The 288,358-nt window shown below is 34.1% G+C and overlaps 1 protein-coding gene across 1 annotated transcript; it reads right to left on the reverse strand.

Moving 5' to 3' along the window:
* Positions 1-4,862: 4,862 nt before the first annotated feature.
* On the reverse strand, positions 4,863-239,694 carry LOC143641284 (neuron navigator 3-like). The gene is given in 41 exon segments (XM_077108561.1): positions 4,863-5,078; positions 8,840-8,874; positions 8,877-8,957; positions 9,881-10,077; positions 10,700-10,771; positions 11,787-11,941; positions 19,146-19,381; positions 20,824-20,944; positions 20,946-20,993; positions 21,267-21,362; positions 23,838-23,935; positions 27,442-27,616; positions 28,870-29,023; positions 30,276-30,341; positions 30,604-30,776; positions 31,478-31,498; positions 32,343-32,464; positions 37,995-38,106; positions 52,200-52,283; positions 61,124-61,201; positions 63,746-63,769; positions 69,102-69,154; positions 72,338-72,526; positions 79,458-79,618; positions 81,023-81,064; positions 84,887-85,375; positions 87,334-88,042; positions 88,985-89,255; positions 90,020-90,152; positions 138,109-138,228; positions 146,322-146,705; positions 147,391-147,499; positions 164,097-164,212; positions 179,071-180,097; positions 191,750-191,889; positions 194,970-195,038; positions 220,132-220,315; positions 223,015-223,087; positions 238,373-238,425; positions 239,034-239,151; positions 239,671-239,694. Coding segments are annotated over 41 exon segments (6,828 nt in total).
* Between the last annotated feature and the right edge of the window lie 48,664 nt (positions 239,695-288,358).

Below are 288,358 nucleotides of genomic sequence, written 5' to 3' on the forward strand. Positions count from 1 at the left end.
GTACTATTATTACCATCTTTTCAGAGGTAAGACACTGAGGCACTGAGTTTGAGTAAATTATTCAAGGTCACAGAGAGAACAGTGCTGGGATTCACACTTATGTGCCCTTACATTGCATTTAGCAGAATGAAATTTAAATTTGTTTATTTTCTTTTCAGGTACTAGAGAATAAATGCAGGGCCTTGTTCCAGGCAAGTTCTACTACTGAGTTACATCCCCAGCCCTAAATTTGGGATTGTTTATTTGAATGAGGTGAATTGAAGAAACTTTCTGTATCTCACAAACTGGGTGAAGGAACAAATATACTGATTATAAATCATTATGGATAAATGATCCATTTTAACTAATGCCTTTTTTCTGCTCTAAAACTATTCTAATTCAAAAATTATCTTGCTTGTACCATACAAACATACATTCCAATTGCTGGGGTTAAAGGAAATTACTTTGAAAGATATTATAGTGTTTTTTTTAAATTCTTTTTCATTTTGAAATATACTCTTAAAAATAAGCAAAAATGCAAAGAATTAGTTTGCTTTAAAGTCATCTTTAAAGCTAAATGATCAGATGAAAATGGAATAAAAACAAAGAAACATTTAATAAGTTGATTTAACTTAGCAAATATCAACATTTTATATTAATTCTTATTTTATCATCAGGCATATAGGAAGTCTATTAAGAACGTTCTAAAAATACTCATTGAATAAATAACTTTCATTTTAACAAATATACCTATTGTGTTTATTTCTTTACTTAAAAGTTTTGGGCTTTACCTATGATGTATGTAGAATATAAATTCACACGCATCCCTTATGTTAACAGTGAACGTTAATTGTTCAAGCAACATTTTAAAGCTTCCTTGTGCATAATTACCCAATTTTTCTGCATACATAGACACCACACCTTGTTGTCAATAAATAATTCCACTTTAATGGCAAAGTAATAATTTAGACAGATACAGGGTGCACATTTGCAAAAAAATATATGCAAGCTGGTTTACAAGCTAGAGGAACAATAAACCAATAGAAAATACGTCATCCAGTTAAGTCCATTGACACCAAGTACTTATTGTTGGGGCTTTACAAAGACTACAAAACTTTTCAGATGATTTATTTCACTGTTTCTGCCTATTTACATGATATGTTACATCAAAATGTACAAAATATAAAATGTATACAGACAAATGTTTCACAAACTATTTTAAGTTGTAAACTAGGTGGACCTACTGGCATGTATTGCAGGAATTTCTGTTTATGCTCATGTTTGGACTGTGTTTCTCAAAATGGCAGGGAAAGATTAGCAATTTTCTTAGATCACATATTATATAAGGGCAACTAGTCACTCATCCAGCTACATAAATTGATGGTGCACAACAGATTTGATCCATGTTTGAGGCTTCAAAGTCAGGGTGACAATTCTATGTGCATAAATTCAGCTCCAATTCCCTCAGGGCAATAGCACCATGTAAGGACCTATGCACTTAGAAACACTCTGAAAGCGGCACTGATGTCTTGGGTTGATGTTATTGTTCTGTAGCAACTGACCCATGGGTGGTCACAGAGGATAGCACCAATTACACGTCCTAAAGACAGTGGAAATTACCAATGGTTAAGGATTTAAACCAACAGTTAACTAACCTGATGTAGAAATCTGTTTTAAGGCAGTGAGACAGCACCATAGGAAATGTTCCTTCTTTCACTGAAAAGGCTCAAACAAATAAAGCCCCAAGAAAGCCTTTTGTCAGTGTTGACTAATAATTGGTATAAAACTCTTGTTAAGGGAGTGGGAAGGTGGTTTAAAAAGACCACGGTGGTAAAAACAACCTTATAAAACCTGGGACTCATACACTAAAAAGTGGGTGGCGCACGTCATGAGCATGGCAGTTAGAATTGAGTTGGCACTTCTCCAGTTTGCCACAGTAGTGTTTTTCTGGTGGTTGCACAATTCCACTTGTGCTTATGGAGGACTGGCCTCTTGGATTCATTCTGGAATGGGGTAAGCGCACAACACAAACACTACTGGAGCCCTGTGACCAGCACCATGTGGCACAGAAGAGGTTGGACGGATCAGAAGAATGGACCCTGGCTGGGGAGAACAGCCCCTCAGAGGAAACAGAAAGAAGGGACAAAAAAAGGTCTGCATTGTAAACTTTTAAAGAGGAAGAAACTAAAGTCCAGTTTGGCTATCCCATGTGCAATCTCTTCAGTTGCCCTGTCATTAGGGTCCTTTCCAGTTGAGTAATGGAGCCTTCTCTTACTCCATGGATATAAAAAATGCCTAGAAATAAAATAAAGTTAAGCTCCCATTTCAATTTAGCATCTTGGCGGTTCCAACTTAGTTCTGCTGCCTCAGTTCCTAGGTGTTCCTAGCAGAACTATTAGTCTCCCAGCCTTTGTCCCTCTCCTTCAATCCATTCTCTGCTTTGTTAGCAAAGTGATTTTTAGAAATTGCACATCTAACTAGATAAGTCACTATTCAAAAACCTTTAGAGGCTCTCCGTTGACTGTGTGATAAAGTTTGACTCCATGCAAAGATGAACAGGCTTAACATGATCTAGCAATTATTTACTTCTGTAGTTTTAATTCCTCTGACCAACTCCAACATAACTCCCCAAATTCATAATTTTTATTATACTATAATTTTTCATGTGCTGTTTCTTCAATTTTGGATGTTCTTCATCCAACCATATGATAAACTCCTATTCATCCCTCAAGGACCAGATAAAGCATTTCTTCCATGAAACTTTCTCCTAATTATTTCTTCGATAGACTCATAACTTTTCCTACAAAGTCCATCATTATTTTACTGTAATTTATGTAGGCAAACATCTTGCTCCACTATTATATTGTAAACCTCGTAAAATCAGAAATGATAACTTACCTCATGATCACTAAATGTTGGCACTAGGTACATGTTTATTAAATTTCAGCTTGTTGATGATGAATTCCCACCATATTTTTAAAATAAGGTGAAATATGTCCCAAAACTTGCATTCTTGTTCAGATTTAAAGCCAGACTTCTGATATTAAATAGTAAATTTTCCCTAAGGTGTTTGTTTATTTATTTTTGGCAGTGATGGGAGTAGTGCCCAGGGCCTCACACATGCTAGGCACTGAGCTAAATCTCTACCCTTCCTAGGATTTCTGATATAGACTCATTTGCAAATATAGTTTTCCTTATGTCAGTAATTATAGAAATATACAAAAATGAAGGCAGGTAGAGAATATTTATTTTCCTATCAGGATGTCTGACCTTAAGATTTATTTTTAGATGATATCTTTGGCCATTTAGCATGCAAGATATCATAATCTCTTCTTTCTTTAGATTTTTGTTAAAGTAGCAGATAAGAAACCTGAATTTTTTTCCAATTATCCTGTCAGGATAGGAGACCCTGGCTCTCTTTCCTGCATTAGAAGACAAGGAAAAAGAATGCTTAATAAGGTTAGCCCTAGGACTAGGGGATTGGGAAGCTGAGGTCATTTCCAGAGCATTCCACAATCTACAGACTAACAGTGAAAACAAAGCTTATATATAAATATTGCTCCTTATCTAAAACAGACATACTATAACAAAATTACACAGATTAGATAGGAATTACTAAACATTCAGATTAAATAATCCATACTTGTATGTTAAAATTTACACTTTACTGAATTTTATCCATTCTATCAGCAATTATTTAGTATATGATAATCATTATGCTGGATTTAAACCAATTCCACTACCACTGTTGATTCTAGGTACCATGTTATAAAAATGTGAGTCTTGGCCTTCATGAATTAGGCTAGATCATTTATCTTATACATAGGAACTCTGGGTTCTAAACATGTCTTTGTGCATATTTCAGAGATTTTATAGAACTCTTGAAATAGTTTGCAAAATTTTCTGTGTGGGTATATCTTGAAAGTTTATTGGATGTTCTACATGTAACTCCCAAAATGTTAAGAAGGATCAGCTGAGATTATGATGATGTTCACATATTGGGTTACTGGTATAAGATTATTCCTCAAAATTTTAAGTCATTTTTTGTCCTTGGGTAGAGTCATAAATTCTGATTTTCAATTATTTTCTTTTAAGTAAAATATTAGCCTTATTTCAATATCTTTTCTTTCTGTATTGGTTGTACAAATCCAATGATCCCTTGAATCATAGAATGATAAGCTAATAAATACATAGAATGATAAGCTAATTACATTTATACTAACATACAGAAAGTAATTTATAAAAATAAAAATAGATGCAGAAAAATCAGCATCTATTCCTAAAAATACTGTCTATTTAATAATTTTCTGATTATTCATACTTTGGATTTCTATAGGCTTATTCAAATTATTCTAATATTTTAAAAACTAAAACCATATACATTGCAAATTGAGCAAAGCAAGAAGTATAAATTCCCTTTGATTTCCCTGCCAGTTTATCCTTCCCTATTATAGTCACAGAAGACCAATTCTGAATTTAATCAGGCTGGTTGATATATGTAAAATATACTTTAGTATACATTAGATCATAATCTGTGGTTTTCTCATTTAAGTATAAAATTCAGTTTTCTTCTAAAGGCCTAGTGAACTGAGTTATGTTACTTAAAATTTACTTATTTGTTAACACAATGAAAAATAAGAGAGATATTGTCGTCATGAAGTTCAAACTGGTTTCAGAATTTCTTGACTGTTTTTAGCATACGGTTTTAGATTTCTTTGTATGAATTTCATCCAACTAAAGCAGGCTAAAGGTAACAACTAAAACTGAGTACCAATATCAAGGCAGTCCCCAATATTACTGAAGATAACCCACGTCTGTGATGCAGATGACTAAATGCTAATAAGCACACAACAATGTCAGGATTATATAGCAAGAATCAACCATCAGTTTCTCACCAGGGGGTCCCCCTCAGTGTCTGTCTGTGGAATGTGCTTTGAGGTTGTGGCTTCCTTACCAGAGGTGCAGCCCTCATACCCAACATCTTCCGGTCGCAACTGAAGTAATGCTGGTCCTTCCTGAGGCAGAGAGGCTGAGCTCCATGGGTATGTGTCAAGCACCCACTTTAAGGGATCTTCCCAGGGTGCACGCTTCCCATACATCTGAAAGTTAACCACAGAGTTGGTGCATATAAAGTTAATTTCTACTAAGTAAAAATCCCGACTCCTTATCAAGTGTTTCTTTTGCACTTTGAGTTCTTATGGGACTTAGGGAATGAAGACATCTGTATATAGTTTTCTAGATTATTCTACATAGCTCACTTAAAAGTTGAAGGATGGACAAAATGAAACTGAACATCTGGCCACATAATCAGTATTTGAGGGATAATATGAGGAAGGCTTTTTATTAATACATGTAGACATTACTGCCCACATTTGTCTTTATTAGTTTTACAAACCATGATAAAACTCATTGAGAATAACTAAAAGTCCAGTTTGGGAGGATTTAAAAAAACGAATTTTTATAATTAAAAGAGTTTGCTACTGAAGTACACTTCAGATCAAAAGAAAAAAAATGACTTTTTCTCTGATTCATTCAAACTTTGAGATCAAGAATCCATTCTCTGATAACCACTTCTTCCAATTACCTTCCTCTAATAGTTCCAAGACTTCCTGTAAAAACTCTTTTTAAATGTTTATGTAAAAGATGACTAGGAAAAGAGGAGGAAAAATAGGAAACTAAAGTTTCAAGAATTCATATGGAGGCAATGAGCCCAGTAAGAAAAAGATGACCCAGCATAGCTAAAGTACTGCCTGTGTAGTAAAGAGAGAAAAATGAATCCAAGAGGTATTAAACATTTTTAATCTGGAAACAATTGAAAAAAAAAAAAACACTATGAAGACAGAGGATGATGAGAAAAAAAAAAGCACAAGGCCATAAGGGACCCAGAAAGAACAGTTAAAATTGAGAGAAAGAGGTGGTGATGTTGTTCCTCTCTTAGCCTACATCACTATGGACGACCCTGGTTACCAGGTATGTATCCAGTCTCACAGGACATATAGTGATGACTGGTCCTCTGCATAGTTTGTCGTGGTTCATTGAGGAAAAAAAGTGACATGTGGCTATGGCAATGAAAAGTCTATGCATTGCTTTTGAAACTTCCTGAAGAAGTTATGTAAGCATTTTCAGTCTAACCTAAAAAAAGAAAAAAAAAGAGACAAATAGAGAGAGAAAGGGAAGTCTAGTTCCTGACATCTGTGCACTTCCTTAGGAGATGATGGCAGAGGTAGCATTTTGAATCTTTTTAAAAATAGTTCTCTTGTTTTAGAACAGAAGGTTTCCTCTCTGCCGAAAACCTGCTTTATAAAGGAAGTAAAATATAGCTTGCTATACAAGTTGAAGTAATTGAAGGAAAATGTATAGTTCTTGGAAAGTTTATGTTAAAAGAAAGAAGAATTTGAGTCTAGAATCAACCTTAAAAAGAACATGAGAATCTAGAAGCAACCAATGCCAGTCTGTTAAGGAAGCATCCAGGATAGCCAAGTTGGAGGTGACAATAAAAAGCTAAACCGGCCCAACTCTGTATTCTGGAGTGAGATCAATATTATAGAAAAAGGATGAAAAGAAATCTAAACATTCAGAATAAGATGAACTGACTGCTAACATTTCAAGAAAGAGTCATCAGAATAAAAATCAAATCCATTGCTTCACTAGTATACTTTCCAAGTAGACCATGAGGCACAGAGCACTTCCCAGATGGTTCCTCACCAAAGCATTAGCCTTCATCTGAAAAGAGATAGTTTGATTTCTCTCAACTCAGAATGTCATCTTGGCTACCAGGCTTCATTGCTTTTTTTCACCTCTTCTTCCTGTTCAAGGTGCTGTGTTGCCATGGATCCAAGAGAACTGTCCATGGCATGTAAGACTCTTTGTTTACTGCACACACCCCCCCCCCGGGGAGGGGGGTTCATGGATGGGGATCCTAGGGAGGCCTTCTGCCAGGGGACTTTTCTGGCCAGCTAGCCTTCAAAAGCAACAAATGCCTACCCACTAATAGGCTTTCCTTTTGTTCCTATCCCACATTGTTCTTTTCTTCCTGTTCTCAAGTCTATCCCAATTCTTACTTCACCTCATGGTTGATTCAGCTTTCACACTAACTTACTCCTGAATACTACAACCATGGCAAGAGACTTGAGACAGATTCATTCCTCCTCAAAATAACTGTCAAATATTTATCTCAATTTAATTTGGAAAATTGCTATTACTTAAATGATTATAGTTTTGCTGAAATACAAGCTTTATATAACACTCAGGATAAAGTTTTCCAAACAATATTGATTAAAAAACAAACCAAAAAAAAAAAAAAAAAAACCAAACAAACAAAACAGCTTTGCAGCTTTCAAAAGGAAGCTAAGGATTTTTTAGGTATAATTGTTCTGGGTTTAAGAAAAGATTCCTTTCTTCCTATTAGCAAGCAAATATAAAATAGAATTTTATATATAAAGATTTAGATGAGATCTTAATATTGAAACTAAGTCTCAAGGACAAATAATTCATTTGGTTATTAATTTAAAAATATGATTTCTATATTGCAAATAGATTCTCATAAAATTATTTTTGCATAAATGATCAAAATTGAGCGACCTGAATTATATCTTAGACAGCATAATAGTTTTAGGAGAAATATGATCTGTTATATTTGAAAAATCAAAACCATTGGCATCATCTCTTATTTTGTTGGAACTACTTACTGGGACTAGATTCATTCAGACCCCTCAAAATAAGAAACTGGATTATTTAAATCTGGAGTTAAAAACAATCAATAGAATTGTTAGCATCCTAACTTCATCTAAGGATTCAGAACATCTTCATAATGTTTACCATGTTCACCAGAATTACATGGTAGTTCTAAGTACTGCTACATCAATCTACTAGAAGAGAGAAACATAGTGACAGGAAATGAAAGAATAAAAAATACAGGACCAATTTTTTAGATGGTATAGACTTAACAAGTATTACAGATGACAGGTTTTTGAAAATATGAACTACATCTTAATTCTAGTAGCAGTTGGTTGTGAAAACCAGAAATAAAAATGTCCAAGCAAAAAACTGACTAAATCCTGGCTGAGTTATTGAAAAGGAGATTGGATTCCTGCACAGTAAGTTGGATGATTATGTAATATAGATCTTAAAAGAGTTTTTAATTCTCCAATTTCATGAAATTTCAAATCCATTTTAAGGAAACAGCAAGACTGATGGAAAAGGGATAACTTTTTGATTTGTTTTGTTTTGAGGAAACAGGATTTTCTTATTATTGACCTATGTTTGCCTTTTAGATAAGCTTAAACAGAAGGAGAGGCTGTAGGGCCTCATGACACAGGGCAGGTAAGAGTAACAGCAGAGATGCTGCTAAAGCTACCTGTTGTGGATTAAAGAAAAGAAAAGAAAAAAGACCAACTAACTTTCTTGGAATTTATAGCACTCCCTCAATAATAGTAAAGGCTATTACAAATCATATTGAAGGACTTCAATTAATGAAGAATTCTAATGCACAAGCAAAAACTACTTGCTGCAAATTGTGATAAGCATATAAATGGTCAAGGCTCAGGTGAAAAAAATATGCCTGTGTCATAGAAAATAGAACTACAATAACGTGGCTTTCTAATAAGAACAATCTAAATATCCCCTGCAACTAATTTGGCCTTGAAAATGTAGTTGCTGAAAGAAATGTATTTACTCTCTCTTACATCTTTGTTGTCATAACAGACAAAGTACTGCATGCTCATTGCTCTTTTCCTCCTCTATCTATATTACATGCTTTTAGTTTTCTGCATAAATACAGAAATTAATACTTTTTGCTATTAAAAGAATAACTTTTTTCTGCTTTGCTTTTTAGATAGTAATGCAAAAATGAATACTATACCTGAAGACCCTCTCTCAGTGCCTCCAGAATATAGGTACCAAAGAATAGTTCCAAAGATCCATGAACCACACTCTAGAACCTTCTACATCCATGGGGCAAGGAAGGAAAAGTCGGGGACCTGAGAAGACACAAATAGCAAAATATGTTTGAGAAGTATTATAAATACATATTTAGACACCATTTTGGGAGACTTAATATTTCTTTCAACATTCTTAGAGAATTATAATCTCACCAGCTTAATCATTACTCAAACATGTTTACTGAAGATCCCATCTCCTGGCTATTCCTTTTAAAGTTTTATATTAAAATATTAATCTAACGCACAATATGAGAGAGGAGAAAGGGTAAAGGTCACAATTTAGTGAACCTGTCCTATTTTACAAACAATGTAAAATTCAGCTGTGCTGAAATGAATTGTTGAGGATAAAACATGTCACTGCTTGTAGAATTTGGTCTGAGTATAGATACTCTGCTCCAAGCACAGAATTCTTCTTAATCTGTGCTTGTATCTGTAGTCAGAATGTTTTTATGATCTGTAATAATGGGAAAGAGATTTATGTACATGCAACTTAAGAGTTAACACAAAAATAAACTAGTTATAACTGTGAAAGAGAAATAATTCAGCTTTTTCTTCATGAAAAATATAAAACACCTGAAGTATCTATAGAACATCTAAATTATTTCCAACTAAAATCTTCCCTCACAACTATATTTGACATGAGTTAATTTGTGTTTACATAGTGTATCCTAAACAGATACTATTTATTTTTAAAAGTTCTCTGATATTTACATATTAGTCTGTATCAAACTTCTTTGATTTCAATAATATTTTAGTAAGCCATAATTGTCAGACAAAACGAATCTAATTAGTGATACAAAACTTGGAAGAAAGCAAACTTTTAGAAAGCAAAATAAGAAGTTAAATCTTTGTAAGCTTGAAAAACATTGGCTTTGCTTGTTATTTTCTACCATCCAATCTGGCCATCTTTACCAAGTACTCCTGGTTCCTGGAAAATGGCATATTATAATTTTGGAATTCACCAATGGTAACATCAGAAGAACTGTGTGTTTCCAAAAAACTGTTCAGATGATGTCACGTCTTAGGAATCCAATCTATAATTTTGACTAAGTCATTATTGCGTATGTTCCTTTCAATTTCCATCTCTATCAGTTTCCTTCGAAGATATCTGCCTAAAAAGCCTTTCACTGGTTCTGTGTGGTTTGCACACAATACCCATCTGTGAAAAGAAAAATAAAGTGAGAAATTTTTATATAAATTAAATTTTAATCCCACAGTAACTTTAGTAATAATATTCCTATATCAACTGAGGGCCACATTTTAATGATCCAAGGGGTTAGAAAGCCTATTGGCATTAGAGGTTTAATGCTTAAATGCCACCAGCTAAAGAGAAGCTTGTGTGCGTCAGAAGTGAGTGGGTGTCTACATGCTGAGCCCTCTTTTGCAGGAGAATCACAAATCCTGAAATAGGAACTCTCTTCACATTCCTCACACTTAGAGGAAAAGTGCTCTGCTCAGGCAGGGGAACACAGTGAGCAGGAAAAACATTTCTATTCTTCTCTCTTTTTAAAGAAACACTTCTGATTATAGAATGAGGATCACGAAATGTCTTTTTGAAAAAGTGTCAGAAGAAGTGAGAATTATTTTCACATCACAGGTCACCACTGGCAGGATATGAAAAAGAACAAATGGAAGAAACAAACAAACAAACCACCAGAAACGAACAAAAAGAAACACCATGGGGCAGGAGTGGGGGGGTGGTGGGGACAACAACAGCAACAACAACCCAAAAAAAACACCCAGAAACCAAGAAACAAAAACATCCTTTGACTAATCTTTACCTGAAATTGTGGTGCAGCTCTAGATTGGGTGATGAAGAAACTCCCTGATTCATTGTTCCAATAATATATGGACTAGGTAAAAATAAAGAATAGGAAATTCAGATGTGTTAGAGGTAAAAATGACTAATACATTAACATGGCCTGTGAAAGCTATTAAGATAAATATGGATTATTCCATTTTAACAGTAGGCTTTAAAAGGGTCATTTTGTAATGTTAGATTGGAAAATGACAAAGATTATTGGAATAGAAGTCACCATGGGGGTTCTAAGTATGGCATTAGGATGCAGGAGAAAGACCTTCTTTGAGTCTGAGTTTACCCATCTACAAAGTAAAGAGGCTATAGTCTTGTCCCACTCTAACATCTTATAACTCTTATGCTTGTATTCAAATTTATTACTTATGCCTATTTTAGTGTTTTATAGTTATTTAAAGGTTCTAGATAATATAAGAGGGTTTGTATTCTTCCCTCAACCCTTCTTTATGCTGATATAATTCTAACATTTTATCACTATCAGAGATTAATTAATTAGAACATTTGGTACCATTAAAATAGATGTCACATATGCTGATTGTGTAATTAAGTGTCCTTTCTTAGAGATAAGGCTATAATAAATCTTAGTGGGTTTTCAGATCTTTTTATTCCTTACTCTAACCTTTCCTTTTGTTTTAAATAGTAAAAACATAATACAGGAGGGGTCACATATGAATGAATTAAATTTACTTCAGGAGTTGAATTTAAACTTTGATACAAACTGAAAAGGAAACTGGAGCTTTAAAATCTCCTTCTAGTTATGAATTTCCCTGATTTGAACTATTCCATCATTGACATTGGTCTCTCACACTTTCAGCATGTCTGTAGAACATAACATCATTAAGGAAGTAATAAAAATGCTAGGACACAGTTTTTGAATGAATTGATCTTCTAAGGAATACATGAATTCTTTGGTATACAGTAAAAATATATTAAATAGGGGTTCTCAAATTAATGGCATCCATTGTAGGTTTTAAAATTTTAAAAAAGGCACAAGAAAGCAAATAACATGACCATTTTTATATTTGATAATTCAAGATATTTTATAAACATACCATTTGCTATATTTACAGTTGAGGAAACCATTGAAGATATCACTCAAAGAGCCCACATGATGAAGATTATCAAGAATTATTACAACTGGGAGCTCTACACCATTATTATCAGCACTGCACTGTTCAGCCAGGTTAGCTAGATATTGTTGCAATTCCTTTAAAACACAAATAAGACAAATACATGCATGATAAATTTATACCAAGGACAAGCAATTCATATTCTAGGAATAACACAATCTATCTTCCATCCATATATATATTTTTTCATTAAAAGTCATAGAGCAGTCTATAGCTATAAAAACATTCTATAAAGCAAAAACAAAACAAGCATTTAACAATGAGAAGATAAGATTTTTAAAGGAAAGACAGAAGAGGATAAGCAAAAAGAGTATCTGTAGCAAATACAAAACTCTAAATGAAGGCATATTTCTCAGTGATTTGCGTTCCAAAAGAAAAGTCAAAGAAAGTTCTAGATATGAACTCTCCTTTCTTCCTTCCTTCTTTCTTTCCTTGGTGCTAGAGATTGAGCCTAGGACCTTATGCATGCTAGGTAAGCACTCAACCAACTGAGCTATATCCCCAGCCTCCTAGATATGAACTCTTATGGTAAACCATAAATATAAAGACTTCATTCTTGCTTTTGATGTTTCAATGACTAAAGTGGATTTAAACATAGTTATAACTTCATGGATACACAAAATCCAAAGTGGAACCTCCAAGCTTCTACCAGCATTTTTTTTAAAAGAGAGAGAGAGAGAGAGAGAGAGAGAGAGAGAGAGAGAGAGAGAGAGAATTTTTTAAAAAACATTTATTTATTTATTTATTTAGTTTTTCAGTGGACACAACATCTTTGTTTGTATGTGGTGCTGAGGATCGAACCCAGCCCGCACGCATGCCAGGCGAGCACGCTTGAGCCACATCCCCAGCCCCTCTACCAGCATTTTTAACATTTCAATTTTGATTAATTTAGATGGGCATGCATCTAAAAGCACAGCCATAGGACTCTGATTAAAGCATGGATAATAGATTATTTGTGTAGACTCTTTTAGGAAACCGCTGCAATTTTAAAACAAAGACAACACTCGTTGTATTTCATAGGATCGTTTAATATTAGCACTTAGAATTTCTTGAGCTTCCTGATTCTTTTACAGGTACTACTCCTAATAGCTTTTAATCTAAATATGATAACCAGTTCTGTGATTGACCGTTCTCACAGATGGGTAGGCCAGAAACATATTTAGTTTTCTTAGAATTATCCTAATCAGTAAGAGCATTTCCATAATATTTGCATATTTACAATGACATTTTCAATTTGAATAACTTGCTCAGGGTTAAAAAAACAGTTCCAGAATCCCAATTTCTGGCAGCCAGGTAAATATAAGAACTACTTACTCTAAATGCTACTTTGTTCTGTCTGTAGACAACTTTAAGAACTAGACGTGAAAGGGACTTGAGGCATTTGGTAATATTAATTTGTTAATAAAATATTGAGTTCAAATATAAAATTTAAATATAAAATATTAAAGACTTTTATATTTAATTTATTAAATATCTAAGATACTGTTTTGTTGTGTCACAGAACAAAGATACCATAAAATAGAATACAACCAGTCACATAAAATAAATGTTGCCAAAAATCAGAAATAAAGATAAAATTTGTTTAAAACTAGTAAAAAATCTGGAGGATTTCATTTAACTTAAAAAAGAAAATGAAATTTCTATCACTCATCTAGTTATCTTAAGTCATTAATTAGTTCATTTATAAAATGTTCTCTTTCTACTATGTTTATAATTTTAGATCCTACTGCCTTCCTCTATGAGCTCTAAAAGGTATCATATTAGGCACTGAAATTTAAATATAAGAAATTATTTCTTATAATATCAAGAGTGTCTTATGAAACTTGAGAAGTCAAGGGAAGAGATTTCACCTAGCTTGGAGCTTCAAGGACAGTTTTCTGAAGCACATAGTGGTAGAGCTTGGGGAGAAGGTAGGCACACATATGAACAATGAACTTACAAAAATATCATGCCTAACATTCTGTGAGAGGCTAATGGAGGCCTGTAGGAGACAGAGGGATTAATTCCAACTGGGGGTTCTTAAGGGACTTCATAGAGAAGATGGGATTTGAGAAGAATCTTGAATAATGAGTAAAATTCCAACTGAAAAGCTTGCAGTTATTTGTTTTTTCAACACATCTTTATCAAGCACTTAATAAGTCCCTGGTACTCTGGCACAGGGATTCAAAGGTAAAACTTAAAACCTGTGCTCCAGAAAGTTACAGCTGATAAGCAGAGAAGCAGGCCAACAAGTGAATCACAATACCATGCTAGTGAAATGCAGAGCCCTACAGGGAGATGTAAGAGAAATATGTGGCTAGCCTTCAGGTTCAATGACAGGAGACAGTGGAGGAAAACTTCAAGAACAATTCAAAGTTGGAAAGTATGAGGGCATGATGTATTTTGCAAAACAGTAATTATTCTGTTGTTACAGGAGAATATACTATATGGTAATAGTATGTACAATGGAAGAAAAAACAAAGACTCTGGATCCACGTAGAGAAAGTCGGATTTGACTACATGAACAACTGTGAGCCACCGATATGTTTGTTTGCTTGACTGTCGTCAGCAGGGGAGAGCAATTTATTAATCAAAGGAAACAGAAATGTGAAGGATATAATGACTAAATAGAAATGGAAAAAAATTCAAGAAGCTTATTACCTAGAATAGAAAGTTAGGCATGTACATATATAACTATAATTAACAGTCAAAAAACATACTACTTGCAAAGATCAAAGATTTTGTTTACAGCACATAAAGATTAATCATAGCTTCTAAAAAAGAATTTCTGGTGGCAGTATTATTTGCTACTAACCCTTTATTTTTAGGATTAGGTAATATTTTGATGCTCAAAAACAGGAGAAGAGCATTCCAAATGGAGAAGAATAATCAAAAGCAGAAGCAGGTAAATATGATAATCATGTAGGCAAGAATGAGTAGTACAAGGTTTGTGAAAGCAAATAAATTAGAAAGTAAATAAATTAGAAAGGAAAGTTTCCAATATTAAATAATAGTTAAGATCAGTGGAATTTTCCTGTTGGTGATGCAGAACCATTGAATACTCTGGGGACCTACATAAAATAGAATTGTAACTGAACAGTGTGGTAAGTATATTGTGAAGGAAGTAGACCAGGCCACATAATACTGAAGTCATTTGTAAGCCAAGAGACTGTATGGGTCTGAACAGGGAACAGCGTGGTACTTTTGATCTAGTTCGGAAAGCAATGGGAAAACACTGTATGAGTTTTAATTAATTATGAAAAGATATTCTGTTTTTTTATGATGTGAGTGGAGAAAGCCAACAAAAGAGTGAAAGGAAATTTTAGGGGAATAGTGAATGAAGCAGTTAGAAAACAAATGTAAAGTTCACACGATAGAGGGTGTTAGTTTTGGGAGGGAGGGTGGTTTTGGTTGAGATGAATGGAAAAGGATGCACTTCTAATGTTTCTTTCATAAGTGAAGTTATCCTTTATAAACATGTATATTCATTAGATGAATGGAAACATGTGTAAGCTCAAAGAGAATTTACAAACTTGGGAGAGTGTTCCATTCATGTCAACTGCATAGATCAACACAAGTTGAAGTCATGGGAACTGTCCAAAGGAGAACAAAATGAGAGAGAACAGAAATGTAGCAGAGTATTTGCATTTAGTGGTAGGTGAAGAAAGAGCAGTCAATGAGAGAATGAGAAGAAACTTACCAGGAAAGTAGCAAAGAAATAAGGAGAAAATAAAAACTCTGACATTAGAAGAATTTCTATAAAGGGGAGATCAACTACAGCAATATGCTATAATGAGAGAGAGAGAAAGAGAGAGAGAGAGAGAGAGGTAGGTGTGGGGAGAGGGAGAGTGTGTGCGCACAAATGGGGGACAGTTAGAATGAGAGAGAAAAGAGGCTGTATTTGGTAATTAGGAAGTTGCTGGGTAAATTTGGACAAGCACAGCTATCACATTGTTATGTAGTTCTTTTTCCTCTTGAGAGTGGTAATAGATCCCTTGGGATCTAATGACAGCTACAAACCAGGCAGATACATAAACATTCATAATTTTTTTGAAATTGTCCACGCTCCTCCCTCTGTCTTGATGGGGATGGAATCTTAGATCAAGGTACTGATGCATTAAGTTTCACATCCATATCTACTTAGGTAGAAGACAGCAGGTGTATCTACCAGGTGGATATGAACAATGAGATGAATCCTATATCTCTACCTTGAAAATACAGATAGAAAGTTATAGTTACATAAACACTGTTGATCATTGCTTTCTCTGAATTTCACTCCAGACACACTAAAATTGAATCTGCCAAGTCCAACTTTCTGATCTTTTCCAACCTAACATTCCAGGTGGCCTTGGCTGGCCACATATTCTTTACTAAATCCATCTCTAGCTTTCTGGGCTTGCTATATCAAATGTCACAAAGTGTAATTGTTTATGGGCACTGCTCTCAATCAAAATATTCCAGCTGGCAGCTTGAGGGAGGGCTTGAAGTGTGGGAAGAGGAACAGAATGTAAAATGAAGAGGTACCAAAAACATGAAAAGATTTTATTTGATGGTTTATTGTTTGATTTTTTTTTTTAATCTGTAAGTGCTTTAGGGATGTATGTCTTCAGTGTTCTCTATGGCATAGCATAAAAAAATATCAGAATTACACAGCTCCAATTTTTTTCCAGAGGATGGATTTATCATTTCATTCCTCATTAGCATCTTACTTTAGTCAATCCATACTCTTAGCAGCTATTCCTAGCACAATCTCAACTTGTCGTTCCCTCTTCTTTAATATCATCCTCACTTACACCAATCCCCGCCTCCCCAAAATAGTGTGGATTCTATGTCAACTTGGAAAGGATTAGCCAAAGTCTCTGGCAATGACTGCTTATCCAGCATTACTGACAGCTCGTTCATATCTAACAGCCATAAAGAAGCAATAAACATTTTTCAGTTGTATTTTGTGTTCTCCCAGTGATTAATGCCATCTGATTTTTCCCCATGGGTTTCTTCCTATTACTGTTTCCAAGCATCATTACTTCCATTCAAACACTCCTGGAAATGCTTTTTTTATTCCATTATTTTGCAACAGCAAATACTGAACTGACCTAACAATGGCACAAATGATCTTTATTTTTAAAAAAGCAGAAAATGAGTGTTAGAAATAATCAAAAAATTTAAAAGGATACCCACATAACATTATTAATAATATCTCTCAGCACAAAATATTTTTTAATAAACTAAAATAAAAGGATATATATAAGTGCATACACAAATATATGAATCTTGGGAAGAGGTATATTTTATAATTAATGAAAATTACTCATTTTATTTTAGTGCATCAAGCTATATAATAATGAAGCTCAAAATCAAGTTATTTAATTCACACCTTGATTTTAAGTTATCTCCACCTTTATCAAAGTGCATTGGTTTTTTCTTATAAATCCATTTAACTTGTATTCTCTAACCAGTGTTTTTGTTTTGCTTTGTTGTTTATTTATTTATTTATTTATTTATTTTTCATTGAGGAATTTGTGAAGAGTTTTGGCATATCAACACTGAGAAAAACCAAAGAGAACACTGAGGATACCTAAGAGACTTCAATCATTTCATCTTTTTTTTTGCCGGAAAGAAAAAAAATGTTTTGAAAGGCTTTTCTGTCAAGATACAAGGAGACAAAATAGCAGGAAGCATTAAACATGTTGGCTGAAGCAACCAACCAATTGTGCTCTTCCTACTTGGCTCAGAGAAGAGTCAAGTATCCCATTTCTAGAGTTATGCTTCTATTGAGTTGAAACAACAATGAGTGGTTCAGCCACAATTCGAATAGTGCTGAGGTCCAAGGTAATATTCAGAATCTACAGGCTGTGTTGATTTAACTTTTAAGACATCCCATTGTATTTTATGTACATCATTGCTACTCTTGAAGAATATACACAAAACAATTTTTAACAAGGGAGAGTGTATGTTTGTGTGCATGTACATGTGTGGTATATATTTGTGCAAGAAATCTGAATTGGAATCCAAAGGCTATGATGAAATAATTAATAGTTATATAATACTATTATATAATAGTATTATATAATTAATACTATGCTCGCCACTTGTGTGGTTCTGTATCTATCTCCATTGCGGGTGCATGCGCACACACACACACATATACACACACTCACTCACACACTCATTTAGTCCTTCCTACAACCCTACTATTTCCTCCATTTTGCAGATTTAAAAAAAACAAAGTGAAGGAACAAGGAAATTCAGTAATGGCCTTAAATCCTACAAGTGGCCTGTGTTCATGACTTAAACACTAAGCTATATATCTGGTTATTTCATGAATCCAACAGGTTTGTGAGTCATATTTATTTCTAAAATCTGCAGACCTGAGCTTTCTGAGAGACTAGGTCAGTTTAGATCATCAAAGCAGGTTATCTTTCAAAAAAGTAGTAAAACTCAAAGTCTTTGAGGTTCTCTCAAGGTATTGTTTATAACAGTTACGAATTCCCAAGAGAATCTTAGGGGGCATTGATTCAAACTCTAATAAATAAAACTAGTAAAGTTAACAAGTGTGAAGAACATGTTAGCCCTTCACTATTTATTTATTTATCTGTTTATCTTTCTTAATTTATTTTAGTATTCTTTGTTTTTACTTAGCATGTGTAAAAGTACTGGCTATACTGTAGAGCTCCTCACATCTACATAATGGTTTAGAGTGTTCAGGCTGATGAGTGTGGCATCTCAGACCACAGGTGATGGGGAGAATGGACCACTGCTTATTTTCCTAAGGTTCTCAAATACAGTTCCTTCAAGAATCTGACATAAGCAAACTGCTGCTCTCCCAGATTTTCTGCCTAACATATTCTACTTATCCCCAAATCCTCATTGCTGAAACACCCCATTTAATTCCAGTTTATCAACTGATACTCAGACCAAGTATTGCCTTTTTATAAAGCTCTGATTCTTCCAAGTAGAGTTATTTCTCCCTCTTGCTTCCATAACACTGTACACAAACCTCTTTTCTACTATAACATTTCCTAAATGGATGTCTAAAAAATTTCAGGCAACAAGGGCTCTGCCATTTCATTCTGCACAATCCCAAGGCCTTGTGCAGTTCCTGATAACCGAATGTTATTGAAAATAGCAGTTTTGTTCAAGTTTATAAAGCAAAGCTTGTTCATCAACAAGATTATAGCTTTACTCAAAGAAATGGATTTTTTTTTCATGTACAATATGGAAGTCTCACACAACTGTAAAACTTGATTGTTTAAGACATTTGCAGATAAAGAACAGCTGTTATCTTTGGATTCTGTGACTTACCTTACTTGACTTGTGATCCACATTAAAAGTGGCAATTGCATCCTCTGTTTTTTTCCTTTCAGATTTGGTTATTACATATTCAGCAAGTTTGTTTGCTAAATAGGTCTTTCCAGTACCACTGGGTCCTGAGAGTATAATTCTGTGATGCTCCATCAACAAGTTAAAGTACCTTTGGGTAATTGGTTTAGGAATCAGTGTATCAAAAACAAAACTGTCCAAACTGTTTTCTTCTACCCCTGACGGAAGAAACAAAGAGAGTAATAACAAGGTTTACTGTTTTATATTAAAAAAAAAAGGTGTAGATCATTGGTAGAGATTTGTAAGCCATAGGAATGCAGTCCTTGCAAAATAATTATCTAGATATTTCTATCCCACAAACATATGTGGTCAATTTGAGACGGAAAGTGTATCAATAAGAAGGCAGAGTGAATAGCCAAATGAAAACAAGCTGTTTCTTTTTGTTCAGGCTTCCCTCCACTGACTACTTCATGTTTTCCACTCATGTCTCCAGAGAGAAATGGAAGCATTAAAACTTTTCTCATAAAGTCTTCCTTCCCTTTGAAAGCAATTAGTCTCATTAAGAATAAATGGGAAGTACACACACACACACACACACACACGTGTGTGTGTGTGTGTGTGTTCTTTGTTTTTCTCACTCTTTCGCTCTTCTCTTTATTACCTTCTATGTCTCATCCCAGCTGTACAAACACTTGAACAATTGAAGAATACAAATTGTAATGTTAGGCAAAGAATTAGGAAGGGCAACAACAGTATCTCCTTTTACTAACCCAATTACCTTAATCATAAAATCAAATATTGATAAATTCCTCTATTAACCTACAGTTTATAGAGATGCATTCTGATTCTTGAACATATACAAACAAAGAATTGTGGAGACAAGTATACATAATTAGTCACATCATCCAAAGCAAAGAAAGCAGAATTTCTCATTACTGATTCTTAACTTGCATTCATTCCTTCTCTCTCTGTTTCTCTGTCTTTCTTCCTTCATATCAGGGACTGAAACCAGGGACACTTCACCACTAAACTACATTCTTAGCCCTTTTTATTTATTATTTTGAGACAGGGTCTCACTAAGTTACTTAGGGCCTCTCTAAATTGCTGAAGCTGGCTTTAAATTTGTGATCCTCCTGACTCAGCCTCTGGAGTCTCTGGGATTATAAGATTGTGCTACTCACCAGACTTTTACTTACATTCTATATCCCCAGTGTATAATTATTGAGTACACACGTTTATAAGTTTAAAATATGGAAATGAATATATTACTTTGGAACACACAATACTTTTTTTCCAGTTTTCCTCTGGTAAAAAATGATAATAGAGAAAATCTAGAATTTTGAATTCTTTAAATTACATTTCTTTTTTTGCAAGTTGGTGAATTTTCAGAATTGTATTCTTCTAAGTGTTACATCCCAGAACTCAAAAAAAAAAACCCACAAAAAACAAAAAAAACTAAAATCCTGTAGTCTTTAGTGATTTTAGTAAGGTTTTCATATTTAAAAAATCAACATGGACACTTTATACTAAAACTATTCAAGTGTTATTGTAATTTGCAAACATAAAAACTTGAAGGAAACCTGAAAAAAAAAAGAAGAGAAGGATATTGGTAAAAAAAAAAAAAAAAAGTTACAACTGTACTTTTCACTTTCATGATTACCTCTCAGGTTCACAGTGATGATGTTGTTATCACCAACAAGGTACCCACACGGCAGCAGTTCAGGCACTTCGAGGTTCTGGGATCTAATTAAGTCTCCTATACAGTAACTGGCAATGCAGTCAAGAGTTCAGACCAAGGCTGGAGGATGTATCGATTCGAAGTACATATTCCTAAAATGGTACACATGGAAAAGTCAGTCCAAACAGGTTTGACAAATCTGCAACAAATACAAAACAGGGATATAAAGCTAGTTGTCAGAAATTTTAGATATGGGTAATGTAAGAACTGTTAATATTAAGCAGCAGAAATGGAGAGGTTTTCTGTATTTCAAATGGAGGAGGAAAAAAAAGCAGATGTGTCTATGCTATCTATGAAAGTGAAGTAAAGCAGGTGAAAAGGAACACAGAAGAACATTTAACATCAGGCTTTCTCGTATAACTCACCTTAAAGAGACGCCTAATAACACCATCTAAGACATCCCATTTGGTTTTTCCACTAACACTAATGGATCCTATCAAATATGCCTGAGATTTCTGATCCTAAGAACAAAACAGAGTAAGATAAACTTCAACTATGCATCTTATTACTATATATTTCCTACTAAAACTTATTGATGTAGTTGGTGATTGACACACAAAAAAATTATTAAACCTGCAAGTTCTATAGTAACAGATATACATGGAGGGTTATACAAAAACAAAATATGAACCTAGCAAATTAACCAGCCAAACAAATAAAATAATAGCAGTAGCAACAATAACAGGAAAGAAGACATCAGATGAAGTGTTAAGTCAAAGAAAATGATTTGTGATGTGTTCAGTAGAAAGGAAAGGGGAGGTGAATCAGAGAGAATGGCCTTGCAATTTAACACAGTTGGTACAATCCTACAAGAAGAAGCTTTTGGGGAAGAAAAGGGTGAAAGAGACAGCAAAGTACTACATCATATGAATCTTTGAACTTTCTCTTACTATTCTGTGATCTTATCTTTGATAAGTTCAATGCTTAGTTTTTTTCATTCTTTAATTTTATTACCATTCAATTTAGATGTAAGAAATGTTGTTCATAAGAGTTTGATATTTGCATATTTATAAAACATGTCCAATTGTCAATTTATCATAAAATTCAGTATTTCGAAGAAACTGTCAGAGAAAACTTTTATAATGCACATAATGGTTCAAAATGTGCATGTGTGTGTGTATATGTATGTGTATGTACATATATATTTTGTAGAGTGAGGTGGTTTTGAGGAATTTCTAGAAATATTAGAAATGTAAACAACACAGGATTTGTGGTTTGACTGGAGTCTCTTTAATATTGACTGGGATATATTACAATCCTGTTTCTAGTCACCAATTAGGTGGCCATTCAAGGTTGGTAGAATAATCACTGAGTCAAGGGTTAGAAGACATGGATTCTATAATGCACAACATCTCCCACCTACTTAAGAAATATGGCTTTAGGTAAATCATTTAGCTGACTCAAGGCCTCAGTTTCTTTATCTATAATATTTAACCCTATATGTGCAAATCATGATGAGCATTATTGAGATATAACCTCAATTAAAAGCCAGTATATTCTTTAAGAAAATAGTGGAGAAACCCACAACTGACTGGTACTGTTACAGAATAAATGCTTGTGTTCACTCCCAATTCACATGGGGAAGTCTTAATCCCCCAATGTGATGGTACGTAGAGATGAAGTCTCTGGGAGGTAATGACTAGGTTTGGATTTTATCATGAGGGTGAGACCTTCATGATCAGATTAATGGCCTTGGAGGGCATCTCTCACCTTCCCTCCCATTGACACTGACATAAGGTCATATGAGAACAGATGGAGAAGCTGACCATCTGGAACCCAAGGAGAGAGCCCTCACCAGGAACCAAATGGGCCAGAATCCTGATCCTGCATATGCCATCCTCTAAAACTGTGAGAAAATACATTTCTGATTTTTAAACCTCCACTTCTATGGTATTTTGCCATGGCAATTGTACCACACTAAGATGACTACTTTCTTAGATGCTTAAAGAAATGTTTAAAAGACATGGTCCTTTAGAATTACTTCAAAAAGAAAAATTTATTTGCCAATGTTGCTAATGCTGTCAGAATGAGTGCTTATACAATGCTTTGTAACAGCTGCTTTTAAATTAGAGTTACTTTAGATTTCACTGAGACTATTAAACATAATGATCCACTTGGGAAGAGTAGGCACAAACCTGAAGTTCAAGCATGAAGTTTATGGCACTGGATCCTTGGAACATTTGCTCAACATGAAAATTCACAAGTGCTTTATCTCACTTTTCAGACTCAAGTCCTTATATTGTTTAAAATTCTAAAGTGTTGTTGTTTGATGGGGAAAAAGTAGGATATTTACAAATTTATATTATTGGCTACTCAACTAAAAGTTCAACTTGAAGTCTTTTTAGTTTTGAGAAAGAGCTAAAATTAAGGAATATTTTAATCTAAAAGTTAAAATACTTGCCTGATCAGTTAGGATCTTGTTTAGAAATGATGCAGACTAATAGCATCAATGGAATTTATCCTGCTAAATACTACTGAATATATAGTCTACTGATTCAGTAGAATGTCTTTTGGATGTCCCTAATATTCGTTCATCTTACAGTGTTCTCTTTGTAGAAAGGTCATATTGACAGCGCTCTAGTGACATGTTACTACACATCATAAACACTACCTATAATGTATAAGTGACAATCAAAGAGTATGGTAAACAAGTTGTTTATGTCAAGGAAATAAATTTTTTGTAAGTTTTAGTAGTGAAGGGTGTTGACAATCAATACTGTTTTCAAAAGAGTGAAAATGTGATACCTAGGAGACACATTTATACTTTTATGGTGATGTCTCTACCTTTTATGCTTATATAATCTATTAAGGTAATACCAAGGCAAACATCTTCAATAGGATATTTATTAGAACAAATATTCAAATGTAAAATAAATTTAACTTATAGGAATTCTCACCCTCTAGTTATAATAAAGAATTTAAAGTTAAAGAAATACCTTTGCTCGACCATAGCCCTTGCTTATGGAGACTATAATTTTCACACTGCGGCCATCTTTGTGTCCAGTTGCATCTCCAGCATCATCTAGCAAAATATCTACCAGATTTCAAGAGAAAAACACACATTAAAAAAGTAATATTAGCTCAGATTTATTTACTGCTTTGCTTTCTCCATTTTTATTCTGTTCGGTGCAACTGCTTCCCATTCTGGCCAAACTGCTCTGAAAAACCTCCATTTACAAGAAGATGAATTATGTGGTTGGGCTCATGTTTCAATCTAAGAACTTATTTCTGCTTCCAAAGCTCTTTATCCAAGTGTTGGATCATTTCCTTTGGATGAAGAAATAGCCCCCACCCTTTTTTCTATTACACACAGGTCTGAGTAATACCTAAGTAATAGTCACTATTATAACTGTAACAAAGTGAAAAGCAATCCAATCTTTCTATCCAAACTAAAATATTCAAGCTCAATATTCATATAATTTGCCAATGCAAAGGTGCTGAGATTGACTGTCAAGTGAAATTATTTTCAGGCATATATTCAGTTGTATTACTGCTTGTCTTTTATCTACCATTATTAGGTACTATTATTGAATTTTAACCATGACCTTATATTTCCCTACATACGTATATTAATTATTGATCTCCTGGATACTTGGATTATTAGTTTCAAAACCAATATGATGTTTCTAGTAATCATCTATAAGTTACAGAAACATGATAAAGCTGGTCAACCTTTAAAGCATCAGTTTTTAAATGTGATTAAAGATTAATTTTCAAGATCTTTTGTTCCAGTGACACAACCAGGTACAATATATTTGGAAAATTATTATGAAAAACTATCCCAAAGATATGCTTTCTTTCAATAATGATGCTATTATTGAGCCATGCTTAATTTGAAGATAGTGTCCTATGAGTACAGGAAACTCAGTTACCTGCTAAAGAACACATGTGCCTGGTAACAAGCTGACTCAATTGCTCTGCCTATAATTTTATAGAGATGATGGCTGTGATTACAACATCCTAGAAACAATTAAATAAGATGGATCCTGAAAATGGAATGGCTCCTATTATATTAGTAATTAAGCATAGTTAATTTTGCAGAGAAAGGAGTCAAAAAATGGTATGAGGACCTTCTGCTGAAAAACAACTTTGTAGAGCTGGAGGCATATGAAAATTTCCACTAGAAATTTTTGATTCATCAACAACAATCTCCTGTACTGCGATTTAACTATTTTCATAGATTAATATCCTTATAGTCTTTAATTTTTCATATATCTTACTCAGAAATAAAAGTCTCTGGAAGAATTATTTCTTGTTCCTTTCTAGAACAGGATAACCATAGACTAAAACAATCTATGATATATCTCAAAGTCATTAGAAGAGTATAAAATTCCTACACATTGAAATGATTAATGTTTGATGAGATGAAAATGCTTATTACCTGACTTGATTATTACACATTGTATACCTGTATTGAATTACCATAACGTATCCCATACATATGTATGAATATTGCACCCCCCAAAAAAATCTCTCCCTTAAATGTTAATTTTCTTGTTTCTAATTTCAGAAAATTAGAGTAGTTTTCCATTGGCTGTTCATACATAAACTTCTTGTAATTCATGTCCAAACTACTTTATTAGTACTATGCTCAACTACTTACAAATATTCAACAAATACCTATTAAGCCTACAAGATATCAGAGAGTATGCTGGGCATTGAGAATGAATACCAAAGTGAGAAGGAAAATGAATTCCTTGCTCTTTTGGAGTATACATTCTCAAGTAGGTAGTTTCAGAATGTTTTGTACTGTGCAGGAAATCAACAGGTCAGTGAAGCAGAAACTGAAGGGAGGACGCTCTATAGGCAATCCTGGAAGGGTTCCTTGAGCAGGTGATGTCTGAGGTAAGAACAGAAGGTGAGAAAGGCTGGGCAGGTGAAGGTGAAGAGGTTTGGTCAATGAGAATAAATGAAAAAACCTTTTGTAAGAGCAAATGTAGGAGGTGATGTTGAAGTAGGTTGTAATCCTTGGCAAGGGGTTTAACTGGATTGCTGATCCACATATCTGCTCAAGTTTGACTTGGAACAGGTCTTACTCCTCATAACAGTAGGGTAGATTTTCCATTAAATGAGTGACTGTGCTTGACTTCTGTATATGTGGCTACAGCTACCTGAAGCAAAATTAACACCATAGTTAAAAGTTCAGGCACTGGATTCATCCAGATTGAATTCATATATTAGTTCTTCCACTTCTTAGTTACATGATCTTGAAAAACAAAACAAAACAAAACAAAACAAAACTGCTGTGTCACTTTCCTAAGTATTGGTCATTTGATCCGTAAAATGGACTTAAATAACATCTAGTTTGCAGGGTTATTGAGCATATGAGATAACACTTTTAAAGCATTTTATCATGCTTAGTAAGTTTTGCTCTTTTGTGATTCAGTCCTCTGTGTTTATTCTAAATCCTATTGAGGTCTTCCCTGCTCTCAGTATATTGATAGGACAATCAGCTAAGAAAATGTTTCTGGTAAAACAGCAAAACAGCAAGCGTAGAGGGAGAGATCTAAATATTTTGCTTGGTTTTTTGGTGGGGGGAGTAAGTTATGATCCCAAATGTTTATAAACATTCCAACTTGCCTTTTAGATATAAATGACCTCAGTGTATAATGTGAGGACAGCCATAATAGAACTTTAAAAATTTTTACTTTTTGAAGAGATATAATTAAAAAAAGTAATCAAAATCAGCATGCTGTATCATTTTTCTAATCTTCATGTTTCTGCTTCTCCTCCTCCCCTTTACTTCTTCTCCTTCTAAATTTCAATGTGATTTAAGGCAAGGAGCACAGTGTCTCAGTTCTACACTGGCATATAAAATTATCCAGGAACATGAGCACTATTGGTTTTCAAGCGTCATCTGGTGGTTGTATTTTGTAATCACCCCAGATCCTCAAGTAAACATTTCTTAAACTAAATCTTATATCCTGAAATGATTCAATGTCATAGAAGCAGTTATACTTCATAATTGAACAGTTCAACAGATATTAGGATGAAATTATGTCATATGATTCCATTTGCAATCAAATCAAAACTGTACCCTTGTTCGATCATTAGGACTGTTGAATCCAGTATGTTCTTACAGTTTGTTGAAAATTTAATAGAACTGCAGACTGGATGATGTAGCAGCATTATGTTCTCTCTAGGCAACATCATTCAGGATCATCTAGTCTAATTTAGGAACTGACTCTGTACCCTGAAAATTCTATTAAGTTGCACTGAGTTATTATTATTATATTCATGAGTACTAGCGATCATCACTGAAAATACTTATTATTTCTTCATCTTATTCATCATAATCATGGAGGAAGCACTTCCCAAGCAAAAGTGATATTTTAAAAAATGGTATGAAATTTGTGTCTCTAAGATTTCCTGTTTCACATGTTATGTGCTTTTAAAACCACAAGTAGAATGAATTTGTAAGATAAAAATGGGATCATTTCCAATAATTAATGTTAACATTTTCAGGAGAGGGTACTGTTCTCAAAATTCCAGGCTTGTCCCCACCTGCACTGGGCTGGATGGGCATGTGTACTAGCTCACCTGAGGTAATGGACTCTGTGATGTTCAGGTTGTTGAGAGAAAGCCCGAGGGACTGCCTTGAAGAGGAAGAGGAGGTGCTGCTAGAGGACTCAGAAGGTGGCCGTGCAGGCTTTGCAGAGTTACCAGTCTCAGCCTTCAACCGGTCATTCTCAGCCTTCAGTATCTCAATTTCATTCTATTGTTAAGATGGAAAATGTGAAAAATTTGAGCTAGTTTGATGAGAATGTAGCACCAAGGCTTGTATTCCATTTCTCTGTTAAAGCATGTGGTGATGCTTTCGATAAGCAAACAAATTATGAAAAGAGGATTTCCTTTTAAACAAGGGGTTGACCTTTGTCTCTCACATATATACGCATTTCTATATTCTCAAGTGTAGACACCATTATTATAATAATTATTATGTGCTGGGAATTAAACTGAGGGCCTGAAGCATGCTAGGAAAGCAGTCTACTCTGAGGTACACCCCAACCCTAATTTTTAAAAAATATCCAAATTTGAGTAGTTTTTATTTTTTGGACTTGATCTAATTTCTCATTTGAATTAAGAATAACATAAATCTTAATTCAATAGACCCTAACCCTTTTCATATTAAAAGTGATATTAAAATCTCTTAGGCAAATAATGCCATTTTTAATTCTGTAAATTCATGGAGAGTAGGAAAACAGGACAAATCAAAAATAATATATAAATTGATATAAAATTACTTCATAATTCTAGTTAACAAATGAAAAAGGTTTTGTTTTCTCAAGATGGGGCACTAAGCTCATAAAGACCTTCTTATGGATATATACAGTGGTAGATGAGTGTGCAGAGCATGAGCTTTTCTTATTTCCGTCATCTGTGGTAAGAAGTGCTTACTGGTTTACAGTAATAAAATAGAAACTTAGTCTGAACACAGACTGATTTTGAATTTAGCTTTTAGATGCTACCAAAAATACGAAAGCTTTACTTTTACAGATGGCATTCTAAGTCACTTTAACTTCAATATTCAGAAATCTTGTGTGGAATTTGTGTAGTTTCCTCATTGTTTTTTGTTTTTCAATAGAAAAGAGGCGAAGGTATTTGAAAGCCAGATTTCAAAAGAACACTGTTAGAAAGCCAACATAAAGGTAACTCATGGAAAAATAAAGAACCAAAAACTACAGTAGTTTCTTTAACACTTAGCTCTTGGCCCTAATCCAATCACTGGTAAAAGCATTTTGAATGGCCCCTGAGTTCAACTGGCCAGTTTGTTCTCCCCCATCCAACCCTGGATTTGACAAAATTCTCTATTCAGTATTAAGAACTGAGTTGTGAGACTGAATAAACAGAGGACATGTCCACAGTGGGATTTAAAAAAATGGAATCTGTTGCATAATAACTGAGAGAAGAATAAAGGCAGCATTGTTCTCTCTCCATTTTGTTCCCTGAAGGTGCTTCAGCACAGACCTGCATCCTGTTCATGGCTTCCCGGATCTGATCAAGATGATGAGCAGAGCTGAGGGCCTCCAACCGAATATCTGTTAATTTTAATTCCTTTTCTCTGAGCTCGCTCTTCAGCTGCAGAATTATCTCTGCCTCAGCCTCTGTGCATTCACAGATCCTGAAGAAAGAAACAAACACAAAATCGGTGGTCTGGGAAGCAAGAGGATTAGGGAAAACAATGCCTCTTTTAAAGGCTGAACTGCCACAATACCCAGCAGGTACAGAAATTATTTGCTGAGAAAACCTAGAGAAAAAGAGAAATAGTTTTATTAACCATAACGATTTTATAGGTTCAAAACTGAAAGCAGTTCTCTTTTTCTTTTAATCTTGTTTTTTCCTTATTTTTTGAAATTTAAAATTTAAAAACAATCTACTAACATACAGAATATAAAGTGATCCTCAAAATTCCTGGTTGCTGACATCTCTATATTCTGTCCACAAAATCAGGGTAGAAGAGTCATAATATTACTATATTTTATTCTATATTTTTCAAGGGACTTAAATCTCCATTGGCAACTCTTAAAAAAAGAATTTTTTTTTAAGAGTCAAGCCTCAAAATGTAAACTTCTCCTTTTGTAGAATTGTACAAACAATAACCATATTTGCCTCAACACCATTTTCCAGTTGTAATGAAAATCCAATGTAAATATTATAGAAAATAATTTAGAAAAATTAGTTTTGGACTTTTAAATAATGGATGAGTGTTGTATAATCTTCCTGTTAGGCCCAGCTGATTCAGGAGATTATAGCTAATGAAAAAAATTTCAGACCTCAGCCTATGCAAGAGGCTAGCTTGGGGCTACTGGAAGGTCATATAATGCTATATTCTTCTTATTATTTTTTTTTTGAATAGCATCATTAAAATAAATCTGCCAAAAAAATTTGCTTTATATTAACTAATGCATTCTCCATTTAACACTTGAACACTAGATTGTTAATCACAAAATGGCAAGACGCTATCTTCCTTCCTATATAATAATGAAATTATGTAGCCAAAGCACAGTGGCCTTGTTCTACATGACAGTTCTATAATAGTCATTGTCATGAGCCTACAATAAAATCTGATTTAAACAGTATATGAAACAAAGAGAATCATTTCATCAAAAAGTATTTCTATCTTTTAAATGTTATGTTCTTTCTTGTGGTATCTAAAAGTGGGCTACTAAAGACATGTCTTGTTCGATTATTTGATAGAATCAAAGAACACTGGAATGTAAGTTGGTTTTAGAAAACCAAAATTTTAATACAAAAACAAGGAGAAGGTATTTGTGGTTGTAATGCATGCAAGTAATTTTAGAAAACACACAAAAGCAAATATTGCTAGGTTAGAAACTGGATCTTTGCAGTTTTCATGCATCACTCCATTTTACCGGGATCTATGCTTGTAGATCACAGGGCCATTTTGTCGTTTCTTTGGTGGCCAGATAAGAGGTGACCTGCATGTACGCACAGTTAGACAGATACATGGGTAAATGCAAGTGAAAACAAGTAAGGATGACTGAAAAAAGTAGAAAATGAGATCACAAAAACAAAGACAAATGCTGTCTACCTTTCTCAGTAAGATTTGAAAATGACGGGTACATATATGGTGCTGTAGTTGCAAAAGTACAACTGATTGCATTTAGAACATAAACATGGACTTGGCCTGAAGCTGTTTTTTAAAAAGTGGGTCAGCATCCTGCAAAGGCAGTGACTTACGCTGAGGTAGATTGAGAGGGCTTCATGGATGCTGAACCGCAGTCACCAGCACTATGGGGCAACTTGGGAGATGCCGGGAGAGATGAATGAGTAAGTTCTTCAATGTCTGAATGTGAAGATGGGGGCTTGGTGGACTTTTTCTTTCCAAAGGCTTGTTTGAAAGAACTTCTCAGCTGAAAGAAGGACAGAAATTACCTCTCCTGTCTGTTTGCACCTGGAGGGATTTTGCTTTGGGGCGTTAGTTTGCAGGTGCCACCTAGCCACTGCCTGGGGTCAGTATATATAAGCAGAGTATTAACAGTTGCAGCACAATATCTCTAAAAAATAAAAAAAATAAATAAAAAAAAAGATACTGCATGTTGTTTTTTTCCTTTTATTCTTGTATTAATAAAGCACAGCGCAAACATGGAAGGCTTTTAAATAGTGCAAGGTCAAGGGCATGGCTATCAGAGCACTCATTTAAAACTAAGTACCTTGAAGGGATCTCCATTCCCAATGCTTCTCTCTTCAAGGCAATTTGTTTTAAATGGCCACTTTAGCGCTACAATCAAGTCATATCCTGCTGACAGTACAAACTTAAAAAGCAAAATGAAATCAAATTCACCTAACACTTCATTAATTGTGATTTTCTATTCAAATTTTCAATTCCCAGACTATTCAAAACCAGAATTGGTATCCCCTACAGCTCTATTCAGAAAGTGGTTTTACTTCTCCTTAAAATTTGAGATTAAAATGAAAAGACACAAAGAAAAGACATACAAGGTAATCTGTTTTTAAAAGGTATAAAAGCCTACTGCCAAAATGAATAGCATTCATGCCAAGGTAGGGTTTTTTGTATAGATGCATGCCAAATTGTCCATGGTTTTATATTGACCTCACTTCCTCTAGAGTTCACCTTGCAGAAACATGAAAGAGTGTGGAATTACAAATCAAGGGAATGAAGGCTGATCAGTATTTTAAAATATTACCTGCATAAACATTTTTTTAAACAAATGAGACTTTTTTCATTATTTACAGAAAGCATTCCTGTAATATCTTTATATAGTTTTGTGTTGGATTTCATCTAGCACTGTATTTATTTAAAATGTACCTTTGTCTCGGTGGTTTAAAACAAAAATACCAAAACTTTTACTTAGTTGTTTTCAAACTTTTTGCAGTGACCACATCTTCCCCTCAGGTTTTTAGTGGTTGCTTAATATTATCATAAATTATAATATCTCTAGCAAATTTAAGGTCCAGTCCTGTTAAAGTTCATTTCTGCATTTTCCAGTATGTTCTACTGGTAACAACAACAAAAAACAACACAGACTAATGCAGTGGTTTCTTATGGGGAAAAATCTTATTCACCCTGTAGCCCCTGTTGATTCCAGGGGTGTGTGTGGTGTTAGCTTTCAATGTCTGTTCTTTCCTATTATCAACTCCAATTTTCCTTTTCCTCCACCATTACCATCATTCCCATCACCATCACCACCATCACCACCAACCACTACCACCATCATCTTTATCATCTTCTTCCTCTTCACCCTGACAATAAAACCCTGCTCTTAGTTCTAACTCCAGAATATATGCTCTTCAGCACCATGCCAGCCTAATCTCGGTGATTAGTGCAACATTTGAGGTGCCAGAGGTACTTGAATGGGAGTCTGTCAATTGCTGCAGACTTTTAAAGCTCCAGAGAAAAAAACCTAAGTCCTTATACCAGAATAAGCTATTTAATTAGATGGGTGATGAGGGCTTACCCAGTTTTTCTTTTTCTTTTTCTTGGAGTCAGCATCATTACCACTGCCAATGCTGGAATGGCTTGTGGCACTGTTGATACTGGAAACACTTTCAGAGGAATGCTGTCTTCTGATGCGGAGATCTAGCAACAGAGAATATCACATTTGCTCATAAAAGTTGCAGTCTGAACAAAGTAAGTCTTTGAGGCTTTCTGAGAGTATGTTCTCCAACAAAGATCAACAGGCTCTGTACAGATCATTTTATTGCAGTTTTGGTCTTACAAGTTTAATAAAGTACAACCTTATTTACTTTAATTAACTGAGTTATCTACATTAAGATTCATCAGGAATCTCATATGAGTCTGTAACACTGGTGCTTTAATGAGTTCTGAATTTTGTCCAAAATTGAAATGCCATGCTATTGATTTCTACCGAATACCTGGATCAAACAGCAGTTCCAAAATGATTTATTCCAAATGATTATTTCCATGGAGTAAATGAAAACTCATAATAGGATGAGATTAATTCTTTTTAATATTTGTGCTTTGAATAAAGTTACTAAAGCCAAATATACTGACTTTCCATTTCATTGAATCATGCCATGTTGGAGCCAAAACAATCCTAGGAAGTCAAATAAGCACATCATCTAGCAGATGAGGAAATTGAAGTGCAAAGGAGTTGACTCGACCAAGGTCAAAGAAGCAATGAAGAGAAGATCCTTCAGAGAGAGTCTAGATAGGCAGTTTGTAAATTAAACAGAGAACATATGTCATATGGTGCTATTCTTCCAACATATCCCCAGTCCCTGTCTGTGACAAAATAGTAAGATAATGATGCTTAGTATGTCCCTGCACACTTAATTTTACTCTTGAAGTAAACCAATGAAATGATTTTATCTATTATATATAATTCATACATGGTAATATAGCTTAATATAGCTTAAAAATAGATTTTATCTATTATATATAATTCATACATGGTAATATAGCTTAAAAATAGTGGCACGAATCTCAGAGCTAGGCTGAGTCTAATATCTATTGTGCTACCTGCCATGTAATATGGTTGGACTAAACTTCCCCAAAGCATGCAGCACTTCTCTGGTTCTACAAGATATTTTATAGAGAGTAGCATTTGATATTTTATAACTTTTAAAAATTTTCCACTTATTCTATATAGGACTTATTTTGTAAATATCAAAATTAAAAGAAACTAAAATTTTATTTACTTACAGTAAACTGATATTAAGTGCTAGTGAGTTACCAAGAGAATTTATAAGGTCAAATTTACTTTTAAGACATCCCTATTAACATACTTAACTGGCATCAATGCAGATTAGCCAAGTAAAAAAACTTAAGTGGAACATGTAATATGTGAAAAATTACCATTTATGTACACTATTTATTTATGTATACTGTTTTGATTCAATAATAAAGGAACCTAGTATCTGTTAATCAATATGAAAGTCATATGAATAAATCACAGAAACTTATGTGTAGGTATTTATTCATGTTTTAAATTTCTGCTGCAATTGGCTATTAGCTTTTCTGAATAAGGTACAGCATTTACTAACTTTTCTCGAATAACTTTCACAAAGAAAACAGACATGTTGGAGATTTCTAGAGTTTTTATCATACCTGGAATTAATAAACTATATTTGATTTCACTAATCTCAAAGTTTTAAAAATATGGGTAATGCATTTCATTTTTCTCTAAAAATTTCCTTTTAGTGCTTGTAAGAATTTAATTCGGTGTATAGGGCATCGTAGAACCTTAACCAATGAATATAGATAATCCAAACACATGGAGACACCTGCTTTAAAAGTATCATTTTCAGTTATACATTTGTTCCTTCATTAATTTTCACTTCTCACCCTCTGCCCCACCACTGCCACTGTTCAAGCTACCCATATCACTTACCTGCTCTACAGCAAGAATAGCTATCCAATTTTCTCACCTTCAAACCATTCTATACATAGGAGCTATAAAAATCTTCTTAGAAGAAAAATTTCATCACCACTGCCTTACCTAACACTATCTCCTGTTAAATTGTCCACTGTGGGAAGGTCCTTCCTGACTATGCAACCTCTAATAGGTTTCCTTTTAGCCTCTTTTTCTATGGTAATCTGTTCTTGTCCACCTTAGAATGGTTTTGTTATGAACCAGCTACACCAATGATCATACACGATCATTTATTTTCTGCTCTTCCACTAAACTGAAAGTTCAGTGTAGACAAAGACCATGTTTATTTTTGGTTTTACTGTCTATGTCCAGGGCCTTGTACAGCACTGTGTGAAGTAATCCATTAATATGTTGTTGTTAAATGAGTTTATTCTAATTGTTGATTTAATGCAAATCTGTTTTCTTACAATTATTTCTAAAATATATTTATCACTAATAGTAATTAATATATGTTTATATTTTGTCTAATTTTACATGGTACTTTCTTTTCTTCAGTTCTGGTAATCAAACCCAGGACTGCACTCATGTTAGGCAAGCACTCTACCACTGACTTATACTCCCAGCCCTATTTGGTACTTCTTAAAGAAAAAGTACTCCATGTTTACACAGAGGTAGTGACTTAAAGAACAGTATATTTGGAAAAATTAAAGTAAAATTTCCCATGCCTTCAACTGTCAGCCTTAAAATAATTATATTTGTTACAGTTGTTTTATATATGAAATATGTATATATATAACATATGTAACATGGATATATGTGGTAAAATATATATTTACCTTTCATTGAAAGGAATTGTGGGCCACTTGGGTACAGAGTCACTCTTTGTATTCAAGAACCAAAATTCCCAAATGCACAGCAGACATTTAAATGTTTGTAAATAAATAAATATTATTTTATTATAGACTTCTTATTTGTCAGACTGTTAATAAATGTGATGTATAAATAATGATGAAAAGGTAAATTAATAAATTTTATGCAATTTTGTATACTTTGATCATCTATAAAAGTGTTGCCTTACTCCAAATAGTTATGATAAGATTATATGCTAAAATTTTACATAAAATTTTTTAAAGGTCACAAAAACTGAATTTCAATATGATTTCACAGACATATAAACTATGCAATCCACTGAACCCATAGAAAGATACATAACTAATCCAACTGACTTTTATTCATATGATATTAATGGTCAATGTAATACACATAATGTTAGAGTCATTGAATTTAATATTGTTTTAATATTTCAGAAACACAGTCTACATGTCTTATATACTGTCAACTCTTCATAACTAGTTATTTCCTTAATTTTAAAAATGTGGGAAATTATTTTTTCATATTTTTGACCACTTAGATATATTATTTTGTTCCTCTTAATCACTATCCCTCCCACATTTCTGAGCAAAGGAATTCCGATTTTTTAATTCCAGTAGATATACTAAGCTACCTGTTGCCTAAGATAAAAGGAATCCTTCCAGAAAGTTTCACTTCAGTGACTTGTGCTGTATTAAAAAGGGATTAAGCCTTTTTAAATCCCTTCTGGACCTATTTATGACATGAAGACTTAGAACATAAGCTGCTTTATTATATAGCTCTAAGATAAGCTTTAAATACGCAGTAATTTTCCATGCAGCATATAAATCAACTCCCCCACATGGAAAATTGCTAAATTCTTAACAGAAGTAGCCCATAGAAATCCAGTTTGTCTTTCAACTTAAGTAGACCTCATTTTACATAACTGTTTTCCTAAAATTTAAATTCAACTATATATTCTTAATTATGTTATTATTTTCTATGAAATTCGAATAAGCCACTTTTATGTGCAAGGCAATGCTATAGGCACTGGGATGAAGAAACAAACCCTCCTTCATAAATCAGGACACACAGACCTCAAAGGCACCAGAGTATAATGCAAATTTTAATAAGGAAAATACAGCTATTTCCAGATAAAGAGGCATATTTAAGCTAATTCCTGCAGTTTTCCAAAAGTTTTTATTCTGAACAAACAGGGCAGAATATTCCAAGTGGAGTAAACAGACTGTTTAAAGAACTTATGAAGAATGGAAAGAAATTCAGGAAAACTGAAATACGGAATACATAGAGCAAGAAATAAAGTCAAGGACAGCATCTGGCATGTAATTAGCAATCACTAAATATTTGTTGAATATAAAGTTGGTGAAGGGAGATTATCTAATGTCAAGGAGCTTGTTTTTCATCCCAAAGGCAAGGGGGTGCCTGCAGATGCCTGCTTTTAGATGATTGCTCTGACTGTAGTTGAAGAATGGTATAAAGTGGGGTAAGGTTAAGAGAAGAAAGGCTATGTAGGACTTGGTGCCAGATCAGGGAAGAGTCAAAGGATGGTGACAGCAGGATCAGGGAAAAGTAAACAAATCTATCAATACTTAAAGGGTAGAATCAGAAGACCTTGCAGATTCGGGTGATACCATTTAATGAAGCAAAGAATACTGAAGGAGAAGGAGGGCAAGGAGGGAAGTTCAAGTTTGGAGATGTCAAGTTTAAGGTGCCAAAAAAATACTCAAAGATACCCAAGTGGAGTTCTATCTCCAGAGATGAGCCTGGACTAGAGATACAGAGACAGCGGCACATAAATGATAATGATAGCTAGAGCACTAGGTGAGTTTATATAAAATTTTGGAGAGATGTTCAGAATCATTTTGGAAGAGAGTTTAGAATATTAATAATTAACAAATGTATACAATGAAGTGAACACACAGAAAAAGAAGAAAAACTTTGAAAGAAATTTCAAAGGATAAGAAGGAAAACCAATAAAGTAGGATGTCTTAAATGAAGGTGTCCAGCAGAAGGAATTAGACGTCAGTACCAAATGTGGTTTCCATGATGAGTACAATAAGAATTTTAGCTATTTCCCTGGATTAAGTGCTATGTTAGTCATTGTTGACCCTGGAGAGAAAAGCTTTGGTGGAGTAGTGGGGATAGAATTTACGATCCTATGGGCTGAAAGGTGATTGGTGATTGAAGACTTTGAAAGGTTCCAAAATTAGTTTTACCAGAACTTATCTGGAAATAGGAAGAAAGATGATAAGAACTGAGGATTTAGGAAAGAATTTTTTAGCTGGAAGAGAGAATGAGACATATTTAATGCTATTGAAAAGAGAATATGAATAAATTGAACCTATATAAAGAAAAAATGATATGACAATAAGGAGCATTTCTTTAGTGGTGAACCAAAGGGTAGAGATGATGGCAAAAGGAATATTTTCATTGTTTAAAACTGTAGAAACATGGTCATAATAAAATGCAAGCTGATTTCTAGTCTGTTTTCTTATTATTTAAAAATTATCTACAGAACATTGTCCCAACCAGGAGAAGTTGCTCCAAACGCCTGAGACTTGGTATTAACATATTGATTGCTTCATTTTTATTTGCAGATCTGGATTATCATACTCATTTATAGGCTTGTTTTGCTTAAGTCAATATGCACATCACCTCTGCCTCCCGGATCAAATGGAGAGAATATATGTAGAACTATAGAAGTCAATTCATTAAGGTCAATTTAAAAATTATTCAACAGAGGAAGCTACTGTTCTCAAAGTCTGCAATTCTGGAATTCTGATCCCATTAATTTCTCCTTACTCATTAGAAAAGGCAGTGCCACTGAGTAAATACAACTCCATTCTATAAATAAAACAGATACCTGTTATATAAGATGAAAAATGATACCATTTCTGAATATACCTTTTGGAGGGTGGTCTGGGCCATTTAGGGCCCCCTGAATGGCCGCCTGGGCAGCAGAGTTCTGGGCCTTCAGCATTTCAATGGTCTCCCTTAGTTCTATAAGTTCAGACTCCTGTGAAATAAACAAGAGTTTAGAAGCTTTAATATTTAGATACAAAAATGAAAGCCCTTGTTCATAGTATGTCATCAAATGGGTTTGGTTTTATATAGTACCAGACTCCTGAGAGATTTGGATACTTGGCTAAATTTGTCAAATTGTATCTAACAACTTCTTTCTTAGTTAAAGTGAAGACGAATCAATTTTTTTTTCTTATTGTCCTATAGAAATGATTTAAATAGTCATTAGTTCTTTCAAAGGGTGGCACCTAGAGCTGACCAGTGCAAAGCAAATCAAGGTATCATATCACTCATTTTAGTTATCAAACAGTCATATTACCTATGATTATATTAGATATTTAGATAGCAGAATAATAGTACTGCATTATATTGCACTTACTGTCAAGTAGAAATATGCAGTGATATCAAATAAGTGACTATAGATTCTGCCTGAAGTATTTTGCACTTTGGCAATAATTTCTTTGAATCTAAGTGTAAAATCTGGAACTCATTCCTAACTCACTCCTGTTAAATATCACCTTATTAAATTTTGCTGATATATTTAGATCATCCTAGATTCTGACACTTTTCATCCAATAAAATTGCTAATATGGGGACTCAGCCTCATGAAGCCAGAGCAACATAGGAATTAAAACAGAGACTAGAGAGATATAAAATACATACCCCTTAACTAATAAATCACCAAAAAATCAGTGTAAAATCAAATTTTTATAGGAAATACATTTTAAATGTATTCTTACTGAATTTAGAATAATTTTGTTGTGTCTCAGTGCAAAGTATACTATAACTTTTGTCTTTCACAGTTATTTAAACGAATTATTTTAACAGAAATGACTTATAATGAGTGAGATAGGATAGCCAGAAGGTGTGTGTGTGCAGGGGTGGGGTGTGGGGGGGAGGTACATGATAAAAGAAAGAAACGAAGCTCTTTCAGCAGAGACATTTACACTAGATTCTTAATAGTAAGGGGTATCCTTCTTGCCAGAGGCACAATCCCCAAAACTATCCTTATATCCTTGTCAGCATCTTGGAGAATTTCTTGGTAATTCATTTGACATCCACCGTTTCCTCAAGCATCTTTAGAAAAAAGCTAAAGAATCAGGCTTGGGTTGTTAACTCCATGACAGTTCATGCATCCTCAACTGTCTCCCAGAATACAGAAAAAAAGATCAGGATTTTCATTGCAGAAAATTGCTTCATACATGAGAATACCCAGTAACTATGCTAACTTTAGATTCTTAAAAACAGTGTTAATTGAGATGATATACAAGTTTGGAACACATACTTGATAACTTATGTATCTATTTTATTTGGCTATTTGATCTTAATATAGAATAATTATATTTTAAATAACAAGCAGATACTCTTAACTTTAAAGGCTTATAAAACAAAGGACCTCATAAGAAATCAATAATAATATGCTGGATTTATAGGTGTGTCTTCAAATACTTGAGTGTAACCAATCCAAGTATATTTCTTTATCATAAAAGTAAAACTATCTGTGGAAAATTTCTAACCCAATTCATCTTAATATCCCAGTCTCTCCAACTTCTATAATTTAGGTCCTTGCCCAAGTAGCGATAGATAACTTTATCAAAACTTAGTATATTTTTTCAATTAAAATAAATCCCCCAAGAGATGAAAAAATTCCTGGAAATTGATTCTGCTTCCACTAGAAATTTATTCAAAAGAATTCCTATAGTACATAATTAATAAATCACATAATCTAAATCCAATTTTATAAAATAAACACTAGGATACATGTTACATTTTACTTGAATCCAGATTTTTATCCTTCAATTTAAAATCAATAATATTGGTACTGTGGAATAAAAATCTGTTAAAATATTTGGCTAATCTTTAAAAGAGAAAAGTGAACATGAGGTCTAAAAACTAAGCTTAACTTTCGGCTAGTTGATTTATTTCAGTGTTAAAACTTTAATCTTTTCAAGAGAAATCTCTTCTAGAGACTGCTTTTAAAATGATTAAAAGTGGAGAAAGTTGTTTAGGGATTTTTTTTAAGAATATTGTGTTCAGTATGCTATAGAAGGATGATCCCATTCTAAAATTAAGGTTCTTTTAAAAAACACAAATATTAACAGGTTAGCTATTACTTAATGTGGCTCAGTAAACCCAAAGGAAGAATAACTAGGTAAGAAATGCATTTACTATATATAACCTGGGAAAACCTATAAAAAATTAGTTCAGGTGAACTTAAAGTACCTGCAATGTGTCCCATTGTCTTTAATTTGAAAGAAAACTAAATTTTAGGCCAATTTGAGGTAACCTGTTCCAACTTGCACTAGTTATTGCCACATATCTACAAAAACCTTCCTTCTTCCTTATTTCCTAATGAGGTCTACTCTCATTTTTGTCATTCAAGCTATATCCATCTTTTTCTAGGCATTTTCATATGATTTTTCCCCTTTGCTTTAAATATCTTCCTGTCCCTTAGAGGCCATAGCAAAATGTCTCCCTAATTGCGAAACCTCTGTTTTCATATCAGAAAATAAATAAATAAATAAGGAAGGAAGGAAAGAAAGAAAGAAAGAAAGGAAGGAAGAAAGGAAGGAAGGAAGGAAGGAAGGAAGGAAGAAAGAAAGAAAGAAATTCTCTTCTGTGGGGTTTCAGGCCATTGAATGCACTAGGTTTATTTAGGTGTTGAAGAATGTATCTTTTCACCTGATTTATGATCTCAGTAAATGTTGGGATGGTTTTCTTGAAATGTTCTGGGACATGATTAACAGATACATTTTACCTTCTAGGAATAATTGAAAACTTTGACTTCACTGAATTTATCTTTATTTATTTTATTTATTTATTTATTTATTTATTTATTTATTTATTTATTTATTTATTTATTTATTTATATAAGAGGGTACTTGTCACCTAGGGAGCAGGGTGACATAAAAACATCAAAACTTTTCTTGCTTAGTATAAACAGAAAGTCTCAACATAGCTAATTGAGTGGAATCTTCTCCTATGGAGATCAATGAAGCTAGGTTTGCCTTTTTCTCTTTCCCAATAATAGTATTATAGAGATCAACAGAAAGCATTTTAAATAAAAACTTGACTCTGATGTAGAGACTGTTTTCAACTCTTCATTTTTCTGCTTCATAACTATAGTTGTTCACATTTATTTTTTAAGCTATGCTTTATAAGATTTCTATAGTGTATAGAAAGTGCAATGCTGTATCTAGACATAATTATCCTTTTTAAAAATTTTGTCCATGGTGGAGAGTCTGGATAAAGACTGATTAGAAATGAATTTCAAGATAACTGACTAAAAAATCATTAGATAATTTAAAATATTTTCCTATAATCTCTTTATTTTAAAATTGGCCAATTCAACATGCTTGTTTTGAGAATCATTTATTAAGCCTTCCCAAAAAATATCCTTAGAAATGTATATGCTATCGAGATATGAATTTATAGTTTGCTTCTCTAATTCAGTGTTTTCCAGTTTCCTACTCTCATCAATAGATAGTAAAAGGAAGACTGTAGCTAGGATAACTATGCAAAGGGTCTTGGGAATTAGGTGATGAAATCCTATTTTGTTGATACTTCCTCCTCCTTCTGATAAACCATTTGAGATAATGATGATCTAACACCCACTGCCTATATAAGATACCAGTTTTCTGTGAAAGTTTCTTGTATCTAAGAGTCCAGATGGAGTCAATATAGATGCAGTTTTGTACATGTCTCTGAGGATAAACAAGTTGAGATGATTGCAAAATGCTCCAAAATAAAATAATCAAATATCGCGATATAATACCAACCTTGCTTGGTGTTCTTTACAACCTAATCTCCTAACTGTATCTTATCTCTTTCCAAATTTCTCACTGTCAAAGCCCTTACTGAGATTTCAGAAGCTTGGCAACAAACCTCATCAAACAACTTAACCTTCTAGGCACTAAGTCTGTCTCACTTCCTCAAACTGACACTTGGGTAGGTAATCTCACACTAACCAGCTGTAGCTTCTTTGAACACATTTTTTTCCTCTTCCTCATCTTTGTATTTGCTTTGAAATCTTGCTAGTGTTGCAATTTAAATAATCTGGCTATGACTACTGTATATAGATTCAAATAAATGAGGTTCACCAAAACTCAACACCAGTTGCAATTTAAAAATTATAAATTAGCATTATATTATGTTCCAAAAGATTTTTAAGAACACTTTCAGAACGCAAATATCAATATAGAATGAGAAGAGTTAATGTAAACATTAAAATCAACTAAATTTTTAGCTTCCATGTTATCTTTTTCAAAGATCTGGCTTCTAATGTCCTCATTTTCAAGGTTTACATTCAGGTTCCCCTACTCCACCCCTCCACCCCCCTGAAAAAAAGACAGTTTCAAAGAGGTAAGAATAAGGAAACCCTGAGATTTATGGTTAGCATAAGGGCCAATATCTGAGTTCCATCACTCTTAGGGGAAGATATTCCTCTATTTTGCTCTGACCTTTGAGTGGGAATAACCTAGTTCACTTTAATCTATATTCTAATAGCCCCAGTATGATAGCTATAGGGCACTAATTAGAATGCCTTCCTAATTTTAAATATTATATATTTAGTAAATTTGAATGCAAAGATTTAGCAGAAGTTCTGTAGAAATTCCACTTGTCAAAAAAACATTTGCAGAATCCTTGCCAATTTAATGATATGTATCACAGCCTTTCCCAACTGGCATTCTGTGAGTAAAGTACGACCTGCACAATGCTCTGAGTGATGTCTCCTAGTAATTTTCCTCCTTGCTGCTAATGTCAGGCTGTTCATTTCTCTGAAATACATTCCTACATTTCCCCAGAGCTAATCTTCATCCTGCCAATGGCAAGGAGCTCCCAGTGCCATCTCCACTCTGCAGGCATCGTGCGGATGCACAAGTTCCCTTTGAGAATGTTCATGGCATTACACTCTTATATTTCTAATGGAATGATAATTTTCTGCCTTTTGAGTTATTCATACATGTCTTTTCTTTCTTACAAGGCTGTAAGTATATAAAAGCAGTATTTTGGCACACCAATTTGGCCAGAGAATCTGTGTTCTCTGGCATGTGGAAACAGAAAATAGTTAGAATGCTATTCAAATGAATGATTTTGAAATATAAATAAAACTAAAATTTTGATGTAGTTTCAGGCTATAATGCCACCTGATTGCTCACATCACTCTCTGAAGGCAAAAGATCAGGATTTGAGTTGCAGCTTATCTGTTTCCTATATGTAACCAAGAACATTTGACCACCTTGGTCTTTATGTCTTTATGTGTTAGCTGCTCATCCTGCTTCCCAATAGTCTCATTCTCAGGTTTATGTTATTCAATGTGATTATCATCACCTAAAATCTGATGCTTTAATTATATGTCTATCGTTTTCTGCACCTTTTAGAATATAACTTCTATGTAAGAATGTATATATATGGGCTATATGTATAGTGCATATATAGACTATAAAGTCCAGGTGGAACATTTTATACATGTACATATATATAATCATTTTCATATATAAGGAATATAAGCCTCTTGGGAAATATTGTGATCTATATAAATTTATAGTGTATATAATTTATGAGGAATGTATTATAATAGTCCTCATGGAGTTTATATTCTAGCAGGAATCTGTATCTATAGACAGAGATAGAGACAGGAAATAGATTCACACCTTGCAAACCTACCCATCTGTCTGTACTGTTTAGTTCTTACACAGTAGAAATTCAATATAGTTAATGATTAAACAGGCAAACACAACTAGGAATTCCAGGAATAGAGTTTAAAAACCTGTGCTCTATAGACTTCAGACATTTTCTTGGGATTGTTGGATCACCAGAGAGCAATATACCTTTCATCTCAGCTCCCTGAAAAAAATGCCTTTACTGAAATATGATTAAGTGTTATGCCCTCAGCTTTTAGAGGAATGTCTACCTGAACAGTGATTTTTGTCTTTTGTTATTCCATGACCCCAATTTAAGAAGCTTTGAAATACATTTGTCCTTGAATTCAGGGCCAAAAAGTTTGTCTTTTCAATCTAAATTATGCTCTTTTGGTCAGAAAATGAGAACAAAACACATCAAGCAATCTCCCTTTGTGTCTTAGCTTCCTTGACATTCAGTTTGGTTCAGTGCTTTGTGGTGGTAATTACCAGGCTCAGGTACCTTATATACATTCATCTACTGGTTTTCATTAGATTCTGTCACTGAATTGTGTCATATCATACTGCAACTAATATCATAGGCTTCTCAAAAGTATTTTGGAAAAAGTCAATTTATAAGCTCAGATTAATAAACTAGCAACCAACATTACTGTGTGTGGTGTGTACAATGTGCAACTAGACAAGGTATTGTTTTTAGTTAAAAATGGTAAACAGCCGGGCATGGTGGTATACGCTTGTAATCTCACCAACTCGGGAGGCTGAGGCAGGCAGACTGGACTGCGAGCTCAAAGCCAGTCTCAGCAAAAGCGAGGCACAAAGCAACTCAGTGAGATCCTGTCTCTAAATAAAATATACAATAGAGCTGGGATGTGGCTCAGTGGTTAAGTGCCCCTGAGTTCAGTCCCCAGTACTCTAACCAAAAAAATGGTAAAGAAAATTTCATACACTATGGTATCTTTGGAAAAAATTTCACAATTTTGGTAATGTTAGATGAAAGATGTTGCACACAAAATTATAAAATTTCTTATATTATGGAGACATTTTAAAATATTCCAGTATTATTCACTGCAAATTAACATAACTATTTATATTCATAGATTCTATGAGAAAATTTACTTACAAATATAAATGAGTTGAAAATACCGGTGGGCAATGTTTCTAGTGATTTCAACTTAAAGATAGTAAGACTTTAATACTAAACCTCATTTTCAGCAATATGCCCACCATACACCCAAAGATGATTTTCTTTATCTTATAACTTTTAAGGCAGAAAAAAAGAGAGAAAAGTAAAGAAAGGGAATATTTCTTGATTGCCCATGGCATGTGACATAATCAGCATCTAACTAACTCTTTATGGTGATGTTACAAGGTAGTTATTATCATTCCCACCTGAAAAATGATGAATTTGAGATTCAGAAAATGTTATATAACCTTGCTCAAGATTACACAGCTTCTAAGGGACACAATCAGGATTCACACTCAGAATTACTGGTCTCCAATGTCAATATTCTGTTGCACCTGACTGCCCTAAAAGGCCTTGTAATCCTGTTTCCTAGTTTCTTACGTTACACAGAGGAGTGGCAAACTGAGGTGTGTGTGTGTGTGTGTGTGTGTGTGTGTGTGTGTGTGTGAGAGAGAGAGAGAGAGAGAGAGAGAGAGAGAGAGAGAGATAGAGACAGACACATACAGTAAAGAAATTTATGGGATCCAAGGGAATTTTTTAGTTATTCTTCCAGGACAGTTGGACAGGGAGGGACAGTATTCTCTCATGGGCAAGAGAAATCTATGAAATATTAGAATAAATATCAAATAAAATATTAAAATAAATGTATGAAATATTAGAAAAATATATTAATATATTTTGCCAGTTATGCCAGGCAAGGCAATTATAGGAGGTTATTGGATTTTCTCTTTTAATTGACTGTTAAGATTTTTTTAAACTTTTGTAAACTTTAAACTTTGGTAATATATGCTAGTTTTTTTTTTTTTTTTGTACACATATCCTCCTTTATTTGTGCAAATATTCTGCAGGATAAATTTATAAGATTGGAATTTTTTAATTAGAACTTAGGTTTAAAACATTGGAGGACATTGCAAATGAGTGTCTGTTTCTTCTTTCCACTATTATTATTTATTTTTTTTTGTTTTTTTTTTGTTTTTTTTTTATATGTAGAATCTTTTTTTAAAATTAATTTTTATTGTAGGTTATTCAAAACATTACATAGTTCTTGATATATCATATTTCACACTTTGATTCAAGTGGGATATGCGCTCCCATTTTTACCCCACATACAGATTGCAGAATCACATCAGTTGCACAACCATTGATTTACATATTGCCATTCTGGTGTCTCTTGTATTCTGCTGCCTTTCCTATCCTCTACTATCCCCCCTCCCCCCTCCCCTCCCCTCTTCTCTCTCTACCCCCTCTACTGTAATTCATTTCTCCCCCTTATATTTTTCCTCCTTTCCCCTCACTTCCTCTTGTATGTAATTTTGTATACCCCTGAGGGTCTCCTTCCATTTACATGCAATTTCCCTTCTCTCTCCCTTTCCCTCCCACCTCTCATCCCTGTTTAATGTTAATCTTCTTCTCATGCTCTTTGTCCCTACTCTGTTCTTAGCTACTCTCCTTATATCAAAGGAGACATTTGGCATTTGTTTTTAAGGGATTGGCTAGCTTCACTTAGCATAATCTGCTGTAATACCATTCATTTCCCTCCAAATTCTATGATTTTGTCATTTCTTAATGCAGAGTAATACTCCATTGTGTATAAATGCCACATTTTTTTTATCCATTCGTCTATTGAAGAGCATCTAGGTTGGTTCCACAGTCTTGCTATTGTGAATTGTGCTGCTATGAACATGGATGTAGCAGTGTCCCTATAGTGTGCTCTTTTTAGGTCTTTAGGGAATAGACCGAGTAGGGGAATAGCTGGATCAAATGGTGGTTCCATTCCGAGCTTTCCAAGAAATCTCCATACTCCTTTCCAAATTGGCCGCACCAATTTGCATTCCCACCAGCAATGTACAAGAGTACCCTTTTCCCCACATCCTCTCCAGCACTTGTTGCTGTTTGACTTCCTAATGGCTGCCAATATTACTGGAGTGAGATGGTATCTTAGGGTGGTTTTGATTTGCATTTCTCTGACTGCTAGAGATGGTGAGCATTTTTTCATATACTTGTTGATTGATTGTATGTCCTCCTCTGAGAAATTTCTGTTCAGGTCCTTGGCCCATTTGTTGATTGGGTTATTCATTATCTCATTGTCTAATTTTTTTAGTTCTTTGTATATTCTGGATATTAGGGCTCTGTCTGAAGTGTGAGGAGTAAAGATTTGTTCCCAGGACGTAGGCTCCCTATTTACCTCTCTTATTGTTTCTTTTGCTGAGAAAAAACTTTTTAGTTTGAGTAAGTCCCATTTGTTGATTCTAGTTATTAACTGTTGTGCTATGGGTGTCCTATTGAGGAATTTGGAGCCCGACCCCACAGTATGTAGATCATAGCCAACTTTTTCTTCTATCAGACGCCATGTCTCTGATTTGATATCAAGTTCCTTGATCCACTTTGAGTTAACTTTTGTGCATGGCGAGAGAAAGGGATTCAGTTTCATTTTGTTGCAAATGGATTTCCAGTTTTCCCAACACCATTTGTTGAAGATGCTATCCTTCTTCCATTGCATGCTTTTAGCCCCTTTATCGAATATAAGATAGTTGTAGTTTTGTGGATTGGTTTCTGTGTCCTCTATTCTGTACCATTGGTCCACCCGCCTGTTTTGGTACCAGTACCATGCTGTTTTTGTTACTATTGCTCTGTAGTATAGTTTGAAGTCTGGTATAGCTATACCGCCTGATTCACACTTCCTGCTTAGCATTGTTTTTGCTCTTCTGGGTCTTTTATTTTTCCATATGAATTTCATGATTGCTTTCTCTATTTCTACAAGAAATGCCGTTGGGATTTTGATTGGCATTGCATTAAACCTATAGAGAACTTTTGGTAATATCGCCATTTTGATGATGTTACTTCTACCTATCCATGAACAGGGTATATTTTTCCATCTTCTAGATCTTCTTCTATTTCTCTCTTTAGGGTTCTGTAGTTTTCATTGTATAAGTCTTTCACCTCTTTTGTTAGGTTGATTCCCAAGTATTTTATTTTTTTTGAGGATATTGTGAATGGGGTGGTTGTCCTCATTTCCATTTCAGAGGATTTGTCGCTGATATACAGGAATGCCTTTGATTTATGCATGTTGATTTTATAGCCTGCCACTTTGCTGAATTCATTTATTAGCACTAATAGTTTCTTTGTAGACCCTTTTGGGTCTGCTAGGTATAGAATCATGTCATCTGCAAATAGTGATAATTTGAGTTCTTCTTTTCCTATTTTTATGCCTTTAATTTCTTTCGTCTGTCTAATTGCTCTAGCCAGTGATTCGAGAACTATGTTGAACAGAAGTGGTGAGAGAGGGCATCCCTGTCTTGTTCCAGATTTTAGAGGGAATGCCTTCAGTTTTTCTCCATTCAGAATGATGCTAGCCTGAGGCTTGGCATAGATTGCTTTTACAATATTGAGGTATGTTCCTGTTATCCCTAGTTTTTCTAGAGTTTTGAACATAAAGGGATGCTGTACTTTGTCGAATGCTTTTTCCGCATCTATCGAGATGATCATATGGTTCTTATTTTTATGCCTATTGATGTGGTGAATAACATTTATTGATTTCCGTATATTGAACCAGCCTTGCATCCCAGGGATAAATCCTACCTGATCATGGTGCACAATTTTTTTGATATGTTTTTGTATCCGGTTCGCCAGAAGTTTATTGAGGATTTTTGCATCTAGGTTCATTAGAGATATTGGTCTGTAGTTTTCTTTCTTTGAAGTGTCTTTGTCTGGTTTAGGAATCAGGGTGATGTTGGCCTCATAGAATGAATTTGGAAGTTCTCCCTCTTTTTCTATTTCCTGAAATAGCTTGAAAAGTATTGGTATTAGTTCCTCTTTAAAGGTTTTGTAAAACTCTGCTGTATACCCATCCGGTCCTGGGCTTTTCTTAGTTGGTAATCTTTTGATGGTATCTTCTATTTCCTCAATTGATATTGGTCTGTTTAGGTTGTCAATATCCTCCTGACTCAATCTGGGCAAATCATATGACTTAAGAAATTTATCGATGATTTCACTATCTTCTATTTTATTGGAGTATAAGGATTCAAAATAGTTTCTGATAATCTTCTGTATTTCTGAAGTGTCTGTTGTGATATTGCCTTTTTCATCCCGTATGCTGGTAATTTGAGTTCTCTCTCTTCTTCTCTTCGTTAGCATGGCTAAGGGTCTGTCGATTTTATTTATTTTTTCAAAGAACCAACTTTTAGTTTTGTCAATTTTTTCAATTGTTTCTTTCGTTTCGATTTCATTAATTTCAGCTCTGATTTTAATTATTTCTTGTCTTCTACTTCTTTTGCTGTTGTTTTGCTCTTCTTTTTCTAAGATTTTGAGTTGAAGTATTAGATCATTTATTTGTTGGTTTTTTCTTTTTCTAAGGAATGAACTCCAAGCAATAAATTTTCCTCTTAGAACTGCTTTCAATGTGTCCCATAGATTCCGATATGTTGTGTCTGTGTTTTCATTTATCTCTAAGAATTTTTTAATTTCCTCCTTGATGTCTTCTATAACCCATTGATCATTCAGTAACCTATTGTTCATTCTCCAAGTGATGCATGACTTTTCCTTACTTCTTTTATCGTTAATTTTCAATTGCATTCCATTATGGTCAGATAAGATACATGGTATTATCTCTACTCCTTTGTATTGTCTAAGAGTTGCCCTGTGACATAATATATTATCTATTTTTGAGATGATCCATGTGCTGCTGAGAAAAAAAGTGTAACTGCTTGATGTTGGGTGGTATATTCTATATATGTCAATTAAGTCTAGGTTATTAATTGTGTTATTGAGCTCTATAGTTTCCTTATTCAACTTTTGTTTGGAAGATCTGTCCAGTGGTGAGAGAGGTGTGTTGAAGTCTCCCATGATTATTGTATGGTGGTCTATTAGACTCTTGAACTTGAGAAGAGTTTGTTTGATGAACATAGCTGCACCATTGTTTGGGGCATATATATTTATAATTGTTATGTCTTGTTGGTGTATGGTTCCCTTGAGAAGTATGTAGTGTCCCTCTTCATCCCTTTTGATTAACTTTGGCTTGAAATCTATTTTATTTGATATGAGTATGGACACTCCTGCTTGTTTCCGAAGTCCATATGAGTGATATGATTTTTCCCAACCTTTCACCTTCAGTCTATGTATGTCTTTTCCTATCAAATGCGTCTCCTGAAGGCAGCATATTGTTGGGTCTTGTTTTGTGATCCATTCTACTAGCCTGTGTCTCTTAATTGGTGAGTTTAAGCCATTAACATTTAGGGTTATTATTGAGATATGGGTTGTTCTTCCAGCCATATTTGTTTATTTATGTTACTAAACATGGTTTGTTTTCCTCTTTGATTATTCCCCCCCCTTTACTGTACTACCTCCCGCTGTTGGTTTTCATTGATATTTTCCATTTCCTCTTCCTGTAATATTTTGCCGAGGATGTTTTGAAGAGATGGTTTTCTAGCTGCAAATTCTTTTAACTTTTGTTTATCATGGAAGGTTTTAATTTCATCTTCCATCCTGAAGCTTAATTTCGCGGGATACACGATTCTTGGTTGGAACCCATTTTCTTTCAGTGTTTGAAATATGTTATTCCAGGATCTTCTAGCTTTGAGAGTCTGTGTTGAAAGATCAGCTGTTATCCTGATTGGTTTACCCCTAAATGTAATCTGCTTCCTTTATCTTGTAGCTTTTAAAATTCTCTCCTTATTCTGTATGTTGGGCATCTTCATTATAATGTGTCTAGGTGTGGATCTCTTATGATTTTGCACATTCGGCGTCCTGTAGGCTTCTAGGATTTGGGATTCTGTCTCATTCTTCAAGTCTGGGAAGTTTTCTCGTATTATTTCGTTGAATAGATTGCTCATTCCTTTGGTTTGGACCTCAGTACCTTCCTGTATCCCAATGACTCTTAAGTTTGGTCTCTTTATGTTATCCCATATTTCTTGAATGTTCTGCTCATGGTTTCTTAACAGCTTTGCTGAGCTGTCTATGTTCTTCTCCAGTTGAAATACTTTGTCTTCATTGTCTGATGTTCTATCTTCTAAGTGTTCTACTCTGCTGGTAGTATTCTCAATTGAGTTTTTAAGTTGGTTTATTGTTTCCTGCATTTCCAGGATTTCTGTTTGTTTGTTTTTTATAACCTCTATCTCCCTGTATAATTGATCTTTTGCTTCTTGGATTTGTTTATGTAATTTATTGTCAAAGTGGTCGAAGTGGTCTTTCATTGTCTGATTTTGCTGTCTAATGTCTTCCTTGAGACTCCAGATCATCTGAATATATATGCTAGTTTTGTAAAGCTAATGTTAGACCTTACAAAAGCTAAAGACAAAATTGAACCATCCCTCTGGACAAATATAAGAACAGATTCTGAAAATATTCAGATTATTTTAGGTTGGGAATCTCTTTGAGAATTAGAAAGCACTGTGAGCACCTGCTCATATTAAATACATATGCATTTTTCATAAAAATTTCCATAAATTTCAGAGGCTGCACCTAACTCTCTCTGACAATAAATCCAAAGAGGTAAGGGCTCTTGACTAACAGCAGGGAAGAAAGTTAACTGGTCTCTTAGGAAAAGTGACTAGACCCTTGGCAGTATGGACTCTTTTAATAGATCTGCCTTTGTGAACTAAATTCTGTTCCTTTCCTTTCAGTATTTCTTCTTCGATACCATATGATCTTTTGCATTTATTTTAAAGCTTTAAAGATAATTGGAATAACATTACTCAAAGGCAGGATCATTAGATGTTAACTAGTTCTTAAGACTCCCAAACTGCACAGTATTGTTCCTGTATCATAGATGCTATAACTTTAAGTTCCTTATGTTATAGTCCATACACTTTTCCTATATATCTCTCCTGGGCATCTCAGCCTCTAGACAAGGATTATTAATGGGCTTATATACCATGCATCTGTACTCTCATTAGAGTTCAATTCTTGACAAACTCATGACAATTTGCTCCTAGAATATTCGAAATCTCCCTTATACAACTGTTTCTCTTTCTTAACCTTTGGTTTTCTTTTAATAGTTTTAGTGAGAAGCAAAAGAGACTTCAAAGAAAGAACTTTGTATTTGTGTGTGCGTGTTCCAATATGGATTCATTTGATCATGTTTTTAATTTTAATTAAAATCTGAAAAGTAAAGTTATTATCCTTTCTTTGTTCTAATTTAGTATAGAGTGGATGCACTGTGGCATTATTCTTAAGGAGGTTCATCTCAGGAATTATTTAAGCATCCTATAAACATTCTCTGAAGTGTGCTTCCTCTTTGCAAGCCTCCGTGGCAATTCCTGAACATACCTTTTGTTCCGCTGTCATGGTTAGACTTTTCAATCGGCCAGTCATATTCCCTAAACTCTTTTCAAAAGCTGCTACAAGGTGAGCCTGTGAACATAATGCAAGAAACACCGTTAAAATGTCAGGATCTCATGTGGATAGATGAAAACCCTTCATTTTACAAAACGCTTATTTTCAGATGTTCTCACTCTTTAAATAATAGGACTGTCATGGTTAGCTCACAATGGTGATTCTCCTTTTATATAAATCTTCATTTTATCTTTTTCATCTCTAAACTTTGGCTTCTTAAAAATCAGTGTACCAGTCTCTTGACATTTAATATGAGTTCAATTTCTGAAAATGGATGATATTTTGCAAATAATCACACCTTCTGGCTTGCACATCGTGCAGGGATTTGACACCCAAAATACTGAATAAAGTTCTGAGCTGCCAAGTTTTTAGAAAGAAAGCCCAAAAGGAGGTCACTGAAACAGGCAGTGGACAAATGTTCCTCATTTTTAGACTTCCATGATGACCTTTGAAGATATTGTTAGCTCCTCTATTGTAACGATGCTCTCCTTCAACTGTCAGACAGTGGCTGACAGCTATAACATTATCTTTCCTCTTTTTCTACTTACAAAGAATTGAATCGAAGAGTCCTCTTCACTTTCCAAACTCTTTAATAAAAGAGCTTTTCTTTCTCCTTTTTATTCCCTTCAACTAAGGAAGCACAGGTAGGCCATCCAGAAATAATAGTCACTGATATTTTATTTAGCATTAAGCTTTTGTGGATGGTGGTTTTATTTTAAATCTCAGAGAATTATACATATTGTAGTAGGTAATATAACTCCTATGATTAAGAAGAATTTGGCAGTCTTAAAGCGGCCCCAGATTGACATACCATTATGCAATAGTTCCAATACTTAGCATGAAGAGGTAGGTCAGTCTCTCATCAGGCTTCAGGCCCATTATCTCAAACTGATAGATTGATACTACACCCCCAGAAGGATCTAAAAGTTGAATATTTTATAACCCAAGTCTATAATAAACTACATATGGGCAAAACTTGGTAATCCTTGGCAAAAGATTGTTTTTCTAAAGGATGAAAATAAGAAGACTCCGATAGCATACATTCTTCTATAGCTGGAGCTGAGGAACCTACTCTAACATACATCATAAGAGTCCTAAGAATCAGGAATCTGGAAGTTTATTCCATTATTCATAATATAATATCCAAGTCCCTTCCATCAGCATCAAATGCAAAGATGTCTTCGTTCCTAGCTCTGAACTCATTTTGGGCTGGTTTTCTTTCCCTAACATTACAATAGGGGAGAAAAACAATCTGAAGGAATACTGCTAAATTTCAATCCATCAGAATCACTCTATTCTCTAGTTCCACTATCGTCCACCCTGCTTTCCACCTTCTCTCTTTCTTCCTCATTTCCCCTCCCTTCTTCTTTCCTTCTCACTCCCTGTCTCTGTTTCTCCCCTGACACATGGATCTAAACTTCACTCTCTCTCTCTCTCTCTCTCACACACACACACACGCCAGGAACAAAAATAAAAACAAAAACCAACCATGGAGAATTATACACCAAAGTTTGTTAATAGAATTAATTGGACAAATGAGACTCTAAAAAAGGAATCTTTCTTTGCAATTTAAAATATTTCCAATGACACGGAATGGTAGTTTTTGTGTGCTCTGAAATTAGCATAAGGTTATGTTATATTTTTGCTTACATTTTAACTTTTTTTAATTGTGAAAAATGCTTCCATAAAAATGAACCAAAAAGAAAAATGTACAGTTTGCTGATTTAATCAGATTCTCATCAACCAAATCAAGGAAAGGGCGTTCAAGACCCTAGACACATGTTTTGCTCCTTCCCCTTTGTGGGTCCCTCTGCTTTGTCAAAGGCAACGGCTATTTTAATGTCTATGTTGATTATTTTCTTGCTTTTCTTGGCAAAGTTTACACCTAAATTTTCCTTCTTAAGTGCTATGTTTTTGCCTTCTTAAACACTGAAGGATTGTAAACCCTTAAATGTATACAATTGAAGAAAATGACTTTTCCCTTTGTTCATATTTTATTGATTTAATAGGAACTGAAAATATGGCAAAGAAATCAGGATTGTAAAAAAAATGCCAGCTATATCAATGTTTATAGCAGCACAATTCACAATAGCTAAGCTATAAAGCCTACATAGGTGCAATTCAACAGATGACTGGATAAAGAAATTGCAGTATATGTTCAAAGGAATATTACTCTGCCATAAAGAAGAATGACTTTATGACACTCTTGGTAAATGGATGGATCTGGAGACTATCATCCTAAGTGAAATAAGCCAATCCCAAAAAACTAAAGGTCAAATATCTTCTCTGATATGTGGAAGCTAACCCACAATAAGGAGGGAGGATTAGAAGTTCAGTGGAGTACACAATGGGGAATGAAGGGAAGGGAGGATGGATGGAAAAAGAAAAGATGGTGGAGTGAATCTGACACAGCTCTCCTATATACATATATGAATATACCACATGATGAAGCTCACCATCATGTACATCCACAAGAAATTAATAAAAAAAACTATTAGTTAAGTGGCAGAAAGATCAATAAAGAGAGAAGAAGCAAGTTGTGGGGAAAGGATAAGGGAAAGAGTGGTACTGCCGTCTGAACTAGAACAAGACATATTCCATGTGTGTATAATTATGTCAAAATGGATTCTACTGTCATGTATAACTAAAAAGAAACAATAAAAATAAACAATATGCTATATAAGTCATATTGTTTAAATTTTGTAGATATAAGGGCAAAATATTTACCATTAGAATATCAGTTTCTAATTTTTGTAGAATTGCTTGTCACTAATTATTCATAAAAATACCCCTTATCACTGGTTATTAAAGAACAGGTTAACTTAAATCATGCTATTTTTATTGAAAGGAATGCTAAAATTATATTAGTGAAATATTGTTTTATATTTATGTCACCTTGGCTTAATTTGTCAGATTAACTTTGTTACTTTGGAAGTAGGACCGTTCCATTTCTCACCAGCTGTGGTAAATAGTAATAGAATAAAACAGGTAAATGAGAGGATTTTTCCTACCAATAATGATCTTTATCACCTTAATGAGAAGAAACTAGAAAGCAAAGCTGACTGAACTGTAGGATAATGTGGCTAAAACACTTTATGTTTGATTTTCAGGGATTTTCATCATAATTTACTTGGCTCTAAACTTTGCTTTTTAGCAGCTGCATCATTTTCAAGTCAGGGTAAATTTTATGAATATGGTGATGAACAGGGAATGTTCATGAGTTGGGTTAGATGAAGTCTGTCAAGGCAAGAAAATAGAGGAGACTATTCGCTAATACATACAGGATCACACAACAGAAGCTGAACAGACATTCAAAGGAAATTATTGTGATGATAAACAGTGAGATGAAATACATAATACCTACATTGCATTGTTCACACATAAAGAAGTGACATTTCATCAGCCAAATAAAAATTACTCCATCCATAAATTTCTATCAGGATGTATTTATATACACACATATATACAGATACATAAGAACTTGTATTTGAAAATTAATAACTCTACCAAGGCTGGACATGGTGGCACATGCCTGTAATCCCAGTGGCTCAGGAGGCTGAGACAGGAGGATCACAAGTTTGAGGCCTCAGCAATTTAGTGAGACCCTAAGCAACTTAGTGAGACCCTGTCTCAAAATAAAAAATAAAAAAGGGGTAGGGATATAGTCAGTGGTAAGGCACTCCTGGGTTAAAACTACTACTATTACTACTACTACTACTACTACTACTAGTAACAATAATAATAATAATAATAATAATAATAATAATAAAATAATTGAACCAAGAATGATCTGAAACATAAATAAGATTTAACATTTCTTTTTGTCTATACAGAACTATCCCTTATGTCTTCATTACTGTTAACATTTGCAAAATATTTTTCAGTTAGAAGAACTGCAGAAAAGCAAGAGGCACTGTCAGATTATATAAAAATATTAAATAGAGCAAATAAGTGGGACACACTCTCAAAGAAAATAATACCCAAGAGGATTTGGTTAAAAGACTTATTTGCTGAAAAGCAAAAAAAAAAGTACCCCTGGTTTTGTTACATATTCATTCAGTAATGTCTTTGAAAAATCTAAGTAATAACTAGTCTGAGTTCCCATTTCCAAATTATCTAATGGCTAAGATTTAGAAAGAAAATATACTGGAAAGCAAACAAAGATATCTACCTGACTCAGCTGCAAGCAGGTGTGGGCGAGAGGCCTGGAAAACCTGGGTGATGGTGTGATGAGACCATGTGCATGTGCAGCGTGAGGCTCCTGTTTTCCTCTATTTATTGGGGAGCAGGTATTGACCCAGAGATGGACAGGCAACAGCATTTGCCAATACATCCTCCCTCCCTCTTTTCCGAAGATCTACCAGTAGAATCAGCTTTATATACAGTCTCTGGTGGTTTTAAGCAGCTCTTTCCAGAGCAACTGGAAGAGGGAAACCTTACTGGTTCAGAGGCTCTGCTCTGCCAAAGAAGAAGTGAGCTGACTGGTTACCTTTTGACCTGCCACTAGTCCTTTCAGCAAAAAGAGAGGAAAGCATCTCAGCAGAGAAGTACATTTCAAATTTAAAAATTAGAACACATTCTTATGTGGACTTCATATAAACATAGTCATACTGGGTTCAAGCTTGGGACATACCAATTACAAAAATACGCCCAATTAAGGAAAATCATTAAGTCTTAACAAAGTATTCATGTACTGAATAAAAACGAATACCCAGATACTTAGAATGATTATTAAATTGAAAAAAAACATGGTTAATGATATCTTCCACACAACCCAACTCACTGAAATCTGTCCTTAGGAATTAGACTGACTGCATTTCTAAAAAACAAATCTTACCTCGTTTCTATTTAACCAAGATATAAAGTTTACTTCTAATCTGAACAAATTAGTAAATAAAGACTTGTTCAGGTAACTCAACTGGTAGAGTATCAGATTCTTAAAGACATATCTCTACCTCCAAATAGAAATTGTAAATTAATGAAATAAAATCCTAGAGCTAGGACTATAGTTCAATGGTAAAAGCACTTGTTTAGCATGTGTAAGAACCTGGATTCAAACTTCAACATCGCAAAAATAAAAACAAAAACAAAACAACAACAAAAAAATACCACTTGATTTATCATGAAGAAATCATACAAGATTATTTTATTCAGTCCCTATGATTAATTTACTTTTGGTATGTGTATGTTAAAATATGTGTATATACTACATACATCAACAGACATTAACTCAGATTAAATGAAAAAATATCTGAATGAAATTTAAACGGTATTCCTTTGAACTGAAGAAAAATCAAGTATTAACTAAATTCTTTGATGGTTCATGTGGTCTGGGAAATCTAAAGTGACATCATAAGTCAAATGTTAAAATGAGTAAATGAGTTCAGATGATTTGTAGTTTATATGTGCCTTGTGAGTCATTCAAATTCTGGAATATGTAAAAGAGAATCATTCCCCTAAAAACACATGTACATAAATGACTCCATCACTTGCAGTTCTAATGATACTAATAAAAATGTTCAAAACAGTAGAGTCATTAAAATTGTTTTACAATTATACACGTGTCAATTTACATGTCATCAATATTGAGTATAATTTTGAATAATGATAAACTATTTTGTTAACAATGTAGAAGATGGTGTGCATCTTCACTACCTGAACCCTTTGACTCCCATATTTTAATAATGTCAGCAAATAACTTTTTTGACCATACAAAGCTTTAACAACCCATATCACAACCAAAAAAAATGAGTAGTAATTGGTAGAATAAGATTTAAAGTCCTAGGAAACTAAAAACTAGGTAACTAGTTTTTAACTGTATAAACAAATTCCAAAACTGTTATAGATCTTTGGGTACTTAACTGTTTAAATTTGAAATACATGTGCATTCACAAGAAGTTGCCAAGATGATACAGTGATCTCTTCTCTACCCTTCATCCAGTTTCGCCAAATGATTACATCTCACATAATTTTAAAATCATGAAATCCATATTGGTATAAATGCTGATTCACACACTTGAATTCAAAAAATCGCAACCTCAATTAAAGCACAAAACTATTCCATCACCACAAAGATCTCCGTGCTATCTCCCTCTCTCAACTTTGGCAATCACTAATATCTTCTCCATTTCTATAATTGTCATTTTTGGAATTTTATATAAATGGAATCATTCAGTATGCAACCTTTTGAAATTGTTTTTTTTCCCACTCATTATGTCCTTGAGAGCCAACTGAATATTACCTGTATCAATGGTTCATTTCTGTGGATCGCTTAGTAGTATTCTATGGTAAGGTTGTATCAGTTTTTCCACTGATCAATTAAAGGATAATTTTATTTGTTCCCTATTTGTTTTGCTATTAAAAATAAAGTTGCTATGTACATGAATAGCTTTTTGTGTCTATCTGAAGTATTTTGAGAAGATTCCTAAGTATATTACAATGTTTAAAGAGGAGGCATAATAATTGGATATTAATTAGGCTCCTATCTCTGTGCACAAATTATTATAGATATAACTTGGGGGAAACTGGAAGTATTTGGGAATTTTTTTAAGGCTGGTACTTAAAATATATAGTATATATATAATATGCATATATATATATATATGTTTTAGTTATAGATGGACACAATACCTTTATTTCATTTATTTTTATGTGGTGCTGAGGATCAAACCCAGCGCCTCGCACATACTAGGCGAGAGCTCTACCACAGAGTCGCAACTCCAGCCCCAAGACTAGTACTTTTTAAGCTAGCTTGAAGACGAGCGTAAAATCACCCTTTGGTACTGCTTCCTCTAATTCTGTTCCTTATTTTTATTTTTTTCATTATTATTCCCCTAGAGAGATATTATAGATTTTTTTCCCTACTTGCTCACTCCTGTCATGATATTTTAACAGCACAGGTGTTCTAGGTATCCATTTATATACCATAAGTATATCTGAGTTTCACACATGAAGAGAGAGTTTTTCAATCCTAAGAACCACATTTCCCTTTTTGGTGGTCACCGCCCATTAGAGAATGCGTCCTCCAAGGTCATGAAAACTCATCAGTAAAAATGGTGTGATATGAACAAGTACAGAGGGGGTAGGTAGCCAGTGGCTGGCACCTTTCTAAAGGTTTTGTTCCCTTTCCAAACCATGACCAAGAAGAGTTGGCCATCACAACTGTGCCTCCATGTTAGAATGTGGTTCCCACCGTGTGCACATGCTTTGGTAAGTGCATGTTGTATGTGTGTACACAGGGGGAAAAAACTGAAAAATGACTAAAGGATACACGAGAAACCAATAATCACAGTGAGAATGGCATCTCGGAGGAAAACTGAACACATTTCTCACAAAGTGCTCTTTTAGTTTCATTTTTTTCCTTTCAATAACATATGTATATTACTTTTTAAATGGAAGACTCTCAGTTTATATTCCATTATGTTTTGCAGCTATATCATTCCAATATCTGAATTCTATGCTGAGGCCCACCAAGAAACATTTACGAAATACCATAAGGCCCCGAGTATTTGCTTGTGATGGCTGCAAGTGTTTTGACAATCTAATGGACAGGCCAGTCACTGTCCTTCCTCACTGCAGTGAACAAAAGCTTGTACAAATTCAGTAACCTACATAGGAATGTTTGATACCACTATCATGTAACTTACAATATAAAGCTTACAGTTGTCTTGGAACTATCTCTTTAAGAGTTACTCTTAAAAACAAAATATTGTTTAAATTATACTCTTATCTTCTAATAATGTCTAAACAGGTCTCTAAAAATCTGCTTTTATTTTTCAGAAATCCCCCAAAACCAACCAATAAAAAAATTGAGTCCCCAAATTCACATGATTCTCCAGAAATTGAACAAATAAATTCAATTCATATATCATGCTAAAATGAATACACTGTGATTGAAATGACATTTCCTTTAGAATTTATTTTACAAAAATAATTTCTATCCTCAAAATGTTTCTTATTAAAGCACCTGCTGGATTTTGATTTCATGCTTTGTTAAGGAAACAGAAAGTCCCCATGGATGGGGCAGAGGTGGGGGGATGAGGCAGAGAGCAGCTCAGAGCTCCAGAGCAGAAGTGAGCAAACTAATATAGAGGGAGGGTGGCAGGACATACGGCAAAATGGCAGGAGCTCCTGTACCCCTGGCTGTTATTCCCAAAACTACCATTCCCTAGGACTGGGCACAATGCCATATGTTCCCCTTTATTATTCTGCGGCTACTCTGAGCACTCTCTGGCACATGGAAATACATTCAATAAATGTTAATATAATTGACGGTCTTCACTGTCATCATTTTTGCCATTCTAAGCTGCTTGGCTGCCAGTAGAAATGTATCCTTTTATACCACCATGAGAAGGCTGCCAAGGTTTTTCAAGACAACTATATCTCATGTACAATGTAGCTCAGCTATCCATCTTCAGATCTAATTTATTTATTTTTTTAGAATTAATTGGATGCTTAACTAATTGTTCGATAAATGCAACTGAAGGGGGCAGGGAATAGGAATATTGCATCTTCCTAAGTCAAACACTAACAACCCTTAGTATATTAAGACTTGAGAGGAACCTATGAATGGGGAGTAACAAAAATATGAAACAAGAAGTGACCTTTACAACTGATACCACTGTTAGAAATCTTATGGGGAACAAAATTTTAATCACATTGGGAATCCCCCTCTACATGAATTTACATTTTATTTCTTTGTGGGCAGAAAAATTTAATTTTATATGAGTCCCACTATTCAGTACCTTGCATCTGTGTGATTTTTGGATGCTTAAAATTTGCAAGTGTGTTAGCAGACCTACTCCCTTTTGTTATAATCAATTCTGGGGTGATATGTTTAAAAATCAAAAGTGACTTACATTTGCTGAAAGTTGAGATGTCAGGGTAGCAACTTTTTCTTGAGATGCAACCAGCTCTCTCCGTAGTTTATGAATTTGCTAAATGGATAAAAAAATAATTCAATATGTTAGTGGATTGTTACTTAAAACTATGAATTCTATCCAAGAAGGCAGATACTATATTAACTCATTTAACCACAACTGTATTAGTACTAATTCCTAAAACTATGAATACCATCTACCCAGTAACTAAACTGTCACTTACAAAGACAGGAGCAAACTGGGACTCAAATATGCAATCAAAGGATGTTTACTTCTTCCACTTGCAACCCTGAAGGGCTCAAGATGCAGTTTACTTTCTCCATGGATTTTTTTCCCTTCTGAAAATTTTGGTAATAAAATTCAGAAAGAAATTTTTAAAATTAAGTATGTATCTTTTTTAGCAAAAGATAATGTTATTTTTCTGAAAATCTCAGGGATTTTTCTCTGTGTGTACATTTTTATTTTCTAAGGGTTGGCAAGTTCTCAAAAGCTATAGAATAGTAGTACCTGAAAGTTGGGTTTAATTCAACATTTAATGAGTCCATATTTAAAAACAATTTTATGGGATGGAGTTGTAATGATTAACAGAGAAGCCCTCTAAAATATTTACTATATTGCATTTTATTTAATGAGGTATTATTAACTCCTAGAAGAAATGCTTTATAGATATCTGCGGCTTCAAAATAAGAGGGAAATGACTGGTATCACACAACTAAATAGATGAACCAACAAACTAAATATTCTAAAATGTTTTCCTTTTTATTTAACAATTTAACAAAACTGATATAAAGGATGATGGAAAGCATATCATATCATATTTAAAATCTTTATAAGTATTTTTGTCAGTCTAATCAAAATATCTCATTTTGCCAGGAAATTTGAAGAGTGATTATTAAGGCAAAACATTTACTACCATATAAAATAGGTCCTGAAAGTCTATTTCTGGACTCAAGAGAATTCAGCTACTTAAGATGCCAAACATACTACTGTGATGTTTCTCATTTCTTAAAATATAAGTTCCCTCTTATTAGAACTGGGCTTTTGGAATGCTGTCTCAGTTTGAAAGAACATTCTGGACATTGTTCATTAAGTGTCCTTCTCCACCCCAACCCTGCCCTTCCCCAAACAAAAGATTTTGTGAAAAAGAAATAATGGTCAATATTTAAAGTCTTTAAACAAGGAAAAAAGAAAGAGAGAGAGAGAGAGAGAGAGAGAGAGAGAGAGAGAGAGAGAGAGAGAGAAGAAGAAGAAGAAGAAGAAGAAGAAGAAGAAGAAGGAGGAGGAGGAGGAGGAGGAGGAGGAGGAGGAGGAGGAGCAGCAGCAGCAGCAGTAAAGGAGGGAGGGAGATCTCTTCACTGGAAGCAGAGACTCCATTTTATTTGCATTTTTACAAAGGAGCTACACCCCAGATGTACATGATGATGACTATAAATAGTTTCAGAGAGCAGAACATCTCATATTTTCAGATCAATACAGACTGAAAGAGGCTTTCTCAAATTAATAGTCTATTATCATTATATGATTCTAATTCCTTTAAGATATAACTCAGGAAACTGTAATTTAAATGATATTTTCCCAAACATATGACCCACTATAGTGCCTAAGCAATAAATACAGAATGGCCTAACCAGCACCAAGGCAAATAGATGCAGCATTTCTATATCCCAGTAGCTATGTAATAATAACATTAGAAACACTGCCACATCCTCATGATGGAAAGAAAACAGTTTAGGTTTTTAAACATCAAATTCACTCTTTGGTCTAGAGGTTGTAAAAATGAATTGTATAATCAATAAATTTTCAGTATTTCGGATATAGCAAAATGCTTCTTTAAGAGTTCATGAAACAGGACTTCAAAGGAAAGACATTCCATTACAAAGCCTGATGCCCAGACATTTATTTTATTTTCTTTGTGGTGTGATTGCTTCAATGCAAACCTATCAAAAAATTATCACCTCACCTTAAATAAAGTCCTAATTAAACTCTTTCTGCTCTCCTTAGGCAACATTCATACATAAGTTAAGAAAAAGAATGTTTTTCCAGGTTGCACTTTGATTTGTACATGACTGCAACCAAGAATGCATTTGTGAAATTTGATTAGAATAATACACTACCCTAGATATAAAATAGTGAAAAGAGGGAGTATAGTCAATGCACAAAAAAGTTAGGATGGGATGTGAGTGTCTGTTTCAGGGAGGACTGCTGCCTCAGACTCAGTGTGTCCATTAATCCATGCAGATGGTCTCACAGACAGTTTGGGGTCAGGAGAGAGACTAATCAAATATTTTACAAATTCATTCATTCATCCATGATTTAATGAGCATCTACTAATAAAGTCAACTTATTGGTTAATGAGCTAAGATTAAATCTAGAACATGAGAGGGAAATCTGCTTCTAAACATTTCATTTTATTTCTTTTTAAGAGGTAATAGCTAAGACCATTCCCAGCTAGCTGGCTGGCTTTTCTCAGTTTCTCTGTAGTTATGTTATTGTATCACAGAGCCCTCTAGTGGCAATAACACTCATTTCATCATAAACAGAAATGGTCAAACACAAAAATGTTCAAGTTTTTTTTTTTTTTTTTTTTTTTTTTTTTTTTACCTCTGAATGAGCCTTTTCTTCAGCCTGCAAAAGATATAAGAAAAACAAATTTAACAATAAAGTTAGTGTCAATTCATTTCACATGAACAAATGAATAAAAAAATTACTGTGCATTTAAAATGTCTTTATGATCTAATGTAAGATCAAGTAAAATACATTCAATGATTCAATTAATGAGTAAGAACAGGATACTATAAGACTTAAAATGAATATTCCTTTATATGTAATATTAGTTATTTAAAAATATAGATAATTTAACCCTTGGATTTGTCATGTACCTTGAAAGAAAGGATAGAATTTTAAAAATGCTAAGATTTATACCAAAAACAACAGAAATGAAATAATTATAAAATTATACTCTAAAAAAGATAGGCACAGGGGATGGGGTTGTGGCTCAGCAGCAGAGCGCTCGCCTAGCATGTGCGAGGCTCTGGATTTGATCCTCAGCACCACACACACACACACACACACACACACACACACACACAAAATAAATAAATTAATAAAATAAAGGTATTATGTTCAACTACAACTAAAAAAATATTTTAAAAAGATGGGTACATATAAAAATGTAATATTGTTTTTTCATACATATTTTAAAAAATGGACTCCATTAAATTATACAGAGCCTTAGCAAAGATTTAGGAATAAGAATTTTGTTCTGTGACTTATAGATCATAAAGAATGTCAAATAATGTTGGGGGAAAATGCTGACCTCTACTGATAATCACAGCAAATAAAGGTTATTCATTTCTATTTTTTATTTCCCTAATAATCCTTAATTAAACTTATTGGGCTGCAAGTCATCAAGACACTAAAACATTCAGTAATAAGGTGGCAATAAAAGTGTCTTTGGTTGTGCTTCTGTAGGAACTTGCAGGGTGTTTTTGATCTCAGTACAGAAAATTCCTAGCTCTGCTTTTTCCCCCCTTCATGCTGGGCTGCAAAATACCAGAAAATGAGTTATGTGCATCATTACATTGGTAAAGCTTTCTCATTCAAGAAAAGGCTGGAGAATGCATAATATCCCTGAACAGTAAGTCTATCCATTACTGTAAGCAGAAACAAAGCTGAAAAATAATCTCTTAGCTACTATTTCTATTTTTGGGATATTTCCTGATTAATCAATACAAAAACATCTTAAGTTTTATTATTCTTTTCCTCCAGATAATAAAAATAAACAAAATAATAACTCTCAGGATACATTTCATGCATAAAGATCTCTTTTAACCTGAGTTTTTTCTTTCCTGCATTTTCTCCACCTTTAAAAATGTCAAGTGATAAAATAATAAAGTGATAAAGTGGCTAACATATACAATCATAATAGCCTTTATAAGAAAACACTGTTTGAAAAGCAACGGTGACATAAACCTTCGTTTTACATCCCATGTTCAGCATTTTAAGTGAAGATAGTTTTTAATTCTAATAATTTCAAGGCTTCATATACAGTTTGGTTTTGGAATTAAAATTAAGCAAGGATTCTTAATTTAAGTGTTTCATTTTCTTTAAGCACACAGCACAATTAAAAATGACTTAATTTTCCCTTGTATGTTATATGTTTCTTGTTAGTTTGTCTAAATTGTTTTTAGGTTTCTTAGAATTATATAAAAATGGTAAAGGTTTGTAACTATCTCATGTATTTGAAGAAATATATTTCATTTAAAATATAAGAAACAGATTACAGAATTACATCGGTTACACATCCACATTTTTGTATACGGGGTAAAAATGGGAGTTCATAACCCACTTGAATCAAATGTATGAAATATGATATGTCAAGAGGTATGTAAAAAAATTAAAAAATAAAATATAAAAAACATGCTCATCACATTTTTTATTAAAATACCCCAAAGTTGCATATGTTAAAAGTAAACATAACCATTATTAATTCTACATACATTGCAGGGCACGACTTTTCTCACTATTGATTTCTCAAAGCTATCATTTTTGTGAATCCTTGCCCTCTTTCACACTCTATGGTTATTAATAGTGGGTAGGTATGACCCTCAAGTTGAAGGAATGAGCTAGAATCTTAATATTATATTTCTTTCAGTGGTTTAGGAGTGGGATTAATGACACAATGATGGAATTTGAGTACTTACCACATTTTATTGATGGTTCTGATGCAAGACTAATGTCCTTAAGGATGGTAAACAACATAAAACACCTTGTCTAAATTAAAATATATCTGTTGACTCTTCATTCTGTAAGCCATCATATGGCCATTTATTTATCCATTCAAACTTATGGAAACATCACTTCAGTGTTATCCATGTGTTAGGTAATAGGCTAAGGAGCTATTCAAGGAATCAAACAGGATCCTTGTTCTCATGAAAAAAGTATAAATTTGAATCCAAGTGCAGAATGGCTCCAGTAAAAATTTAATATACAGTAAATAAAAACACTAACAGCTCCAATAAAGATCTAATATAATATCAATCAAAAAACATCTTCTCATGGATCATGAATTTAAATACCTAACAGGATGGATGAATAGCTGTTTGTATGTGTGTATGTATATATACTACACACATACATACATAATAGAGAATGAAAAGAGATTCTAAATATTTTTTAAGAAATCACACAACCTTCCTAGGTTATCTTTTATTTTCTACTTTCTAATAGAGATATAGAAAGTGAGGAGCATTTCTCTCCTATGAATAATGCAACAGCACAATGACAACTAGCAACCCAAACTTAGCTTGAGTGTCAAGAAGAGGAGGTGGTGGAGGTTGTGGCTTGCCTGAGAGCATGTGCCACCAACCACGGTGACTACTAGAAACATGGAGGATGTGTTGCTAGATATTCCAGTTATTTGGAAAAGGATTTTCAAGTGTAGATTTTAGGGGGAATGTTCCAGATTTTACAGTGCTGGCTTAGATTTAAAAACAAATATAAACTCTAAAGTTTCCAAACTCCTTGGCAGATCAGATTGGGTTTGTGATTTCTAAACAGTTTGCAGAAATCCCATGGGACAGATGGAGTAGATTTGGCTGATGTTTTCACATTTTATTTTATAGGTGTAATCCAAAGAAATTGGGCAACTTGCCTGATGTCACACAGTAATTACTGATCCAACCAGATAAGAAGGCAAATCAACTAAATCTTTATCCAAAAACATATGAAGGCGTAAATAATAATAATTAATTGCTGTTTCATTTCATGGTTTAAAAAACACTTTCACAGATATTTTAATGCCAGTTTAATCCTAGTACATGACTGTGGGGAATGGAAAGAGAGTGACCCCTCCTTATCTGCCCCCCAACCTGAATTGCCCTCAAATATGCATTTTTTGAATTATTTTACTATAATTAGTCAATTCAAATATGTAGGTTCCATCGTTTCTAATACATTTTAAATTTCCATCATTTCCAATACAGCTAATTTAATAATTGACTAATAATATCACTTTGTCTCATAGCTTGATCATCTAACCCATTCATTCTATGCTAAACACAGGGTCTACTTCAGTTCTAAATGTTCAAATCGATTTAACATTTAAGCTTAATGAAAATAAGTGAAAAAATCCCTATTGTCCTTAACACTTAAATGTTAGCCTATACTTATTTATAGGCTCTTTATTTTACTGTCTGTTCCTGTTCACATTATATTTTTAATACAGTACTTTTCACCAATACTTCCTAATTGTTTTCATGATTTAGACATCCTACTCCTATTTTCCTATATTTAAAAACATTTATTATTTTTCATTTTTAACATATATTTACACAGTAATTAGTTTCAGTGTGATATTTCCACACATAAATACGGTGTGCATTGGTCCAACCAACCTCCCTTTATTCACCCTTCTTTAATTTTTAAATTTATCCCCTTTGTTCCCTATAAACTTGAACTATTCAATCTCAGTCACCAGGTTTATGTACCTATTTAAATTTAGATTAACTACAATAAACAATACAGTTCCTCTGTCACACACACTAGACACATTTAAAATAACCAATAGCAACCCACTGCTAGTATTAGCCAGTGCAGACAGGGGACATTTTTATTAACACAGAAAATTTTAGTGGACTCTGGTCTAATTAGTGGAATGTGGACTAATGCATTATCTATTATTCCTTAAACACATGCTCTTTTTCTTCTTTCTCAGCTTCATAAAGGAATTTTTACCCACATATTGTTATCGCATTTATTTAAATTATGATTATAACTATGTGCCATCTTTTGCTTTTATATAGAGATTGAAGTTATAGTGATTTAAGTCATAATACATATCATAAATGAGTAACAATATTAGATCAATAGGAGAAATAAATCTTAACATATTAAATGTGTTTTTTAAATATACTTTCACATTTATTATTTCTTTATTCATTAGTCTACATATCTTTATTTAGAGAACTTAATGACAATTTTAATCATTAAAAGGAGAAATAAGAAAAATAATGTCTGCATTGATGGATGATTGTGAATGTCTTTTTTAAAGCAATAAATATGCAAGATTAATTTACAAACAAAAGGCTTTAACATTTAAGCCTAATGAAAATAAGTGAAAAAATCCATATTGTCCTTAATACTTAATTGCTCAGTGGGAGTCAAAGACTTTTGTAAACCTTTCAACACAGGATTAAGAATTACTCATAGCACTCAAGTCTCATAGAGATTTAGGAAACTGCTTTAATATCCTGCCTGTTACCTGGGCATAAAGGAAGCTTCTTATAAAATATAACTTCCTGTAGGCATTTTTAAAGATAAAATTTATATTTAATGGACAGAAAACTCATTTTGGCAAAAGTGAACTATAATTTCACACACTGGGAAAAGAATTTGAAACACTGGCTTTCCTCTTCTAAGAAACAGTTTTTTTTGTCTGGGGGCACAGTTCAAGGGGAAAGTGTGTATTTCCCATGCAGGAGGACCTGGGTTGGATCCTTAGCAGCAAAAATATTTTTTTAGAAAGTTATTTTAAATCACACTTAAAAAAATCTCTAGTTCTTTCAGAATAGTCTTTACAAAAAAAATGAACTTAAAACAAAAAAAGTTGAAAAAATACCATAGAACAATTAATTCATGAGTCAGAGAATCAAACAAAGGAAAACAAACATTATGAAAATATGACAAATCATAGTTCATGGTTTCAGGGACTCCCTGTCATACCCCAAGGGACTGTATAAAATTCAGTTTTACATCCACTCATTGATTATAATGAATCAAGTGAAAATACATACTAGTGGGTCACAGAGGGAGTGATGGAGTACTTGCCAGCTTAACGGGTATAGAGTGGCTTAGAGTATGCCTTTATGTGGCCACACCACTTCTGTGTAAATGTCAATCTACTTAATCATCTATGCATGGCACAGGCAGAAGCATTTTATTCTCATTTAATACTTACTGTAGAGTAAAGAGAAGAAGTGCTGGAAACCAATGATAACGAAGAGCCATGAACTAGAGAAAACAAGAACAACAGAATTAAAATACTCATGTCTACTCATAAATCCTAGGCATTAACTAAAAAAGTAAAGAACAGGTGGCTAGGGAAATAATATTATCAGCTAGCTGTAAGATTCTGAGAACAAGTTTGTATATGATTTGGATCTAAATATTCCCCTATGAGTTTGTATGTTAAGCAATATAATAATCCTCAGAGATGAAAAGATGAGATTATGAGAGCTATAATTTTCAGTAGATTAAGCCCCTTAGTGCATTACTAATCTGAATGGACCACTGGGTGGTAATTGTAGGCAAGTAGGGCTTGGTTGGAGGAAGTAGGTCACTGAGGACATGACCTTGGACTATATCTGTCTCTGGCTCCTTCCTGCCCCACACTCTGTTTCCTAGCTGCCATGATCTGAGAAGCTTTCCTCCATCATGCCCTTCTGCTATGATGTTCTGCCTTGCCTTAGATTCAGAGCAATGGGGTTGGCTGATTATGGACTAAATCTTTGAAACTGTGAGCCCATAAGTTATTGTCAGGCAGTTTGGTCACAGTGTGAAAAACGGACCAACATAGTCTGTAATAATTTTTTGGAGGTCAAGATGTTGAGACATGAAAAGATCCCATACTCTTCCCTAAAGTATCTCATTCACCAATTTATAGAAAGAAGTTGACAAGCATGAGCATTAAAAGCATGTTTTACAAAATATGAAAAGTATAAATTCTCATATAGTAAATAGAAAATCATAAAACTAAAAAAAAATTTCATAAGCTTTTAAAAATTTTAAAAATACTTTGTGTTTATTCATTTAATTTCATTTTATCCAACAAAGATCTATTTTCAGAAATTTTCTTCATATACTTTCAGGTATATAAGCATTTTTTTTTCCAAGTAGCTATTTCAATAATCAGTTATAATAAATTAATCTATGTTTTTTAAATTTAGATTTGTGGTTTCTTTAAAAATTTTAGTTATATATAAATACTTCTTATTTCAAGGTGATATCTCATAAAAATAAGAATGGAAATTATATGCTGTTTTTTATTTATCAAAATGCCATCTTAAACAATCAAAGTCTACTTTTGTCTTTTGTATTTCCAAAGTATTAAATCCAAAAGGCGGATAAAATTGAACTTAATATGATTTGCAAAAATCCCCTTTTTTATGATGGGATAATGTAGTTATTTCTTCTAACTTATTTCTTAAATAAACATTAGTCGAGCACACACAGTGTGACAGGCCCTGCTAGATCTTGGGACTACAAAATGAATATGAAACAATGATAGGTGCCCCAAGAGAATTAGAAAGAAAACATTAAAAATAATCACAACAGAGCAACATACGTGTTATTACTATCAATGCTTTGGTACTATAAGAATTCATAGGAAGTTAACTTAAAATATATAGAGTCAAAAGAAGAATAAAGAACACCACCAGAATTCTAACTTGGGTAATCTTATCATTCTATGAGATATACAAAATATTAGTCTTTAAATCAATTATTCTTTTTCAAAACACATTCTTTCAACTTCTGATTCATTTACATGACTCATTTACAAACTAAGAATACTGGCCTGGTGTATCAGAAGGAAGATGGACAATGAGTTAGGAAATAATGCACGTATTATTTATAGGTGTGTGACCTTATAGTTTATAGCTTAGTCTCTTCATCTGTTAGCATGCACACTGGGAAAGATGTCAATAAAATACTTCTCTTCTAGTTCAATAATTTATTAATTCTAGATCACAATCAAATAATAATAATAGTTCAGTGTCCAATGCATGAGTATCAAAAATCCATCTCATCTATTCAAGCTGGCTTTTAGCAATTCAATTAAGCTTCCTAATGCAAGGCTGGAATTTCCCAGCATAAAAACATCATTCTATTTGTAAGTGAGGCACTCTAGGACATGAACTGTATGCTAAGCAAATTGTATTTAAAGTATTATGAAAGGTCTATGTGTGAGAGGAATGACATATCCATTTCAGAGAAATAATGCCCTTGCAGGTCAGATTACTTATAGTTCGTCTACTACACAGTGGAATCAGCTGATTTCACCAGGGTATATATAATTCACTGTTTGCCACAGTGAACTCAGTAGTTTGGTTAATATCCTAAAAGGTAGATGTAAATATTGTTAATTGATTTAGTGCCAGCATATTAAATGTACAATGATGACCTGAAAAATATAAGACAGTTCTCTTGACTGCCTAAAACTTTAGTAGTCAGAAGATGTTTTAAATAAGAAATTCCCTGGGACAGAATTACAGAAGCAGAAATTAGGACTAATGAAGTTAAGAAACTAGCCCAATTCAAACAATAAATAAATTGATGGTTAGATGTTTAAACCTTGCTATGTTTTGAGACTGAAGTTTTCCTTTTATGCATAACTATTAAGACGAGGATGAGGATGGTTGCTTTCATTCTTATCAGTCTGAATTTCTATATTTGGTTTTATTTTAACCATAGCTAATATATTATAATATGTATCTCACATGTTTAATTTATAGATAATTTAAAAATCGTTCATTAAATAAAAGAAACACATCTTTCATTAAGTTTGGTTTTTGAGGTCATACAGTTTAGGAAAATATATACACTTAAATAGCTATTATGTTTACTGAGTTTTAAAAGATTTACAAGGAATATCACATAATACATACAGCTAAAAAGACATGTTTTAGGATAGTGTGAATTTTATTGCCAATTGGTAAAAGAAAAAAAAAACTGATATAAAGCAAATATAGTACAGTAGGAATTCTAAAATGAAATGGTAAAATACTAACACCAGAGGAAGTTTCTGAGAATAAAAGTCAACAACATGTGATAGTCTGTAAGATAATTATTCTGGCTTGTGTATCTTTATGGCTTGTAAACTGAGATGTCAAACAAAATATTTGCTCTAATATTTGACACATCTGGGTAACAGTCTCTAAAATTTTGCATATTTCTATAAGAGAACATTGGATTTATTGTAAATTGTTTTACAGCCAAGTATTAGTCTAAACAAATTCTGGCATATATATAAATTCATAATGTAGAGAAGATCCTGCAGAATAAAACTTTCAGCTCTAGGGTTTAAGTGAGGATTCCACTTACTCAGTTTACTTCTTCAGGAATCTTTGTGCTGTGGGCAATGGGACAGTTTTTCTCTAACAGTTAAGTAAAAGTCTTCCCTATCCCTAAGCTTACCTTCTTCCATGCTGTCTCTGAATGATCCTGAATGACTGATGGCCCGTGGCCTTTCCTCCAGAGAAGTGGCGCTCCCACAAAGCTGGGAGTCATCATAGAGATCAAAGGAAGAGTCCTGGGCTGGGATGCTATTGGAGCGCATCATGCTGGGCCCAGGAAGGTTAAACTGAGACAGATTGGTTGGACTCACTGAAAAAGAAAGCATATGCAGACTATTACTCCAGGGCTTGAATGATGAAAATAGAAAGTTGAAAAAAAAGTGAGAATTCATCCCAATTCTTAGAGAAACATGAATTTATAGGGTGTTCCTATTAAAGCAGGCCAAGAGTCTGTCTCTGAATTGCCAATCACTATCACCAGAGTCACTCTTTTCCTCTGGAAATTTTATGGCAGGCAGTATGTCAGTTTGTCAGGCAACAGTAAACAAAACCACCAACTCACCTCTACTGTCCACACTAGAAATACAGTAACATGTTATTTTCTGCACACGGTTATGAAAAAAAAAGATTGTTTTCTATAGTCTACAGGCTTCATTTTAGAGAAAAACCACCAATTTACTGGGAAAAGCAAAATGGAAAAGAAAGTAAAATATAAAAAAATATACATTTACCAAGAAGAAATTTTAGATACTTCTAGACAAAAGCTTTCTTTCAGTAATTCTGAGTTATGAATTTATGTAAGTTCATGGTAGGTACTTCCATTATTATGAAAATTGGGTTATAAAGAGGATGAATAAAATAAACTTTTCCTTTATATGAAATATAATGTAATGTACATGGTATCTGTAAACCTGTCATAATGTGAATCATAGAAAAACTTTTTTGTACTGAGTCTAAGAAGAGAATACCACAATGAGACTCTCAAAAATCACAAATAGATTTTGTTTCCAAGGAAGTATCTTAAGTCTGTAATGTAAGAAGTTTATTTCTTATAAATAAGAATTTATTTTTAATAGAAAATATTTATTTAAGAATTTATTTTCAATGGTCTGTTGCTATCTGGTGCTAGTGGTTTTCAACAATGTAGGCCAAATGAGAATCATTAATTTAAAGAAAGATGTGATTGATTTAATGTATGGGACATTTGAAATACAGTTTTGAAATATGGAATAAAATTATAGCAGACAAATTGAGAAACATTTTTTTTAAAGAAAAGCAAGTTTACTACTGATATATGAGGAAACTTCTGAACTTCTTAAGCTATGAAGGAAACAGCTGAGTCCTCTCAGAACCTTGGAAAATGCATGCCAAAGACTTGGAGTTGATCTGGTATTTCAGAACTTCCTATATTTTCTTCTTTCAAGCAGGCTTCACACTTCTTAATATAATTAATGGCTCTCACAATAAGGTAAAATTGGAAGAGTGTACCCAGAAGTAATTCAAGGGGTATACCTCCTGTTTTCCAGGTACTATGCTTGACATTTCATAGTCATTAACCAAATCATCACACAGACCAACCCTCTGATAGAGATAGTATGAATTAAAGTAAAAGAAAACACAGGACTATGAATGAAATCTATGTGCGCATGTGAAAAACATAATAAAGAAGAAACTATGGATTTCTAAAATTTATAATATATTGGAAGAAGAAATGGAAATGGAGAAGGAGGGAAGTTGAGGGAGAGAGAGGAAGAGAAAGAACAAGAGAACAGACCTATTTTCAGGTATATTCCTTTAGACATGAATTCTAGTTCAGTATGGTCACAGTTAACAGGCACTAGGATATTCAAAATTTGAATGTTAACCTTTTTTTTTTTTTGTGGTGTACCCGGGATTGAACTCAGGGGTACTTGACCACTGAGCCACATCCCCAGCCTATTTTTGTATTTTATTTAGAGACAGAGTCTCACTGAGTTGCATAGTGCCTCGCCATTGCTGAGGGTGGCTTTGAACTCAAGATCCTCCTGTCTCAGCTTCCAGAGTCACTGGGATGAATGTTAGTTAATGTTTAAGGTACCTGGATTTGTGTAAATCACTCTATGGTGGGACTACATACATTATGAATTAAGGCTTGTGAAATAAATGCTTTCAACTTATCTACAAATGCATTACTTTAATATATGTATCTAGAGGCTAGAAGGCCATTTTGTTCACAGTTTGGCTTTGCATAATTGTTACCAAAATGATTACAGAGGTATCCAAGAGAAGTGTCTTCCTTTTCTTTTTTTTTTACATGATGGTTTTTATTCTGAAGACATGCTATTTTTGAGAATTTTTCTATTACTGATTTTTCATTAATGCATATTAATTACACAGAATGGTGGGTTTCATTCACACATGCAAATAGCATTTTGAGCATTTTCATCCCCATTACCCATCTTAATGTCCCTCCTTCCCCATTCCATTCCTCTCCACTAATTCTCTTCCTCCTGTATTCATCTTGTTTTTTCCCCTCCAAATTCTACATGAGAGGAAACTTGTGATAGCTTGTCTTTCTGGTTTGGGCTTATTTCAGCTAACATGATCATCTCTAGTTCCATCCATTTTCCATCAAACGATTGACTCCATTGTATATATGGACCATATTTCTTTATCCATTCATTTGTTGGTGGACACAGGTTTCCATAACTTGGCAGCATGGATGTTCAGTTCCCTCTATGGTATGCTGACTTTATTTCTATATCAAGGTAGATATATAACTTGGATCATCACATATATCTGGATCATTTCAAAACCTAATGCATTACTCATTCAAAGTGACTCATTAATGGGGCTTATAGTGGGCTTTAAAGGGCATAATTGGATTTACAAAGACTTTTGATAATGTTTCTACTGGAAATATACTCATAGTATTTAAGAATATTCATTTAAGGTAATATCATGGGCAGCCCTTCTTTATTTTGTTTTCATGCTAAATTTGAATAGAAAGATAAAATATGATATGGTCCCTGATTACAAGAGTAGCCTCTAGGGAAGGTGATTGAAAGGTAAAAAGTTTATATGCAAAATATACCAAGAAGAGTTACATAACAGAAGGCAAAAGTAACAAAGACAAAGAGAATTTTTGTAAATGGGACAGAAAGTGGTAAAGGAATTGTAGTTGTTATACTTTCTATCCACTTCAAATATCCCCATCTCAACCTTTCAGTTTCTTCCTTAATAAATAAATAAAATAAAGGTAGAATAAGTGGCTTCTAAGATTCATTCAAAGCCAGAAGACACATAAAACTTTCCAAATAGGAGAAAAATAGATGTAGATGTATGTAAGGGAAAAGAAGTCTACTGGCCTGTCTTAAATTGAATGTGTAGTCATAGTTTTATTAAAATTATGTATTTATTTGTGGTGATTTGTGGAGAACACGGCAGAAAATACCTCCAAGTACCTTTGCTAGATATTTACCAATGAGTTTTTGATATTGTTTTAAATGAGAAAAGTGATGCCATATGGATTATAATCCTAACTTAGTTTGTGAAATCTGGATATACAACTAAGACCAGTAATTGAAGATTCAGGAAATTTTTATGTGATCTTTTAAAGTAAGTATATCAAAAATATTTCTAGATTCACACAGTTTCTGTCATTGGTGAGTTTAGAGCAGAAGGTAGAGATGTCATGAAAATGTACATATTAAATGAATGACTGAACCAGATGTGTGTCTCAATGGTGAGCTTCTGTACTTCCATAAATATAGAAGAAACAGTTCATTTGGAATGGGGTGAAGGGCATTCTCAGAGAGGGTAACAGAGGACTGTTATAAGGTGAAGTGACCCTTGAGAGCAGAAGCACAGAATCTGCTCCAATACAAGGTGCTTAACAATTACTCTGTGTGCAAAGAAATCATCTAATATATAGAACTGGGAAGTGACAGGCTGATATCAATGCTTCTGCAGGGTAACCCTTGCAGCAAGGTGAACAATGAATCTAAGCAATTCTCATCATTCATAGGCACGTCACCATTCACCAGGTTATGAGATACCTCATAATAACTGTGAACGATTCAAAATGCTGTTTCATCCCCAGACTTATTTTGTTTACATAAGTTATATCTGATATTACTTCTTAAGTGGAAGTAGATGCTGTTAAACCTAGCATGTAAGGAACTACACACAAACCATAGTTTACTTTAGCTGTAGCTCATAGTAATCTACTGACAATGACATAAATTCAGTGTTCTTAAATTTCTAATATTTGTTATACATGATTTTTATAGTAATATTTATAAAAACCTTTATATACTAACACGTTTTTCAAAATAAGAGTATTCCAACTCTTGAATGTTAGTTATAATCATGTATATTACAGATCATTCAGAAAAGATAATGATCTCACTGAAAACAGGTGATGTCCAAAGTAGCTGCAGGAAATACTATACCTATTCAAGTTCAATAGTTAAATTTTATGTAGTTTTAAGAATTTAATAATAAGGTAACTTTAATTTATGGTTATATTTTAATAATAACCCATATTTTTGCCAAATAAATAGAAGTCCAGGTGATCTGGAAATATCATCAAAACTCGTTATTTTCATGTTTTGATAATTAGCTTTATTTTTTTTCTTTGTAATTTGCCAGCATAGAGAACAGGGGATACCTAATCTGAAGCCACATATGCTTATAAAATGTGAATAGGCCCTGGGGAATGCACTGACATGGATAGGAAGGTCTTCCTCCATATATCTCAATGGGTGAAAATGTTGAGGGATAGGAGAGAAGAGGCAGTAAGATCATTTTGAAATCCACTGAAATTGTCCAGAGTTAAAGTTTCAGCAAGAGTAATGCCCCCAAAGAGAGAGAAATATAATACTTTCAAATTTTTTAAAATAAAAATTATAAGTTTTGGTCTACTGAAAAGTGTACAATATGAAGGGTGGATGGTGATTTTTTTTTTAATAAACCTGTCGTTTACACTGAGATTTTGCACTAAAGGAGATGAAGAAGTGTGAAAAAAGAGAGCTTACGGCAGATTGGATGTAGCTTCATAGCCTAGGACATGGATGCGGTTTAATTTTAAAGCTCAAAAAGATCTAGAAGTGAAAGAAATGTTGATTGAAAGGGTAAAAATTAAAGTTAAGGATGACGACATAGAAATTGTGCTTAGGATGAGAAAGATGTCTAAATAAAAACTCTGTAATTACATAAAGATGAGGAGTAAATGTGGATGAAGTACATTGGGCAGGGTTTATGCTTAAAGCCTGGAACAATGATTAACATAGTCGTTTTCACTTTCAAAAGTGACCTAGTTTTTACTAAAATGATAAAACCGCATTAAGATGAGCCCTTGCAGAAAAAGAATTGTAGCTGGAAAAGTATTAGGAGAATCAAGAAGGTAGGCTTGGTTTTTTATAGCAATAAAAAATAAGGGACATATTTGATAAGTAGGCATTAAAGTTCTATCAAAAGGGCCTGTTATCAGTAGAAGTATAATTTACATTTCATATTGTGCTTTAAATCTTTGAACACTATGTAATGAAAAGTATTCTCAAGTGGGACATACATCAATTTTTATCACATTTGTTTAAAAATATTGGCTTTAGCTGACATGTTAAGTTCAATTTGGAATAAACTTATCTCTGTGCAAATATTTGACATTTTTGGTAAGACATTGATTCAAATGTCGTAGTTGTACATGAGTCTCTCTAAAACCTAAACTGTGAATCTCCTTCACATTAAATTGTGCAGTTGCTATATTCTGAATTATACCTAATTAAATGTAGACAAAGTTCAGGTATATATTGTAAGGTTTTTTTCATTTCTTTAGAAAATAATAGAAGAAATTAATTTAAGAATAATAATAATAATAATAATAATAATAATAATAATAATAATAGTGGGGAAATGATGTACAGTCAACTAATCAAACTAATGTTAATCAATGAAAAAGTTGATGGGGATATAAGGTACTAAGTAAGTCTACAGCATTTGGGTTGATTTGGGATTGTTTTAGATATTCCATGAAATTAGATTTTGTTTCATATTTTGAGGTTCCAAAATATTGAAAAATATTTTTCAATTAATTTTTTAGAGTTAATATGTTAGGTTTTTGTATGTTTTTTTCACATTTGCTATGTTTTATAAATATTTTGTGAATTATACCTAATTAAATGTAGACAAAGTTCAAAATGATTCAAATGTTTTGATAGTATAAGGCAAAAAATAAAAATAAAAAAGTAAATAGTCTCATTGCTGTGTAGATTTAGCAACCCAAACTTGGTGTTGTTAAGAATTCATTAGCTCGAATGAAATCAATACCAAAATAATTTGTTTTAATTGTTAAAAATACCTATTTGGTATAGTGGGGAAAATTAAAAATGAAACAGGCTTTAGTTCTGACTGGACTGAAAAGTTGAAAAGTCAAAATTATTGAAGAATGTGGACTATGTACGTGGACATGATTAGAAATTTTTTTTTTCAATTGAAAAGAGAACAAACAGTGTGACTACTTCATATTCAACTTTGTAAAAGAAGTACATTTTTAAAGTCACTGGATCTATTAAATGATAACTGGCATTATTTCAACTTATTTGTTTTGTCACTCTTTCCTGTGTTTTCTATGATGTCTTTGCAAGCTGAACTTAAAAAATGTTCATAGAAGTTATCTTTCAGTCATGTGATTATATATTTTTTCTCTTTAATTATTTCTATTTTTCTATTTCTCCATAAAACTGTTATCTTTTTTATAAGGATTTTTAACATTTTAAACAAAAATAAGGATATGCTTTAATAATGGTTTTAAAGAGGATTCTAAGATATAATGAAAAGGTTCTTGGGTTTGAGGCCAGGTTCTGAAATATTTTGTGTGTGTGTGTGTGTGTGTGTGTGTGTGTGTGTGTGTGTTGCTTGGAATTGAACCCAGGGCCTTGTGCATGCAAAAAAAGCATTCTACCACCTGAGCTATCTCCCCACAGAGACCAGGTTCTGGGATTGATGTCCGCCTCTGCCCCTTACTAATAGTGGAATTGTTTTCAAGTCAAATTACCTCTCTGAGCCTCTGGAGCATAGGCTGCTAAATCACAACAGTATTATCCATGTAAAGCATTTGTCATGAACAATAAATGACATAGTCTGGGAACAGTAAATTACCATTACCATGCAAATAATTTTTTTTATGGAGAGATACCAGGGCTCCTGTGAGAGTGAATCATAAGAGGAACAAAACACAGTTATGTGGTAGAATATTTTACCCAAGTTAGAAAAGTGGTATTTTCCTGTAGCAGAAGATGACATGGCAGAAGGGGAGACCAGAGGTGACTGGTTGCCAGTATCCTGCAGCCCTCCGGTGGAATGAGAATGCAGCCATTCTTTGCCTTCTTCTTGGTTGGCCTGCCGAGATGATGGGGTATATCTGCAAAACAGCACAGCTAAGATACTTCAGCCCATCTACAAGGGCAAGGCAATACCAGGACAGAAAAACAATTGAGAGGAGCTTACTATTCAGACTGAACAACAATCTCAAACAGATTGGATCTAATTAGAATTGCTCAGTTCTTCCAGATGATTTGACACCATTCGTTTGAATCCCACAGGAAAAAAAAATAAAGGCATTTGAGAAGAAAATTATGCTTCTGTGAGATATGAAGTTGAAAATCAATGAGCAGACAGCCAAGTTAACTGAGGAGAACCCAAAAGTGCAGTGCTTAGAAGGATGTGAGAGGGTGAAGACACAGACTAAAAATGGTGGACAGTGGTAGGCAGAAGCAAGGGAAGGGAAGTGATGGTCACAGAAAGGCATGAAATGGGACACAAACTAATTCCCATCTTTTTAAAAAAGGAGTAGTAGTTATTTGGTTAAAATGCCACTAGATAATCATGTCTGGATTAAAAAGAAAGGAAAGGAATGTGCTCACTTTATTGGAAAATAAATTTCTAGAACATAATATTGAAATATGATATTGTCAGGCATTTGCTATTGCTAACAAATTTGAGAGAAAAAAACATAATGGGGAAGACCTAGTTTGGCCAGTACTCACTGTTTCACTAGAATAATTAAATTCTTAGTACCAAAGAGCAATTGATTTATCCTGCTCATAGTTCTACACCTCCACTACTAGTTTATTCTATGTCTCCTCCTCAGGAAACTGTATGCAGTAAAATATGGCAATAAATTAAAATTTCACTTTAGTTTTTATTATAAACTGAATAATTATTTTGAGATTCTTAAACTGTATTAAATTAATTCAGATTTAAATGTATCTGAACCTGGGAAAAATAGAAATTAAGACTTTTGAGGTTTTATTCCAAAATCGATACCTTCGTTGTAGTACTTGTCCTGTGATGATGAAAATACATTTTCTTTTGATTCAAATTACAGCATCCTTCAATCTTTCATCATTACTGGCCACATGTGCAGACTAGATGGGTTTTGAGGTTTTGCAAGCATATGCCTCCAAGATGTAGAAGTTAGGGAAGTCATTTTATAAATATTTGGAGGAGTAAGTTCTGTATTCTATAAAAGTTGCTGCCCACCAAAACCAAGGCTTGGGACAAGTGCTTTGAGAACTCTTATTACTTCAACATAGTGGTAATTACACTGAAATTACTTTGAGGCACCATCTCAATCTCTACTAGTATCTCTTCCTAAGGGCCATCTCACCAACTCTCTGGACCAGAGAAAAGATTGAGATTACAAGTGATTTCACCCTCAATGTCAGGTGCTACATTGCAAACAAAGAAATAGAGAGGAAGAGAGACAGCACACAAAGTTAACATAACAGAAAAAGGAAGCAATTGTGCTGAGATAAATATATACCTTAGTCCCTTTTTGGGTAGTGTATTTCTGTCAAGCTGCATGCTGTTAAAACAAAGAAAACCCCTAAGGACATAATGTAAACAAAACTTCCAAATTATACAACCAACAAAAAATGATTCTCCAAACTACACAAAATAACTGGTAACACATATATATCAAAGTTTAACTGACTGAAAAAGGCCAACAGAGGGTGACAAAATGTCTACTTCTCCCAATGTTCCTTTCCAACCCCATACCATCAATGGTAATATAGTGACAAGTGACAGTATTATTAGTAGATTAAATCATATGTTGGCATAATTGCCCTAACACTGTGGTATCTTTCCCTTTTCTTTGCAACTAACTAGACTTTTGCTATGACCTCTCCTGCAGGGGAACCGTAGAGGTGGCAATGAGATAGATGTGCCTAAAGTTAAAGTGACAAGTTCCAGTGGTCAGAAAGGATGAAAAGCACCACTTAAAATCATCTTTTGTCTTCACATTATTTTTAATAAAAGCAGAGGTATTAAGTATTTCCCATTTACATATAAGAGAAAAAGACTAATAATGAGCATTTCCTTAAAACAATGTTTCTGATATTATGTATTTAAATATTTTAATGAATTTAAGCATTACTATTTTTTAGAAATCATCAATTGAGTATTTAAAGAACTATAAAATTTATCATCTCTCTTTAAAAGTCATAAGAGGGGATGAAAAGATGTGCCTAGATTAAATGAGAAATGGCCTGTGAAAACAGAGGAAAAGAGGGTGTCAACAACAAAGTGGGACAAGTCTAAGGATTCTGCTATCATCTCTGGCATATGGACAGCAGAGAGAAAAATTAATTGAATTTGCAGAATTATAGCTCTTTCTTTTAAATCCTCAAATGATCAAAATTAAATACACAGGATATGCATAATGGGGATGACAAAACATGAATGAAAAGACATTTACTTAATCACTCAAAATCAAAGCTAAAATGTTTTCTTCAAAGTATACTCCATTAGTATTTTCACAGATAGCATCTGAAGGCTTCACACAACTTTAACATTATTTATTGGGAATGTCCACTATGGTAATTACTACACTATGCAGAGGACTGTTCCAGGATACATCTTGACTATAGACATTTTCTTAGTAGTATGAATAAACAAACAAAAAGAATCATATTGACCAAATATGAGAAATCTCCAAATATGAACTACATTATGCTAACGTATTTATGTGGTCACATAAGCTATTTTAAAGATCATTTGTTTCATGTGTGCAAATTAAAGTTTAATGCTGCAGGGAAGATTTAAAAATAGATATTCTTTGACAATGTGAAACAGTTGTATAAAAATTATGTGTATATATCACAAGGCAATTTAATAAAAAAAATTAGAAAAAAATTTAAATTTATCAAAGTAATTTAAAGCTTTAGGTAGAACTCTCCATTCAAATATGGATGTTACGGATTTTATTATGTAGACTTTCTGTAAACCCTCAGTGGTTGCCAACTCGTATGCCAGGGAGGGCCAGGTAAGGAGTTGCAATGAGTAAAGTAGGGGTTCCATCAAGGTAGTTTGCCGAAAGTCCATAGTTGTGCAGAAAGACTAGAGCATGGTTGTCAGATTTGACATTCAATAATGAGCCAGAAATTTGCATAGTTGGTTACTATTTTATTTAGAGTCTGATTAGGTCTGAAAAAATACAAAAAACAAATGGGACTATTATTGCACAAAGGCTACCAGTGATCTAGAATTGCTACAGAGGGAAAGTTATAAAAAAAGTGTTTTATTATTGATTTATTTATTATTTATTTATTTCACCAATTTTAAGGAAAAAGAATTTAAACTAAAATTAAAATCTGTATGAAAACCCACTGACTTAATATAAATATAGAATATGAAAATCAAACTATTGTCATAAACTTACAGATTTCTCTATGGTATATCTCTAATTAATTTCCTTTAAATATTTACACTTTAACACACTTTCTGTCAGATATGGCTCTATTATTTCCTTAGCATTCTCTACATGCTGCTGTCCAATTAAGTCAGAACCATGAACTGCATCCAATTTCTTCTCCACAGATCAAAAACTTCCTTACATGCATTTTAAAGGGTTAAACTGCTATTGCTTGCAGTTTCATTCCTAAGAAAATGCAGAATGTTTTATATCAAAAAATTATTTCCATCCATTAATTTGCTGGGACTAATTAATATCTCTTATATACTATACCTATGAAGGTATTAACATTTATTTTATGTGGCTTAATGTCCGTGAATGCATTTTTAAGACTCAAAGGAAGCATTCATTTATTAAAAATTGGTTCACAGTATATTTTGGAAAAAAATCTTTATTTGGTTTGCTTAATATTATGGAATTCCCATTTGTAAAACTGGCCTATTTCCAAGATTAATCAACCATTAAAAAAAGATTTGCTTAAAATGAATAAGTAACTACATATTTGTATATTTCTATAGTGAAACTTCATATTGTACTCAGCTAAAATATAGATCAGACTAAAATGTCAAAACTGTATCTCACTTATAGCTATAAAACTCATCAATCTTAACATGTGATTTTGATTTGAGGGTTACTGGGTTACAATTAATTACTTGACTATATTTTTTTTGTGTGTTTAACACCCGAATGCTGAGGAAGGAGGTTGATGGCCAACTTGCTGCAGTTACCTTCATAATTTAAAAATAATCTGTTTTTTGGAGGGTAGTTCTAGCTAATAAATAATAACCTATTTGTAGTATGCTTGATCTGGCTGTCAACTTGCTATTTGGATTCCCCACATCTGACTTATAACCTATGATACATTCATTAAAATTGGCTATGAAAATTTATAATTTGACTTAATTTTTAGAAGTTTTATAAATGACCTGTTATGATGCCCATATACCTTAGAAGTTCTGAAACTAGAATCTGCAATGTTTTCGGAAGCCTAACTTCTTTGATGAAAAAATCAAACTCTGGTTGTATATGCTGTTTACAGTAGCAAAACCAAAGGAAAATGTATCAGAAATTTTCAATGACCAGAGTGTTACCCAAATAGTACATTAACACATGTGGCCAAGACTATTTGTGAAAGCTTTATGTGTGCCAAGAAACAAGTAGGGGAAAAGTGGCAGTTTTAAGAATTTTTTAAAGAAATTTTCCCAGGAGTAAGAATCGTTATCAATTATTTTAGGATTTTGGGGGGTTGTCAGTAGGATTCTAGAATCATTTTGTTCAACATTGACACCTTCTGGTAAGTGTATTAGTCAAAGATGCTGCATTATATTCTCTATTTTAAGTTAGAAATTATTGAACCAATGGAAATACTTGGACGATGATCAATTTTTAAGAGTCTTATTTACAAATAGCACTATATATAATTTTCTTTAAGAATTCAGGGCTGACAACTGACTTTTTTCCCCTCCAATTCCTAGGATTCCCCAGTGATCAGTTTGCTGTTTTTTTCATGTAGAAGCACAAATAAAACCAATTTAACATATTGCTCAGAGCATGATTACAGAATTCATTTAAATTTGGTCTTTAAAAATGTTTAAATTATCATAAGGAGCTTATGTTATCATGGAGCTCAAGCCAAATCATTAAAATGTCTTGAGAAGACATCGCTCAATATATAAATACATGCTTTAAATGTTCACATTGCCTGCTGGCTATAAATGTGTGCATTCATATTGAGAAACTTAATTATCTAGCCACCCTACCCTTAATGGTGTTATTTCTCTGCAAATTTCGTATAAAAGAAAAGGCTAAGTCTCATCAATACTATGTCTTTCAATCTTGTATTGCTTTGCACAAACGTCACTCACATGGGGAGTTAGGCACGGTGCAGGGAGAAAGGGGTGAGACTTCAGCAATGCTTTCAGGAAAGCTCACCTTTCTGAGAGAGTAGATCTCACACTACCCATTCTCATGAGCAGGCTCTGAACCTCGTGAGTGCCTGTGGTCAGTCCAGACAGAGAGCCATGATGGCTGAGGGGCAGGTCAATGGACTCAGAGCTCGTATGGAGGCTAGTCATGGACTGGTAACTCGGAGTGTCCTTGCTGCCGGCAGAGGAACTGCTCATATTGGCAGCCCACACAAGACCACCTGATGTGAAAGAGTGAACCGATGCTGGACTGGAGGCCAAGGAGTGACTTAAGCTTATAACATCTGTAGTTAAGTCTGAGGGTTTATTGAAGAGTGGGCTGCTGCTGCCACTTAGCCCTCCAGCACTGCCCATGCTGCCCGTACCAGACGACGGTGATTCCAGACTGCCTTGTCGCGCTAACGTGGTACTAGGGCTGGGCATTACTGAGGAGGATTTCACACCCTCCGTATTAGGTGCAGAGGCAGATTTGCCACCTGCCTTGGCACCAAACAACCTAAAAGAAAAACAAATAACAACTTCAGTTGTTCCAAGAAACTAATATCCACATTTAATATTTAGGGTTACTGTGCACAAGAGCCACGTGTGCTGTGGTGTACTGAGCTACCAAGCACATCTTGTCTCTATGTTAAAGAACTTTATAGGCTTGGTTGTTTTATTAATTGAGTACTCAAAATCTCTCATATCCTCATGGTGAGGGTTAAGTCAGCTCTGGGTTGCTACCCGGGGCAAGGAGGAAGCAGGCAAAACAAAGACCAAGCATGAAAGTTCGGGGCTTTCACAATTTAAGCGATCATAAGAATCTTTCATGCAAATATTCTGATCATTCTTGAGGTTACCTATTTACAGAACCATTATAATGAAACAACTTCTACGCATTCGATATAGAACACTTAAATGAATTTTTTTCTTTTTTCTTTTTGACAGTTTATTCAGTATCTAAAAGGAATGCTTAAGGCAAGATCTAGGAAGTTGCACTGAATATCTGGTGGCCTGGGTGCCTGTCAGGGAATAGTTGGTCAGAAACGATTTTGGACATTGTTGGCAACATGTGAGTTTGTCCATATTTTCCCCTGGAAAGGCCAAAGGGTTTCGTGTCAGTTGCCAGGGCTCTTCAAATGCATATTTATAATAGACATGAAACACAGTTGGTGCTAAATTAAATATTGGAGTTTAGTTTAGAAAACATTTTAGTTTTGTAAATGAAGCAGATGATATAATCAAATTTATGTAAATATGGAAATAAAGTGATATGAAGTAATGGCATAATGATTACAGATTAAGTTTGCAATGAAATCCATATTTTCTACAGTGAAATATTTTATGATGAATATGAGAAATTGTTTCATAGGTAATGGGTCACAGGAGGGCACTATTTGCTTTTCCTTAAGCAATGCAAATATTTACTCTTGCTATAAGCTGTAATTTATTCTTTCCAATGAGGATCAACCTTTCAAAATGCCAGTTCTTCAGGATTAATATTTATATTGAGAATTGAACTTTCTAGAATTTAAAAAAATATCAAAGATTGCTAAATGTTTTAAGACCAATTATTTCCAAAATATAAAAGGCTTTGGTTTAGTTAGCAGAATAAAAGCAACATTAAAAGTATTGAGGTAATGAACTGTAAGTTATGCTCTATAATTTCACAGATGAGAAAACAGACCCAGATAGGTATAGCTTATTTGTTTCAAATTTTTAACTATATTTATATTCCTGCCACTTAGGTTATTTAGAAACAGTTATATTTCTGAGAACTTCACCTATTTGATACCAAAGATCATACTGTTGCAGAAACCAATCATGTGCTTACCAGAGTCCTGACAAAGAAAGCTGATGAAGAGCTAGAAAATAGCCTGTCATCCTATATTAAAATTCCAAATGTTTTCAAACCTTGCCAATCATATCATACCTTAATTTTCTTTAGTATGTCAAGATATGGTACTGTATGAATTTTCCCTATGTAATCTGTAATAAGAACACAGCATCATCTATATTATGACCATCGACTCATTAAGAACCAGCCATATTACAAAACATTGGAAGTCAATGCTGATAGTCATAAAGACTGACTGCTTTGATTGATGAAACTCTACTGAAATTTTACAAGCTATTACTTTGTTTTAATCACTATCCTTGAGTATTGCCATCTGATTTCAATTCTCTTACATATGCTGTTTGTATTACTAATACCCACAATGATAATGCAATTGCAATGTTTGACCATTTCTCAAAAGGAGCACCACTTTTTTGCTACCTATGTATACGATCAGATTCTTAGAACTCTTTGCATTTTACAAGATTCTAAGATATATGCATCTTAGAAAATGTGTATTTGGGATATATATATATATATATATATACACACACACACATATATAAATGTTTGTATATAGTATATGTATGTGACATGTACATCCTATACTTTTTATGCATCATTTTATATATCCTTACCTTCGAAATGTAGGTGAAACAATATCTGGATACTTGGATCCTGGCTGCCTGAGCCCTTGAGTGCCACAGGCACTGGCAGAGGTGGGGCTGGATTTAGGGGAACCTGACAAAGAAACACTCTCTGAATCTGAGACTGCTACTTTTTCTTTCTCCTTGTCTGTTTGGTTGACAGTGACAGGGCTTGAGCGCCCCGACCCAATCTTAGTTGGTTCTCTTAGTTTTGAGGTGGTGGCACCAGCTGACTTGCTGCTGACATTGGAGTCAATACTGCTGGTACTGGACCTGTGGCCACCTCGTCCAGGAATACCACTGGTGCTGGACTTTGAAGGGCGAGGCAAGCTGCGGTACTGTAGGGTGGTCTTGGAGCTCACATGCAGCACAACGTCATCTTGATTCTGTGAACCATCCAAACTGGTTTTCCTCCCTGCATTTGACTTCCCACCAATGGCGGCAGATTTGGGGATTTTGCCCAGTGTTGCTGAGCCGCTTGTTATCGTCGCTCCACTGCTAGTGATCATAATAGAAGACCCTACTCCACTTGGTTTCTTAAATCCAAATGAGCTGGTGGCAGTGGATCTTCCAATGCCTGAGGGGGGCTTTTTCCCCTCATCTCCACTGCTTTTCCCTGCATCTGAAGGAGACCTTTGTAGGGAGGATCCTTTCAGGGGAGTTTTCCCTTTCTCAGAAGCTTTGGCATCATCGGTTTTCCCTAATTAATGAGAAATACACAAATATGGGTCTGCATATTTTGGTGTCATGCCTCTTCCTAAAGTAATGTATAAAATGTGAATGTTTCTTTATATTACTTCAGCTCCTAAATGTGAACTACTTTAGATCTTGGAGTACAATCTAATGTATTGGGAGGACTGAGTGTGTAAGCACAAAAAAATTTTTAGCTGTCAGAGGAAATTTGATCAGAGATGGAGGAGATAAAATGAAAACAAGTACTAATGCTCTCTGTTAATATCTCATGTCTTGCAATTCTCATGCTTTAAAATGATAACACTTTACCCGATCAAGCAAAATATTAGAGAAATAAAATATAATACATCGAAATGATTATATCTGGATGACCTGTAACATCCATACTTCAGGTGGCTCTGTTTAATAAAAATTAAATAACTGCTTAAAAAAAGTTAAGGGGGACAGAGAGTTTAAAAAAAAGAAGGAAAAGGTGTGTTCTTTCAGAATTCTTTTACTCTTTTCTTTTAAAAAGTCTAAACAGGATCTTAAATATCCAGCATCCTAACCCATTAAATTAGTGTGACTGCTTATGTCCCTCAGAGTTTGTGATGAAGCTCAGTGGCATAACTAACATAAATATTATAAATTTTCCTAATGAAGTTAGAACAGATGGAGGTGCACTGTTGATTCAGTAGCCTTATTTTATTTCTCCATGGCCATAAGTGATCACAACACACTAAGACACTCCAGATCTCCAAACTGTGAGGGAGGTCTCTAAAGCATGCCTAGATGGTCATATTCATGTGGCCTTAGATGAAAAAAGTGTGTGAAATTTAGTTAAAATGTTTTTTAAGTATATGGAGAAGAATCTGATTTTAAAAGAGAGCTATTTTTAAAGAAAATAAGACTGAATTGAAACAATAAATTAAAGCACTTTTATGAAACAGCTGCCAAGTGCCGAGCCTACCAGGAGTCTTGAGTGCACTTGTCCCAGCTTTCTGTCTGGCTGGAGTCCCTCCCTGGGTGGATGTGCCTCTCCTCCAGGAACCCGTTTGAGAAACAGACAGGGAAGCTTTCTGGCCGGTCTTCTCAGGGTCCTCAGGAAGTCCTAAGGAGCTACTCTTCCACTTGCTACCTCCATCGCCATGACTGTCAAAATCCTCTTCTGTTTTTTTCAGCTCTTCGGGACTGTCCCAGGTCTCATCTGCTGCGGAACGTTTCTCCGAATCCGTCTTCAGCTATGAAAAAAAACATTTCAGAAAAACTCTGTGCAAAAAAATCTATAAAGTGAATTAGGCACTGGAGATGCTCTCCCAGATAACTGGTTTAAAAAAAGCTGCACTGATTTATACGTCTTCAAAAGGATTCCTGAGACGATTCTATTTTTATCTATGTCTTCATTTAGGTTTCATTAATTTTAGCCACATAATTCTCACTTGCACAGATTAGAGAATGTCAGGATAAATATGTGCAGAAAAACCTAATTAAACACTCCAGAAAAGAAGGAATTTTCTGTGTCAAATGTAACAAGGAAAGGTAAGACAAGATAAAACTTAATTATTTAATGTCCATTCTTGACTTGCCATTAGTACATGAGAACTAGTAATTCATTTCAGGGATCAAAATAAAATTAATCAAGCATTATCCAAAGGTTGGCTGTTTGGAACAAATATATCAATATTAATAGGAAACACATGACAACATAGGTCTTTCTAGGTTAAATGATAAAAATAGGAAATACATATATGTAAGCTGCTTTCTATGATCAAAATTAGGCTGAGGTGCACATTGTTGCAAATCCTCAGGCTGTAGCTCTAGCAAAGACTAAGATAAAGACACTCTGGGGACCAGGGAAGCAAAATGAATCCTTCTCAGCTCTGGCTTAATCAGTTAATGCAATTATTTCAGGGTAGGAGGCTGTGCTACAGCTTAATCTAATACAAAATAATTTTGGGGAAGAAAGTAGCAGAAACAGTGGTAAAAGAAAGAGGGTGACTCCTACCTGAGTGTTCTTTCTGGAAGGGACAGTGATGTTGGAATAAGAGCTGACTGAAGACGTGGTGTTCAGGTCATCAGTGCTGATGTTATCCAAGGTGTCACTCAGGCCACTGCTCACAGAACTGCTATCATCCCAGCTAAAAGCAAGACATACAGTAGTAATGAGTTCAACCCAGGACACACAGGGCAAGCCATTACATTTTCATAATACGTTGCTCAGGTATTAGGAAGGCAATCTTTTTTTTTAATCTTACCATGAAATATTACTTATTTCCCACTTTGGGAAAATCATGGAAATTGAGTGCCTACCTGTGAAAAATCTTATCTGAAATTTAGAAAGAACCAGTGTCTACAGTAGATCCAAGTTCCAGGGGAACTTGTGGAATTAATGAAAACACTGATACAAGTATTGCACAATATCAGGAAAGAATAATATTCAACTGGCTTTTCTTTTTCTCCCTAAAAAAACAACCAGAAATTATAAAGCATGATTCATTCAACCTTTGTTGTAAAAATTTTTTTAAAAACCCTGTATTTTAGTCATAAACCAGAAGGTCATTTTTCATTCTTTTTTCCTACCCTAGTATCTCCTTCTAATCATTCACCAACCCTTAAATATTGAGATTCATTCAATCATGTCGTCGTCAGTCAGAATTCTGAATAATATACAATATCCTCCTTTCTAACTTTCCTGCTTTTGGTCTTTTCTAGTACAACCTCAACTGATAAATCTGGGACAGTGATTAAAAATTCACATCTGGCCATGACACTACCCTGCTACTCTCTCAAAATCTCTCCTTCCCAAGCCCTAGATTCTAAAATAAAATATATTTGCATCACAGGGTGCATGACAAAATCCACTTTTGGTATAAGAGAAATATCTGGAATTCTGAGCCTATTTTTTTTCATCTAACCAAGAATTATCCAGACTATATTAATACTTCTGTGTAGGCTAACAGACTCCTTCACTTAATCAATGTGTTAGATGGTACAGAAATAATGTAGGATGAGCAGAGTCACCTGAAGGAGAGTGGGAACTCTGCTCTGCCAGGGGGTGAAACACAGTCCCTTTGTTTACTGACTGGCTCTCAATCAATTATGAAATATTATCACTTATCTGTGCTATGTTAAATGAATCTTTGCATATTAGACTCAGAAATAATATATAGGGAAAAGATAGTCTCATGAAACGGACAGGTTGCTGTAGATATCCTGTAAATAATCCAACACTGAAGAGTGTACTCATAAAAAAAGCATGAGCAAAACCCCAAAGGAGTGATGAATGTATTTTTGAGCTACACAATAAGTTAAAAATAATAGTGATGTATTCAGATCACATGATACTGACCAAAAAACTAATTATCAAGAAAAATTGAATTTATAGCACTATCACTAATGATGACCCTTCCTCGCGTATGTATTTTGCTTGAGATTTTATAACACCTCATGATTGCTAAAATATTCATAAATAAATGAGATTATTATCAATAACAATTATTTTTCAATGTCAGCAAAAATGTATTTTCTATCACTACAGCAAATATCTGTCATCTGTGGAATACCTTCTGTATATTTTATTTTGATAGTTTCTCACATCTGGAGCCATAAGATCCCAAAGTAGAATATAAAGGAATTCACACTTCCAGACTCCCGACAGACAGCAGCATAGGTTCTATCTACCATTTATGCCCACAGAATCACAAAGGAGAAAAACCATCTCTAGTGAACAAGGTAGCAGAATTGTTTGAGTCTTTTCCATCAGCTGGAAGAGTCATTCAGTTCTTCCCCATTAGCACTGGCAGATATCTGGCCTCTTATTCTAAGCGTCAGAGGTACCCACTGGTAGCAGAGTCAAGGTGATTGGTTTTCTAAGAGTCCAGTTCTCCAATCAGCCCCCAAATCCAAAGAGCCTTCTAACATGATGTAATTCCAAAGCAAATTCTGTATTTTGCAATTAAGAACCTCAATCAATACATTCATAATTCATAAAACATCATTCATTTCTTTATTATATTTAATTTTTTATGTATTAAGTAATTCACATAATACCTTCTCACAGGAATATGTGCATATCAATTATAAAAACATAAATATGCACTTGGATAACCACTAGTGTAAAATAAAACTCAGGCTCATTAACAAGAAAGATATCAAGTTAATGAGAAGATAAGCCACAGACTGGAAGAAATATTTACAAAATACATATTTAATAAAGTACTGCTACTCCAAAGACATAAAGAGTCTCAAAAACTCAACAATACAAACAAGTCAATTAAAATGGGTCAAAACTTAACAGACACCTCAGTTAAAATGATACACAGATGTGTATGAGCATATGAGCATATGAAGAGATACTAAAGACTGTGTTATTAGGAATTGCAAATTAAAACAATAGTTACCTATACACCTAGGATGGCTAAAATACAGAAAATGATGGCCAAATGCTGATGAGGATGTGAAATACTAAAACCCTTATTCATTGTTGGCAGGAAGAAAAAAGACATTTTGATAGTTTCTTATAAAAATAAACGTATCTACACTGTATGATCCAGCAACTGCACTCTTTGGTATTTCAAATGAGATAAAAATTCACATCCACACAAAACCTTTACAAAGACATTTATAGTAGCTTTATTCACAATTGCCAAAACTTGTAAGCAACCAAGAAGTCCTTCATTAGATAACCGGGTGAAGGAATATTATTCAACATTCAAAAGAAATCATGTATCCAAATACAAAAAGACACAGAGGAAACTTAAATGCATGTTACTAAGTGAAGTAAGCCAATCTGAAAAGGCTACATACTATACTTCCAAACATAATATTCTGGAAAAGGCAGACTATATATATATATATATATATATATATATATCTCATACCATAGTTTTTATATATAATATATATTTATATTATATATATGAAGCAGGGGCTTTCAGGGGTTGAGAGAGAAGGATAAAGAGGTGAAACATGAAAGATTTGTAAGGTAACAAGACTATTCCTGTGTTATACCAAAATGGCTGATACATATCCATACATGTTTTCCCAACTCATAAGACATACAGTATCCAGAGCAAATACTAGTGTAAACTTTCGAATTGGGGAAATAAGGATGTGTTCATGAAGGTTCATTAATTATAACAAACCTATCACGCTGGTGGAAGATGTTGTTCTTGGGAAAGGCCCTGATGCATGAGGGTAAGGAGTACATAGAAAATCTCTTAACTGACTGCTCAAACTTAATAAAAGATTAAGACGAAGGAAGGAAGGAAGGAAGGAAGGAAGGAAGGAAGGAAGGAAGGAAGGAAGGAAGGAAGGAAGGGAGGGAGGGAGGGAGGAAGGGAGGGAGGGAGGGAGGGAGGGACGGACAAGTCTTGTCCAAACAAGGCTTCCATGTGGTCTCAGTCTGCTTCTTTAGCTTAGATTTTACATCCTCTGTCTTGTGTTCTGCACTAGGACTTGGGACTGTGTGTGCTTTCAATCACTTCTGCTTTGAAGATCTGTCCCCGTTGGCTCTCTGACCAAGCCACACTTAGCTGCATGCCTCAGTTCAGGGGCTTGTCTTCTAGGAAGATGCTTACTCTCTCAGAAAGACTTAGGTAGCTCTTCTATACTGTCATGACACACATATGTACCTCTTGGACTGGATTTAGCATATTGTTTTATAAAAAGAGTGAACCATTAACCAATATATATGTTTCCTGAGCTCAGAATTATGAGTTTTTTTTTTTCTTTGAATCACTACTGGTGAGGGAAATGCATAACATTTCAGTGTTGAATAAAAGTCCTGAATTTTGTTGAGATTAAGCGAAAGGCAGTTACTGAGGTAAGCTCTCATACTTAACACGAATTTGTAAGAAATATCTACCATCCTATGTTCTATATTCAGAGTGGAATTAAACAGAAATGTAAAATTTCTAATGAGCATTTTTAGTGACTATTTCTCTGGTAGAAAGCTAGACATCAAAATTTCTACTAATAGCTTTTTACTGATATAAATCCTGCATCAATTAATATGAAGTTAAATGCTATAACTACTACTGTAATCATAGCATGTACTTTGTATTTGCTTACAAACCATTTAATGTCTCAAATGAACACAATGTACCTTTGTGGTTAAAATTACATACATGAATGATTCCAAAATGAGTCAAAAATTTTCACTCAATAGAAAACTGAAACATAATTATCTTAATAAACAAAATAAAATAACAAATTTCAAATTTAGTTTGTTGTAATTGAATAAAACCAATAAATTCATGGGGTTAAGGTCTTATATTTGACCTTTTTAGAGTTACACAGCTAATCTGCTTACTGCATTACACAGTTCTGACTTTCCCATCTCAGTGTTTTGTGGAATGAAAATGAATCATTTCCATGAACCACTTTATACTATCTTACATTCTTCTAGCTCCTCAAACTGCTTTCCCTCTAAGATCTCAAACTCCAAAATCTCACTTTTTGGCAATACTCTTCTATGTTTTCAGCACTCTAAAACTAGAGTGTTCTACTTTTTGTGTCCAGTTTTATTTTTTCTTTTAGCTCCACTCATTGCTTACTAAATGATATGGGATTCAAAGATGTTGAAACCAAAAGATAGCCTGAGTGAAGGCTTAATCAGTACTCTATTAATAGTTCTCCTTCCTCCTTAATAGTCTTTTATATCAATCTCAATCCTGTGTTAATTCAAATGTATGTTTTACTCATTCATATTGTCTTAGTCCTTTTCTTTTTCTTTAACAAAATTCTTTTACAAAGAAAAAGGGTTGTGGCTTGGGAGGCTGAGGCAGGAGGATCACAAGTTCAAAGCCAGCCTCAGCAATGGTGAGATGCTAATCAATTCAGCGGGACCCTGTCTCTAAATAAAATACAAAATAGGGCTGGAGATGGGGCTCAGTGGTTGAGTGCCTATGAGTTCAATCCCAGGAAGGGAGGAAGGGAGGAAGGGAGGAAGGGAGGAAGGAAGGAAGGAAGGAAGGAAGGAAGGAAGGAAGGAAGGAAGGAGGGAGGGAGGGAGGGAGGGAGGGAGGGAGGAAGGAAGGAAGGAAGGAAGGAAGGAAGGAAGGAAGGAAGGAAGGGGGTTTATTTAGCTCATAGTTCTGGGGATTCAAGAACAAGGTACTGACATCGGTCTAGCACTGGTGAGGGATTCTGGCCACACCACAACATGGCAGATGATATTTCTGGGCGGGTGAGTGCACAGGAAGAGATCACATGGCAATCAAGAAAGCCAGAGAGATTCAGGGGCCAGGCTTACTCTTTGTATAACAATTTGTTACCATGGGTTTAGGTGGAGTCCCATGAGAACTACATTAATCTCTCCCCCCCGATAGCCCACTCCAGTGACCTAATCATTTTCCACTAGGTCCCACTACCTCTATACCATCACAGTGAAGACTGAAATCAACCCAGAGACTCTGGGAGCTTCAGTCAAATGATACCCAAACCCCAGCATACATTTAAGAAGATAGCAAGAAAGTCAATTAATTATAACAAACAAATGCTTAGAGATTTAAATTATTTAACTCCAAATAATTTCTCTGGACTGCTCAGAAATTCTAACTTATATGAAAGTAATTCTCTTCCAAAGGCACAGTTTTAATTTCTCTCCTTCTTCCTCTTGATTCTAAGATTTTCTCACTAAAACTGTCATCAAATTACTTTAAAATATTTCAATAACATCCATGAATTGAATAATTGCTCTCCTTTAAATATATTATATAATCTCCCCCAAACTCTATAACGCAGGCATTATTATTATTACCTTCATTTTAAATCTCAGGATGAAGAGGCTCAGGTCAGTTAAGTCACATGTCAAGATCTAATGATGGCAGAGATGGGATCTGAACCCAGGAATTCTGACACTAAAGCTTGGTTAGCAATATGCTGCCCTGCCTTCTTGAAATATGTCAATGATAAGCATTTTTATTTAGGCTCTTAGCTTCACCTGAGTCTTCCTAGTCCTTTACTTATTTCCTTTTCTTTGGGATTTCTTTACATCTGTCAGTATTCTGAACTTATCTTAGTTTTAGTCAGCTTTTTTGCTGTTGTGACTAAAGGATCTGACCAGAACAATTATAGAGGAGGAGAAATTTATTTGAGGGCTCATGGTTTCAGAGGTCTCAATCCACAGACAACTGACTTTATTCCTCAGGTCTCCAGGTGAGGCAGAACACCATGTAGCAAGAGTGTGGTGAAGGGAAACAACTCACATAGTGATCAGGAAGTGCAGAGAGAGACTCTACTTAACAGATACAAATATATATCCAAAGCCATGCCCTAATTCCCACTTCCTCTAGCTACACCCTACCACTTCAGTTATCACTCAGTTAATCCCTACTGGGGATTAATTTACTGATTGGGTTAAGACTCTCACAACCCAATCATTTCACTTCAGAACCATCTTGTATTGTGTCACACGTGAACTTTTGGGAGATGCCTCACATACAAATCATAACAATCTTCTTAAAACATTTTAGAATTTCTTCCTTGTGAATTGCCCACCTTCCACAATTTTACCATCACCTTCATGATTATGATACCCAAATTCACATCTCTAATCCAGAATGCTCTCCTGAATACAAAATCAGCATTCTCTGCCTTATTTGGACAGGTTTTCAAGGATGTGCTGTCAACATCTCAAATGTACTCTATTTAATTAATATCATTTCTCTTCAAAAATTCTTCTCCCTTTTCATTAATTGGCATTACCTGCCAATCCTTCTGCCTTAGTACATTACTCTTCTGTTTCTTCTCAGCACCATTATCAGGATTTTTAGTCTTCAATATTATTCAGCTTGGTGGGGAATACGCCTCCATTTTATTCCACATTCTCATTTCTACACTTGGCCCTCATTCCATAAAACCTATTAGTCAGCAAAAAACATAAGCTCCTCTCCTTGAACAGCTCAATGTTTACTGGGGAGGAAAACAGTTTCAAGAATGATTATAACAGGAATTGGTGTTATAATGGAAGTGAGAGTAAATATTGGCAAGACAGAGTCAATTTTATTTCTTTGAAGAGTTGACAAATTTCTTCCTAATAGAAATGTTACAGCAGTGACCAGAAGACCAACTACTATGCTAATTAGTAGCATTGCCACCTGTTATAATCATTCATTTTCTTGTGCACTTTCTATCTTCTTGGTTATAGTACAAATTACTCAAAATAAGGAACTTGCTTTATCTCTATAGTCCTAGCATATAACATAGTGTCTGTTATTGAACAGATGACTAAGATATGTTTGTTAAATAAATAAAGCAGTTTTGCTTTTGAAAACACTGCTTCTATTAAGTGATCTTAAATTGGATTAAGTCCAATAATAAACACAGTATTGAAGAAAAAATTGTTTGAGTTTGGCTTTTTTTTTTTTTTGCTAAGCAAACTTGAAGGAACAAATTTTGATTGATGACAGCATTATTTTCCCAATCTTCAAGTTTTATGACCTTGACTTTGGTTTCTTCTTTGGTTTTATAAACATCGGATTTCTCCCTAGTTGGGATGCAATTAATCCTGCTTGTTATGGCATAGTTAATTAAGTTGAAAAAATCTTCAGAGAGAATATTTTTTACTGAAAAATTATTAACATAATTAGCTTTAAGTTCTCAAATCTCATCAAAATATTTTTTCATCCTTTCATTTTTAATTGCATTAAGATAGGATAAGAATTCTGGACTACATTCTTTATAAAAAAGGCAGCTCTTCATCCCTGCAAACTCTTCATCTCTGCCAAGTCCGAAATGAGTATTTGACTAAATTTTCCCTTAACAATTCATGACCCCTCCATAAATTCAATTCTGTGGATCTTATCCACATACCTTACATTAAGGCATTGTATTGTTTCCTGTTTTGAAATACTCTGAATCAAGCTATTAAGAATATTCACACACCAGTCTTTGCATGGACATGTTTCTTGGGTAAATACCTAAAAGTGCAGGTGGTGGGTGAATGAAAGAAAATGTAAACTCTTTTCCAAAGTGTTCATATAACTTCACATTCTTTTTAAAAATATTTTTCTTAGTTGTAGTTGGACACAATACCTTTATTTTATTCATTTATTTCTATGTGGTGCTGAGGATTGAACCTAGTGCCCCACATGTTCTAGGCAAGGGCTCCATTGCTGAGCCACCACCCCAGCCCCTAACTTCACATTCTTAACCTAAGACAATTTTAGTTGTTTCATAGCCTTGTCAATTCTTGGTACTGTCAGTTTTTGTAATATTAGCCAATCTACTTGTATGTCATTATGATGTTAATTTGCATTTCCCTGATAATTAAGGATGCTGAACAATGGTTTATGTGTTTATAACTTTCTGGTGACATGTATGTTCAAAATTTTTACTGGGTTATCTTATTTTTGAGTCATAATATTTTTCTGCATATTTTGTATACAGGTTCTTTTCAGATACATCTAATGCAGATATTTTCTCTCAGCCTGGCTGAAAAATGAAGTGTATAATTTTGATAAAGTGGAAGAATTGTTAATAGTTCACAATGTAGTTTTTCCTACAAAGAAATCACTGTCTTGCCTAAGGTTGCAAAGATTTTTCTCCAATGGTTTCTAGAAGAATTATATTTTAGTTGTAGCTTTTACATTTAGGTATATGATAAAATTTGAAATGGCAGTACACAAGTTTTCTAATGTATAGATACATATTTTATTCAAAATCTTTTGATGAAAGGATTATTCTTTTCTTTATCTTGGCACATATACCATTAAAAACTATTTGATCATATAGGTGTGGGTCTATTTCAAGATTCTCTGTTCTGTTCCAATGATCTACATGTGCATCTTTTTTGATAAATATCACACTCTCTTGATCCTGTATCTTTAGATTATGTCTTGAAATTTGGTAATATACATCAACTAGATTTGTACTTAACTTCTTTTGAAAAATTGCTTTAGCTATTTAGGCCTTTATATTTCCATTTCAATTTTAGAATCAGCTTCTCAGCTTCTATGGAAAGCCTGGTGGTGTTTGACTAGTATTAAAATGAATCTAGAGATTCAAGTAAAAAATATTAATATCTTAATAATTTTGAGTTGCTCAATCTGAAAACAAGAAGTATCTCTCCATGTATTTTGAACTTTATTTTCTTTCAGTAATAATTCCTGAATATATCATGTTTTTTTGGTCATCTGTCATAAATGACAAATTTAAAATTTTCATGTTTCAACTTTTTATTGCTAGTATGTAAGATACCAGTGAATTTTGAATCTTGGCTTTCTATGATACATTCTTGTTGAATTCACTAATTGATATTATTTTTTTTTCTTCTCTTTTTTTGGTGCTAGTGCTAGGGATTGAAGCTCTCATTTTAAAATCAGTTCCTTTGTCATTTCTTCATGCAATTTTTTCATGTCAACTGTAAAAAAAAGACAGTTTTACATTTTCTTGGTAATGCGTGTGTTCATTCTGATATACTTAAATATTAAAGCATCATCAAGATGCTGGGGCAGTGGTGCATGCTGCCTGGAATTCCAGCAGCTCGGGAAGCTGAGGCAGGAGGATCATGAGTTCAAAGCCAGACTCAGCATAAGTGAGATGCTAAGCAACTCAGTGAGACCCTGTCTCTAAATTAAAAACAAAATAGGGCTGAGGATGTGAGTCCAATCTAGAATAAATGTCTCTTACTCATAACTAACAAAAAGATGTTTTTCCCATGTAATGATTAACACTGTCTTAATATTTAAGTCCAGAAAGAAAATTCAAGAAATAATGGATACTATAATATCAAGGAAACAGAAGAACAAATAAAAAACTTGATTTAGATTTTCAGTGAAAGTTCTTGAGAAAATTCATAGTATGGGAAAATATAAAATGAAAATTTATATCACAATTTAAATTAAATTCCAAATGACTTCAGAATGAAAAGTAGAAGACTATCTTGGGAAATATATATATTTCTTTTCTCTAGACAAGGAAGAATTTTCAAATAATAAAAGCAATGAAGAGCATCATAAAGAAACCAACTAGACTTTAAAAAACATGTTTTACTTTCTGTTGGAAATGTGATCTGAAAGTGAAAGATAAAATGCATAAAAGGTTTCTATTGCACCTAAAATGCAACAGAAAATATTTAAAATTCTTACTGTCTGGAGCTCCAAGTAGTAAGAATAATACTAATTGTCTACAGAAAAAAAGGTAAAGAATATTAATATAGTATGCACAAAGAAAACTTTCAAAAATTCCAAAATCATATGAATAAATTTAGTTTCATTAATAGGTAAAGGTGCTAGCTAATAAACAATTAACACATGCAGATTCTTACTAGTGACTAGATATTATTTATGAGCATTTTCTAGTAACTGAATTAATTTTTACAACAACCTAACAAGTTTAGCACTGCTGTTATCTTCAGATGATAGAGGAGGAGACTGAGACTCCTAGAAGTCAAATAACGCACCCAATTTCTCACTCATAGTAAATAATGAGTTTTTAACCATATTTCTACAGATACAGAGTACAGTTAGTTAACCACAACAATAAAAATGCTAATGGTGATATAGCAATTTTAACCCATTGGATTAGTAAAGATTATCCCAAGGGTTTATAGTATTACTTGATATTGCCAAGGCTCATATGATAGAGATACTGGTAGAAACATATCTTGTATAATGTTTTGAGGTTATTTCACAATATCTTATCAAATGTCTTAAAACTACTTGAAAATTTGACCTTGGAGTCTATTCTAAATAAATATTTAGACTTGAGAACTAAGATTTATTTACAAAGATCTTCATCCCATCCCAGCATTATTATTATTTTTTTTTTTTAGCAACTAAAAGGAATGAATCACTGATGCATGCAACAACCTGGCTAAATTTCAAATTTGTTAAGTGAATGAAGGCAGACTGAATATGCTATATACTGTACAATTCTATTTATGTGATTTATTTAAAAAACTAGAGAATTAAGGACACCTAGTGAAGGTCAGTGATTAGGAGTGAAGGAGTGAAGGTTTGTGGTGGTGGTCACATGGCTTGCTGCATAGATTACAACACAGAAGAGTACAAATTTTATAGAATGTCAAAGAAAAAAAGTAAACATTTAGGCAGATTACTATTTGAATATACACTAGATCAGTAGCTATTCTAAAAAGAAAATGATTGTTGTAGCATGCTTTTTTAGATTGTTGGTGTTCAGTATCTCAGTGGGGCTAATTTCAGTTATCTGGTGATGCATTTCTAGCTCTGTAGCCCACATTTACCTCTGGATTCACCCTTAGAGACAAACATGCTTGAAAAGAAGTGTGTTATAGATTCAACTTATTTATTTTTTTCTGTTTTTTAATGATTAGGAATTGTGAAATATTAATTAAATAAAGGTATAAAAATTTTGCAGGCTTAAAAGTGATTTCAGAGGAAAATGCCACTCTAGAGAAAAATTCTATTGTAGGTAATCTTTCAGCACACTCCTATTTTTTGGTGTAGGAGCACTTTATATGGCAGGTATTCGAGTCGGCCTTTTTGATATTTCATATCACTGAGTCAACTGTCCTACTTAATCATGAACAAAAGAGAAATTCTGTTAAAAATAACATTCCTATACTTCAGACACTCAACACTAACTTCAGTCTCAATCTGCTACTCTATTCAATTTTTTCATTAATGAAATCAAGGAACAGGCTTACTACTGATTCCCTCCTGGTGTACTCTGCTCCAACACTAATCCAATTACAACCATGACAATGTTTCTACTCACATGACATTTTTGATTTCTACAGAAGTACCTACTAGATCCTAACCTTTGAATGGGTATTTTTTTTGTTTTACTAAAAATTAAAATAAGACATAGTTATATAAACATGTTTCTGTACTTTGTTGATGCTGTGATATACTGTATTGTTATTTAGAAAAGAAAACATGGCTATGGATGTTATAATATTTGTCAACACCTGAGTATTCTTAGGTAAATGTTATTGAAACAGATATGAAACAAGAGCCTGAGGTAAAGTAAACAGCATTTTGCTCTTCCTTCAGGTACCAGCATGTGTCTCCTCCCCATTCATTAGGATCCCTGTGGATACACAACTTTCTCAAGATGGTCTTTCATGGACATCCTATTTGAAAATTAAGATTCCCTGTCTATACACCACATACTCCCTATCTTCTCACTATAGCATTTCCCTTAGAAATTGCTATCATACAACATACTACATACTTAATTACTTTATCCCTTTTATTGTCAACCAATATGACAATCCATGAAAGTTGGAAATGTTTACATACTGGGTGCAAAACCCTTGATCACAATAGATATTCACTAAGCACTTACTTTAATAAATCAATAAGAAATGACCACCTGCCCACATGATTTTTAATGCTGACAGTAGTTACCTAATTGGATTTTAAATCACCAAGCATGAGTAGAATATTATGCACTGCTCTATATTTCTGAATGCTGCGCCTGCCTACATCTCAGTCCTCTGGACACCATTGATTCATTGGCAGGTCTTAAACCAGGTCCTAATTCCTTACCTACTCCATTCCTACTCTGAGTACTAAAATTAAAATCAAATGTTCTTATTTTCATTTTTGAGCACCTCAAAAAGATAAATTTATTAAGCAAATTCATCATTTTTCTAATCATATTTGCTAAATATTTATTAAAATAAAAAATAACCACTTCATCAAACAAAATATAAGGTAACATTAGCTATTTATGAAATAATTTTGTAAAAACTCATGGATGTGCTTCTTGTTTTTAAGAGAAAAGTGTATAACATTTGTACAACAAAATAAAGGCATCAGTTTGAAGAATCCTATCATATACTCCAGGATAGGTTTTCCCCCATTGTTTATCAGTATTACTTAACTAACACCCATAAAGAGACACACATATCTTCTAAAATATTTTTTAGACATAATGACCTTTGCAATAATAGTAAAAATACTGAGAATTAATTGTCTAGACTTTGAGTTTTTGTATCAAAATATTAAATAAATGATTTTCTCTTTAAAACTAAATGAGCACAAAAACCACTTTATCCTACACTACTTTTTAAAATTTTTTTTATCAGCAAACACAATACACCACCTGTCAAGTTTGAGCATTGCAACCACTGAAGTGTAAACTCTATATTACTTCAGGGTCATTGATAGAAAGCAATGTAGTGTTATTTCAGGAAAGATTTATTCAGCATTTCCCTGGAAAAAAAATACTTTATTACCATGAAAAAAAGACTAGGTCATTAGAAGGAATTTTTGAACTGAATAATCCTAAGTACAAATAATTAGTCATAAACAAAAGGATCTTATGTTAAATAAATACATTTCAACCTTTAAAATTTGTATGATTTCTATTGTGGTTCAAATAAAATTTCTTCCACCTTTGAAGGTGTTTCCTCCTGCCACTGCTCAGTATTTATTCAACTGGATGGAGATAACAACTGGTGCAGACTCCAGTTGAAACATCACTTCCTCTGTGAATCCTTCCATGATTTCCAAGAAAATTTTAATTCTTCCACATCTGTGTTCATTGCAACTGTGCTTCCATTATGCTGTAATTTATCTGCTTACAGAGCTGTTTCATTCTTAAGATTGTGACTGAGGGCAAGGACAGTGGCTTCTCCCTCACAGTCTCCCTGCTCACCTTGATTGTGGTTTAATGCATCTCTTTAATGATCTGGTTTTGCACAGTCACAAACTACAGCCATCAGCTGTGATTCATTTACTCATTCTAATAACAAATGTTTAAGTAATTATGGATTATGGTAAAAATAAAGGGGAGAGAAGTGACAGGAAAAGCAATGAGACAGAGGGAGCGAGGGAGCGAGGACTCTGGATGAATAAAAACCTGTTTCATTGAGGTGGTCATTTAAAAATAGCATTAAGTAGATGAACAAAGGGTGAAGACAAGCCCTCTGTGAAAGAGGGAGAGGAAAGAACAATACAAGAAGAGGAAACATCAAGTGTAAAACCCAGATCAAAAATCAAGTGAGCAGTAGTGGGACTAGTGCAGTAGACAACAGAAAAGGTGTACATTTCAAGATGGAAAATGTAAGTAGGGCCAGTCCTTGAAGAATTTTATGGACAACAGTAAAGAACTGGAGTTTCATGCAAGTACAATTAGGCAGTAAAATGAACTAAGCACACTTAAAAGTTTTTATTATTATTGTTATTTATTATTAAACTTATTATTATTTTACAGTACTAATGACTGAACCCATGGGTACTTTATTGCTGAGCTACATCCCTGGCCCTTTTTCAAAATTTGAGACAGGGTCTCACTAAATTACTAAAGCTGCCCTGGAACCTGTTATCCTCTTGCCTCAGTCTCCCAAGTTGCTGGGAGAACAGGCATGTGTTAGCCTGGTGTGGGTGTTAGTATCATGCACATATTAGAGATAAGTAAGAATGGAAGTGGGGATTGTAAGGAACAGACTAGTGTGACATTTTCAGTTTCTGATAAAGAATTACAAGTAAATTAAGGAAGGCAGTTTCAAGATACATTCTGAAGTAAACACAGTAGTGTTTGCTCTTGATGGGAATGTGGGAAAGAGTAAAAAGGATTCTAATTAACCTCTTCCATTGGAAAAGCAAGAAATAATCCATCAAGAGGACTCAAACCATAATCCTAATCTGGAGTTAACTTTGAACTTGGTACTATTACTTGGTACTATTACTAGAAGCCTAAGTGAGATTACTGTACCATAGTTTAAGAGTGTCCTTGGTAAACCCAAAATTCAAATACACAGAAAGTTAAAGTCTTCCCATTTCATTCTTTTTAGTACATAATGCTCTCAGTTTATCTATGAAATATTAATATAGACTAACATTAATTCTATGTGGATTCTGTGTAAGGAGAACAATCAATAAACTGTGCACTGACCTTTTCATTTCCTTTTATTTTCAGTAAAAAACAAATGATGAAGATTTACAGTTATTCTATTGTAGCATCAGATAGGGACAGATAAACAAAATGAAAAGTCCTCATTCTTTATAAAAAGAAGCCCTAGGTAGACTTGATAAAATGTAATAAATAATGTTAGTTTAAAATTGATTTATGCAGTCAGGCATATTTTTATATTTTAATGATATCTGAGGCAGAGAAAAATCATCTTTTTTATTATATGAACTGAAATAATAAGCCTGATAAAATAATGTTATTAATTCATTTAAACATATTACTGGAACAGTATCATAGTAGTGTATTAAGGTTATTTCAATGCTCATTTTTATGATGATATTATATGGTTGAAATATGCAAAAGTTTATTTAAAAGTCTTTGTGATAAACTAAGAATATATGACACAGATGAAAGTTAATTCAAGGATCTACAAGGACTACTATCTCATATCTTTTTATAACTTATACAGCTTCAAAAGTCAATATATGCTCATTCTTGAAAATTGAGTAGTCTAGTAATACATAAAAATGGCAAAGCAAATAATCTATAATTCTAGCCAGTAATAAAAGACTTAAGGACTTATGCACAGTCATTTTTTGGACGTTTTACACATATTCATGTAAATTTACCTGGTTGAGATCTATCTGATTATACTACGTGTATATAGAGTATTCATTCACTTTATATTATAATGATTTTAACAACTGTAAGTTGCTGTAAATAATTTATAAATGAATACACAATCACTTCATATGCACTAGTATATTTTTATAAAAGTATAAATCTACAACCATTTGTATTTTAAGACATACAAAATATTTTATAATTTTCTATTATAAATAATACAATGAATATCTTTGCATATAATATTAAATTATGTTCATGATTATTTTCCTAGAGTAAATTCTTAGAAGAATCAATGATTCATTTGAAACATAAATATCAGAAACTCTGAAACATAGCAGATACAATTTAACATCTGAAGAACACAGGTCATTTTATATCCTGCCAGCCTAGCTGCACGAGAGTACCAATCTAAAAATCCCCGGATGCTCTCAGGTAGTATGATTTTCTTTAGTTTACAAACACTTAACATGCGAAAATAATTGCTAATTGTAGTTTTAAGTTACATTTTCCAAATTGGGAGGATGAGTTTTCCATTGTTTTATTAGCTATTTTCATTCCATAAATTGTCTATGTCCTTAACATGTTTTGCAATGGACTTCAAATAATCTGTATTTTATTTTTATATGTTAAAATGTTTTAATATTTCCTGGAACTATTCTGCTTCTACACTTATTTTTATGACATCTTTATGTAAAATTTTAAAAATGCTTTAAACAACTCTATTAATTTTTAAAATTTTATCTTATAGTATCTTCTACCAGGGAATTTTGCACATATTAATTGATTTATCCTCTTTTTATTTTTTTATATTGCATTCTGTGTTAAGGTGAGAAACACTATTTTCTTTGATTTTATAGATGGTGAATTCCTCAGAGTCCACTTATTGATGCTTCCTTTCTTATTTATTGTTATGATTTATTTATAAAGTCTTAATATATGATATGTAGGCTTTTTTAGTGATCAGCAACTGTAGTATCTGATGTATCTGTTAATTTTCTTACAGTAATATCATGCTACTCTAAAAATTATACTGATGCTGAGAGTTTTTTTTTAAAGACCAACTATAACTTATAATGCAAACATACATACATATATGTATATATGTATGATGTACACATATATACATGTGTATATATGCTTAATTAAGAACTTAAGCCATTGAAAATCTTTCTCAAAAACTGTAAAAATTATCTATTATTCTAAACCATGATCACCAAGCATGTTTTTTTCATTTATTAATTTATAAAACATTACTGAATGGCATCATATGGAAAGCAAAGAATATAGAAGTCATCAGGATAGTATAGAGATACAATTTTGATCTTAATTTAGAAAACATACAATGTTCAGTTTTGAGAATTCACAGACTATTGTTTGGATATCTGAACATTTAGTTACAGGCATCCTACTTAATAGCAATCATTGCTATTAAGCCTCAGCTAAATTATCTTCCCTCTCGAAAACCCTCCTTCTTGTTTGAAATACATTTGGCATTAGCTATCTCTTTCAGAAGAACAGAAGTGCCCAAATTACTATAATTTTAAGGTTGAATGAAAAGGGAAACATTATATAGAAATAAAAGAGCTTAGATAAAGCTCAACAACTTAGCTACAACTCAGGATGTTCGACTGTGAACAAGGTCGAAGACAGAAATCTGTTTTGCTTTATCTTCTTGAAACAGCATACATTCAAGCAGTAAGAATGCAATAAAACATGTTTATTTTTAAGAGTTAAATACTAACACTGAAGAAATATTTTTTGCTCTAAGATACAAAATATTTTGTATTATAAAACATTCCAGATGCTTCCATTTTAAAACATTTAGAACATTGCCTTAGTAAAGAATACTCCTCTGAAAAACCACTCCCTTGAATGAATATGTCTAGGAGAAGGTGAAAGATAGTTCAGAATTAGAGAGACATTCGCCAAGAAATTCATATCCCCCTACTGAAGAACAACAGATGGCAGCAGTAACAATGAAAACTTGCAGCAGATCCTGTCTGGCACAATTTCGAAACGGCCATTTATATTTTCTAGCACAAACAGCCTACTGCTGTCTCCTTATATTGTATGCATGGATATGGAAGAAAAGAAAAATGCAAGAAAGCACATAAATCGTCTTAACAGAGGAACAAGATTAAGTCTGAAAAGTGGGTTGAGCTGACACAACCCAGGCGCCTTCGTTTTCTGACATTTCACCATCAGTGTCTGATTGCTGATGCTTGGCTAAGCTATCTTCAGGTCTAACACACGGCCAGCTGCTCCCTAGCCACTGCTTTACATCTCACATGCTGGTCTCCATTCTGAACCCTGTTTAGTAACTTCCATGTAGTTTGTGCTCCTTGTCAGAAAAGGATTTCAGTCCCTAGATTGTTATTGCTACCCAGGAACTTCTTACACCTTGGGCAGACAGACAAGAGTTAGGGCATGAACAGGGCAGAAGAAAAGCAAGCGAGAGAGGTCACTGAGTCCTAGTACAAGCAGCAGTTAGGGGATTTATAGGAGATGAAAAAGTTCAGAACTTAAACAGAAGAGATTGGATACCCAATAACAAAAAGAACTTTGACAAATGGGGCAGCCATTCCTTCCTCTCAAATAAAGAGCTTTTATTTCACGAGAGCAGAAATCAATTTCCCAGGATTTGGTGAGGGCAAACAGAAGAGCCTGCCAGAAAGAAAGATGTAAAGACTTAGGGAAAAGCAGCTCCCCTTCTGGTACTTTCTAACATCTATGAAATTATTCCATGCTCCTCTTAGAGAGAGAATGAGGTTTCATTTTATAAGCATAGGGGACGTCAGGTAATTGGTTTGGACCTACCTATGAGGTACCAACTCATAAGACTGTCCTGGAGAACTGAAATTTTATCTCTTTACCAAATACTGAATCTACTACCATGTGATTTAGCTTCAGGCATACAAGATATTGAATACTCTTCTCAGGCTGATATGAGTCAAGATGTTTAATCAGAAGATGGGTTTTATTAGTTGGGTTCATTCTAAGCCTGTGGCATCTTCTATATTCATTCTTATACTCTGGCTTATTTTTAGGGCTACCACTAACCTCTGTAGCCAATAAATTTGTATATATTTAGCCCTTCATATTCCTGAGTTCTGAATCCATAGATTCAACCAAATGTACATTGAAAATATTTTTTGGGAAAAAAAACCTGCACCTGTATTAATCATGTATAGACTTCTTCTCTTGTCATTATCATCTAACTATTATAGCATATCAATTATTTACAAAGCATTTACTTGTATTAAATATTATAAATTATCTAGAGATGATATAAAGTACTATTATGTACTTTATTATTATGGAGTACTATTATGGAAGCATCTGCCCAAGAAAAAAAAATTATATTTCTCTAAATATTGCCTTATTTCAACCTATATCCAACTGCTCACCAAGTTCAATCAGATCTGCATTATCTCCATCTGCATCTCTTCATCTCCACTGCTACTAGTTTCACCATTTCCCAGTAGGCTCTTGCTCTAATATCCTAATTGGAATCTCTGCTTCTGCTTTGGGTTGCCAACGCAGACTTCAAAGAGCCACAATAATTTCTGAAAAATCTCATCATGGTAGACTCATCAAACTCTGTTTTATTGCCTGGCTTGACCTAGTTCCCCATTGCCTCCCTATAGAGTCACATTGAGCCACTTAGCACTTCTTCAGATGTTCTCCTAATTTTATGAATCCATACATTCTTAACTGCATTTCTCTAAATATACATTTTTTCAGACTAACTCTTACATGTCTTTAGAAATCATCTTTCCTCAAAAATCTTCAAACACCCAGTGTCTAATATGACCTCCCTCTGTATTTTATGACTATCCAATTCAAACATTCATAATCCTCATTACAAGACTTCTCTCACCAAATTGTTTTTGCTTATTTTACTTACCTGTTTTTCATTAGAACATGATCTACCTGCTGGTAGTTATGAACAGATTTTTTTAGTGTTGTCTACAAAAATTTTATAAATATGTTCAAATACATGTTGAAATTAGCAAGTAGATTTACATAAGACTGAAATATTTCATTTTTGGAGCACTAAAAAATCTTAAACCTCCTGATCATTTCTTGCCCTTATGAAAATAATTGAAAAAAGTTGTAGCAATCTGGTAACGTTTTTTCACTTCAAATATCAATACACAAAAGACTGGTTGGGTTCCAGTAAAAATTCAAATGAGGCAAAGATGGAAATCTAGCATTTATAAGTTAAAGTCTTTCCACAAATCTTCCTTTCTTTATCAATACTTTATTCCCTAGATAATTTCATTCAGACCCATTAGAACATACTGCAATTTAAAAAAAAAATCAGTTCTATATGAAGTCTATATCTTACACTGAGGAGGCAGGATGTAAGAAAGAAACATATCTTAAACTCTAGAATCATTCATTGCTTATCTCACTCTACAGAAGCCAAATTTAACTCTGCCATCTGCACTCACTCTGGGGCATGGGTTCCTTGAGTAGAAGGTAGAATGAAAAATCAGCACTACTTCAATTGTGCTTATGTTCATATTTATTCATATTCTCTGTCCTTTTTTCTCTCTTTTGCTCTTGCTCATTGAGTCTGAATTGACTGAAACAGTTGATAGATCACTTTAAGCAATTTTTCAAATATCTTCATAAGGTACTTATATAACTTGCCAGATATTCTGATAGTGAGGTCTCATAGGCTTTGCTTAGAGGATTATACTGACAAAGTAATGTATTACATGAAATATCAACTAAGCTACCAAAAAATATTTTTAAAATATTTTTGATGTGTATGGCACAATGCTTGTTGTTGTTTGCTTCAGATATATAACTTGGTAATTGAAATCACCTTTATTCTTTCTTCAATGCTCATCATTTTCCTGTTTTTCTTTTAGGATAAGTACAATGGTACACATGTATCACTGCATGTTTACAAAGTATTATAATTATGACCTCAAAAGGTTAAATGGCTTAGGATATTAATATATGTTAATATAATATCATCCTCCATATTTAAATATGCAATTTGCTATCTTCTAAGTAATTGCTTGTAATTTACCAAGTATAATTTTTTGGTCTGATAATTATTTTCTTCTCATTAAAACATCAAACTATTACAATTGTTGACTCATTTCAATTAAAAATACATATTCTATTACTTGACAACCTGGACATAATAGTAAATCTCAGGCATTTGACATAAGTATTTCCTAGATTGCTTTGGTATAAAGGAAAAGCAGACTTCATAGCTATGTGCTAAAAGGAAGTTCTCAACTGGCAAAAGACTTAACAACTTTTCCTTCAGTGATTTTATATAAACTCCTAAATGAAGAGACACGTGGCATAAATGTCTAATTCTTCAATTATAGTCTAAGTTGATGCTTCAGAAACTATCCTTAAAAATGGAGGCAATAATAAAAATAAAACCATTTTTAAGACTTGTTTGTCTCTGCTAAAACAGTCCTTTGGAATCAACATATCTCTTAAATGTAATATTAATGATGACTTTGGGTAAGAAATAACACTTACTAGGAAAAAGAAATTTATATGTTTCATGTCTGTCTTTCTCAAGAGTTTGATTCTCTGCTTAATATTCTTCAGGTTTTTGTTTTGATCCCTAGAGTCCCTTTGTTTTGCCAAACTAAAGCAGAGAATTTATCCCTCTCGTTCCTATAGCTTTTCCACTGCACTGACAAAATTTTTATACAATAGTGATGATAAATGCTTTATTTCCAAAAATTATACTGGAATTTGCTGTATTACTTTGATCACAACCTCACATTCTGTGAGATTTCAGTGTACTTTGAAGTTCCTAACCCAAACTTAAAATGCTCTCTCTGTTATTTTGAGCAAGTCCTAAATTTCAAGTCCACTTCACTAACAGATGATTATGTAAGGATATGTGAAATTAGCTTTTCTCCTCAATAAGCATAAAGAATGCATAAAACAGATACCTTTAATTTTAGCTCATTTTCAGTTGAATAACAAGAGAGTAAAAATGCCTTATATAAAAGCTATACCAGAATCTTTTTGTTTCCACAGAATGCAGTCACAAATTTAGCCACAGAATTTTGAAAATGTCACCCAGTGATTCATATTTATTGCTTATCATTAAATCATTCATCTTTCATTTATTCATTCATTCTTCAGGGATTTATTATGTGTTTACTCAGTCTATATGAAGATCAACAGAAACAAACCTGGTCATCTAGTGTTTGACCAAATAAAAATTATTTCAGAAAGTAGATATTTCTTGGCAAATTTCTCCAGGGGGTTTAACCAAACATCCAGCTAATACTTGATATATGAAAGTCAAGTAAATACCTTGCTGTGTCTTATAACAGGGAGAAACAAAAGGTCCTGAAACTCCTTAGAATTTTAAGATCAGTTAAAAACAGATCAAACAATTTTGAAAATAGTACTTTCAAAGGGTGAAATGAGTTTCTTTTTAGTGTTAAAAATATTACTATACCAAGTGAATGCACACATTTAAAGATCTATTATTTTATATACTCTGATCCCCTATGAATACTTATCAATAATTATATATAAAGGGCTGATCTCTCCTTGCCTCGTTTTCCTCCTACTTTGCAGGGGTACCTATTTACAATTAAAATTAAAATAACCCTTAACTTACATATACATATATACATTTCTCAAGAATTCAATAAATTCTGCAACAATCTAAGCCATATGAAATCTATGTCCGGATTGTCTTATGGACTATTGTGTGCTCAGTGCTTTTATACAATAGGTCTGGGATTTTGCTGAATGGATTATGAATGAATTCCATGGGTTGAAAAAATTAGGAAAATTAAATTATCATTTTCTTTCTTTCAATTGCCACAACTCTAATTTGTAATAACATGATATTTTTAAAAATGAACTGAATATAATGATGATTCTACAAATTTCTTCTAGATTTTAAAATGGAAATAAAAGAGGAAGAAATGAAGAAACTGTACAAGACATGCAGCACATTAACAGAATTATTATATGCTAGATCTGAGCAATATATTATTTGCAGTTAACATTTGTTTTGCATTTTTGGCCAACCAAACACTAAACAATGAAGGTTTATTATAGAGTTAGCTCCTGAACTTCCACTTTTCTATAGTTTAAAATTGTTGATATTAATCAGATTTGCATTTTAGCAAGACATGGTCAATAGTGCCATTATAATCTTATTCTAAAGTCAAATTTAAGTTTACAAAATAAGATTGTTCCTATTACTATAGTCAATTGAGTTTTTAATCTAGAAGTATCAATAAAAATCAGTAGGTATTTTTTTATATTCTTAAACACATATCTTAAATAAGTACTATCTTCATTAAGTTGTCAAATTAGCAAGTAGATATATTTCAAAAAGGAATTTTAAAATGTAAATTTCACACTTTTGAGTTACATTACCTAATTTACCAACATATTAGTTGAGTAAAAAGCTAAAGTTTTTTGTTTGGACATATTCACATATGCATGGAGCATAGACATAGCTCTGATGCTTTACAAAATACTATCCATCTTTCACTTCAACATATTGTGAGTTTGGAAGTGAAAGGATAGATCCCATGAAAAGACTGTTATGGAATTTTCACATCTTTTTGACTTTTATCTCTGCAGCCAGAGAATTTTAGAAATATGAGAGCAACTATTATAGTAGCATTTTTATCACTTTAAAGATAGGTCATAAAGACAGTTGTGTGATGTGTCAACTCTAGCAGTTTTTGTTCTGGAGAAACTAAAAATATATGGGTAGCAACTTAGAGCAGAACCTATAAAAGCAGTGTTCAGGGTTACTTTGCAACAGGGTTCACAATATATCAACAACAAAGCTTTATTTAATGTCTACAGTACCATGATCACTGGGGAAATAGTCCAAAGATACTTTATTTTAACTTAGCAAATTGGAATCATTTAAGGCAAATTCCTAGGGTGAGTTATCACAGACATATTCAGGCAATGTAGTTAGTGTTAGCAGCAGAGATTTTAAATTCAGACAATCTTAAATTAGACACTTGGATACATTTCTTGACATCTTTGAATTTTCCATTGCTTAGTGTTACACTATACACATTAACTTGAAGCAGTGAGATGGAAGAAGTATGGTTATAAGAATATTATAAACTTAAGTTGACATTCAAAATATTTTAGGGGGAAGGAAGCTGTATATAAAGTACAGTAGCAATCAGTTGATGCATAGGATAGTGCATACACAAGATAGATAAATCTGCATAAAGACTCTAACTTTGCAAAATGGTGATAGAGGTGAATTGATAAAATAAGCAAACAAGATAATATAAATGCCAGATAGCACAGAGAAGAATGAGAGCTCAAACCTGAGTTTGAGAAAGGTAATTTTGAATACATGGAGAAAGGAGAGTAAGGCAAATAGAGGGGTTAAAGAGAGATATCAGTGCATGCATGATTTTTCAGATGGGCTGTGTGAAGAATGGAAGGTGAGATTGGATGGATAACCTGGAAGACTAGGATGCACATTGATTCTTTAAGGGTTAAGTGTATGGCTAAAGAAGTACTATCAAGAAGGACAGATGTCACTGACAATCATGGGTATCAGTCTACATATACTGAGGAAGAAGAAGGGAACCAACTGTCTGTCAAATGCTTAGTATTTCCATACAATGGCATGGTCCTAATTTCTACTTTTGACCTTAAGTTACTCATGCATCCAAACTTGATTTAAAAAAAATAAAAAATCTTTCATAATGGCAAGCCTAAATTTCATCATCTAAGCTAACAAAAATAACTGAAATATGTTTGGGCAGTTGATAAATCATTGCTTTGAACTATGTGAAAGCCTAGATAGTGATGCACTGCTTTTGGGAACCCTGTGGTACAAGGGTACCAGGACAACACCCATTTGCAAGATGACTCCTGTTGATGGGGGAGATTCTGTGCTTATCATGAAATTCACCAGTTCAAAAAGTCTTGATTTCAAATCCCTGATGCCCAGAGGTAGAAGAGATGAACATAATCTGTTAATTCCCAACCATGTTTTTCTCAAATTTTCTCCTGTTTACCTCAAGAAGTTTTTCACACTGAAACACTTTGATGTATTTGCCTATAAAATAAAAGACATGGGCTTTTCTTCTTTGTTAAATCGAGCCTCTATCACAGATGGTCACCCACTAAATCCCACTATTCAACCATTTTCAAGTCTTTTGTCTTTATTTCTTAATATTTCTTTAGACTTTTATTTTCTCAGCTGGCTCACAGCCTGCTATCGGTCAGTTGTTCATTTGCTGTGCAGACACAGCAAGATAAGTTAACTTTATTACCTCTTAAAAATAAGAAAAGAAAATCTCTGGAAAGTCAAATACCATGTAACTTTGGGAAGTATACCGTATTTGAAGTATTGTGGGAAGTACACTGTATCCCTTAAGTACTTAAGGGATCTAGGGGCAAATCAGATATACTAGTTTGCTTCTTTAACCAAAGCAAAGTGCCTTGTTTCTTTCTTTCTTTCTTTTTTTAGCTATTTCTTTTTCTTTTTTTTAATAAATGTATTACAATTCTTATTACACATATATATCACAATTTTTCATATCTCTAAAGTGCCTTCTTTTCATGTTAAAATGGAATGTTTTTAAAAATATGTTATCATGGTCATGTGAATTCTTCCTTAATAATCATACCCTCACCATATAAGTAAGCATTTATTTCTTCCTGATTTGTCTCCCCTATATTAACTTATTTTCACTACCTGAATTAAAATTACAGAGGGAAGAAATCTGAATTTATAAATGTATTAAATTCTGTTGTTTTTATTGGGGCTTGGGTGATGGTAATAATGGGGAAGGACAGTAAATTAGTTGACTAAATACCCAAAATAAACTATTTGACTAGTCATATTTGCAAGAAGAATGCATAATACACACATGCCTATGATCCTGGTCTCACAACATGTAGAGGACAGAATCTAACCATAATCCCCAGTGCCAAGATATCAATGAGCAGCTATGACGATGAACTGCAGAGTTCTTTCTGAAAGGTCAAAGGCTAAGACTACTAATCTAAATACTGATAAGCAGAGATATTTCTGGGTTTTAGCATGCATAAATATTTGGTATCTTTCCAGATCCCACCTCTGCTAGTATAATATGTCTCTTTTTGATCCCACCGTGCAGGGATGGGGGATACACAGCTTTTCCCCAGTTTATGCTCTAAGATTTTGAGTGGGCAGCATATCCTCAAATTCTCTGGGGACCCCTGTAAACATGTGGAGTTGTGGCCTAAGAAAAGCAAGACCTATATTACTGTAATAGTCACAAGAGTAGCAGCACCTGGGATTGGAAGTTTCCTATTGTAATTGCTTCCTGGGCTTCCCTATTGAGAAGAGGACAAAACAGAAGGAAGAAGTCAGATAAAAATCTTTACATTTTCTCTTCTAATGAGGACATTATTAGCATTACCTCTGAGTTTATATGATTGATAGTATGTCTCAAAAAACTGCTGAAAAATGAAAGTGAAAGAAGTTGAAAACTAATGTATGCATTGGGTCTTCCTTCTTTGTCCACCTAACTGATTGTTTGAAATAATAATTCTTTACACATTCTATGACAATAGTGTTTTATTCTTTGTAGGAAAGATACTTGGAAAGAAAAGATAATTATAGAATCGTTTTATATTTAAACCTGCTATATTTTGTTTATGATCTGCCTATTTGAAACTGATTGCTTTATGTGCATTTCAGATCTGTCAACTGATTTTAATGTAATTTATGTATTGTATGAATTATATAATTAAAACAATAAAGTTGTTGCTAACTACAATCATAAAAACCTTTCCATGTTAAGAAATATAAAAATGAATACAATTTGTATTTTTTATACTAGTCAAAACAAATATGTATATGAAGAAAGAAAAAAGGAAAAAAATGTTAAAATCATTTCTGTTTGGAAGTGAGGTGGGGCCTTTTTATTTAACAAAAGCTTTCTGTGGGGGGGCTGGGGTTGTGGCTCAGCAGTAGAGCACTCGCCTAGCACATGTGAAGCCCTGAGTTCCATCCTCAGCACCACATAAAAACAAATAAATAAAATAAACATATTGTGTACAACTAAAAAAATATATATTCAAAAAAAAAAGCTTTGTGTGATGTTATATTGCTTTCAGGAAAAAAAAACACAACAGTTTATAATAATCATTTTGATGCATAACTGAATATTAATCTATTAGAGGTTGTTATGGTTTGTATCTGTAGTGTCTCCCAAAGCTCAGGTGAGCCACAATGCAAAAACATTCAGAGGCCAAATGATTAGATTATGAGGAGTTGTAGTCTAATCAGAGGATTAATCCACTGATATGAACTAACTGGGTGGGAACTATAGGCGGGTAGGGTGTGGCTAGAGGAAGAGGTGTATCACTGGGGGGTGTGCCTTCGGGATTTATATTTTGTTCCTGGTCCAGAGCTCTCTGCTTCCTGGTGTCCATGTTCTGGGCTGCTTTCCTCTGCCACGCCCTTCTGCCATGATGTTCTGCCTCACGTCAGACCCAGAACTATGGAGTGGGCCATCTATGGACTGAAATCTCTGAAACCATGAGCCAAAATAAACTTTTTCTCCTCCAATTGTTCTTGTCAGGTCTTTGGGTCACAGCAATGAAAAAAACTTACTAAAATAGGAATTTATGTATAAAACCAGAATAAACATATCTTTAATTACATGTAAAAATCATTAGCAGGACATGTTAATTCTAAAGCATTCATGGCATATGTATATAAAAAATTTTTTTAAAAAAAGAATTCACTTTACTACTAGAATTTTATGAATTATTATTTCTAGAAAAAGATAAGAAGAGACCTTGCATTTTACAATGCTAGTTACCTTGACCATTACTATGTTAAACACCCACTAACATGGCAGTGATCAGATTTTTAAAAAGTCAAACAACATAAAATTGAGCATGAAATTCTCTTCAAATTGCCACTCACCTCTCACCCATTTTTCCTTTGCATTGCAACTCTCAGGAAGTTATTTTAATAACATCCATGTACTTTTGGGTTCCTTCCTAACATGTCAAGTGTCCTCCAAACTTCTCTGTGCCATACAGAACTGAACACACATATGGACACCAACATAATTGTTAATCCTCTCTGAGGCTGTTGGTTTTCTTCTAGAAGTCTGATTTCTAGAATTAGCTCATACATGTCAAGGTCTGTTACAAAATCAGTTCTCCTAGAAGATTTATGTGTCTTGGCAGCTTAGCAAAGAAATCCTCGATTTTAGTGAGATGAACAGAACTATTTTTAGAAAATCACTGCCAGACCTGAAGCTAATTTTTATAATTCAACAACATCTGTAAGCCTCATATGGAAGTCTGGGTTTTTATTAGCCCTGAAGCCTAATAAATGGATGGTGATGCTTAAAGAAAACAAACAACAAATACCACTTGACGGGAAAACCACAAGGTAACATAAAAGAGCAATATGGGCTATAGGCTTTAGAATTCAAATTTTTTCACTGTCAGCTTTTAAGATGTTATAGACAGTTAATTCAAAAGTAGGAAAAAGTGTTGAAGTCACAAGGAAAATCTTCATTGAAGTTTTTTTAATATTTATTTTATTTTATTTTTTAGCTTTTTAGGTGGACACAATATCTTTATTTTATTTTTATGTGATGCTGAGGATCGAACCCAGTGCCTCACGCATGCCAGGTGAGTATGCTACTACTTGGGCCATATCCCTAGCCCCTAAGTTTTTTTTTTGTTGTTGTTATTTTTTAACTAGTATGAAGAATGGCCAATAAAACCACTGGAATCCCAACACGCAGACAATGACATTTCTCAATAGAAAGAAATGGAAATAGAGGAAAGGACCAAATGCATAGTGAATCTGGGCCACAAATGGGCTGCAGAACTGCTGGCAGTTGAATAGATATTTCTTTCCAGGTTCCAAATTCTAGGCAACTTCCACAGTGTACCTTCATTTATTTCTTCATACCAAATGGAATGGTTCCTCTGCAATAATTAATCCTTTTAAAAACAATGTTCATTACCATGTGATTCCTTATTGAGCATAAAATTTTAAGAGGTGGAAGGTAAATAGAATTAATATGGTCCATATAGCCTTTCATAATTTAACTAGTCTAATATTACCAGTAGCAATACATAGGCATGTTGCCAGCCATATTCTTACAAGAATCAAGAACTGAGCATTTGGACATAATGAATCTAGAAATGAATATGTTATTAATAAAGTATTGCATACATTCTAAAATTGAATTTAATCTTATTTGCATTTTCCTATAATTGGCTAATAATGTACATCCCAGACATTCTTTGTTGTCTGTAGAATTTTTTAACACCATTAAATAAAGACCATGTGCTTCAAAAAAAGCTTAGACTTAAAGCAAAAGTAAACAAATCAGAAGTAATGTTTTCTTTTATATAATTGTTAGCAAATACTACTTTTACCAATTGGATTTAAAATGAACCAGGAACTCTCTGAGCATTTTTTAGGCATTATCTCATTTTAATAATAGCATTTATCCTTACTGAATTGTTGAAAGGATAAATGCTATTGTTTACTAACTTTGCAGAGAAGGAAATAGACTTGAAGATAAAAATGAAATAATTTGCTTCATCTTACCTAAAAGGTACAAAATGGCTAGGCAAGAAAGTAAGCCCACTTCTTGGAGCCCTGAGATTATGCCTATTATCTCTTTGATGAATCCATACAACTTGGAACCCATTGCTGAATAAGTCTAGATAACTTAACAGTAGATCACACTGCATGTTTTTATCACATTATATTTTACTCAACATTTGTACTCATGAACTAACTACTATTTCCTATATTTACATCTTATTAACCACCTTTGCAAAAACATAAGCATTGCTAAATGATCTGTTCTTGGATCTATTCAAAATCCTCAGCTAACCTTTACCCTAAGTCCCTGTTTCTATTTCAAATGTCTTCCTGACATCTCCTGGACGTTCATCCCATACACAACATGTTTCTTATGGAACCTGTTGTCCTTCTTCACAATCTCATCCTTTCTTCTAGAGCTCTTGTTCTGCCCATCACACTAACAATCACTCTAGGAGACAGAAACCACGGAGAACTGCCACTCTAAGGAACTGTACTGCTATTCACAAGTATTCCACCCATCTTCCTCTTACATGATTATACAGGTCTATCCCACTGATTTTGACCTTGGCCAGGTGATGTACTTTTCGGCCAATGGAATGCGAGCGCTGTCTGACAACCTTTAAGGGTCAGTGCAAGTTTCTACTGACTCTTCTGCTTTCCCCCTCTGTCTCAAGAAGAGATATCCCAGACAGAGATGTCCCCTTTAGTCTGGGCCTAGTAATGAAGGGAGGAGTGAAGTCAAGTCACAGCAACAAAAGCACAGTTGTGCCATGTATTGTGAACCAATAAGTGCTTGATATTGTAAGCTAATGATATTAGATAGTCATTTCTTATTACTAAAAATAAGAACTTTCATTACTCTCACCTTGATATCAAATCAATTATAAGTATTTCTAAATTATAAAAATACAAATGGTCTATACCTTCCTTCCTTTCCCTTTACATGGCCACTATTCTGCTCATGTTGATTAGAACCCATCGCTTTGGCAATTAAAATTCCTTTTGCAGGTTTGTTCTCTAGTTCTTGGTCTATGCTCAAGTGAACTTTGATCATTTAACTTTCTTATTCAAATATCATAAGTGATTTTCCAAGGGGCCAAAATAAAATAAATTCAAAATTGAAAATTAAAAAAAAGAGTCTCAGAAAACTAAAGTCATTGATCACATTAAATAATGCTTATAAATATATTTGATGAGCAATGAGAATTAATCACTGGATTTAGCAATGGATGCCATTGCTAATTATCTAACGAACAGGTTTGGAAGAGTGACTAATAATAGACTGAATGGAGTAGACTCAAGAGCAAAAGAAGAGAGGAATTGGTATCAACAAGAGAATTAAAAAAAAAGTTTCAAGAGCTTCAGTGTGAAGGAGAGCAGAGAAAGAGAGTAGTGGCTTGAGGACAATATAAAATGAAAAGGTGGGAAGCTTTAGTGTTTATTTTATTTTGTTTAAAGTGAAAGGGAAACTTCAATGTATTGATGGAAGTGACCTAGAGGACCCCAAAATATTTTTGGGGGGATGCAGGACATCTTACATATAAATTGTGCTTTGACTAAGCACAGAAATGGGATGGGATCCAGCACTTAACTGGAGTGATAAGCCTCATATAGAATCTGAGACAGTGTGTCCACAGTAACTCCTACCAAGTATAAGGTGTAAATAGGGAGGTAGTTGGGTGATGAGACATATTTGGATTGTTTCTATTTTATCAGGGAAATGGTAAGTATGCTAACTGAGAATGGGAAGGAGGAGTGAGAAGTTTGAAGAGAAAGAGTTCCAAATTACCTGTTAAGAGAAAGGAAGAGTGGTAGCCAGGGAAATTTGGGGATTTGGGGACACACTAGTTATTCACTTGAGATTACTTGTCATCAACTTAGTATGAAATCAGATCGAGTGCTGTTGTAAATTTTACCCAGAAACATTCATCCAAGAAGGAACAGAGAAGAGGAAGATGTTGAGATTCATGAAGTTGAGGTTTGGGTAGTAAAATAAGCAAAGGGAGAAAGGAGTGGATGAGTAAGAGTATCCATGAAGGCAATTTTGAATTCTTGTGATGGATCATACAATCTAACTTGTACAAGAAGAAATGAGGCAACAGCTAGGGTACTGGTCAGACGATATTTTTTGGATTGGGGATGATAACAGGAGCAAACTAGAAAAAGAGACGAAGTTAGAAAGCCGGAGAGTCAAAACCGAGTGAAGAGGATGGAGATTTTAGTATGACAATTTCTCAGGTGTGGCAGTGGGAGAATGTGGCTGAGGTAGAAAGGGGGGCAAGAACATGGGTGTCCTGAGAAGCTAGGCTATGTGAAGGTGTATGGGAATGAAGATGCCATAATGAATTATGACAAGGTGAACTTTGAGAGCGACCACAGGAATTAAACCATGCATAGGCTAGGGAGAAAGTACTGAGGTTCCTGGAGTGACCCTAATGAAAAGGGGTGGCATGGTCTAAAGTGACAGTAGGGGCTTCAGCACAGGCAGATTTTAGGGAAGAGCCAGGGAGTGAAAATAGACATTTAACCCCTCCAGGCCCAGGATTGGAAAGGTATAGGGAAGGACTGCACAGTCCCAGTAGAGAGACAGGTTTCCAGAGGCTGAGTCAGAAGAATTGCAAGTTTGAGGCCAGCCTCAACAATTTAGGGCTCAGCAACTTAGTGAGATTGTATCTCAAAATAAAAAATAAAAGAGTACTTGGGATGTAGCTCAGTGATAAAGTGCCCCTATGTTTAATCCCTAGTAACAACAACTAAGAAGAAAGAGGAGGAGGAAAAGGAGGAGGGACTAACAGAGGCAATTATTTAGCTAACAGTGAATTTTGAATCCTAAGACGTCTAGTGTAAGGATTTCAGGTTTGTGGGAGGTATGAAAAGTGAGCTTTAAAAAGACTGATAGAACTATGTATTGGTGGGCATACGAATAACAGGAATAACTTTTTGTCTTAAAAATCTGATCCATATGACAACTCAATTAGTCAGTTACATATTTTTTAGAAAAATGCTAACTGTAGGAGAATTATATTGTCTGTTATTTTTGTTTAACAAGAGACTAATCACACACAGCTTGTCTAAAACAAAACATTAAAATATGCAACATATAACTTGCAACCCTCAAGCTAACATTTACTATGGAAAACTGCTTAACTGCTCTGAAGAAGCTTTTTTTGGAAATATGTCCACAAATATTTTCAAAACAGGTCATTATTTTGGTAAAATAATTAAGTTAAAATAATTAATTAGCCCATATATATTTATTTTTGAGAACACACATACCACAGGGAATGCAATATATTAAAAAGCACCTGGGGTATGATCTAAGTAACAATGGTGTCTTTAGAAAGTATGGAATTTTAGAAAAAAAAAAGATTATCTTTGTGATGTGGGCAGAGGCAGAAATACAAAGCTTGGCTTCCAAAAGGAAAGGGAGAGGTGACTATGGAGGACTTGGGAGTGAGGACTCTAGACTTCCAGGGGACAACCGGCAACCCTATGCCCTTTTTCCTTCTCTCAGAAAAAGGAGAAACCTCATTTCATTTCCATGTAGAAAGAATATTGAGGAGATAAATATTGAGGAGAATAAAGACACAAATTGTCCATTAACTCTTACTAGTAGAAATGCCTTCAGGAAATGATCCTATCAGTCTGAAAAAACAACCTCACTCTCTCCTAATTTCCTGTAAATACCATAGAATTCATAAGATATTAGACATATTATTATAACAATATAAGTAACTGAGTATTGTTCAGGACCCAAACAGCCTGATACGTTTTTCTCCTAAAAGATAATGTGCCAGCTTCACTCTTTCCTGTCTTACTGCCCTTTTTCTTCCTAACTGCTAGCTTGTGACATGGATAAAAATCTCTAAAACACACCAGAGTCCACATTACAATTCCTAAATTGCTTGCAGTTGATAGAATTTTGAATTAGCCTATTTGTTATCAGATGGATGGGCTCAGCTAAATAGTCATAAGACAAACAAGTTGAGATAATTAGATGGTGCTGATTTTACCTGCAGCGTGCACTTGACTTTCATGATTAATTCTGTATTGATGACTACACGAACACTTGTATTCTGAAAAACACAGCATCAGAGTGGGAGCAAATGTATAGAGTCCCCTGTGACTATGAGTATCAATTTGAACACCATTACCTCACCATTAGTAGTTGGTCAGATATCTTGGAGAAATGCAGCAACCAATCAAGAGTTATAATTTATTTTAGATAGAAACTCAACTACAATGTGAAAAAGAAAAATCTGAAAATCATAATCAATACCGGACACCCACTGGGTTAATGAGTTCCTGTCATTACAATAACAATGGAAAAAAATGGTAAGAAAAGAATCTCTTCAAAGTGATTAAGCCATTAATCCAGGGAACATTTATGTAGGTGAAATTTATTTTAAAGCAGGTTTTAAGATACAAAACACTGAAAAGTTAATTTAAGGCTCACTCTCTATATCACACAGACAACTTAATCTTTACAAAAGGTTTCTATTGATCTTTAGAAAATGAGAAAAGGATGCTTGTCCTGCTCCTGTGGTTCCCTTGTTAAGGGATGTGATCCTCTATTTTCTGCTTTCTACTGGCCCTTTGTACTTTTTATACTTTATATATTGACCCACATCACATAAATACCTGCTATGAGAGAGAAACTTTTAAGATTTAAAAATATATTGACTACACCCTTTTCTCAAACTATTCTGATCTGAAATGTCAGGTTCAAGAATATCCATGTGGCTACAACTTGAGATTCTATTGTCAACAGAATGGGTGGAAGGAGGAGAGCTGGTTTATAAGATATTAAAATATGAACAAAACACATTTAGTATGAGGAGCATATTTATTCTCCATGCTTCAGTTGCCTCGTTTGCAAAAGGCAGAACAGAGTATCCTCTGCTTTGAACATAAAGCATTTGTCACAGAATTTATCTTGTAGTTATTTCAGCAAATAAAATCACCTTTTGGCGCCGGGCACAGTGGCCCATGCCTGTAATCCCAGCAGTTGAGGAGGTAGAGGCCAGAGGATCATGAGTTCAAAGCCAGCCTCAGCAATTCAGCGAGGTGCTAAGCAACTAACTCATTGAGATCCTGTCTCTAAATAAAATACAAAAAGTCACCTTTCTTTCTGGGTTGCCCTATGTAGGGAAGGGAGTAGCTATCTCTTACCATGCAAGGAATGTCTGGAACTTCCTCTTATGGGCAGGATGACCTAACCACTTCTACCACAGTCTCTTTACAGACAGTTCCATTATAGATGTAAGATGAGTGCTGGTTTCTAGGCAGTCTCTAATTAAAGAAACCTCATACTCCTCTCCCCTTTATTTTGTAAAGTTTTTTTTGTGGGTCGGGGGGTTACCAGGGATTGAACTCAGGGGCACTCGACCACTGAGCCACATCCTCAGCCCTATTTTGTATTTTATTGAGAGATAGGATCTCACTGAGTTGCTTAACACCTCGCTTTTGCTGAGGATGGCTTTGAACTCATGATCCTCCTGCCTCATCCACCCAAGCCATTGGGATTACAGGCATGGGCTATAAAGGAGTGTTTTAGTTAGTTAGCTTTTTCATTGCTGGGAGCAAAAGACCTGACAAAAACAATTAGAGGAGAAAAAGTTTATTTCATTCATGGCTTCAGAGGTCTCAGTCCATAGATGGCTGACTCCATTGCTCTGGGCTTGAGATGAAGCAGAACCTAATGGTGGAGGAAAGCAGCTCAGGACATGGCAGTCAGGAAGCAGAGAGAGAACTCTGGTCACCAGGGACAAAAATCTATGCTCCAAAGTCATGCCCCCAGTGTCCTACCTCCTCTAGTCATACCCTATAGTTACCTCCCAGTAATCCATGTCAGTTGGTTAAACCATTAATTTAGGTTATTCCTCTCATAATATGATCATTTCATTTCTGAAGTTCTTGTTCTTGTATTGTCTCACACACCAGCTTTGGAGGAACACCTTATATTTAAACCATAATAAGAAGTAAGAGTTTTCAAAGATTAACTACTTTCTACCACTTTCTTTTATGAAAACAACAGAATTGTGCCTGACACTGTATAACATGTTTTTTGTATGTCATTATATATATATATATATATATATATATATATATATATATATATATATATATATATATATTCTTTATAAAAGTCCTATTAAAGTAGGTTTGGGATTATGAAGTGGATATCAATATGGAATGAAAAATGCCAAAATGTGAAGCTTCTACTTACTGATAAGAATGTTATCAGTCATGAAAATAAAGGATGGATCAAGGGTAGACTAATAAAATTGAGAGGTAATATTAGGCTTTGTTTTAAAGCACTCTTCTTTCAACAATGTTAGCTGTGAGCTAAATCTTCCAACGGCAGTTTCAGGTAACTAAGCTATACATCTAAGTCTATATACCTAAGAATTGTGCACTGTCTTTTCATTTAAAAATAATAAAAAGACATCTTCAGAATTCTTGTGTCCTGGATGTGAGACTCTGTGGCACATCAATTCTGCAAGCTGTGACAGTTCTAGTTACAGAAGGCTTGACAATTCCTAACATCAAAACATGTTCACAGCTGGGGATTTCAGGTGACGGCTTCATCCTACAGTCAGTGTTGAGTGCTGCTTGGACACAGGTGGGTGTTATTTGTGTAGGAATCTTCTTGATCTATTTAGGGAATCAGAGTTAAGATGTTTTAAAAAAGACAAAATGTTTGTCAGGCATATGTTCAAAATTAGTATTTTTCCTTATCATTTGATTTTTCTAAACATCACTGCCTTATTGCTAGGTAGATGACTGGCAACTACTGCATGTTACTGTCTGAGTGTTTTGTAAGGTGGAGGCAACAGGTCTCAGAGGGTAATCTTTCCACTGCCTCAGTATCGTTCGATATGCTATTATTGTGGTGCAGGATTGGTGAGAGAAGCTATGGCTTTAAATTAGAATAATGGAAAAAGTGAGGTGCAACTCTCATAATTATTACTTGAACTTCTGACAGTGGGAGTGAGAAGGTTATGGGTTGAATGATACACTGCCCCAAGTTTGTACACTGAAATCCTAATTCCCAGCACTTCGGCATGTGACCTGACTTGGAGGTGAGGTCTTTACACATCTCATCAAGCTGAAGTGAGCCCATTAGGGTAGATTCTAATCCAACATGACTGGTATTACAAAAAAGGAGAAATATGGACATAGAAACCATAACCTAAATAAGAATCAAACTGGGTTCAGTTCCAATTTCATAATCAAATTATTGGAAGTTAACTTTCAGCCTCCATATTTTTAGTGGTACAAAAGAACTTTTTAGTAACTTTTCTGGTTTCACACAATTAATATGAAACAGTAAGATATTAAGAAAAAACATAAAATATTAATGAGGAATATCCTACATCCATAATTGTAGCAGAGTTTCTTCTGAAGTAGTAATATAAATTATACATACACCAAATTTTAGAAATCTATGGTTTTATGCTACAAATCTTCTAAACTCAGGGAAAAAACTTGCTGCTTTAGATGGAATCCTATGATACTGAAACAAGAAGTTTGAAAAAAAATTGCCATCTGGTATTCTATCATATTTTGCTATTTAAGTTTGTGTTTGAAACTTTTGATCAAGATTAAAAAAAAAAAAAAAACAATGATGCTGGATACCTTAGAAATAACTGGGGCTATAACTTTGAGCATAGAGATTCTTAAGTAAACAAAAGCAAGTACCACTATTCTGGGTGATTCAATTTTGTATGAGTTTCACACTTAAGTTCTTCCCTATATTGCTTTCAAATGTTAACACCCCACATGCTTTTTTATATATCTACGTTCTCTACCAAAGAAAGCATTTCAACCATTCATGCATTTAAACAAATATTTAATTGGTACTGACAGTGTCTCAGGCTATAAGCTAGATGCTAATACTATAAAGTCAGATAAGACATGGAATAAGTACTTTGAGAATAATGTGGATAGCAATTATAACACAAGAATGCACATGATGAAATGGGGTTTCAAAACAACAGGTGTATATTTTGTGACAACAGCTATTCACTCTTGAAATATAGCTGTGAATACTATATAGTTCTTATCCTTGGCTATGTCATAGGTTTCTGGAAGTAACAGACACACAAGTTCTTAAAATAATGTTTTAAATTATAAAACTAACATACATCTAATGCACAGAGAAAGGATACTGAGCCTCATAAGAGATTTTGAGGACAGTTCACCTGAAGTGAGTCTTTGAAGGATAAGCAGGAGTTATGAAGAAAAGCAATTAATATTCAGCTTGAATATGGGATTCCAGGCATGACCAAAGGCACAGAATAGGTCTGGGGGTGTTGTGCAACAGTAACAAATAATTCAGTATTTTTGAAGTGTAAACTGTGATATCAGGCAAGGCAATAATGAGGTAAACCTGTGACCCAGAAGCCAGAAGCCTAGGTTTGGAACAAAAGGAGAAGGGAGTGGAGACAGACTGCACCAGTACTTCCATAGACACAGCATGTCAACAAGTAAGTATGGACTCGGGCATTCAAGATGTTTCTTGGGCTTTGGTGGTTGGCTCTGGACTGTTTAGACCAAGAGACTCTTAGAGTCCTTGCAGAAACTTGCTTCTCCCTACTGGATTTGAATCTTGAATTGTGTTGGAAAGAGAGTGTACTGTAGTTATGAGAAAGGAATCATGCCTCTCTATTGAAAATACCACAGCCATGCCATGAGAGAGGGAATCAGGTATTGTTATATCCAACCATGTCCAAATTCAGAGAGAACTATGGGCTTCTAAACTATGCAAACAATCAAAACTTTTTTGTTGTAGGCAAGTTTTTAATATGATGTTCTGTCATGTTTCAATCAGCCTATTATTATATCTGGCAATTACTATTTCATTCACTTGTTTTTATTATAAAATGAGGCTACAAAGAACCTTCCAGAGTCATATACATACCCAGTGATCTAGATAAAATGAGAATTTGGGAATTCAAACTATCAACCCCCCTTTCATAACCAATCATAATAAAGACTGTCTCCCAACACTTTATTTTCTCCAAATGTATACTGCTTAAAGTGATTTATGAACTTGTACTCAGTGAGCACATGTCAGAAATATTGGAAGAGTAGCGGGTAAGTGATGGTCCTACTTAGGAGGACTCATACCTAATTGCCAGGTATAGGATCCAAGCAGGGGAAAAAACTGTGAATCTCAACATTTATTATACAGACTTCATTTAATTACCCTACATTCAACCTTCAACTCTGTTTCCCTGAGAGAGATTGATGTAGTTCTCTTGTGACCCATTGGTAATTCACAGGAAAAGGTTGTTATAACAGATAGGGTCTGGCCTCCCCCAGGGCTCTGGCTTCCTATGTCAAGATGTGATCACTTGATCCTGCATATCACTGCTACAATGTGATGCAGCTGAGAGGGCTCTCACCAGAACTAGGCTGATGCAAGTATACTGCACTTGAACCTTCAAAACTAAAGCATAAGAAGTAAAATCAACCTAGATGTCCTTCAGTAGACGAATGGATTAAAAAATTGTGGCATATATACACAATGGAATATTACTCGGCAATGAAAGAGAATAAAATCATAGCATTTTCAGGTAAATGGATGGAGTTGGAGAAGATAATGCTAAGTGAAGTTAGCCAATCTCCCCAAAAAACAAATGCTGAATGTTTTCTCTGATATAAGGAGGCTGATTCATAGTGGGGTGGGGAGGGGGAGCATGGGAGGAATAGATAAACTCTAGATAGGGCAGAGGGGTGAGATGAGAAGAGAGGGGGCAGGGGGTTAGAAATGATGGTGGAATGTGATGGTCACTATTATCTAAAGTACATATATGAAGACACGAATTGGTGTGAATATACTTTGTATACAACCAGAGATATGAAAAACTATGCTCTATATGTGTAATATGAATTGTAATGCATTCTGATATCACATATAAATAAAAAATAATAAAAAAGAATAAATGAGATGGATTCAAGCTATAAAGCTTCTTCACAGCAAAGGAAACAATAACATGCAGAGAGAGCCTACAGAATGGGGGAAAATCTTTACCACACGATCTCGGATAGAGCATATCTTCATGATATTTAAAGAATTAAAAAAACTTAACATCTAAAAAACAAATAACCCAATCAATAAGTGGGCCAAGGAACTGAACAGACACTTCACAGAAGAAGAAATACAATCAATCAACAAATATATGAAAAAATGTTCAACATCTTTAGTAGTTAGAAAAATGAAAATTAAAACTACTCTATGATTTCATCTCACTCCGGTCAGAATAGCAATTATCAAGAATACAAACAATAAATGTTGGTGAGGATATAGGGAAAAAGACACTCAAACACTTCTGGTGAAATTGCAAATTGTGCCATCATTATGGAAAGCAGTACGGAGATTCTTCAGAAAACTTGGAAAGGAACCATCATTTGACCCAGTGATCCCACTTCTCCGTTTATACACTAAAGGACTTAAAATCAGCATATTACAGTGATGCAGCCACATCAAAGTTTATAGCAGCTCAATTCACAATAGCTAAACTATGGAACAAAAATAGGTGCCCTTCAACAGATGAATGGATTAAAATATGTAGTGTGTGTGTGTGTGTGTGTATTATATATATATATATATATATATATATATATATATATATATATATATAAATAAATATTACTTAGCCTTAAAGAAGAATGAAATTATGGAATTTGCCAGTAAATGGATGGAGTTGGAGAATATCATGCTAAGGGAAATAAGTCAATCCCCCCAAACTGAAAGCTGAATGTTTTCTCTGATATGCAGATGCTAATTCACAATGAAGGGGGCTGGGGAAGAACAGAGTTACTTTAGATTACCTAGAGGGGAGTGAAGAGAAGGGAGGTGGTGTAAGAGTAGGAAGGATAGTAGAATAAATCAGACATTATTACCATATGTACATATATAACTATAAACCAGTGTGATTCTACATTATGTACAAACCAGAAGACTGAGATATTATACTCCATTGTACATGATGTATCAAAGTGCATTCTACCATCATGTATAACTAATTAAGACAAATTTAATTTTTTTTTGAAAAAAAACTGTGAGCTGAATAAACCTCTTTTCTAATAAAGTTAATCACCTCAGGTATATCATTACTGTAATGAAAAGCTGGTTAACACATATACTATACATATGGTACAACCCAACCTGTAAATAGAGATGTTGGGAAAGCCTAGGAAGAAATATACTAATATAATATCCTTGGTTGTCTTTGGAATGAGAAGACTATAGATTTCTTTGAGATTTTCCTTTATACTTTTGTATATTCTGTGAATTTTCTTGAATAATCACAGAAAAGTTTATGCAAAATAACTACTTAATTCAGAAAATAAGCCCTCATTTATTTTTAAACACTTTCATTTATAATTTATCTGAGAAAAACATTTGGAAGTTCTGTTAACGCTTAAAAAATTCAGCTCATTGCAAAAAACTTCAACTGTTTCAAACATAAATTAAATCAAACCAAGAAGCAGAAATGGATCACATATGACTCTAATAAATAAATCCATGTCACCCACTCTGTGCAGTCAGAGACAGGAAGATACAGAATTTATCAGCTGCTAGCCAGAATTCGAAATTTAATGATCCAAAGATGAATGCCTCTCCCCATTATCTAGCCTATTACAAAAAGAATTTATCCCTAGTTCTTGAAGGAAAAAAGCAAGTGCTTCATGTATAGAGGCAACTTCTTAAACAATTAAATTAACCAACAGAATTGCTTGGTTTTATTGCTCTTGATATAAAGAGGAAAATCATGCAATTTAAAGGTCCAGATTGTTTTATGCTTCACCTAAGTACTATTAGTAATTTTCTATCTATATGCAACATATATGTCTTCCAACTTTTTGTTATTTGAGCTTTGCAGAAAGTTATTTCAACAAACATTACATTTCAAGATAATGACATCTAAATACATAAACGAACAAACACTGAGAAATTGTTTTACTGATATTAAGAAGCCAGCCACCATTTAGAAGCTCCAAACTATGTGAAAAACTATGTTCTTTTTTGGTTTTAGATGGATTGGTAATCTTTAGTAGAAATAGAATATGATTATTCACTGAATTATATTACTAAATTTTTTGAAGTTGTATAAAAGTTTAACAACCTGTTCATATTATATAGATCTGTTTCGAACAAAAAGGAAAAAATAACTAATTTGCAAAATCAGATATGTCATCCAGGCATAAATATTTTAACTAAAATAATTTTATTAATCACAGTAATAGTACAGGATCTGAGTTCAAATCATTAACACACTATCTACAGGTAAGTTACTTGATCTAAGAACTCTCCCTTATTTATAAAATGGTACTATTAAAACTCACTTTGTAGGGACTTTGCAAAGATATGTTCTATAATATATTTAATTAATGCAGAATTATTACAGTTACCAACACATGCTAGGTCCTTACTACTGATGACAACTAAAGCTGTTTTTAATTATAGCATCCTTGCCTTCCTCCTTTTCTTCCTCATCATCTTCACAAGATTTCTTAGTAAATCACATTGGAAGCAGAAATTTCTTTTTGCATAGATAAGAGTACTAGAGCAATCTTCACTATTGGAAGATGAATTTTATAATGTTAAAGTTAAGTTTTGGCTTTATTTATTTAATATTCAGACCAATCGTTTAAAGAACACCTCCATGTATGTTTTCAAAGCTCCTTTGAATCTCAATGGCATTTTAGATTTTAACAGTCTCTATTCTAATGTGCTTGAATAGAGGGTCCCCAGGATGGGGCATAGTTCTTGGTAGGGAGTATGTTCTCAGTATATTTGTATGGTATGAATCAACTGTATAAGAGGTATTTCCTAAAACTACTGAAAGTTTATAAGATTTTTCACAATGGGGTCAGCTAGTTCTGAGAACTGGAGAGAAGTCCAGCACCAGCTCCTAAGCCTGTCAAAGATGGCGAGAAGGCATCAAATAAAAGTTTTTTTTTTCTTCTGTCATGTTTTGCTTGAACTCTGTATTTAGAATAAAGAAATGTTGGAAAAAGACAGACTACTTGATGATAAAACAGAGAAATTATATTTGCTATACTTCCATCTCAGCCTATTAATCATTTTTGTGTTTGCTTTTAATTATTATAGAAAGTCAGTAAGCTAATGAAGGAAGTACTTAAGGTATGGGAACACGGTGATTCTGTGATTAAGCTGGAGCAAATCAACACAGAATAGAATGAATTATGAGAGCGTACACATACTAGTGACAAGCATAATGAATCTGACTCCTGAGACATTTGCTTAGTGTCTTAGGAGAAATCTGTTGTCTTAACTTTTCCGGCTTGGAATACACTTCAAAATGGTAAAGTCTTCCCATCCTTACACGTGACTCCCCATATGATTTTATGGAGATTTTATTATGATCCCATTTTAACAACAATGAATTTTTCTGCATATGCTAACAATTGTAGATTTAGAGATTTAAGATGATTAAATGTTTAGAACCACTCTGCCTTCAATATAGAGTTACATGCCTAAGAGGCATGAAAACTTATGACAGCCTTTATTGTCTTTTGTAAACCTTTTTATAAACAATGACTTCAGATTCTGGACTATAATTTTATAAAGCAAACCAATCCACCTGGTAGTGTAATTCAAATATAATAATTTCTATAATATATGACCCTTTTCTATTTTAAAAATGTCATCATTAAACATGTAAAAATCAGTTTTAAAAAGTATGAATAGTTAAATTGATTATAATTGAAGTTAGCAGCCATTATATTTAGGCTTTTAGTTTAGATAGCAGTTTGATGGACAAGGTATCATTGTGACTATGATTTATGAGATTTTGTTCATATGCCATAAAGAATTGGGTACCAGGAGCTGTCTCCTCTTACTTGAAATTGACTCTGTTATCACAGAGACGCTTGGATAAATCACCTGCACAAACAAACTTTGATTTCTGTGACATTCTACTTAGTAGCTCAGGCTATAGCTTGGAACTGCTCCAATCATTCAGGAAATAGCTACCTTTGAAATGTTAGACTTCATGTTTTTATTTAATTCTCTGGCAAATACTTTCTTCTGCTAACAAAGCTCTTTCATTCCCTTCCATTTATTAGACATGCTATGGACTTCTTCTAAACTCCTAACATTTCAGTAGAATTCTTTTTGTTTCACAGACAGCATGCTCTGCTTCACCACCATCTCAATTCAGCATAAGCCTAATTTTCAATCACTTCATATATACTCTAAGGAGCACATCTAATTAAATTCAACCACTCAATTCCCAATTCAGGATCCATCCAGTGAGATACTTTTTTTTTTCCTACTCCTATAGGCAAACTCCTGAGTAAGACTATAGAAAGTAGATACTGATTGAATCTATTATAAATTTATGGTTTCAAGTATTAACTATTAGCCTTGAGTTATGTGAAGAATGCTTTGCACAGAAAATGCACTAAATGGTACACAATCTAAATTTAAAACTTTGTGCTTTATATCACTAAAAATACAAAAAGATAAACTATGAACTGATATGATTTGGTAAAAGAACTTGCATACAGAATGTATTTTAAAACACTTGTTAAATTCACTAAATAGAGGCCAAACAAATCAATTAAAATGCACAAAAGGTTTAAGTAGACATTTAAACAAAGAAGCTATAAATAAACTAAAAACTATCACTGTTATCAAGTGTAGACCACGATGAAAACTGTAAATATTATGCACTGATGATGGGAATGAGTTGGTATAGCAATTTGGAAAAGAGGCCATTTCACAAAAAGTTAAACACAAATTTGTCGTATGACCTAGATATTCAATCTAAATGTGTCCATCAAGGAGAAGCAAAACACAGATCTCCTTACTATGAATTTAAGACTTCACCATTATTTTATAGCAGCATCATACAAAAGAGCTAAAATAGTGGAAACAACTCAATTGTTCATCAACTCACCAACAGATAAACACAAAACTGTATATCCTACCTATCATTCAGCAATAAAAAATCAACTACTGAGATACATTACAACATGTATGACCTCAAAAACATTGTGCTAAGAAACTATATGCAAAAGACTATATGAATCCATTCATATGAAATATCCCTAATCCATAAAAACAGAAGGTGTTCAAGTGGTTGCCTAGTGCTGAGTGTCAAAGTGGAGACTGATGGCAAATGGCACTGAGAGATCTTTGGGGGAAGGGGGAAAGTTGTAAATCTGGATGTGGCAGTGCTAGTGCTTGAACAACTCTATGAATTCACTAAAAATCACTGAATTGTACGCAAGAAAAATTTTTACATGTAAGTTAGATCTCAACAATGCTATTATTCTATTACTGAGGCTTTCAAGGCCTCTCTGCAAACCTTGTAATTTCAAATTTTGATAAGTTTCTCAATATCCCATCCTGCACATATGTTCCTCACTCTCAGCAATTTCTTAGCTTCTACTTTACAGAGAAAGTAGAATTATAAATTCCGGGTATTTTCCCATACCTCCAAAGTAGTGATAATACCACTTTTTTCTGTTTCAGAGAGGGAAGGGTCTCTCCCCTCAGCTAACTTCATAGTGCTTACAATTTTAGTTCTTTTCTTAGTCTGTTCAGGTCTCTGTAACAAACTGCCACAGACTTGATGGCTTATAAACAAACAACAGAAATTTCTCATGGTTCTGGAGGCTGGGAAATCAGAAATCAGGGATTCAGCAGATTTGGTGTCCAGTGAGGTCTTAACTTCCTGGTTCATAGACCACCATCTTTTTGCTGTATCCTCACATGGTGGAAGGTGCTAGGGAGCAATCTTGGATCTCTTTTGTAAAGGTACTAAATCAGGAGGATTCTGCTTTCATTATCTGATCATCTCTCAAAAATCTACCTCCAAATATCATCAAAATGAGAGTTAGACTTAAACATATGAATTGGAAAGGGAGTATAAGAGTTAAATCTATACAGTCCCAATCATTTCTAGCTAGATTTTTCCAATTTTTTTAAAGAATTATCATATTATTTTGTCTAGGAATTCACTTTCTTAATGCCTGCTGGAATTTTTACATCTCCCAAACAAAACAGAAAACCAGTGACAAAGTCATTTTCCTCTTATCCCTTGTGATCACTTTCAACTGGCCACCTTCCTTACCTTTACTGTTACCTTTGTGAAGATCACCTCTGCTTTCATTGCGCTTAACCTTCTATTTCCTTCTCATCTCTTATAACCTAACACACTCCTTAAGGACTTCATTGAAACTAATATTGATACGCTCACTAATAAGAAAGTCGTTGCCAAACTACATTTCTTCAGAATCTGACACTGTTACCTATTCCCCCTTCTCTCCATTTCAAAACCATCATCAGTTAACCCTAGCTCAGTTTACCCTCCTCAGTTTTTGCATCGGACCTGACCTTTCTGACTCTCCAATGTCTGAGCTTCCTTTATTTACTCTTAAGATGTTAAGGGCAAATTTGCTCTCAGGATTCATTTTCTCGCTCCACATCAGAGATTCAAATGTGCTTCTACTGTGCATAGTGTCAATTCACACAGTGATTAAACATGATTTAATTAGTTACTGCCAAAAAAGGCCTTAGGCTGGCCCAAGGCCAGCTCCATTGAGAGATACTAAGGCTGGAAAACTGACCTTGGATTTGTGCTGTCTTGCATTAAAACAACAACAGCAAAAAAAAAAAAAAAAAAAAAAAACAAAAAAACTTGGAGATGTGGCTCAGATCATTTCACCACTGTTACTTGCACCTGGTGGGAAGCTTCTCCTCATTGGTGCATTTTTCTCTCTGAACAGGCAGTAGCATTACCAGCTATACCTCTGTCAGAAGCTTTAAGGGACATGAGTAGTTTACAAAACTATAAGCAAGAATATTGTCTCCTGCTTTATATAAGCATCTTTGCTTATATAGATTATTTGTTATTGAAGAAAGATAATATCTTTATTCATTGTCCTTATAGATCTGTTAGGAGAATTACCAATATTTACAAATTAGATTTTACACAAAAGTCTAGACTCAGCCTCACTGGAAACCTCAACTGGTTTGGCAACCCTGGGCCTTTTAACCACACTCAAGTCTTCCCAAAGGCAGCAACCTCTAGAGCAGAAGGGGGCTGCCAACTTAAGTTGGTCATATGCACTATGTTTTTTGGCTATCTGTAAACTAAAGTTCTCATCAGAAACCACCTTTGCTGACTCGTGGCCATAAATTTCTAGCCTCTAGAACGGTGAAAAATGAAGTCTTTTAAGACATTCACTTTGAGGTATCCTTTGATGGCAGTCAAGCAGGCAAACCCAAGTTCCTCTAGAAATAAAGGGTGTCCCCAGACCCATTCCCACTGCCATTTTTCATTTATGTCTTCAACTACTCTTCACTTGGACTTTTTTTTCTTTTTTTGGTATTGGGAATTTAACCCAGCAATATTCCCATTCCTTTTTTATATTTTATTTAGAGACTGGATCTCCCTGAATTGCTAAGTGCCTCACTAAGTTGTTGAGGCTGGCTTTGAACTCATGATCCTCCTGCCTCAACCTCCCAAGCTGCTGGGACTACAGGCATGTGCCACCACACACAGCTTGATGTGGACTTTTACAATCATTTCCTAAGCAACCTACCTGCCTTGGTATCAACCATCTCCACTAATCTTATATTTCAGTGGGAGGGTTCATTTAAAAATGCAACGATTATAATAACTATTGCATGCTTTTGCTTTGAAAAAAATTTAAAAAGCTAATTATAATTAGTAAAAATTTTTCATTATTATCTGTAGGCCCAAACACCCTAGAATGTCTCCCTAAGTCCTTTATCTCTGGTCATTCCCATCCACATTCCCAGTGCACTAACAGAATCACATTCAATGCTTCTTATGCCAAATTATTTTGAGCCTCTATGATCCCATTCCCAAAATTCCTTCTGGTTCTCCAGGGTATGTCACAAATCTTATGTTTTTTTCAAAGGCTCTACTTAAAATATACTCTTTTGTAAATGTTTCCTTTTGCTTTAACTGTTATGAATATATTATAAAATTTCCTAGGGAGTCTCTAACATGCCCATGAGGATTACATTTATTCTGTGATCTTTTCTTAGGTTAAAAAGGAAATGGGGTTGGTATTGGATTGACATGGAACATTTTTAAGCAACACAATACTTAGAATACATCATAGCTGGCTACTGCAAACCCTCTTCTTTGGTGTGAGGGGGGGGGCATTTTCAATCTGCTAGTAAGAATTACTCAGCTATTCTTGATTGCCATCTACATTCTTACCAGAAGATGATCAGATGGGAACCTAAGCCTTCACTATAGCAACAACAACAACTTGAGTCCTTGCTATTCCAGCTAGCTGGTTTTGTGCTATTATCTAAATGCATTGCATTTCAGTAAAACATCTTTTAGAGAGAATACCTAATGAATTTAAAAAAATAAAGAAAAAACACCCTTGAGGAATTTTTTTTTTTTGGCTTTTGAGCTTTCTTATCAGTGAACTGTTGAAAAGCCTTATTTACTAATTTGCTAAGAATCAATCTCAAATATGTTTCATATTATTTAAAAGAACTTTAACTAAAGTATTTGGGAAACCACAAGGATGAGAGGTAAGCTATGTGAATCCTTGAGAAAAGAAAAAGGACAAAAACAAGAGTTGTATGTTTTTAACAATACCGACAAGAAAAACTTCAAACTTTGTATCTAATGATGTGAAATAAGTTTTAATTCTTATAGCATTAACTTCCCAGTAAATCAGAGGGTATTTGCATTAGAAAAAAAAAGAAGAATCAGCATTTTCTCAAATATAGAAAGTAATTCTGTTTATAATTTTACTTTTATAGAGATTAGAATTATAAGTCTTCTCATCAGCAACACAATTTTTCACTATCACAAAGTCAAAATGATCTCGCTAACTAAATCACTTTAGTTTTCAAAAAATTCCAAAATGATCATCATGTCAAAATAAAGCCTTCTTTGTGTCTTCTGTAAAACCTTTGTGACCTTATTTGAGAAAATGCCTCACACACTCCTCACCATCACATATGCTGACAGAATTACCTGTCTGCTTCCACAGTCACATCATGAACACCTCTCTGGATGATATCTCTTGAAGTAGTTGTGTCTGGTATTCAGTTCAGACTCCGAGTGTACAGGTTGAGCCCTCCATCTGTCATGTACCTGAAGAAAAATGTCTAATGAATCAAGAGCAAATTAAAGGAACCCCTCTATATAATTTTAACTTAATAAACAAATTGTATTATCAATTTTCAGTAATTGCTCCAAATAAATTATTAATATTTTTCTGTATAAAACATTTTCCTCATCAGAAAGAAGTAAAACATCTTTTCAGTTTCATTAGAAAATCAGTGTTTCTTACTGCAACAAGTAGCCTAATATAAAACTTGTTTTTCTTTTTTGCTATCAGTATTTTGCACAGGCTGTGCATAACCCTCACAAAATAAGAAAATGATGATATAATTTTGTAAATACCATTTTTGAAGAATTATAGGTCATAGGAATAATGGAACATTACTAAACTTACTTTGATAAGTAACAATTATGCCACAGTTGGTCACTGTCATAAAATAGTTGTTTCCAGGACCCATTCTAAATAGCTTACTTTAATAAAGTCACATTATTATCTACACTTCAGAAATGAAGGAAACAAATGCTAAAATGTTAAGTACTTGCATATGGTCACTCAACCAACCATGGCAGAGCTGATAAATGAATCTAGAAAAGTTGACTAGAAACTATGATCTTAACTACTATGCAAAGTGATCTGAGATGGAAGGCCTACTAACCCCCCACTTCCTGTCTTTGAGATCACCCAACCACCACCATGCTATGGGGATAGCAGGTCTAGATAGTCAGCATACTCTTAGATAATGTTGCTTCCTTGGCTACTGAGTTTAAATCATGGTATTTAAACCATATGGATATACATCTCCAAAACTGTTTTGTTTAGCATTGCATGGTTGCAATGTGATGTGATGTAAATAATGAGATGTTCTTTTGTGACTTCTTTCACTTATATTCACTTACATTTTTCACAATTTGTTCATTTTGATGTATAACATTTTAGAGCTGTAGAGTGCCACTTTATAACTGCACTATAGTTTTAAAATTTATTTGACTATCAATGTGAGTTGGTTTTAGTCTTGTAGATGCAAACAGTGTTGCCATAAATGTTTATGGGCATGTTTCCCTCTGTTTATTGGCAGTAGTTTATTTAAGGTCTATATTTGGGAGCAGGATTTCTGGGTCATACAGATATATACATATATCCTATTTTACTATCCAATGCCAAATAATGTTTAAAATAATTTCAGAAATAAAACTCCTGTTGGTGGATGGGACAGTTCATTATTTGAGAAATTTGCCAATATTTGGTATTTTTGTATAACCTGAGACACATGAAATGATGTCTAATTTTCATTTTAATTTACATGTTCCCCATTACTAAGTAGGTTGGTCATACTGTTATTTTGTTATAGGCCATTTATGTTTATATAAAATGTATGTTAATGTGTTTTGCTCATTTTCTTAGATTCTACTTTTTTGTTTTGTCTTCCTCTCTGATACTAGTCATTGTCTAGTTAAATACACTGCACATATGAAGTTAACCTTGGTGATTTTGTCTTGATCATTCTTGGTATGTAATATTAACTTTTCTGAATAAAAGGAAGGTTGGCTTAAGTAGCTTTCTAATTTCACATAGCAATAGTCCCTGTTATGTCTGTGAAATTTAAAAATTGTGTAGTAGGTTGCTTTTGCAGACTTTTGCTCTAGTGCCCTCTCCCACTTTTGTTAGGACCTTCTCCGCTTGCACCTTTATTGCCAGCCACTCTCTCTTCAGTGTGATTCTACTCCCAACAGTCAGCCTCCTGTAGGTCTTGTCCTGAAAGAGACCCATGGTTGGGCCATTTGAATACTTTACAGGTTTTAGACTGCTATATTCCTGTCATAAAGTGACCATCATCCCGCGCACTCTTGACTAGTCAAGTGGCCCAAATCCCTACCAGAATCAGCCAATTTCTGTGTGCTTTAAGTTAGTTTCTGTTTGCTATTTGAGGCTCTTTTCTCTTAGTATCATCAGATGTCCCTTTGCTATCCTCTGTGTCTTCTTGGGAGTTGAGACAGTACCTTGTCATCATCTTTGTTGTAATTAATTATCTTCTCCTTTTTAACTCCCCCACCCTTTGGCTCTCTTCCAGTCGGGTTCCAGTCTGTCCTCTTAAATATCATGACATAGTGGCCCAATGAGATAGTCTACCTGCCCAAGCTTCTCTCTCAGCATCTAGGGTTTTTTTTTTTTTTAATACAATCATTAAAAAAAAACGTTCATAGCAGTCAGCTATTATTAGTATAGTTTTCTTTGCTAGCACATTTGCAATAGGGGGCATCTTTTCATGCTATCTGTGCTGATGTATAAATTTTAGGATGATGTATCAATCAACTGATCAATCATAAAACACTGCCCAGAATGCAATAAATAATATGCCATTGTTGACTAGTGCTGCCAGCTGTGTTTTTTTTTTACCATTAAAATTTCTGTCTTCACAAAAAATGGCTCACATCTTGAGTATGAAATCAGAGGCAGAATTAAGATTAGGAATCAGGGGCTCACCAGAAGTCCTCTTAGTAGTTCAGGCACCCTGATCTTCCCACTGTTATGCATACTGTAGTCATTCAAAGTTTACTAAAGGAGAACTTAGGAGGCTAAAGCAAAGCCTTCTTAAATTCCATGCCTCAGAATTCTTAAATTATTTTGTATTTGAGTCATGTGGTTTGAGGAGAATTTTAATTTAAGGTTACATGCATTGCTTATAATATTTAAAACCGGGATGCCTAAAGGTAACTTCAATTTCCACCCAATTAAAGTCTGTAACTTTTCTCCTAATTTTCCAGTGTTCCTTTTCTCTTTATAAATGAAGACTTTTTCACACTCATTATAAATAAGAGGCCTTACTCTGACTAATCCCTAATTACTGAGAGATTCACATTCCCAAGTGTGTAAAGTAATTTCAAAAAGAGAAGAGATAAGTCTTTGCATGCTTCAAGAAATTTTGAATTCTCAGAATACCAATCAAGTAATTTTTTTTATTTCTACCTAGAACACATGAAAAAAAAAAGAAACTTCATTCCCATTTGCACTGACTTCATGCATTCTTAGGGTTACATGAGGGGAAAAAAAATCCTAAATCAAACATCCTCATTTTTTACTGTATCTATTAAGACTTTTGTTCCTTTACACAGTAAAACATACCTTAAAAAACTGTCAAGAGAAAGTGAACTTTTTGATTTAATATTTTTATGAGTTGTTACACAGGTATTTCTGAGCCCCTTTTATGACTTAAATAAAATATCATCAATTTAAATGTTTTCTAGGATAGCTCCATCTCTTTCATCTCCTGACATTTAAATTCTAAGCTGAGGTACTGGGCTCCCTCCTGCAGGTGCCAAGAAGGGCACATTACATACACTGGTGAGCAATGTGTCACACCCCTGGCTATCCTTCAGTCAGTATCCTCCAAACACCCTTGAGCTGAGACCATCCCCATCCCGTCAACCATGTCTAGTCATCCCCACACAGGAAACAGCACTGACTTGAGCTTTAAATTTCATTCTCCTGCCCTCTCACATGGAAAAGAAAAAAATATATAAGCCCATGCAGGTAAATATCTCCTGAGGAAGCTTTCAAACAGGATTTGGGGTATTTGTGACACGGGACATGTGGGCCACCAATGCCCATTTAAAGAGACTCCTTTGTGAGACTGTCCAAGGCATTCTTTGAAAGATTCAAGGAACAAAAATGAAGGCGTATAGAAGTATGAAGCAGATTTCAAAGGAGCCATGAAACAAGTAAGAGAGGACAAAGGATCTAAAACATTTTCTTTTTCTCAATAGCCAATTCAGCAGTCTGGCCGTGTCTCATCAAACCAGCTTCCTCCTCCTGTGCACACAGCTGAACCATATTTTCTTGCTTCTCTTATAGTTAGATATGGCCATGTGGTTTTCTGGAGAGAAAATGTGGGTGGAATTCATCTGCAAAATGTCCAGGCCTGGTGCAAACAAAATATTCTTACACCATGGTGCTTCATCTCTTTTGTCATTTGCCTACTGAATATCAATGTCCAAGGTGACTTGATAATAGTAGAATTACCATCTTACTCTCTGAATGACTATGTGGTGTACCTGCCTTAACTGCAGGTCAACAACACCAGGGAGGGTTTTATGCAAAGGAGAATGAGCTTATTTGTGCTATGTTACTGAAATTTTTAGATTGCTGTGTTACCAAAATTAGTATTACCGAATACAGGTAGTATTCTAGAAAAGACCAAATGTTCCTGAGGAAGGTATGCCTGTAATATACATTCCTAATGAGAACTCAGTTGTTTAAAATAGTTCCTTAAAATCAGAATACTTATGCACACAAAAACACACACATTTACTTATTAAATAAATAAGCACTTACACAAGTACAAAAAATGTTAATATGTGAACTTGGGTGGTTAGGTACTGTGTATCTGTTGTTTACTATTACACGCTCAGTGCCCAGAATGTTGCTTCACACACAGAATGAACTCAACAAATATTTTTGTAATATACATACACACATACATATTTATATGAATATATATAAATATAGAGATATAAATATATTCTTCTATAAGAATATATATAATTGAATTTATATATACAAATATGTCAATATATGTGTTATGTATGTGTATGTGCATATGTGTGTATGTATGTATAAAATATATATGTACACATGTATGAATATAAAATTGAATTTATATATATATATAAAACTTATTTATATATATATATATATACACACACACACACAAATGTGTGTATATGTTTATTAATTTATGATTTCCCTTTGTACATTCTTTCCCCAGGAGGCCTCATGCCTCCACAATGTCCACTATCTTCTACTGAGATATCTCTCTCTCCTGGACACTACTTTTGCTTTTTTCATAAACTATATCCTACTGTTTCCAATGCATCTACACCCTCAACAAAAAATCAGCTCCCTCTCTCATCCTATTTTCTTCAATGGTATCCTTTACTATTTCCCGTGTTTACAATGTAGGTATCTTGACTGATTTCTTTACCTCCCATATATCCTCATGTGTAGTCCATCATCATCCCTGCAAAATTTTTTCTTTCAAGTGCCTCCCTCATCAATTATTTTTCTCCCTTCACCCCCACAAATGCCTTCTAACCTTGAATCTGAACTCTTAATATAGTTCCAGAGTTTCTCATTTGTATCCATTTTCCACCAAACAGGTCTTTCAAAAACTATCACCTTCTTCATGTCCTGTTCTGTGACTATTTCATAATCTCTATGAAGTTTCAGTTTCCACTGTTGATAGTACACAGTTCAAACTTTCTAGGATGATGATGTTGAGGCCTGTTTTGACAGTCCCCAGCTCTTGGAATTTGTCCTTAAATATTCATCTTCCATGCCTTTCAGTTAGGAGAAAGAAGACTGAATATCATCTGACCCAACTCTCCCACTGGTTCTAAAAATTATCTTTTTGTCAAGTTTACTGAATGGCTTACACCTTCTGTATTTAAACTTTTCTTACAAATTTTCTCTTTTAGCATATTTTCTTCATCTACAGTTATTTAAATCAGGAAACAGAACTAAACTCCTTTCTATTTCATACCAGAGTTTAGCACTTTCTTCTAATTCTGAATTTAGCTCAGTTTTTATCTATTGAATCTCTCAAAATTATCCACATGTTGTATTGCAGATGCTCCTCTGATTTCTGATTTAAGCTGCTCCCATGATGCGCTGTGTGCATAAATGCACTCAATCCTTATCATTCACAACCCTGCATTTGTGAATGTGCCTACTTTTCTAAATTTTATTTGTATACTCAAAATCAATACTTGCTTTACTTTCATAGTCATTTCTGGACATATGCAGAAAAGTGAAAAATTCAAGTCTCAGGGGTTTTCAGGTGAGGCCAAACAAGGGAACACTCGATCTACTTGTTTCAGCTCTCATAGCACCCAAAATGTCCTATTCATGGTCTAGTGCCACCTTTTCACATTTTGGTCCTTTCTATTTGAAATCTTATGACTTAAAACACCCTCTAGGTGTGGTGCAGAGGTGCCATCTGTGTTCCTAAGTGCGAGAAAGGCTAAGAGGTGTCTCACAGAGAAAATGCATTAGACAAGCTTCATTTAGACATGAGGTGTGGCATTGTTGTTTGCGATTTCCATGTTACTGAATCAAGGGTATGTATTCAATAAAGTGTGTTTAAGCAGAAACACTCAAAAAACACAGTTATATACTGATTATTTAATGAAAATGTAACCAGAAGTTTGCAGGAACCTAAACCTATTCTTCCCATAGGAGCAATGGTTCAGTGCTCACTAATTCAGTACTTGTGTGTCTCATATAATAAGACAAAACTACCAGGAATAATGAAATTGCTTATATATATATATATATATATATATATATATATATATATATATATATTTATGCACATATATAAATATATGTGCATACATAGAATATATATTTGTATATAAAATTAAATATTCATTCAATGGATTTGAAGAGTGAATGTAAAACATGAAGATACATATATATTCACATTTAAAGAAATAGAAAAAGAATGGAGAAGATAGGAGGGAGAACAGAAATAATGGAGAAGAAAAAAGGGAAATATGAGGGAAAGATTATGTCTCGGATATTTCTATGTTGCCATGATGTTCCCTGGACTGGGTATTCCCTTCTAGGACACATTACATATGTATAAATATGCTAACTAAAAACAAGTACAGTTTCTATTATATTAACTATAAGAAATGTAATGATAAGAAGGAGGATAAAACTATCAAATACTTAATACTGTGCAAACTTTGGGATAAGTGAAATTTTGTTGATGATTTCTTTTATTCTGAAAAACTTCATGAAGGTGCTATAATTTTATTCTTATTCCAGCTAACAAAAATAAGTAAATAAAAGAACTGGAGTAACACAAGTTCCAAGTTCCCAAGGGGTCCAATGATATAAAGGAATTTGGTTTTCACTCTGATTCCAATGACAACCAAACTACAATCTACTCTCCTCATCATTCATCTCCCTTATTCTAAAATTATTTAAAACTCCAATAGGGTGAATACCAGAATATCATAGCAGAGCAATACATGTGATCAAAAGCTCTTTTTTCTTTCTTTCTTTCTTTTTTTTAGTTTTTGTCATCATTCAAACATAAGCTTTTCATCAATAAAATCAGGGAGGGTTACCCATATGGAAGAATGGTTTCTTGCACTGGTCCTCTAAAATGAATAAAGATTAAGAGTAGGTCAAATCCCAGACTCACATGAAAATTACAGGTAAAGTTCATTGGCAGACTTTTCCATAAATTACAGAGCCTCAGTTTTTAAGTCATACATACCTGGATTCTAAAGCAAGTCTGGCCTTTCCTATGTACACCATTTGGGCCAATTGGGCTCTGTTTCATTATATGCAAGAATGTCTAAAAATCTCCTCCCCAAAAGGGTTATTGCTGGAGCGGTGATTAAATGAAATAATAAATTTAAGCACTTTAACAAAATATGGTAGATAAGAGGAAGTGCTCAAAATGGCAATTATTAGTAGAAGACAGTTTAAAAGAATACCCTATGCCTGCATTAGGGCTCATTCTCTGATTAAACCAAGGATTCCAAACTGCCAAAATACAGGGGAGAATATAATAGAAGACAGAAGAAAAACAAAGACTAAGATTTTTTAAAAGTTTGATACCATTGAAGGAGAATATATTGATCAAAACTTTCTACTCTAAAATTATTTTTCCCTCATTTAATTGGAAGCATATAATCAAAGAATGCTAGAAAAAAAATTTTTTCTCTTCAAAGCTGTTAGAGGCAACCTGAGCCAAAAAAGAAAGTCAAGCAGTTCAGCAAAGCTCCTCCTGTCTTCTTCCCACATCCTTCACTACAAAATCTGTTACTGAGAGCATGTGAAAACCACTCTGAAAAATACAGGCTGCATGGGTTTCTGAAAACTAACCAAAGGAAAATTTACTAGCTTAAATAAAAAGAATCTACAGAAAACTCAGATATTTTACTTTCCATGTATGGGCAGAAGAAAGACTCAGAAACAGTACTGTATACCTTGGATTGTTTGCTTTTCCAAGGATCAGGTGAGTGAAACTCCCATGTTTTCACAGGAATGTATTCCAAGAGGCCACCTCCCCTCCTCACATAGTGCTGCTGAGATCAGGACCACTTACCCACTGTTGATGTCATCAGTTCTGAGACTTTTCCCAAGAATATCACCATCGCTCATATATCCACCAACATCCATTTCAGAAGACATGTCTAGGTCGCTGCTTGCTTTCTCGCTCATGTCTATCTGTGACATGTTTCCCAGCCGTGAGACGGCAGCTCTGCGGAGAGGCGTTGTGTACATGAACCTGGAGGGGTCAGTGTGGATGAACCGACTGGTACCGCTACGCGGGTAGCCAGCACCCATGGAGGGAGCATCGCCCGCCTGCAGGCGGGGACATGCCTGGCCCAGCCTCCAGGTCATGGGAGTGGGTCGACTTGTCAGGTTAGGTATGGTCCTTCCATTCACTTCTGTTGTCACGGTGCTGTCAAATGTTGTCTCCAGGGTGCTGTCAAATAAAAAGTGAGAGATAACCCACCTCTGGTTCACTAGGGCCACAGACCAAAAATGCACAAAGACAAGAAAAGAACACAGTCTCATTTTTTAGCAGCATAGTACTTTCATGAAAGCTAAATTACTCATTTGTGATTCTAAGCACCTCTGCAGATGTCAAAATATGGGAAGGGAAATTCATTTGCAGTTATTTTTTGTTTGTTTGTTTGTTCTTTTAAAGGAAATGTCATCATTACATTTTGGATAAAAACCAATTTGTTTCACTTTCCCAACAAATTCTAAGCTGAACCCACTGTAACCTTCTGAGACCTATCTTGAAAATTAATTGCAATCATGCTTGAATGATTTCTATCACTCCTCCCTAGGCCCATATTAAAGTTTCTGCCACTCTTCTCTGGGACAGGTATGAAAATCTTAGTTGTGATGGGGTAGTTGCAGCTGCTAATTCAGTTTGAACAGCAAATTATACAGAAGAGATGGATAAGGGGAAAAATCTCTGGGTATATGCTGAGAATTTTCAGTTCAAGGATTATTGCTAATTGATTATCATGTAAAATTCAAATGAGAAAATACTAAAAGATAAGTGAAACTTCTTCTGTATCATTATTAGAGAAATGAAGTGTTCGACTGTAATTGTTTTTTTCTCTATTGGCCCAAAGATTCACAGAATTGAGAAAAACCTGTGGCTTATTTGGGTCCCACGAAGACTAGACATAGTTTCTTCTAAATTCTGCCTCAAATCTGCAATGTTTTTAACTGTTCTCATTCTTCTTGCTTCAGGGTCTTCACCTGGAAGAGAAGAATGATAATAAATTCATGCAATTTACTGTTCTTAGGATAATTTGTACACATAGCCAGGCAATATAAGCCCTCTTCTTAAAAGTCAAAAGATAGTTAGGAAATTCCAAATAACTCTTATCATCTGAAAATTAGAATTCTTCTTTCTACAAATAAAATGTGAACAGGAACAAATGTAACCTCACAAGTAGTAACATTTAAGTGGAAAAAAACATTACAATAACACTTATAGTTCTATGACCCTAATCATTGCAAAAATAGTCACTCAGGAATACACTGTATGTCTCTATGGCTCAGGAGGTGGAGGCAGGAGGGTTGTGAGTTCAAAGTTAGCCTCAGCAAAGCAAGGTGCTAAGCAACTCGGTGAGACCATGTCTCTCTATAAAATACAAAATAGGGATGGGGATGTGGGGATGTGGCTCAGTGGTAGAGTGCCCCTGAGTTCAATCCTGGGTACCAAAAAAAAAAAAGAAAGAAAAGAAAAAAGAAAAAGAAAAGAAAGAAATACATTGTATGTGGCTTAATCTAAAATTGAATGATACAAAGGATTATTTGTATATTAATTGTCTCAATAATGACCTATACTTAGAATGGGTAGGGTAAACCTGCTCATGTAGCAAGTACACATTTAGATTTTAGAATACATAAGAGGCCTTTTCTCATAGAAGCTAAATAGCTTTCGTGAGTTTTTAATTTTATTAGACTCCTGGACCAAGATTCATAATATTGAATGTCTTTATTTTTAATTACTTCTCCACTTTCTATAGTTTACCAAAATCCACACTGGTGACACTAGAATTCAAGTAAAGTTCTTGAACCCCAAATGTCTGTCTAATGGATATGAGTCAAATCGCTCTGCGGGTATGGTCAAGGCTGGCCTGCACACAACCATATACGTCATTTCGCCATTAAGCCATTTTGTTTATGGCTATGAAATACTTTCCAGTAAAGCCTCCATTTGAAGCTCGTGGATCTAGATAAAAAGAAGAACATGAAAAGAAGAGAAAACACCGTGTTTCTTCTGTTCCATTGGGGTGGAGAGGGATGGGAACTTCTAGGCAGCTATTGGATCTGCTAACACTCTTCCTTAGCATTCAGGCCACACTTTTAAAAATATATAACAAATGTATCTACTGAACATCCATAATCACAGATTCGGTGAGGATTTCAGAGATGGTCCCATTTGACCTGTCAGCCACAGAACTCATTCATGTCTCATGGGTAGCTCAGCCACCAGCATCTGTCTAAAACTTTCATCATCAGAGGGGTGTCCACCTTTCCTTCCAGTAGTAGGCCAGTGTCACTGTGAAAACGTTAAAGGGGGACAAGCAATAATTTGTCTTCCTTTAACTTCCATCCAATAGGCCCAGGGGCTTTGAAGCTAAATAGACAAAATATATTATCTTTACATTGCAGCCACTGAAATCTGGGGAAAAAAAACCCTGCTAATTCCTTTATTATCTTTTTCAGCCAAACATCACTACTTTGCTCATTACTCCTCATCCTGGACGTTTGCCAAAAACAATCACCATTCTGCTGCCAGTCTATCAATCTGTTCCTTTTATTTTACAAATTATTTGAACAATTGAAACATGCTTTATAATAGCATTATTTCACACTTTGGAAGTACTAAATAACTTCAAGTAAAGATATTTTTCTTTCTTTCTTAATTTAATGAGAAAGTGTTTTCTTATTAATTTTTAACAATCTTATAGAGATAAAATACACATACAATTTGCACACTTAAAACATACAATTTGCTTGTTTTCATTATATATTTAAATATATAGAGCTATTACTATAGTTAATTTTGGGACATTTTCATCATTTCAATAACTAGTCTTTGGCTATCACCCACTCCAAGCCCTGTGAAACCACTAATATCTTTTCTTTTAAAAAAATCAAGTAAACATATTTTAAGGCATAAAAAATACATTTCAAGACCTCCCACACATGTCATAAACTTTTCTACATTAACTCAAGTCATGAAGCCTCTAATCCCATAGATGAACATTTATTTTAGAACTGAGAACTGTTGAAAACCCTAGAGATTCTGACTATATCCTCCCTGGAAATTCTTCTGCTTATCTTCTTAACATGATGCATTATATTTGAGAAATAGTTATCAATAAGTCTTTCACTTTCAAATAATCTGGTAGAACTTTGAAGGAAAAAAACAGAGGTTTTATAAGGAAATTTATAAAGAGTAGGAAATAAATATCATTATATACAAAGGGAAGGCAGGCACTACAAAGTGATTTATTCAAACTGGATCAAAAATAGTGAAGAAGCAGGTAAACTGGAGAAGTAAACCCATATACAATCTTTGATTTTAGGTGAAGGCAAGAAATGCAAACTCATTAAAGTCTAACAGTATTGAGAGGACTTGAATTGGAGGGAGGAGAAATATGTCACATGACAAGTGCTAGGTAACACCATCACATGCCACCCATCCCTTATTCCCTTCCCTCTGGGAGAACATCTACGAGATAATCAGGCTGCATCTCAAATGCTTGCATAATATTAAAGTTGATATTTGAATTTTTTCATTATCTTTTTAATGTTAATTTTTAGAACATTATAGTTTTTTCACTAAATACATTTTTTTTACATCTGCTCTATTTCTATTTAAATGTCTTTTTTCTAGTTAGCACCTTGCATATCTCCAGTTGAATTCACTGCTTGGCTATTTGGTGTCCCTTGTGTTCAGTAGCAGAGCCTCCCTCTCTCCTTTGATGTTTTCCATCATGACCTCCATTTATGACATTGCACCACTCATGATAATCAGACATGCAGTCCTTGTCCTCCCAACAATTACTGAGAGAACCATAATCATTGTCTTATTTATGTCATGTAAGATAATAACCAAAGCAAAATATATTATTGTAAATGTTTTTAGTGACCCACAAAAGGCCATATAAAAACTAAGTGCATTTACCAATTCCTTTAGGATTGATTGCTCAGTCTGAACTGTCCTATAAATTTGTATTCAAATGATGTATGTCTAGGAGATCTTGGGAGCAGGGAATGGAAAAGGCTGATTATGAAGGCACACATAAAATTAGATGTTTACTAAATACATAAAAGCAAAAACACTTACATGGAAGATTTATTTAGTCACAAAAATGTTGAATCTCTTCCCATTTGCATAATCTCAAAGTCAACTATTATTCCTGAAGGACACCTCTGATGTGTCAGACACCGTGGTAGGGATTTCCACCCATCTTCTAGAATGATACTTTCTGAAATCCACTTGAGTTTTTTTTACATTGGTGCAAAATGCTTTCTCATTGATTATAAGGGATTTTCCATGAGTGGAGCATAGAATAATAGGCTCAATTTGGTACTTTTGCATTATCAGTTAGTGGCAAACAGACCATTTAATTTGTGTAATTCTGCCCTTTTTAGGCTTTAATTATATACATTATAATTAACATTGCCAGCACTGCCATCTTTTAATAAAAATCAAATTATATAGGAATGAACCTGATTCAGAGAATTATAACCTGTACACTATTATATTACAAATGTTATTACTTAGAGCACAGTTGCCCGACTTAAAAATTTTGAAATATAACCCAAGTTTTATATATGATCCCAACAATGATTTGGATAAAAATTTTGAATTTAGTTGCATTATCCTGATGTTTCTGGGGAAAACAGAAAAATATGATTATCACTTTAAATATTCTCCTATGTGGTTATAGTATAGATCCGAGTCTGTCTAATTTATTCAAATACCCAAGAGAACAAAGTTGAACTCAAGGAGTCCTGCCTACAAACTAAGTTAGAAGAGGCCATTTTGAGTCATAAGCAGAACCTAGTCAAACACGTGGTAGAAAATCTGAAATTCCTGTGTTGTGACCTTGGATATATTTACCAAAATAAAGGGATTTAACTGGAATGCTTAATTATTTGAAAATATGATTATTCATGTCAAAGTTATTTGAATGAACTCTCCCCTATACTTTGTACTTGAATTTTTGAATATTGGCACCAGTTGGGGAGGGGCTGATAAGGAGAATAACCACATAAATACAATAAGCAGATGCTCTGTCAAAAACCATGACATTCAGACTTCTATTGAGAAGTTGCCCTCTGATGGTAATGATCCAAGTTATTTATGCACAAAAAGGTGAGTTTCTTACATACACCCACCCACAGCAGGCTGTAATTTAATGGAGCAACCAACAAATGCTGCCAAGGGGAATTGCACTCTGTTCATATTATTGAAAATACTTACACAAGAGGTACTTAGAACAAGATAAATGCAACTATTTTAAAAGCCAACGATGAATATTACCTGATGAACAGTTCTAGAGGATTTAAAAAAACAAGAAAGAAAGAAAGAAAAAAGATTCCCAAGGTTTAAGACTCCCTCTTGCCTTTGTACTGTACAGAGAGCTCTTTTATAGGAAACAGTTCATCACAGAAATCACACAATAGTGAAGAAGTAAATCTTGAGTGTCTGAGTACCTGGTACATTCAGATTCGGAAATCACCATTCAGACAACTGTGGAAACATTACTCCTTTAAAGCCAAACTGACATGAAAAATTGAGCTACATTTGCCTGTGCTGTCTCTCTATGCTTTCTTCTTCTAAAGCTGGTTCACTAAAGCAACCCAGATAATCTCATAAAACAGCTTGTAACAGGAGGGGCTGCAGGAAGAATCAAAATAAGTCTGTATTTAGCATCAGTTGCATGCATCAGAAACAAAGAGATCACTGGCCAGGTTTAATTCTTTTGCATATAAGGAGTCCTGTGTGAAGTCCTTTGTAAAAATACACATTGACATAAAATGTGGTGTGCTCCATACATAGATATTTTTGAAGAAAGGACTATAGAATGTAAATATATTTTGGCAGAACACTGAATTTAGAAATACCAAAATGTTCACATTTTAGTTGTTTGGATAAGTGGCAAAGTTGACTCTGAAAGTTTAATCATGAAGCTGAAGAATCACCTGGCATCTTCATAGCTAAAGATCATTCACAAGTTACTACTGAGCCTCATATCATCCAAAAGGCCTAGTTTGTAAAGTATGGAAACAGTTCATAGTTATCTGCATAGTTTAAGTAGTTATAATGAACACATGCATGAGCAGCTTTTGCCACACACACACACACACACACACACACACACACACACACACATAAATAAAAGGAAGTAGATATCCCTGCATCTCTGTCATGCTACTAGAATTTGGGGTGCTTGTCACTGAGGTTTAAAAAAGGGTCATCTATTCAGGTAACTTGGAGACAGCAGAAGAAACTTAACTACACAGTAAATATACCCAGGGGGCTGTACATTATTCATTCCATATGTGAGGTAAGGTCACCTTGAGGGAAGCTGAACAAATAGACTCCATTAATGACTAAGTAAAAAACACACCTGGAGTTTTAAAATGTTAACATTTATTTAGGGATATCTGGAATATACTGGACACCAGGCCAGTAATGCCCATGGCAGATGGCTGGTATTTACATTCTTCAATTAGACTTCACAATTGGTACTCACAGCTCAGCTTTACAAAAAAAAAAAAAAATCAAGATATAAGAAATTTTAAAGCTTAGGGAAGTGATCATATTTTTAAAAATCAGTCTGAAAAACTGAAGATCTGACTCATGCAAATGATTTTATAGGAAAAAATGAAATTTATTAAAATCCCATACACATATTTAGGAGCAAAGGAGACTTACCTAGTAAGTCAGTGTAAAGAGCCTGCTCCAGATCACCCAGCATTGTAAGGATCACATCCTCGTCCAGGTGAGCTGTCCCCTCCCGCAGGCAGCTTTCTCCTTCCTCTTCCGCCCAGCTTCTGCTCAGGCTGCTTGGCTTGGAGGACACATTTTCCTCTTCAGACCTACTATCTTCATCACTCTCGCCTTCCAAGCCACTTCTTGAAGGCCAGTCCTCTAAGTCCTCGCTGCACGACTGGCTGCCTCCTGTAGGCAGGAGGTTCCAGGCCCCTGAGCTGCTGCTGTGGTACAGGGACTGCACAGAGCGTGAGAGAAACCTGGACAGTGAGCGCCTCTCCACATAGCTGGATTCTCTCTGGCTTGCCTTTGCAGCATTGCCAAACCAGTTGAAAATGCGCACAGTGGGTCTCCTCTCCCCCTCACTGGTGAGGGAGAGATTGGTCAGAGACTTCTGTTTCTGAAGGCAAGCTCCCTTTCTCCTTTCTTCTTTGCTCCGAAACACAGAGAGTTCAGCAGGCCGCTGCATGATTCTTCTAGTTTCTTCTTCCTTTCAACTGGACTGCATATTGTCTTTTTACACTAGAATAGCAACTAGCCCTTTTGGTTTTAATTAACATATGCACTTCAATAAAATCTCAGGCTCAAACATTCACCGAAGATTCTGGCAGTATGTAACATATAAATATTTGCCCATAATTGAGCTTGTCACATCATTTCACTGATCAGCAATACTTACAAACATTTTGCTTAAATATATCTGAAGCAGAAAAGAGTTCATCAAAGACTCTGCTCCAGCTGAAAAGTAGCCCAGGAAGCCAACTACGTTTTCCAGTCTTCATCCAATCACATGTCTCAGCAGGATGCTGGGTCCACATTTCCCTGGATTGCTTCTCTGTTCCGATATGCGAGGTAGTGAAGCACGAATGAAGCCTCTTGCTTTTTCTTTTTTTTTTCCCTCCTGCGTCTCACCAGCCCTTAACCCGATCTGGGTCCACAACCCTTTACTAATGAGCTGACACAGAGCAGCAAGTACAACCTCCGCATCGGAGCCCAGTAAGAGCAGAAATTAAGCACTGAAGCCCAGCCCTGCATGAGCCTCTTGCATTTTAGTATTCCACCTGCATTCTCAGATCTATGGCTCTTCATTGCTGCTGCAGTGGATGCTGCTGGCTGCCATGGCAGCAAACATGCTGCTAAATTAAAACAGAGGCACGGAAGCAGCTGTCCAGCCCAGAATGCCACAGGTTTCAAAGCCAAGCCTGAACGAGATGCTATACTATTAACCCTCTGCACATTTAAATGACTCTCAGCCCCCAGCCTCAGACATGAACACACACGCGTTCACACACACTACACACACTCCCCGATGCTGAGAATGACAGACTAATTCTCTGTAGCTGCAGGCAGCTGAAGCAGGCAGATCTGCCTTCTGAATGTTGGGAGTTGTGCTTTTACAGCACAAATCAAAATCAGGAGTGTAAAGGACCTAAAAAACGGAGCATGCCTCTACCCGCCAATGCTTTAAAGAGAAAGACTATGCCTCATCTTTTAAATGACAACTTCAAGGGATTTTTATTCCGAAGCTATTTCGTAAAATCTTGGTGTGACAATAAAAATCAAGATTTCTTCTTTCTGCAAAGCAATAGGAAAATGAAACTCAAAAGGGTTTCCTCCAATATTTCCACTCAAAGCATACTATTGGAAGTATATGATCAAGTGTATAGAATATAGTGATATGATAAAAAATACAAAATGCATATTATGTCTTTTGAAATTGAGAATTTTCATGTGTATTATATAAGCCTATCACTGCATAATAAGTGCTTAATTTTTTACATTTTGATAAAACATAAACCTAGAAGATAAATTCCTTATATTTATTTTGTATTTGACTTGGATGTCACCATGATGAAGTTCTGATTTTAGGAAAACTTTCAAAAACAAATATATCAGGCGGGGAAATTGAAAGGGAAGGAGAGGTACTAGGGTCTGTATTAGAACAAGATATATTCCATGCTTGTATAATATATCAAAATGGATTCTACTATCATGTATGACTAAAACAACCAATTAAAATATATATCTATTGGGCTGGGGTTGTAGCTCAGTGGAGAACACTGCCTAACATGTGTGAGGCACTGGGTTCAATCCTTAGCATCACATAAAAATAAAAAAATAAAATAAAGACGTACTGTCAATCTGTAACTACAAAAATTATTAAAAAACACAAAATATATGGTACAAAATATATGATGTGTACCGTTAAGAGTATTAAAGAAAAACTTTTGGAAATTTTCTACTCACAAATATCCTTTATGAAAAGGGGAAAGTGGAAAATCCAAAGAAATATAAACTGAATCATTCAAATTGATACATAAATCCTTATATGTTCAAAACTAATGTAGGAAAATTGATGTGTGATTTTCCACCTTCTATTTCTAATCACAACTAGGGGAAATGCCTGACCTCCTAACTCTGAATTAGCATTATAATGTGTAATTCCTATACTTTTAAGCATGATGACTGACTTTGCTCCATTTGTCCCTACTCAAGGTAGAGAATACTTAGATCTGTTTTACAGACACATAAAAGGAATCAAATGGAAAAAACAGCTATTAATTGTAACAAAATCTGGAAATAAATAAACCTGTGAATTGTGAATGCTGATTCTCAATTTTTCACTATTTTAAAATTATATTTATCTACTATGTGCTCAAATAAAATGAATACAAATGACATATCTTTGAAACTGATAATTGAGGTTTCTAAAAAAAATAATTTTATTAAAACATTACAAGGACTGAATGCCACTGCTCTTGGGTTTCCTAAACAAAATATATTTTTTTTCTTCATTTCAAATTATTGTGACCCATTGAATTTTCAAGTTATGACACTATAGTGAAATTTATTGAAGCTATACAACTTCATTTGCTTGACATGTATTATACTGGTCTATGATATTGTGCCCCAAAACCTTACAGATTCACATAAAAGGGAGTCTTCATACTTTAGATGTCAAAAGAGTTGCCTAAGAATGAAAAAAAAATTGTTGCCTATAAATGAAATCAATTTCCCATTCCTTGTGCAATAGTGCTTACCTACCAATCTGCTTACACAAGTTGTTCTCACATTTAAGTGTTCAAAACCACTTTAAGGTGTATTAAAACACAGTTTCCTGGCTCCAGCCCCACAACTGTTCAGTCAGTAGTCTGAGGTCCTGAAATTGCATTTCTAACATATCCCCAGGTTCTGCTGGCTCTGGGACCCCAGTTTAAGAACTACTAGATTGGAAATAGTACCTGGGGCAATTCTGCTTCTTAAGGGATATTTGATAATATTGGAGACATCTTTGATACTTGGAGAGTGTGGTGGGAGACATCTAAGGGGTACAGGCCAATGACATTGCTAAACATCCTACAATGACAGGTCAGAGCACCACAATAAAAAATTGGGCAGTGTATAATATCAATAGTGTCAAGGTTGAGAAATCCTGGTTTAGAGTACCTGTCAAAAACAATAATGTACTTCATCTGAGGCCACTCTTTATTACTTTCAGCTCTTGTTCAAGTACTCTTTCTTCTAAGAGCCATGCTAAAGGGGCAACCCCAGTGTGGAATGTGTTGATCTCATGACAGAGAAAAGGAGAAGTGACAGAGGGAGAGAAAGGCTCTTAGAGCTTCTGCTCAGGAATGGCCCACACCACTTGTCTACTCACATTTCATTTATCAAATCAAATCACATGGTCCTTCCTGATCCAATGGGGTGGGAAATATAACCCTCTTGTAGGAGTGAGCCCAGGAATGGGTGGGCTAAGTTCAACAGAAATATAAGAGGAAGACGGCAAAGAAGAACCTAACAGAGAAAATATCAAAAGGGGATTTGTGTTTGTTTAAAGATATTATTATTAACTTGTAGCTATAGCAGTTTTTCCCCTGAAACTACATCAGTCCATAGGTTTACCTTGAACCAATAGTAGGGAACCCACTTATTGCTTCCCTAGAGATATCTATCCCTCTTGTCTTAAATGGACATTCATACATGGGCATGTTTATACTAATTTGGATTCACACATATAAATACATGTTATGCAAGGTAGAGAAGGAAATAAATACACACAATAAAAAAAATGTGAATTCATTTGATTTTGCCAAGACCTAAAATAAAAGTACAGCTACTATTATATTCTGAAAAAGAATTATTTTCAGTTCTTCAGTAAATAAAATTATAATGTGTCTGTTTAAGTAAAAGATATAAACTGATTTGAATTACCTGAGCTTGATCTTCTTGATCTTTATAAACATTCAAGAAAAAAAGGCAATTTTAGTTATCATTTACAAAGGTCTTAAATGCCAGATATCCCCCTTTACTTGATTCAAAGTCTAGTAACTTAGAAAAATATATACAATCTTTACATTATCCTTCAGTTCAACCTAAATGCTTACTTCCAAGACCATTCCCTGAATTTATCCAATAATTTTAATATCATTTAAAAATGACATTCCAGTTTTATTGGCATTAAGTCAATATGACATCTATCAACATTTTTCAGTTGAATATAAATTCCAGATAAAGGTTAAACAATAGGTTAAATAGGTGTCTTAGCCTTATGCGAAAAAAGAAGAAGAAGAAGAAGAAGAAGAAGAAGAAAAGGCAAGTGTGAAGCTATGCAGAAATGAAAATTAAAATATTTCTTGAATTGAAATGAAAATTTAGGCTCATTTTATATTTGGCAGGATCTCCTGGCACTTGATGAAAGGGATGGCCTCAGAGGACAAATTGTTTTTGTTAATGAATGTGAGAATAAAATCCAAGCCAAAGCAGTAAAATCTATACCATCAATTCAGCCAGTCTTGTAATATCAAGGTTGTGACATGAATCTTAGAGGACAGATGGGCTGGAAGCAATGAGCTCATTTGTTCATTGCTGCAAATTATATAATACATAATAATAATTATTGGAACCAGCATCACCAAATTAGGCAAACATCATAAGTCTTCTCCAAAAAAATATGATAAACAAAATGAAATTTGAGTGATGCACTTAAAGAGTTTGGAGAGACATTCTTGAAGACTTATAAAGATCTCCCAATTGCCAGTCATGTCACTCGTTTCTGATGGTTATCTTCACACCATGATTTAATTACATTTTGAACTTTCACTGCCATTTAATGATAAAGATAATGTTTTCATAACTTCAAGTGAGCTATTACATTGATGAAATTTTCAACAACTATACTTCCTACCTAACAGTGAATCTATCCCTCCAACAAATCTACATTGCAGTCTGAACTAAGTTTGCTCCTTAACAGTATTTCAAATCTGTGCATGTCTTGTATCTTGTACCTCATGAAATAGGGGTGTTTATCACATTTGTTTAACCACAAAAAGGAATTTTTCCTGAGTAACATATCTAAAAATTTCAGAGAAGGAGAGTTTCAGATATGTATTATTCAGGGGCTCAGATATTTCTTACAATGACCTCAGGTTCATTTTCTGCTGCTTTAGGTTCTATTTTCTCTGTTTGCTTTATTTGAGGGTATATGTAACTGCCAGCAGGACCCAACTTACTTTTTTTTTATTAGCTTCTGATCTCATGGAAAAAATAGAACCTCTCTTCCAGAGCAGTCTAAGGAAAAGATCTGAGATTGAGCCTCATTTGCTATGACTGAACTAGATCAGGTCATAAATCCACTCCTGAAACTGTCACTCTGGTCAAGGAGGAGTTGTTCTGATTGACTCTACTTGGGTTAATTTTAGTTGGCCACATGAATACAGAATGATCCCCAAGGAAAATCAAGATGGTTTTGTTATCAGAAGATGAAGCAATGGATATGCATCAGAAAAGCTGCACCAGGACTTCAAGGTAGATTACTTTGTGGTTAAACTATAGATCCCCTAACTCACCTGTATATCTTCTGAGGTGCTGTACCTTATTTTAGATTTTTATTTTTGTATTATTTTCAGGATCCCTCATGTTATATAGGCTTCAAAAATTCACAAAACCTGAAACATACTCTGCCAAGACTAACTCTATCAGAGTTCTAGATCATAAACACCACTTCACTTAGGATGCAGGACAGAATTATTCCCACTGATGTCTCCACAGTAACCATTGGAAATAAAAATCCAACTATAGTAGTGGCACTGAAACTTGGGGATATGGGATATTCAAGTGGAGAGTTTGTATAAGGAGCTGGATATTTGCATCCAAAACACAGGGGAGAGAATTAGAGAGAAACATTTTTGAGCCATCCATACATGGATGAGATTTAAGACCATGATATAGTATTAAATCACCAATGAAGCATGTACAGATAGAGGAATCCAGAGACAGATACCTGGGTCACTGCAGTGACTACAAAATCAGGGAGAAAAAGAATAGCTACAAAATAAGACCAAGGAGGACTAAAAAGTGAGTGTGAGGAACACCAAGGAAATGCGGTCTTAGAAATGAAGAAAGAAACTTTTACGGAGGAGGTCAAATGGGTGGTGAGAGGTTATGCTTGTCAGCTTTTTTGTGACTGTGACCAAAAGACCTGACAAGAACAACTTAGAGGTGGAAAAGTTTATTTTGGGCTCACAGTTTTAGGGGTTCAGTTCAGGGTCAGCTGACTCCATGGCTCTGTTCCCAAGGTAAGGCATACCATCATGGGAGAGGAGCCTGATAGCCAGGAACCAGGAAACAAGTGAGAAGTCTAAGACAAAATAAATTACACCCCCTGTGACCTACTTCCTTCAGCCACACACCCCACCTGCCTACAGTTACCACTCAGCAAACCATTCAAATTATTAATCCAACAAATGGATTAATCCACTGATGATGCCACAGTTTGGTATTAAATCACCAAATTCTCTTCATTGCCTAGAAGTTAAATATCTCAATGTTGCAGTACTGGGGACTGTTTCCAAAACATGAGCTTAGGGGTGGGGCATATTTCTATATCCAAACCATAATAGAGGTGAAATAAGATGAGGACTGATGTGATCCTTGGATTTGGCCATGTTGACACTATTGTAAACTTCAATTAAGAGTAGTTTCAGTGGAGACATGGGGCTACAGGTCTAACTGGAATAGGGTTATGAGACAATAAGAGAGGAATTAAAGACTGTTTGAAGGCCTCCTTTTGTTAGAGTGTGATATAAAGAAGACACATATTAGAACAGTATTTAAAGCATGAATTGGGCTCAAGAGAAGTTGTTTTTAAAAACATTAAGATTGGGGATATATTAATATCTCTTTAGCTAAGGAGAATAATTTTATGGAGAGAGATATTAAAGAGTGGAAGAGAGCATAATCCAAGTACAGGCTGAGTATATTAGATACTAAGTGGGTTTAATTGCTATAAATGGGTAGATGTGTTGGCAAGGGTTGGTGAACTTCCTTTCTCTGTGCTTTTATTTTTTCAGTGAAAAATACATCAAAATTTTCAGTTTAAAGAATGGATAGGATAGGTGAAATTATAGGTTTGAGAAGGAAAGGTTAAAAATAGTCACTTAGAAATTTAAGAGAAAACCCAGAGATATATCAAATGATTGCTAAAAAAACATTACATATTCACTGAAGCTTTGAGATTAACAATATTGAGTGAGTGACATCAACCTGTATGTATTTTTCTCCTGGTTCATTCACTGTTGGTTGGTAAAGAGTGGAGAGTTGAATATAAACTGGTCTGTGATTTCAGTGAATGAGGATGATGAAGTGAGAAAGGAACAAGGGAGTTGAGGGAATTTATATCACAGGAATATATATTTCAGTTATCATAAGAATTTAACTGATTAGGGAGGGAAGAAAGAATAAGCAGTTTGGTGAGGGAAAGTAAAATGTGAGAGGACCTGTGAACTGGAAATCCTTGAGAAATCATGGGTAGGGTGAGGGAACAAAATAAATAGCATTGAAAAAACAGGAGGCTATAATCAACAATAGTGAGATGCATGAAAATGAGGTTATAGATAAGTTTATTTTCTGATGCCTAGATGTAGGATCTGATCATGAGGATAAATATCTCAGGAGGGATTTCAAGTCAAGATTACTAGAAGAGAGGCTAGGGTGTTAAAAGGTCCATCTATGCAAATATTAAAGTCACTAAAAATTAAAAGGGGCATATAACTGAGAGAGTAATAGTACCTACCAACTAAAATTTAAAAATGAGAAAGATATGCCATACCATCTCTATCATAATCATCCTCTCATTGTCTACTGGGTATATCCTCATCTACATTTCTTCAATTAGCACCCCTAATCTGAAAACTCAAAACATGAAATGCTCCAAAACCTGAAACATTTTGAGCACTGACAACACATTTCAAGTGTAAAGTTCCATGCCTGATCTCATGTGATGGGTCACAGTCAAAATGGGTACAAAGACACAGATAGGAGGAATAAGTTCTATCATGCTGTTACACAGGAAGGTGATTGTATTTAGCAATATTGTATTATATAAATCAAAATAGTTAGAAGAGTGGATTTTGAATGTTTTTATCACAAAGAAACTATAAATGTTTGAGATGATGGGTAATCTAAACATCTTGAGCTGATCATTACACAATGCATATCCTTATAACCCATATATATATATATATATATATATATATATATATATATATATATATATATATATATATAATTATTATCTGTCAATTGAAAATAACTTAAAAACACAGGTATACTTATAATATTAATATATTAAATTACCTTCAGGCTGTGTGTGTATGCATATATGAATTTAGTAAATTTCATGCTAAGACATGGATCCCACCCCAATATTTCTTATTATATATGTACACATATTCCAAAATCTGAGCCTATCTGAAATCTGAAACAGCTCTTGTCCCAGCATTTTGGATAATGAATATTCACCTATACTCAATTTATAACCTACTAACCATGAACACATACCATCTTTCTTTCACAATATCTAATGTTTGCATTGACAGATGTTGTTATCATTCGCTTACAGGCTACACTTAAAACAGATAACAGTTAGAATGACACAATCAGATAAGACTCATTGTAACATTTATTTTCTATTTTCGTCCCTTCTTCAAATCTTTGATTCTATATAAAAAATTCATTCTTACTGCAAACTATTATTTCTTCAATTAAATCCATTAAATTGTTATATTATATTGAAGTCTAATTTATATTTCACCCTCAAGTATTCCATTAAAAACCTCAGAACATTAACTGGCAATATTAACTGGAAATATGAAAAAATGATTAAATGCTAGACAGAATGATATACTGTAGAAAAAAAATTTAATATGGATTATTCCAGCTGTGCTACTCAGTGATATATTAATTTCAGAAAATAGTGTTCTTTTGTGAAATTCACAATTATAATTAAATTCCTATTAAGTTTATTTTTGCCCACAGATTTGAGCTGTAGTACTTCATAGGCATATTTAAGATATTAATGTATAAATTAATATTGGAATTATAGTGTCTTCCTGTCATCTTAGGTTTATAAGATATCTGGCTACAGTACAGAAACACAGCATTGTTCTGACTACAGTATTACCTGGAGCTAAGAGAAAGCCAACACTTCCCTTGAGCATTTGAAAAACCCATAAATAACATCTTCATATATATATCTTCGCATTATAATTTCTACCCTTCCCTATACAGGCCCTTTGTTCTGTTCTCAATTTGAAACCTCTGATGCCTAATGATGATTATAAAAGGTACCCTGGGGATGTTCTGCCATTGTCAATATTTACAAGCAGATATTGCAGTAACATCTAATGTTTGTCAAATTGTGTTTCATGATTACCAAAGTGCAGAACTTTCTGAATCATTCAAATTGTGATGTAGCTTCTTTCATGAGCTTCACAGCAATATATTGAGTGCATGTAGTTTTACAGTAATTTTTCAATTGAAATAGTTCATTTAGTTTTTTTTTTCCTTTGGATTTATCTGTGAATACATGAAGGCTGAGAAAGAGACTTTTTGAAAGAGCAGATATATGTCTACTGCCATGCATTCTTTCATTTAGGAACAGATAAAATCTTCATAAATCCTCTCATACCCTAGGAAAAACATATTTTGATAAGAAGTAACCTAGTTACTCATGAATATAGATTACATATAACAAAATTACTCCAAAGGTTTTCCATATACTCCTAGGATCACTTGAATCCTGGGAAAAAATGTTGGGTTAAAGCTGATAATTCTATTTTATATATACTCAAGAAATTTGAATAATCTGAGGCATATGTTTTTGTTTTGTTTTTTGATACTGTGGATTAAACTCTGGGGTACTTTGCTACTAAGCTACATCCCTACTCTCTTTCGCTTTTTATTTAAGACAGGTCTTGCTAAGGTGTCCAGGCTGACCTTGAACTTGTGATCATCCTGCCTCAGCCTCTCAAGTCACTGGGACTATAGGGATGCACCCAGGTGTGAATTTTGTTTTTCATATGTTATCTACATATAATAAAATATTTCCCTCATTAGAGTTTTTCTCAAGATGTATATTTAGAATCTCCAAGTACAAATATTCCAAATTGAATAATATGGAAGACAGAGCAGGGTTGGATTAGTCAAAAAATTTACATTGACAATAGATCTTTAGAATATTTTCAATTTCCAAATATATCCAAGCTGTCTTATTAACAACAGAAGGTTCACCGGGTTTCTCTGATTATATTCAACTTGACTGAGGGGAAAAATAACTTAGAGCATCAGCTTCTGAAAGCAGAACCACTTTTTTTTCAGAGCAACAAAAAGATCATCCTAGACAGAAGAGCCAATCATCTAAGAATCTCTGAAACATGAGATTCATAGAGTTTATTTTTGCAAAAGTATAGCATAAATATGACTTAATACAAAGACTTACAGGGAGATTACCAAATTCCAAGGTTAGAACTACCCATAAATCAGGTCACTTACCAGATATCTCCTCTAGGCACTGCTTAGCAGTCTTACTATACAAGGAGTCCATCTTTGTAGGACTGGTACAGGAATCAGCAGATGGTGAAGAGGTACCTTCATTTTCTGAATGTGCTCTGAAATTAACCAAGACAGAAACAAACAGCAACTGTAGTCACAGTGACTCATCAAAGTGGAAGTTCTCCAGCACACAAGAAGAAATCAATTTATTATAAGTTTCCATCAAGGTAAGACAGACTCGCTTATGGTGAGATATTCCAGGGCTATCTATCTGTAGGAGAATTTTTCAACTTTTCACATACAACTAAACCAGGAATGAGGTGTTATATCAGCTTTTCTAAATTTGAAAGGTTTTAACCAACCACCAAGAGTTAATTACATTTATCGGGTAAAATACTTGGAGAGAGACAATTTTTTTGTCTATTTTATAGGAAATCAGGCCACATTATGTTTTATGAGAATAATAAAAGCATTGAAACAACACCTAAACTTTTTTTCCCCCAAGAAAATCCTACAACATATATCCCCAAATACAAAGGATGAATAAAAATGAAGAAGTCGTTGTGGCTACAAATATTATAAGGACTCAATTTCCAAAGATTTCAGAAGACTTAAAGTAAATCAGAAAAAAATTTCTCTTTCTTAGATCTTCTATTAGGCGTTTTCTATCTACATGCACCTGCATAGTGTGTGTTTATGTGTGTGGCTAACTTGTAAAGGTAGGTCTGATCAAATGGAAAGCACTCAACAGAGGGACAGTAGAACTTCTGATATTCTAAATTTACTTCTTGCAATCTTTTCCTGTTAAATGCAGGCAAACGTTCTAAGAAACTCTTCTTGATGTAGCTTCAAAAATCTACATATATTTGATCTCAACCACCACATCTTTAAAAAATTCAGAGCGTGAAGTTCTAAGACACAGAAGGAGGCAAGACAACACAGCACTACATGCTGCATGGTGTGCTTTATAGACATCTGCTTACTCACAGTATTACTTCTAGCACAAGGTCTGGACCATGATAAGTTATTGATGAATATTTATAACTTTAAAGATTTATAAAAATACTTTTATGTGAAAAAGTATCTTCTTAATAAATTTTAATAAATATGTTGCTTTTATTCTAAATCTTGGTTTTGAGAGGGAAAACCCCCACAAATTGTAATCATTGATATCAGAAATAGTTCATATTTAACTGACAGATGAAGAGCCTGAAATTTTCATGAAGATTTTAAGACATCATAGTAAACAAAATGCTATAAGGATGGATAGATGTATCTGAGATGATACACAAAAGAATGACAGACCAAGAATTCCTATACACAGCTATGCCTTGACCTGCAATAATTTCTGGCAGACTATTCATATTTATTTGGTTTAAAACTGAATATAATAAGCATAACAAATTTAAGTCAGAAGTTACAATATTCAAGCAACAGGACATACCATTAAGGCCAGCAAAGATCTCAGTGTTGTTAAATTCAACAAATATTTTTGGTCTTTTCCTTTCTTGATATCTTGGTAGTATTTCAAGAAGCAGACTACTTGGCTCTTTAAGAGACTATCCTACCTTGACTTCTATGCCAGCATCCTTCACTTTGTTTCCCATTCTCTGGAGACTATATTTTTCCTTATTTATTCTCCCTTAGTGCTCTCTGAACTTACACTTTTCCAGTATTTTATACACTTGTAATATTAAATTAATATAATTGGCTACTGTTTATCTCTCAAATTAAGATTTTCTTCGCTATGTTTAGGCTTTCCATTGCACTTGAAAGTCTAGCCCCATGTCTACGATAGAAGTAGCTCTCAACAAATATTGATAAATGAGTGAAAAAACCATATCAGTAGTGACAGTAAAACAGTATCATTGGAGGATGAAGAATAGAGAAGGAAAAGTTGCACAATGGTGTGTGCATGTGGGGTTTAAAACTTGGCCCTATCCCCTCTTGTTGGGGTTGTAAATTTGCAGAACAACTATGGAAGCAAGTATGGGGGTTCCTCTGAAGACTGGGCATGAAATCACCACATGATCCAGCTATACTACCCCTCATTTTTATCCTAAAAGATTAAAGTTATCCTACTATAGTGATATAGACATACCCATATTTATAGCAGCACAATTCGCAATAGCCAAACTATGGACCAGGGTAAGTGTCCAATGAACAATAAATGGATAAAGAAAATGGGATATATATACACAGTGAGTTTTATTCCACCATAAAGAAAACTGAAATTATGTCATCTGCAGGAAAATGAATGGAGCTTGAGAACATTGTATTAAGTGAAGTAAGCCAAATTCAGGAGGTCAAGAGTCATATTTTTTTATTCATATATGTTGAAGATGGAGAGGAAAAAAGTAAAGAAAGTTTGGGGAGTGTGTCTCATGAAAATAAAAGGGGAGATGCGTAGTACAGAGGAAAGGGACCAAGAAGTGGAAGGAGGGGAGGAAAAGGAGGAGTGCTGGGAAGTAATATTGATCGAGTTATACTGTTATATTGAATACAGGTACAAGGATGCAGCACAGACCCCACTATTATGTATGACTATAATGCACTAATAAAAAATGTGGGGAAAAAACAAGCTTGATGCTATCACTAAAGAGTTATTAATTCATATGATCTTGGCAAGTTACTTAGCTGCTCTGAGCTTTAATTTGTTCACCTATAGAAATAGAGAAGTGCAAAAAAAAAAATAGAGAAGTGCAAAGCCTTGAAAAATAATGGTGAAGTCAAATGTTATTATTATTAAAGGTCTAAAAAGTAACTGTCTTGAGGCATGTGGGGTTCTGGTCAATACCAAAACAAGGACCATATCTGGCTCTGAATAAAGAGAAAAAGTCATCTGAGGTTTCTAAGGGTTTTTATTATTTGTTGAAGAAGCTTAAATGGAGAGTAAGTAGTGAGACTAGGGTCCCCAAGGAAAGCTGACAGGCTGCCTGCCAAGAAGTGTCACAAAGGCACCATTCCTTGGTGAGCTGGCTGTAAGCCAGCACTGGCCTATTGTCCAGCAGACTGCATATTCATGGATTCATCTCTCAGTGGCTGAGTTATATTAAATAGCTCCCTGAGATGGCTGTCTATAGCTCAGTTCTAATTGGTCCTATGACAGCTGCTGGTCCTAGGAGTTAGAATGCTTGTGGTCATGTGAGTTATAAAGATTCCTAGTATCTTCTTCTAGAATAATCTGTAAAGGGAGAAAGAATATTCAGAATGTGTTTTGGTAGTAGAAATTTTGCTTTACTTAAAACAGGTCTTAAATGGCATTCTTCAGGAGCTAAATTGTGGTTATCATCCTTAATATTTGAGATTTATTTATTCAGTTTCATTGGCTAAGACCCCATACCCACTAAGACACTCTTTTATAATGTGTTCATACTTCTGACTGCTCAGCATTGATGTGAAAGCCTTTCATTTTTCTAATGTGGCAGTACTTTTTGTCTCTGGTTGATTCACTCCTTACTGCTTTCTAGTCACAAGATAATCTTATTGTCAAGTTCTTTGGTTCATTTGGTTCATTTCCCATGGTAGTCCCCAAGTGAGTTATCTACATTACCAATGGAAACAGATTAGTCTTTGAAAGGAATAAAGAGAAGTTAAACTTAGAAGTCATAATTGGTTTATATTCACATGCAAGTGGGACCAGATATCTGGCCTATGCACATTACAGCCCTCCATTCCTGAAGTATTTCCAATTCATAGTTTGATTAAGTAGAATTATATTTTAAATTCAGTCTATATATGGGCAGACAGTACTAAGTTTGAAACATTTAACTTTTATTCAAATGACCAAAAAAGTTTAGAAAATTGGTGCAGCCAATCTGGAAAGCAGTATGGAGATTTCTTGGAAAGCTGGGAATGGAACCACCATTTGACCCAGCTATTCCCCTTCTCGGTCTATTCCCTAAGGACCTAAAAAGAGCATGCTACAGGGACACTGCTACATTGATGTTCATAGCAGCACAATTCACAATAGCAAGACTGTGGAACCAACCTAGATGCCCTTCAATAGACGAATGGATAAAAAAAATGTGGCATTTATACACAATGGAGTATTACTCTGCATTAAAAAATGACAAAATCATAGAATTTGGAGGGAAATGGATGGCATTAGAGCAGATTATGCTAAGTGAAGCCAGCCAATCCCTAAAAAACAAATGCCAAATGTCTTCTTTGATATAAGGAGAGTAACTAAGAATAGAGTAGGGACGAAGAGCATGAGAAGTAGATTAACATTAAACAGGGATGAGGGGTGGGAGGGAAAGGGAGGGAGAAGGGAAATTGCATGGAAATGGAAGGAGACCCTCAGGGTTATACAAAATTACATACAAGAGGAAGCGAGGGGAAAGGGAAAAATAATACAAGGGGGAGATATGAACTGCAGTAGAGGGGATAGAGAGAGAAGAGGGGAGGGGAGGGGAGGGGAGGGGGGATAGTAAAGGATAGGAAAGGCAGCAGAATACAACAGACACTAGTATGACAATGTATAAATCAATGGAAGTGTAACTGATGTGATTCTGCAATCTGTATACGGGGTAAAAATGGGAGTTCATAACCCACTTGAATCAAAGTGTGAAATATGATATATCAAGAACTATGTAAAGTTTTGAACAACCAACAATAAAAAAAAAAGTTTAGTTAGTCTTTGAAGAATCCTCAAGTATCCCTTATTTTTATAACTGCCTCATAACAATAAAATATTTATTTGGGTTTATTTGTGAAACAATATATAAAGACTTCAGAATCTGAAGCTATATTTTAATGTCAGAGCAACTATTACATTAGCATCATTCAGTATTCTCACATTGATATTTTCCTTATATTAAATGTAAAAAGCAAAAATAAGTACTATGATAGTTAGCAGATGTTGTCCTATGTAGACTACCTTGACATGGTTTTCATGCTATATACGTACCTAATAAAACTATAAGATACACCATTGCATAAGTAATGTTTAATTTACTTAGAAGTCTAATAAGCTAGGCCCTTAGTACTAGAGGAGATTACTAAGAGTTGTAATAATTAACAATCAACATTTCACCAATGATTAACCTAAAAGCTATGACCTGCTTTTGTGCACCTCTGGAAGATGCTTAACCCAGACTTGAACCAAGCTGACTATAAATTAAGATCTATTAAGCAGTAACCTATAGTTTTACACCATACAAATACTTCTGGGCACTGAGTATTTTCCTGTATTTGAGTTTTCCTTGGCACACAGACAATTCAGTCACTAAGTCAATAACAGACCATACTGAATGTAACAAAGTCCACTGGTCTACCCTAAATTTTATTATTTACTTACTGGACATTTAAACAAACTTGATAATAAATCCTAGATACTATCAAATTTCAAATTTCATAAATATGGGTGTTTACATACAGATTTATATTAAAAATATGTAAATAATTATGTAAATGTGTTTGCATATATATTTAAATATATTGCTTAGTTTTTACTGCTTAGAAAGGTGCAGTGAGATTTTGATTTTATTTTTCATTTATTTGTTGTTTTAATATTTTTTTAAGATGTCGATAGATCTTTATTTTTTTTATTTATATGCAGTGCTGAGGATTAAACCCAGTGCCTCACACATGCTAGGCAAGAGCTTTACCACTGAGCCACAACATCAGCCGTGAGATTTTAGTTTTAAATACCACTCTCCACAGAAAGAAATCAGGGCTCTTTAAAAGCTGAAGTCAAGTTGTGGAAAGTACAAGATGATTTTAGAACATTCTGAGCCATTAAAAAAAATACAAAATAAATAAAGGAATTCTCAAAGAGTGGTAGAGAGAGTTTGTCGAGCCAGTTTGAAGGGCTTCCAGTATCAAGACTTTTTGAGGAGTACTGGAAATTGAACACAGGGACACTTAATGAATGAGCCACATCTCCAGCCCTTTTAATTTTTTATGTTGACATAGAATATCACTAAATTGCTTAGGGTCCCAGTAAGTTAATGAGGTTGGCTTTGAACTTGCAATTCTCCTGCGTGCTCTTGGGATTACAGGTGTGTGCCACCATACTCAGATCAATTTGGGAATATTTAAGCATCAAAATAGGCTATGACAGCAATGGATTATAACCCAGGGAATATAGTAGGATTCCATTAGTCCTCACAATTTAGGTAGATAGGTAGGTGGGTAAGTAGATTGATTGATAGACAGATACTGGACAAGACACAAACCTGTTTAAATAGATTGTGAAGGAGGAAGAATAATGGAGGGAATATTGGAATTATAAAATAACTTGTCATTCATCAGAATAAATTATTAATTCAGGCTAGAAATCTCAGTGCATGCTAAAACATGGATGAATGTAGATTAAGAAATAGAATTTTTACACATGGTCTCAAAATATCTTCCTACAAAAATGTTCATTAAAAACAAGGAGGATAAAGTAATTTTAAATCAGAAAGTGGCAGGGAATGTTATCTTAATTAAGCCATCAAATTAAACACCACAAAAATGAAAAATATTGGAGATAATATGAGACCATGAGAGGATATAATGGGAATACCACAGCACCATTTCTGTGACATTCCTGACAGATGTATGTATATATGAAGGACAAGCATGAGGAAAATTAGGGAAAAAACAAATTAAGAAATGTACAAAGCCGAGCACAGTGGCACACACATGAAATCCCATGGCTCAGGAGGCTGAGACAGGAGGCTCCAGAGTTCAAAGCCAGCTTCAGCACTAAAAAGAAAGCAGGGCACTAAGCAACTCAGTGAGACACTGTTTCTAAATAAAATACAAAGTAGGGCTGGGGATGTGGCTCAGTGTTGGAATGCCCCTGAATTCAATCCCCAGTTTTTTAAAAAAAAAAAAAGAAGAAACAAAACACACAAAATGTCTGGCCTCTAAAAATATCACTGTCATAAAAGTCAGGAAAAACTGAAAAAGTATGACAACTGGTCAAAACCCTATTCTAAATTACTAAAAGTGATATTTTGGGGACAATTGGTAAAACATGATAAAGGTTTTCGGGTGCTCTGATCTGCAGTGTACATAGGAATTGTTTGCAATATTACTGCAAATTTTCTGCAAATAAAAATTGTTTCCAAAGATCTGGCTGTGAATCTCAGTGACCAAGTACACAAGAAAACCCCTGTGTTGAGATAATGCCAACTCATAGAGGTATTCTACAAAACAACACCCCTTCTAGCAGTGTCCCTGTATTTCATCTTAAAAATATTGCTCTGTGAGGGGTTTAAGCTGTTTCCAGATGCACAGAAATATATCAAAGCTAGCAAAAGACAAGCTTGCAAGGCAAGAATTCAATAAGCTTTAGTTTGTGCTGATGACCAATTATGCCCAGTTCACATAAAACCACAATTGCAGTATAATCTGTAATAGTAGCTACAGGGCTTACAAAGCTTTATCTGAATGATGGTTATACACTCCACATTTCAATCTTTGTAACAGCTCTTCCTACTCAATCTACTTTTCAACAAATAAGCCAAACTTCAAACATTGTGAGTGAGCATTTTCAAAACTACTGTTTTGCATTCTTTGTCTTTTAGAACATAGCATAGTTAAATGTCAATTTCCCAAGGTACATCCTAGGCAAAATGTAGACACTCACAAAAACTTGTTACAACCAAAATCTCTTGTGAGAGTCCATGGTGCTGCTGCATAAGACATACCATCATATCAAAAGAAGAAAACTCTCTAATTTAGGTTTCCTTGACCTAAATAAAGTACGTACAGAGGGTTTCAGTTTATATTTAATTAAAGGATTTATAAAGCATAGTGATTTTTGCCACAAAAATAGTGTCTTGCCTTATTTAAGGGATAGGCATCTTTTTCTTCTGAGAACTGCTCATGTCCCTGATGAGATTCTCTTTGCCTCTAGATATTTGCTTTATGTCTGACACATTTCTTATTGGCATTTATAAATGGTCAAGAAAATGAAAAAAAAGGATGTCCACCTCAAAATCACAAGTTATAAATCTGGTTAAAAATTAGTTTAAAATTTTACTAACAGTTACTAAAAAGACAAGTGTAGGAAAAACACACAGGCCTTGCTTTTTTTCCCCTGAATTAAGCAATTATTACTTCACAGGTCCTTGAAAATATTGGGAATATAGCTATTTATATATTCAACTGTAATGAATGCAAGAACAATGGAAGAGAAATGAAATAGGGGAGAGGAGAGGCATGTTTTGAAAATTTGAAAGAGATTAAAATTTGAAAGAGATTAATAATTTTTGAACCACAGACAAGGAAAACAAGTTTGAAGAAGAAAACATAAAGGAAGAACAATAATGTCAGTCAATCAATCAGCAAATAAATTGAGGAAAAATTTTTAAAAATAGTCTTGCTAATCTTTGTCTTTCTTTACTTCTGATATTGGGATCTTTAATTCACGTTAACAGAACTTCCTTTGAGAGTAAACTGCAGCTTTAATTTGGTTCATCCTACTTTGATCTCTTCTGCAGTTTCTTTTTCATACTAAGACAGTAATTTTCCTGATCATGTTTCACACACACTTGCTCATATGCATGCATGTGGGGATGCATACAAACACATATAGGAAGTCCAAGATCTTGACAGATTCAAGAATTTCAACCACAGTCTCCCTGGGCCATGGTGGCACACAACAGTAATCCCTGTTGCACAGGAGGCAGAGGCAGAAGGATAGCAACTCAAGGTCAACAGGGACAACGTAGCAAGGCCCTGTCTCAAAATTTAAAAAAAAAATATATATATATAGAGAGAGAGGACTGGGATGTAGCTCAGAGGTAGAGCAGTCCTGGGTTCTATCCCCAGTACTGCCAAAAAAAAAAAAAGGATTTTTACCACAGTCAGGTTCCAATCACTCTTTACTTTCCTGGAAAACAGACCTAATTGATGACCCCTGTATGTATCTTGCATTGACCTTTTATGTTTTTCCCTTCTTGTCCCTTTTATCTTTGCATGCCCAAATTCTACTTTCTTTCTGGGCTCACATCAAGTGCCACTTTCCAGGATTCCAACAGCTAGAAGCAATTTTCTACTTTGTTGATGTGTTGGTCAACCAAATCTGGTTCATTCCTGAAGAGCTTTACACCTCCTGCTCTTTGAGCCCACCTCTTATTTTTGCCATTGAGGACAATGGAAGGACAATGACACCTGGGATGTATGAGGTTTCCTTCTATCTTTGACATCTCATGGAGGTGGTTATTGAAAGAAACCTTTTTTAGGTGAATGAATGTGCTGACAAGAAGGTAGATTTAATTCTTTAAATATTTTAAATTTATTTGTATTTCAACTGAGCCTCTCCATTTATAGGGAGTAACAGACTTTAGAATTTTTTCCTATTCTATTGTACATCTTAGCAGTTCTTTTGTTTCTTCTATTCTCATATCCAAGATGATGATGTTTCATTCAAACATTTTTTATTTGGTACCCACTGTGGGTAGCCTCTATCCTACACCCTTATATATCTATAAATAAGAAAGACAAAACTGCTGCTCTCAGTGAGTGGAAAGTAGAGTGAAAAGTAGCTAAAATTAAACCAGTTAATATAGAAACAAGGGAATGGATAGTAATAAGCTCAGAAGATGGTGAGATATAATGCTGGGAAGGACATGGGAGATACTTCCTTAGACTAGATGGATGAAAGTGGCTGATACGAAGATACAGTGATACAAAGCTTGCTGTGACCTGGAGGACGGTTGTCACAGGTGGAGAGAACTTCAATGACAAGGTTCTGAAGCAGGACAAGGAGGTTTGCAGAACAGAATGATAGCTGAGATATAATGCACAAAGGGGAAGTGGGAATGAATATGGCTTGAAGTTTTGATAGAAGATCAGATTACAAAGGGCCTCATAGGTCGTGATAGGATTTTGGAGTTTTATTTTTTAAGAATCAGGGAACTCTAACAGATGATTTCATAAATTGGAATGAACCTTGTTAGATGCCCATTGTAAGTTGAAAATATCCTAAGGTAGAACGTACTGAATGCTACAGTACAGGCACAGTATACTGCAGGGTATTGGCTGTTTACCCTCATGATCCCATGGCTGCCCAGGAGTTATGGCTCGCTGCCACTGCCCCACACGGAGAGTATCCCTGCTTAGAACTAGCCCAGGAAAAGAACAAAATTCAAACTTTAAAAAGGAGTTTTAAAAATATTTTTGGAGTTATGAATGGACAGCATGGATTTATTTTGTTTATTTTTATGTGGTGCTGAGGATCGAACCCAGTGTTTCACATGTGCTAGGCAAGAGCTCTACCACTGAGCCACCACCGGAGCTCTTGAAGAGCAATTTTTACTGAGTGTGTTTCACTTTCACACCATCATAATGTAAAAAACCCCTACAAGTCAAACCATCACAAGGCATGGCTTGCCTATATATGATTTTCATTTTTAGAAGGTCAGAGTGCCTACTGTATGAAGTGTGTTATTTTATTAGCTCTGGAGTAAGAACCGGGAGACTCACAGGAAACTAGGTGGGAATTGGTGGATACATGGCTTAAACCAGGAGAGGTGAATAGAAACGGAAAGGATGAGGAGATGTGTTGAGTGGATGTTTATAGAACTAGCTAAAAGCTGCATGTGTGGGGAGGGATTCATTGAAGATAGAAATAAAATATGGATTTCTTTCCAAAATTTCTTCTTTAGTCTCCTATTTAGAAGGTCATGAGTTCTAAACCCTTGTCTCCAGCAGTTTGTAGCACTTCACAAAAGAATAAATATTTTTTTCCCATCATGCCTGGATCATAAAATTGCAGAACAGCAAATCTGGATGATGGCCTATCATTTTCCCTTCCATGTGTATGTCTCACTCTTATCTTAACTTCTCTGTGAGGCATTAATGGGCTGTATTCCCACATAAGAATTTTTTTAAACCCTCCTCTTCCTTCTACAATAATTCTATATGTTGTCTATACTTCCAGATAAGCAATGGGTTCATATCTTTGATTATGTTATCACTGTTATCCCCAATAGACTGAGCTCCTAGAGGGCAGAGCAATTTTTATTAATCTTTACATCTCTATTACCCATTAGCTACTGAATGAGAGAAAGCCACGTAAGCGGAAAAACATTTGGTGATTTCCAGTTGTCTAAACTATGACAACTTCTTAAATACTTCCAATGAACACCTTAACACTTGAAAAAGGCAGCTTATTCCAATTTCAAACGACTCTAATTATTGAGAACTTCTTATATTAAACTTAAAATCCTTCCCTCAATTCTCCACCTTTGATCTTAGTTGCTTCTGCTCATTTAGTGGATAAGGATAACAAATTCAAAATGACTTTTATCATTTTGTAAGGATAATTGAGTTCCAAAAACATTATGTAAAATACTGTGCATTGGACAAGAAGTTAGTCTTATGAATCTATTAACTGCCAGAACCCAACATTATATTTAGAGGACTTTAAATACTCAGTTTGCAAGAAAAAGTATTATGAAGCATGTCCAAGAAGGAATAAGGATTAACCTAGCATGACCAAGGGGTATGCAAAGTAAGAAAAAATCACCATCAGCTATCAAGCTTACCAGCATATAGAGGTGATTTAATTAGCTTTTAAACATAAGCATGTATATATTTAGACACACAAATTCACATCTATGTATTTTAAACTCACATTACTTAATTAAGAATTTGCCATTATAAATAAGCTTTGATTTAGAATTTTGCAAATGTACTATTCACATTTTCTTAGTCAAACATTTCCTGGTAACAAAACCTCTTATTTCTCTACATATAGAAAATACTGATACACAAAAGAGGGCATGTCATAGACTGATTAAAAGGAATATTTTGGGAATTAGATTTCAGTTCGAAAGTAAACTCCCACAAGTACTATGACTTGAAGACGGTATTACTATTCGGACTTCAAATCTGTTTCTCCATGGAAAATGGAGATAACATTCCTTTCTCATGGGTTATGGTCAAGTTTAAATAAGTACTGATCTTGTAACATACAGTTTCACTAGGTAAGCAATCAGCAAATGAAAATTCCATTATAAAACCATTAGCAAGCTATTTTTGCAGGAGGGATTCTTACCTAGAGTAGGAACAGTGAGAGTGAGCAAGGACTTTAGGGGTCACATCATTTATTTATATGACTTTATAATACAAATCTTTCACTGACCATTAAAAATAATGAATATTAATCACTCTGCCTTAAGAGGACTTAATTTATCATTCATAAAATTATTCTGGTCAGGGATTTTAATCATTGTCTCATATAGATTGATAATAATATGTTACTTACATTTCTGTCATTTACTCCAAATATCGCTCTCTGCTAAAAAGCTTTATGTAGGATTATTTTATTTAAGCTATACAAAAATTGACTAAGGTGGGCATTTTATTAATCATAGCTTACAAGAATAGAATCTGGACTTTGGGGGAGGCTGTTAGCTAGGTGACAGACAGTGTTAAAAACCTCCATTTTACTGATGGGAGAAGTGAGTTTCAAAATCTTTAAATAAGGAAAAGATCACATAATTGATACTTGGTGACTTGAGATTCTAACCCAGGCAGCATGCTGCAGGGCCATTTTCACAAATACCACAAGATGGTCTTCCTGTACAATGGTAAAGAAGGACACAGTCTATACTCTTGGTTGCTTGGATACATCATTTCCCTTTTATAATCTTCATTTTAAAATAGGCAATCTAAAACTCAAAGTGGATAAAGAACTTGTCAAGGTCACACAGTGAATCCACACTTACACTTCTAAGTCATGCTACATTTTCCTTTTAATACTGAAAAGTTATATTTTCAGTGAGATATAAATGTATATACACATATAATACATATATGCACACAATGAAATATTACTTAATAATAAAAGAGAAAGCAATCCTATCATTTGTGACAACATGTAGAAGCTAGAAGACATTATGTTAAGTGAAATAAGCCAGACTTTGAAAGACCAATAGCACAGGATCTCACTTAAATGTGGAACCTAAAATAAACCTCACAGAAGTAGAGAGCAAATGGTCAGTTACCAAGGGTTGGGTGCTTTAGGGGTCAGGTTTGGAGATTCACAGGTAGAAGAATACAAAATTTCAGTGAGCAGGACTAAATTTAAAGGCTCTACTGTACAACATGATGACTCAAGTTAATAAGAGAATATTTCTCAAAAAATGCTAAGAGAATGGATTTTAAAAAGTCTTCTCACCACAAAAATGAAACCTATGTGAGAAACTCATATGCTAATTAGCCATATTTAGTCATTCCTATAATGTGTGTGTGTGTACACGGAAAACAATGATATATATGGTAAAAACATACAAATTTAACTATGAATAAAAATTAAATCACAAAAGGATTAGAGCTCTATTTCTTATGTTACTAAAGTCAATAGCAACATAGAACTTATCTGAGATGTTAATAAGGATTAAACTTGTTAAATTAAAAAGAAAGCTAAATTTTCAAATGGACACTATTTAATTTGTAAAACCACTGGATATTTTATCAGAATCAAAACACAAACAAAAGTCTGATAAGTTGGCAGATACAGATTTGTACTTTCCTGTGAAAATAATTTGTGATTTTTTAAAAATTATGGATCTAATATTTACAGAATATATCTGGGGCACAAATGTGCTGTGTGTGACAAACTTGATAATTTTGTCTTATGTTACTGAAATGTGGATTATGTTTTTGATATCTAAATTCTGCTTTGTCAGACAGGGCCCTTGGAATCTGAAAAGTCTCCAGACTCTTCTTATCCAAACACAAAGGCTTTTTTTTTTTTTGCTGAAGAGAGAACAGCAAGATTGATGGAGGTATCCCAAGAGACTAAATGGAATAATTATAATTTTGTTTTGCTGAGTATATAAAGCTCTAGAGAAAAACAGGTTCTTCACTGAAGGAAAATGAATCATTATAATAATTGGTTTTATTTTTAAAAAAGTTACATATTGAATAAATTTTTATAAATTTTTTAACTACATAGTCTAGACTCTAGACTAATTATAGCAGGTCCTGTTTCCTATTGATAAAATTTCCTTCCTATTTTTAAATTGCCAATGTGGCAAAATGATACAAAATAAAGTAGACATTATTCCTTCCTTTGTCAGGTCCTTACCAGCCAGGCAGTGAATAACACTGGGGGACAGAGCAGTGACTGACAGATTTCTAACGGACTGAAGCATATCACACAAAATAGGCAATGTGCACTACTTTTATGATTGTGTATCATGCTGCCTATATTCAGATATAGCATATATGGTATATTACTACATATAGAATAAAATAAAAAAATAGAATAAATGTGATAATAAAGTATGCATATACTAATTACACAGCTACTTAATTTTACCAAGAAACTTATTCCTAGTGTTGGAAATTAATATCAAATCTACTTTGGAAAAATGATGCTTTACAGACAACATTTAAGGAACATTTAAAATATTCCAGGATATAGAGTGAACACTGTCTCTTTTAGTATTCTCCTATTTACAAGGTAAACTCTTATTGGTACTTGACACCTGAACAAAATGAGACTAAGAGATGTTAAATAAGGTCAAGTAGGTCAAGGTCAAGAAGCTGGCAAATGGTACAGTTGGGCATTAAATCCACATCTATGGTGCTTCCACGTCTGCCTCTTTAACCATTATGGTATACTTTCTTCCAAGTATGACAACAAAAACGTTTTTAATTGCCATAAAACTGACATTATTCTAAAAAAGTTACAGTAGTAATACAATAGTATAATATTGAATGGAGAAGAAAACCATGGAGCCTGGGTTCTATTTTCCTTTAACAACAAGAAATTCAAGTTTTGAAGCCCTTAGTTTCTGAGAGAGGGGGTGGAAGGTTGGGAGAGGAGAAAGAATAAGACTAGATCACATTGGAAGTTTTTCCAGACTAAAATTCCATATTTAACTGTAGGCCTCTAGCTTCAGAATGAAATCTTATTCCAAAATGACCATCTAAGACAGTACTGCAGCAGACTTCTTGATGCCATGCACTCGGACTATGAAGAGTTACAAATATGGACCTACAGAGGCTGTCTTACCTGTAAATGAATGGAGCCACTGTGGCAGTGTTTGGGTGACTGTGTTGCTGCTGCTGAGGGAGATGGACAGCACCATTTCCTGTGCTCTGCCCACTGCTTTGCACCACTGGCACAGTACAGGAATTGGAAGGAGAAGCATGGCCAGCTTCCCTCCCTTCCAGAGGAGCAGGGCAGTTGGATGCACTTGCTTTCTCAGTGGTTATGGGCTTAGGTAAGGACTGGGAAGGGCTTCCCTTGGTAGTCCTGAATTTTTCAGACTCTTTGCTTGCTGCGCTGCTAGGTGAAATGGTTTGCTTTGCTGTTGGAACCTTTCAGCCTGGTTTTGGAATCCCACTGGAAGATGGAATTAAGCTTTCCTTCTTGGCTGCTGTTGTCTTGCTGCCCTTTGGGATCAAGCTTGCAATTTTAGAGGTCTTTTTAGGAGCTGTCTCCGTCACCTGATCCTTCTCTTCCTTGACTGGTTTGTCAGTGCAAACTTTATTTTTGTCCCTGTTCTTCTCCTCTTTTTCCTTTGGCTGTAGCAAAGACTTTTTATTGCTGAGATTTTTGCTTCCAGCTTTTGGAGGGGCCAATTTAGGTGACACTTTGGGACTGCTATTCGTTGAGCCACCACTATTCAGGCCACTGTTAAAACCTTCCATTTCACCAGATTCAGAAAAGGCATCATCATCCTTCCCACCATCACTAGGTCCTGAACTCGAAGACTGTGGTGGACGTAGAGCAGTCCGGGCATTAACCAGCTTGAACTTTTCAAGCATAGATTTCTGACCTGAAGGCGCAGTTTTGACCCCTTCTGAGACGGGTGGCTTCAGTCTGTCGGAGGATGGTGTGGGAGAGGTGGCTGGGCTTGGCTGCTTCACGGTCAGCATGGTAGAGGTGGCACTGTGCTTGACATTCATGGACTTGCTGCGCCAGGGCTTGCTGGCACTAGGAGAAGGGATGGCAGAGGCAGGGGGCTGGCCAGCAGTGCTGGGAGGCTGCATGTTACCATTTACACCTGAAGACGGTTGAGGGACTTTGGAGGAATCTGGAGATGGTTAAGAAAGAAAATAAAGAAAAGGCTGGTTAGTCTTGATCATTCATATCATATCATTTGCCTCAAATATAAGCATCTCACCTCTGAACTCAAAAGAGAAATATTATGTGGCATTAATCACTTCTATAATGGGATACTTAGAAATCATGTACTATAAAAATCACAGCATTTGAATTATTGATTTTTGGTTGGTGATCATGTTTTTCCATTCTGATATTATTATTATCAAATAAATTTATCTGCAGATGCATAAAACAGTGTGTCCCTTCCCTATGCATCTCTATTTTTTCCAACTACCACTATAGCTCATTGCCTTAAAAAAGTTTATTGTATAATGAATATTCAGAAACTGTTCTAAGCTACAGGGAGATCAGCTATTTTTATCAGATTAAATATGCTTATGAATCATAACCTAGCTTTTTGCTTATCTATTTTTATTTGAACAAAGTAGTCATTGATGTCTATGCCTCTATAGGTCAGATAATCTACTAATCAATCCCTCTCTATTTCTATCTTTATAGCCATCCTACAAGGTACATATTAATATTATTATCCTCATTTAACAGAATAACTGAGGCAGAGAGATAATAAATAACTTGTTCATGCTCACATAGTTTGGATTTGAACTCATTTCAAAGACTGTGCTCTTAACAAGCATACATACAGCCCTCTTGAGTGATCACAACTTGACATTATAAGAGAATGCAAAGCCATTCTGGGGAGCTGTAAAGAAAACAAGTCCCTTTGTCACAGGAGTACTGCACAGTGAGTCAGTGTTTGCTTAGTTCTGCTCAGAAATCACATTAGAATGTGAATTTTATATGAATGTTATAAGGCTGATTAATGCTTGATTAGTCATTTTTAGGGATAAAATATTAAAGATGGAATTTATCACAGAGTATAGAATAAAGAGGAACTGAGTTTTAAGTTAAAAGATCTCAATTCAAATGCTATTTCTGAACTATATAACTATTGTCATTTAACTTCAAGTGCATCAACTGGGAGCACCTCTTTTTCAACCCTTTTTTTTTGGGGGGGTAGGTAAGGGATGACTAAATTATATTTAATTGGTGCTGTTAACTTACTAGATATTGACAAGTGTATACAAAGCTCTTTTTTTTTGGTAAAACAGTCAAGAATTGGATCTCATTAAATATTATTCCATACTCAAAAGTGTAAAGTTGTTTTTATTTTTAAATGTTTATTTCAAAGAAGTGAAAATACATGAAAAACAATATGTCATCCAGCCAAGAGGAAAAGCATTCTAGTGTTACTTATTTTTCAAAAGAGGTAACTGATATTCAACAAGAGACAATAACAAAAAAATTAAAGAAAGGAAAAGTGTCCAAATTTTTAGTTAAATTTTTGTTTGAGTTTTATTTTCTTTAAATAAGTAGGTCAAAAAATAGAAGTAGATATTTGAAATTAGTATTAAGAATAGTGTGGACAAACATGTTTATATTAAATTTTCTTAAGTGATTTTGTATAGCAATATTGACTTGTAATTCTTATTGCTTCTCTGTAAGTCCTCATTTCAATTGGCATAAATAAATAGTCACACTAATATTACAAGATTGAATCTATATATTTTTATTTTTGTAAATAAATTTTACTTATTTTTACTGCTGTATTAGAATGGGATTTGTCGTTGTCTATTTCATACCCAATATACTTTAGGTTAAAATGTAGTAGTTCACACTGAGAAGTCAATGAACAAATGCTTGCATTTTGACTGCTTGAATTCTTAATGTTTACCTATTTAAATCTTAAAACACATGATAATAAATTGATCTTTTATAGTGTTCATGGAAAGTCTACAATTCTGTCCATGTTTAGCATATTTGTGGAAATTCATTAGGTTCATGCCTACAGGTGTACTGATTCAATAACAAACAAATATCACAAACTTCAAAACTTCAATTACTCAAATCCATTCGCTTTTTGTAAATGGATTTCAATCTTTTCCTTATTATATGTGTTACAAATATGGTTAATTCCGAGTTTATATCACCAACAAAACCCTCTTAGAGACTGATAACATTTCATTATAATTTGAATAGTTATTGGTCACAGAGCACATGAACTATTTACATATAGGAATGCCTACCAAATATTTTTCCATATTAATTCCTCCCTATTGGTTGGTTCTCAGATTTGACTTAACTTTCTCTGGGGGGAAAAAAAGTCCCCCCACTTCTACTTCTCATCAGCAGAGCATCAAGCCTAGACAGGTGGTTCCTTTATGTTCTTCCATAGATCATTATTTCTTGTTAGAGCCATTATCACTCTACTATAATTTCTTGTTACTTCTATTAAACTCTATTACATAAAAGTAAAGACCACATCTACATTCATAGTTTTATACTATGCCCTATCACCTACTATATGCCAAGCATGGAACTTTGTATTTAATATGTATTAACTCAATCAATTTTCCTCATAAGAGGATGAATTTTTCATTATTCTTCACATTTTATAAAGGAAAAAACAGAGATGAAGAAGTTAAATAGCATAGCCCAAGTTACACAATTTGTAAGTGACAAAACAGAACTAAACTCTGGATTCTAAATTAATTTATCAAGTACTGTATTATACTATTTCTCAAATCTAGAAGGATAAGTTCAATAACTTATCAATTATAATATCATCCCTTGAATATGGAAACATAAAAATAGTAACTGTTAGGCTAATGGCTTTAATAGGATTATATCAAGTGAACCATGTTTCTCAGTGACCCAGATTCAGTTGAAAACTAGATTTTTTTGCCTCCAAACAAAATTCACTTTTCTAGTTCAGTGTATTATATAAATGCCTTTGCATTTCACACAGTGATCGCATTGTTTTGCCGATTAATTTCAATATATATGGCTATACTTTTCTATTTTTTTGCAGGAATATTAAAATCAATGCTATCAAATTCTTACTAATCTAAATACATGATCTTTTAGTGTTTACCAACTAAGACTATGTTCAAGACACTACAAGACACACTATAATATTTTTGGAGGAAATAAAACAGTTATAAAAGATAAATGCCATTGCATGGTGACAAACTTTAAGTATCAAACGAGTGGGAGATGAGAAAGAAAGTGGTAGGGAAGATCCAAGTTGCAAGAGAACACTAAGGACTGTATAGGAAGATCAAGGCATAAAATGTAAGGAGATGTATTGGCTATTAAAGACAATAGTTAGGAAACTACAGGAATCTTCTTCTATTCATTTGCATTTAGAAATATGTACATCATATACAGGAATGCCAAAGTGCAAAGCAACATGATTAAGGCCCAAATCAAAGCCCACTCTGCTGGTCTATTAACAAACTATGTACAAAGGACCATAATGATACCATATTGAATTTGTCTTCATTTTCTTTTTTTTGGCGGGGGTGGGAGGTAAGGGTAGCAGGGATTGAACTCAGGGGCATTCAACCACTGAGCCACATCTCTAGCCCTGTTTTGTATTTTGTTTAGAGCAGGGTCTCACTAAGATGCTTAGCGTCCCGCTTTTGCTGAAGCTGGCTTTGAACTTGTGATCCTCCTGCCTAAGCCTCCTGAGCAACTGGGATTATAGGCATATACCACTGCACCTGCCTGTCTTCAATTTCTTTTACTGATCTAAAACTATTTGTGATACTTGTTATTCTATATGAACTATCCAGTATTGTCTAGCACAGTGGTTCTCAAACTTTAATGGGCATAGGAGTTATCTGAGGACCTAATTGAGTGCATACTGTGATTCAGCAGATTTGCAGTGGCATCTCAGATTTTGTTTTTCAACAGGATTCCAGAAATATTCATGCTATGGTGCACTTTTGAGTTTTGAGTAGGCAGGATTGAACAGAATCATGGATTATGAAAACTGTTTCTGACCATAGTATCCAAGTTGGCTAAATCCATTAATGTCCCATAACTGTGCAGTATTAATAGTTTCACTCTTTGAAATTTCAGAACCTTGGCTAACCCTGAGTTCACCTGAATTTTTAACAGTTTGTCAACAAAGAGTCACTAAAAACAAAAGAAGCTCATCAGGTTTTCCCAATATGCTTTTTCTCACCACATTAACCACAAATTTAGTGTGAATATAATGTGTCTGCAACTAAGAAGTCAGGAAACGTATCCATAAATGCCTGGGAGCTTTGGTGGGGAAGAGAAAAAGAGGCAGAAAAATATCCAATCAGAATGGTTTTTAAATGGCTGATGAACAGAGAAGTGGGAGAGGGTACATCTTCCTTAGAAGAGAGAAAACAAGGTGATAACATTAACTAGACAAACTGCTGCAGAAGATCAAATTCAGAAAAGGAATTTCAACATCACTACACCCCAAAATGAAACAAGAGGGACTCCAAATGATCACATCCACATCCAACCACCATAATGGTCATAGCAACAGCCGTAAAATTGTTCTCAGATGAGTACACACATATACGACTCTTCTCTGCACTCAGCTCTAAATCTGTCCCCAGCTTGGCTCTGCAGGGCAGCAATGAGGTATTTCGGGTTTCATTAAAAGGGCAAATCACAGGTCATTGTACATTAAGAAGGCAATGGAATGATAAGAGTCTCTCTGGACTCCTCACAATAAAGGGTACACAACAGCAGCAGAAATGGATGCCTCTGTGGAGTAGGTGCAGTACAAAACCTGGTCTATGCTGTTTATATGGTCAATAAGAAGCACCCTGGATTCAATGATATATTTCTAAAGGTTGATAGCTCAGCTCCTGACTATGAATGAGTCACAGCATGGGGAAAAGAATGGATACCTGATGCACAAATTTGAATGCATTCTTATAAATGGATTTGTATCTTGTATTTACATGGCCTATCTACTTACAGCTCTGCCTCTGGCTCTGGTCTCCAATTAGCAATTTTCTTCCACTTCATCTCTTCTTCTTCATCTTCTTCCACCTCCACACCCACCATCACCAATTTGACCATAACCAAGCAATAGTACTTACCAACTGATTGCATTATTCTAAGTATAAGCTTTTCATACCATAATAATCCTCAAAAGGCTTTAAATTTCTCTTGTTGGAAAGGAGGCAATGGAAACTTTGAAAGACAAAGTAACTTGTCTCCAGACATATGCATGGTAAAACTTAAAAAAGGCAAAATCAGAATTGGAGCTCAGGTTTATCTGTCTCCAAAGTTTGGAGGCTTTTGAACTCTCTAGTATTTCTATGTTTGCTATATACCCAGAAATTCTGCTGCCTCAATTTTCCAGAAAGCCACATTTGCTGCAATGGTGAACTGAATCATTGACTCCTCGAATCATGTTTTCCTTCCTCCTCAGAGAAGAGGATGTGAATGGGGAGACCATCAAACAAGACACTCAGTGAACTATCCTAACCTCTTCAACATACTACTTCCACCCACTCCTCCCAGGTGATGTTAAGATATATGTTAATTCATTCAGAGTTAATATCTGATTATCTCATTTTGCAAATAAATAATATTGACTTGGGAATACTAGTCATCTAGCTCTAAAATTAATATACTGAGGCAATGCAGTACTTGTAACTGGAAGAGTTAAACTGGAACTTAATATATAGTTATAATATATAACTATAGAACTCCACTTAATAGATGCAATGGCCATCAGTCCGATCAGCCTGAGAGAGGACACAGGGATCATCCTCAATCAGTGAATTTCTCTTTATGACACTAAGTATGTTGCTTAGATGGAATAAAACTCACATTTGACTCAGAAATCCTCAATGTGACAACAGCAACAATGACAATAGAACTATTTTGCTTAAAGTATTCCCTGCATAGCAGACATGGTACTGAGTGATGCAGAGGGCCCCTGCGAATACAGGTCACCATAAGCATCACAGATCATTGTGGGAACAAAGAAAAGATTCAGCACAGCAGCTAAGGCAAAGAATTTGCCAAGTAATTAACATATCAAATATCAATTTGGTTCACAATAACATATCAAAATGGCTTTTGAAAATATTTAAAAAGTTGAAAAAGGAGCATTCAAATCTAAATAGGTCTTGTTACCAACACTACTTTGCATAAATGATTGCTTGCAAAATGCCTAAGTCATGGATTTTATGTTCAACAGAAACAGGATGCTATAGTAGGGATTGTGGAGGTGCCATCCACTCTGCACTTGATTTTATTTTACCATTTGCAAAGTCAGAGTGCCACTTTGTGGAGTATTGTGAAATTTAGGGCTGCTTCCATTCACCAGCCAGTTTCAAAAAGTATGTAATTATGTGCAGGCACATATAAAATGAGAGCACCTCAAGATGTGTGCATTGTACATGCAAACAAATAACCTAATACCCCAAATTATTTGTTCATATTACCTGATATGTGTATTAACTTTTGAAAACCCCTCATATCTCTGAAATTATATTGACACTGTATTTTATGCTTGTACAATATTAATAAGACAAAGTGTTAGGGTAAAACACAAAATTCAATTATCATAAAGTAATAAAATAACCAAAATTTCACATTTACATTATCTTAAACAGCAAATAAAACAGTTCAGTCCTTGAACATTATAGTAAAACCAAGGTAATTAAAAAGTAGAAAAAAGTGATTATGAGTTACATGTGTATGTTGTAGCTGACAATGTGCAGCTGAAATTTCCATGACCCTTGCAAAACACACATGAACTCTAATAGATTTTATATCATTGAATTAAAATCTTGCCAAATCCTTGGCATCAATCCTACAAAACGTATGTGAGTGTAAAATAAAGTAAAGGCTTCCACATCAGAAGAAGCTTCATTAGAATACAGGAAAAGGGAAAGGAGCCCTCCTCTTGAGCAGTTGTGTAGGTTCAATGTTAAGAATCACTTGTGAGAAACTATGCAAGGATGACAGCATTCCCTCTGGTGCGATGGCATGTTCCTTAGCAAGATGTAAGAGCAACTCTCCTCTAAGGAACTCTGCCAAACCACACATATTCATAGCATAATTTAGACACTGGGTTCCAAATAAAGCTAAGGATATTTACATCCCTAATAATAGTAAACCATTTGACATTTTCCAATTTATTACACATTTTTTGTAGAATCAGAATAATTTCTTAAGGTAGTTTCAGGCATGCACAGTGTATGTCCAAATGAACCAAGGCATAGTTTTCACAAGATCTGATAACCAGAGAGCAGGTATTTGGATTTCTTTAGAGCATGCATCTATCTAGAGGACTCAGAGAGAACATAAGAAACGAATAAATGCTGGTGTCAGAATGTTATTATTCATTGTCATTTTCTGAATGGCAGATCATCAGGACAAGAAACTGAGGGACTCTCAAAAGAAAATCTTTACAAAAGATGGTATCTTCATTTCACCATTTGTTCTGAGAAATATGTTCCCACGTTCCACTTCAATAGAATGGTGACATGCCATGGTATTCTATTGTAACATTTCTACTTTAGCCTTCCCTGCAAGTGATAATATATGACAGTGTGCACTGATATTTTAATTCATTTGGTGAAATGGTAAAATGAGCACATTTTTAGAATTGCCTTATTATGAAAATGATATTAGATGTATCTTTTGAAGTGTAGTTTGTGATTCTCTACTGATTTCCATTAGATGTCATACCACTTGCAAATAAGCTAGTTTATTTTTTTTTGCAAATCATACAAATGAGAAACTTTTGTTGTTGTTTTCAACAGCTTGTTTTTCTTAAATAAGAAGTGAATTTTTTAAAAAATTAGGAATAAACCCTTACTATCCATTACAAATTCTAGATAGCCCTGAATTGATTTATACAACTCATCACCCAAGACTTGTTAAAGAACATAGAAAGTATATTTCTAAAGTAGAAAGTAGAAAGCATTCAGGGAGCACATTACAGATTATTTGATTAAGTATTCAAATAAAATATGTTAATTTACTAAACTTAAATGTTCCATTTTCAAGTAAGCAAGGAGGAAAAACAATTAAAATATTAGTTAGTACTTTTTGAATTATATTGTTATAATACTGTAACCTATTAAAATTCTTTTTCAACTTTCACCTTTTTTGGTCACACCTAAGATATATAAGCAAACTATTTTGTGGCAAAGATCAACTTACCAGCAGATGGAAACTTGTATTTTCAATTTATTTTTATTTTTTAAATTGACACATGAAATTTTATATTTTTCTACGTTATGCTACAACTACCAATCTTCATATCAAAAAGCTTAAATCAAACATCTTAACAAAAAAGTAGGAAGCGAGGGGAAAGGGAAAAATAATACAAGGGGGAGATATAACTGCAGTAGAGGGGGTAGAGAGAGAAGAGGGGAGGGGAGGGGAGGGGAGGGGGGATCATAAAGGATAGGAAAGGCAGCAGAATACAACAGACACTATTATGGCAATACATAAATCAATGGAAGTGTAACTGATGTGATTCTGCAATTTGTATACGGGGTAAAAATGGGAGTTCATAACCCACTTGAATCAAAGTGTGAAATATGATATATCAAGAACTATGTAATGTTTTGAACAACAAACAATAAAAAAAAATAAAGGGAAAAACAAAACTCTATAGTACTATCTGATTGCTTCGACTATTTACCCATTTTTTAAAGCATTCTATTAAGGGGTTGTTTAGTGAAGAGAATAAATGTTACATATAAAAGGAATGAAAAAAAAAGTACTGTTCGAATGCAGGTAATTATTTATTATTTTTTATGTAATACTTATGATAGTTTTGTTTGTTCCTATAATTTAAAATGACAAAATATAGGGGCTGGGGTTGTGGCTCAGAGGTAGAGCGCTTGCCAAACATGCGTGAGCCACTGGGTTTGATCCTCAGCACTACATAAAAATAAAATAAAGATATTGTTTCCATGTACAACTAAAAAATAAATGTTTAAATAATAAATAAATAAAATGACAAAATATAAAAACATAAGATTAATTACGAAACAATGATATTGGTTCTGTAGATATAAAGTGAACTCTACATTCAACAGCAATGCCATGTTACATGTTTAAAAAAACCTCAGCTGTATTATATCACATAACATGATTTAAAGTTATTATTGGCAGTTTATAGACATTTAATGTTACATTTGATATACTATAAATACCTGGATATAAGATCACACACTTTATTTCAAATTTTCAATTATTTAGAATTAAAATTAATGGTTAATTTACCAGAAAAACTCTTTTTCTTTTGTTATAGATATGTATCTAGAGAATTTTCACATTTTCTTTGTGATGAAAGACCACATATCATATGATGTCTGTCTCCACCTTGTGGTTATTATAAATATTGCCTCATTCTGATTTTGCTCTACTCCTGGACATGAAATGGAATGGCCATGGAAAATGTCATTGCTGGTCTATCTTTGGATTTTTTACTATAACCTATAGTATCAGTTTGTTTAAATGGACACCTAGAAGTCCAATCAGCATATTCACATCTTTATTTGTAAGACTGTTAGTTTCTCCTAGAAATTCAAGATGCTAGTACTTCTTGTTATATGTTACAGAAACTTTCTAGGAAGGTCATGGAATGAGGAAAAATAATTTTTCAATGAGAAAATATCTTCTCCTTTCTCCACCAGAAAAAACTGTAATTCTTCTGTAATATTTCTCAGAATCTTAAACCAAAAGCTTTATTCTGTGTCTTAAAGGCAAGCCCCAAACGTCTATGCTATTTTATTTTTTTCCATTTGATTCAAGAGCTGGTGATATTACAGAGATCAGGAGACAATGCTCTGCTCTGAAGTATTTACAGTCTGCCTAGTTCTGCTTTAGTTGGAGGATATTAAACACTGCACATATGGTGTGATGCTATATCGTGAACAACTAGAGAAATGAAAAGTTTGCTGCAATTGTGTACAATAAAATCAAAATGCATTCTGCTGTCATATATACCTACTTATAATAAATAAATAAATAAATAAATAAATAAATAAAATATTTTTAAAAAGAGATATCTGGTACATAGATCCTGTTAATTTTCATTCGAATAAGAGAAAATTCTCTAATTATTCACCTATCTGAAGGAATTTATAATTTTCTAAACAGTGCAAAAGATTTGCTATTTGGTTGAATTATTCAAAGCAAATTTGCCATGTGTTCTTCTAATTAAACATATCATTTACTTTTTAATTTTACGTGCTGTTCCACATAGGACCCAAAACCAAAAAAAAGGTTTAAACTTCCATGGTCTAAAAACACTGTTCTGAAATCCAACAGAACATCCTGGTCACTCCAGAACTCACATTACCACAGTACAGGTTCCTAATTTCCTTGTGATTCAGATGGAACTTTCCTCTATCAAATCACTATCACTCCCTCTTCCACAGTGGCAGCATCAATCCAACCCTTCTTTAGACGCACACTTTGCAGATCACAGGGAACTGGGTGGCATACAGGTGATTTATAAGTAATCTTTATTTATGTCTGAATAAGAGAAGGCTTATTATTATTATTATTATTATTATTATTATTATTATTATTATTATTAATCTATATCCACTCAGAGAGATAGCCTTTAACATAGACTTCCACTGCCATTTTTTTCATAAAGATTTTATGAGTTGATAATTCAAGAAACAGTAAACATGAATAAGTTGGGGAAAACTAAAGTAACTTTATTCTGCTAGTTTCAAAAGTACAGCCCTATCGTAATTATATCTCAATATATAAGATGTTCAAACTTTAGCTGCCCACTAATAGCACTTATATAAACTGAAACCAAAAATTTGAATAAAATTTAGCTTTATAACTTCAGGAAGAATTTTCATAGAACTTGAAAGACATAAGAAAATGCTTTTTTTTAAGACAATAAGATAACAAATAACCCAATCAACAAATGGGCCAAGGACCTGAACAGACACTTTTCAGAGGAGGACATACAATCAATCAACAAGTACATGAAAAAATGCTCACCATCTCTATCAGTCAGAGAAATGCAAATCAAAACCACCCTAAGATATCATCTCACTCCAGTAAGATTGGCAGCCATTATGAAGTCAAACAACAACAAGTGCTGGCGAGGATGTGGGGAAAAGGGTACTCTTGTACATTGCTGGTGGGACTGCAAATTGGTGCAGCCAATTTGGAAAGCAGTATGGAGATTCCTGGGAAAGCCTGGAATGGAACCACCATTTGACCCAGCTATTGCCCTTCTCGGACTATTCCCTGAAGACCTTAAAAGAGCGATGTTCATAGCAGCACAATTCACAATAGCTAGACTGTGGAACCAACCCAGATGCCCTTCAATAGATGAATGGATAAAAAAAAAATCTGGCATTTATACACCATGGAGTATTACTGTGCACTAAAAAATGACAAAATCATGGAATTTGCAGGGAAATGGATGGCACTAGAGCAGATTATGCTTAGTGAAGCTAGCCAATCCCTAAAAAACAAGAAAATGCTTTTTATGCATCTGGGAGGAGATATTCTTCTGAAACAGATTTTATTCTCAGGTATCTAATTAACCACTTTAAAATGAACAAGTTCATTCCATAATATGCTCTTCAGATAAGAAAAGCCTTGAAGAAAACTGAAATTCAGGAGGGCTATTTCCAGTTAGGAAATACAAGATAACTCCACTGATTATAATTCCAATCCAATGGCTATATCACTCCTCAAATGTTAAATTTAGTGGGTAAACTCATGAGATGTGTAGACTTGGTCCGTGATGGCAAACCTGATGAACACTTACCTTTTTCATTTCCATTTGCATAATTTGGAGGCTTGTTTTTGTCAATGCTGTTAAAGCTCTGACTTCTTCTATTTAAATTGGAGGCTCCCTGGACTTTGCTGCTGCTGCCTGCAGCTGGCACCCTAGAGGGTCCTGGAAGCCTGAAATAGCAGAAGAAAAATTACATCACAACCAGCATTTCAAAAAATAAGGGGCATGAGATTCTGAGCAGGGAAGAGTTAATGGAAAAAATACAGTACAGGATTTTCTAAAATCAAGTTTGCAGAAAATGGTGGTTTAAGTGACATATAGCTAAAACAGAGTCAGAAATTATCAGACAAATCTTGTTTCACTTTTCAATAAGCATGCCCCCAAAGACCAGTAATAATGTAGAACAGTTAAAATAAGGTGACCTTTCACTAAAATATTCAAACTTACTCCACTCTTAATGAATAAAAATTTGCCTTCCAAGTACTTTAATAATTATAGGAAAAGCAAGGGAAATGGTAACACTTCACTTTTAGACTCTCAGCATATTAATTAGCTATTTGCAGCTGTTTAACTTATTCTTTTAATACATGTGATATTTGTTTATCTCAGGTAGCTGTATTCCAAGTCTTGTAAATTAATAACAAGAGGAAAGTAACTGTACATATGGCAAACAGGAATTGTGTTTTGACTATCTCAACTAGTTAGCTATGCTATTCTAAGTATGGTGCCAAACTAAGGTGATGGGTTCAATTATACTTGACTGGGCTGCCTCACAAAAAAGGCTTTCATTCACTTGTCAAAAAATACACAACTAGGCTTTAGCTGGTGACCTTACAAGTGTGGCCACCTGATCATACAGGAGATGTAACCAAAAAAGATTCAGGTCTAGGAAGGAAATCAATATTAGGAGGAAAATGACAGCTTAGAATATAGCTTTATGACAGCAGGCTGAGCTACTCTTTATATGTGAAAAAACAAGATGTGAAAAAATACACATGATCTATCTTATAATCAGAGGCAGTTTAACAAGAGGTTGTGACCTACCTATTGTATTTGGACTATAATTAAATATAAGTTGAGATAATTTATTTCACTGTTTTTCCCTTTTAGAACTCCAACTCTTGATTATTTCATAAACTATGCCTAATTCTTATTGTATATTACTATCATATATTTCACATTTATATTAAACCCAATCCATATAAATTAAAAACTAGAAATTAAGAACTAGTGTTGACACTAAGGTCTATTTAGAAAACGTTATTGAAGGTTCCCGACATCTCTGCTTGTAGGTGCTGCCACCTTGTGAACATGACTATGTACTACTCTGAAAATTCCTATTGAAAAAGGAAAAAGAACAAACTACCCAGAATCTATCAATACAATACAAAATTTTAACAGTTTTCTTTTATAAAATCTTAAACATAACAGAGTATTTTATCTGTTATATGTCAAAATTTCACAATCAGGTTGTTACAATACTTAAATTTTAATTCATCTTTATAATACTACTTATTTTATTTCTCTAGATTATTTAAGAAATAAAATCCTTACAAAGAATAAATACTTTCATAGTACTTTCAGTAATTGAAAATGAAATGAACATCAGGAAAATGCAAATAGTAGCTTCAAAAAGTGTTCATTTCTTGGAACAGTTAACAGTTTCAAAATTTTAAGTGTTTTACAGTTTAGATACAAATGGTTAATGAATATTCCCTTTAGCAATTTTGCTAATAAGAAGTTATGTCATATACAGATTAGAATCTATTCCAAATGATTCCAGCATTTAACTTTTGCTCAAATAGATCTACAAGGGTTTGCAAGTGTAGCACACTAACTGCAGACATGAGGAGTATCAGTGACTTCACTCTGCAAATGGGACTAAAATAATAAATTTGTGAACAAGTCTTATAGATATAACCATAGTCTTAGAAAGCCCACTCCAAACTTACATGTGTAAACAGATTTAGTCACAAAATTTGCCCTTCTTGCAATGAAACTTGACCCATTTGTAGAAAGCAATTAAAAAGCCTTTTAATCTTTACTGTGACCCATGAAGCCAAGTGCTTTTCAGTCCTCAGAAGAACAAATTAAAACAAATTAAAAAGTACATTTGCTCTTCTCATTACCCTAATTTGACAGGCAGCCAGAGCCTCCGGATCATTCATCAAAGTAATAAAAAGGGAAATGAGATGAAGAAAAAAAGAGGGGGGAGAGAGAGAGTGAGTACGTGAAAGAGAAATGTTCTATTAAAACAAAGTACTTAAAATACATCTTACATGTCCAAGTGTTATAGGGGATAATAAAAATGCCCATTGTACATGGCAGGTCACTGGTTTCTTACACATCATAATTTATATCATTCATTGTAAGTTTTAATTAAATACTTCTTAGGATTTGTTTCTCTAGAATCATTTAACTACTGTGGAAAAGGATATAGAAAACCAAGGCAAAGGAGAAAGCACCTACCTCATGTCAAGGCATCAGAAGTCCTTGAGGTCAAGTATCATATACTAGGATTCGGTAATGAAGCAGGGGCTAATATACCACCCTGGCCACTTCCCCAGGATTGAGGAGGTGCAAAGACTCTTAGACTACTCAGAGGTACAAAATACTTTCACTATGGCTTGACTCTGCAGCTTCATACTACCATCACGCCTTCAGCAATGTAATATTTTCTTTTAAAACAAACTTTTCCAACACATTCTTATGTATCATTATTTTCCAAACAGTACATATTATATTGCCATTTATTATTATGTGTCTCTAAAATACACACATCATAAAGAAGCAGAAATTTAAACTATTATGGATAGAGGAACAATCTAGGCTGACCTGATGCTAACTTACCCACCCAAATCTGCCAGTGTTTCTCAGTTCCACTTCAAAATGTGCAATAATTAATATACACCCATCTCAACAAGCAACTGCAATCTGGTATAATTTCCAGATTACTGTCACTGGCCAACAAAGAAATTATTTTCTTGACTTACTTAAGCCTAGAACCTAGACTTCATTGCAGTTTATAGTGTATAACAAAAATGAAATAAAAGAAGCCAAAACCATTTAATCATCTAACAACACACGCTTGCTCCTGAGACTATATGGTAATCCATTCAGAATAATTCAGTGCTCTAAACTTTGCATTTGGAGCTGTGTTAATGTTTAAAAAAATATGGTGATAGGACAAAATATCACTGGGTTTACTTGAATATCACTAACAAGCAATAAATTAGAGATATTAACTGACCTAGTAGGCTTTTTTTGACTGGTTGCAATTCCACTGTGATTAGACTGAGTTGCATATCTGGCTGTCAGACTGTATGAGGAGAAACAGAGAAATTGAATTAAAGAGATTCTTTGAACATGGAAAGAAAGCACAAACTTATAAGAAAACTATGAGTTCATGAAATGCAATTGGAACACATATGAACATGTATAAAGAATAACTTAATAAGAAAACTATGGTAATGCAACATAACCACCATGACCTTGGACTATGAATGCACTATGAAATAATGCAGCACAACCCTGGTAATAAGATGTGGCATTATTAACTTTAAAATTATGATTGTGTGATAGTATTAATATTCTAATAATATTATTGCATCTTATGAAATCCAAGCGGGTTTGTGTGTAATAAGTTATTGTTTCTACTAGACAAAAATTTTTAAAGGAAATGTACAGTAAAAGATTTTTCTCTAAAGAAGGGTCTACCCAAAAGTTGAAATGTAAATGTATTTAAATTCTTGAAAAACAAGCTTAACAAATACTGGTAACAATTTTGGGCACTCTTGAGTTGCCTTTCTTAATGATTTTTTAAATCAAAATCTTCATTCAAAGACATTAAGTAAACCAAGTTTGGAAGAATAACACTTCATAAAACAAATTGCAAATTTGTATATTAAGTTAAACTGTCTCTTAGTTATTAAGAGTTGATGAATTAGTATTCAAAGAAACAGGACCAACACTGGGGTGACATCATCCATGTGACCCTTGTCACCAACATCAGGGTGACAAGGGTCACATGGAGCCTTACTGCAATTGATCCAGTTACTTTGTTGCCCAGCAGCAAGGAGCACTTTAGTGAAGAAAAAGATGGCTTAGGATCAGGATCTGTTTCCTAAATTAATTATTAGTCCTCTGAGCAAGTCTCGGGTAACACAGACGTCCTTCCTCATAGAGGAAGTCTTCAGGTACATTGAACACTTTTACATTTGTCATGTTATGCACATGGTTATTTGTATATAATACATTCTTTATTTTAACCACACTGAACATCTAGTTATAACTGGCCAAACTATCTCAGTAATAGTAATACCAGAATAAGTAAAAAGTAAAGAATAAACTGTCTCACCATTCATGTCTTCATACATGTTCTTAGAGTAATGATGTCCATCCCATTTCACTGCCTTTCCTACCCCCATGCCTCCTCCCTTCCCCTCCCTCTCCCTTTACCCTATCTAGAGATCATCTATTCCTCCCATGCTTCCCCCACCCTTGCCATTCCCCATTATGAATCAGCATCTTTATATCAAAGAAAACATTAAGCATTTGGTTGGGGGGATTGGCTTATTAGCATTATATTCTCCAACTCCATCCATTTACCTGCAAATGCTATGATTTTTTTTCTCTTTTAATGCCATGTAATATTCCATTGTGTATATACACCACATTTTCTTTATCCATTCATCTACTGAAGAGCATATAGGTTGGTTCCACAGTTTAGCTATTGAGAATTGTTGAAAAAATGTGCTATATATTTGTAATATGAATTGAAATGCATTCTGCTGTCATATATAACAAATTAGAATAAATTATAAAAAAAGAAAAAAAAAGAAACTATACCAATGCAATGAGATATTCATTTAAAATTTAAAGTTTTTTTAAAGGGACCCAAAGAGAGAAAAAATTGTTTGTGAATTTCTCAGTTAACTTGTCAGTCCAAGAATAAGAGAACCACCTAAAGTTTAGTGACTACTTCTTGTCTTATACTTTCCAATTTGAACACAAATGTAAGAATAAAGATAATAATCAAGCACGTATATCCTTTCAGGGAAATGAGACTACCTCATTGATTTTGCTCCATGTTTTTAAGGAAATACTATAATATAATTCCTAGTATAATTCCAGAGAGTTTAAGTAATTTAGTCAAAATCATCTTGGTTTTATTGCCCATATGTGTTTTCTGATTTCTTATGACAGAATACAGTATTTGCTGCCTGTTTTTTGTTCTAAACAAGTTCTCTTACTTTAATTTCTTGACATTTAGCTTCTTTCCTGCTTCTCTTGCATTTCTGAAGAATACCAGAGTTTCTCCAAATTTATGTTTGAATTTGACCACGTAACTCTTCTATTTTTGGAATCTCTCCTTTTCATAGACAGCCAAGCTCACTTGACTGTCTATCACCATTCTTGTGTCCTTTTTTCCTTCAACAAATCTTAGTTTCCCAACTCTTTTCCTCCCAAAGGGTATTCCTTCTTTCCTCAAACACTTTTATGCATTCTTTCACTTAGTAATTTATTTCCTACAAAGATCTGAACTAAAATGTTACCCTTTAGCATTAACCTCATCTACACACTTCCAGCCACAAATATCAACTATATAAAAGACGTGTTCATGATCTTTAAACTCACACCAAAAATCACTACTTGCTTTCTTTTATCTTCTGTTCCTTCCATTAATAACTTTATTTCTATTCATGGAAGCAAAATTTCTTCAGTGATATGGACTTGAAATCTCAAGAACCGATTTTTTCCTTTTCCTTTTCAATTGTTACAGATGAGTAATCAATATCTAGTCATGCTGTTTGAACCTCTACAAATCCTTTTGCATCTTTGTTCTCTTTCAATTTCCAGGTTTATCACACTAACTCAAGCTTTCAACACTTTCCACAATGCCTCTTAAATAGGTGTTGGAATGTTTCACTCTTACCAAATTCATTATCTAGAATGGGACAATAAGAACCAGAAAGGACCACAAAATGTATCTAGTCTTGTCTCCTGATGTTATAGGTGAAGGAAGAAAAGTGCAAAGAGATAAACCATAAATTTCCTAAAACATACGGAAGAATGGTGGTAATGAAAAGTAGATTCTAGCATTCAAAGATTTCTACAGTGCTTCTTGACATTTGCACCCTATGTTCCACCTTTGTCACCTCATGTATTTTGTAGTCAAGAGTAGTTCTTAATTATCACCCAAACATTAATTGTGCTTCTCTTATTTGGGCTGCCTTACTCTCACTGTCATTCCCATGGGAATACTTCCTAATTGTGTCCATCATAACTAAATTCTTCTAAAGGACCACTGTAAATGACACCAAGTACACCTAACATGCCATCATCTCCTAGACACACATGAAATCTCTGCATTTTTTTACCTTTTCATTAATAAAAACATAATTTTAGTTATTTAAAATTGTAAACATAACAAGGTTTCTTCAAGGTAATCTCTTTGTTTGAATTATTGCAAAGGATAAAATAGTTTATCAGAAAAGTCCCTTTAACATTAACCTCATCTACATACTTCCAGCCACAAATATCAACAACATAAAAATCATGTTCATGATCTTTAAACTCACACTTGAAACATGTTCAAGTTGATGAAAAGAGAACTGAAGGTTTCGTGATCTTTTTTAGGACTATTGCTTTCTCTTATTAAAAGAGAAAAACAGTACATTTTGGAAAAAAAATGTGACCTACATCACCAAACCAATTGCATAATTTTAATAGTAGGGAGTATATTGTTAACACAATTTTTATTTGGACAATAGAGATGCATTTTGAAAGACATATATTCCAGGAATACAGTTAAAAAAAAAAAGACGATGACTGTGGAACTCTCAACATGACACATGACACAATTCATTTAACAAACAAATTGCACAAAAAAATATTTGGAGGGAAAACCTATACAGTCTTAAAATAACTTAAAAGTAATTGTCGTGTACGGATCCTTATTTAGATCCTGACTGAATCTAACATTAAATTGTTGTTAAATATTTAACTGTTAAACCTATATGAAAAGTTGATAATAAATGAAGCAAGGTAGGTGGTAAGTCGGTAAAAGGTTGAATCTAATTGGGGGTGGGGGGGTCCATGAGGAATTTAAATGGAATTTAGTTTGTTAAAAAATAAAAAGTAATATAAGAAGTATTTGTGGTATTACTAACTTGAAGAAATTAATTACTCTATCAAGTATAACTGCCACAGTACTTAGCATATTGAAAAGAATTTATATTTATCATAGTAGGTCTACTGAGAGGGTAACATTGCAATTCCATGAGTCTATTTATTATGTTTAAATTTTAATACATAGTATATATTATTTTATTTACTATTTCATCAACTAATAATCTATTGAAAATCAATTCTATTTTTTTTATTTTTTTTAATTCTAACTATTAAAAGAAATGTTGTACCAATCTGAATTTCTAATAGCTGTCTGGTCAAAATTGCCTGACCTGTAACTACATCAGTCTCTACCACTCACAGATGTTTATAGAACAAGTAGCATAGTGTTCTTGTAAGAACTTTTTAATTTCTTTTATATTTAGCTGGCTTTTTAGCATCTATCAAGAGCCCAGTAGGTAAAATACAAGGTTGGAATATGTCTCACATTTCTTTAATACTTCATAATGTTAAAGGCACTGCTTTTGTGTGAATATGAAATGTAGATGTACATTTTAATTACAAACGTGGTGCTTGCTATTTTAATTATAGTTTTGCTGCCAACTTGCTTTCATGCCTTGCTACCTCTCTCTGTTTCTTTGTTCTCATCTGGAAATAAGATAGGAATGCAATTTAGGAGGCTTAGCTGTGCATTGGTAATCAGTTATTTAAAAATTAAGTTATTACCTTAGCCTTAAAATCACAAGTAATCACCAGAAATCACAAATCCTCTATCTCCATATTCCTCTTTATTTCTTTTGCATTTTTTTCTTTTCAGCTGCTTACATATTCAATCTTCCCCCATCTTGCCCATAACTCTTTTTGATTAACTCAAAATCTTTGTTTCTCAATAGCTCCTATTTTTTCTTACAAAAATCATTGTGCTTTATGTCTCTCTTCCTAGACAGCAGGAAAGCATTTTCCCTCTCAGGGCTACAATACTACTTCCCAACCTCTAAGTTTATCACAGATTAGTGACGAGGCAGGTGCACAGGCACAGCTAACTTGCAGTGTATTAATAACAGACACAGGGGACATGTAAACACAGCTCCAAGGCAAAGTGGGGTAAGTGAATGGTCAGAAGACCAAGGAAGTGGGAGTTTTCAGATACCCAAAGTGAAGATTGCAGTTTTCTTTCCTGAAATGTTGTCAAATGAAACACCTAGCTAATAGATGAGGACAAGGAAAACAAAAGTCAGAAGCAAAAACACAGAAGAAGTAAATGTTTTGAGACTCACTGGGAGTTCTCCTAAGGAAGGACCTGAGATTACCATTCTGGTAAAGTGGGACATCAAAGGGATGTTGTTCATTTTCCTGAATGTGGAAGGGAAGAAGACACAACTATATAAAATCTATGTTTTTAAATAAGAATGGGACTTATCTGCTGTTCAAAACACAGCAGGATCCAAATTTCAGAACTTCCTATTCCAGCTTCAGTGTAAATCCTCTTGTGGAATTACAATATCCACTTAGTATAAGGAAAGAAAGCTTCTTAAAGTAAACACATCTTACACTGTGGATGACCCATTCTTACTAATCACTACAGCCTTACTGCTCAAAGTGTTGTCTGTAGACCAATAATACTGGCATCACCTGAGACTTGTTAGGAGTACAGAATTTCAGGTTCCCTCCTGAGCCAGAATATATATTTTATTTTTTATTGGTTATTTTTAGTTATACATGACAATAGAGTCCATTTTGATAAAATTATGTACACAACGTGGGATTCACTGTGGTGTATTCATATATGTACACAGGAAAGTTGTGTCAGGTTGAGAATCTGCATTTTTAAAAGGATCCCCATATAATTTCTATGTATATTAAAACTAGAAATTCTGTGTTCTGCAGAACTCCTAGAAATGTCTCCCCAGAGGGGGAAAAAGATGTATTTTCCAGAGTTAAATAGCATAATGTAAGCACCTCAAGCCCTGTTTCAGTGCTCATCTTATATCACACTGTTGCTCTAGCTGTCAGCAGGTCCCTTCTAGAAATCATCTCCCTTAGTTGTCCTGACAAAACAGGTATATCCAACTACTCCTATTTTTCAAATACACGTTCAATTACTGTCCCATCTCCCAAGATTTAATGTTATGGTCATGAATATTTTAAAAACCATAACACTGGACACCAATCTATTCCTCCATTCCTTTTACAGCAAATGTATATTTCAAACTTTAGAGCTTCCTTTCTAAATACTTCCTTGATATCTCCCAGTCTATCTTGACTGTATGGTAATTGATCGGGATAAAGGTCTACTAAACAGGCTGTGGTATTTTCCTGGGCAGGAATCATGTTTTGTTCACTTGTACACTCTCAGTCCATATTATGGGGTTAGTCTGTGTTCAATAAATAAGTAATTGATTGCTATTTCCAAGGGAAATTATTAAATATGACATGTTATATCTTTACCTTCTAAGCAAGGGAAATTTATCCAATATTGGAATTATCATAAGTATGTTAAAAGAAGAAAGGGAAAGATAATAAATAGTCCTTTTTGTATCCTTATTAAGTAAAAGGCATTTATGTCCATTTTTGAATTTATTTTTCACAATGGTCCCATACAGCTGATACTCTGTATGCTCAGCAACTGACAAGCATGAAAACTGATGTTTTAAAATGCAGATTTATATAAACATGTAACACATCTTATAAAACTTCAATGTTGAAATTTGAATTTAAGTTGGTTAAATTCCAAAATTTTATGCTGTTCTGTTATACCATATTATCTTCTTAGAAATTGACTCTCACTTAAATTGTCATGATTCTTTGCCTATTCATTGTCCTGTAGATTTACAAAGATGCTCAAGGCATTATAATAATTCTTTTATCCTACCTACAAAATATCACCTTTATAAGTTTGAAATAAATAAACTCACTTTCAGTTGATACTATTTGGCATTCAGAGAGACAACATTAAAAAAAAAGAAAAACTTCATTTGGGGCTGGGGTGGTGGCTCGACAGTAGAGTGCTTGCCTAGCACATGCAAGGTGCTGGGTTCGAGCCTCAGCACCACATTAAAATAAATAAATAAATAAAGATTAAAGAATTTTTTAAAAACTTCATTCAATACATCATTTCATATTGTTTCCTTCATATAAAGTGTCCAGAATGAGAACATCAATAGAGAATGAAAATAGATTAGCAGTTTCTTATGGTGAGTGATATAAGGCAGAAGAATGGAGAGTGATTTCTAATGGGCACCTGGTTTCTTTGTGAGATAATTAAAATACTCTAAAATTAGAGAGTGGTGATGGTTGAACAATTGCATGACTTGGTCCCAAACCAATCAATTGTATGTTTTAAATGGTAGGTCTTATTTTTGTGAATTGTATCTCAATAGAGATTAAAATTAAAATTAAATATATATTTAATTATCCCCACATGCATTATATCTGATATATATGTAAGTTTGTGTGTATATTATATATATAATATACACACACAAGTACATATATATAATATACACATACACAAACATATATATATCAGATATAATGCATGTGGGGATTATTAAATTCATCAAAATACCTAAACCTCACATATCACAACTTCCTCTCCTTTAATTATTACGAAGATTCATCAAAATTCTCAGTTGAAGGAAGTGATAGTTAATTACTCTGGTCATTTAAAATATTTTGTCTTTTCTTATTCACAACTACTACTTTTACACCTGCTGTTTCTTCCTAATATCCTAGAGAGCGCCATATCAACTTGCTAAGGAATATGGCCTTCATCTGGGTGCAGTGGAGAATTATCAAAAGGTTTTAACTGTAGAATAAATGGTACCTTCTCAGATGAGATACATCCTTCTCTGAGACTTATAAAGGAGGGATAAAGGAAGGAAGGAGGTTGGGAAACTTGGCTAGACTGGAAATGGGGAGACCAAATAGAAAATCATTGTTATAATTCAGGCCAGATTTGATGGGAGCTCAATTAAGGCAGAAGCACAGGAAATAGAAACAAATGATTCTGTTGAAATAGTGGACACAGGAACTGGAAAAGAGGGGAAAAAATCTACAATGACTCCTGGGCCTCTGGCTTGAGTTGAATTGTACAGTGACATGGGAAAATAATGTAAGAAAAGGAGGTTGAACATCTATGTGTGGTGTAGGAACAGAACAGAGGAAAAATCAAAACTCCAATTCTAAGTTATGTCAACATTCAAGGAGGGGAGAAAGTCTTGGGAGGATGGATATTCATGAATGAGCAAATCTACCTACACAGCAGACTCTACAATCTTACTCTAATAGTTCTTTTATAAAGTACATAAATACTCAGAATAAACATTATGACAAACTAATGAATAAATAAGAAAGCAACTTCACATTCCTAAGATTTTGAAAGTGAAAGACACAGATGTTGAGAATTTTGACCTAGTTCATGCTTCACATTAATCTAATATTCATTTATGCAATCAATTAATAAATTATTTAAAAAGAAGTTATTGACTACTGACCATATATTAGCACTGTGTTTAAATGATTTAATTTGGGAAAAAATAGGTTTAAGCAGAGATGACTGTTTCACTATGAGAAATATAACGTTTAAAATCATGTATATGAACATATATATTCTTCATAAAAATGTAATGGGTTACTCAATGCAAACTGAATTCACTTCAAGTTTGGAAGGGAAAACACACAACATTATGCAGATATGCAGAAAGTGATGCATTGTATATTTTCTGTGAATTGATAAACTGAAATACCAATAGTAAGATGTAGTATATTGGCTAGTAGCACAAAATGTGGAGCCAACTGCCCTCGTTAAAATATCAGCTCACTAATCTCTGTGCCTATTTCCTCATCTGGTAAACAAGGGTGATAGCTTCACCTACAGAAATGTTTTGTGAGGAGTCAACTGTACAGCAGAACAATGTCTGGTACAAATAAACAATGAAAACAAAAATACACTGGAATTCAGATGCACATTATAGAGTCCCTGGAGGCCCTATAAATATCTGTATAAATCCTATAAATGTAATATCATATTTATCAATCTCTAAAGTAGCCTCATCTACCTGTATTTAGTAGTCTTTCCCACCATAAAAATGATGGTTCTTAACTACCACTTTCAATGTCACCATATCCTTACACAAAAGCCCACAAGCTTGGCCCTGAGAAGTATAGGAGCTGAGCTTTTTAACTATGGCTCCTGGTGTCCAAGTTTAAAATTAATTTGGGCACATGATTTCTTGAAGGGAGAAACAATGAAGCACTATTCTACCCCCAATTTTCCTTGATATTATCCAATCTTCTTGAATTCTGAAGTCAGCAATAGAAACTCTTCTAGGACAGAGTTCTAGAAAGAATCATCAGAAACTGGTCCAATAGGATGTTTAAGAACCATTACTTCCAGAACAACACACTGGGTGCCATTTCTAGAACCAGGAACTATCAACATTGCACATTAAAAAATATCTTAAAATGAGGATTTTTTTATGACGTGGTTGGTCATTAGAGTAAGATATGCATTTCAAATAGAGTTTTGTAAAATTTATATTCCAAGGTTTACAGATAATTTTAAAGACAAGGATAAAATGACTCACAATATGAGGCATTCCTTTTAAAAAAACACATTATTTGCCTTTAATAAGGTAGAAAAACAAAATCTATTCTGCAAAATACTGCTCCTTGTCTGCTCACTTGACTCATGGGTGTTTGGATTCCCAGAGTTCTGGACTGAGTTCTCCTCTTCCCCTTAGCTTTATACTCTTCTACTCCTTTTGTATCAAGCTTAACTGGTTAAAAGTGGTTAAAAAATGTTCTCAGGTCTATATCTCTGATCCTGACCACTTTCCTGAACTCCAGAGTCACATGCTAGACACCATCATCTAGAAGTGCCATTAACAACTCAAACCTCTGGAGGCTAAAGCTGAAATTTATTTCTCCCCAACTCTTCCTGCTTTCTCTTCCACCTCATGTTTCCATTATTGTATTATCATTTTTCCTTATTGAAATACATCACTAATTATTCAACAACAACAACAAAAAAAAAGAAATGGGATTCACCCTGTCACTAGGGCAGTCTTTCTAAGTTGTTAAAGCCTCATTTTTCCTCTGTTAAAAATGCTCAGAGCAATTTTCCTTTATATTCAGGAAACAAATCCCAGCTCCTAGGTATAGAATTCAGACTCCCTAAGTTGACCTCTGTTTACTTCTCTAGTCTTTTCTCTTGCCCTACCCCATGATAATTTAAACATAGTCATAAGAAAAAATAATTTGATACTCCTTCCATTGGAAGGTGAGAACTTTGACCTTTCCCAACCCCCCTGTTTGAATTTAGGTGGAATTCAAATAGATTCCTCATAGAAAAAGTATACCATACTGAGACTGTTCAGCTGGACTGGACATGTGCAGTCTCTGTTCCAGGTAAGCTACTGAGCAGTGCAGAACTCATCTTGGAGGTGAATTCTCCAAGCAGATATATTCTGCCTCCAAGAACTTTGTGACACTCCAACCAGTCCTTCCTTCCCCAGTGGATGTCCTGGTTATAATGGAGCAGAGACGAGCCATCGCCTCTGGACCTTTTCTGATTCCTTGGGTTACAATATACATGAACAAAATAAAATGGTTATTGCTCTGCCCACTAAACCGTGGAGTTGTTGTTTTTTATAAACCACAATAGGTATCCAGAACCTATTTCTACTTAAAACTTTCTCCCCACCCAGAAGGCTGCAGCTTCATCCAAGTGACATGACACTTTGTGCTCTTTTAGATTACTTAGCATAGCCTACTGAACTATGTGCTTTACTATCTAGGTTCTCTGTAAAACTGTGGGCAACTTGAAAATAAAAATATCACCAATCTCAACTACATATCTAGTAAAACTCTTAGCACATGAGGTCGGGGGAGGGGTGATTATTTGTTGAAAAAAATCACACATGAATTTTTGAAAAAATAACCAATAGAAAAGAAAACTGATTTCTAATGGAATACACAAAAATTACAGCAACAATATCAACCTTCATTAAGCCATATGGTATGCATTGACTGACTCTGCCCAAGTAGACAGTGGTTGATTTATTAAAACAAAAACTAGGTACAAAACAGTGTTTTTAAGATGGATGTGCTTAATCCAAAAGTTTCTGAATAAATTATGCTTCTTAGATCAATGTAGAATGTAATGACAATTTTTACCATTATATATATATATATATGTAAATATTGCATGAAAAATACATAGAGATAAATATGACATGAAAATATATTATAACCTCTGTCTTATCTTAAATTTTCTACAGACAGAAATTTATATAGAGAGAGATATGTAACTCTTCATCTATGAGATTTTGCAGAAAATTATTTTAGGATAATCCTTGTTTCCTGTCTTATTATTGATACTCAGTCTTAGGGGCTACACATATAGGAATGGATATCCCCATAAAGAATCCCTCTGTAGTCAAACATCTCAAATTATTGATTCCCAAAGTAAGAAACAGTTATTCTTAATCACTATATCACATTTGTTCTTTAATAGTCTATTCCTTTGTGAAATGTCTTTGTACAAAGGAACACAAAGAAATAAATTGGAGAATATGAAGTAAAAAAAAAAGAAATTCCTGGGTTTTAGTTTTAGTGGATGATTTTTATCTCCCAATTTTATTTCTCTATTTTGAAGTGTTAAAGAGACAGGGGTTAGACAGATGCGGTGGCACATATGTGAATTCCCCAGCCATTCAGGAGGTTGAGGCAGGAGGACTGCAAGGTAAGCTTGGACAGCTCAGTGAAACCCTCAGCAATTTAGTGAGATTCTCAGGAACTTGTTGATAGCCAGTCTCAAAATACAAAATAAAAGAGGGCTAGGAATATAGCTCAGTGGTAGCAATCCTGGGTTCAATCCCTATAAAATTTTAGAATTTCCCTTAAATTTACTAGAAATGCCTTTAGAAAAAAAATGAAAGTAAACTTCCTAAGATACATTATAATTAAATATAATTTTGAAAGTCTTGTGCTAAGAATTTTTAGACCGGAGAATGAACTTGGAAAATAGGAAAGCACATTTACTAAATATTTAAGAATGAGATAGACTGAAATATATTTCTTTATACCGGAGATCCTATGATTGATTGAGATGAAAATAAATTGTATATTCAGAATTAAGATTTAAATATTTCCTTAAGCCAGAATCCTCCTTTACTATGGAGATTTTCCTTTCTGTAGGAGCTTTGCAAACTGCCACAGAATGATAGCTGGTAAGATATGAACTCAAGAAAGAGTATCATTCACTTTTGCAAATACATCTTTTGTATCCTCAAAATCATGTTTCTTCAAAAAATATTTAAGATATTTTGCAACTATATGCACGTCAGAACATGTGACAAAATTCTTTATCCCTATACTTGAATTTTGCTGAGAATTCACTGAAGATATTTATTCACTTACCCATAAATGAATGGGTCAGAAACAGCTTTCTTCCACATGTGTTTCTTTTTAGTAGCTGGGTGGCTGAAATATCATCCCAATTGCATTTAAGACAGGTTACTGTGATAACTTATCCCATTAGTGAAATATGGCATGAAAATATATTATAACCTCTGTCTTATCTTAAATTTCTACAGACAGTTAATAAGGCCACCTGCATAGTCTGCTCTTGAGAGATCTCAAATCAGTAACTAAAGAGGGAGATGCATGTGTAAGATATTTCACCATCAAAGTCTCCTACTCTTTTAGGAATGTTGGACTCCAAGATAAAGAACTCAGGAAACCAGACTCATATTTCTTTCACAATGTCATCGTAAATTAGATTTTCCACAATGCTTTAACTTAAACACAGCTCAGAACACTATACTGTTCCATGGATCATTTTCCATTTCTAATTTTCAGTATGGAATGAAATTACATCTAAATATGTTGAGAGTTCCATTACAAAAGTTCATTTTAATACAACCACCTTAAAAAAAAAAAAAAAAAAACTGGACCCTGAAGAATGGACAAAGCCATTTTGTTAACTCCCAAATTTAAACTAACTTGGGAAAAGACCACCCAGATTAGTGAAAAACTGGATTATTTAATATTTCCAAAGACTTGAAACATGTTGTAGTCAGCATAAAATACGTTAACTATTTTAAGTACATATGCTTATGAAAAAGACTTTTAATTATAACCTTTATAAAATGATTAGATAGACTCACATATATAAAGTATGTGAAGACTTACAAGAAAGTTTATTTTATTGAGTCTGTAATTTATGGCAAAGTAAATATAATAATCACAACAATCAGTTACAAATTATTTAGGGGAGACTGTACCCTCAAAACATTTCTCATGGTAAGCTTTGGTCAAGTCTGCCTCCCAGCCTTGAGAACCAGCAGGGAGATAAGACTGGTTTTAAAACTCTACCTTATGAGGCTAAGAGGTCAATCAGAAAGTGGGAGACAGTGAGCAGAAGGAAGGAAGAAAATACAAAGAAGCTAGTGTTGAAAGTGAGCTTTGCAATGAAGACAGGACCTTAACCAATGGTTAAAGTCTCAAAATCAAAATGACTTCAGTTGCTGAAATGTGCAGGCACCAAGATCCAATTCTACTGTACTTACTTGTCCCTGATTACAACTTGGATTTCCTTGTATATCCAGTTACAGGAAAGAATAGTATAGTTTTTAAGACAGTTATATTTTCCATTGTAAGAAATTAATAGATTAATATGCAATAATCTATTAATAAAATTATTTCATTTGATATAAAATTACAAGTACAATAAGTCTACTGCTAGTACTTTACTTAAGAAGAGAGTGCCTTTAAAACACTAAAAATCAAGTGTTTATGATTAGAACCAAATTAACGTTAGGGAAAAAACACCCATGAAATGTATACACAGGAAATCAGAATGTCCTGTGGTAACATTTTAAATAAATGGTGAATTACAAACCAGTGTATGTGAATCACAGCTCCATGATCACACACATTTCACATTAAAAACAAGATTGGCAGCTTTAAGACTAAGTTATAAAAACCTGGCTATTTGTTTTTATTTAGACACTAAATCCCTAATATATAATCACTTAAATTCTCTAAATCAAGAGCCAGTTTAATACTTTAAAATATATTTCAATTCAGTAATTACTTTGGAAAGATAGCACATAATTATGATGCTTCATATTATAACCAGAAAATAGTTCAGTTCATTGATTTTGATCTTAAGGAAAATATGTTTCCTTTTTTTTTTGAGATTTAGACTTATGTGTAACTCTCTTTTACCTTATTTGGTGCCACTAATGCACTAATGTATTGATAAAGGAAAAACAAAAGTTTAAGTTTATAACATGAAGCAAAACAGGACAGAAGAAAAGGGCCATTGAGGAACAAGAGTGTTGAGCAGATTTTGGAGAACCAAAATAAACGGCTTAATGAAGAGTAAAGAAAGCCTTACCCTATGCACACATTGTGGGAGGGTTCAGTATGAAAGAGTAAGTAGGGAAGCCAGACTAGGAAATTCCAGAAAAGGGGGAAATTAAATTAATGCCTATCAATCCATGTCTGTGATCATTCTATGGCCAGGGGTTTTAATGGGCAAAAACAAAACAAAACTAACCATCTGAACAAATAAGAAAGAGTTTTAACTATAATAAATGAATAATTCCAGGAATAAGTAAAACAAAAAATACAGAAAAGATGCTGCTGAAATGCAGGGATTCCTTAGTTTGCTTGGAATGATGCCCATGGAGCATTATAAAATGAGCCATGCCCCATATTTAAAATATCTGTCGTTTTATGCTTAAATTCAAACAAATATAAATATTCTCTAGACTTTTAGAAAGGCCTTGAAAAGGAAAGAGTCAGATTTGTCTTGATTCTGCAGAACATGTTTATAAAACGTGTTTATTATATAAACACTCCACTGGTTTTCAACGTTTAGAATCAACCTATATCAAGAATGTACAAAAATCTCTTGCATGTACAAAATAGAATGTTAATATTATAAATATTGAAAATGAAAAATGGCTTGGAAATTGTTAGTGCATGCATGGAAACTGAACAAAAGTGTTAATCTCATGTTTTACTAAATAGAATGACAAAAGTTACTCCATAGTTCATTGAAAAGCAATAAAGATATTATTTTGCTTTACAAATTTACAAAGCTAACAAATTAAAAAAACTAAAAGAATAGAATATTACTACCTCAGAAGCATTCCTAGAAAGGCTTGTTTATGTGCAAATAAACATACCTTAATTGATAAAAATTACATATATCTATAATTCAAAAATCGTATATATCTTTCTATAATTCCTCTCTCTAGTTCTCTATTGAACAGATGCCAATCTAGTTACCAAAGGGACTATTCTACTGAATGTAGCTGACATAACTTTCCTATGTACATATATGAATATTCCATAGTGAATCTCAACATCTTGTACATCCACAAGACTGGGATTCTAATTAGAATAAGATACATTTCATGTTTGTATAAATATGTCAAAATAGATTCTACTGTCATGTATAACTAAAAAGAACAAATGAAATTTTTTTTACATCTCCAGTGCAAAATCCCTGGGTCAGGTCTTAGCACTCATCCTTCTGATTTGCAATATTTGATACTATTGAGGTCCAGCAGATAATGGTTACCAATACAAGGTCTGTTGCGAGATTTCCTGGATTCAGTTGAGAGATTAGTCTCTGTGAAACTCTGTACACTTTAATTGATCTTTTCATTTTTCAGTTTCCTTCTCTGAAAAGTAAGATCAGTGCCTGTGTTATACACAGGATTGCCATGAGGATTATAAAAGATTGAATGTGGGTGAAAACTATTTAGAACAGCAATTGCAACATGATGGGGCTACATATTAACTATTCCCATCCATCTTTCCCTACTCCTTGGAATGGTTCCTTCACTTGCTTTCCATGACACAAAGTTTTCCTGGTTTTCTTCCCAATTTACTATCTGAACTGTTAAAATTTCCTCTTCCAGGTCTTGCTGTTTCCTTAATCTCTAATCATTGGTGGTCTCCTCACCCAACACCTTAGTTATCTTCATCTGTATTCAGATTATGCTGAGTTTATTGTCTAGTCTCATAGATTTTTATAAATTTTATAGGTAATATCTCCAGAATTTTTATCTATAAACTTAAACTTCAGTCTGGCAGTTCCAATGGTCTCCTTAATATTTCCAGCCAGATATAACTCACAGACTTTTCTAAGTTGACACATCAATAAGCGGATATTTTACATTCCACTACCAAAACTGCTCTTCCTACATTCTTTTCAGTCAATAAATGAAAGTCCCATTTTCTAACAGCCAATACTAACAATGTTAGCATCTCCTTCCTGTTGACTCTTTCCATTAGAAATCTGTCAGTTTATTTCACTGAGACTGCCATTAAAATACATTTGGAACTTCTCTCCATTTCTACTATGGTAGTCCAAGCTTTTCTCCATGATACTATGCTATCTCCTTTCCCAATGCATCCCATTCTCACTACAATAGCGAGAGGGATGCTTTCCTTTTTCTGTTTGTATCCTCCTCATGGAGCACTAGCTTTCCAGCTTGCCAGGATTAAGCCTGTCTTTACAGTGATGACAGAGCCATACTAACGTCTTACTTGTCTTTTTTTGAATTATATCCTACTCTTTGGCTTCCTTTCCTCTGAACCATTCCAACTGGATGTTTTCTCTTTTTGATGTAAACCAAACAGGCTCCTAACTCGGGGTTGGAGGGCTAGTTCATCTGTCAGCCTGAAACCCTTGCTGTTATTAAACACCTAGTACTCTTGTTATCTGGGATTGGTATCATCATCTCAGTGAGGTCCTCCTCAGTATCCTATTTAAATTTGCAAAAATGTATCTCTTAGGCCTGATGACCCCTTTTCTGATTTCTTTTTCTCCAACATCAGTGTCAAAATTATTACTACATACTTCATTTTCCACTGTTTGTCACCCATGACTAGAATGGGAGCTTCAAGAGAACAAAGATTTTAAAAATCTATTTCATCCTCTACCATATTTCCAGTGCCCATCAGATTATTTGCAGCATCCTAAGGGTTTAAAGAATATTTTTAAATAAACAAATGAAGAGTGATAGATGGAGAATTGTGAATCAAAATATAATGACCAAAACAGATAAATAAGAACTATTCTAGAAGTACTATATTCACTTATGTGAGAGTAACTACTAAAGATAATACTTAAAACACAATAAAATATATGAAAAAGTAATACCTAAAATAATTAAAGGGGTTACCTGTGTATAGTTAGATGACTTGGAAAGGAGTAAGCATTATTAATAGATTATTATTTTTAATTATGAGGATATTATTGTGAATTATTTTAATATATTAAATAAATTTAGAAGTGGAATGCACATGTGTGATTACAGAATGTGACAAAAGAGGCAACAGTGATGAGATAAGCAATGTTTCTAATGTGGGTCAATGTATTTTGTTATATATGTGACATGTTCTTTAAGTGGGAGAAGGAAAGTTAAAAACAGCTAGTTTGTTTATTAGATGCTAAGTGGTATGCTAAGTAGGCATTTTACCCATAAATCTGTTCATGCAGTCTCTTCAACACCCTCATGGGGCAGTTATCACCATTCTAGTATTTCAGGTAAGGAGACCAGAATTTGAGCAGATTAACTCCACCTGTCCAGTGCCACTCCACTGGGAATAGACAGGTAGGATTTAAATACAGTTTGCCAGACTCTTTATGACAAAAACTATACAAATGTGTCTTTTTCTACAAAAACATAATTATTCAGGGTTCTCAAGCTGTCTAGATAATGAAATAAAAGCATAGAACTGAACCAAAGTATGTATGTGTTTGTTGTATGCTCAGGATCATGGTCACATTTTTTAAAAAAATTTATTTGTTTTAATTAGTTATATATGACAGTAGAATGCATTTATGCACTTTGATATATCATATGTAGATGGGATAAAATTTCTCATTTTTCTGAGTGTACATGTTGCAGAATCATATTGGTCATGTAGTTATATATATACATTAATGATATCTGTTACATTCTACTATTTTTCCTATCCCCCATCCCTTTCCCTCCCCTCCCATCACACATATTTTTGATTAAACACCCCACTCTTGATTTTCAAATTCCATCAAAGAAGAAACTCTTTCTTTTCAATTGTATCTATGACTGAAAAAAAATCCTGCTTTTGTTGTGTTAAGATTCATAAATGTCCCTTTTCCTTTTTCTGTTTTGTTTAAAGTTTAATTGATTCACTGACTTTTAAAAGAACACACTATAGGCCACAACACAGAACTGAGTCAAGCAACTAATTGAAGCCAGGTTCATGAAGGCTTAAATTACCAGAGCCTTCCTGTCATCTTAAATTAAACTTCCTTATATACTTTTCAAGATTTATAACCCCAGGCTGCAAAGCTGTAAACCGTCCCAGTTTTAGAGTGAATCTCCCAGAATGAAATGATGTTTCCTGGAAAAGAACCCCTGGAAGGCAAATGTCCTCAATGGGAAGAAGGCTCCAAGAGCAATGTGTGTGGCAGGGGTCATGAGAACCTTAGGAAGGGGCTGGGAAGGGAACGGTCACTCAGAGAACATGTAACCAGGGATTTTGCAATTAAAGTTATGAGTCCTACAGGAGGAAGTTCTTCTCACACAGAAAGTGAACACACTTTTTATTTGCTCTTAAAAAATGAAAAGTAGAAAGACAGATGACCTTCTGTAGACATCATAATTTGTTTTAGATGTTGATGGGCCTTTATTTCATTCAATTATTTATATGCGGTGCTAAGAATCAAATCCAATGCCTCACAAATGCTAGGCAAGTGCTCCACCACTGAGCCACAACCCTAGCCCCTATAATTTCTGAAACTCCTAAAATAACTATTTTTCATTTAGAAAGACTCACTGTGATCCCTGCTTTTGTCACTTCTGTCATCTAAGTGATTTCTTACTTCCGTTTTCACATTCTACTGTTTCCTTTATGTTTTAATTCTATAAAGCATAAACTAAAACATTTCTTCATGTGATTTAATACTACCCCTTGTAAACTGATAAAAGTGGCCAACTCTTTGATAACAGGATGAAAAGTAATTTAATAATCTCAACCAAAATTAAGCTAAAGGGCCTGCATTTTAAGAAAAATCACACACACACACACACACACACACACACACACACACACACACTCTTTTTTTTTAGGTTTTGGCAAATAAATGCTGTTTGGCAAATAAATGTTTTCTATGTGCTAGCATCATAATACTTTATATTTACCTAATTAGTACCTAAGAAAAATAAATTTTCATCTTATAACTATTTTCACTATGGTGTGTATTCCTAGATATTCTTAGCAGAATCATACATTCATTTACCAGGTACTGTCTGCTGGTTTCATGTGCCAGGTATTGTATATAGTTTTACTGAAATTTAACTTTTTTCCTTTCCTCTTTTGTCAAAATGGAATAGATGAAAAAGTATTATCAGTAGAAATGCCCAAGACATATTTCTTGATGGAAATAATTCTTCTGAGTTTGAAAATTATAGGATTCTTTTTACCATGTATTATAGAACAACAAAGAGGATTTCTTCCATCTCCTAATTAATGATAATAGAAAATAACCATGATTCCAACACTTATAGAAAATTTTTTTGGACTTCATTAAAGCATTTCTCATATTTACCTTCCTGAAGAGTGAAATTTTAACCTACCCTTTTTCAAAAAAATAAAAAGAAAAGCTAGAACTATAGAATGAGCTGGATTTTTAATATTAAATAAATAAAAATAAGATGGTTAATATTTTGTATTATACTAAGGTGTTTAAATTTCATCCATTTGAAGTTTGTTCAAAGAACACCAAATTTAAATTAAATCTAATTATTAAATAGACTGAAATTTTTGAGAACTTACTTATTTAATAAATTTTGACCACTCCAAATATAACCAAATATGTTCCTCAGAAGAATTTAGCAAATTTAGAATCTGAGACCCAGTTTTATTTAAATATACATTCTGTATTTAATTAGATATTTTAATGCAAGTAGATAATTAAGTCAAATGATAAAGCTGATCAGTGTTCAAGATATCCACTTTTCCTCATTTATCATTAATTCAAACCACATAATTCAAATCATGTGGCTTTAAAAAGTATTTTTCCTTTTGTAACTTTAAATTATATTGCCAAGATAAAGGCAATTCTTCATAATAATATTATTTACTAACAAACTGAACATCTTCAGAGATGATACTTTTATGTCAAATTAGTTATAGTATCAGTATGTTTTTACTAGTCTGTAATAAAAATTGACTTAGATGTGTCATTTTTAAAGATGTATCAGTTTTCTTAATCAGTGCATCTAAACAAGGCATGACAAAAAAAGAAATTATAAACATTAAGTGGCTTTAAATTGGCAGTGACATTATGCTGCCAAGCACTTCACTCACATTGCTTATTTATTTTTCACCATTACCAAAATGCTAACCATCTTGGTACCCTACACCAAACAGAAGTCACATTCAATATTGGAGGCAGCCACACCTCAGAGTGACTACCACACATAACAATCAGAAACAAAGGGAAGCTAATGTTTACATTAAATAGACAAATGACCTAAGAATGATATGATATGGGATAAATTAGGATAGCAGCAAAGAGTTCAGTGTGTGTTGGCAATCTCAGATGGTCCCACTGTAAACTATGTTGAAACTAACAGGTGGTCAATATCATGAGTACTCTCAAATCAAAAACATATCCAGTGATCTTTACTAATTTTATAAATACATATAGGTTTAATTTTTAATGTCTTCAAATTTTACTTATAATTATTTTTATGGTTATTTTTTATATTTTTTTTCAATTGACACAAAATATTTGTGCATATTTGTGGGGTATAGTGTGACTTTCATTAAATGTATATAATGTGTAATGATCAGATTGGAGTAATTGGCATTAGTCATTTCTTTGTGCTGGAAACATTAAAAATCCTTTCTATTAGCTATTTGGAAATAGTTAATTAATTGCTGTTAACTATAGTTAACCTATATAAAATGTTACATAGGTGTTATAAAAAGTTAGAAGTTACACCTCTTATCAAGCTCCACTCCTGTTCTGATTAACCAACCTCTCTTCATCTCCATCTCCCCCCACAACTTTCTCTGTCCCTAGTAACAACTATTCTATTCTCTGTTTTTAGCTTTCACAAATAAGTGAGACTATATGGTATTTGTCTTTCTGTGACTGTATAACTATAAATCTCATAAAGCTTTCCTGCTTTACATTGGAAGCAGCAATAACACAGATTCATAGATCTTACAATAATTCATTTGACATTTAATTATCAAGAACCTATTAAGTGTCAGAGTCTGTGCTAACCTTGGGACTATAGCAGTAGCCAAAAAAGAAAACTCCTGGTGTCCTTACAGGGCTTCCATTCTAGAAGGGGGGCAGTGGGGTAGTGAACAAGGAATATAAATATTAAGTAAATCTTAAGTAGAGAGTAATTAGAACTACAGAAAAAGAGAAAGTATAGCAACATCCAACGTGGAGTGGGGATGAGTAGACTGTAGCATTAAAAGTAAGCTTAAAGTAAGTGTGGTTGAGAAGGTAACATGTGAGCAATTAACTTAAAGGAGGTAAGAGGGTTAGCCATGGGCATACTGGGGAATTGTGCTCTAGGCAGAGGAACTGGGTAGAGCAGGCTTCCTAAGATGGGAATAGGACTGCACCCTGAGAAACTATTTTCAGGATTTGTACCAGGGAATAACATGTGCCAGGCAAGTTCAAAGTGTTTAATGTGTACATGTAACCTCTAAACAACCTTATGACATCAGTGTCATTGTAAATTCTTTTCTAACAAGTGAGAAACTTAAGCACAAAGAAGTTGAACGATTATATAATTTGGAATTGGTAGAATTAGGATCCAGTTCTCAGAGTCTGATTCCACAGGAGCACTGGATAGTTAGAGCTTTAGATGTGATTTGAACAGGCCACACATATGCATTCATACTCACAGGTCTGCAGATACACCCACACGCCCACAGTGCTGTGTACACACTCAGTGAAAGGGAGCTGACAGGCGAGAGGAAGACAGTCTGCTGTCCACATTCTATTCCTCCTATTTCATGTTGGATATTGTTTTCTTTTGTAAATTTCACTTCTTAACCTTCAGATTGAAATGTTTATATGAAAGATGTTTAAATTGTTTGAAAACAACTGGAGTTATTTTCAAAATAGCAAAACTAAATTAAAAATTCTTATTGTGTAACATAAATATTATGGAGATATATACAATTTATTTTAAATAAAGAGAACAAAACCAAAGTGCTCTCACTGAAATGAAACAAAGTGCCCTAAGAAATTTTTATTAGTCTACAGAAAAAATGAGAACATTTTCCAAAAAAATACAACAAGCTTTCATCTAAACTATTTACTTCAGAGAAATCAATACAAAGGCATCATAAATCATGATTTATGACTCATGCCTCCAGAAAATGAAGATAAATGTGTCACTGAGATATTTTTCTGCATTAATTCTCTTGGTTTTAACACAAAAATACTACATTTCTTTCCCATGCATGTTATCACTATGAACTTTTGAAAAATTCCTTAATTATATTGTTACAGATAATTCTACATAAATTATAATTCTTGGACTAATTCAGTATACACCAAATATATATGAATGAGACTATATATTAATACCTGAAATATAACATTCTTCAAAATGTATAATAAATTGTATAAAAACTGACTTTGAATTCCTTTATATCAGGGTCATGAGTACTGCATTCAGTAAAGTGAGCACCACACAAACCTATTAAATATCAGTTAAAAAGCAGCTTAATCCTATTTATTCGAAGAAAAATTATCCAAATGTTTAGTTCCACCTTAAAGTATATTGATGAAAAGAATACTTTTCATAAAATCTTGCATTAAAAACAAAATATCTTTCCCTAAAATAGTGTAAAATCTCTAACTATCATATTTTAAAATATCTTACAATTTCATAATAGCCAGAGAGATAGGAAAGGAAACCTTTCCTCCGAATGGTCATAATTACCGGGAAATTTTGAACAAGAAAATCCAGACAAAAAATTCTTCATGACAGATAAAGAAACAGTGAGGTAAAGTACCTCCCAATGATATTCCATAGCACTTCCAGCATCAATATGATTTGTAGAAAATTACTTAAGTTATTTCTTCAGTTACTTTTCTTGCCTCTTATCCATTTGAATTGCTTAAACCAAATTCTATGAAATATTATTTCGAGAACTTTTCAAAATTTATGTATCTTTATACCAAAAACACACATACACCTAGTAAATATGAAATGGTGTTTCCTGTTTTATCTTCTTGATTATTGAGGTTCAAGGAACTTACATTAACAAGTTTTTAAAATTTGACTCTGGTACAATTTTTCTTGACATCACAGAAAGTCAAGACAAGACTGGAAGGCTATCTGAATTCCTGAACAATGATAACCATCTCCCAACACTCCAGGGACTTTATAGTACATACTATGTTTTTGCTAAGAATATGATCATTTTTCATAGATTTAAAACTTACCAATTAATAAAAATTTCCCAAAGAGAATAAAACTTACATATGAATATAGAGAAAGAAATAGTACTTGATATAAAGTAGCAAACAAATTCTAATGAGAGCTGAGTGACTGGTTAAAAGGGAAGGTGATTTCTCAATGGTTGAAGAATTGCAATAAGTGTAAGGTGGTCTGTACATTTTAGTTTTTGGGTTGAAATTTATTACCAACAACAAATTCAGGGTAAATGGAGTATTACTAGGTTTTATGCTTGGATTCTAAGATGAAAAAACTTAAATGTTTACACGTTTCCACTATATGTATATTTTTTTTTCTTTTTTTTAATTGTTGGTTGTTCAAAACATTACATAGTTCTTGATATATCATATTTCACACTTTGAGTCAAGTGGGTTATGAACTCCCATTTTTACCCCGTATACAGATTGCAGAATCACATCAGTTACACTTCCATTGATTTATAAATTGTCATACTAGTGTCTGTTGTATTCTGCTGCCTTTCCTATCCTTTACTATCCCCCCTCCTGAAAAGCATCTTTACATCCTCTGTCCTTAATATTCATTCATATTTATTCAATAGTGTTAATTTTAACAATGTCCTAGCCATTGCTCATAAACAAATGCTCTGATTTGCATAAAGTTGGTTAACTTACATTTCATTTTATGGTCATTTTTTTTTTTGATGTGTCCATTAGGTTAGGCTACAGTTCCATTTATTCCATCAGACAATAAAGTCTGTTGGGATATTCCATCAGACAATAAAGGGTGTTGCTTTGAAGATATTTTGGGGATGTGATTAAAGTTCCTAATCAGTTGACCTTAAGTAAAGAAGATTATCTTACATAACTGGAATGCTCTGGAGTCAATTTGGTGAAAGGTTCCAGAAGTTGAACTGAAGCTTCCTTGAGAGAAGAAATTTTGCCTTGTCTTGAGCAGTTTCAGTGCATGACAAGAAAAATGTAACTAGCCCTTCCAGTTGGGTTGTCTGTCAGATTTCAAAGTTATTTATCCAGTCCTGACAACCATGAACCCTAATTCTAAACAATAAATCTATTTAACTCTTATTGTTTTTTTTTCCTGATTGAATACCGATTGATAAAATTCCAAAATTCCAAATTGAGGGGAAAAAAGTAAGGTTACTAAGTTGCAAAGATTTCTGAGCACCCCACCCTAGGCTGTGTTTACATGTGCCAAGAGACTCAAATCAGACAGACATACATGTTTGTTTATATAAATACCCATTGTCTGTCTGTCTGTCTCTCTCTCTTTGTCAAACACACCACACACACACACACACACACACACACACACACACACACAATCTTAAATTAAAAACAGTAGATTTCCACATGGTCAAATTCATATGTTGAACAGATCTGACATTTATGACAGATTTAATCAGTCAGAAGCATCAACAAAAGATAACTACGCAACGGGAGACCAGGACTCAGAGCACATTCTAAATAATAAAGTGATTTATAGAAGGAAGTAGTCATGCGACATTACTTACACCAAAGACATTTCACACAGTTTGATACAGAGCAACAATTATTATAAGAAAACAAACAAAAATGTTTCTCCTAAAGGATAATAGATATTGCTTTTCCAACCAAAAAAAAAGAAAAGAGTGGTTTTAACTTTTATAATATTAGTCAAATATTTCCATCACTCTAAAAACCTACATCAGTAAATTTTTGAAGTTGACAAAAAATAACTTAGAAAACTCAAGTTTATCTAGACAAGCTAATTTTCCCTGCATTCTCTGCTACCCTTCCTTACCTGGACTGCATATCTTGTTGGGTTTTGGCCTGATTGGCTTCCAACTGAGGCGAAGTGTGAGTGACTCTCTGCTGAAGTTCCACCAAGGACTGGTAGTACTGTTGTTGATGGTGTTGTTGCTGTTTGTAGCGAGACAAACTAAAAAACAGTCCTAGAGTGGCTTTTAGGTTTCCATTTCTTATTTCTGTAACAAATGGAAAATACAAAAAACAGTATCATATATTGAATATATTCTTTTTTAACAAATGAAATTCTATATGCAATCCTCTTAAACCAAATCTATGAAGACAGAACTATGACTTCATTGTCTTGGTCACAGTGTCAAAGGAATCTGGATTTCTGGAAACATGCTGACCTTCCCAAGTAGCTAGGAATTTCAGGAAGAGAATGAAGGGATGAAGGAAGAGAGAACAAGACTCACCTAACAGAAATGCTGTTTTATCTGACCCTGAACTACAATTTTCCTAGAGTTAACTTCTTGGAAATGGATGTGCTTGCTCTCTTGTGCTAATCATTTGATTTAGTGCTCTGATTTCTTCACAAATAAATACACACAGCTGTTCCCAACACTGCAATGACTATGAACTAAAGAAAACAAACTACTTAAATTTTGTTTATCTTACATTTATAAATACTTATGGTGTGGGTATGCCTCAGTTGGATTTAGAGTAGCCAACATTCTTTCTAAATCACCCACTGATCAATTTATTTTACATATGTACATATGTCTATATCTTCCAAATTTACATATATATTTAACAAAAGACTATACTGTATCAATTTTTAAAGTTCCAATCTTTCTATTTTTAATTCATGTTATATATTATTAAATAATAAACATCAGCTTATGTCACACTAAATAACAAAAGTGAATAAATATAAGTAGAAATCTAGTTCTAACATGAAGGGCAGATATTGAGTAATAACATTTTGAATAATGATTAAATTTACAAAGTCAGCTACAACATGAGCCTACTTTTTTTCTTCTGCATTTATAATGTAACAATTAGAAAGAGAATTAAGAAAAACTTCAAATAAAACTATATAACCTCTTATCATATTTTAAATAAAACTTGCTATTGTCAATAAAATACATCTACCTCCGTGGTCAAGGTTTTATATCCCCTTATAGAGTTTAGGAGCATTAACAGGCTATTTGGGTTTCTTGATCTTTGGATTGTTTATTGGTTCACCCAAATGATGCAGTGGGAAGAGTCCTGTAAAATGTGCCACTGAACTGTTCTTTTACTCTCCAGTGCCCCCTCTGTTTCCATAATATAGAAAAGTTGTCTTCATCAATCTGAAGATATAGTGAGAAACTATTAATTTTACCCTATAAACCTCAATGATCTTGCTTGCAGAGTTTTTAAGAAAATTCATTGCTATTATGCATTTTTAATTCAGAACATCATTTTGGAGCATCATATAATTTTAAAAGACAAGTGGTAGTAACCTTATATTGATAAAGGTTATCATGTGAGAAGGCAGAGACATAAAATGAATATTGGCAGCATTTATAGCCTGCCTTTACCCACTTAGAAAGCAAAATATTTTCCTGGGAAATTTTATTCAATTATTATTCTAAGTAACAGAGTCACCAGTTAGGTTTACACCTAAGCTTACTGGCCATAAATATATAGTTTAATTATGTAGTATAGCATATAAATATGAAAGAAACTTTTAGAAAAATTAAATACAGAAGGGAAACTGAACGAAGTAACTAACTAGTAAATGTCCATTATTTCAGAAACACACAACTTCTCTTATTCTAATGAAAACAAAATTATAAATACTTAAAATGGTCTAATATTTCTAAAAATGCTGGCAAAAGCTTTTCAAAGCAAATTAATGGTAGTGAAAGCTGAACTATTAAAGTGTTTAGTAGTATGTAAATCATAACTTTAAATACATAAATCATATTCTAACTAAAAGTTACTATTCTTGATGCAGGTTCCAAAAGGACTTGCTATTTCATAATCTCAACAACTGATTTTTAAAATAACAGCATTTGAATATTTTGCAAAGGTCTACTAAAACTTACCAAATTTTGTATTTTACTAAGTAAAAATTTTTTTATACAAAAAGCTTATAACACTTTAATACACCTGAGATATAAGATTTAAAGTGACAAATGACTAGATGGAATAAATATTGATGAAGAATAAAATGACAGATGATGGAGGGAAGGAGATAGAAACATCATTTATTTTCAATTATGGCAGTTTTTCTAATGTATGCTAACTTTTTACAAAATTTTGCCCCTTCTATATGTGGAAGAAAAAGAGGCTCTAAAACAAAGAAATAATCACAAGAGTAATTCAATCTCTTTCAACTTTGATATATTTCAATTTTTGTAATGATTTTTCAAATCTCTAATGATTTTTAAATGTTTACATATAATAGTGGTTAAAACTATTCCTATAATCACTTAAGACTCATGGTGACTTATTTAAACTTGAAAATATTTGGCTATGACTACTAACTTGATTATACTATAGAAATGTTACTGATAAAATCATATTTGAGTTTTATTTACACTATTTTACCTGCATTTATGTCCATTTGTTACCCAACATGGATCTAGCCATCTATTCATCTACTTAGTAATCTAAACATACTCAACATTAGTTATTACACATAGGCTGTGTTGATTCACCCCCATCCCATGAACTCAGTCACAATAACAAAAGTTATTCTGGAAAACATTTAAGTGATTAAAATATATATTAATTACCATTGTGTTCATATTTCTGTTATTTTGGAAATATATAAGTTTCCTTTAGCATGTGAAGGAGTTATATATTCCAAGATTATATTTCTTACATTACAAAAACTTTTAGATAACAATAATGCCACTTGTGACTACATGGTACTTTTCCTTACCTTCAGCAGAAAGACCTTGAACATTTACTCCTCTGGCTGCTAGAAAACTAAGGCAGACATCAACATTTTCAATCTGCAACATGAAAAGCAGTGAAAAAGGCAATTTAGAAGGTTGTTTTTGAATAAAAACATGAGTTAGAATGAAACCAGAAAGAAAGATAAAGAATGGATACTTTACATTCATTTCATTCTAGAGATCTCTTTACCAGAGTTTAACTAGAATTATTTTGGCTAATTACAGAGTGAATATAAAGGCTTCATTGTCCAGTTTGACAACTACAAACAATTCATAAGGGCTTGGTCAAGAATGGCATTTTGGTAGAGTAGCAACCCACCTACTTAACATAAAGCCGGATTTTGTGCTTTAATGAGTGTCAATGAAAAATCTCCAAATGGGATGAGATTGCCATATGTGTCTCAGAATGTTAGGATAGTAGTAACAGAGGTTCAGCCAGTAATACTGTTAAGAATTCCAAAAGAATATTGAAAAATAGACAAGTGGAAAAAGAGTTGTTAAGATGAAAGAAATGAGGCACATTTTCATTCTAAACGACAGAAAATCTTTATTTCAGAACTTGTATTTATATTTCTACAAAATTGAATAATCCTATAGTAAATAAAGGTATTAACTTTTCCACCTTAAAAGGGTGATATCCATACTTGTTTAAAAAATAATTATTGGTACATTAAAATTATTCAAGGTCATGGGATTCATTATGCCATATTTGTATATTCACATAATATATTCTGTTATATTCTCATTCTTCAGTACCATCCCTTTCCCTCTGATAACCATTTAGTGTGAGGGGAAAGGAAAGGAAGAAAAAATGACTGACTTATTTTATAATTAAGAGGCTGATCTTAATATTGGCCATGGAGTTACACAACTAAAAGACTTTCATAAAAGTACAGAAAGCTAGAAAATTCCATCTCTTTGTGAGCCTTTAAAAAAAACTATTCTATAAATCTTGGAATTCTAAAGTAAATAAGAAATTTAAAGTTAATAAATTGGGAAGATATTAACTTCTGTCTTATTAAGCTCTTATCAAAGGCCAAGCATGAAGACATTTAATGTTCTGCCAGTGTCCACTTTAACTTGGAGTCATAGTAAGGTCAAAACATTTCTTTAAAAACTCAAAAGGAAAGATAAATTTATATATTTATACGAAATCCATCCTTATGAAATGAACAAACCATATTCCTTTTTAAGTGTAATTTTGTATAAAATTAACGTAATAGTCAATGAGATATCCTGTGATTGAAAATGGACACAGCCAAGGTATACACATTTCCTTTGAGGTAAAAACGATTTTTATATTAATTCACTTCGTTTTACTGATATCTTTCTACTGCAAAAAATAATAGAGTTGAATGTGCTGGTAACAATACAGCCTAATTAATTTTATCTGCCTATCAGTATCTGAATATCCAGCAAGGCTATAATGTTGAAATACACATCAAATCCTCTTTTTTGTTCTCAGTTCACTTTGCTACTAGAAAATAATTAAATAGGAAATAAAAGGAGGAGCAAAGAGAAGAGGAAATGGATGAAACTGCATGTCCTATATCCATCCAGAGCAGTCTTTTAATTCTTTTCTTCAAGTCCATTTAAATTTTTAAATAACAAGTGTTGATTGTGACTTAATATTGAAAAAAATGGATAAATATTTTTAAATGTTTGAAATAGCAGTCCTGATGTTATTAATTTCATAGCAATTATAAGTCTTTTGTAGAAAATAGGAAAAATTCTGACTTAAATATGCCATTTACTGAAAAATATTAACAGGATGTTATCTCCTAAATTTGAATTACTTTTATGGTACATGAGCAGGTTAGTTGGGTGGGACATTCACAAAATACTAATAAATAGAGTCTTTAAGTTTGTAAGATACATTTTTCAGTCTACTTTTCAGTTAACATATGAAATAGACTGATATCTAGATTGGGTTTTAAAAACACATGGCACTACATCAACACGAACCACAATTAGAAAAGAACCCTGGGGCTGGGGCTGGGGCTCAGTGATAGAGTGCTTGCCTGGCATGTGTAGGGCACTGGGTCCCATCCTCAGCACCACGCAAAAATAAAATAAAAGTATTGTGTTCATCTACAACTAAAAATATGTATATATATTTTAAAAAAATTTATAGCACACTTTTTTATATCTCTGTATATAAAGTATGTTCACACCAATTCATGTCTTCATACATGTACTTTGGATAATGATGTCCACCACATTCCACCATCATTTCTAACTCCCTGCCCCCTCTCTTCCCCTCCCACCCCTCTCCCTTATCTAGAGTTCATCTATTCCTCCCATGCTCCCTCTCCCTACCCCATTATGAATCAGTCACTTATATCAGAGAAAACATATAAAACCCAAATAGAGAAATGTAAAAAGCAGTCCTAATTCTTTTCAAGTCTATTTCTCAGGAGCATTCACCTTTTTTCCTCTATGTCATTCATTATGAGCACCAGCAACCTAAAATAGTTCTATCAGGTCTCCGTTATGACTATGGTAGCTAAGTAATAGCAAGAGAATAAATATTTTAATATTTTTTTCTAATATATCAACTAAAGGCTAATTTATTTAAAACTCATTTACTTATTCAATAATATTGCCCCAGGCCAAAATGAATTTTCTGATAATACAGTAGTATAATAAACATAACTTTAAAATCTTTTCCCTGATTAATTTCAGTCCTATAAATTCAATCACACTTGATAGTATTATGCTACATTTTTTACACAATCAAAATATATTACAGTATAAAGAAATGGCTTTGAGAAATCTTATTAAATTCCATTTATGTAGTCAGTTTCCTCACCATAAGCATACTTGAAAATAATTTGAGTGGAATTTTTAACTATATGATATCATGCTTCAGTTACTTATTATTTTTACTTTAATAAATTCTAGAGATGATCTTTTTATTCCTGCTGTTTTTAAATACATCATCCTTAAATATATTCCAGTTAAGTAGACCTACTATAAATATTGTTTTGATTACTTTTTTCCATATGAACTCACAAATGTTCTTTGAACTAAAAACCTCTTAACTTTTGGGGAAACTTACAAAGTGATATTTTCTACTACATTATATTAGCTTCTGCTAAATCTATTTAAGTGTTGATTAAGAACTGCTAGATGGACTTCAGGTCCATTAATGGATGGTAAGTCACAATTTGAAAAACATTTCCCTAAAGAAAACCAGAGCATTGCCATGGCTATGTTGCCTCTTTTTATGTGGGGAGATTATATTCAGTAGCTAATAACTAGCAAATCATGCTCAGAGCAAAGTCTCTCCAAAATTTAATTAAATTAGATACTTAATGAACAATATTTAAAATACGGGCTATATAATTATGGTTAACTTTTACATGTCCCCATATCTAGTACCTGAACAAGACATTTACTACTTCGTTCAGCCCCCTTTAATTTGTCTAGATACACAAATAAAGGAAAGAATTGAGTTCTAATGTAATTTAGTCCTTAATAAGCAACCAATTATTTGTCCAAATTTAAACTATTTCAAAATAACTAGGTTATCTGACAAAGTTATTCTTTTCTTGATCTCCTCCTCACTCCCCCTATTTAGTTTGTGAGCATGTAGAGTTGTATGCCAAGCTCTCATAGGTATGCTTACTTATTTGTTCAGGTAGTTTTGATTTTATGAAGATGTAAGCTTGAGACCTTCAGTCTCTGGAAAATGGGAACCATGTTTTATTGATCCAGATTCTATAATATAACATGAATTTGATATGTATTCAAAAACAATTTCTGATCTTTGGCTGTTGTAAGTCAGGGAAGAAAATATGTTTATTCTGGAAAAGAAAAGATGATAATGACAGTAGAAAGCCAAAACTCACTGATAACAGGCAAACAGCTGAGAAATGGAAATGTCAAAGGATTAATCAAATTTGGGTGAGCTAACAAAACATGTAGACATACCAATATTCCACAAATACTAAAACTATGTATGAAAGGAACTTGCTCCTAATATATTTTGAGCTTAAAAAAGTAATTTCAAAGAATTCACATAACAGCAGAGCCTATGGAAGTCTCACAAGAACCTTTCAATATATAATTTTTTTTCAATAAAAAAATAATGAGATGGCATGCAGATAATAAATGTCATTACTTAGAAGATTCAGTGAAATTGTACATGGAAAGCATACAGCATGATACACTGCATATAGAACAAAATGACTCAAGAAACAAGAAATGAATTATGATTATGTAAGTCATTAATACTAATAGTTAGTGGCTATGTATGAAAGCCCACCTCTTTTGCTTTAGGCCTTATGTCAACCTGCCTAAGAACTGTGCATGTTGCATTAACCCTGCTAACCCATTTTTTTAATCCAGAGATTCTTAATCTTTGTTGTACATAAGAATAAATAGCATGACTTTAAAATCCACAGATGCCCAATTTATATTCCTATCAGTTAAAACAAAATGCCAATATATAGGAGCCAGTTTCACTTCCTGGGTGATTTCAACTCCCAACAAATCTTGGAAACTACAGCATCAATCTATGCTCTTCAAAATAACTGTATATATTTTCAGTGTACTCCCATGTTGATGCAGGAATCCCACTGCTAAGACCTAGCAATCCATTGTCTTTGGTTATTTGTGTCATGGTATAACATAAGTTATGCATTTTATACTTTATTCTCATGATATTAAATATAGATAAGCAAACATATATGTGTGTATATATTTATATATAAAAGGATATACATACGTATATACATACAAAGAGAGATATTTATGTAATTTTTAAAAGTGTACAGCAGTAGTACAAAGAAATTTATTCTGAGTTCTGTAGGCACCACATTCTTCATTTGGCTCAGTTAATAGTCATACTGTAGCTTATGAACAGTCACTTCAAAACTCTTGCTTGTCTACTGTTAAGTTAAGCACAATTTTTTGAGTCCTGTCTTCTATTTGTGACTTTCCTTTTTTTTTTCTTTTTCTTTTTTGGAATGGAACACCTACTTTCCCTCTCTGTTTCATGTTAAATTTAATTATAATTAGGTAACTATGAAAACACTGATATAATGAAAACAGAATAAAACATCACTAGTTCTAGATTCAGTCAGTATTTTCAGGAGTATCAAAATATATTGCCCTTTAAGGCTTTTGGAGTTTATTCAAATAGTTATTGTTATTGTGAAACCTTAAACAAAAGTAGAGCTTTATTAAAGTAAATGTGAAAATGGACTACTGTCTAGATTTTTTTTTTTTGGTTGAAGAAATTAAACAGAGTCAACAGAAGTTGGTACATACTTTTAGATCTGAATAGTTACTATTTGTATAATTAATGTCAGCATGTTGGAGTCCCTTCACTTAATTTTATGTTCTAATCAAACCACTTATTTATTTACTGAACATTTATTACACTTACATTATGCTCAAAGTAGAGCCACTATCCTTAAATATTCTAGAGAGCATTGACTTATTTCCAATAGTTTCGATTACTCCCATGAAAAATGGGAGCCCATTTTTCAAATCAGAAATTTTGCTTATTGTCTGATATCATAATTGTACATTACCATGATTTTTATGAACATTATAAATAAAAGCATTTTTAATTGTTTGATCACAAATGGATTTCAAGTTGAGATAAAGAAGGTCTCACATTTTCTTTCTTCATTTATGAAAACTTAAGACAGTATCAATATATTTATACCTTCGTTTTTTTAAACCTGAGTGTTAACATGTATACTTGACATAAACACAGAATATATTTTATAAGTATTTGTATTTATTCATTTCAGTGTTAAGTAAGCTATTCCTAAATAAGAACAATTCTATTAACATCAACCTTAGATTTTGTGATTAAGTCTAAACTATGGCAGAACCCTTAATATTGAATGACTAATTCATTCAACAAATATTGATTGTTGATTATAGGCAGAGTTCTGCTGGCTGGTGAAGGGATATAAAAATGAATTACAAGGTCTCAGTCATTGTGAGTTTATAAAGCAGCTGAAGATACAAAAGAGATTTATAACTCACCATAGCACCAAGCATCATATGATAAATTTCAATGAAGAATTATAAACAACATTGTATGGCATTTAAGAGAATGAAGTTATATATTTTCATTATAGATCTGGAGAAAGCTTCACAGACATGTCATTTAGACTTGACAGATAAGTCAGATTTGGATAATGTTAGACATCCATGAGAGGGAGGAGCAAGGTCCCCGCCAACCAGAGAAACCATAAGAAAAAATAATTGCAGAGATGCTGGAGAATAAATCATGGCAACCCTCGCTTTTTGCAGTTTGCTTACAGAGGTGACTTTGACTTGGAATTTTAAAGGCTGTGCTGCTCCTTAGACTCAAAAAGTGCTTCCATAAAAAAGGTTAAGTAATCATAAACCAAGCTGCAATATCACACCTTGAAGACTCATTTCTCTACAGGAGAAATGCATCCTAATTAGGATTTCTTTGAAGTCCTGGAGAGAGCTGTCCTGAATCATACAGACGCTGTCTAGAAGATCAAAAACCTATTGTAACCTCAGCTGTCTCTGGAAGGTGAATTCCTTTGTGACTTGTGCTATTTTTTAAATATGTTTACTTCTTATTTTTCATGATAAATTTGTAATAAATCCAATTTAATGTGATGAATGTTGTGATCAGAGAAACACAGATTCTTAGAGAAGAATGAGGGAGAGCCTACTCCTGGTCAGAGGCCAAGAAGGCTAGCAAAGAAGAGTAACTTAGACTCATATAAAATCGCTGTAAATATCTCTTCCTCTAACCTGGACTTATCTACACCAATTCAAATGAAGAAAGTGTTGATCTAATAACTGAATCATCCTGCAGGAGGACACACAGAGCCCATGATCTTAACACGCAGGTTTTGCTGATAAAAGGGAAGCCCAACTTATACATTTAGGAAGGGCTCACCAAAAAGAGGTGCTATGAGGTGAACCCAGGAAGGAGCTAAATGTGAACAGAGCTTGGTTGAGAAACATCATAGTTCAGAATAGCCAGAAATTAAAAGTCGAACCTCACCTAACTCTTTCTCAACTTTCAACTGCTTATCAAATCTGAAAATATTCTGAAGGTTAGTAGCTTCATATTGGTTTGGTGAAACTGCAGGGGAAGGGAGATAAGGCCAGAAGAGGCTCCAGGGTTAGGAATCTTGAAATTTGAAGAAAGCTGGTGGTGGGAAATGAGGCCAAAGAGACAAGTGGGGCTCACTGAGGAGCATCATCCAAGCCCCATGCTAATGGTCTGGGTTTGATCTTAAAGCTCAGAGGTCTAATGGGATCTAATGGGAAAAAATGATCAGTACTGCATTGGAAATAAAAATTTTTATATGACCACACAGGATACAGATTTATTGATAGACGATAATAAAGGCTTCACAAATTGATTTTTACTCATACTATCCTGCAATGCACTCTAATTTTTTAAAATTCTATTTTAATTGATTTTAATAAGTCAATAATAACACTCTAACCTCACAAAACACACAATACATTCCATGATGAAGCTGCAGTTTGAAAAAAATAAAGAAAAGAATCTAGCATGTCAAGAATGGAGAAAAGCAAAGTTGTTTGGAAGTTACCTCTCAGTTCCCTTCAGCCTCACCCAAAATCCTAGCACAGGAAACTTGTTTATATAGAATTTTAAGCAAGCATTCTATTAACTCTAAACGCAAAAACCTTTTAACTTTTACTCCAGTCAAGTTAGTATTCATTTTTTGCATTCACCAGAGGTTTAGAGTCATAGCATGGCATTTATCAATGTGCAAAATTAGTAAATAGTAGAGCCAGAATTCAAACCCAAACCTGTCAGTCTGCAATGAACTTGCTCTTCTTACAACACCATTCTTGTTACCTCTGTAATTTAAACATTCCGATTGAACTACTCATATCCCCTGGCTTAAACTCTCTACCACTTGAGAGGTGGTTAGGACCCAGTGCCAGGCATAAAATAGATGCTTAATAAATAACTTGCTAATTGTAGGGATGGATTTGCGCAGTCTGAAGGTAAAGCTAGAAAGAGAGTGCAAAGTCTACTTTTTCCACACATTTCATAAGTTTTCAAGATTCTTCCAGATTATTTTTAACTAGGCAGTGCATTTTTATATCTTTGTGGATTACAGGATGATTGGTGTAGCTACATGCCAAAGAATGCTGACAGTTACCAAATGCCAGAAAAGACAGGGAAAGGATTTCCCCTATAGCCTCTGAAGGAAGCACAGCCCTGATGACACATGGATTTTGGTCTGGTGATCCAGAATTTAGACTTCTGATCTGTGAAAGATTAAATATCTGTTGTTTTAAGCCATCAAGTTGGTGATAATTTGTTGCAGCAGCCACAAGGAAGTAATACAATTTTCTACCAGTAAAGCACTAGATATAAAAACGTTGGCAAACCAGGGTGGGCTGAGATCCTTGTGAGTATGCACATTTCCAAGACTCATTGTCTGGGGTTGTGTGTTGTTAATTCTTCTGAGGGAGGATGAAGTTAAAGCTTGCTCAGGTGACCTATGCGGCTGAACTGGGAAGCCTTGCATGCCCCTCATTCCCACATCAAATTTGTTTGTGTCGCCCAACAGGGAGAGGGGAGGAAATGGTGATTTCCTTGGCTCTTGGTTTCTTTTTATCTTAACTGGTCTGTGACTTGACAAGCAGAGTAAGCATTATAGTACAATTATTTGTATTTGTTAGGCATTATAGTACAATTATTAAAAGTTTTGAAGTCTGGGGCTGGAGATGTGGCTCAAGCGGTAGCGCACTCGCCTGGCATGCGTGTGGCCTGAGTTCGATCCTCAGCACCACATACAGATAAAGATGTTGTGTCCGCCAAATACTAAAAAATAAATGTTGAAATTCTCTCTCCCTCTCTCTCCTCTCTCTCACTCTTTCTTTAAAAAAAAAAAAAAGTTTTGAAGTCAAAGAAATCAGTTTTGCATCCTGGTACAGTAATGCACACATTGTAAGAAACTGAGAGATGTTTGCTATTCCAAAGCCTCAGCTTCCTCAACTGTGATATGGAAAATCTTCAGTTCACAACCTTGAAACACTCAGTGAAGATTAAAGAGCTTAGTTCCATACTAGATATATATGTTCGTGTGTATCAATGTGTGTATACATATAGATATCTCCATGTGTTCACACACACATCCATACTGGAAATGGATAAGGGCTTAGAGTTTATTTAATAATATATAACATTACTAGTATGAAAAAAGCACTTTGTGAACACATATACATTATAACAGAAGTATGTGGGGGAGGGTGCAGATATGAAAAATTCATAAGGATTTCATCAGATAAAATTTATTTTTTCTCAAAATCATACTATGGGTTTTAACTAACTTGTTAAAGAATAATGAATGTTAAATATTAATATTAGTTGTCAATTATAGATAACATCAAAATTTTATCATTAGCTGAAATTGCAAGTATAAAGTATTATAAGTGTAATGTTATAAAAATTGTATCAGTATTATTTGACCTGAAAATATGCTCTGCAGGTTTTTATTAAGATCCTGTTTTTCAGTTTGTTGCAGAAAACAAGAAACTTACTGCTTTATTATTAATCAGTTACCCAACTTTTCTAGATTTAAATAATATTTATTTATACATGGCTAAATTTCTATAGCAATAAATTTTCCAAGTGGATGATTTCACCATAGCATCTATAAATATAAATATTATTCCTCTCACATAACCACACCTTCTCCCAACCTCATCAGAGTTTACATTCCTGACACAAGTGGAAGAAGCAAGTGTGGTCTTAAAGAAGAAAGTTTATTTATATCACAAGGTTGGGGGTAGGGAAGGAAGCAGGAGAGGGAAACAAAACATTAAAGGAAAACACTCTATCAAAATCCTAGCAAGTGATTTTGTGTAACTTGACAAATTGATTCCAAAGTTTACACACAGAGGTAAAAGAGAAGAATGAATGGAACACAAAACAAGATGCACAACACTGGGGGACTGATACTACCTGACTTTAGGGCTTATTATAAAGCAACAGAAACAAGGCAGGGTGACTATGGCAAAAGAATGGACAGATTGATCAATGGATCAGAAAAGAGAGCCAGAAACAGACCCCCGTAAGTATATTCAACAGATGTTTCACAAAGAAGCAAAGGCAATACAATGGAGCAAAGATAACATTTTTAACAAGTGGCGCTAAATAACTAGACCACCATATACCATTTAAAAATATAGACACAGACCTTTCTCAAAATATTCATTTAAAATGGATCATAAGTCTAAATATAAAGCACAAAAACATAAAATGTCTATGAGATGACACATGAGGGAAATCTAAATCATGTTGGCTTTTAAGATACAACACGAAAGCCATATCTGAGAAATTAATAATAAGCCAGACTTCATCTAACCTAAAAAACTAAAGCTCTGTGAAAAGACAATGCTTAGGAAATAAGCCACAGAATGGGGAAAAAAATGTTTTCAAAAGATCTGCTATCCAAAATATGTAAAGAACTCTGAAAATGCAACAAAGAGAAAACAGAGTGATTAAAAACTGGAGCCAAAGACCCAAAGAAATGCCTCCCTGAAGAAGATATACTAATGACGAATAAGTATATGAAAAGATGTTCCATATCATGTGTCATCAGGAAATTTCAAATTAAAACCACTGTACACGTATTAGAAAGACCACAATCCAGAACTATTACAACACCCAGTGCTGACCAGAATGTGTAGAATGAGAGAACTCTTGTTTACTGCTGATGGAAATGTAAAATTGCATAGTCATATGAAAGATAGTTTTGTGGTTTCTTAATACACTAAACAAACATTTACATTCAATCCAGCAATTGCATTCCTTCAGATTAAACAAAGAAGTTAAAAGCTTAAGTTCATACAAAAATCTGCACATGGATGTGAATATCAACTTTCTTCAGAACTACTAAAACTTGGAATAAACTAAGAAGTCCTTTAGATGGTGAAAAGATATGTAACCTGTGGTACATTAAGACAGTGAATTAGTATTCAGCACTAAAACAAAATGAGCTTTCAAGCTATGAAAAAACATGGAGGGATAGTAAATGCATATTACTAAGTGAAAGATTCGAATCTGAAAAGGCCACATACTATATGACTCTAAATATATATCACTCTAAAAAGGGCAAAACCATAGAGAGCGTAACTAGGAAGGATGAATAGCTGGAGCACATAGGATTTTTAAATTAATGAAACTATTCTGAATTATATTATCATGGTGGATGCATGTCGAGAGAGCATTGACAGAGAATGGGAGAGCAGTGTCTGAGATTAGAGTCTCTGATGACCTAAGGTTGTGGCAAGCCTAGCGGCTGGGAATGTTTCTGTGTCTATGAGTAGAAAGTATTTTTTAGCATTTTAAGTCAAAAAAGATAAAAATGTGATCAATATTCAAATATGTAGTAAAAATTTTAATTATATTTTACAATGGTTAATATATGTACTTAAAACCTTATAAATTTCCCCAACAGAATTTTAAAAATTACATCAGTCTCAAAAAAGAAATGAAAAATCTGGAATCCAAACCAAATTAAATTATTTAATTCCAATTTCTATTGAAACTGTTAATGACAGAAACCAATTCAAATAGACACATATTCTTGTATGAATACTTAAACTATTTATTTTATAAAATAAAGATAATGCAACAAAGAACTGCTGTGTTTTAAACTAGTATTTAATTTCTAAGTGGCAACCCAAATAATTCTCACACACAATAAGACAATTTCTATGCTATATTTTTTTTTGTAAATTAAACAAAACATTTTTAACAAAATAACTTTCTAAACTTACAATGAAAGCAGTTTTAAAATATGTAAAGACGGCAAACTCTAATATGTTGTAAGGTAAAATATTGAAGAGAAAATCATGAACTTTGGTATTTTTTTAAAAATCAACATAGCAGATTAGAATGTCAATGGGCTTTGGTATTCATTCCAGTTTCATCACTGCAGAAATGAGCAGAGGCCCTAATAAGCATTGCTGAATTCCTTGTCCTGGGTCACAAAGTCATAATTAGAACTCCAGTGACCATTGTCCTTTCAACACAGAATACCGCTCCTCAAGACCTCCACAGAATTTCAGTTACTTCATTTGAACTTTATACAGAGCAATTTCTAGGGACACAGTTTTAAAAATCATGAGGGGGATATTCTTACAAATTAAATTATTGGTCTCTAAAACTAGTAGTTTTATGCATTCTTCCGAATTTTGAGCCTCTGTGAAAATAATGAAATCGTTAAGGAAACTGCAAAGTAGTAATTTTCATTTAAAATTTCTTTAGAGTTATTACACTTGTAGCAAAACACTGATCTTTATGAGGTATTCTTTTTCTAGCCATGGAACTGCTTAAAAAAATGGCAGGGGATCACGTGATTGGACTAACCTTGGCAGTATTCTATTCCTGTGAGTCATAAGGCCAGAATCCTTCAGTGTGCCATTTATAAGATTTTATTAAACTTCTAAGAGCATTCCAATTTTTATCTCATCCCTGTGTGGTTAAAATCCTCATCTTCTTTTCTTTCCTAAAATAATCCTTTGAAGGAGCAAGAATTACAAGCAGTGGCTGGTAAGAGTTTGAAGGAAAAAATACTGATTTAAAAATTATATTTTTATCAAATGATGCCACAGCCCAGCTTCAAAAATCTTCCAGGTTACTCAACTAAGTTAGAACACCATGCAAACTCCTTATTTGGGCCCAACATCATCATGCTTTCATCCTCCCCTTCAAACAGCTCTGACTATGCTCAAACCACAGGGCATCTATCTGCCTACATCTGGAACACACTAAGTTCACTCTCTGCTCAGTCTTTTTCTTGCCTGTGCAACTGTAGTACTGTTATTATCTAAACTGCACCTCTGATCCTCATATGTAATTCTTTCAAGTGTCCGTATACCTAGTACTTTAGGTGCTGGATAAACTTTAGCTAAGTGTGATTTAGTTAACTGTTAGGAGAATTCATTAATGTAATATACATTCATGCCTCACAAGAAAACATATTAATCAAAGATTAAAATGATTCATTAAATATCATCAAGTTTGAAACTTAAAGACAATCTATGACTACCAAATACAGTGACTTAGTTTTACCTTACTTTTTGTTATTAAACACAAAGAGCAATCAATGTCACAAAAAGAAGAAGATATGATAAAAGTAGGTGTATGAACAAGGACAGAACTCATTGTTACTAATGCAGAACCTCCTGATGTTGTGCAATAAAAGTCAACATCCTGTTTGGAGTAGAAATGAAATTCATAAGCCTAGTCATGCTACCATAATTCTCTTTACTTTCTTGTCTCCCTCACAGTGGAGCAATTCCATTCATTAATAACATATTACCACTTCAAATTCTGAAGAACAGAGGAAAAAAATACTTCAATCAAAAAGTTGCATTTGTTTCTTTTATATTCTGAACCAACACACTGTGGCTATGCCAATTTCAGATTCAAAATTCAAACATAAGAAGAAAAGGAAGATTCGAGTCATTCTTACTCAAAATTTAATGTGATTCTGACTAATAATTTTTGCCTGGGGGAAAAAAAACGCTTTTTTTTCATAGCATTTGCAATTTCTCAGACTTTGGTCTTTCTTTTTCTATTTTTTTTAAGCTTGACTATTAAGATAGGATGCATCCTAGAAATTACATCGTATGTTAGAGCTAACAAGGAGTAAAAAAATATAAAAATTTCACAAAGTCTTATACTAATGAAAATACTTTCACATATTTGTTGAATCTCTAGCTATAGATGCTTCAGACAAACATCTAAGGACTATATCTATAATCACCAGCTTTTGAGTCTGATTTTTTTCTGTCATAGAGTACAAACTTACTCAATTATTGGATTCTCTGTATTCAGAATCAAATGGGAATGACAGCAGAGTAGGTAAGAGTCACTAGATTTAAATATCTTGTAGTATGGAACTCTTTGGTTTGAATATTAAAAGCAAAACCAATGAGTGTTAGGATTAAAAAACAACATATGATTTTCTGGGACTATAGAGCTTTTCAATATAAAGCCCTAAAAATATTTTAACAGGTGTCAATCAATGCATGTGCTCTAATTCTAATTAAAGCTTATTTTGTAGATGAGAAAGTCAAGGTTCAAAGAGGTTACATGTTTTTCCAACATAACATAGATATGAGTTAGTAGGGTCTGAATATATATTCTATCTCAGCTTGCTCTCAGTAAAACTTTAGAAAAAACTTCAATTAATTTTCAGAGTTATGTTTGTGACCAGAGTAATTGGATCAGGAAATTTCCTTAAAACTGAAATATTTTATTGAGAATCTTTCTTTTATAGTGATGGTTTCATAACAGCGAGAGATATTTCATGACATCTTTATAGGTCTTTGGAGTGCTTCTTTGAGAGAAAGAGACAAGCTAATTACTCATTCCTTAAAAATAAATCCCTTTTATTATTTTGGATTTCAGTTTTCTGACATTAAGTAATGCAGGTCAGCAGATTTTAAAAGTTCACAAGTTTGGTTTTTTTTTTTCATTCTTCCAAGTATCTGACAATTAAGAATTTATTAAGTCCATTCTAAGTGTCTATTCTGTACTAAAAAGAAGCCTCATCTTGTGGAGTGTGGCTATCATTCATGATTATATCTACATGATAAAACTTCACTTAAGGCATTTGTGTTTTAGGTTGTCCTATAAAATTAAGTTGTGGCTATTTAATTATAAAAGTGATTTTTATCCCAGCAGTTTATCAGTCTATGATTTTATTATAAAACTTGTAACTTTACAAGGTGGTGAAAATAAGAGATAGCTGGGGGAGAGACAGACCTCCAGTTTTGAGGGCTTTCTGGAACACGCTGTGAATCATATTTCAAAACCAGTCACTGCTCAGCAAACTTACAACAGCAATGGCTTCAGAAATATTTCGGATAGTGTCAAACAGCCCATGTGCTTCATTGGATTTCTTTATGAACAAAATAAATACTGTTCATATATTTTTAAAATGCACATGGCAAATACTGTTCTCACAAACAGTTGTTGAGATAAACAGGAACACATAAAATTGGAACTGAAATTTAAAACCATAAAGAACAGTGACCATAATTAAATTATCCAGAACATCAGAATGACAAAAGCCAAGGATCTAAAAACACCTGGAAATATGTCATACAGGATTCCAAGTTATTTAATTGTACTCATGTTATCATATGCATAAACTGTATCCATAGAAATCCAGAGACTCTCATGCATATGACAGAGTGTGATCAAATGGTTTCTTCAAAAAGCAGGAGGGCATGCCAAGAAATTTCTAACCCATTTACAAATGTAGTTAATTCTGGAAATAATGATAAGCATTATATATTGAGAATAAATATGATTCTTACCATCTGAGACTGACTTCTAAGATATCCATTGATATCTTCAACTTTTTCATTTGCTAAAGCCAAAAAATCAAATGAAAGAGAGAAAAAAAGGACAACATGCTTAAGCAATGAAGTAAAACAGAAAAAAAGAGATTTAAAAAGAAATAAGCAAAAATGTTGCTGCTAAATTTACTCGATCTCCCAAGCCAACTACAATAGGACACACTTGTTAGCAGCCACCAATTCCACATGCACAAATCAAGGGGAAAAAAAAATGAGTGAGAAGGAAGTTGCTGCTAATTCTTTCACTTGTGCCAAATGACTGCTGACATGAAACCTTTCACAATTGTCCCTGCTGGATCAAGATACAGTTTCAAGGAATCTCAGAGTGTATGAGTTGCTCCCGCTAAAGAAATGCACACATGGGAGACATATGGCTTAATGAAGCATTCATTTCTGACAATTCCGTGTATGTAAAGATACAATTCTAGCTATTGAAAAGTATGGCCAAACCATCCTCCTCAAACATCCTCACATAAACATGTTTAATTAAATCAGGGGAGAGCCACATTCATCTCCAAGACACATGGAACAATTTGCTATGCATTCTACTTAAACTGTAATTTACCAAAGGGGTTGAGAGCAGAGACTCTCACGCTTCCTCTCAGAGGGCAGGTCTTACCAATGATCTGGATGATTTCTGCTAGCAGTACTCCATCTGCGATGTCCTGTTGCAAATCCTTGATCAGTCGCTTGTGGCCTGATTTTGCTAGGTAGTGGTTGGCCCAGTCAGTGTAAATCTGATGAACAGAGGGAGAGAAGAAGTGAGATGGGAGAGGGAAAAGAGAGACAATAAAAATTCTTAAGACAAATGTTGGATCCAAAGGGAAGCTATTCTGGATCACATTCCAATTTAAGAAGTCATAGCTCAAAAGGAAATAGTTGTGAAATAATTTTGAAACAGTTCTTTCCCCCACTTATCTCTTGTTTCAAAGGAGGATGATTCACGCTTTCAAAATCAGGGACTAGTCACTTGTGACAGAGCAAAACTCCCCTTCCTGGATGACTACCGAGGAAACTTCTATAGCAGATCAGTTTGGGTTTCTCTCTCTCTCTCTCTCTCCTTCTCCTATCCTTTTGAAAATAATCCTGCCTGTCAATGTAAAAGGAAGCCACCTGGACTGATTTACACAGGGACTTTATAATGTTTTGTGTTTTTCTCTAAGACTTTATTGAATTTGTCATATGAGATACTGTATGTGACAATATTTTGGCATCGTTTTATAAAATAATTACAAATGCCTTCCTGTCTAAGATACTTTGTTTGGACTGTCATCTCTCATTTAAGCCTCTTGAAATGTGTTTATATTAGAGAACATAGGCAGCCAATGTAGTTATAATACATAAATTACAATATAGAACTGAGAAGCAGATTGCAAGCCACAAGGCTGGCAATTTGACATAGATTGGAGGTGACTCTTCAGCAACAGATCAGAATATAAGGAAAAGCTGAAACTGTTCAAACATTTCACAAAAATAATTGTTACTAATTTTTACCTATTAATGCAATATAATGATAACATAACCATAGAAGAAAGAAATAAGCATGAAGATAATTTCATGCATGGCTCATATGGATATTTTAATTTAGTACAAGGCAGACCAGAATGTGATGTATCAAAAATGAAAAATCTGAAATGATAATGGAGGAGGGAAAATAATAGAAGTACTGGAATTAGATCTGGGAACATAATGGAACCTGACCATGAGAAGTGAAGGTAAGAGATTCTCCACAGAGAGTGTAAAATATGGAAAGGCAGAGGGGCAAAAGAATGTAAGACAGACCATAAACTCTGTGAGTTTATGCCTAAAGCTAAGACAAATTTTGTACTAAAAAGATGAGTTGTCATATTCATGAACAAGGAGTGCCAAGCAAATTATGCAAACTATTATTTTTTTAATTTATAATAGATAATTTTGCAAGAAATAAATAACTCAGATGTATAGAACTTAAAAGTGAAAGTTTTCCTACAACTTGAAGCCCCTGTCCACTTGTGAATAATTTGGCATAAAGAGTTCTAGAATTGGTATGTCTACACCATAACTTACCATCCTATAGCACAGTATGTAAACATACACCCAGATCACCCCCTCCCCCCACACACAATGGAATTTTTAACTAGATATGACTCAAACTGTACATATAGTATCATCTTGCAATTTCAATTTTTTATGTAATAATATTTTAATGGTTCTTCTAAAACCCATTCACATATATTGACTTCACTATTTTTGATATTACATGATACATTACACAATCTCCTGTTGAAAAATATCTAATTTGTTTAAATATGCCTTTATTACATATAAGTTGTAAGAGACAGCCATACATATCTGTATCTATCCAATCTATCATATATATATATATATATATTTGTATGCATATATACATATGTGTGAATATATATACACGTGTGTGTATTGCTTATTCATATGCTAGCATTTTTACAAGACCAAAACCTTGAATTGGGATTGTGAAATTTTAAAAAAATGGATCTTAGGTAAAAACATCCTAAAATTACAACAGAAAAGAAAAAAAGCATTTGCTTTAGAAAACAGAGTGGCTTCTAACGCATATCTACGAATGGCCAAGTTTCCAGAATGATGTGAGTAACTGGATGCACCCATTTACATGATAATATATAGGCATATCCATGATCTCTAAATTGAATACATTAAAGTGTAAAGAAAATTCCTTGTATGATTGTCTCCTAAATTAGAACATAAACTCATGGTTTCCAGTTAAATAGAAACAAATTAAATAGAAAAAGTAGAAACAAATTAAATGCCCCCAAATCAACCAATAGAGACATGAATTCTTATAAATCTATAAAATGGAATACCACTCATCAATAAATAAATTACTGACAGGCAATACATGTATGAATCTCAAAGTTATGCCAAGTGTAAGGACATACTCACACAATCTTATGTGCCACATGATTTTACTTGCATAAAAGTGGGCAATGAGATAAACTTTAGTATAGACAACCCATTAACTGCTATCAAGGACCAAAAAGGGAGAGGTGACTGACTTCTAGATTGTTGGGGTGGATGCAGAACTGCATGGTTTAATCAAAATTCATCACACTACACAAGTCAAAAATGGCTTATATATACAAATTTTATATAAATGTAAATTTTATATAAATATATGTATATATAAATATACACACACATACATACATATGTATTTGATAACTTAATAGGTATCTTGTTAACAATTTTTTTTTCTAAAAAGAAGGAAGAAGACTTTTTCTGATGAACTAAAGGGAGGCAACTGGTCACTTATAGACCATCCCCTTATCAGAGAAGTTAAAAGTTCTTCAGTCTGAAGTGAAATGATACTAGACGGAAAATCAGCTTATAGGAAGGAAAAAATAGAAAATAAATTGAAACTTTTTATATACAGGGTTATCTACCTTTCCTTGAATTAATTTATTTGAAAAAACTTGCCTAATTAAAGAAAAAAATAATAATATTATATGGTAGACTTTTCAATATACATATAGAACTAAAATATGTAACAAAATAGTACAAAAGCCAGGGTGGGTAGAAATATAATTTTATATGATTCTTACATTTCATATAAAATGATACAATATTAGTCATATGTAGATTGTGAGAATTACAAATGAATATTGTAATGTAATATTGTAATGCCTATAGTAGCAATTAAAAACAATCAAAAATAAAATTAAAAAAACCTATAAAGGAACAGTGGCAAAATTTCGAATTTGCTCTGAAAAAAAGCAGAAAAATAAGCCAATCCCCCAAAAAACAAAGTTCGAATGTTTTTTATGATATGTGGATGCTAATTCACAATAAGGGGTTGGGGGCGCTGGGGAAGAATAGTTACTTTAATTGGGCAGAAGGGAGTGAAGGGAGGGGCTGAGGGAGGGGAAAGGAAGGACAGTAGAATGAATCTGACATTATTACCCTATGTACATACATAACTATGCAACCAGATTCTACATCATGTACAACCAAAAGAAGAGAAGTTATTCTCCATTTACAAATACATTCTGTCATGTATAATTAGAATTAAAAAAAATTTAAAGAGAAAAAATATATGACAAACTAAAATTTAATAGTGATATGATAAACTCATCCCTAGACATAAGAATAAATACAATAAATATAAATATGCAAAATAATTCAATCTAAAGAAAACACTTTTAGGACAAGATAAAGAAGCAAGATCCAACTGTATCCCCTGCAAGAGAAGAAAACACAGATGTTAGGAAGTAAAAGAGGGGTGGGGGAAAGGGAAGAGGAAGAATTATACCATACAAGAAATAAACATAAAGATGCAGGGGTGGCTATTATTTATGTGAAAGTAAACTTCAAGATATAAACTATTACCAGATTTTGAAATAATGAATAGACCCACTCAATGGGAAAACAAAAATCCAAAACGTGTATGCAACTAATGACAGAATTTCAAAATAGATAAGCAATAATGGACAAAGGGCACAGTAACACATGGCAATGTTAATTCTTCTCTCTTGGTGACTGATAAAACAATCAGAAAAGTCAACATGGATATAAGAAGAATGAATCAATTTATCAATCAACTTGATTTAATTGATGGTGATAGGACATTAAGTCCAACAACAAAGAGTCCATATTTTGCTCCCAGTACACATGGCATATTCACCAAGTTCAATCATATGTTGGAGCAAAAAATACATTCTGTGAAATGTCAAAATGAGACCTTATAAAATACATTCTCTGATCACTGAAATAATCGAATTTTCAGAATTAATAACAAGATTTAATGCAAATTCACTCCGGTTTGGAATTAACACATGACTCAAACACCTACAGGTTGAAGAAGAAATAAAAAATGGATATTAGAAATTTTTTTACTAAAAATGAAAATATAACATTCCAGTATTTTTGGGAATAGGTCAAATAGTAACTGAGGGAAATTTATACGTTTAAATGACTGTACTAGAAAATGAAATAAAGTTCTATCTTAAGTTTCTATCTAAAAAGCTAAAAAAATGACCAATTCAAAGAGCAGTAAAAATAATAAAAATAAAAACAAAATTAACAAAGTCAAAATTTGCTTCTTTGAAAACATTAATATGACTGATAACCCTCTCTAAAACTGATCAAAAAGAAAATTTCAAATATAATAAATTACAGCAGCAACATTAACAAAGATCTTTATAAAAGTATGATTAACTTTCTACCAATAAATTGACAAATTGTATTCCATTGAAAACACAAAAACCAAAATTGTGGGGGGGAGTCTATCTAGCTTTACAACATTATAGAAATTGAATTTGTATTCAAATTTCCCACAAAGAAACCATCAGTTCCAGATGGTTTCACTAATGAATTCTATGAACATTATAAAAAGAAACAATATCAATCTTATATAAACTTTTAGAAACAGGAGAGAAATCTCCATTTTAAAAGGTGAGTATAATCCTGATACAAAACTACAGATGAAAAAAGTACATTTCATACAATAGATCTTTTCATCATTATGCGAGCTTGGTTAATAAGATATTAGAAAATTATGCCCAAAATACAGAAAAGATATGACTAAGTAGAGTTTATTCCAGACATGCAAGGTTATAATTGACAATCAATCAATGCAACATGTGAAAAAAGTATTTATTGATTCTTATCAATTAATAAAAGCAAAACTCAATTAAATAGGAATTGAAGGGAACAGTCTCAATTTTATGAATGATATTTATTAAAAACCTACAGTTAAATCAGGTTTGATGGCCAAGGCCTATAACCTCAGTGACCCAAGAGGCCCAGGTATGAAGATCACAAGTTCCAATCCATCCTCAGCAACTTAGTGAGGCTCTCAGCAATTTAGCGAGACCCTGTCTCAAAATAAAAAATGAAAAGGTCTGGGGATGTAGCTTGGTGGTAAAGTGCCTTTGGGTTTAATCCCCAATACAAAAAACAAAACAGACAAACAAAAATCCCTATGGTCAAATCATATTCCATGAGCTATGAAACTCAACAAAGTTCTGAAACAATAAAAAGGGGAAATGAGAGGAATATTTCTGCCAGTTTATTGTGAAAAATGGGGACCTAGACTGAAAAAAAAGCTTTATACGTCCAAAAATAAGTTATTATATTCATTTTACAGAGGACAGAGAAAGAGATTGGGCAACTTGTTTGTGGTTATAATTCACAAAGAATCAGCATTTGTATTTAGGATGCTGACTCCAAAATTCCTGCATTTAGTCTCTATGCATAGTGAATAAGTTGAAACTATTTTGACCTCTCAGTGACTGTTGGCATATGCCAAGGACAGTTGTAGGGAGAAGAAGGGAAAAGGGGGAGAGGTGTGGAGAATGATACAGTGATGTCACATCTGGAGACACAGGTGGACTAGGAGATGGATGAGCCCTAGGAGAGGGCATTCATTAGATATGCCATGTTCCTCCAGGCCTGGAGAGGCACACAGGATACCAGAGAAGGAAAGTGGGATGGAATCAGAGGGGAGATACCAGCAAAAGAAGGTTTCCACTGTATTATCAAAGAGGAAGCTCATGTGCTGAACACATCTGCTTTTCAAGCTGAAGATTTGGAACAGACAGTGGATGGAAACAATTAAGGAATGTATATGAGCCACAATCTCTAACCAAGCAAGAGTTAGTGATAAAGCACAGACACTTCTGGGATGTTTGTATTCAAGTAGACCTAGATTATGAAAAAGTAACAGATGATGCAGGAAAAACCATGCACACATCACTCCATGCACACATAAAATAATGCTATTTACTCATTCAGCAAATGCATTTGCACCTCTCCTGACTCAGGCACAAAGACAGTCATCAGAGAAATGAGGAATATATCCTCAGGGAGCTCAGAGTCTTGCCATGTGTCAGAAAAAAGCACCAATAAGAGCATCCTGCTGTGTACATCCTGGAGAACCAGAAGAATTCTTATTTAGCAACAACAGAGAAAGTCTGCTGTAGATATATTTAGGAATTTTGAAAAGAATCTTCAGTACAAAACTGTCAATTTCCAAGCTTCCTACTCATGATGGAGCCATTTTCTGGGAAATGAAAGAGTATTTTTAAAATCAGGAAATGAACAGCTTAAGAGCTCTCTATAATAGCCTTGGTTTCTGAAGAATACTCAGAAAGCATGAATGATCTTCAAATTCTCACTTATTCCAACAAAAATTGAGCTTTGGAATGGAAGAAAAACTATCCCTTCAATGGAAGACAGGGAATCGTGGGGAAGCTCTTCTTAGTGTTCCCACTTCACTACTTGTATCTCCAGTTTCAAAACCAGAACATGGTATGGGACTGTTTAGCACAAAATTCACTCAGAGATGAGGATCATGTCCCAATGTGTGCCACCAAGAGTTCAGCAACCATGCAGAACAGAGGGTCCACTGGCACAGACAATGTTCTCTGAGGTAGGCAGTTTTAGAAGATGTGAGGGAGTAGATTATCACAAACAATATTATTATACTTATTTAACCTCCCAAATTTTCCAAGGGTATTTTTTTTATATTAGTTGTGTATTACTGCTTACCAAGTTACCCTAAGCTTAGAATAATACATTTACCATCTTACAATTCCTGCAAGGCAGGAGACCAGGCATAGAAGAACAGGGTCTTGTGCTTCCAAGTCTCCTTCAAGGCTGCAGTGATGCTGATGAGGGCTGAATTCTCATCTTACCTGGGAAGAACCTGCTTCTACCTCACATGGTTGTTGGAAAAATTCAGTTCCTGTTCTCAGCTGGTTGGACAGAGGCCTCCACAGCTCCTCACCACAAAAGTCTCTACAGCATCACAGCTTGTTTCATCAAAGCCAGCAAAAAAGAAGCTCCGCTACCTTAGGCAAGAGTCCCAGTCTTATCCAATCCAATCATAGAATCGGCTGCTCATCACCTTTGCTATATTCTTCTTTTTTTTTTTTTAAAGAGAGAGTGAGAGAAAATTTTTTAAAATTTATTTTTTTTTTTAGTTTTCGGCAGACACAACATCTTTCTTTGTATGTGGTGCTGAGGATCGAACTCGGGCCGCAAGCATGCCAGGCGAGTGCGCTACCGCTTGAGCCACATCCCCAGCCCAGCCTTTGCTATATTCTATTAGTTCGAAACTAGTCACTACACCAGTCCCTACTCAAGAAAAGGGTTTGGGGACCAAAAAGGCAAAATTATTGGAACCATCTTAGAGTCTGTCAGCAACATGTGCTTTGATGCTTATCAGTAAGAAAGAATGAGGAAGGATTTAAGAGGTAATCTTCCTACCATATTTTAATTCCCTCTTCTTGCTCTGATTTAATGTCTCCCCTACCTATAAAGTTAAGGATGAACATAAAAGGATTTGTCTATAATCCAGAGCCAAGGACATGAGAAGTTATAGCTTCAATCTGAGGAGGGAGCCCATTCAGAATCTTCTCTGAGGTAGAAAACATGGTCCATAGTAACATTTGATCACAAAATTCTGATATTTCCTCATTTGAGGGCCTAAGGGGTAGAATTTTAAAAATTGATTTCTTTAATATGTTAAAATAAAATATATGTAAAATTTCTGGGCAGACATAAAATCTCAAAAACTTTTACAGAATTTTACACTCCTCTTCCACATCTTGAAAGGTGAGCGTATTGGGAAAGAAAGAAGGAAGAGGGAGGGGACATTTAGAATCTGTATATAATAATTTAGGAACAGTAGTCAAACATTAGTCATATTTTGTTCCATCCAGGAGATCAAAGAAAAGTCATTTGTACAGATTTTAAATAAGTCCTGGCTGACAAAATAATATTTTAAGCATGTTATAAATGCTAAGTACTCAGTTAATGCCTGCTATTATTGTATTATCTTCTATACAATGGGGTGACAAAACTCCCAATGGGCTCTACCCTGCTGTGTCCCTTAGTCTTTCTCCAAGTGCAGGTTGCACCCTAAGTTAACACTCAAACTATTTCCCAAATGTCTTGTCATCATTTGGACAAGACCAAGAAAGGTAGATGCTTGCCTACCATCCGCGTGGAACTATCCTTTCTGGTTCCCTTTTCAAGTCTGAGAGATACTAACTCCCTGGTAATAATACCTTAAAGGCCTAAAGCCTTTTGGTGAGACCATCATGACTGACAGATCATCATAACTGATAATTCATTAGCATCATCATAATTCAAAACAATACGAGTAATGGAAATTTATAGCCACAGCATGCCTCATAAGACCACAGGCCCAGATTATTTGGCATGGTAGCAAATCTTTCCAGGAAATAGTAGCCATAGTTTTTCTTCCTTTTAATTTCTATACTGCTGACAGGTAAACTGGTTAGTTTCATATGCATTAATTTGACAAGTATTTATTATTTCAAATCTACTATTTTACCTTCAGGATAAACATCAGCAACAAAACAGAGAAAATCCTGACTTTATAGGGTTGTATTCAAATTATGGAAGAGCTTCTATGATATGTGAAGGTTATATTTACTCTGCGCAAATCAACAGTCTAAGTGCTTTACATAACTTTTATCTTTAAAGGAACCTTCTACTGATATCATATAATTTAATACACTCATATATTAGATACTATTTTATATCCATCTTGCAATAGTAATCTGTCCATGGTGGCATAATAAGTAGTCGGTTTGAGTTCTGAACCTCAGTCTTTTTGATGCCAAAGTCCATAACTTAAACCACATACCACACATAGTTCTGAGAATCATTACTTTGGGAAAAACAGGAATAGGACTAAGAAAAAGAAAAAAATACTAAATAATGACAAAGTCTTGACCAAACTTCAAGACTTCTGTGAGTCCTCTTCCCATAAAGCCTCATTTTTTGGGTTCTGACTTGTAACATGTAGAAGTTCACTTCTAACAAGAATCCTCCTAGGTCAGTTCAGCAACAATGCCTTCACCCTTGATACTCCATCGTCTTGGCTTGCCTTCAGCAAAAATCCTGTAAAGTTGGTGAAGCAAGAATCCTCCTATACTTGAAGTTTCCTGCTAGCAATTTTCCATCCACCAATTGCTGCACACTGACCTTTAGCTATAAATCCTTACTTGTCCTTGTTGTATTTACAGTTGAGCCCAATCTTTCTTTGTTTTTGAGACAGCATGAAACCTATTACAATAGTCCTGACTAAAGTCTTCCTCATCATGTTTACCAGGATCAGAATAACTTTTTTAAACATTAAGTATCTAGAAAGGCTAGGCAAATTGGAAAATGTTCAAGGACAGAGCAGTCATGTTAACAGCAGTCTGGTCATAGGCTTTTATCTGTCAACATATCTGTATGGACACTGAAACTGGCTATGAAGGTTTGTGTGCATTACATGTTTGAGTTTCAGAGGAAGCAGCTAACCTGTTTTATGACCATTCCTGAAATAGAAAATATTTGGACATGATGGTCTCCAATGACAAAATTCTGTTGTAGACTTTAGAATTATAGAAAATGGGGATATATAGAAATTGAGTTTGATATAAAGGATAGAGTGAAGGACTGCATTACTGTAGTAAAACCCAGGAGACTCCAAGATGGCCCAGTTATTTTGCTGGTAAAAGATATAACATGTTAAGCTTTTTTTCTTTTTCTTATTATTTTTAAAATTTTATTTATTTACTTATTTGTTTATTTATTTATTTATTTTTAGTCATACATGACAGTAGAATGCATTTTGATGTTAAGCTTTTTTTCTATGTGCTGTAAGATTATTGGCATTAAAAACTGTAAAGAGAGTCAGATGCTCTTCTATATACATTAAAAGAGCAAACAGAAAAAAGAAAATTAACTGATTTTGTGGTCCAGATATTCAATGGGCAGGATGACATTTTAAGAGCAAAAGAATAAGTGGATCATGATTGGAATCATAACCACCAGGACAAGAAGGCTCTGAATTTGGCACCCTGCCCAAGGTACATTAGGTGTGACAAATGGTAACAGGTGTTGCCTCGTGTCAGAAGAACTGGTGGGATGATTTGTTCAGATCCAAGTTTATATCAAAACAATATGTGAGTATAATTGTAACAGAGGTTCCTACAGTCCATAGTAAGTGATTAGAAGCCAAAGAGCTGGTCAATAAAGGAACTACTAGCTAGGAGTGATTCCAAGGCTGGCATGAACAGCAACTTCACAAAGCAATCATTCCAGTGGTGTTAGATAATAATGTTGGTGCAAGTGATTTCTGGATTACAGACTGAGTTACAAGGTACAGAGACTTACAGATAAAAGAACAGACAACAAGATTTTATAATGACCTGGTAGTTGGACTACAGGAGTAAGACACTGGTACTTGCTTACTCAAGGTACTTACCTACTTCTATAGATATCTAGAAGTCACACCTCAGATTCTGCATGGGTTGCTCCTAATTACTTATTTCTCCTCCCTCTCTGTTCTCTAAACTTTTTTTTATCTTTGGGAAGACCTTTATACTTGTTGTTCCTCTAACAAGAATGTCTTCAACTTTCTCCCTCACATTTGCTTATTTTATTCCTATTTTTCAGATCTTTTTAATTTATTTGTTTTAATTAAACATGACAGTATAGTACATTTATGCATTCTGATATATCATACATAGATGGGATATAATTTCATGTTTTTCTGAGTGTACATATTATGTAATCACTGAAATCACATATATACATAAAGTAATAATTGTTGTTTCATTCTACTATCCTTCCTATCCCTATATACTTTCCCCTCCCATCTCTTCACTTCCCTCTACCTAATCTAAGGTAACTCTATTCTTCTCTAGTGCCCTGCCCCACCTTATTGTGAATCAGCATCTGCATATTAGAAAAAACATTTAGCCTTTGATTTGGGGGGATTGGCTTATTTCCCTTAGCATGATATTCTCCAACTCCATCCATTTACTGGCAAATGCCATAATTTCATTCTTCTTTAAAGCTGAGTAATATTCCATTGAATATACATCCCCCATTTTCTTTATCCATTCATCTACTGAAGGACACCTGAGTTGGTTCCATAGTTTACAATTTGTGAAATGAGCTGCCATAAACATTGATGTGGCTACATTACTGTAGTGTGCTGATTTTACGCCCTTTGAGTATAAACCAAGGTATGGGATAACTGGGTCAAATGGTGGTTCCATTCCAAGTTTTCTGAGGAATCTCTGTACTCCTTTCCATGGTAGTTGTACCAATTTGTAGTCCCACCAGCAATGTCTGGGTGTACCTTTTTCCCCATATCCTCACCAACATTTATTATTGCCTGTATTCTTATTAATTGCCATGCTGACTAGAGTGAGATAAAATCTTAGTGTAGTTTTGATTTGCATTTCTCTAATTGCCAGAGATGTTGAATACTTTTTTCATATATTTCTTGATATATTTCTTCTTCTGTACCTCAGATAAAATTTGCTCAAGAAAGACTTTGCTGACTCCTATAATTAGGTCATGTTTATCTGTTATTCCATTCCTAAAAAAATGTACTTCTATTTCACATTGTTATAATTTTTGTGATTCTTTGATTAATACATTTCTTTCCCAATGCACTATTAAGGTCTGTAAGGCCAGACATACATTCTTGTTTTTTGCACATTATTTTCCCCTTGTATAGTAGAAGTAATCAATAATGATAAAAAGGAATGGTTGAATGTACTAATAAAGCATACTGACTATACCTTTATATAAATAGCTGAGTGTTTCTAAGCATTGGCAGTAGCTCAGAAACATCACTAAATATTGGTGCTAGAAGGTAAATGGAAAGCACCTTTATGTCCACCATAAGTAGTACCCAGTGCCAAATTCAAAAGGTACATTCAAAAGCCCCATAGAGTGCTCTGAAAAATTCCACCACAGCTACTATTACAAAAATATTTCAAGGATTGGTATTATTTCTCTATTACATATTGGCACATTGAAATTCAGATTTATTTAATGCCATAATATTATTAAATGGCAGAGCAGTGTCTTTGACCCCAATTTTTTTCAGTCCTGGTCCTTTTCAATTTCAAAATAATTATAAAATATACTGTAATATTTATAATAATAAATGTATAATATTTATATAATAAAATGTAATAAAGTATTTATAAAATAAGTTCTTATATACTAAATATATAAATGCAAAATAAACCATTATGGATTTCCCATGTAACTTTAAAATATAATAATTTCTCACTCTATAAAATAAAGAGTATAAACTATATAATATGTAGAGTATATTAAACAGGATATATTCACTGCATAAACAGATATAGTTTATACTTAGTAGTCTCAATATCCTTACTTTTTTCTCTCATTTGTATATCCCACATTTATTTAGACAAAATATTAAGTAAGTATAGGAATTTCCCAGCTTGACAATGCACCAGAATTATGGAAGGAATTTTATACAAATGCAGGGTACCATTGGGTATCCATGGATTATAAGCATTCAGCATCATTGGTAGCAGTGACACACTATAAAAAGAATAGCCTTACCTTTAGATGATGTTTAACATGGATCTCCTATTTGACATAGGAAAGTGATATGGGTAAGAGTCTTTGATTTTTGAGATATCATAGCTCAAATATCAAATCCTCCATTTACAAGTTGTATCACCCTGAGCAGGTTTACTTTCTGAGCCTCCATATGTAAATGATACATAATAACAAAACATGATATATAAAAATGGTGATAAAATGACTCGATCTCATAGCATATCAAATATAAGGTAATCACTCAAAAATAAAAAAGGGTAAGGTTTATTTTAATAAAGGCAAATATATGAAAATTCAAATAAAAAAGGTACATTTGCCATAAAGGGTCGTTGTCATTAAGGTCTGGTAATTCACATCAAGTTGTATCATGCAAATATGATTGTACTATGATATTTACTTCATTCTTTATGAAGAGAAAGCATAAGAGTGAAAAACTATAATAAGAATTACTTATAAGAAATGACAAGGAAAAAAGAAATTACCTTTCAATCAAAAAGTTTAATGATAAAGTTGAGATTTAACAGATATTAATATATATAATATTATATATTAATTTAATATATAAAGAAATACAATTTCAGTTTGTAAAGAAAGAAGATGGGTAAGAATAAATAGAGCTACAAAGACATGTCCATATGTTATTGTACATGTGTGTACAATAACATATGGACATGTGTACAAAGAATGTGCTTATTCTTTTACTGTTACAAAGTCTCTAGATCATTACTTCCAATTTGATAACAGAAAAAGTCCCTGAAATATATGTAAAAACAAATTAAAACAAGACATCATATGATTTTCAATTAAAGTTACAAGATGGAATTGCCATTTTTGAAGAAGAATGATTCCACTTTGACAATGATGTTTTAAATTTTCCATCTCTATACTTCTTCATGTGGAACAGCAGTGATTGACCTTCCATACAGGTGATGCCAGATCTTGCAATCAAATTTCCATTGTAGCCCTTAAACCATTAAAGAAATAAGAGATGCCACTCAAAAGACAATGTCATATGCTACTTGGTTTCTTGAAGTCATGACTTATGACAAGCAGTGAGTTGTTATGTCCTCTAGAAGAACTTGCTCTATAATAGTTCAAGTCCTTCCCAAGAGCACCTGCCTCCTCTTCCGACTTCTAACTATATCATTTCCATTGCTATTGTTTTATTCATTTTTTAAAAATTTCCAAATGGTAATTTTTCATTTGCAAGTGCTATTTTAAATGTGCTTTAGTTTTAAAAAGAAGTGATAGGAAAGATGTTTACTCTTACTACCCGTATCAGGATAATGCTTGCTTCCTATTAGTTCTCATATACAGTAACAAACTTTTTACTTTATGAAATAAAGTTTTCCAAAATCTTAAGTTTTCTTTTACTAAGACTTGACAATCCATCTAATCATGTTTCAAGTCAGGTTGCAGGTGGTGTTAGAAAACAGAGGAAGGGATTAATTCTGCCTTAGCTTCTTGAAATTTTATTTCTTTTCTGTAATTAAGACAATTATGATGCAATAATATTTTTCTGATATTATTTGATTCAGTATAATGATTTCTTTTAATAATTATATTATTAGCATAAGGATAATTTATTTAGCTTGCTTAGAATTGAAAAATTAATGTAAGGAAAATAATGGTTATAGTACAAAACTACATGAAACAAATTTAGAACACGATTTATTGTTACAGTGTGGTTGCAGATTTCAATTTTAATTTCTCCTATCCAAATTACTGAATTATATATTCATAGAACTGAATACTGGAAAAACTGCCTCTTTTTATATACAGAAGGGAGGGAAAAGGCAATTTTTGAGTTCACACTGTACTAGACACCACAGATGTATTTTATTATTCACAATCATCCATGGATGTAGTCAAGATAATCCCCACTTTAACCGAGAGTAAAATTGAGGTTATAGAAATCAAATTAACTTGTTATTATGCTATTGAATGACAGAGTTGAGACTGGAATATTTGGCTGGCGGCAAAACCCATGTCTTTCCACCCCCACCATTTTGCCTCATATACAAAAGGAATGAGACAGAAATGTCTTTGACAACAGAAATAGAAATGTAAACTTTAAGAACTTAAAATCTATTCACCTTAGTGTCTACAGCCTGTACAACATTTGAAATAATTAACTGTATTTTAATTACTTTGTTTATAATGACAACCAAACAACTACCCTTGTAAACAATGGAGTTTCTATAAAATTGCCGTAGTCTTTTTATCTTCCAAGCTCACACAATCAACACTAAATCTATCTGCCTCCTTTGGACTCATTCATTTGTCAAAGTGACCACACACCTTCCCTGGGGCATCAAGCTGAGGGAGTTAATTTCTCAAGTGTCATCAAGGAACCATCTGTATCAAAATAACTTGCGAAACTGAAAACTATTCAGCCCCACTGAGTCAGGATGTTTGAGGAAAGGACCTGAAAACCTGCATTTTATCAAGCACCATAAATTATTCTTATACAGACAGTGCCTGAAGAACATAGTAAAGCTGAAATTTATGATGCACTAAAGTATCAGAAGAACTTACCTATGAGAAGTGGGGAGGAATAATAGATCTTTGCTGGTGATTCACTTTCATTTCAGAAGGACACATGCACAAAAACTACTTGTGATCCTATTTATTTTTTATATGATCATCATTCAGAGATATGGGCTGCAACTGATAATTAACATTAAAATGTAATCGTTGACTCTGCAAATTAGTCTTAGTGTGATCTCTACAATATTAAAATACTCAGTTTTATAAAATTCTAATACTACAAAGGATACACAGTACTTAAAAGGGTGACTCCTATTTTAGTTATTGCCATAATACAAATACCTAAAAATGAAGTTTTCCTTTAGTAACAGTCATATAGTGATGTCATCTTTATAATAAACCCTTACTTCAGTTTAGATTCCTTTTCATTTTTTCACTTTACTACATCTGAACACCAGGATAATGTCTCTACAATCAATTCTCAAAGAAAAACATCTTAGTGCACTGCTACAGTTGCTAAGGTAACCATCATCTCCTACTCCCTTAAAAGTTCTGAGTTCACAGACATCTTAACACCTTCCTGAAACATCTGACATAAAAGCCACTGCCTAGAGAAATTTGGGCTCTTTTGTTTATCATCTCAGACTGGATAGTGTATAGCAGCAAAAAAGGCTGATATTTTTAGTGTACAATTTCCACTGCACTTCAACCATTGGTGGAAGACTAGATAAGTTCTAAAATGGAATCTGGGATGAGCTCATCTTGATTCGGTGATTTCACTGCAACTTTGATTTGAACACTGGTGTATAATGTTGAGCTTTCTGAGTTTTGTTGTTTCGCCCCCTCTTCCTTCCTTGCAGCAGATGTTCAAGACATGAGAATAACATATTTTGCTTTGGAAAAGAAGGAGCAGTTTCAGCAGGAAATTGTATCTTTTTTAGACTTGTTAGTGCTTGAAAATATCTGCTGAGTAGGTCAAGATCTTCCATATCCAATCCTATGGAGGAGGACTTGAACAATCCTCTTAACACTATCACCTCTCTAACCTTTCTGTGTCTAGTCCTAAATCCGGGATTGTCCCCATTGTTCACTTCCTGTTACCCCAGTTTCAACTGAGCCTCTTTACAAAACATTATGAAACTATGTGAATTTGGACTCCTAATAATTCAGGTTTTCCAATTTTGCCTGGTTTGGTAAGATTTCTCAGTAATCCCTTCACTTACTCCTTTATTAATCATGTAGCATTTTACTTGGAGCAGTTTCCTACTATCTTCCTTCCATCTACTCTGGCACATCCCTAACCCATTGATTTTTTTCTTTTCTTTTACTAACTCACCTTCTTCATTACGCATTGGTCTCTTACATACTCTACCATCTAAATTCCATTAACTCCATTCTCCTGAAAGTTCATTCTCTTAATTTATAAATGGCATGCCCGTTGTCAAATGCAATTGCAACAAATTGCTTCTAGTCATAACTGGGCTTTATTCAACCACTGGTTCTCCTAATACTCACTCTCCTAGTCATGTTTCTGTTGGCTTTTGTTCTGTGTCCTTCACTTACTGACTCCTCAATCAACATCAACTGGACAAATATTCATTGTGTATTACTATTATCTTCTTCCTAGTCCTTAGAGATGAAATACTGAAGATAATAGGGTCCTAACCTCATAATGCCTACAGAGTAGTGAGAATAGCAGTCAGCAAAAATATAATAAAAATATTAAGAAAAGCACAGGTACAATGAGCACACATAGTAATGGAGTCTAATCTAATAAAGGGGATCAGAAATGGTTTTCTTGAAGTGTCTGCTTCCTCTACCAAATACCATCTGCACTCTCTCTTCATCTCATCAAGAGATATGCTTGAAGTAAGATTTTCAGTAGTGATATAAATTTTAAATTTATTTTTTTTAAATGTTTGTGTACTGATTGTAATTGTGTGGGAGAAGCCAAATGAGAGGGAAATTTCAACAGGGAAATTGAACAATTTAAAGTCTCCATCCATTAAAGTATAATTTGAACATGCACTATTTAAATAAATGTAAGAGAATTTTAATTAGCCATGATACTAATATTCCACTGGACATAATTAAAAATGTGGTATAACAGTTCTACATATTGATAACATGCTGAACTGCTACACATATTGATGATATGGTAAAAACCTTATCCTTATGAAAATATATTGAAAAATTAAGATGTGGATTAGAGTACAACATGTATAAAAATATTTTGAGAGAGAGATAAAGAAAGCTATATTCCATCAAAAAGTTAATATAAATTTATTTAAAAGTTATTACTAAGCAAGAAGATAAATATATAAGATTTAGTCCTGTCTTCAAGTAGCTTATAACTAACAAAAGCATTTCCATTTAGAGAGAATTTAAGAAACCTAATTTCAAATTACTGTTCAGTGATGGAGTCCATAATCCATTTTCTTATGTTTTTTTTTTTTTTTTACCAAGCTAGAACACTTCCATATGCTTTTCTGTTTTGTTCAGATTTTGTCTGCTATTGAGCAACTAAACAGTCCATTTAAAATTCTGGCAGATAGAAGCTTGATTAATTAAGTCCCTTTCATTATCTCTAGGCATTTCCTGGGTCTATTTCCAAATTCTAGATTACCCAAAGATTCAGGCTTTTCAAGTGCTTTTAGATCTTGAATGTTCAGATATTAGTTTGGAACAGACCCAGAAGTAGAAGGATCTCACGTAGGCTTCAAGATTCATGGATGAATATACATCCCAACACAGCTTTCTTTCATATAATACCTCTCTCTCTCTCTCTCTCTCTCTCTCTCTCTCTCTCTCTCTCACACACACACACACACACACACACACACACACACACACACACAAACACACTTCTCTGTATCATACCCTAACACCAAGTATGTACAAATAATGAAAGAACATCAATAATGAAGTTTCATACCTAAGAAAATAAAATGCGCCAGTTTATTTCTACTTTGTTATTGATTTTCTGTCATAGAAAAAAAGAGAATAACATACATCAACTGCTCACATTATTCCATTCTGTAGGCAAGGACGAAGGGGGAAATCAGACAGACCAAAGATAAACATAAAATGCTAGTAAGAAAAATCAACTTTTGCAACCAGACTGAAATGTGCATATGCTAATACTTATATAAAATTACAGATTTAAGTAATAGAAGATGCATGGAGACTAGTGGGGTAATGAAGACATAAAAACTGTTATGGAAAAAGACCCCATAGAGAGGCAGTATTGAGTCATAGATATGCACACATGCTGAGGTTTTCTATTTTTCTAAATTAAAGAAAATTTCAGTTTTCCAAACATCTCCTTTAAATATTTAAGATATTAATAAATTGAATATTAATAGTTATTTACAGTAAGTACTTCACTGTCACATGTCAAAGCCTGGACAATTTCAAAGATTTCCATTTTGATTTATTTGCATTTATCATCACATTTGTCTTATTGCATCATACTAAAGGTTTAAAACTAAGAGATGGCTTATATCCCATCAGCTCTAGGAAATATTACACTAAGGTTTTTCAACCAGATTTTAACATAATACCTAAAATATATTGATTGCTTACTATACACCAGGCACTCTTCTTCAAAATTCAGTACACACACACACATACACACACACCTCTCTCTCTCTCTCTCTCTCTCTCTCTCTCTCTCTCTCTCACACACACACACACACGTACAGATACAGAGACACATATATTGACTAACCTGTACACACATTTAAGAGAAATACTTTTTTGCATATTTGCATAGAGTACAATCCTCTTTTTTCAAAAGAGAGAGAGAGAATTTTAATATTTATTTTTTTAGTTTTCAGCAGACACAACATCTTTGTTTGTATGTGGTGCTGAGGTTTGAACCCGGGCTGCACGCATGCCAGGCGAGCGCATTACCGCTTGAGCCACATCCCCAGCCCCAAGTACAATCCTCTTTTGTGGTCAAAAAAGATAGCTTTATATGTCACATCATTTTTTTGTATTGTTATTTTGTAGAATAGTTTTTCTTGTGCCCATAATTTACTAACTAATGCATTCAATTTCAGAACTGACAAAATGAAAACCCATGACCATGTCTTTGAATTGAAAGGTGAGGTATATTTTGACACACCCCACACAGCAAATTAAAAAATGATGTGTTTTTATCATCATACCAGTTAATACTTTGGGGAAAACGGTATTAACAGTTTGGTTTTTATGTAGCTAAAAATCTTTACTCAAAACTACTTAAGGAAAAAAATATCTTAGTAAAGTGTGAGATGTGTAAAAATGAGTCATATTCTTTAAACAAAAAAATCTCCAATGAATAAAAAAGATTTGTGTTCAATGTATTCTTAAGGAGTGTAATTTACATCATTTAAGTGAAAATTAAATAGATTCATTGTTTCTGTAAATTGCAAATTATGCAATAAACATGATAAGGCATAAGCAGTTTTCTTTAATGAAATCAAGGCTTGACAGTAAGGAATGCATCCAGAATGTACTTAGCATTGATCAGATTTTTCACTTAAAATACTCATCCTTCGGGGTGGAGGAAGGTAAATTTTATCACCAGAATAATATAAGATCTCCTTGGTAGATTTTCTGTTTCCATTAATAAACCATTTCTTAAAGTTAACAATGGCAATTAAACTAAAGTAATTCAGTTAGTTTGCTCCACCTACTATAAGTAATTTCTGATATTAATTTTATACACATAATTACCATAAAATGAGATGACTATCTCATATTCCTTACTTCAGGGGGTATTTATTTATCTGCTTTCACTTGCTTCAGAAAACCAGAGTTTTTGCAAAAGCTTTTTCCACATATTTGCACGTATGTGCTTCCAAATATAGAAATAAGAATGTCTGTATATTTATAAGGATATAATGTATATTGCGTATGCATATATACTTACATTTATGTATGTCTAGGTACAAATGTGGAGCTTTATTATGTATTCACACAAAATTACTAAACTACGCTTTGGTAATACCATATGTCCTTCTGAAGGCTCCTCTAGGTAACATACCAGGCCAAGAATTACAAAAAAAAAAAAAAAGTTATACTTTTGATACATAATAACAGTATTATTTTGCTATAAAATTTGATTCTTATTTCCAACATATCATATAAAGGAATTCATTAATTGTCAGTTAAATTTCATTAATAAATCCAATGATAAAATAGATAACCCTTTCTAAAATCAATGAAAATAAGAAATAATTTTAAATCTGTTTTAAGTCAGCTTTCTCTTATTAAATAGAGTTTTTAAAAAGTTTATCATTTTCTTTAAGATTCTACTCAATATTTAATCATGTACTCATTTAGTTAAATTGTCACTGAGCAGCCCTCATAGAACTTCACTAGGTGGCAGTGACACAAAGGGGAACAAGGAGAGCGCCTGCCCTCAAGCAGCCTTTGAGTACAAAGGAGGCACTTACATAAACCCAACAAGGCATGTTGCTTTTTGGCTCAGAGGAGCCCCAAGATTGACAGTAAGGGGAGTTTTAGAAACGCTGCAAGATTTCAACCCCCTGGAAGTTTATCAATATTAAAATATCTGAGCAGTACTGTATTTTCTAGTCAAGTACTATTAACGTCTGCTAAATACGCCATGAAGAATACCAAAAGCAGCTGGTCCTTCCTTCTCTTGGGTCCCATATCCACCAAATCAACCAACTGAAAATAAAAAAAAATATTTGGAAAATAAATTGTGTCTGCTGACCATGTACTGAAATGTGGGTTGACAAACACCAATTGCCTAATGGGCTTGACTGTTTTGTCGGCTATAATGGAAGTTAACATCAAACAATCTCTAATTTCATACATCACTCTTTTATCAAAAATGGACATGCCATGTACTTTTTGCTAGTCTTCAGGCATTCACTTTATCCTCTTCCAAAAAATCAAAATTATGATGTTTTTCTCTCAAATATTTGGTTACATCTTTTATTTCAAAACATCAGAGTTTATGAATTCAGGTTCATTTTAATAGGTATATTGTTTTGGTATTTTATACTAAATCTTTTTCATGTTCCAGTTTGTCTTTTGATTGGTCCTGTCAATTGCTCACATCTTCGCATTTTTATTACTACTGAAAATAGAGAAGAAAAAGTGCTGAACACAAACTAGGAATTTGTGGCCTAAAGGCATTCATGAATCCAATACTTGTTTATTAGAAGCCCTCAAAGTACTAATCTCATAACTGAATTTATATGTAGACAGTCTACAGATTTGGCCCCATCACCTATAGACTATGCAATCTGGGGAAATATAAAAACAAAAAACTCAAGATAATTTTAATATGTACATCATGGGATGGTTGGAAGGAGCTATAATATTTTCCAGAATTTTCAAAACACATACAAATGTCATTTTTGTTTGAGAAGTGTCCTTCTTTTCATTGTATACAGGTTATATAAGGCTGATGGACTAATATTTTTTTAATTACTTAGATTGTTCTTTTTTAGGGGGCAAGGGACACTGCTGATACTCTTGGCTGTCCAAGGTGCAGAAAATTCTGTCAAGACAAGCAAGTCTTAGACTTGAGACAGATGTGAGTTCAAAGCTCAGCTGTTGTACTAGCTTAATCTGTGAATTTGAATACAATATTTAAACACTCCGAGCTGTATTTTCACCATCTTTAAAATAAGGATCCTATCACTGGCCTCTAAGAAGAGAAAATAAAGATTAAATCAAGTAACATATGTTCTATATAGGAAAAATGGTAAGATTTGTGTTATAATTAGTGAAGGAGTAGAATTCAAACTTTTCTTTATAAATTGAATGTGAGAGAGTAGGAAATGTGGCACAGGGTTTTAGAGAGAATGATGGTATGATGAATTCCAGCTCAACCAATCCCCATCAGAGTGATTTTGGAAAGGTTATTTAGAACACTCTGAACCACAGATTCTTATCTGTAAACATGGAAATAATGATGACACTGAGTGCTTAAGATTTGTTAAATAATTATTTTATGTACTTCTAGTTTCACTGTTGTTGGTGACATATGAAAAAGTAGTAACATCCCTTCTCCAAAAAAAAAAAAAAATGTTGAACTCAAGCAGAGTAGAAAGTTATTGGTTTGCCTTCCCAGCACCATTCTGCTTCTTCTGGTCACCATACCCCCACCACTGCTTTGAAAGCTCCTCTTTTCTCAGTAGTGTCCTGATTTGTGTTTGCCACAGTTGGAGAATCAACAACAAGTTTGGCTTGTTCAAGTCTCTTGCTTCTATAACTGTCCTTTTTAAATTCAAGTCACTACATATCTGTTCCTATTAGGAATGGTATTAATAGATAATAAAAATCATTAACACTTAATAAGAACTTACCATGTGCCAAACATTGCTCAGAGCATTTTATATGTAGTGAGCCATTAAATCCTCACAATGATTCTCTAAAGTAGGAAAAATTATGATTTTAATTTACAGATGAGGAAATAGAGGGTAACTAACTTCCTTAAAATTGGAGATCATTCATGGTAGTTCTAGAAATTAAACCCAGGCAGTCTGCTTCTAGAATTCACCATCTTCACAACACTATTATTCACAAGTAATTTCTCTGCAAAGCATTTCTTATATTAATTTTAAACATTACATATGTTCACTATTTTACTCAAAAATATGAAAAGGCAAAAATCAAAGATTGGAAAAATCTAAAATCTACAATAAACCACTAAAATGGCAAGAACTGAGGATGACATCCCAGAATCATCTGCAGTATTTGAAAGTACTTAAAGAGTTTAACCCCAGGTTAAATAACCTCAACCTCAATTTGGGATAAAATGCCACTTTCTCAAATGGATACCTGATGGCAAGCCATAAACCTTGGTGTCATCCTTCACTCTCCCTCTTCCAACCGACACTATAGGCACCCATCCGCATGTCCGGAACCTCCACCTTCCACAGGTACTTTGCACTTTCTGCACTTCCATACCCCTTACAAATTCAAATGCATCATCCATAAGCGACAGCACCAGCCTCCCTCCTTCCATCTTGCTGGATCACATGCTTTTTCTACACAGAGTTCAGAGTATCCCCTTTTATTTTAATATGCTTAGGATCGCCCAGTGGCTTCTGAGGCAACTCTAAGCTCTCCTCTGGGCTCCCAGAGTTCCCACATGTCTGGTCCTTAGCCTGCCACCCCAGCTGTATTTCCTGCACTCTTCCTCTTATTCTCTGGACTCCACTTTGTCCCTTGCATGAACGAATACAATTAGATCTTTGTACTTGCTCCTGGTTCTAAGGAATCACTTTCCCCTCTCTTAATCTGTCTTTCCATTGCTATTCAAAACATCACCTCCTGTGATAGCCCTTTCCTGGCCATCCCATCTAAGACAACACTCTCCCTCTCAGTCCTGCTCTTGTGTGTTTACTGACCTAATGGACTTTTCTGTCTACCTATTACAATGTAAATTCCCTTCCCTTAAGACATTATTGTATGCTTGATCCCTAGACTAGGACATTCCTGGAAACTTTAAAAAAAAAGGTGTTGAAAGGATGGATGAATTTGGATACAGAATTATTTTCTATAATCATTTTACTAGTGTAAGAGGGAACGAGTATAGTTCTTTGTAATCTTATTTTCTTTAAGGAGATTGATTGTTAAAATCATGGCCTGCACTTTTCACAGATACTTTCATCTATAATTCTTCCCCATGAGATGCTGTCAATAATTTAAAGGTTAGAATGTTTGTCTGTATGGTACTAGTAAGAATTATCTCCCTGATTTTTTTTTTTAAGGAAGCTCGATATTCTTTGAGACATGAAGGACATGGGCATAAACATACCTCTCCCCCAGAGAACACAGCAGGCCTTAATAAAGGTGAGCAGGTATAAAGTCAGCTTCCCTGAAATTTTCTTATCCCTAACTATGATGATTCTTAGATAATATCCTCCAGACTCACATGGACTCCATTTTATCATTTGTGCAAGGGCTATGCCAGCACTCTGGATGTGCAAGAGATCTCCCATAACACAGTACCAATTCAACACCAAAGGCACCCCAGGCAAGCTGAAACTGAAAATGTTTCCAAACATTTCCACAGCCTCAGTTGCAAACCTGGGAAAAACCCCAAACCCTTGGGGTTCACTCTTGTTCTTCTGTAACATTCCCTCCTACTCTGACTCTGACTGAATTCTGTTTCCTTCTAATCCACTGCATAAATTATTGTCAGATTAACCTCCCAGAAACACATCACTAATCAAGAGGCTCCCTTGGCTCTCTTGTGTCTAAGATGCACTGGGCAAAAAACAAGCTCTTCATTTTTTAAAAAAAAAAATATTTTCATTATTTTACTTTGGGTCTTATAGAATTTTAAAGAAAAATCAAGCTGTTTTCAGTAACAGAAAAATACCATATTTTAACTAGAAATGAACATATTCATGCTCATACAAAAGTGCTATAGCCTCCAATTCTGCCCTGCAATGAGAAATCCAAAACAGACACTTTGATGAATTACTCCACTCTCTGTCCTGATGTTTGCCAAGTCACACTCCTGTCAACATGGTTTGGTATCCATCAGTTTTTACTGTGACACTGTCTAACATAAAATTGTATCACAAATAGTACTGCCTGAAAGGTATTGTGTGTATTCCAGTCTCTGGGCATGAACAAATATGTACCTCATGCACCCATCTAGATAACAACAGAATTACTGTCTCTGCATCTAGTCACAGTATTGCTTTAGGCAATACATAATGTGGTGAAAGGTAAATTGTAACTATATAAGTAATATACATATATATTCCATCCAACTTTATTTCATAAGGTATTCCAAATCCAAATTAATTAGTAACTGGAATACAATTAATGTGATTAATATAACACAATATGCCAAAGCCAGGAATGAAAATATGAGAACTTCATTGCTTTTCTAAATATTTTGGAACAAGTACAACTCGCTTATGCATCACGTTTTCTTGGTGCTTTTATAATCACTCCTCCTCCAACTTCCAATTAAAAATTCATACAGATGAACATCATGCAGAGCAATAATGGACCTTAATCAATGCAGTGTAGTGAAAAAACATTGAAGGCTTTGAATCAGACCCTGTGGGTCCCCTGCCTCCTCTACTCAATTTCTTCTCACTCTAATGAAATGATTGGGGCAAGTACTGTGCTAGAAAGTAAGGAAGCCAGAATGGCTTCATCAGAAGACTCTGAAACTTATGCTTCTCCCCATCACAGATCTCCACATACTGTAGTCATCCAAATCTTAATATTCTTCTGGTCCCATGATATACAATGATAAAATGCTAGACAGTGAAATATGAATTATGTGATAGTCATAGTGGGGGGTCAGTTATTTTCCTTTGCTGAGACATCTTGAGATCAAACAGGGCATGCAATGGATGTTTGTGGTTAAGAGATGTTGCTCACCCACTGCACTGTTAGCGCCTGGCTTCTTCCTAAGAATTCAAACAAAGTGAGTGCCAGATTGTACCCAGAGGCTACAGTGATTCATTTTTCAGATCTGATGAGTTGTTGGGGGCTTTGCTGGGTAGGAGGGCATTGAGTACATGTGTGCCAATGTCTATAACCATAGCAACAAAACAAGACCCAACAGCTATAGAAGGGCTTCTAATATTAACCATCCCCTTGTATTTCATAGTCATCAGTCCATAATATAAGAAATGATCCTACAAATGTTAACTTGTAATATCACAGTTGTTTGCTTATCATTTCTAATACATATCACAGAACGTCTTGAGTTTCAGAATGAATGCATATGAAAACCCAGTCCTTCAAGAATAGTTCATCTTATGCATTAAAAATCAGAATCAATTGTTCTGCCCCAGACATGTACTGCATTTCAAAATTCTACCATGATACCACCTGTGTTTCTCATTTTTACTTTACCAAGTGCTCTATAACTAATGGTTTTCATATTGAGTTCTTATACACGTGTCAAAATATTTTCTTTTTGAACTTTTTATGTAGCCAGTTACCTTGATCCCTTTTTACTTGATGACACAAAAATGGATATTCAAAATCAGAACTGTTAATTTGAAGAGAGGGTACAAACATATAGGTAAGTTCCTCACAGATGGATCCCATTGGAGTATTGACATTTTTTACTCAAACACCTGTCAACATCAACATTAATAAAAATTACTACATTTATTGTGTGAGGGGGGGAGGTGTGTGTGAGAGAGAGACAAAGAGAGACTTGTTATCTTAACTTGCCATCATCTGATCCTTAAAACAAAAAACCTTCCATTCCAAATCATTTGAGAGTGCAATACCTCCTCCTATACCTTTAAAAAGAGAGATACAAATGAAAACACAACAACAAAAATCCACTGATTTAAAGAAAGCAATTCACACCATGACAACTCTACTTATTCATTTTTCTTTCCCATGTGTCCCCTGTGATAGCATAGGCATTTATCCTTCCACAGTCCCCAAACAATTAATGCCATACATCATGTGTAAATCCAATTGCCAGGCCACACCATCTGCAGCAACTGGAATGGCTGCTCAAAAGCCAGGCAGTCCTGCACTCAGAGCTTAAAGACAAGAAAGTATACTGAGATTCACAGCTACATTTTTAATGCATATGTTTTATTTACCTTAGCAACAGAGGGAATTGCCAGAGGAAGGGATAAAATGAAATGCAATTGCTCTGGCCAGAACAAAGGGCAACTAGAAGAGATAGAGCTTGATTTCTGGATCTGAGATAGTCTTCGACCTTAAGCAGCAGAAGCTTATAGGATCTAAAAAATCAATGTTGATAGATATGAATTATTTTTAAATATTTCAGGAAGTTTTGTGGCTTCTGATAGTGCTAATAAATATAAGGGGGGAGGGGGTGATGAGGACAGGGCTCTATTTCCTGAGGAAGCACAGAGAATCATGGTTAGCAGCAATCATATATTATGCCAATGTAAGAAACCACACTTTCAAAATATGGCAGAGAATAACAAAATGCTTTTAGGAAGGAAGAATGTTATGCTAATGTTTCAATATACTACTAACCTGGTTTATAAAAACATTCTTTTCAATAATTATGAAAACAAGATTCTTATTTTGTGAGCAAGTCTCCTGAGGCACCCAGATTTCAAAGCTATAGTTTTCAATTGCATAACACAAAGCTCATCCTGACAATGAGAAAGAAATTCAAGTCCCTTTGATATGAGAAGGAACATGAGCTAGGCAACTGACAATCAGTTTATTTAGGTTGCATGTGCTTTCAATATTTGCGTTGCAGACGAGGGCTAATAATGTTTATTGCCTCATCTTCCTTCCTTTGTTCTTCCTTCTGAGGTCTCTATTTCTCAGAGGCATTACAAAAGCCATAAATAAATTTTATAAAATACTGACAAAAATGTAATATTTAAGGACTGTACCATTTTTATCACAATATTAAAAAAAACAGCCTGGAGAGATTTTATTAAGAAACTGTAAGTGTGTTAAAGCCCATTTCCTAATTTTAGAAATCAAACCCACGGTCCATATTTGTGTCTAATTTATTTTTAAGCTTAAATGCCTAACAATAATGTCAATTAACATAATCATTAAATTTGAATGATAATACTAAGCAAAGAAGAACAGAAATGTATTCCATTTCAAATAACACAAAACTCTATGCAAAGCACTTAATATTTCACTTGTGTATTAGCAGTGCCTGTTAAGAAGTTTAAAATTCCAAAGATACACACTATTCGTTAACTGTTACTCAGGGAACCAATTATTCCAAATGTTAAGGACTTAAAACAATAAACATGTATTATTTTGTAGTGTCTATGGGTTATGAATTTGGTAGCAGCTTAGCATCTTCATAGGCTGCAGTCAAGATGTGGTTAGAAGACAGTTATTGGAAGACTTCACTGGGACTAGAGGATTAGCTTCCTAAGTGACTTCCTCAAGGTAAGACAGGAGGGCTGGGCTCCTTAATGTGGGGACCTCGCTAAGGAGCTACTTAGGCCTCCTCATAGGGTGGCCACTGGCTTCCTACACATGAGTAATCCACAAAACAAAGGGAAAAGCCCAAATGAGTTTTACAACCTATCTTTCTAGCACTTCCTGTTGCTACCCAAGTCAGCCCCATTCCATGTGGAAGTGCATGCTCAAACAAGACTACCAAGGAATGGGGATCTGTTACAATTTGACAATTCACCCAATTAAAGAAGTGTCCAATTTACCCTAGAATATGAGTATTCAATTTTCCAAAGAACTTTCAAAAATTTCAGAATTTGGTGAAAGAGACTCTGAAATGTGTCAAAGTTATGCTCACAGAAGGACAAGATAAGTGATTTTTAGTATCTTTTACTATGCCACATAGTCTCTGTGATTAATTCAACAATGTTATTCTTGAATTATTTTAAAAATAATGAATAGTGACAAGCAAAAATGATGAGTAGGTGTTCACTACTGGCAGTAGTTTATATCAAAAAATATAAAAGAAATATTGACAAGTTGTTGATATTTTTTTACAATCACTCTACCTAGTAGCTAATAAGAAGTCTATGAAAAGAAGAAGTCTGCCTTCAGGGTGCACACTGGAATACATCATTGGGTGTGTGGTACAAATACCAGGCTCTGGGATGAAGGACACTTGGTTTCTCTCCCCTGTTCTGCTATTTACTGAGCCAATCTAGGCAAGTAACTTAATATTTATGAGGCCATTTTCCTCGCTTATAAACTTGTCTGACTCACTCCACTGATTATTCCAATCGCCATAGAACCTATGGGTATGCTAGTGTAGCGCTATGTCATATAGATGTTAGAAAGGGGTTAGATTTGATTTTGAATACTGAGCACATTCATCAGGATCTGTCCAAGACAGAATAGATTATATTCTCACATAAAGTATTTAACATGGAAATGAAATACAGATAAATGTCCATTACATAAATTTGGGCTTTTACATTATTTATGAAAAGGCAAAAGGAAATAAGAAATAACCAGGTTTTATGGACTTGAAATTGGAAGGAATGCAAAAATTAGACAAGACTATCATGTAGTCCCCAAGCATGAATAAAGGGCTTCACTGAAAATTCATTAAAATGATATAAAGAATATTTCATAAAATTTTTCTAATAGAATAAACTTTTATAGACTATCAAACATGCTGGCCTGAGAAATAAAGGTGGATGAAAATTGATGGCATGTTTAAATATTTCAAAGAAACAGTAATATTTGATTCATTTTTCTCTCTCAAATTCTTTTGAGAGAGAGAAAATAAAGGTAATGCTTGCAGTAGAATGCCCTTCTGCCCCTTCCTCAGCCAGGTTTCATTTGCTGACCTAGTTCTCCAGGGAAAAGTCCTCTTTTCCAGAAGGCCTCCACCTCTCTGCTCAGGAATAGCTGTTACTTTTCTGAATGAGCACATCCTTAATGATGATGCTGCTGGTAAAAATAACCATGACATCTACTCCAGCTAACATCCTATAAGCACTTACCACATAACTAGCACTGTATCACATGCTTTATATCTATGGTTTTGTTTAATCCTAACAAGTGTACAGAAGGAGGTTTTATCACCACCACCATTTTATTATATAGAATATAACTGAGGAATTCAATGTGGAAGATGGCAGATATGCAAGAACCGGTCCTTCAACTCAAGCAGTCAGACTCTAGAACCCAAGGTCTACAACTCTTAAGTGAATACTGCCTCATCCTATCTATTTTTAAACACTCATTACATGGGACAACATAGGAGCTCAGTTCCATTTGTCAAAGATTAAGTGATTTTAAAAAAACTTATGTTTAAAATAGTGATAAAATATATTCTGTGACTAGTATAGCCAAGAGGTTCTATAAAATACAGGGTTCCATTATGTATATAGACCACATTTTCTTTATCCATTTATCTGTTGAAGGTCGTCTAGGTTGGCTCCATAGTATGGCTATTGTGAATTATGCTGCTATAAGCATTGATGTGACCATTCCATGGTAGTATGCTGATTTTTTAATATTTATTTTTTATCTGTAGTTGGACACAATATCTTTATTTTACTTATTTATTTTTATGTGATGCTGAGGATTGAACCCAGGGCCTCACACATGCTAGGCGAGCGCTCCACCGCTGAGCCACAATCCTAGCCCAAGTATGCTGATTTTAATTCTTTTGGATATATAGAGAAGTTATATGACATACTGGGTCATATGGTGGTTCCATTCCAAATTTTTTTGAGAAATCTACATACTTCTTTTCAGAGTGACTATACTAACGGGCAGTCTCACCAACAATATATGAAGTACCCTTTTCCTCACATCCTCACCAACATTTATTGTTGTTTGTATTCTTGGTAAGTGCCATTCTGACAGTGAGATGAAATCTCAATGTAGTTTTGATTTGCATTTCCCCGTGTTGAACATTTTTTCATATATCTGTTAACCATTTGTAATTCTTCTTTTGAGAAGTGTCTGTTTAGTTTTTTCTTTTTCTTTTTCTTTTTTTTCCCATTTATTGATTCGGTTATTTGTTTTTGTTTTCTTGTTTGCTTTGGTGTTAAACTTTGAGTTTTTTATATATTCTGGATATTAGCACTCTGAGAAGCAGGTGGCAAAGACCTTCTTCCATTCTATAGCCTCCCTCTTCAGCCATAAACAAGAATGAAATTATGGCATTTGCTAGTAAATGGATGGAACTGAAGACTATCATTGAATAATTGTAATAAGTCAGTTCCAAAAAGTCAAAGGTTGAATTTTTTTTTGTGATGGAGAAGCTAATCCAAAATGGGGGGGGGGAGAGAGAGAGAAGAAAAATGGGAACGGGGATTTCATCAAAATAGAGGAAAAATTAGTAGACAAAAGAGGTTTGAGGAGAATGAAGGTGGGATGAGAAAAGGGAAGAAAGGTGAAATGAATCTGACAAAACTTTAATATGTACCTTTAATGTACACATACATTAATACAGCACAGTGAATCTCAACATCAAGTATATCCACATGACACTAATATATATAACAGAATATGTTAAATATATATATATATATATATATATATATATATATATATATATATATATAATTATGTATAATATAATTAAATATATATATTCATATATATACAAATGACACCAAAAGATCAGTAGAGCAGAGGAAGGGGGCACAGAGAAAATGTGCTGGGGACTGAATTACAGCAAATTATAACCAATGCTTTTGTGAATATGTCAGAAAGTATCCTAATGTTATATACAACTAAAAAGAATTATATAAACAGTTTTAAAAGATCCATTGCCAACTAAATTAACTTTCAGTGCACAAAACAAGTTGTTATGTGGAAAATTTTTGAATACAGAAAGTCTCTGCTTGAAATATATTTTAAAAAGAAGAAGAAAATACAGGGCAAATAGCCTCATTGAAAGGATGACATTTGTATTGCAAAAGGTTGGATGTTTGACAGGTCTCTATGCCCAGACTTTCTTCCCCTTTAGACAGTGTTTCCCAGCCCAGGGTGATTTTTCTCCCCAAAGGACATCTGGCAATGTCTGGGGACATTTTTGTTTGTCCCAACTGGGAGGGTTGGTGCTACTAATACCTAGCAGAATATAGCTAAGCATTCTGCAATCCACAGAACCACCACCCACAGCAAAGAATTGCCCAAAAATGTCAACAGCACTTAGACAAACCATCTTGGATGTGTAATCTCTCTTAAATTTAAATATTTTACATCTTAAGTAGAATTGAAACAGTTTCAAAGTGTAAGGGGGAAATGTCAATGCTTTGGAAAAGGTTGCCTTTTGGCAGGATGAACAAGGGCCTTCAAAGGCAAGGTGGGTGGGAAAAGTTACTCACTGAACACACCTACTCTATGCTGGCCATAGGCTGGGCATCTAGAAATATCCCAGTTCCCTACAGTGTTTCATATAGAAAGGAACCAAATCTTGCAAAGTCAAGTGATTTTGCTGGAATCACAGGTTCAGAAACAAGCCCCACATCCCCATTGCCCAAAGCCAGGGCACCCCCTCACATGATCACATACTTAACGACATGGGGGAAAGGTGCACCCTGATATGTGTCAACCAATAACTGTCAGGTCAACTTGGTTTGTGGATAAATAAACAGTTTCTTTGGAGGAGACCCTGAAATTTCAAAAAGACATCTTCATAGAGGAGTAACAACTCTTCGGTAAGTTGGCATGTGAAATATAAAAACACTGTGAGGGTTTACACTATGAAATCTCCCCCCACATACTACTCTTCCAGCCTCACCCACCAACACTGAGATCAATACCCTTTTGTAACTCACAGGCACAAGTGCTGGAAGAACACTGGCTGCCTTGAATACCAAGAATCTCCCTCTGCTACTCTCTACAAAGGAAACATCAAATAATGGCAAGAGAGAAAAATGGGAAAGAAGAAAGCATACTTCAAGGACAAAGCACCCCTGTATCTTTGAAACATAATTTTTATGTAAAAAGGCTGTTTACCCCTCTCTGGCACAAACACTGCTGCTAACCCTTCATTTCCCAAATTTCAATCTTTATTACAATAATTCCAGTACTCCAAACTATGCACCAATAGGATCACCTAGCTCAGCCCCAGAAACACTAGGAAGGAGAAATGAAAGTTGTTGAGTTCTGTTTTAAACAAACAAACAAAAAAAGTAAAATAGTTGAGGAATCATATGTGCATAAAATCCACTCATGGCACGGTTTAAATTCTATTCTGAGCAAAGTATGCAAACAACAAGTCAACAAACAAATAAATGAAATCTAGCTTATTCTGCTTTCAAGGCAAAATTGGTCTAGAGGTCAATGAGAGGCTGGTAATTGCTGCTAAGGGAGAAGGCTTTCAAAATGCATGGGAGACATTTCTAAAGTAAGAAGAAACAAAACAGGTCATCAAAATATTTCTAGAAAACTATAATTTTATATTATAAAAAAAAGATTAGAGAAAATATTTCTTTGCTCTAAAAATTTGTTAAGGTTCCTTAAGAACCTGCAAAGGAGTAGTAGGCATATGTTTCGATGAATATCCACCCTAACTGAGCCAAATTATGTGGAGGAAGGCAGTCCCAGAATCACCAGAGACACCTGGCTTCTCCTCCTACTTTCTCCCACCTCCAGGGAGGTTAAAGAAACACTAATTCCAAGGACAGGAGTCTCCAAAGAACAAGGGCAGTTGACAAGCCCTCTACCTGTGAGCACACACCACTTGACTTCACTTAATCACTTCTGCCAGAAGAAAAGCATAATTAGTGAAACTACACATTTACCCAACAGTAGGATTCACACTTCATCTAAAAATTTAAAATCGCTTATTTTTGCAAATATGCAGATCACAATTGGAGGCATCATAGAGGAATGAGTCGCTCACAACCAGAGTCAAATAATAGTTCTATTTCCATTCATATCACATAGGACAGTGTATTTTAAATAATATTATAGGAGAGTATGGTGGTGTGTACCTACAATCCTAGCAGCTCAGGAAGCTGCAGTAGGAGGATGGCAATTTTGAGGCCAACCTCAGCAACTTAGGAAGACCCCATCTCAAAATTAAAAATATAATAAGGGCTGTGGATCAAGTTCAGTGGTAGAATACCCCTGAGTTCAATCCCTAGTATCACCAATAATAATAATGTAGTATCAAATAATTTCTCTAGAAAGTATGTATACTTCATAACATCTAGCCACACTTTCTCATAGGAGATTATGATTTCATAGATCTAGTCTTTTCTGAAAAATTATCTAAAAATAACCACTAATAGTTCGCTAAGCATTAAAACTAGACATATACAATGAGACCATACAAATAAATACCACCCAAAATGTTTGGTATAATACTTCCAGGATGATTATCTCACTAACAACATTTACAGGACCGAGAGAGAAAGCCAAGGAGTAGTAGTAACCATCCTTGTTTATGTGAGTAGAATAGCAGTTACTAGGGGTTGGGGAGACTAAGGAGGGAGGGAGACATGAGGAAAGGCTCATTAACGGATGCTAAGGTGAATTAGGAGGAAGAAGTTCCGTATGCTACTGCACAGTAGGGTGACTATAGGCAATAGTAACCTACTGCAAAATGTGAAGCACTAAAGCAAAGGATTTTGCATGTTTCCACCACAAGGAAATAATAAGTATCGAGGAGAAAGATGTTTTCCAGAGTTTAAACATTATACAGTGTGTACATGTATCAAAACATCACATAAACTACAGAAATATAAAATTCTTATACTTTTATAAATCAGTTTAAAATAAATTTATTTCTAAAAAGAAAGTGGAATATCTTTGAATAAATACTAGCTTCTTGAATACAAATATTAATATATGAAGAGAAGGGCCAGGGGTATAGCTCAGTGGTAGATCACTTGCATAGTGTGTGTGAGGCTCTGGGTTTGATTCCCAGCACTAATAATAATAATTGTTATTATTATTATAATAAAACTAACATAAGACATGAAGAGAAGCCTGTTACCTTTTCCTCCAATAGGGAATAACTAAAGACTAAAAAGTATGCTGGATTAACTATCCTCGAATGTTTATTTCTCTTGTATTTTTATTATAGTAGATTTTACCCTTCATTTTTAAATATGTACTTTTTAAATATTCCTGGGTAAAACAAAACTCTTTTTTATGTACAGCATGATTCAATATCTGGCATACAAAAATTATTCTATAATTAGAAAATATAATTATAATTAGAAAGATACACACAAGATAAATTGAAAGGCTACAGAAAAACCTGTTAACCAATAGTCTCTGAGGAGGTAAACTAGTGATTGAAAGAGGACTTCTAAAAGATTATCATTTTACATTTCTCTATGCATTTGAACTTTCTACTATGTGCACATATTTATTTTAAAATTAAAGATAGTCATATTGTAAAGTAAGAGAATATTTTTATGAGAAAAAAATGGAATAGCAAGTATTTATATTTAACATTTCATTCCTTTGCCCATTCTCATCAAACCCAATTGAAATTGTAATTTCTTTTTCCCAGGAAATACAGGTTATAAAGATTTAGGCCTTGCAACTTATTTTCTCCAACTCAAGGAAAAAGCTTAACCAGAGGAAGAGACAAACAAAATGGACTGTTAAAATAAATGGGAAATTAGGAAATGAAATTGCTTGTCAGGACAGATATTTTGCTGGAAAGGATCACTTTACAGAGCACCTGATGAAAATACTTCTGTTTTCACACATCTGATATGAGTTATTTAGTGTAGACTAAATTCTTTTATTTTCATGTTGACATTTAAAATGAAAATATGTATTTTATTAAACATACAGAATTAACATACATATCAGTATTAATTATTACATATTACTGTTACAGAGCTAGGGCCTTACAGAAAACTGAGGTAGTGCCAAGAACTCCTTTCAAACCCTGATTCTTGCAATCAAGTCAGAAAGATTTCGGACATGTTGCTCAGAGTAACAGCCATGAGTTTATTAGAAGGGATGGGAAAGAGGAGGAGAAGACACTTTCAAAGAAGGGAATGGGTCTTCTTGGAGAGGAGAGGGACTGTGTACCTCTCCTGCACTACAGTTTTTGTGGGGATCCCAGAGAAATTTCCAGAGAGTCCCACCCAGTCCCACCTCTTTTTTTTGGGGGGGGTGCCGGGGATTAAACCCACAGGCGCTTAACCACTGAACCACATCCCCAGTTCCTTTTCTTTTTATGTTTTATTTTGAGACAGGATCTCACTTAGTTGCTCAGGGTCTTACTAACGTGATGAGGCTGACTTTGAAATATCAAACCCCCTGCCTCAGCCTCCTGAGTCAGTGGGATTACAGGCCTGTACCACCTCACCCAGCCACCTCTTACTTTTGATTGACAGCAGGATGACATCCAACTTTGAAGTCCCCACTGCCATGAAAACTCTAGCTCACCTTGGCCCATGCTGACCAGTTTCAATTAGATTCTTAACCATAAATTCTTATAGATTTTATGGTTAGGAGGAATTATCCTTATCTCTAAAGTTCCAACATCTAGTCTGTGAAAAGGGTTACAACCCACCCCCCACCCGCAACTCCCAGGCAACTTGGGTTACTCTTACAGCATTATTTTGGGTCTGCAGTTCTCCTGAAGGTAACAGGGAATTTGCTGAGGAATGTAATATTTCCTGTCCACTTAAGTCAGGCAGGGCTACAGGCAAATTGCTTCTTGGAAAAGAAAGCACATGGGGGTCAGCACAGTGGGTCCATTTTACAGAATTATGTCCTTAACCTCGTATCTCCACCATTCACATATGTCTGTCCCCTATAATTACCAAGTGAAGTTAGTGCCTTTAAATATTATCTGAACATTATAAAAACTGCATTCGCAACAATTTAACTTTTACTTCTCACTTAATTTTTAGAAATAAAATAGACAAGAAACTAACAGATCACACATCTGGGTCAAATATACTCTTAAAGTATCCCACTTTTCAAATAAAAAGTGAGAAAAAAAAAGGTGACTTGCTTCTCTCTGAACCTGATGAGGCTCAAACTCTGAGGCCTTTCAACAGAACCGTCTTCACTTGGGGCTGCACGTATGTAAGGAAGAGCTATGGTTTCAAGCACTTATGAGAGGTTCATTTGGAAATTCTTTTCTGAATCTCAATAAGCGAAGTCTTGCTGATTCCAGAGCATTCTAAGATTAGATCTGCTCCTATTCCATCCCCAGATTCATGTGCAACCAGCACAACTTTTCATCATCACTTGGCTTTGGTCTGTTTTTGTATAAAAGTAAAATGGAATGGACTGGCAGATCTTTTCCAATGTCAAAATTCTGGTTCTAAGTGAACTAGAGTGGCCTCTTCTTGTTTATTTGTATATCAGCTAATAATCTCAATAAAATAACATATAACTCCAAAGCCACCTAGTTAAAAAGATGTATAAAGAAAACTTGGAGATTGAATGAAAGGTGGACTTTAAAAAATGAATAACAATATTTGAACCATGACAAGAAGATGGTATCATACAAAATGTTTTCTAATCAACAATACTGGAGGTTAATTAAGAATGACTCAAGAATGGACTTTTTTTTAACAAATGGCGGCAAATATTAGCATTTCTTAGAATGCAGTAATTCAATGGCATAGTTTCTCCCTGCAAACAGTATTCAGCTGAGCCTTTTAAATGTTTAAACAGAAATTATTATTTAAGATTGGCCTAAAAGATAAAGAATACAACACATTGAAAGGGGGCAATGTAAAAGCCCCAAGTAAAATATAGAATAAGATTATGGAAGAAGAATTTTTCAAGTGTTTAATAATCATTCAAAAACATATATTAAATTCCCCTCTCTTGTATCAATCACTAAACCACAGATATGGGGATATAATATTGTACAGGAAATGAAATAAGGCCTGAAGGAGTTTAAAATCTAATATTGATTAGAGTGTGTGATAATGTGATAAGAGAGGCAGAAGTAAAACACTGGGCAGCAGTGTTTTCCTTCCATCTGAGGTCTTGGTGTCACTCTTTGAAGGCAGTACCTGTGTGCTGGTCAACATATTGGAAGGTGAAGATGGTAGGGAAGTGACATTTCAGGGCAAAGCACCAATATCAACCAGTGGTTCCTTAAGTATGGTCCCCAAACAGCAGCAGCAGCATTAACAGGGAAGTTGTTAAGAAATGCAAATTAAGACCAGGTAGCTGAGGGGCCTTCAATGCAAGTTTGATGAATATATTGGCTTTCTGTTGCAATGACAAATATAGAGAGAAAAGGTTTATTTTGGTTCACAGTTTTGAATATGTCATTCTACCGTCTGTTGGCCCCACTGCCTTGAGACCGGTGGTGAAGCAACACAATACAACAGAGAATGCATGGTGGAATAAAATTGCTCAGGGTGGGGTAGCAAAAAAGGAAGAAAAAGATCAGGGTCCCACAATCCCTTCTGGGGCATGCCCCAAATGACTGGAAGACCTCCTGCTAAACCATACTTTGGAAACTTTCCACTGTCTCCCAAGAGTGCCATGGTCAGGGAACCAAGCCTTTAACATACAGGCCTTTGGGGGACACATCCCAACCATAGCTATGAGTCAGACTTCAACAAGATCACAGAAAACATCAAAGTGTCTTTGGTTTTGACCTTCTTATTGAAATATGACACACCTGTATTGAAATGTATACAAATCATATGTGTAGAACTCAATTACAAAATAAATACTCTTGCAGGTTTTATGACCAGTTACATCAATGCATCAGAAATATGTACATTCCAGTGCTCAGTATTCCTGTTGTAGGAGACAGAAATTAAGACACAGGCACCAGATGAAAGATTATTACTAATAAGAATGTCATATCACAAGGACAATTACAGTGGTTTCATGGCAGTCCCTGAATGTGGTCTAAGAGATCCTTAAAAGTGGGAAACTGGAGCCAAGAAATGTTAGGTGACCTGACTAGGGCCATAAAATGGCTAGAGAAAGTGCCAAACTAAAGCCAGACTTTCTGACTCTCAGCTCAGGGTATTTTTCCTATATTCCAGTACATGCCAGAAAAGGAGGTGGCCAGGATTTTCAAAGGGAGGATTGATGGGACCCGACAAATGATTAGAGGCAAAGAATGAAATAGAGAATGCCTAGTTCACCCTGGAATCCTTGGTTCTCTGTTTCTGGGTAATGCTGCTACCAGCGTATACAATTGAGGGATAGACCTAGAAAATATTTTTACTATGTAGAAGTAAGTGTAACCTTAGCTCTTAGCATTTGGAGCGTCAGTAAGGCCAAATGATTCTCCTTCTCTTATTAGCATCTTGTTATGGCTCAACTCCATATCTAAAACAAAGCAAATATTTTGCACATAGGATATAACAATTCACTTAAGTTACATGGAAAGCATAATAATGCCTCAACTGACACTTGTGATTAATTCTAATAAGGACTTGCTTTAGAAGGTTCTTGGCAGACATTATAAGCTGACAGTTCACAAAAGACAAGGACTTCATTGTTTACAGCAACAAATATGGGAACAATAATGATATTGCACCATCGTTTCTCATTTCCCTGTTCTGTTTAAGAAGAATGTTTGAATAACATTATAGTATGTCCCTATCTTGAAAATTTTATGGAAGAAATATAAATGCAGTGACACAGCCATAAAATTTCTTCCTTTATAATCTATTTTGTTTGAAAGTCATTAGAAATCTGGCATCAGAAAAGCAATGAAAACAATTTCAAATGGTTCCATTCCCTTTGAAATTCTTTCAACAGTTTCCTTTCTTACTGGATCATTTTCTTTTCATGTCAGTATTTAAGTTTTAATATGAATTTTTTAGTGGAAAAAAACACATCACTTTAATCCAGCCACCTCTGCCCCAATCACTGTAAAATGCATCATTTCATCCAGTTTGTGTAATTATTTATTCATCAACAATTATTTACTGGGAAACTCTACAGAATACCAAGGTTCATTCCAGAGAAAACAAGACAAAAATTTTTCTCTTAAAATGTTTGCACTCTGTTCAAGGAGACAAGACATGCAAATGGAAACAGCTCAATGATATTGCAACAAAGTATGGGAGTCAGCAGAAAAGAAGTCAGACAATAGTATCTGTGTGGGGTTGAGATGATAAAAAGCAAAGGAGGTGAATACTTGATAATCAGACTTCATACTCAGTTGGCATCACCTTCATAAATATTTGGCTACCTGGCTATAAGGCCCCCTTCTAAAGCACTTGATGCATCCATCTCCTTTCAAAATGTAAATACACATAGAATCAAGTTTTTAAGAAGTTAGAAACATCAGGAACCACTCTAGACAAAATTATGAGTCTGCAAGTTTTGGTCCCTTCATTTTTCCCTTTCACATGGTTTCTTTCCTTCATCCCGCTATTCAGTCAATGTACCATTATCAAAAGAAAATACATTCCTTCTTGAAAACTAAAATTATTGATATAAGTGGACTGGCCGGTGGGGTTGGGGAGGGGTAGAATATTCTTTCTAAATGCAGCACAAATGTAACTGCCCCCGTCTAATTTCTGCTAACGTACTGGACTTGAGCTAATTATGTGTAGCAGGAACTATTACAAATAGATTTAAATATGCTTACGTAAACATGTTTGTGAAATGGTTTTTGAAATAGTAAACAGCAGTATTTTTCAGATTTTTTTAAAAGTAACTTTGGAAAAAAAAATGGAATCTCATTTCCCTACACTTTAATTGAAATGCACTGGAGACCTAGAATTCCATTCGCTAATTACAGTAAATATAGTGTATTGCTTTCATGCATTCATTAGCCCCCTGAACCCAATCAGTTTTCACAGGTACAATCCAGAATGCTGGCAAAATGAGATCCATATATTTTATGTCTGGACATAGTTCCTGGTTCAAAGATGGTTTGGAGCCTCAAAAAGAATACAATCAGAGTGAGTTTCAGGATTATGCCTAGCTATTTGGGATAAAGTCTCTTTCTCCTTACCCCAACAGGTTGTAGTCATTTTACTCTCTCAAATAAACCAGCATAAATGGGGAGTTTTTGCAAGAGATGTCAAAAACTAAATGAACTGCAGAGAAATATGGCAGTAGTCTTGATCAATTCAAGCCTAAATTATTTTGTCAAAGTAATTTATTGTTCAAGGCATTTTTCATATGGTTTCCTTTAACCTGCATATGACATACATACAACCCACAACCTCCATAAATTAATTGAGCATGTCCTACATACTAGGTTCCAGGATTGGAGGGGGAAAAAAAGTGATACATAACTTTTGTACTGAGGTTATTCACATTCTAGCAGAAAAGTGAAGAAATAAACAGACAAACCTAATATAGTATGCCAATTAACTGAAAAGGAAAGGTAAGCAAAGCCTAAAGGAACTTGAAGGAAAAGGAGCATCCAACCCATCAGTGGTTCAATTAAAGTAAGTGTATCAACATTAAAATGGCAGACCAAACCCTATTTCTATAGGAGATATCACCATCTGCCAGTTAACAGCATGCTTAGTTCCTTAGCATGAGGTTAAAATGCTCCTGGCTTAAATGACAAATACTCTCCCCCAACACTGAGCCCATTGAAATCACCAACTCACCCGGGGAAACAAATTATCATTTATTGTGAGGCATGAGAAAGATATTTCAGTGGACAAAATAAAAAGTATTTACTCTTAAGCCACTACCAGGTAAATGCATTTTACCTGTGGATTTTTTTGGAAGCAATCTTTAGGGATCTAAAACTCCACAAATTCAGTAAAGGAAAAATTAACTGCTGGTTTTCAAAACCAAAGTAGTAAAATAGTGGTTGGATGTTAAAATTTACTAAAGTATAAGCAAAATGCTCCCTGTAGAATTCCACATAAGAAAGGATATGAAAGTAAGTTGAAGATGTACAGTGCTTAAGACAAATGTCAGTTATTGCCATTTTTCCAGAGTGTATTCTTTTCCTATAATTAGAGATGCAGGAAGTAGGATTATTTCATGCATTTGTGTCTAGGAAAAGATTATGTCTTTAATGTCAGAGGGAAAAAATGAACAAGTTAAGGAATTCCCAGTACAAATTATCTTTAAACTTAGAGGGCAAAGAGAACAGGTTAAAGAAGTCCCAATACAAATTAATGTGCTGAAATAAAGAACTGTTATTCTACTCTTCTTACTTGGGTTTGTACAAATACAAGTAAATGGCCTGGAGTTTTGTTCCCTAATGTTTTGTCAATGAAAAAAGAATGTAGTGATAATTGAATCTTCTAGTGAAAAGTGGGAAAAGAACTAATATTTGTAGGTGGTTAAATGGCCACAGGACAAGTATTTGATTTTATTCTCATAACTGCCTTTTTTGGGATGATTGAATGTTTCCACTATAGAGATGAGAAAATGGGAAAAGGGTATGAAAGCTTTAATGATGCAAATGAATGAACGATTTTGATTGATTTCATGATCATATTATTTAGAATGCTGAAACGAAAGGATTTCTACAGCACAGAAAAATAAACTGCTTTTTGAAAAAAGAACAAACCCATCATTAGTTAGATACAGCTTCTTCTGTCCTGCCCGTTGGCATTAAATCTTAAGTCCATTTTTTAAATTCTTCTTCCATATATTTATTGGTGCATTTAATTGTACATAATAGTGGGATCCATAGTTGCATATTTTCACATGCATACAATTTAACAATATAATTTGGTCAATGTCATTTCCCAGTATTTTCCCTCTCTCCCCCCACTCCATCCCAAGTCATTCTTAACAATTTAAGCTTGATTTAAATGTGAGGTTCTGTGTAAGTTTTGAATAAAGAATGGCAACATGAGGTCAACTCCTGAAACAAACAGCCATTTCACAGTCCTCTGTTTTTTGTAAGCACACCAGCTGAAATACTGTTAAATAAGTCCTTATTTAGAGTTTAAGAGGACAAAGTTTATTTCTGCAAACAGTGCGGTGTTAACACAAGAGTACAGTTCTGTGACAGACAGTGGGTAAATCTTCACAAGCTACCTACACATCTCCCAGCTAGTTGGAATTTTACCAAAAAGCACTGTTTATATACAAAAAGTTTAAACATGGTTACCTAAATAAGGGCACAAGGAATAGAAATGAACTGAGGACTACAATCAGTCCTTGACTTAGGATTTTTTTTTTGTGTGTGTGTGTGTGTGGAAGTACATCCATACATCCATTCTGTTGCTCACTTTCAGTACAGGAGTCAACAAATTACACCAATGTAAATTTTCTGATCATGTTTAAAGTATGCTAGGCTAACCTAAGATACTCAGCAGGTTAGCTGTACAGAATGCATTTTCAGGACCTACAGTATTTTTCTAATAGGTTTATCAGGATGTAACCCCTTCTTAAGTTGAGAGGCACTTCATATTAATACAAGCTGAAAAGCCTCACAAATACTCAAAGGAAGAAAACCATTAAAGAGAAAGCAACACACAATCCAATGGCCAGTTTGCTTCTCAATGAACTGTTTTTTCTTAAAATACACCCCCCCATTACATACACATACACACACACACACACACACACACACACACACACACACCCCTTCATAAAAATAAAAGTATTACTCTGAGAGGGAAATAGTTATGCAATTAAAATAATACTCATTTGAGGATCATCTGTGTTCTGGATTGTTGCACATGAAGGACTTCCTCATAGAGGATACACCTCCTTCCTGTACTTTAAGCATCTCATGTGGTACTGACATCTTCCCCTTGCACAGGCTATATACACATTTAAAACTCCGACAGGAATAAAAGCAAAAAGAAAGAAAGGAGAAAGAGAAGGAGGCAGGAGAGAAGATGAAAGAATACATCACTTTATAAATTGTCTTCAAGATTCTACCCTGCCTCTTCTTCCCTTTATCATAACCATCCATCCAACTACTGCTCATCAAAGCCTCTAAAAGCAGTGTACATTTTTTGTCTACATTTAGTCAATTTTCATTTATCCAAATGCATTATTCCACAAGTTGTGATTCACCTGCATTATTCCACAAGTTGTGATTCACTGGCTGTACTTATACTGGTGATCAAAATGGCTATTCCTAAAAACACGAGGGTTTAGGAATGTCAATCTCATGCCCTAGTTTTAGTTCTCATCTCACCTGACCTCTCTGTAGCATTTTCTCTTTCTCAGTACTCACTCAAGACTAGTTTCCACACACCAATGAGCACAAATCCATATGCTCAGAGGTGAACCCATGGGCAAGAGCCTTTGAGTCAGTTCCAATGTCCATCCTTGAAATTCAGCACTGGAAGGCCCAGGAGGCTCTCAACATCATTTGTTCCATTTCCTCAGTAACTTTTTCTTTGAAAAAGCTAAATAGCAAATTATTGCAAGAAATTTAGGCAAAGTGAATCCTTTGATTCTCTGTATTGAGAGCTTCAAATTTTCTTGAAATCATCCTGTAGAATTGGTCTTTGCCTCCCATGCATAATAATGTGAACAGTAGACAGAGAATGTGTTTGAAAGCAATTATTATTGTACCCTTAAGGAATCTGAAAGGCTTTTTCTAACAGGTATGAGGCTGCCAAGTAGATTCACATTTATGGGCACAATAAGCTAGGCAGTGAAGTTGTAGATTGTTGCTACAGGAACAGTGAAGTGAGGTCCATAATTAAGAAAAATCCTTCTCTTCCTCTTTTCTGGGCCCATTTTCCCTCTACTTTATTTACAAAATTTGACAGCCTTGTGCTCATATCTCCTATCTATTCCCCAATGTTGTTGTCCTTTGATTCTCTCTGTCTTCAGTCTTATCTACTAATACCCTTTCCAGTTCGTTTGACATGAAATGATGGCTGCCCTATGTCTGTCGTGACCAAAATCTATTTAAAACTACTCACTGAACAGCACTATCAGATGGTCTCACAGTCACCTAAAATTTGATGTATCACCAGGTCTCCCTAAATATGTGCTAGCTCCCCCATCTCAGATTTCTATTAGTGTGATCATGAAACATTCTATAGGGCAACTGCTAATTTAATATCTTGCTGAGAGCCATAGCCAAGTAGGAATGACGCATGGCAATTTCCTGGTCAGCCTACATAATGTTGCTTAGAGGAAGGACTCTCCATTGTGGAAATGGGCTTGCCTTGGACCCAGGTCATTTGCAGTGACATTGCATGAATGTTTGAGAGTTTGGGTTTGTAAGGTGACCCTGCTCAGGGATTAGGGCGGCTCCAGGTTTAGGGTGGATCCTGCTGGATTAGGGTGGCTCCGGGTTTAGTGTGGATCCTGCTGGGAATAGGGCGTATCCTGCTGCCTCAGGCGCCTGCTCCTGGAGTTCCCGTGGAGTTCTCGAGAGGTTCTGAGAGTATTTGGTACGCAGAGCCCGGTGGAGGGTGTGGATTTTCCCAGAACGTGCGTGTAGAGTGCTGGTGAGAGTTCGGGAATAAAGAGTTGCTGTTGGAATCTACGAGGCTTGTGTGGTGGCTCGGTTATTTTGTGACCAGCCAGACTGTGGCAATATCTATTCTCCATTTCTTTTTTGTAAACTGAATTTGCAAATTTTAGCTGCCTTACATGGCTACCCAGAATAGAGATGATTCCTATATTTCCCTACTCCTAGAATAGCCATGTGACTAAACTGCAGCCAATAGAATATGAGCAGTGTGCCCAATCATGTTCCTTCTCCCTTTGTTCCTTCCTAAAGGATTGATGGTAGAACTGACAATCTTGATGATGGAACTTCTCCAACCAGGTGGATGTGGATGTAGCTGAGGGAAGGCAGAGCAGTGACGAAAAATACACATGTGTCTCTGCAACACTACAGAACCCATATAAGCCCTAGATTGCTGAAGCTCAAGTGTTTGGTTCAAAGAGAAAGAAAAGTCTACCTTGTTAAAACTATTGTTGTTAAATTGGATCTTTGGTACAGCAGCTAAACCAGTATCTTGAATAATACTCATCTCACAGGCTGGTTCTTCCAAAGACACTGCTTCTCACAGTACTTTGGTACTTCATCCCCTACCTATGATCATTTGTCTCATCCTGTGGATTCTACCTGAGAAAAATCTCCCAAATTCTATTCCTCTTCTCAGATGTCACAGATGCTGCTTGAACTCAAGTTTGTCAAGACCTCTGGCTTAGAATTTTTGGAGCCTCATAACTGATGCCCCTCACACAGTACTCCATTCTCCAACAGCCTGTAGCAAAATTTTCTTATCATATATATTTTTTACTCTTCTGCATCAAAATATCTAGAAATTTCCCACTACCTACCAAATACAGCCATATAGTACAGGCAGATCTCTGAAATCTTTCTCACTTCTTACCTCTCCTCATTATGGACCAATTCCCCAAGCACACACAGTTATTACTATTTGGAAACAATATTAGCCTTCTTATGATAGGAAGCCTTTGCTCATAGTGTCTCTTCAATCGAAAGCCCTTTCCTCTCTTTTTGGTTAGTAAAATGCCTACTTAACCCTAAATTCCAGTATGAATATCAGTGAAGTCTCAGCAATCTCCTGGCAAAGATTACTGCTTGATTAGCTGTGCTTGATTGTGTGACCTTGTTCATACTTCCATAACAGTGTAATACATCATATTTTAATTTATTTATCGGCATCTCTGACTCACTCGATGTTTCTGAAGGACAGACATCATTTCTTATTCATCATTATACTTCTATTGCTCTAGCATGAATTAGACAATTGTAAATATTTTTTGAATGATGGATAGCTCCTTCAAAAGTTCAAGAAGGCCTGTAGTTTGCTTTAATCAATGTAAGGAAGTATAATGTCAGCAAGAAAATATAAAATGCTGATAGCCTTCACTTGAAATCAGCCTTCTATACCCACATCATAAAGTCTGTTTTTAGTTCTCAAAGGACAAAGCTTTAGTTAATTCAATAGCATAGTAGTCATCGAGTACATGAGCTCTTGAAGCCACAGTGCCTGGTTTCAAACATGAACACTGTCACTCATCAGCTATATAATCCTGGGCATGGAGATAATAATTCTTCCCAGATCATAGGCTAAAATAAGTTAATACATATAAAGCACACAAAAGAGGCATTGCCATACCAAGTACTAAATAAAGGCTGTCTGTTACTAAAATTTCAAAAAGAAATGGTACAAAGAAGGCTAAGGAGGGCCCTGGGAGATCTGAGTGAACAGTACAGATGGCTGAGGATTTGAATCTTTTTTCAGCATTGGCTGGTAGGGAGACAGTTCTAAAACTGGGTGATTGCTAAATAGACTAGGTTACAGAATGCCTGACAAACTTGCCACTTTCAGGTACAGCATATACAAAAATACCTAGAAAGTTTCTGGGACTCAGAGTCAAAGTTAGGGCAGATAGGGAGGAAAGTCCCATCCAGGACCAATCAAAAGGGCATCCATCATCACTTGTCCTAGAAGGAAGCCAGTTTTGTTTCTCTGAACATATTTGTACATTTCTCTCCACCTTTGCCACCCAAAATGATTGCTTTTCCTTTAGCTCCCAATATGCATACTCATTCCTTGACTGATGGTGTTAATGTTCCCCTTTCTTAGATAATACACTTGTTGATTGTGTTTCTGCTAAGTTCTCCTATCTCCTGGTCTTATCTCATGACCACATCTACATTGAGAACTTTTGCCATAGTCAGAATAGCTTATGCACCATTTCCCTGCACAATTCCTGCATCAAGGGTTGGATGTTAGGCTTGGGGAAGACTTGAATGTGGCCATGACAGGTTAGAGAGAGGAGAGAGTCGAAGAGGACATAAGAACCTAGGCTGGAAATATCAGTGAAAGGGAGATTTAAGTTGTAGTGGGGCAGTGGTTAGATTATAGGCCCAACCCTACTACATCAGTAATCTCACCAGGAAGGAACTGACGGAAGATGAGAATACAGAAAGACAGTTTTATCTGTTCTTTCTAGATCTTGCCCAGGCACTAAATATTTAAGCGTGAACAACAAAACTCTAGTTTTGCATTCCCTGAAGTAAACTTACATTTATGCTGCATTACTTTGACCACATGTATTACACATTTGCTTAAGCACCAGTGTTTCTAAATATATTCTGACAGCAAGGATGGCTAGGAAAGAGAAGGAAAATCTGTGATGCTAAGGAGGTTTTCAAATATCTGACAGGTTTCTTTAATAATTAAAAAACTGCTATACTGGCCTAATGGCAAATATTTCTTTTTTAAAAAAACATGTATTTTTTTAGCTATAGGTGGACATAATACCTTTATTTTATTCTTATGTGGTGCTGAGGATCGAACCCAGAACCTCAAACCTGCTAGTTGAGGGCTCTATCTCTGAGCCACAAACCCAGCCCATGGCAAATATTTCTGAAAATTGACTTTCTATTCATGGTGAGGAGGATTAGACTAAAATCTGGATAATAGTTAACACATCTTCCTGCCCTTTCTCGGGTTTCATTTGTGTTTGGCTGGAAACTAAGTCAGATAAGAAATTCACAATTTTTCAAATCTACCAGTATTTTATTAGAGAAGTCAATCCAATTTTGAGTCTTCTCAATTCAATTGTGAGTCTTCTTTTAATGGTAAAATGTTTAAAGAAATAGGAAAATATTGGGACTAGTAAACTCTTGACAATGACAAATGCTTTCATTTAATACATAAAAAATTCATGGAGCAATAAAACAGGGTCCCAGGGTTGTTTGAATTGTAAACTGTGGCAATTAGATTGACAGTAAAACCTACTAAACTGTCCTTTTTATTTCAAGGTCACTACTAATGATAGAGCAGTGACATTTGTATCTAATGGGTTTTCACCATTCCAGGGTTTTGCAGAAATCATCCCATAAAGCCACAAAAAATTAATGGAAAGCAATATATCCACATTCCCGGCATCATCATGCTAACAAAGTCAAAAAGGTAAAGTTTTCAAAATAAACACCTCATTTCAGGCATTCAGGAAGTTTTAGATGCCCTGATAATTTTCCCATCTGGGGCATTCCAGAAGCCAAAGCCAGGAGCAGGATTACAGGCCATTGTGAACCAAAAGTTCTGCTAATGAAAATAACAAGAATCAAAAAGGCAAGTGAATTCTACCTAGCCCTACACTAATCCAAAATGATGTGAGATTCCTAGAAGAATTCTCTTTAACTCCTACAAGACCCACTTCTCTGGTTTATTCACAGTGAAGAGTACTTTAGATATAATTTCTGGATGTGAACTTTCAAGTATGTTCTCCCCTGTTCAGATTCAATAAACTGATGAAACGCTACATAAAAGAAACCTAAAAAGTCACAAACTCATAAGTACTTCAGTTTTGAATTATGATATATATGTTCTTGAGGAACCAATATATAAACAGGACTAAAACTCTTCAGGAAGTTAAAGCAGGTTTGATCTTTGTAGCAAGGTATTTTATTAATAAACTGGAAGGAACCAAACGTGTTCCTGGCATGTAGTAATGCACCATCAACTGCCAATTCTCTTACATCTCCCTACTCACCCAACAGAACACATACTCACAGACTTACACACTTGGTATCCTAGGAGTTTCTACTTAAAAGTGACCATAATAAGCACAACTTCACATATTCTGTCATTAGAAACAAAAGCCAGTGGGCTGTATGTAAACTGAACAAGAAGTCAGTTGTGCAGTGTTTGGAAGAGCAGCTATATCCAATCCAGTTCAGCACATCTTGCTTGGAACATCTAACATATGACAAACACTAGGAAAATACGACATATTCATAACACCTTCACCTCTCTGTATAAAGACATGAGTTAGGATAAATGCATTTTTATTTTACCACTGTGGAACACT

This window comes from Callospermophilus lateralis, unplaced genomic scaffold (genome assembly GCF_048772815.1).
Source record: "Callospermophilus lateralis isolate mCalLat2 unplaced genomic scaffold, mCalLat2.hap1 Scaffold_94, whole genome shotgun sequence".
Classification (NCBI taxonomy): Eukaryota; Metazoa; Chordata; class Mammalia; order Rodentia; family Sciuridae; genus Callospermophilus; species Callospermophilus lateralis.